Source organism: Nannobrachium achirus, assembly GCF_963921795.1.
Source record: "Nannobrachium achirus genome assembly, chromosome: 17".
Classification (NCBI taxonomy): domain Eukaryota; kingdom Metazoa; phylum Chordata; class Actinopteri; order Myctophiformes; family Myctophidae; genus Nannobrachium; species Nannobrachium achirus.
In genome coordinates, this window is record NC_137824.1 from 3,994,363 (window position 1) to 4,282,720 (window position 288,358).

At 41.9% G+C, this 288,358-nt stretch overlaps 2 protein-coding genes across 2 annotated transcripts; both read left to right on the forward strand.

The window, feature by feature from the left end:
• Positions 1–41,546: 41,546 nt before the first annotated feature.
• On the forward strand, positions 41,547–67,024 carry LOC308301975 (butyrophilin subfamily 3 member A2-like; the record flags this gene model as incomplete). The annotated part of the gene is made up of 4 exons (XM_080746121.1): positions 41,547–41,799; positions 43,150–43,425; positions 63,187–63,309; positions 67,008–67,024. 4 exons carry the CDS (start codon positions 41,547–41,549, stop codon positions 67,022–67,024), a joined length of 669 nt encoding a protein of 222 aa, XP_080602247.1.
• A 9,417-nt stretch (positions 67,025–76,441) lies between these two features.
• LOC308301976 (GTPase IMAP family member 9-like) lies at positions 76,442–229,710 on the forward strand (the record flags this gene model as incomplete). The annotated part of the gene is made up of 2 exons (XM_080746122.1): positions 76,442–76,491; positions 229,070–229,710. Exons 1-2 carry the CDS (start codon positions 76,464–76,466, stop codon positions 229,708–229,710), a joined length of 669 nt encoding a protein of 222 aa, XP_080602248.1. The 5' UTR covers positions 76,442–76,463.
• Positions 229,711–288,358: the final 58,648 nt, after the last annotated feature.

Consider the following 288,358-nt stretch of genomic DNA (forward strand, 5'->3'; position numbering starts at 1 on the left):
AAATATTTTGTTCCAGGGACCCCCAGAAGTAAAGATTAGATTTCGGTCTATTCTGCATCTAACTTAAAGGTCCATGAAACACAAAATCACTTTTTCTATAAATATATATTATATCAATGAGTCACTTGTGATAGGGAGCAGTGATTTGGTTCAATTTGCCCATAGGCTTGGGGATTCAGAGCTTTCTGCTGTCTCTGTAGCTATTTCTGTGTACTTCCAGTTTCTAGGTCAAAAAGAAATATTTCGCGCCACTCATTAAATATTAGCTATCACTGTTCTGTGGTGTAACGTGACGTAGGCATATCTAATTAATATTAACGTTTGTTTTACAGAGTCGTATCAAGGGGGGGGCGTGGTTTCACTGTATGCATGTTTCAGCCAGGCGTGATTATGGATCCAACTGGGAAAGATGGATAACCACGCCCCGGACTCATTTTTGAAGCTTGTGATTGGCTGAACCGGACGTAGGGAGCGCTCCGTTGTAGTCACTTGGACCGCGCGAGGTGCACCAAAACCCAATTATCATGGCGTTTATCGTGCGCTTGCCCAGGCCGTAAATATAACGATTGCATTCACCACGTCTTCGTAACTCGCGCGGCGCTCCACCGGCCGTGCGGCCCTGGCCCGCTCTTCGCGGTCACTCGCGCCTGCGGCGCTCGGGGGCGAAGAGCAGGACCAAGGACCGCTGGCCTTCGCGCCGCTTGCAATGTCGTGGACAATAACTGAAAACGAGCGCTCTATGCCGTTTCCATCCATCTTTCCCAGTTGGATCCATAATCACGCTTCAGCCAGAGAGAAGAGCAGGCTGTGTCAACAGACAGTTACACTGTGTGGTGCCTGTGTTATTTTCCGTGTGTGTGTGTGTGTGTGTGTGTGTGTGTGTGTGTGTGTGTGTGTGTGTGTGTGTGTGTGTGTGTGTGTGTGTGTGTGTGTGTGTGTGTGTGTGTGTGTGTGTGTGTGTGTGTGTGTGTGTGTGTGTGTTTTCGTGCGTGTCGTGATAGTACACGCACACACACAACGTCCACACACGGAAAATAGCAGATCTACAAGCTCACAACGCGTCGCGAAAGCGACGCCTTGTGAGCTTGTATATCGGCTATGTATGTAGCTAATAGCCGTAGAGCCGAAACCAACGTGTTTACATGAGAAGCTATTGCTGCTACGGCTGTTAGCTAGGCTACATAGCTACATAGCTAATATACAAGCTCACAACGCGTCGCGAAAGCGACGCCCCGCGACGCGTTGTGAGCTTGTAGATCTGCTAGTTTTCATGTGTGTGGACGTTGTGTGTGCGCGCGCACTGTCACGACACACACACACACACACACACACACACACACACACACACACACACACACACACACACACACACACTACACAGAAAATAGCGAGCCTAGCGTCCATTCTTCACTGGTTCCGTGGTCCAGAGCTGGATAAAAGCTCAGAGAGCTTGTTTGTAAAATACCTGCACATTTTAATTCGTTACAGAACATGGAGTTGCCGAATCTTTATACTTTTTACACCTCCAATGGCTGGTTTTAAAAAATATTTCCGAAATGGAAAAGCAACAAGTGCCCACTGCTGACAGCCTCGGTCTGTCTCTCTCTGTTACAAGACGCATTACTCCGCCCCCTCCCCCCACAACGGCAGATAACCACGCCTACATTTTAGAAATCTTTTCATGTTCTGAAATCCCATAAAACAAATTAGAGGCGGGGTTTCTTATCCCTTAAGGCCACAGACCCGTTTGGAAACAAGTTTGGGTCGACCTTTCATGTTTCTCAGCTCTCCCCTTGTGAATTTGCTGTGCTTTAGTGGTCATATGATGAACCTTTGTTTTCTACAGAGACATAAGTTCCTGCTTTGCATACAGTAGGCCTACATCTCTGCTTTCCATTTGTCACGACCCAGACGAAAACACAGCTACTTTCCCCCCGCATTTCATCATTGAAATTGCATTTGTGTTTCAGCATTTTCTTTTCATTCGCTCCTCGCCAGCAGAGCAGAGCAGATAGTGCGAGCGAGCGTTTGCTTCTGTGACTTTGCTTGAACTGAGAGAGTGAGGCGCTGCACTGTTTTATAATGAATGAATACACATTCCGGGGTTCTGGGTGAAATTCCCAGTGTTTGTTTGATTGATTGAAGACTTTATTAGAAGTTTGCAAAGGAAAAGGTACAGTTTCATTACCTGACTTTCGTCAGATGGTGGCAGTAGTGCGTAGGCTACCGCTCTACTTTACCATCTGAGTTCTCTCGCTGGGAGTTGATAACACTCGTAAAGCCCCGGGCCCGACCAATCAGCGGCAGCTACGGGCGGGCTCTGAGCGGCTCTGAGCCAATAGAGTCTGATTGCAGACCACGTGGAAACCCAGGAGGCGGATTCTGGGTGGAACGTCACGCAGACAGGCCAATATGAGTGGTTGGAGTTGGCACTCCCAGACTGTGATAGACAGACGGCCCCATCCAATCACCTGCTAAATAAATTCAAAAAATGGCCCGCCCCTTACATCGAGGCTGCCGGAGCAATCCCAGATGGATAGTAAGCAGAGCAATACGCACTGCTGCTATCATCTGGCGCAAGTCAGGTTAACAGTTTCATGACAGTAGCCTACAGTTCACTGGTACAAGGTCAACTAAAAGGAGATCCTAGTAAGCTTATGGCTTATTTGCACAGGAACCACTTCATGTATCTCATATAACATTGACATACAGACGGATAGAACAGAGTAGCCTACTTTGCATAGGATAACATCAATTACAAAAGCAAAAAAGAAAAAAAAGGGCAAATAAAAAACAACAGAAGTGGACAAATTTTGAAGGAGGCTAGGGATTTGCTCTCCTTTAAGGCTTATGGAAGGGTGTTCCACATGTTGATGGTATAGCAGGTGAACGAGTTAGAGCCTTTTTTAGGGTTAAATCTAGGTTGAACATGATTAGTGGAGCTGCCTCTGGTGTTGTGATTGTGGACATCCTTGACGTTTTGGAAGTAGTTTGTCAGGTAAACAAACCACTGAACATGTAAATACAATGGTCTGTGATGCGCTGATTAACTGAAAACCCCGGCTATTTGAAGGAGTACAGTATACACACAACATACCACTGTATCCACATAATGACTCTAATGTGAAGTTGACTAACTATAAAGGAGGCTGGGCTGGAGGAGGAAAGCTTGCATCATCATCATCATCATCATCATCAGTGTTTATCAGCGTTGAGAAGCAGTGAGGAAACTCTATTTAAAGAGAACATGAGCTGTGATTGTAGAAAACTGTCAGCTGACTGCCAGCTGATTACAGAATGACTCCAGTGTTCATCATCAACTAACTCAGTGTTTCATGTGCTTTTGTTTTAACTCAGTGTTTCATGTGCTTTTGTTTTAACTCAGTGTTTCATGAGATTTTGTTTTAACTCAGTGTTTCATGTGATTTTGTTTTAAGGACAACATCAGGTGATTGGCTCTTCTCAGGACATCCTGGTCAAAGTGGGGGGTGAGGTGATCCTTCCATGTCGTGTTGAACCACCAGTCAACATGGGCAGGAAGACAGTGGAGTGGTCCAGACCTGACCTGAAGCCCAACCACGTTCATCTCCTCCAGGATGGACATTTCAAACCTTACCAAGACATGAACCCGCAGTACAGAGAGAGGACGTCTCTGTTCCCTGCTGAGCTTCCTAATGGTAACATGTCACTGAAACTGACCAGCGTGAGGCTCTCAGACGAGGGGAAGTACAGGTGTAATGCTCCACACTTGTACAGCTTAGCTTGGATCAAGCTCCGTGTTGGTAAGTTGTAGTGTCCCACACAGAAGCAAAAATAACAAGGATGAAATAGCAAGAAAAAGTAGCTATCATTAAATCCTTCTTGAACAAGACTTCTCAAAATCAGGTGCTGCCGTGACTATGTCTTTCAAGGCATTGTTTGGATGACAAGACATTCACAGAGTGGTTCTGCATTAGCTCTCTGAGCAATGCATGGAGAGAGCCTCTCCAATGTAATTATGTACAACTTTATAAGAGCGGAACAAACTGTTCCCTAAACCAGGCTTTCTCAAAGCTTGTGCCTTGGGACCCTATGGTGCAGTGACCAGTCCAGGGGGTGTCGCAGAATACTTTGATAATGTTTGGAATTCATCAATATCACTCCAGTTTAACCACTTATACTTCAGTTAGACCTGAGTTGTACTGTACTTGGTGAGATCTTTTTTCAGCCTACAGTACACCAAGTCTCCTCACTAAAAATAGCAGATCTACAAGCTCACAACAAGTGAATGTACCCCCCACAATAGTGACTTCTCTCAAGTTTTCCTCTTGACACATTTATCTTTATCTTTAGGGAAAATATTTACATATTAGACATTAACATGTACCAGACATTAAGGTACAGTAAAGTAACAATGTAACTCAGGGGTGCAGTGGATGAAAAGGTTATTTACAGAGTGACCTGAAACACTGCCATAAACCATAATATACTGTACCATGTCATCTATACCTACATACTGTACCAGGCCTGTGCCATTAAACCATACATACTGTACCATAACTGACTGAGAGAGGGTGATGGGGAGCTTATAGAATACTCTATCCTCTCAAAAGTGGCGTTTCCATAAAGCTGTTATTTGCGCATTAAGGCTTTCCGCATAAATCTTTTTATAGAAACACTTCAAATTTTAAAAAACTTCAATTCTTTGCAAAAAACATTTTTGTTTGTATTTGGGGGCTTTATCGAAAAAACTAGATGCGCATCAGTGCAATGTAAATTGGTCAGACTACTCTGTTCTAGTGGAGGAAGGTGTCTGAAACACACAGCGCTGTGAGCGCGCACACACACACACCCCGCAGACATCCACTGTTCTCAGTGTGCTCAGCGCTGGAGTAGAGAGAGAAAAGTAATGGTGGAAATAAGCATCGGACACAGTACCTAACCCTAACCCTAAGTCCCAGCCAGATTGGGTCCATTTTATGATGGGATCCAATATAATTCGTCTTCATTTCGTACCGGATCCACTCTCTGTGCCATACGTTCGGACCAGATATCCTCGGCTCCCATTTGTTGGACCCGTGCTACCCTCTCTAACTTGCAGACCAATATCCTAGACCTAGGCTACAAGTCAATTGACACCACCCACAAGTTTGTACGACAAACGGTTGATGAGTAAAGCCAAATAAAGTTTCGGCCAATCATAGGAGGGGGCGTGGCAAAGGTAAACCAATTAAGGTTAAGGACTCTTAATCAAGTCAATTTGGAATTCCCTGTGAGTAGCCCAGTTGGGGTGTTGATTTGGTCATTTTTGCACTATTTGGCGGCGGTGGCAGGGGGTCCCTGGGGGTCCGTGGAGGTCCGGGGGTCCTGAAGGTTGTGGTTTGGCAGGCAAGGAGTGTATGTGGAAAATGTCACATGGATAGGGGCAACGATGGCGGAGATATGAGTAGGGCAAAAGTGTGACGTGACGTGACGTGACAGACAGACTGACAGATAGCCGGTGGAGGTTTTGATAGTAAATGCGACCTGATGGTCGCAACAAAGTAGGGCTGACCTTCGATTACTTTTTTCATAATCGAAGCTTAATCGAAGCTTTCTTTCGAACTTCGAAGCTTCGATGACGGCGACCGGGGGGGGGGGGGGGGTCAAAAGTTTATCGGTTACATAAGTGATAACCGTTAAGGAAATGTGTTTAAAAATGCGCGATTTACACAATTTTAAAAGGGAAAACACACCAGTTTTTTCCTCATAATAATGCTCCTTATTTTCATTAAATAGTACAACAATACAACGAGGAAGAAGAAGATACGAATGTTTTCTACATTAAAGAAAGGTGTTTTTGCAGGACAAGTAGGATTGACATAATCACATCACGTCAGTAATGTAACAAAGCGCGGCTGCAACAGCAAACACTGCAGCGCGACTCGAGCCCTATATAACAAACAGATTAACTCCCAAGTCCCAAGGTGTTGTACACGCTAATGTAATAGTAGATTTTATAGTAAACTAGAAAAGAAAATTTCTAAGAAATTTTAAGTGTGCCTGCAGCTCGCTAAGTCTGTGCAACCTTGTTTAGCGGTTGGTGTTAGCATTAGCGTTACATTTTTTAACATTAGCATTTTTTGCATAAGCTTTAACATTATGGTTCTTCATATGACACCACCCACATGTCTGTACGACAAACGGATCACGAGATAAAGGGTCACTTGGAATGGTGTGCTATTAACTTTCTTTCCAATCCGCGTTACCATGGCGAATTTTTTTTGAGAAAAAAAAATTGAGAAAAAAAAACATTTTGAGAAAAAAATACTTTTTGAGAAAACATTTTTTTTGAGAAAAAAAAAATTAAGAACAAAAAAAATTGAGAAAAAAAATTTTTTGAGAAAAAAAAATTGGAGAAAAAACAAATTTAAGAAAAAAAAAATTTGAGAAAAAAAAATTTTTGAGAAAAAAAAATGTTTGAGAAAGAAAAAAATTTGAGAAAAAAAAATTGAGAAAAAAAAATTTGAGAAAAAAAAAATTGAGAAAAAAAAATGTGAGAAAAAAAAATTTGAGAAAAAAAAAATTTGAGAAAAAAAAAATGTATGACACCAGCCGCGAGTCTGTACGACAAACGGTTCATGAGTTATAGAGGCACTTCCTGTTTGGCAAAGGGCACTTCCTGTTATAGAGGGGGCGGGGCTTAATCAATTACAGCTCATCCCTATTGGCTGGAAAAAGACCAAAGTTGTGTGTGCATTTTAAAGTTTAAATCACGTTGCTAGGCAAAAGTATGGCAGAGTTATGTGGCGCCAAAGTTTCTGGTTTTTTTTTCGGAGTCCCCCATTCAAAGTCAATGGGGGTTTTTGAGCGTAGTTTTTTGCGAATTACGTTGCCATGGTTACGCGGATCGGAAAGAAAAGTAATAGCACACCATTCCCGGCCGAGCCGCACATTTTGATGTATATATTGCGGGGTGGCGTAAATCGTGCGGCAGTTATTACGTGCCGAAGTTTCCCCCATTCTAAGTCAATGGGGTTTTTTGGCGTCGTTTTTTGCGAATTACGTCGCAATGGTAACGCGGATCGGAAAGAAAAGTAATAGCACCCCATTCCCGGCCGAGCCGCACGTTTTGATGTATATATTGCGGCGGTGGCGTAAATCGTGCGGCACTTATTACGTGCCGAAATTTTGTGAAGTGATTATTATTATTATTAAGTGTGCCTGCTATGCAATAGCAAAACACTTATTGTAATCCGCCATACTTAATAATAATAATAACTAGAAAAGAAAATTTCCAAGAAATTTTAAGTGTGCCTGCAGCTCGCTAAGTCTGTGCAACCTTGTGTAGCGGTTGGTGTTAGCATTAGCGTTACATTATTTAACATTAGCATTAGCATAGTGGCGTTTGGCGCATTTTTGGCCGTTATCACGGGTCGCACTTTAACGACAGTTTTTTGAGAAAAAATTGTTTTGTGAGAAAAGAAAAAAAAATTTGAGAAAAAAAAGTGTTTTGAGAAAAAAAAAATTGATAAAAAAAAATTTGAGAAAAAAAAATTTGAGAAAAAAAAAATTTGAGAAAAAAAAATGTTTGAGAAAAAAAAAATTTTGAGAAAAAAAAATTTTGAGAAAAAAAATGTTTTGAGAAAAAAGAATTTGAGAAAAAAATAATTTTGAGAAAAAAAAATTTGATAAAAAAAAATTGAGAAAAAAAAATTGAGAAAAAGAAATTTGAGAAAAAAAAATTTTGAGAAAAAAAAAAAAAATTTGAGAAAAAAAAATTTGAGAAAAAAAAATTTGAGAAAAAAAAATTTTTGAGAAAAAAAAAATTATGACACCAGCCGCGAGTCTGTACGACAAACGGTTCATGAGTTATAGAGGCACTTCCTGTTTGGCGAAGGACACTTCCTGTTACAGAGGGGGCGGGGCTTAATCAATTACAGCTCATCCCTATTGGCCGGAAAAAGACCAAAGTTGTGTGTGCATTTTAAAGTTTAAATCCCGTTGCTAGGCAAAAGTATGGCAGAGTTATGTGGCGCCAAAGTTTCTGGTTTTTTTTCGGAGTCCCCCATTCTAAGTCAATGGGGTTTTTGGGCGTCGTTTTTTTGCGAATTACATCGCAATCGTATCGCGGATCGGAAAGAAAAGTAATAGCACACCATTCCCGGCCGAGCCGCACATTTTGATGTGTATATTGCGGGGGTGGCGTAAATCGTGCGGCAGTTATTACGTGCCGAAATTTCCCCCATTCTAAGTGAATGGGGTTTTTTGGCGTCGTTTTTTGCGAATTACGTCGCAATGGTAACGCGGATCGGAAAGAAAAGTAATAGCACACCATTCCCGGCCGAGCCGCACGTTTTGATGTATATATTGCGGTGGTGGCGTAAATTGTGCGGCACTTATTACGTGCCGAAATTTGCAAGAACATTACCGACCGACCGACCGACCGACCGACCGACTTAAGTATGGCGGATTACAATAAGTGTTCTGCTATTGCATAGCAGGCACACTTAATAATAATAATAATAATGATCCCACAAATTTCGGCACGTAATAAGTGCCGCACAATTTACGCCACCGCCGCAATATATACATCAAAACGTGCGGCTCGGCCGGGAATGGTGTGCTATTACTTTTCTTTCCGATCCGTGTTACCATTGCGACGTAATTCGCAAAAAACAACGCCAAAAAACAACGCCAAAAAACCCCATTCACTTAGAATGGGGGAAATTTCGGCACGTAATAACTGCCGCACGATTTACGCCACCGCCGCAATATATACATCAAAACGTGCGGCTCGGCCGGGAATGGTGTGCTATTACTTTTCTTTCCGATCCGCGTTACCATTGCGACGTAATTCGCAAAAAACGACGCCCAAAAACCCCATTGACTTAGAATGGGGGACTCCGAAAAAAAACCAGAAACTTTGGCGCCACATAACTCTGCCATTCTTTTGCCTAGCAACGTGATTTAAACTTTAAAATGCACACACAACTTTGGTCTTTTTCCGGCCAATAGGGATGATTGATTAAGCCCCGCCCCCTCTGTAACAGGAAGTGTCCTTCGCCAAACAGGAAGTGCCTCTATAACTCATGAACCGTTTGTCGTACAGACTCGCGGCTGGTGTCATTTTTCTCAATTTTTTTTTCTCAAATTTTTTTTTCTCAAATTTTTTTTTCTCAAATTTTTTTTTCTCAAAATTTTTTTTTCTCAAATTTTTTTTCTCAAATTTTTTTTCTCAAAATTTTTTTTTCTCAAATTTTTTTTTCTCAAATTTTTTTTTCTCAATTTTTTTTTCTCAAATTTTTTTTTTCTCAAATTTTTTTTTCTAAAAAAATTTTTTTTCTCAATTTTTTTTTTCCCAATTTTTTTTTCTCAAATTTTTTTTTCTCAAATTTTTTTTTCTCAATTTTTTTTTCTCAATTTTTTTTTCTAAAAAATTTTTTTTTTCCTCAAATTTTATTTTTCTCAAATTTTTTTTTTCAAAATTTTTTTTCTCAATTTTTTTTTCTCACAATATTTTTTTTCTCACAATTTTTTTTTTCTCAAAAATTTTTTTTTTCTCAAATTTTTTTTTTCTCAAATTTTTTTTTCAGGAAGTGCCCCTCACCAAACAGGAAGTGACCCGTTTTCTCGTGAACCGTTTGTCGTACAGACATGTGGGTGGTGTCATATGAAGAACAATAATGTTAAAGTTTATGCACAAAAATGCTAATGTTAATAACGCTAATGCTAACACCAACCGCTACACAAGGTTGCACAGACTTAGCGAGCTGCAGGCACACTTAAAATTTCTTAGAAATTTTCTTTTCTAGTTATTATTATACTAGAAGAGAACATTTCTAAGAAATTTTAAGTGTGCCTGCAGCTCGCTAAGTCTGTGCAACCTTGTGTAGCGGTTGGTGTTAGCATTAGCGTTATTTCATTTGACGCAACCCGCGTGTCTGTATGACAAACGGTTCACGAGATCAAGGGTCACTTCCTGTTTGGTGAGGGGCACTTCCTGTTTGGCGAAATAGGCCCCAATTAAGGTCATGGACGATTAATGAATTAAAGCTGCAAGCAGCGATGACCAGGCCCTCGCAGCTCTACCCACGTCACAAGGCCAGCAGCCAATCAGAAACCAAACAGGAAGTCAGCCATTTCGACTAATTAGTGGCGTTTTGGAGCATTTTTGGCCGTTATCACGGGTCGCACTTTAACGACAGTTTTTTGAGAAAAAATTGTTTTGTGAGAAAAAAAATTTGAGAAAAAAACTTTTTTGAGAAAAAGAAATTTTGAAAAAAAAAATTGTGAGAAAAAAAAATCTTGAGAAAAAAAAATGTGAGAAAAAAAAATGTTGAGAAAAAAATAATTTTGAGAAAACAATTTTGAGAAAAACATTTTTTGAGAAAAAAATAATTTTGAGAAAAAAAAAATTGAGAAAAAATTTTTTTGAGAAAAAAAATTTGAGAAAAAAATTGAGAAAAAAATTTTTTTGAGAAAAAAAAAATTTGAGAAAAAAATTGAGAAAAAAAAAATTTGAGAAAAAAAAATTGAGAAAAAAAAATTGAGAAAAAAAAATTGAGAAAAAAAAAATGTTGAGAAAAAAAATTTGAGAAAAAAAAATTTGAGAAAAAAAAATTAAAGAAAAAAAATTTGAGAAAAAAAAAATTTGAGAAAAAAAATTTGAGAAAAAAAAATTTGAGAAAAAAAAAAATTGAGAAAAAAAAATTGAGAAAAAAAGAAAAGGTATGACACCAGCCGCAAGTCTGTACGACAAACGGTTCATGAGTTATAGAGGCACTTCCTGTTTGGTGAAGGGCACTTCCTGTTAAAGAGGGGGCGAGGCTTAATCAATTACAGCTCATCCCTATTGGTCGGAAAAAGACCAAAGTTGTGTGAGCATTTTACATTTTAAATGACGTTGCTAGGCAAAAGTATGGCAGAGTTATGTGGCGCCAAAGTTTCTGGGTTTTTTTCGGAGTCCCCCATTCAAAGTCAATGGAGTTTTTGGGCGTTGTTTTTTGCGAATTACATCGCAATCGTAAAGCGGATCGGAAAGAAAAGTAATAGCACACCATTCCCGGCCGAGCCGCACATTTTGATGTATATATTGCGGGGGTGGCGTAAATCGTGCGGCAGTTATTACGTGCCGAAGTTTCCCCCATTCTAAGTCAATGGGGTTTTTTGGCGTCGTTTTTTGCGAATTACGTCGCAATGGTAACGCGGATCGGAAAGAAAAGTAATAGCACACCATTCCCGGCCGAGCCGCACGTTTTGATGTATATATTGCGGCGGTGGCGTAAATTGTGCGGCAGTTATTACGTGCAGAAATTCGTGGCGAAAGACTTAATTAATTAAGTATGGCGGATTACAATAAGTGTTTTGCTATTGCATAGCAGGCACACTTAATAAGTATGGCGGATTACAATAAGTGTTTTGCCATTGCTTTGCATGGCAGGCACACTTAATAATTGCACTGCACTGTCTGAATTAAAGTTCCACACTCATCAACCGAAAGCTGATGGTCAGGCTCAGACAACGTAGCCTACTCTATGCGGGCGCGACTATTGAGCTTGCAGCAGATCCGATATAAACTTCATCAACACCACGACAACGTAACCCTAGCAAGTTGGGTTTTAAGCTCTTTTTTCCTCTTTAAAACGGGATCGACGCTGACGGGGTCTGTTTTGTAAAATCCAATTTTCGCTGTTTGTTTCCTTGCGTTGAGTTGTGTGTCTGTCAGCGAGTGGAAGACAGCAAACGCATGCATGGATCATGTTACACCGACAATGGTTTGATAACGAAATGTGTGACTGCATCGCATAGTTGCATTGGGTGATGTTACTCAGACATTGGTGTCACACATTTCGGTGCCCAACGCATGTCGGTGTATATGTGACAGCGCGCTGTCTTTTCTTTTTTTTTCTTCATCATCGACCATTCTGAATGGCTCTTGTTGCTGTTGGCTTGTTATTAATGTTAACACTTGTGTGAGAAGGGGGTGACGCTATCACGCTAGAGTGGAGCGAGGCGCATGCAAGCTAAGGCACGCGACCCCCCCAAAGGACAAACGGCCGCGGCCGATTATTCGAATTTATTTTTCAAATTCGAATACCGTGCCTTCGAACGAAGCTTCGAATATTCGAATTTTTTGGGTCAGCCCTACAACAAAGCTGTGAGTTTGTGTATAATATTTTTTTATAAAAAGTAAAATGCATGTCCAATAATGTGACTCACTTGACTGGAAAAAAATCGGCTGCTTATTTCATGAACTCCCAAGAAGTGCATTTTATCAGTGGATGGAAACAGGCAAAATGCGCATTTTCTTTTTTTTGACTTGATGATGATTCACTTCCTATTTTCAAAAAGCTTCATGGAGACGCAGCTAGTGTCAAATCACTCTTGTTTAAATCGTTTTTCACTCAAATCATTGCTTCTTTTCTATCAATTGCACAAGTAATTTGATGACCGGCCATCAAATGTTTGGCTTAGGTATGTGACAAAAACAAAGAATAGAATCACCATCAATTCAATTGATAAAAAACTACTTTCACTTTGTTCTTAAATATGTGTTAAATATGCCACTACTGCAAGACTCTGGTGAAATGGATCTTGTAAGTCAGCTGTAATGTGACTGTCATGTCTCTAAAGCCATCACCTACAACAGGCTATAGCTTATCTACTGAACTCCTTTGCCCTGCGTCTGTTCTTGCTTGTACTAGCGTCCACAGATGTCATAAGGTTGGCATTGTAAATATCTGGAATGGATGGATGGATAGATAGACAGACAGATAGATAAATGGATAGATATATTGATAGATAATCATATTTATATTCATGTGTTTTACAGGGTCAGGGTCTCAGCCAGTGATCTCTTCAAATGGACCAACAGATGATGGTGTATCGTTGACCTGTGGTTCTGGCTGCTGGTATCCTGAACCTGAGATGTCTTGGCTGGACGCTGATGGAAACAACATGACTGCTGAACCCTCAGTGATGGACAGACCTTCTCAACACTGTTACATTGTCCAGAGGAATGTGACAATGAGGACAGCAGGTCATGTGACCTGTAGAGTCCACCTGCCACTCTTCAACCACACTGTTGACGAACAACGTTACATCTCAGGTAATGAATGTTTACATCATTGTTTATTATTTAACACCTAGAACCTCTGTAAACACCTCTACTCTACTGTAACACTGTTAAACAATACTATAAATACTGTAGAGTTCACCTAGCACCTTCTAGAACCTCTGTAAACACCTCTACTCTACTGTAACACTGTTAAACAATACTATAAATACTGTAGAGTTCACCTAGCACCTTGTAGAACCACTGTAAACACCTCTACTCTACTGTAACACTGTTAAACAATACTATAAATAATGTAGAGTTCACCTAGCACCTTCTAGAACCACTGTAAACACCTCTACTCTACTGTAACACTGTTAAACAATACTATAAATACTGTAGAGTTCACCTAGCACCTTCTAGAACCTCTGTAAACACTTCTACTCTACTGTAACACTGTTAAACAATACTATAAATACTGTAGAGTTCACCTAGCACCTTCTAGAACCACTGTAAACACCTCTACTCTACTGTAACACTGTTAAACAATACTATAAATACTGTAGAGTCCACCTAGCACCTTCTAGAACCACTGTAAACACCTCTACTCTACTGTAACACTGTTAAACAATACTATAAATACTGTAGAGTCCACCTAGCACCTTCTAGAACCTCTGTAAACACCTATACTCTACTGTAACACTGTTAAACAATACTATAAATACTGTAGAGTTCACCTGCCACTCTTCAACCTCACTGTTGACGAACAACGTTACATCTCTTCCGGTCCCAGACTGGAAGTGCTTTTTATAAGGTGAAATCGGAACCGCGGAGCGGCGATCAAAGCTGGATTGTTTTAGAGTTATTCTAATTAATTAAACTAGCCCTTACCCGTTCAAAGATATGAGCTCCAAAATGATGTGCAGTGTGTGGGTTATGGGATGTGCACTGTGCATACAGTATATGAGGGATGGAAAGTAACTTTAACTGGTGCTTGCATGATAATATGTAGGAGCATCAATGTAAGAAATACCCGTTTCGTTTAATGGCTAACCCCCCCCCCCAGCCCGCCCGCCCGCCTGCACACACACACACTCCCCCCCCCCCCCCCCCCCCCCCCCCACGTGTGTGTGTGTGTGTGTGTGTGTGTGTGTGTGTGTGTGTGGGTTTGTGTGTGATTGTGCATGGCCTGAACAACAGCGCCCCTCCCTTAACATGTGTGGTCACAAAAGGTACTGTAGGCTAAATAGATATAGATACACCATAAAAATGCTATTATACAGCATACGATTTGTGAAAGTGACAAACGGGCTTCACAGTTATGTCAGGTGTGTTCATATGCTGATGGTGATGCGATTTCAGATCAATTGCTCCAGCCACTGAGGAGAAACGCTGAGACAGACAGACACTCACTCAGACATTCGCAAAATTATAGTATAGATGGTCGTCAAACTCGTCACTGGCGTATTGGACAGCCTCCAAAACTCGTCAAACTCGCCATATGGCAGTGGGTGAATTAATACTACACTGTATTCACTGTAACATTCTATATACAGTACATTCTATAAATACTACGCTGTATTCACTGTAACATTATATATACAATACATTCTATTTACAGTACATTCTATAAATACTACACTGTATTCACTGTAACATTCTATATACAGTACATTCTATAAATACTACACTGTATTCACTGTAACATTCTATATACAGTACATTCTATTAACACATCTGTTGCCATGGCTTATTTCTGTCTGTACTGTGCTCATGCCATGTTTTTGACCAACTTCGAAGACAGCCTCAGCATTCAGTTTTATCATGACAATATCACACAGCACAGGGAATGAAAGAGGAGATTCTCTAGTTTCACCCGGTCCAAGAACCATGTTTCTACGATGTTTGCTTCTGTATTTATAGGCCAGACAAAAAAAAAATCGGCCAAAAATTACCCCTTTTTAGACCTTGTTTTGAGAAAAACAGCTTTTAGTGAATGATACTGTATCAGGCTGACTGATACAGATCACTTGATCTTTTTAGCTTTGACTTCAATGACTTCAATATTGTATTTACAGTAATTTTCCTTCAAAGAAATACAAAAGAATAAGACGAATAAGTGTTTTTTTATTTTGTTTCTTTACTGTTTTCAATCGAGTGTATTCTTGCTAGTTCAGTGTTTCTCTGGCTAGTTCACATGGTTCTCACATTGTGTGTGTGCGCGCGCGTGTATGTTCTGAGTCTGCATGCATGCGCGTGTGCATCACAGTTCAGAGGCTGCGTGCGTGCATGTGCATGTTCATAGATCGGAGGCTGTGTGCATGTTCAGATGAGGCCGGTCAGAAAAGGAAAGTTGTCAGTTCTCCAAAGGGAAGTCAGCAGGCTCCCAAGGTTTCTCTACACCGAACCACTCTACCTGTAAATATAGAAAAATAAAATCAATTTACAATACAATTTGTCTCACGCACGCACACACGCACGCACGCGCGCGCGCGCGCGCGCACACACACACACACACACACACACACACACACACACACACACACACACACACACACACACACACACTATTTCTCTCTCCCCTCCCTCTCTCATACACACACAACAATAGAATACATTCTCTCTCTCTCTCTCTCTCTCTCTCTCTCTCTCACACACACACACACACACACACACACACACACACACACACACGCAAACTATTTCTCTCTCTCTCCCCTCCCTCTCTCACACACAACAATAGAATAAATTCTCTCTCTCTCTCGCTCTCTCTCTCTCTCTCTCTCACACACACACACACACACACACACACACACACACACACACACACACACACACACACACACACACACACACACACCAATAAAATACATTTCTCTCTATCCCTACAGCCCTCTCTCTCTCTCTCCCTCACAAATCAATTTACATATTTAGCCTAAAAGTTTTAGGCGTTTAGCAGACACATTTATCCTACCCAGAGCGACTTAGATTATAAAAAATACATTGATTCATCTGACGATTATATAGCCTATATATATAAAATAAAATCTCACTGGAACGTTGGGGTCTGGCCGTCTGGGATCAGATGTGTGCCTTTTCGCTCTTGCTGTGCCACTCTCCACCCGAGTCAGTCAGAGGACTCACAACGCCTCGCCATGCGATGCGTTGTGTGCTTGTAGATCGGCTGTTTTAGACTGCGACTTCTGAGAGCTGAATGGACTCTCCAACATCTGTGAATGATTGAATACATTTCTAAATGTAATCGTGGATCACTATACCACCGGCAGTTCGCGATAGATGTTACTCCTGAAATACAAATACAACTTCAGGAACAGAAAAAAGGTGGTGGAAAGAAAAAGAAATAAATATTTACCTCGCGAGCCGCTGGTTTGGCAGGAGCACGACGCGGGGCCTTTGTGTGGGCTGCGGGGACGGTCCAGCTGGACCTCGTCCTCTTCCACGTAGTGGATCGCGTTCGCGACTGGTTCCACTTCCAACCTCAACTACCGAGGACGTAGTCCGACTCCTCGCACCACCGCGACCGCGGGTGAGCCCTGGACCACTGGCTTCTCTCGCTCTCTCTCTCTCTCTCAGTGACAAATGTCCGATTACAAATCCCTCAAACAGGTATGTTTTAGACTCCATTAGCCTATATAGGTTCATGTTGATAACAACAGGCGATGGGTTCTTCCTGTTATCGTGGAAGGGACGCAAAAGTAGAACGTACAGCTGCTGTTGTAGCGCCACCGTCTTTGATGGAGGTGATCGACATTGTTGTGATATAGTAGAAAATGTTGTGCAGAATATTGTAACAGGCAGACTAATTCCAGGGCTAGACTAGTTTGTTGCGTGGGTGATAGGTCACATGACCTGGGGGAAACACACACACACACACACACACTGCGCGCAGCTCTCAGGGGGAGTCAAGGGGAGTCCATACTGTCACAGACCACCGAAATTTGCGTCGGAAAGGTCCCGGTTCAACTACAAAATGACATCTCTTGCAACTTCTGAAAAGGATTACTCCTAATTTGAGTTCGGAAAGCTGCACGCACGTCAGAAAGTCGAAACTTTCCGACGAAAACTATGGTCGGGGAGGACGGAGACTGGGAGACGTATGTACAGCCCTCAGCTGTGCTCGTCTTGCGCTCTGATTAAAAGAAATAAGTCAGTCTACATCACAACACAAGTAAGAAATCTTCCTCCACCCACCGTTTGTTATGTATATCCTCACAGCAGAAAATTAGACACTGATTGATATTATTGTCGGCTTGCCGTGGTTACAAGCCACAGCCATCTCGTAAAATACGGAGTATCGTCCAGTTAGCCTACTAAAGAGTAAAGACGCATTCCGTAATGAACGGATACGGGAGGTCGGGGAATCATTACAGGGCGATTTATTTGAGAAATGACTGTAAAATGGGTGAATCTACAGTATAGTGCTGTGCTCCTAATTTTCTAGTCTTGCTGTGTGAGTCGCAGACACAGAGTTTGTGTGAGTGTGTGACAGAAGAAAAGCCGCAAAGCCCTCGGCTGAGTCGGCTCGTCGCGCCCATTGGCTAATGTACTCATGTCACGACCAATCAGAGCCGTGTTCGGCCGTGTTGCTATAGATACGGATATAACCCATAGCCTAGAAGACTATAGGCTATGCGAGGCAGCTGCTGTCACTCACACTCTCCATTCTAGCTATGCGCACAGCAGCACACAGAGACGTCATGTGTGAAATTCACAGCGCGAAATGTTCCGAGCATGGTTCTGAGCCCGGCCCGGCCCTAGGCCCGTTGGTGAGTTTCAGAAACGAGCCCGTCCGGCCCGTTTTTGGCGGGCCGGGCCGGGCCCTGGTCGGGTCCCGACGGGCTTGCAGGGCTCTAATAGAGAGCTATGATTTTTGATATTTGAGCCATTTGAGCCATGTTTTAGCAATATTGTGGTTCATGGGAAGGATTTGTATTTGTTTTTGGTCACATCACATGTTGAATAATGTGATTTCTGACTTATTTTTTATCACAGAAGCACCAAACTTTGTCACAAAGTGGGGGAGAGTGTAATTAACCTAATTAAGTAATTAAGGCCAAACTCGGGAAACTCGGGGTTGGCACAGCGGTCTATTTGAAATCAAACTCGGGAAACTCGGGGTTGGCACCATATGTGTTAATACTACACTGTATTCACTGTAACATTCTATATACAGTACATTCTATAAATACTACACTGTATTCACTGTAACATTCTATATACAGTTCATTCTATAAATACTACACTGTATTCACTGTAACATTCTATATACAGTTCATTCTATAAATACTACACTGTATTCACTGTAACATTCTATATTACAGTACATTCTATAAATACTACACTGTATTCACTGTAACATTCTATATACAGTTCATTCTATAAATACTACACTGTATTCACTGTAACATTCTATACAATACATTCTATAAACACTACACTGTATTCACTGTAACATTATATATATTCAGATATTATGTTTACAGTTGTGTCATAACTGTGTGTTTCAGAGGATATGATTCCCACAGAGAGAGGATCAACAGGAGCAGTGATTGGAGTGATTGTTACACTGATCATCATCTTAGTGGCAGCAGGACTGGGATATTTATACTGGAGGAAGAAGAGGCATGCTGGTGGTGAGTCTTGAACTGGTTATTTATTTTAATTCTATATTTGATAAATCATCCATCTATGTATCTATAATGATAACAATGATAAATACATTATGCATCTATAATGCTATCCCTGATTTGCAATTTGGGAAATTGCGAGTGGTTGCCTGACTCGGCCGGACGTGAGTTGCGGGTTGTGCTGCTGGTTCATCCTGTGCAGTTCAGTGGAACAGATGCTTTAATAGATCTCAAAATACATTCTTGTCAAAGCAAACTTTCTGAACCTTAATCTTGTGAGATCAGCACAATATGATTTGATATTGCGTTATGTTGAGAAAAAAAACTTTGTATAGAGCAGGGGTCAGCAACCTTAGATCAGTTAGGGCCTGGGTTTGATGCCTGGGGATCCCCATATTATGAGTATAAGGGGGTACCCTAACAGGGCATCATCTGGGAATGCCTATACTGTATATGGACATTTTATTTATTTGATCCTTTATTAATATATATCCATCCATATACAGTTTAGCGACCCAGTCGGTGGATTTAGCGACCCAGTCGGTGAAAACTACCGACCAGGTTGCAACCCAGTTGTAGGTCGCTAAATGATCTCGCTCCTACTGTACATATATGGACTTAATATTAACGTTTTCGGGGGGAATGCCCATATATGGACATACAGTATATGGTCTCATGTGGTCTATGAGACCGATTCCCGTTATAAAATTAATTCACAAATAAATTATTATCAATTAAACAACTTTTCTCCTAGCAAAATGCAAGCACACGATTCCCGATGAAGCCGGTCGATTTGACATATGGTGCAAGTGGTGGGAGGGGTAGCGCGTCATTTGGTTTCCCTTGTTTAACAATAAAGTAGTTGCAACTACACTAATGATTAATGTCTCCACACTGACTGATCACTGTCTCTACTTGTACAGGACATGTCAAACCTTCTTCAATATGTTGATTATATTGATCAAACATGTGTTGATGTAGTAAATGTATATACAGTATAGTGTAAGAGTTAACATGATGTGTTTTATATCTTTCTCCTCTGTAGGTGTGAAAGTGCCTCGTGGTGTGATGCAGGTAAGATCAGATCCATGATGTGTTTAGACTCTAAATACACCAAAACCTACACCTCCCAGTAAAACACAGAATTGATTTAAAAATACTGATCACCTCCTACAAGGCCCTCAACAACCAGGCTCCCCAATACATCTCAGACCTCGTCAAACCTCATGTTCCCTCCCGGCCCCTCCCTAATGACAACCTCCTGGAATTCACCCATAATACAAAAAAAAAAAAAAAAAAAAAACATACCTGAGGTGACAGGGCTTTTTCAGTTGGAACCCACTCCCACCTCACATAAAAGCCGCCCCCACCCTTGCTGTGTTCAAAGCCTCCCTCAAAACCCACCTCTTTAGACTTACCTTCCCCACCCAACTCTACTCTCCCTGTCTACTCTTTTAGCCTTGTTCTGTGTCCCTGCTACATTTGTATCTTTTTGACTTTTTTCTCTCATAAATGAAGTTGTTTATTTACTTTTTTGTTTTGTGTTGTAAAGCAACTTTGGGTACCTTGAAAGGCGCTAGCTTATATAAGTCTGATGTATTATTATTATTATTATTATTATTATTATTATTATTATTATTATTCCTCTGCATGTAATAAACTCTGTTTATTCCGGCCTCTGCAGAAAAGCAACATCCCGCTTACAACTAGTACAAAAGTCAGCTGCCAGACTGCTTACAAACTCCAGGAAACATGGGAGAGTGTTTTCTGCTGGTGTTTCAGTCCGAGTGTATCAAAGGGTGCGTTCGGAAATGCGCACCGGTTCTGGTTAGGGTTAGGGTTATGGTTAGTTTTAGGCATAGTTTTACTGAGTTAGGGTTAGGATTAGGGTTAGGTTTAGGCACTCACTACACTGAGCACACACCCGGTGCGCATTTCCAAACGCACCCTTTGATACACTCGGACTGAAACACCAGCAGAAAACACTCTCCAGGAAACATGACCACATCACCCCCATCTTAGCTGCTCTCCACTGGCTACCCGTTGAATTGATTTTAAAATTTTACTCATGACTTTTATGACAGCTGTAAATGGAGTGGTATATTTCAGACATGTTAGAGCCCTACAAGCCTGGACGCATCCTCAGATCCACAGATAAGGGCCTTCTTTCTTGAGTCTCCCACCCTCCAAAGGGTGGCCGGGCTTTCACAGTCCGGGCCCCTAAGCTGTGGAACGCCTTACCTGTTGACGTTAGACGTGCAAATTCAATATCATCTTTTAAATCCCTTTTAAAAACCCACCTCTATGTTAAAACCTTTTCTTAAATTCTTCTTGCCAGTTCTATTGATTATATTTTCATGTGTTTATTTTAAATGTTGTGCTTAATCCGTGCTTAATGTGTTATTTTCACAGATGTTTTGTTGTAGATTATTTGTATTGCTTATCATTGTGGTTACTTTATTGCTCTGTAAAGCACTTTGTGACTTTGTCTGGAAAATGTGCTATATACATAAATTCATTATCATTATCAACTCCTTTACAGCATAAAGTACAACTAGTATAAATAATAATATATATTCATTTGCTCTGTCCATTAAGCAACAATGTAAGTGAATGTAATGTGATGTGTTACACATAGTGTAAGCTCCAGTCAACAGATTAAGAGTTTCTCAAGTGCAGAATGCAGATCAACATATTTTACTCTAATGTGTTTCAGAGATGACTCCATTAGTGAATCCAGCAGACCAACCTATGTATTCAGGTAAGTCTTCTGTTTTATTATCTCTTTCAGTTCTACTGGTTGTTCTAATAATCTAAGTCTATGCTGGTAACCTTGGTGACAGAGTCTTTGTTATCAAAGTCTCTAGACTGGGGAACAACCTGTCAGACCAGAAACCAATTTTTGCAAAATATTTTGGACAGTACTCCCACAGATTGAGTCCAAACTTCACTTGTCAATACAATTCAATTAAATTCAAAGGAGCTTTATTGTCATGATAAAACATACGTTTACATTGCCAAAGCAAGTTTCACAAATAAAAATTAAAACAGTTGAAAATAGGGAACATATATACAGTTGGAGGGGGTACAGCATTGTGTGAACAGAGCTATGTCACATTGTGACATTTGATATATATATATATATATATATATATATATATATACATATATATATATATATACACACACACATACAGGGTATAAAGCTTTTGGAACAAATAGCAGCAATATTTTTCCTCAAAAAGTGTTTAAAGGTAGAAGCTCTGTTTCATACTGTATGTACAGTAGGTCTAGATGTTTCATACTGTATGTACAGTAGGTCTAGATGTTTCATACTGTATGTGCAGTAGGTCTATATGTTTCATACTGTATGTACAGTAGGTCTAGATGTTTCATACTGTATGTGCAGTAGGTCTAGATGTTTCATACTGTATGTACAGTAGGTCTAGATGTTTCATACTGTATGTGCAGTAGGTCTAGATGTTTCATACTGTATGTACAGTAGGTCTAGATGTTTCATACTGTATGTACAGTAGGTCTAGATGTTTCATACTGTATGTGCAGTAGGTCTAGATGTTTCATACTGTATGTACAGTAGGTCTAGATGTTTCATACTGTATGTGCAGTAGGTCTAGATGTTTCATACTGTATGTGCAGTAGGTCTAGAAGATGTTTCATACTGTATGTACAGTAGGTCTAGATGTTTCATACTGTATGTGCAGTAGGTCTAGATGTTTCATACTGTATGTGCAGTAGGTCTAGATGTTTCATACTGTATGTACAGGTCTAGATGTTTCATACTGTATGTGCAGTAGGTCTAGATGTTTCATACTGTATGTACAGTAGGTCTAGATGTTTCATACTGTATGTGCAGTAGGTCTAGATGTTTCATACTGTATGTGCAGTAGGTCTAGATGTGTCATACTGTATGTGCAGTAGGTCTAGATGTTTCATACTGTATGTACAGGTCTAGATGTTTCGTACTGTATGTACAGTAGGTCTAGATGTTTCATACTGTATGTGCAGTAGGTCTAGATGTTTCATACTGTATGTGCAGTAGGTCTAGATGTTTCATACTGTATGTGCAGTAGGTCTAGATGTTTCATACTGTATGTGCAGCAGGTCTAGATGTTTCATACTGTATCTGCAGTAGGTCTAGATGTTTCATACTGTATGTGCAGTAGGTCTAGATGTTTCATACTGTATGTGCGATGTGAGATGAAACGGGATAATGACTGGCTCTGCGGTGTTTGTCCATACATAACATCCCTTCAGCCTGATTATCAGGCTGTCGGTCTGTTATATATGGACAGCTTTTTCAAAACTGCACACACAAAACTGAAAACCTCACACACAAAATGCTAAACCTCACACTCCCTTCCCAAGATGATCACTTTGCCATCAAATCACTTAACTGTGTTCACAAAATGGACTTGTGTTTTCATTTGGTACACACGCCATATTTTCAAATGACACATACCATTCATTCAGTACACACAACTATGCATTTGCTGCACACTACCAAGCATTTACAGCACACTGGAGTGCAAAATTGAAAACACACCATTGAATTGGAACACACCATATGAATGACATTGACTCTGGAGAATGAGCTATATCTCCTTTTGTAAAATTACTAAGTGTTGGCCTACTTTTTTTATATACACATAGTCAAAGATAAAACAGCTCACAAATATGCATCCAAAAAGTTTTATTTGGGTACATGATTTACAGTAGATTTAAGCATCATGCCTCCGGTCAGAGATGGGCACAAAATATAAAAAAAGTATTTTGGAAAAAAAAGAAAAAAAAAAGAAATCTAAATACTTGTGTCACCAAGATAGATTGGTGACAATATCCTGGTATTTGTATCTTTGTATTTCAAATTTTTGTATTTTGTGTCCATCTCTGCCTCTGGTTCCTGTCTCAATGTTCAGTTGTGCAACAACTGAACATTGTGTGTAGTGTTTAGACAACAAGGTGAATTGTAATTGACATCCATGTGTTATTGCGACCGTAGGTCGCATTTACTATCAAACCCTGCACAAAGTGTAAGTCAGTCCGTCCCTCCCTCCGTCTGTCTGTCACACCTCACACGTCACACTCTTGCCCTGCTCATATCTCCGCAACCGTTGCCCCGATCCATGCCAAATTTGGAACACATGTTCCTTACCTGCCAAACTACAACCTCCAAGGACCCCCGGAGCTCCAGGGTTCCCCCAGGTCCCTGGGGGACCCCCAGATGTAAAAAATGACCAAATGTGCTAAACTGACCAAATGACCACCCCAACGGGGCTGCTCACGGGGAATTCCCGGGGACCACCGACTCCTGGTGCTCCAGAACGGATGCAAAAGTGGTGGCGCCCCCAGTGGAGGACCCCCTACACTGCAGCTCACATAAAATGCCGTAACTCTGGCTAGGAGCGACCGGGACAGCCGGGGCCGGTACCTATTCGTCTGCCTTGCCGGCGCGGAGACCCCACCCCTCATTTCTCACATGGCCCTCTTCTAGCGCCACCATGAGGCCGATTCTTGCAAAACACATTTTTGGACACTGCTCCTACAATTTTTGCCCTAAAATCACGCAAATCGGTACACAGTATGTCTACACTCATCCCATCAACATGAATCTCTCCCATATAGCGCCACCTCCAGGCCGATTTTTAAAAACACATTTTTGGACACTGCTCCTACAGATTTTGCCCTAAAATCACGAAAATCACTACACAGTATGTCTACACTCAAGTCATCAACATGGATCAGGAAGATTGTGGCAAAACACATTTTTGCCCTATTTGTGGAGATAAGTGACATACGGTCGCTTATCTCCCGATTAGGGAGCCTTACTGGTAGGATGATGCTTTGAGATTTTACGTGAGAAGTGTGTGCAACAACCAAAAATCCTAATGAATGTCTAATGAATGAAAAGCGAGTGTGAAGCAGTGCCAAATCAGGTCAAGCTATAGGTACATGAAGTGAAGATTGTGAAAATTGTGACGAATTTTTGATTTGTGTGTGTTAACAATCGTGAAAAACTGTAAATCATGAAATAATTAATCAATCATATGTTGGTGTAATTTATACATTAAATATGCTGTTCTTTCTTTCTTTCTTTCTTTCTTTCTTTCTTTCTTTCTTTCTTTAGTCATAACAAATGATGAAGAAATTCGTATTGTGATGGTGGGGAAGACTGGAGCTGGGAAGAGTGCCACAGGGAACACCATCTTGGGACACAAAGCATTTACATTCAAGTTTTCACCCAAATCAGTGACAAAGACCTGTAATACAGCCAGTGCTGTAGTGGATGGTAGAAAGGTTTCTGTTATTGACACTCCAGGCCTGTTTGACACTGGGTTCAGTAATACTGAAACCATTAAAGAGGTCAGCAAGTGTATTACTTGTGCTGCTCCTGGTCCTCATGTGTTCCTGGCTGTGATCAAACTGGGAAGATTCACAGAAGAGGAGAGGAACGTTGTGGCAAAGATCCAGAAAGAATTTGGACAAAGTTCAGACAAATACACCATGATTCTCTTCACTCATGGTGACGAGCTTAAAGGTTCAATTGAAGAATTTGTGAATGACAAACTAAAACAATTAATCAGCAAATATAGTGGTCGTTATCATGTCTTTAACAACGAACGCCAGGATCCCTCTCAGGTCACTGAGCTGCTGGAGAAAATCAAGCAGATGGTGGAGAAGAACGGTGGAAGCCACTACACCAACCAGATGTTCCAAGAAGAAGCAAGGAGACAAGGTGAGAGAAACAAGTCATTCCTCTTTAATGGAGATGACAATGGAGCAGTAACTGGTGATAGTCTTGTCATACAGGGCAGGCCACCAGATTCGATCTGTTAACTGTTGCATCTCAATTTTCTATTACTGCACAATGTATGTATCAACATTTAATACTAGCAGTCATATATATAACCTTTTAAGTGTTTTACCGTGATGTGTGTATATCACATATATCTTCACATTAAAATGATATACTAAAATAAATAAATGCTATATCCATGTATGTTATAAACCTATTGTGAAAACTAGGGAAAAAAAAACTGGCCCCTTCCTACAGTACATGAAACCTCCTGTACACCCAGACACTGTAGGCCTCCTCCTAGCTGTCCCCTTCACCCTTGAGTGTGTATTGATCATGTATTTTTATAGAGTATATAATGTAGGCAGGGGCGTCACAAGGGGGGTAAAAGTGGGACTGAGTTACTAGAGCCCAAGGTAGCAGATATACAAGCTCACAGCGCAGCACTGAGTGCCACACTGCAAGCTTGTAGATGTGCTATTTTTGAAAAGTTGTGAAAATGGGTGCAAATTTTTGAATATATGTATATTCTAAGAGAACATTTGTAACTCAAATTTTGCTTCTGGGGGTCCCTGAAACTAAACGGGTTAAAACCCCCTCTCCCTATGAAGAACATTCATGGGGGGCCCACAGTGAATCCTTGTACCCAGGGCCCAGAATTTGGTGCCACACCCCTGAATGTAGGCAACATGTAGTTTTAGTTGTGAAAAAGCACAAGTCATTAAATAATGTGTTGGGTTTGCAGTGTTAATTTAGTGCCTTCCTTGATATCTTCAATGGAAACATAATTCTGCTGTTCTACAACTTATAGCTGGAGATTCCTCACTGTGTTATAGAAGGATATCAGGGAACTGTCAGATTAATTGTCAGCAGTCATAGAAAGATCCTCTGAGAAAGAATCTCTGTCCATTTAATGCTAATACCTGGGACTCCAGTGAGTTCTGTCCTCTCTGTATTTTTTAAAACAACGTTGTGTGTGTGTGTGTGTGTGTGTGTGTGTGTGTGTGTGTGTGTGCGCACATCCCTTAGCTGGCTGGTCCACGGACCACTGTATGTCTGTTTCAGTGGTCCCCCTGATCAGCACATATAGGCTACGTTCAGTCCCATAAAGAAACAGTGCTATCAGTGTAGAGATCTGCCTCTCTCTCTCAAGACACAAAAAACACAATTATCGCCAATTCGCCATATAAATGCTTCTAAAACATACCTGAGAATGCTGAATGCTCTCTCTCTCTCTCTCTCTCTCTCTCTCTCTCTCTCTCTCTCTCTCTCTCTCTCTCTCTCTCTCTCTGGACAAGGCTGTTAAACATGGCATTGTTTTCTTCCCTACAGCTCTGTTGGTGAAAACATCAGGACGTCCCATTACTGACTATGAAGAACTGCTTCAAGACAGCATGGACAGTAGTTATCTGAGAGTAAAATTGGGCACAAACCCTGAGTTGTTTAAAAACATCAACACCCTGCTCTACAATGTAGACTCAGTCACAGACGTTCCCAGTCATCATGAGGTCAGAGAGATGGAGAGGAAGACGGCAGGAGAGAAAAAAGAAATCCCACTCAGTGAAATCTTCAAAGACCCTTCTGGAAGAAACAAAAGAACAGTGCTGACCGTTGGCTGGGCAGGAATTGGCAAAACTTTCCTTGTATACAAATGTATCTCTGACTGGGCCAAGAAATGTTTTCCTCAAGATCCACACCTCGTGTTCCCGCTCAAGTTCCGCCAGTTAAATCTGCTCAAAGGGCAAAACTTTAGTTTGGCAAAGTTAATTCACAAATGCATCGAGGAAACCAGATTAATTGAGGAAGAAGTTCTTGATGAAATCTTCAACGTCTTGCAGAAGTCAGGAGACAGCGCCTTCAAAGTTCGGTTTGTGATGAGCGATTTGGACGAGAGTAATTTCCAGCTCAGTTTCAATACAGATGTTGGTCCCATGAGTGTGACAGATTCCTACCCAGTGGAAGTCTTGCTTGTAAACCTCATCAAGGGAGAGCTGCTCCCCTCAGCTCAGATCTGGATAACCTCACGACCTGCAGCAGCCAATCTGATCCCTAAGACGTTTGTTAACGGGATGACAGAAGTGAGAGGCTTCATCACAGATGACCAGAAGATGGAGTACTTCAAGAAGAGGTTCATGATCTTCAGTGATGACGAGGACCAGGCCAGCTCAAAGGCCAACTTAATCATGTCACACATCAAGGAGTCAAGCATAATCCGCATCGTGTGTGAAATCCCAGACTTCTGTTGTATCCTTGCTACCGTTGTGCAGAACATGGGGCCGATATTAAAGCTGCCCAAAACCCTGACTGAGATGTTGTGCTACTTCCTGATGGGTGAGATCCAGAGAGAGAAGATGAAGAATCCTACGCTAGACGAGGCAGACAGTGAGAAGATCATAAAGGATGCAGGAGAAGTTCTTCTGAAGCTGGGCAGGCTGGCGTTTGAACAACTGGACAAAGGCAACATCATTTTCTACCAGCAAGACCTGGAAGAGAGTGGTCTTGATGTGAACGACATCTCGCTGAACTCAGGATTTTGCACAGCGTTCTTCAAAGAAGACGATGTGTTCTTCGAGCAAACGGTCTACTGCTTTGTTCATCTGAGCATCCAGGAGTTTCTGGCTGCAGTCTACCTGTTCCACTGTTTCACACAGAGGAACATGAAGGTCCTGGAGACATTCCTGAGGGGAACCAGTGACAGTTCAGAGAATGACATTTCAGAGAATGACATTTCAGTCCGTTTCAACAGTGACAGTTCCCTGTCTGACTTCCTGAAGGCTGTTATGAAGAAAAACCTGCAGAGTGAGAGTGGACACCTGGACCTCTTTGTCCGCTTCCTTCATGGTCTCTCACTGCAGTCCAACCAGAGTCTGTTAGGTCTGCTGGGTCTGTCTGACCCAGCAGGTCAGACAGACAGCAGTCCAGAGGAGATCCAGAGAGCCATCAACAACATAAAGAAGATGAATGATCACAAGATCTCTCCTGACAGATGTGTCAACATCTTCCACTGTCTGATGGAGATGCAGGACCACTCAGTAGCATCAGGAGATCCAGCAGTACCTGGAGTCAGAGGACAGATCAAAAACCCAGTGTTCAGCTCTGGCCTCCACACTGCTGAGGTCAGAGGAGGTTCTGGATGAGTTGGACCTGCAGAAATACGACACATCAAACGATGGGTGACAAGCTGTGAGGAACAGCACAGCAGCCAGGTTCGTATGTGAATACAAACATGTTAGAGTAGGAGACATGATACATTCATATATATTTATTATAAATCATTTGACCATCAAACATATAATTTTCCGAATGTCTGTCTGTCCGTCCGTCCGTCCGTCTGTCTGAGTGTCCGTCTGTAACAGTGTTTCTCCTCAGTGGCTGGAGCAATTGATCTGAAATAGCATCACCATTAGCATATGAACACACCTGACATAACTGTGAAGCCCGTTTGTCACTTTCACAAATTGTATGCTGTATATTAGCATTTTTCACTATCTATTCTGCATCTAGCATGAGGCATATCTATTCTGCATCTAGCATGAGGCAACATGTTTAACCAGCTGTGTGTGTGTGTGTGTGTGTGTGTGTGTGTGTGTGTGTGTGTGTGTGTGTGTGTGTGTGTGTGTGTGTGTGTGTGTGTGTGTGTGTGTGTGTGTGTGTGTGTGTGTGTGTGTGGTGCGGCGCGCGGGGGGGGTGGGGGGGGGTTGTCTGGCCCTGTTACAGACAGATGTTGTCCAAAAATCATGCAGATCGGTACACAGTATCTCTGTAGCCATTAAACGAAACGGCTATTTCTTACATTGATGCTCCTACATATTATCATGTAAGCACCAGTTAAAGTTACTTTCCATCCCTCATATACTGTGTGCACAGTGCACATCCCATAACCCACACACTGCACATCATTTCAGAGCTCATATCTTTGAACGGGTAAGGGCTAGTAAGCCTAAAGCAGCAAAAAAATAGCTGATCTACAAGCCACCACTCCACCAGTATTGACCAGTCAGTGTCTTTTATATTAAAGTGATGTGATGATTCCATGTTACCTATCCTAGTTGTCTGACCATGACGACCTGTGTGTGTGTGTGTGTGTGTGTGTGTGTGTGTGTGTGTGTGTGTGTGTGTGTGTGTGTGTGTGTGTGTGTGTGTGTGTGTGTGTGTGTGTGTGTGTGTGTGTGTGTGTGTGTGTGTGTGTGTGTGTGTGTGTGTGTGTGTGTGTGCGCGCGTGCATGCGTGTGTGTGTGTGTTCTTGTCTGTAGGTTAAATGAAGAGCAACAGACCAGTCAGTGTGCAGAGAGAGAGGAGACAACTGACAGAGCAGCTGTGTGTCTATGAAGAGTCACTGATGAACCTGGTTGACCAACCTACACCAAGTAAGATCACTGTAGAATGGTAACCAAACCGACATGGGCTCTAATGGCTGACTGTGGATCCCAGTTTGATTCCTTGCTGTATCATTGCAGCATTTCAGTCCCCTAGTCTATTGCTATTCACACTGAGCACTTTAGATAGATAGATAGATAGATAGTATCTAGATAGATAGATAGATAGATAGATAGATAGATAATATCTATATATATAATTCAAGGCTGCTGAATCTGAAAAACATGGTACTGTACACAAGCAACATTTTAAGTGTTTAACATTCTAATTTGCATAACAAAATGTCTAAACTGACAAATAAAGTGTATAGGCCTATCTATGTTCTGAGGATCAGACAATGTGTGGTACATTGAAGAAAAAAGGAGCAGACTAAGTTCAGAGCCCTGGGGCACCCTGGTGTAATAAGTGTATATGGGGGTAAGCAGTGGCGTAGCCAGCATTTTCATTTCAGGTGGGCAAAATTGGTGGAGTTTAACAACTCAAATAATGTTCAAATGTGCAACTAAAATCCCACATCCTCCTCTGTTGATTATAGTCTACAAGGGCTTGCACTTGAAAATGTTTACATGAAGTTAAATCTCTCTTTAATGCTAGGAGACCAAAGGTTTTTGGTGACTCTTTTTTAAAGATATTTTTGAGCCTTTATTGATAGTACAGTATGTAGACAGGAAACAGAGAGAGATAGACGGGGAGTGACCTGCAGCAAAGGTCACTGGGATCGGGATTCAAATCCAGGCATCAGAGCCTATGTGGTATGCGCCTGGACCACATGCCAGTGGGCACCCCTTGGTCATTCAGTTTGTGGAGCCTACTGACGTGTTGTTGAGGCTGTGAATTGCCGAGGGTGATTTCTATTTCTATTCTAAAACATATAATGTTCAGAAACATGCTGAAATATGTCCTACCTTCTTATCAAGTCTAATCTAATCTAATCTAATCCATCCTAAACTGACTTTACCTTTTGTTGTGTTGTGTTGTGTTGTATCTTAACCCTCAGGAGAAGATAATCGACCTCTAAGGCCTCCTGAGTTCCAGTGGACCACAAGACACATTCTTTCTTTCTTTCTTTCTTTCTTTCTTTCTTTCTTTCTTGTACTTTTTCGCCTGTAAACTTTCCATCTTCAACCGCTTATCCGGAGTCGGGACGCAGGGGCAACAGCTCCAGCAGAGAGCTCCAGACTTCCCTTTCCTGAGCAACATTAACCACTTCCTCCTGGGGGATCCTGAGGCGTTCCCAGACCAGTGTAGAGATGGAATCGTCTACTCTATAATGACATGCCCAAATTAGGAATGTCAACTTGAAAGTGGTAAATTCTAGTGTATCCCTAATGCTTACAGATAGCAGATAGAATGTAATGTTCATGATGAGGTTGTGGTTGTTTGAATGTTTTTAATGTGGTGTTAACGTTATAGAGGCAATACAATCCCCATCTTATTGGATCAGAATTTTAAATCCTATATTTTGTGATCCACAATTAGACAATCCAGATACATTCTGTAATTCAGGATAGCATTCAGTCTGTTCAACCCATCCACATATGGTACTGTAGCACCACAAAGGCTTTAAAAGCAAGGCTTCAAACATCCCACAATAAACTGTTTAGGCTACTACTTAACCTTCCATCTCAGACTCTCAGCTTGACCCTGATCATTTTGAATGGGTGGGTTGGCTGGGGGTAGATGACAGGCAGTGGCTCAGGGGTAGAGTGGCCATTTAAGGATTCCCAGTTCGATCCTGGGCTCCCCCAGCGTTGGTGTTGAAGAATCCTTGATCAAGACTCTGAACCCCTAACTGCTCCTGATGAGCAGGTTGGTGCCTTGCATGGTTTCCTCTGCCATCGGTGTATGAATGTGTGTGTGAATGGGTGAATGTTAAAAGAATTCCCCTCACATCTGTATGCAAATTACATCCTGCACATAATTATTATTTCATTCAAACTGAACTCTGACTGTGGAGGGAGTCTGGGAGGTACAGTAGCTGTGGTTATAGTACTCTATGCTGTTACATTTTTATTCACTGTACAGAATCTGTACAGTGAACATATCACTGTACAGATACAGTGATATATTCACTGTACAGATAGTGATATATTCACTGTACAGATAGTGATATATTCACTGTACAGATACACTGATATATTCACTGTACTGATACACTGATATATTCACTGTACAGATACTGATATATTCACTGTACAGATACAGTGATATATTCACTGTACAGATAGTGATATATTCACTGTACAGATAGTGATATATTCACTGTACAGATACACTGATATATTCACTGTACAGATACAGTGATATATTCACTGTACAGATACAGGGATATATACACTGTACAGATACACTGATATAGCCTGAGTGGCTTTAAACGGGTCCTCATATTTACTGTCTAACCAAAGGGTTATTTGGGCTACAGCCAAATACAGCAATATGCTTGGTTAATGCTTATACTGCAGATCTGCACTTAATTGATTACTGTCCTTTTACGGTGTGCTGTTGAGGAACAGCCGCTGGCCGCCACGTCCACGTCCATGGACGCGTCCATGGACGTGGACGCGGCGGCCAACGGCTCTTGCTGGTGCTGTTCATGGCTTTTAGCCTTTGACTGTATTTCCAGTGATCTTTTGCAGTGTTCTTTTATTGCCAACAAGTGCACTTGTCTCTGAGTATTTTTCTTTTTTTACTTTTCTTATTTGCAGTGATTAACCTGTGTGTTACTGTATCTGTCTCCTTATAAGCTCTATGCAATCTATTTGGTGTGTAGTAGTAGATTTTAAACATTAAAGATGTCAATACTTTGTAAGCCTATGTTTCTCCTGAAATGTGAATAAATCTATTTTTGCATTTGAAACCGACCTTTATTGTTCACTCAAACATACCTTTTGGTGAAGTTAACTAAATATATGTGGCTCTCGCTATTTAAACAGATCCGAGACAAAAATAACGACTAAAGTATAATTCTACCACTTTCCTGTCAACAAGAAAGAGAAGACAAATTAGTAAATAGTTAAAATAGTAAAAAGATTCGCGGGCGCTGGGGCCTTTTGGCCCCAAAAGTTCTCCTCTGCCTACAAAATGATGTCAGACTTAAGAGCCCCATAGAGAGGAGCTCTCTGTGTGAGAATCTGAGAATCCCTTCAATGCAAAATAGAAGACAGAGCAAAAAAGGGTCTCAACAAAATATACAAGAAAGAAAAATCAAAAAGACAAAGCCTATCCTTACCTCCCCCGACATTTTTATTGTAAATACTGTGTGAATTATTTATTTTTAATTTCTGTATTCTGACTTAGGCCAATGTTATTTTTTCATAGTAGGCCTACTGTGTTGGTTTTATCTGCCTGTCATTTAGGCCTATAGTGTTATATGAATTGAGACCAGAGTACTAAAGGACCCAAATGTAAACAAGCCATAGTGCTTTCTTGTGAATTAAATCCTGTTAGTAGACCGTGTATCTGAACTGTACTGTCCTGTGCTTTAATAAAGTATAACTTCTAATACAGTATTAAATCATCAATAAATATACATAGGCTATTAGGACTCATCAATATTGAAGTAACATTTACATTACATTACGTTGTTGTGCCTGTAGATGTCGCTGTAACCCCACAAAGCAGGCTTTCTGTGGTCTGCATTCAGAGGTTTCCATTCCAACCTGACAAGAGAGATCCGGTTTAAAGCCCGCCTTCAGTATCTGCCAGTTTGTACATCGTTTAGACAAACACACACACACACACACACACACACACCGTTTCCGTATCCGGTTTTAGACGCAGACCGGATTAACAACCGGCAGAATAAACTGATCCCAGTCTGGATGTGGAAAATCATGGATGAAACCGAAAGTAAACTAACATCAGTTTTATTTCGAGTGAAACAAAGTTTAATTGTTACTCTTAAGTCTTCACGGAGGAGCAGGAAGAGACAAGATGGCGGCTCGCTGTGTCTCTCATTGTTTCTTCCAAGTCACTCTGTGGACTCTGAAGTCATGGATGGTGATTTATCTCTACATGTTATGGATCAACCTTTACAGCGCTGCTGTCACAGGTTGGTAAAGTTAATCTTTTATTACAACATTCATTGAATGAAATTCATTGTTGTTAACTTTTAGGTTGTTAGCTGAACTCCTTTCAGAACCTCTCCCTCCGTGTATCTCGGAACTACATAGCGGAGGGAGAGGTCCTGAAAGGAGTTAGACTACTATTATCATTAAGTGTGCCTGCCATGCAATGCAATGGCAAAACACTTATTGTAATCCGCCATACTTAAGTCAGTCAGTAAGTAAGTAATGTTCTTGCAAATTTCGGCACGTAATAACTGCCGCACAATTTATTTACGCCGCCGCCCCAATATATACATCAAAACGTGCGGCTCGGCCGGGAATGGTGTGCTATTACTTTTCTTTCCGATCCGCGTTACCATTGCGACGTAATTCGCAAAAAAACGACGCCCAAAAACACCATTGACTTAGAATGGGGGAAATTTCGGCACGTAATAACTGCCGCACAATTTACGCCACCGCCGCAATATATACATCAAAATGTGCGGCTCGGCCGGGAATGGTGTGCTATTACTTTTCTTTCCGATCCGCGTTACCATGGCAACGTAATTCGTAAAAAACTATGCGCAAAAACCCCCATTGACTTTGAATGGGGGACTCCGAAAAAAAACCAGAAACTTTGGCGCCACATAACTCTGCCATACTTTTGCCTAGCAACTTGATTTAAACTTTAAAATGCACACACAACTTTGGTCTTTTTCCGGCCAATAGGGATGAGCTGTAATTGATTAAGCCCCGCCCCCTCTGTATTCCTATTGGCTGGGTTTTAAACAGCCACTACTCCAGTTCACAGCATGGTACCGTCTTGAAACTTGGTGTCTGGACTTAAACGGCCAATAGGGACTTATTACTTAAGCCCCGCCCCTCTTAAGCCCCGCCCCACTCTTCCTATTGGCTTAGCTTTTAACAGCTTTATCTCCAGTTCACAGCATGGTACCGTCTTGAAACTTGGTGTCTGGACTTAAACGGCCAATAGGGACTTATTACTTAAGCCCCGCCCCTCTTAAGCCCCGCCCCACTCTTCCTATTGGCTTAGCTTTTAACAGCTTTATCTCCAGTTTGCAGCATGGTACCGTCTCGAAACTCGCTGTGTGTACTTACATGGCAAATAGGAACTATCTGTAAATGCTTAAGCCCCGCCCCCTCTGCCTTCCTATTGGCTAGGCTTTAAACAGCCATGTCTCCACTTCCCAACACGTTACTGGTCACAAACTCGGTGGGTGGTCCCACAGTCCCAACGGCTAACCGCTAATGCTAATGCTAACACATGCTAATGCTAACACATGCTAATGCTAACAAATGCTAATGTTAAAAATGCTAATGCTAATGCTAACAAATGCTAATGCTAACAAATGCTAATGTTAACACATGCTAATGCTAACAAATGCTAATGCTAACACATGCTAATGCTAATGCTAACACATGCTAATGCTAACACATGCTAATGCTAATGCTAACACATGCTAATGCTAACAAATGCTAACGCTAATGCTAACGCTAATGCTAACAAATGCTAATGTTAACAAATGCTAATGCTAACACATGCTAATGCTAATGCTAACACATGCTAATGTTAACAAATGTTAATGCTAATGCTAACAAATGCTAATGCTAATACATGCTAACTAATGCTAATACATGCTAATGCTAACAAATGCTAATGCTAACAAATAATAATGCTAATGCTATCAAATGCTCATGCTAATGCTATAATGCTAATGCTATCAAATGCTAATGCTCATGCTAATGCTAACACATGCTAATGCTACAAATAATAATGCTAATGCTATCAAATGCTAATGCTAACACATGCTCATGCTAATGCTAACACATGCTAATGCTATGCTAACACATGCAAATGCTAACAAATGCCAAAAATGCTAATGCTAATGCCAACAAATGCTAATGTTAACAAATGCCTAATGTTTAAAGGAAAAAAAATCAATGATAATGTTAATGCTAAAAAAAATGTTAATGTTAGAGCTAATGATAAAAATGCTGAAGTAAAAAAATTCTAATAATGATTTTAATGTTAATGCAAAATGCTAATGCTAACACCAACCAACTGCTATACAAGGTTGCACACACTGCAGGCACACTTAAAATTTCTTAGAAATTTTCTTTTCTAGTTATTATTATTTGCCTTTTATAAGTATGCTTAATAATAGGCTAATAATAATAATGATGATAATAGTAGTCTAATTCCTTTCAGGACTATTCGGGAGATGTTACTACATCTCATCTTTTCGACACCCAGCCAACTCTAACCCTCACCCTAACCTTAACCTCCGTGGAGTGAGTCGCTAACCTCCGTCGAAATTATGGGCGTTCCGCGTTCGCAAAGGCAAGATTTCCCCTCGGGGGGATAAGCGACCGTCAGACATTAGTGTACACCAAGTGTGTACCGAATTGCGTGATTTTAGGGCAAAATGCCACACTGCTACAGTGTCCAAAATGTGTTTTGCAACAATCGGCCTCATGGTGGCGCTAGAAGAGGGTGATGTGAGAATTGGGTGGTGGAGGTTGTGGTTTGGCGGTAACAGGTAGACTCGCCGAAATGAAGGTCGCCGGAAAACGTGGAAGAGTCGCCGAGGAGGGCTCACCAATTTCGGTGGAATTCTCGCCTGCCAGACTTGGAATTGTCGCCGACAGCTTTTACATGTCGCCGACAGTGTCGCCGATGTGTTTGGAATAGTCACCTATATTTATAAATCATATAAAAACGGCACAGATGCCCAAAATAGACAACAAAGGGAGTAGTAGGCTAGTTATATCTATCAATGTGAAGCCAATCAAAGCTCAGAGCATTGAGAATCAACGTTGGGAAATGTCAGTTTTGGGACAGGAGTCTGGAGAGCTGGTAGATCAGCCAAGTTTAAATATTTAGATTTAATATGGACACTACTATAGGCTATAGTCATTGGTCATGGAAGTGGGGCTTTCCAATGAATGAGGTGACGTTTTATAGGTGACGTTTTATTTTTTAAAATCGCTTCATAATTGACCGAGCCATGTTCGAATGAAACTGGTGTCTTTACTCTTACTTTGCTTGCGCATATGGACAAAGCAGCAAAATGGCATTTGACATATTGAAATGTCTACAGTCAAGTATCTGTTTCACCAAACAGAAAGATTAATAGCCCACTTTGAAATTCAAAGTAGGCCTAAATACAAAGTGTATTTTGTATGGACATTCAACAATCATGCTAAACTCAGGCCGTTAGGGGTGATGACTCTGGTGTAATGTAGTGTAATGTATGCACTTGACCTGTATGTCAGCAGCACTGTGTGTTGTGCACTATTCGTTGTAATTTACTTTCTGTTTGTCTTGTCCTGTTGTATGTTATGTAGCAGCCTGCATGTCCAAGACAAATTCGGGACAAAATAAATGAATCTTGAATCTTGAATCATAGGCCTATTAAGAAAACAATCCCAGGCCAGTATGAACATTAAATGAGAATAGGCTCAGATTTTTTTTCTTTCTTCTTTTTAAGATTCGATTAAATCAATGCATTCTGAGAGAGTCTCAGAATGCATGTCACTGGTATCAAATAGAAATAATTTACTAAATGCCACAACTTAGACCTGACATTATAGAGTAGGCTATCACATGAATATTATAGCTTTGCGTCAAGTAGGGATTAGGGGAACGTTTAGAGTTCACATCATCACACTTGTAATATTAGGCCTACATCCCAGCCAATTATTGTAGGCTATTACAATAGGCCTATAGGCAATTTCGTGTCAGAGATAAATCGCTGTCTGATATGACGGTAAAAAACTATTCAAACTCAGCCTGCACAGGACCTGCCAAACTAAACGGACGTGGGTACCCTTTTAATTGATTGACTGATCATTTACAGCTGATGGCTTTGATTACTTCTACATGGCCCCGTATAGAGAAATCTCTCTGTCCATATGGCAATGGCAAAACGCAATTAAATGGGCTGGCATTACGCACAACGCGTAATGCGTGCCATGTCTCTCCATTAGTGTTCCACTTCCATACATCATTGTTGCATCAATTGCTATAATATAACATTCCAATTCATAAGTAAAATGTATAAGCTAGTCATATCTGTCAAATATTGTTTTAGTTCACTAATAAAAAGCTAGTATGAAAGCAACTTTGTTATATAAGGTTATGCACACTCGTTGTCTTAAAATCTTTTGCAAGAAATATAGCCTAACCCCGACTGCAATAACATTCCATATGGTCAGTAGTATGCAGGCTGTTGTCTGTCAAATTATCTTTTATTTCAAGACAAAGTTTAGGCTATAGCTAGGCCTATAGTCCTACAACGGGTCCAGTGTGTAGGCTATATGATGCCTCCTCTGTGCATCAAGTTCACCGATCGACCGCATGATTATGTAGGCCTATTATTATTTTCAATCAAGCAAACACATCTAAGAAATTCCATAAATAAAAAAATATAATTATGAAGTAGTGAAAATAGCCGATCTACAAGCTCACAGTCACAGCATCTTGAAGCGAAGCAATGCGTTTTGAGCATTCCATTTTAATTAAAAAGATCTTCTGTGAAATGTAATTTACTTCTGTTGTATCAGCTATCATGAGTGTTTTATATGGATATGGGGGAATCACAAATAAAATAAACTCGTCCCTTGGTTGAAACATCAACAGAAATGTAGGCCTAATTATATCAAACTATATCCACAAAGTTTTATTTTACTGTCTGACAGCATCATGTTGCGAGCCGCGACTCAGCACATAGTGGCACGTGCACACATTAGACATCAAAGGGGGCTTGAGCCCCTGCCCTTTTATCCACCTGTAAAAAGTGCCCTCTCCAGTCTAGACCATGAGTGCAGTTTTTTACTATGGTGAAAGAAATGCAAGCGCCCTTTTCTGTGCCATACCTGAATGCAGCTCCTGAACTTGAATGCAACATCTTATGTTGAAAGAATTTACCTATTTGTACCCTGTGTATATATATATAAAATGTCACAATGCGACATAGCTCTGTTTACACAATGCTACCCCCTCCAACTATATGTTCCCCATTTTCAACTGTTTTTTATTGTTTTATTATTGTATTTGTGATACTTGCTTTGGCAATGTAAACGTATGTTTTCTCATGCCAATAAAGCTCCTTTGAATTGAATTGAATTGAATTGACCTCTTTTAGAAGTGTCAGCCCCTGCCTCTCTAACATTCTCTGCACGTCCCTGGCACACACTAACACAGCTGCACGCACACTGTTTTCCTCGTGTCGTCTTGGTCGGAGGCGCGAGCATAGGCTCGGTTAAAGTAGTTTGTGTCATGGAGGATGAAATGGATTGATTGAAGACTTTATTAGAAGTTTGCATAGAAAAAGGTAAAGTTTCATGACGTTTATTTCCAAAGCCACGTACCACGTACCGCACCACTGTGGTAGGACTACGAGCGGTTTTAATCCCAACAAGCGATTTGTGCAGTCAGACATGCTGCTATTAAATCTACAGATCCAATATGTTGTTGGTCAGAGACAAAGTTGCCAGCTGCCAGCTTGTACAGTTATAAAGCTTATAGTTTCTCTAAATAGCACAGATACATGTTGTAGCATACTGTAACTATTATTTAGGGTAATTGATCTGCAAAGTGGTGGACACTTGTGCAAACGTTATGTGTGAATGGGTGACATTGATATGGGTAGGGTAGCCTACACTCACTTGAATACCCCACTCACTCACTCACTCACTCCCTTTGTTGTTTATTTTGGGCATTTGTTCTCAGAATGTCGTTTGTATATGAATTATAAATATAGGCGAGTATTCCAAACACATTGGCGACCCTTGTTGGCGGGCATTCTCGATGAGATTTCTCACTGCCTGGATGAGTTTTCTATAACGCCAGGCGACTATTCCAAACACATTGGCGACACTTGTTGGCGAGCATTCCGGGCGACCTTCATTTCGGCGAGTCTACTGGTATTCGGTTTGGCAGCCAAGGAGTGTGTGCAAAGGATGGATAGGGGCAACGGTGGCGGAGATATGAGTAGGGCAAAAGTGTGACGTGACGGACAGACGGACGGACGGAGGGACTGACAGGCGGAGGAGGTTTTCAAAGTAACTGCGACCTGGCGGTCGCAATCATTACTACGAGGTCTACAACTACTACTATACTAGTAAGACACCTCAAGGTGACTTGACCTCTTAGGGCGAAGTCGCGCCAATTCTTGGCCATCTGGCCAACCACAGCGTTTCGCTGACGGTCGCAACAATTATAGCTCAGAGTTGAACCATACAGCGGAGGGATATTTTTCGAATGGGAACTAGTGCGACTTTATTCTCTGCCAGGCCGAAAGGCATGGTAGAGACTATGTTTTCACCCCTGTCTGTCCATCTGTGTGTCCGTCCTTCTGTCTGTGGGTGGCTAATCTCCGTGTCACTGTTGCCACGATGGCAGTGAAACCGTACACACACACTCCGTTGCAATTTTTCACATGGGCCTGTTAGAGCGCCACCCGGAGGTGTATTTGTGCAAAATAACACGACAGTACGATTATGACGTCACCTTTAAGCCATAGCTTCCTGTTTACGTAGGCCTCTGTTAGCCGCTAGGCTCAATGCAAACCATCCGACCCTCACGTAGCTTCACTAGGTCGGATTTTGATTCGGAAACTTTCTGTGTGGCATCTATATACGTTCCGGTGCCCATACCAATGGTGGTTTGAGACGATCAAGCACGAATTGAACAGTATTGAGCTCAAATGGCGGCCCGCGGCCTGTCCATTGAATGTCAATGGGGAGCATGCCATCGTACCATCCTTGTATGTCCTGAACCTCGTTTTTAATCTGACTTAACATGGGCCCATGCACAGTCTATGGGCTATGGCTCTCTCTAGTGGTCATCTTGTGGTATGGTTTTTCAAAGTGCACTGGTAATGTAATGTGATTTTGGGGATTCAATATAGCTATTTCCTGGCGTTATAAGCGCAGATTCATATTGAAATCTGGCTCTGTATGAGTTTTTAACACAGTTAGCGATTTCCGTGAATTTTGCAGGCACATTCCCACTAGGTCATGGAAACAAATGCCACTGTTTTCACATTAGTCTGTTATACCGCCACCAGCAGTTCGATTTTGTCAAAACAAATGTTTGGAATAAAATGACAGGCCTTACATGACATGCCACCATTTTTACACCTGGCGGAGACCTGTGCTCGGAAGAGCACTGCTTCTAGTTATTATTTCTTTCTAGATAAACTTTTAGCCAATGAGGAAGCAGCATTCATCATCATCATTGAAAATGGGTGGTTCTCCAATCTCCACTTTGAAGAGAGCTGTTGAGAACATGAGCTGTGTGACAAGTAGAAAAGTGTCAGCTGACTGCCAGCTGATTACAGAATGACTCCAGTGTTCATCATCAACTAACTCAGTGCTTCATGTGATTTTGTTTTAACTCAGTGTTTCATGTTGTTTTAACTCAGTGTTTCATGTTGTTTTAACTCAGTGCTTCATATGCTTTTGTTTTAACTCAGTGTTTCATGTGCTTTTGTTTTAACTCAGTGTTTCATGTGCTTTTGTTTTAAGGACAACATCAGGTGATCGGCTCTTCTCAGGACATCCTGGTCAAAGTGGGGGGTGAGGTGGTCCTTCCATGTCGTGTTGAACCAACAGTCAACATGGGGAAGAAGACAGTGGAGTGGTCCAGACCTGACCTGAAGCCGTACATCATTTATCTCCTCCAGGATGGACATTACAAACATAGGGAAGACCTGAACCCGCTGTACAAAGACAGGACATCTCTGTTTCCTCCTCAGCTTCCTGATGGTAACATGTCTCTGAAACTGTCCAGCGTGAGGCTCTCAGACGAGGGGAAGTATAAGTGTTTTGCTCCACAGCTGTACATCTACACTTTGATTCAGCTCCTTGTTGGTAAGTTTTAGTGTCCTAGTGATGCTGTGACCAAAGAGTCACACTTCAACACAATATTGTACCAGTAAGACTCCCTAATCGGGAGATAAGCGACCGTTGGTCGCTTATCTCCACAATCTGTCGGTAGATAATGCCGGTCTTATATAAGGGTCATTTGTGTACGGTGTGATGTCATACTGATGTCAGCAGTGTGATGTCATACTGATGTCAGCAGCTATGTCTCTATATATGGAGTTATATGTTGTTCGTGTCCAAATATGGGGCTTGTGAGGTCAGACTTAGTGAGATTCGTCGGTTATCTCCATATATGGAGGGATGTAGGGTAAAAAACATGGTTGCTATGGTAAACAGTTGGTTGCTAAGGTAAACAAAAACATGGTTGCTATGGTAAACAGTTGGTTGCTAGGGTAAAAAAATGGTTGCTATGGTAAACAGTTGGTTGCTAGGGTAAAAAAACATGGTTGCTATGGTAAACAGTTGGTTGCTAGGGTAAAACCATGGTTGCTAAGGTGGTTGCTAACGTACACTAACAGACCAGCAACAACAGACTGTTGCCACAGCAACGTACACAAAGGTTTGTGTACACATGTGGTGTGATGTCATACTGATGCGGAGATATGAGCAGGGCAAAGGTGTGACGTGTGACGTGTGACCGACCGACCGACCGACGGACGGCCGGTGGAGGTTTTGATACTAAACTGCGACCTACGGTCGCAACAAAGACAACACTGTAACCAACACTGCAATGCACAGAGCAAGGAAACATTATTTAATACATTTAATAAACATTGAATTAATAAACCCCTCCATCTCAACACTGAGTGGTGTTGTCAGGATCACAAAGCTTGGTACCTTCCTACCTGCCTGTTTAGAAAGCCCTTAAATACCTGTATCACTCATACAGGGGTCATCAATATGTCCGTACACAGACATATGTGTCTGTGGCAAACTCTGCTTTTACACACCATTAAAATGTTCTTAGTTTGATCATAAGACAGATTTACTATGACACTATTATATGTATGGCACATTATGCCACTAGGACAGTGGTTCTTTAATGTTTTATTTTCAAGGACTCCCTTAACTCTGAGAGTGTACAAATGGACTTGTAAGGGTCCATTTGGTTCCATTTGTACACTCTCAGAGTTGTATGAGTTTATGTTTGTCTACTAGTTTTCTGTCTGTGGCAAAATTTGAATTTTTACAAAAATGTCAAGCCAGCATGGCGATGACTCCTGTACTCATCAGAGCATCACTTTATCTTTGCCTTAGATCTGTAAATATTGTCAGCGTTGTAGATGGATGGATATATTGATAGATAATCATATTTATATTCATGTGTTTTCACAGGGTCAGGGTCTCAGCCAGAGATCTCTTCAAATGGACCAACAGATGATGGTGTATCGTTGACCTGTGGTTCTGGCTGCTGGTATCCTGAACCTGAGATGTCTTTGCTGGACGCTGATGGAAACAACATGACTGCTGGACCCTCAGTGATGGACAGACCTTCTCAACACTGTTACATTGTCCAGAGGAATGTGACAGTGAGGACAGCAGGTCATGTGACCTGTAGAGTCCACCTGCCACTCTTCAACCTCACTGCTGACATTCACTATGACATCTCAGGTAATGAATGTTTACATCACTGTTTATTATTTAACACCTTCTAGAACCTCTGTAAACACCTCTACTCTACTGTAACACTGTTAAACAATACTATAAATACTGTAGAGTCCACCTGCCACTCTTCAACCACACTGCTGAAACACAACGTTACATCTCAGGTAATGAATGTTTATATCACTATCTAGCACCTTATAGAACCTAAGAGAACCTAAGAGTAAACACACCTTTACTCTACTGTAACACTGTTAAACAATACTATAAATACTGTAGAGTTCACCTGCCACTCTTCAACCACACTGTTGAGACACAACGTGTCATCAAAGGTAATGAATGTGTAGCATGAATTCTGCTCAACTGTACCCAAATACAGTATCAAACAATTATGCAAAGAAAGGGATTATATTTCATAACGATACGATAATCATATCACTATGAAAAACAATCCCTCTTCACGTTTACCGTTTAAAACGTGGGTTCTTGATTAATTATCCCAATCCAAATACATGAACGCATCAGTTATATAACGAACAGAAAGTAATCAAATGTCCAGACAGTTATAAGGTTACAACACAGAACGTTGTTTATTTATGAAATAATAAACGGGGTGTGCATACAGTATCTCTACTACATTTCATTCCATGAATGAACACAGGATAAAAGCTGCACTAAAAATAAACGGGAGGTAACGCGCATAGGTTATTTAATTATTTCCCGTGATACGGAAGATACTTAAAATACCCCGCTGCACCTGAAGTGTTGAAGTCATACGCACAGCTTGCTGACTGGCGATAAATGACAGTTCAGCTACGGCGCATAACATTAATTTATGCGCCAGTCGAACGGCATACTTCAAATACATAAAGCGTTATCCCCGCGTAGCCTCACAACACAGAAATGCAATGATATCAAACCTGAGTGTCTAAATCATATAGGCTACAAAGAAAAGGAGGAAGAAAATGCGTCGTGTTCTGAGATATTAAAAGGGGACGATTTGCGTGCAGGCTCAATTAATTAAACCTATATCACAGAACAAGACCCGTTCCTTTAGTAAAACAAAATATGTAGACTACTGTAAGCTATATGGTTCTCAGAGTATGAGAATAGTTATAGGAGGATTATAACAAATAGAGCCAAGACTGTCTCATTAGTAGCCTAAAGAAAAGAAAGAAAGGTTCTATTGAACTATTCAGACCAAAGGGATGAAAATAGGGTGAGGTTTATCCCAATAGTGGGGAGACAAAATACAACTGAGTGTTGCTATAATACAAAAGGCTTTTGCCAACAATTCTATCATATAGTGACACATGACAATGTAATTGCATTGCAGCTTACCGATAGGTTGGACAGGGAAAGGAAAACAAAGAAAAGAAAATAACTTGGTTTAGCTGCCAACTAATGAAGTTAAGAAAAAGTGTAATGTGCAATGTAAATAAGTCCCCTTATATTCAAAAAGGGGAGTAAACCTTATATGCCACGGTGCTTCAAACCGGGCGAACGCTATGGATTTTTAAGTCTATTCAGTTCAGTTTTCTCTCCGCGCCGTGCGTGGCCGCGTGGTGGTCGGAGGAGAGCGCTGTGGACACCTCCTTGTCCTTTGGCTGGTGGATGTAAGAAGCCCTGCATCTCTGGGAGACCAGAGACTATATTGGAGTAGATTTTCAGGGGGAAAAGGCGGGTCCCTTCTCTTGTTTTTCGCGCGCTCAGATAAAAAGACATTAATGTCCCTTTGTCTTAGAAACGCACACTCAGTGATTTTCCGCTGCTCTCCCTTGTGTCACACTCAGCCAGTTCAAGAGTTCGCGAGTGGTTTGTCACCCCCCCCCCGTGTGCTGGTCCATGTCGCTTGACGGGAAAAAGCTTTGATGTTAAGACTAAGTTACCTACCAGGGCCATTTCGTGACCCGAGTTGTTTATTCAGTAGGATGTTGATCTCACAGCGTTAAGAGAGGGAGAGAGAGAAAAAGGAATGTGCTTCCTTCCCCCCCATCTCCCGATTTCTACGTAGATGCAGCACAATGTGCCAGCATTGTTTTGAAGTGGAATGTTGGTTGCTTAAGATGCACTGTGTTTGGGCAAGCAGTTCCAATGGCAGAGACCGCAGCTATGCGGGATCTCCACTATTGTTCTTCAGTCATATACTGTACTAGCCTGCTTCCAGACCAGAGACCCCGCCCACTTTCAGAGTGGACTCTTTCTCTGGTCTGGAGCTTAGTACATGAATCGGTTTTTATTTTCGGCTGTCCAATGAGCGCGCAGGGTGGGGGTGGGGGTGGGGTGGGTCTAACGAATATCCAATCCGCGCAGCAGTTGAAACGATTCAAACGAAGTTCACACACACACTCACACACACACAGGCAGGCTGAGGAAGGCACACACACACACACACACACGCACAAGCGCACTGATTTCACCAAGCTGTTTAATGTTGATTACAAGTTTCTGGTCGCAGTTCGCTGTGGAAGCAGTCACTGGCACAGACAGACACACACACACAATCACACACACACTCCCCAACGGTGCGTCGCGTCCACCGTGCGTCTCGATCACCGTGCGTCGCGATCACTCGCGCGCGGACACGCACGTGCACGCTCGCAAAAAAGTCCCCCGTAAATCGCTCAGAATGGAGCACAGTTTCAGACTAAAGCGTGAGCTGAGTCTGAAATCAGGCTAATACTGTACCACAACGCTTACTGTGCTAGACTGATAATTATGTGACGTCTCCTAGCGTTGGTGTTACAAATGTTTATTAATGATCCATTAGAGAGTAGAGACACATTAATGAATGTTTATTAATGATCCATTAGAGACACATTAATTAACAAGCCTCTTTTCTTCCTGGGCCCCTGAACAAAGCTAATACAATACAGACATCAGAGCATGTGAGCGGAGCGGAGCGGGCGTTTTTTAGTTTAGCGTGAACAAGTGACTTTTCAAATGGGTCTGAGCGGCTTTGGAGCGAGGATTTTCCTCCACTCCTTGGAGCACCGACCTTCTCCGCTCCTAGCTGATCCTGTTGGGGCCGCACGCCACATGTTTCCAACGCAGTGACGCAGAGAGTACAGAGTAGAGCTTAAATCGGGCCTAAAAAAGTGAGCCCGGCCCAGTCCAGCCCGATAGAACGTCAGCCCGGGACCAACCCAAAGCCTGATACATAATTCACTCTTTGTCAAGTCCCACCCCATGTCGCTTTGTTACTAGGTGGGACAAAAAAGCCAGGGAAGATTGTTTTTATAATGGAAGTGAATGGGAAAAAAAAAAAGATTCTTCATAGCCTCATTATTGCTATTTAAAGTACCAAAAGAAAAACATCTATTATATGTGATATTAATAAAAAAGGAACAAAAAAGTACAGTAGTTACATTGCAAAACGGGGGTTTCCCCAGGAAACACATGTTTTAATTAGTTTAATCCTCTGAAACAGGCAGAGGACAGAGGAGAGAGAGAGCAGTGCATCTTGGGTACCTCTCACTGACCAGGAAGTTGTGGAATTATAGGCTTGCCCTCAACATAAAATGTATTTTAATTGTAATTCTGCCCATTTAAAATATATGTACTCAATCGAATATCTTACTTACATCGATATCTTTCATGTGAACTAGTTTGTTGAAGCTTATTCATTGTACGGCTCACCGTACCGGCCACGGCTGTACCACGCTGCATCGCACCGCACTGCATGTCTATGTAAGCCAACACTAGTAATCCACATAGCGATTTTATTTTTTAGAATTTCAACAAATGTTCACAGTGTATTCACTCAATAGTGTTCCAAAATGTTCCTATTTATCATGACAAAGAAAAAAAAAAGAAAAAACCTGACATTCTAAACTAGCTCAATGAATGACTCCCGGGATCTCCGCCCCCACCTTTCCCTCCACGTTACTGCTTTGAAGTCCGACAGCCCTCACTCAGTCATTCAACACTGTCAGCACAATGGAAGAGAATGTCACACACAGACTGCATGTGGCGTTTTGGACCCAGAGCCTCGAAATCTCTTCCAAATCCGTCAACAAGACCTGGCATTAAATTAGAAAAATATGTAGGCCTATTAAAACAAACCAGCAGAGAATACAGAAGCTCTCTGCTGGATTCAGAGCCGTTTTACACTGACTCGGAAAGATTTAAATATGAATACACTGTATTGGCTAAATGGCCCATGACTATAACACCAACACCTTATTTGTTATGTTAAATAGCTACTGATTATCCCCCTTGGGATAATAAAGATATCTATCTATCTATATATATATCTATTAAGTGGCCTGCCTAACATCAGCCATATACTACCACCAACATCATCATCATCATCATCAGCAGCACAGACTTTATTTGTTTAGATCGATTTATGCCATTATAATGATTAGTGTTATTGACCTGGGCGGAATATGAGTTACTTTCATCAAGTCATATGAACTGAGAAAATATGTGTAGGCTACGACTCATTTTATACCAACACAAACATTGTATGTGTTTATATCAAGAAGCACCAAGGAATAGGCTACTTCATCTGATATAAAGCAACTTATCACTGGACTGGACAGTTGTGTACATAAGGTAAGAAAGACAACAACCTAATAAATATACCTACCAGTGAATTTGACGCCTAAACGGCGTGTTAATGTATTTATTTAATCTGTGATGTTGGTGTTTAAACAGCCTATAGCGACGAATACTCTGTCTATTTCTCGTATTTCACAACAACCAGAATAAACTGCTTCAAATGTAGGCTAGGCCTACGTGTTTCTTATCATACCGATTGCTTATAAATCTACAACATTTGATATCTCTGGCGTTAAAACGTCTCGATTCCGAAAAGTCTTAGCCGCTCCGAGTCGCAAATACAAGCAAGGGTGTTGTCGCACCAAATTCTGGGCCCTGGGTACAAGGATTCACTGCGGGCCCACATGAATGTTCTTCATCTGGGGATTTCAAAAATAGCAGATATACAAGCTCGCAGCGCGGCACTCTCGAGTTTATATATCTGCTATTTTTCAATAGCTAAAGTATAAAATAATTAAGGCCCTTCCACCTTGGGCCTTAATAACTCAGTCCCTCTCCCCCCTCTTGTGACGCACCTGCTGCATACATCCTGCTGCATGTCAGAAATACAACACTTCGCGTTGTTCATTTATCATTAGGCTACTTTATCAGTAGCTATTTTACATAACAAATAAGGTGTTGTAGTCATGGGTCAATGGCCTTTTAGCCAACACAGCGTATTCATATTTAAATCGTCTTTTTTATATAAAAAACGGCGATCTGTGGTCCAGCAGACAGGGGCTTCCTCATTCCTTTTTTTTTCTCCAAATATTCCTTTGCGGTTTTGTTCCATTAGCCGTGTAGGCTACTACACCTTCCTCCAACGCATGCCATGCCCTGCCGACGGACCAGGAAGAGATTTCGAAGCTCTGGGTCCAACACTGAATTAGTATTTAATGTGTAAAATGTGTGTACAATCCGCCGTATTTCCCATTGAAGTGAATGAAGCCAGTAGCGGCGCGCTGTGATAATGTAGCTGGCGTAGACAGGCGTAGCTTTTGGAGGGGGCGGAGCCGGTATAGGTTCCTTGCTGCAGGCTATTTTCTCATAAACAGTGGTGAAAGTGGTTTGAAATTCTTGCCGGAACTGTCCCAAAATTGGCCGCGCGGCGAAGCTGCGCAGCCGGAAAAAACTTGGGAGGCTCTAACCCCCCAAAACCCCTGAAATGCATAGAAAACTGCATTTTGGCACAGTTATACACACAATAAAAACACTACAGGTCCTACACCTGAATTAGGCAACGGCATTACACTTACTGTAACATGAAACATGATTGCAATACTAAAGGAAATATCTATAATAATCCTCTTCATATTGATCATTATTCCATACAGAAGGGTAAGCAGTAGGGCTAGCAGAATCACCTAAGATAAGATAAGATAAGATAAGATGTTTATGGTCACTGTACAACAACATTTTGTTTAGTATATCCACATAAACACATACATTGCAGCATCAACAAAGAAAGAAATGCTGATAGAGCAACATTATTCTATCCTCTCGCCCTGGATTAACATTACCTGGGGACGTGGGGTAAAGTAATCTTTACCCCACGTCCCCTGTGATTATTATGGCAGATTCGGACGGGATAAACCATGTCGTTTTACTTGAAATCACGGACATTAATCCATTGTTTGTCCTCAAAACAGAAATGACCATTCATGTGTACACTGACTACACTCAGTTTTAGCATTTACATCAACAGTATTTTTTAATATTACAGTATTTATTCAGTCTGATTGAAATAAATAATTCAGAATTCCGATCGAGAGTCAATGTGCCGGTGAACGAGCCAATTAAACAAATGATCAATGGGGCGGTGGAGACTCCTATAGAAGCTAGAACAACAGGCACCACATCCTTCTCCCAGATCATAGGATGAAGACGAGTTGCATATTATTTATAACAGCAGATCTACAAGATGTAATGTGTAGACTATACTATTGTAATCTTTCTCAAACAATCAATTAAATCATGCCAGTGAAAAGACGTCAAACCAATCAACTCCAGCAGCAGCTGGTGTGACTCTGGGCTGATGGGCTCTGCTCTCCTCCGAGTTATATTTATATACATTTTCCCGTGGCACATTTTAACTACCGTAAATACCATATTCTCAACTCTCGAGTCCAAAGGAAAATAGTTAGGCCTATATAGCGCTGCTGTGCTGTTTTGACGAAGAGAGGCTGTGGCAAAGCTGCCAAACTCTGTGAGTGAAACAAGCGACCAGGTCTATGAAAACAAGCCCAGCAGTTTCACCACTTGAGCTCTATTACATTAGCTATTTTCTTAAAGAATGTTGAAAGCAAGGCCAAATAAGCAACTACACTTCAGAAACAAGCCCAAACAAAAGCAACACGCAACTAGAGACTTTACAGGAAAATTAGACCAAAGTCACTTATAATGAGCAAACCTGGCAACACAGTTTAGCGCTGAAGGTTTATGTGCGTCTCATCTGAATGCAATCTTCCAACGCCCGACTTTTAAATTCCAAGTTTGCCACTAAATGCCACCGATTAATTATTTAAATGACAGAGGCAGCTGCTATAGCCTACTCGGAGGTAAGTCAATCTGTCACATTCACAAGTCTTTATTGCATGCTATTTCTCTATCACAACACTTTGCCATCAAAGTAGACTACTCATGCAAACTTTTGCAGCTTTTAAGTATAGCCTAATGATTGCTGCCGCTGCGTAGAGGCAGACAGGCAGCCTGGGTCACCGTGACCACTGACCACAGTCAGTGCGCAACAGGCTCCGCCAATGTTAACTGCATCATCCACTGAACGGTTTTCTCTGTATGCGAACTGTGATGGGTCAAGGTGAGGGTCAGTGAGGGGCTTTAGGTAGGCGACAACTAGCTTTTCAAAGCACTTCATGGCTACAGACGTTAGGGCCACCGGTCTGTAGTCGTTGAGGCCTGTAACACTGTCCTTCTTGGGAATGGGGATTATGGTGGATGATTTAAAACAAGCTGGCACTTTACATTGGGCAAGAGACTGATTAAAAATATCAGTAAAAACTGGGGCTAGCTGATTGGCGCAGTGCTTCAGTGTGGCCGGAGAAATACCATCTGGGCCGCCTGCTTTCCTCACATTTTGCCGGGAAAAGAGCTGCCGCACGTCCTTCTCCACAATGCTGAGGGGGGCTGCATGAGCCTGGATCTGTGTTGCTGCTGGTTCCAGTGGTGGGGGCAACGGAGAAGGGGGCTGGGGACAGTCAGGGGGGGGCAGTTCAAATCGTGTGTAGAATATATTAAGATCGTTGGCCAAATTCACAGAAGGAACAGCCTGTGGTGCTTTCTTCTTATAGTTGGTCAAGTTCTTAAGTGACTTCCAAGCTGCAGATGAGTCACAGCCATCAAATTGAGCCTCCATTTTGACTTTATAGTCAATTTTCGCTGCCCTTATGGTATGGTCATGTGTATAACCCGAGAGGACCCGATAGGACCCGTACTGTGTGTGTGACGTGTGTGTACTTTTTGCTTTTTATGCAAACCGTAAAGCAAGCAATCAATCAATGTGTGTGTGTGCACTGGCGTGCGCTGCTGCGCTTTGATCAGGATACGGAACGAACTGTAGATGTGTGCTGTCACTGCTGTCAGTGCTGTGCTGCGTTTAGGCTGACCTAGGATCAGATTCAGGTCCGATATTAGCCGCGAGGCAGCGACATGAAGAAGATAATGCTGCTCTAGGATCAGATTTACAGCGGGGGGGAAAAGAGCTTGGTGCGAGCTACTCCTGCTGTCGCCAGCCGGGAAAGAAAAGGAGAAAGAGAAAGCCTACAAGTTAAACCATGACAAACAAACCGAAAATGACTTACCGCTGTTGATAGAAAATAGCCTAAAAGTATTCCTTTATCCCTGACATTTGTTTCGATGTTATAGATTCCTTGGCACTGCTGTGCCTGCTTGACGTGCCCTTAATGTGAATATTAAGCCACACTGTGGCTTGTGAAAGCGTTTCAATTGTATGTTTCTGCGCCTGGAAAATAGCAGATCTACAAGCTCACAACGCGTCGCGGATGCGAGGCATTGTGAGCTTGTAGATCAGCGAACGTCGCTCGACACCTACTATACAGGTCTATGGATATGCAAATAGGCTTGTTTCTTTGTTAAACAGTTGTCGAGGTGTGAACTTCAGGGGGTGCGAGACCCCAGCTCAGAAAAGGTTTGGTCGTCGGGGGCGCGCGACCCAAGACCGCAACACTGTTCCACACTGCGCTGTCGCGCGTCATTGGATTGTTACATCAACTTTCGTGCCTGAATTTATTGGCGACCACCATCAGCAATGTCGCATAGTTGATGACACTATGTGCATACCGCCACCTATAGGACCGGGCTGTATAGTGCTAGTGATCTCCCGGGAGGCTAGAAGGTCTGCCAATGTGAATGCTGGCCAGCGTGAACCTGCAACCGTTTTCAGAATCAGTTCTAATCAAACGGATTGCAGTGTGAATCCGCCCTAAGACATAACTAATGTTTCTAAAAGAACATAGGCCTACACACACCTGCATATGATGCTAATGTTTAAGCCCTATTCGCCCTGGATTAACATTACCTGGGGACGTGGGGTAAAGTAATCTTTACCCCACGTCCCCTGTGATTATTATGGCAGATTCGGACGGGATAAACCATGTCTGTGTTTTACTTGAAATCACGGACATTAATCCATTGTTTGTCCTCAAAACAGAAATGACCATTCATGTGTACACTGACTACACTCAGTTTTAGCATTTACATCAACAGTATTTTTTAATATTACAGTATTTATTCAGTCTGATTGAAATAAATAATTCAGAATTCCGATCGAGAGTCAATGTGCCGGTGAACGAGCCAATTAAACAAATGATCAATGGGGCGGTGGAGACTCCTATAGAAGCTAGAACAACAGGCACCACATCGTTCTCCCAGATCATAGGATGAAGACGAGTTGCATATTATTTATAACAGCAGATCTACAAGCTGTAATGTGTAGACTATACTATTGTAATCTTTCTCAAACAATCAATTAAATCATGCCAGTGAAAAGGCGTCAAACCAATCAACTCCAGCAGCAGCTGGTGTGACTCTGGGCTGATGGGCTCTGCTCTCCTCCGAGTTATATTTATATACATTTTCCCGTGGCACATTTTAACTACCGTAAATACCATATTCTCAACTCTCGAGTCCAAAGGAAAATAGTTAGGCCTATATAGCGCTGCTGTGCTGTTTTGACGAAGAGAGGCTGTGGCAAAGCTGCCAAACTCTGTGAGTGAAACAAGCGACCAGGTCTATGAAAACAAGCCCAGCAGTTTCACCACTTGAGCTCTATTACATTAGCTATTTTCTTAAAGAATGTTGAAAGCAAGGCCAAATAAGCAACTACACTTCAGAAACAAGCCCAAACAAAAGCAACACACAACTAGAGACTTTACAGGAAAATTAGACCAAAGTCACTTATAATGAGCAAACCTGGCAACACAGTTTAGCGCTGAAGGTTTATGTGCAACTCATCTGAATGCAATCTTCCAACGCCCGACTTTTAAATTCCAAGTTTGCCACTAAATGCCACCGACTGCCAGTCTGCCAGGAGTTGGAAAGAGTTTCTTGTCGGCTGTTTGGTGTGGAGACACCTTTTACATTAAACCATCATATCATTTATGGTATTATTGCATTCTCTGGATTAATTATTTAAATGACAGAGGCAGCTGCTATAGCCTACTCGGAGGTAAGTCAATCTGTCACATTCACAAGTCTTTATTGCATGCTATTTCTCTATCGCAACACTTTGCCATCAAAGTAGACTACTCATGCAAACTTTTGCAGCTTTTAAGTATAGCCTAATGATTGCTGCCGCTGCGTAGAGGCAGACAGGCAGCCTGGGTCACCGTGACCACTGACCACAGTCAGTGCGCAACAGGCTCCGCCAATCAGCATGGTAATACTTAGTTTAGTTGTTAAAAGCAACATATTATTAAGACATGACAGTAATATGGGTGCCCCACATAAACGTAAAATATACTCTCCTCCTAGCTGTATGCACATATGAACCTGTCTGTGTCCAATAGAAAGCTGAAGAGCATGGAGTTTTTAAAGTACAAGGTTGTTACATGCGCAAAAAGAACAGATTTACAAGCTATCAACACTGTCGGATAGTACAGGATGTTAGATTGCAGATCTGTTCTTTTAAGCATGTGCCACCGCGCGCACACACACAGAGAGAAAGGAGAGAGAGAAAGCGATCGAGTTTTGATTGATTGATTTGATTGAGGGGAGAGACAGACAGAAGATGGGACGGACATATTAAAGAGGTTATTATAAGCCTAATCGGCGATCACTCGCGAGCGCATCCCCCCTGCCTAGTATGTCCATAGCCTTTTTACAAAATAATTCCCAATTTCGCTTTGATTATATAGGCTATTCAGAGTTTGGTGTGTGTGTGTGTGTGTGTGTGTGTGTGTGTGTGTGTGTGTGTGTGTGTGTGTGTGTGTGTGTGCGCGCGCGCGGCGCTCCTTCGTCCGTCTGTCCACAGCGCTATATTCCATGACGCTTAAAACAATTATGCAAACAAGGTGATTTTACCGCGATTACGGAGATGTCGATTCGCGCTGGATTAGTTTTATCAGAGGACGTCTGTAAAGTGATTATTATGGTAGGTAAAACGGCCTGTAATCTTTACCCCATGTCATCCGTGATTATTACAGACATGAACGATTCGCACGGGATTAAAAAAACAGAGGACCTCAGTGATCTTTCCACTTTACCTGGGGTCCCCAGGTAATGTTAATCCAGGGCGAATAGGGCTGGATATCCTGCTCTCTTATTTGTTGGCTCCCCAGGCCCCCACACACATGTAAAGCATGTTTGAAAGCTCTATATAAATTCCAGATAATATAATATATTATTATTAATATTATTATAACCAGTTATCTAAAGTAACTAAGTACATTTACTAAAGTACTGTATTTAAGTACAGGTTTTAAGTATAGCCTAGCCTACTTTACTGGAGTATTTCCAATACTTAAGCTAGATGCAGGAATAGAATCATTTTGGTCTATTCTGCATCACCATGGCAGGCACAGTGCCACAGACACGACGAGTCTCTCCTAAAGATGGGATTTATGGCTCTTTGAAGTGAGCCGGATCTCTGGGATCCGTTCCTTTCAAAGAGCCGTTCAAAAGACTGGCTCATTCGAAGGAACGGCTCCCTACTGTGAACCGAATCCTATCGTTCATTTCAAAGAGCCGTTCAAACGACTCGATTCGTTCACGAACGTCCCACCTCTACCCGCTCCGTGTCAAACACTGAAACAAACAGAATCGATTACACTGACCTACACAAACCCACGGGAATAATTTAGAAGCACTTTATCAGAAAATATAGTCTAACTAGTAACACTTGTGTGGCCTACTGTATGTTAATCTGACTTTAGTATAGGCTATTGTTTTCTTCCTGGACGTGCATTTGTGGCAGCTTATTTAACATGGGATTTTGACAGCTGGCTTCTCCTTTTCTTAACGGAACACCATTCCGGCCCCAAATGTTTAAACGGAACGGGGGTTCCGGCCGTTCCGGCTCACTTTCACCACTGCTCATAACATATTGGTGATTCGTTAAGAACAGAGTCATTCTACCATTTTCCAACTGTCTATATATGTAAAATACATTGTAGCAAGCACCGTCCTAATTATGGAACAAATAAACATCGGAGCCTCGCTGGAGAACACAGCTGACGGCCGCCGCTAAATCAGGAAGCAGGCGTACAGGCTTATAGCTGCAACATTCAAACTACGTCTATAATATTATTAGGATATACAAAAGTGTCTGTGAATGGTTTCAACGATCTCCTCCGCTCTGCTCAGGCAGTGCATGCATGCACACATCACAGCAGCCACACACACACAGGAGCTCACTCACACGCTCAACTGTCTGAAAGTTGCGCAGCCTACACAGTCACATAGACATCATGATACCGCACTGCGCTTGTCTACCGGATTATAAAAGCCAGACCCGAGTCACCCGACCCGACATATACGTGACAAATGACGACCCTGAGCGGAGCGAGAAATGTGCAAATCAAGGTGAGCGACGGAGCGGCGGGGAGCGGAGGCCGACGAGCGAGTGGGACAAGAGCCCTCTGGAGCGTGGATCGGCTTTCGTTCCCGCTCCGCTTCGCTCACATGCTCTGACAGACATACAACTAAAAATACTAATTAAAGTCCAACAGTCCCGTCAGTTATGTATACAGTATGTTATATCTAGTTATGGTCATCTCAAGACCTCAGGAGGGACCCACCCAATACCTCCCCAGAGGAGCCTCTAAAAATCACACCCGTGTGAACTGAGCGGTGGTTTACCCCCCCCCCCCCCCCCCCTCCCCCCCCCCCAATACTTTCAATACTTTCCAGAATTGTACCTAGAAACTGTAATTGGATGCAGTAAATTGATTGTTCAAAGGGAAATTGTTAATATTATAGCCATTTTGTGAGAAAAAAGGGACAAACTTCACCCAAGACAAAATCGGAAATATGGTTTATGAATGCAATAAAAGGTAAAACTATAAACACAACATTATACAAAACTTTAAAGTTATAAAAGCAATGTTGTAATTATATTTAAACTATTCATCATCAGTTTCAATCAGACATGTGTTTGCACACCCCATGTCTTTGCAGTTTGCACATGCAGCAGAGCAGTCAATGCCATGCTTCTTGCAAGTGCACCTCATACTACTGCAGTCTGTCTTGCAGGTGCATCTGATGACATGTAGCAGTTCCTGTGGAGCTGGAGGTATGTCTGTCTGGACAGGGACAAGCCCCCCATCATTCTCTTCCCATCCCCATTCTTGCAGCAGGAGCTCACATGCAGTTCCCTTCCACTGCTGCACTTGGTAGTACACACAGAGACTGTGATACTTTGCTGCTGCAGCTGTAGGTGGCAGACTCTCTGGCTTTACAGCTTGAGATGTGCTAGTAGCCACCTTCTCAAAAGCACTTGTATCTTAATGACTCAAGACCCTCCCCAGACTTCCCATTGTACAGCCAAACCAAAGCCTTCTCTCCTGCTGAAACAACCTCTGCTGTTGATTTTTTGAGGGGAGCTGCTTTCCCAATGCCATAAAGCTGGGAGGTAGTGTCACACCCAGCTACTGCATGGATGAAGAGAATGTGATTGCACACACTGGGACCCAGCTGCTGTTTCAGACATTTGATGTTCCAGACATGTGGCTTCTTCATGCTATTTTTTGGCTCAGGTTTGAAGATGAGGTTGTGTGACTTGAGGTCAGCATGGTAGATGAGGATCACCTTCAGCACAAGCTGGCATGGAGAGCAGCCATATCAAATGTTTCTGCTCTGGCATCCCTCGCCCTCTTGTGAGGTCACCACTGGTTTTCATACTCCTCATGAGCACCTGTTCGATAGCTAAATCTAAAGACAGGACAGCCCATAGCCGATCACTTCGTCTGACCACGTGAACTCCCTCTTCAAATTCAAAAAACATCCCCCAGCACTGTTTGACACTTCCCTGATGCTTCGACAGCCACAGAAGCCAGTGCTAGCAGAGGCCATCTGGGCACTCCATACACCTGACCTTTCAGAAGTCACAGGCCCTGTTCAGCATGTGTTGGATGGTGGATGGTGGATGGTTCAGCACGTGGATCCACTTACATGGACACATGCAAGCGGTATGGCGAGTATGTCACAAAACACCAAAGACATGACACACCTAAGGCGAGCAGGTGGGAGGACTGGAGCAACCGTGACCATAGATGAGTACTTGCCTGTTACAATGCAAAAAGACGAGTTCCTTGCAAACAACACAAACAAACAGCAGTTCATCAACATGCTCAGTGGTCACCTACAGACACAGAACTGTCAGACACACCATGCCCCAGGAGATGCTGATCTCCTCATAGTACAAAAAGCAGTGGAATCTGCAACCACAACAAATACTGTGGTCATTGGTGATGACACAGATCTGCTCATCCTCCTCATCTACCATGCTGACCTCAAGTCACACAACCTCATCTTCAAACTTGAGCCAAAAAATAGCGTGAAGAAGCAACATGTCTGGAACATCAAATGTCTGAAACAGCAGCTGGGTCCCAGTGTGTGCAATCACATTCTCTTCATCCACGCAGTAGCTGGGTGTGACACTACCTCCCGGCTTTATGGCATTGGGAAAGCAGCTCCCCTCAAAAAAATCACAACCATCAATGACTTCCATGAGCAAGCTACAGTGTTTGACAAACAGTCAGCATCAACAGCAGAGGTTGTTTCAGCAGGAGAGAAGGCTTTGGTTTGGCTGTACAATGGGAAGTCTGGGGAGGGTCTTGACTCATTAAGATACAAGTGCTTTTGAGAAGGTGGCTACTAGCACATCTCAAGCTGTAAAGCCAGAGAGTCTGCCACCTACAGCTGCAGCAGCAAAGTATCACAGTCTCCGTGTGTACTACCAAGTGCAGCAGTGGAAGGGAACTGCATGTGAGCTCCTGCTGCAAGAATGGGGATGGGAAGAGGATGATGGGGGGCTTGTCCCTGTCCAGACAGTGCATCAGATGCACCTGCAAACTGCAAAGTCTGATTGAAACTGATGATGATGATGATGATGATGATGAATAGTTTAAATACAATGACAACATTGCTTTTATAACTTTAAAGTTTTGTATAATGTTGTGTTTACAGTTTTACCTTTTATTGCATTCATAAACCATGTTTCCGATTTTGTCTTGGGTGAAGTTTGTCCCTTTTTTCTCACAAAATGGCTATAATATTTCAATTTCCCTTTGAACAATCAATTTACTGCATCCAACACAATTTCTAGGTAATTCTGGAAAGTATTGAACCTTTTCTTTGGACAACAGCTAAGAAAACTTGCATAAATCAATTTTTAACATGGGCGTCAATGGGGAATTGGGACATCACCTATTTCAGCATTTTTCACTATGTTCCACCACTTGGATTTCTTAGGACTTTTGATATGTTATTACTAACATATTTATGAAACAAAAAAAGTTGAAAGAGTTTGTGTTGCAATTTGTTCAAGGTTAAACCCTAGAATGCCTGTACTATTAGCCTTGGCCAGGAGGAGGAGATGGGCAGTGATTTGGCCACCACTGCCGACCCGGCCATCAGGAGGGTGTAGCGGAGGGTTCACGGGTCGAAACACCTGATGATCGATGGTTACCGCCTGAAGACATCAAATTTTCCTGGCTAAGGCTACATTTGGTGAATGGAGGAGAAGCATCGTTAGATGTAATTATAATCGGAAGAACCATAAGCAGGGAAATACTTTGTTTTGTTGTTACTTTTGGATCAATTTATGAATTAATGTATTAAAGGGATAAGAAACCCCGCCTCTTTATTTGTTTTATGGGATTTCAGAACATGAAAAGAAATCTGAAATGTAGGCGTGGTTATCTGCTGTTGTGGGGGGAGGGGGCGGAGTAATGCGTGCACATCATTGTGTTAGAACTATCAGAGAGACAGAGCGAAGCTGTCGCACTTGTTGCCGTTTCCATTTCGGAAAGTCATTTCGGAAAGTCGCGAAAGTGACGCGTTGTGAGCTTGTATATCAGCTATGTAGCCGAGCTAATAGCCGTACGGCTATTTAGCTCGGCTACATAGCTACGTAGCTGATATACAAGCCCACAACAAGTCACTTTCGCGACGCGTTGTGAGCTTGTAGATCTGCTATTTTTCATGTGTGGAAGTTGTGTGTGTGTGCACGCTGTCACGACGCACACACACACACACACACACACACACACACACACACACACACACACACACACACACACACACACACACGTGACACACACACACACACACACTACACAGAAAATAGCTATCGGCGATAGCTTAGCGTCCCTTCTTCTTCGGTTCCGTGGTAAACAGTCCAAAGCTGGAGAAAGTGTGTCCATGGAAAAAAGCTCAGACAGCTTGTTTGTAAAATACTTGCCCATTTTAACTGGTTATAGAACATGGAGTTGCCGAATCTAATCAACAAGTGCCCCACTGCGACAGCCCTACAGTCTATGCTCTGAACAGCACAACGAGACGCCACAACAAGGGCAGAATGAAACCACGCCCCCCCTTGATACAACTCTATATTAAACAAACGTTAATATTAATTAGATATGCCTACGTCACATTGCACTCTAGAACAATGATAGCTTTAATGAGTGGCGCCAAAGTTTTCTTTTCTTCTAGAAACTGGAAGTAAACAGAAATAGCTGCAGAGACCAGCAGAAAGCTCTGAATCCACAAGGCTATAGGCAAACTGAACCATATCACTGCTCCCTATCACAAGTGACTCATTGATATAATATATATTTATAGAAAAAGTGATTTTGTGTTTCATGGACCTTTAAGTAGCCGTGTAATAAGCAGGATTCACCTCAGGATTTAATCATCCTGTCAGGGTTATTTCTCAAGGTCAATAATTATCCCTTCCATAAAGTCTAGTCTTCATCCATGTGTGAAGCTGCTTTTAAATGAACTCAGAACAAACATTACAGTACATTTATATGGAGACCAGGCAGGAATCAAACCTGAGACCACTAAGGCTGCAACAACTAATCAATTAAAGGACAACTTTAGTTTTTTACAACAAGGGTTCATATTTTAGATTGTAATTAAAGAATATAAAAGATGAGTGTTAAAATGATTTAATTTACTTCTTTTTATTGTTTTAGAGATTCTTATTTCAGTGTTTGGGGGCATGCGTACAAGTGGCTAAATATGTCATTTTACACAGAATAAGCCCATTCCCAAGATACAACACAACCTTTCATGGTTGGATGTGACTTATGGGGGCTAAAAGTGTTACTGTAAATAGCAATAAAGAAACTGCTGGCTTATTGTGTCTAAAAATACATATTTAGCCACTTGTACGCATGCCCCACATTTTAGCACAGTAAACGCAATAAAACAATAGAACGAAGCAAATGAAAACATTTTAACACTCAGGTGTGTGTGTGTGTGTGTGTGTGTGTGTGTGTGTGTGTGTGTGTGTGTGTGTGCGTACACCCACAGCAAGAGAGGAGAATCATTAGCGCCCGCTCTCGTGCACAATTAGAATAAAAACAAATATTATTTTGGCTATGTATCTGGGATGCATCCTGGTCAAATATCTGGCAGTGTGTGACCCCCTGTCGGTGATCTGTCGGTGATCTATCTTGTTGGCGAAAACCACAACGAGACGATTTCAAGAAAGTCACTCGTGCAGTGTGAAATGATCTGATGACTCGCCGACCATGCAAAATCGTACAATGTGTTCGAGCCCTTAGGGGCAGTCCCCTCACCCAACGGGACTCCCTTTTTTGCAGGTCTTTCAGTCCGAGTGTATCAAAAATAGGGATGTTCCTAGCGACTAATTTCACTGACGTGTACACGACAATTTTGAAACCGAATATTCGGATATCCGAAAATTAATTGATGAATTCATTTATTGACATTAACACGCAGAAAATAGCCAAAATTTAGCACATTTCAATCTATTAGGCTAAACCTCATTTGAAAAAGATATCAAGAGTATATGAAGGCCTTTTAATAATGTTTATATGCTACTATTGGAATCTGCTCCAAAATAATTTATTACATCACCAGTGAGTGAGAGACGTAACACTAAGTAGGTCAAATACCAATTAACAGCGCAGCACAGCGCAGCGCACCGCAACTGGACTGACTGGCCTCGTCTGGTGAAGCGACCTGTTCATCTCTCTGTTACGTTAAACCATTATTTATGGCAACTTATGATTGAGACTACTTTCTCCATGTTCTCACCTCAAAGAAGGCATATTTAAATGGCAGTAAATGTGTTAAAGCAAATTTTTATTATAAAGAAATGACATTAATATGTGTGCAAGATGCAAATGTTGAATAAAGTTCATATCTCAATAATTAAAAATATATTTTATAGAATAACCGAATTTTATTTACAAACCGAATAGTGGGATCAGCCTCGTTTAGTCGGATAACCGAATAATCGCGCACATCCCTAATCAAAAAAGCACTTGGACTGAAAGACCTGCAAAAGAGGGACTCCCGTAACACTGCAACGATCACTTTGTACAGTCTCGCGAATGTCGCGATCGAACCAATACACCTAAAAGCTGGGAACTCTTAACAAACAAAACAAACAATTACTTGAAAACTTTGCAAGGCAGGCTTTGCTTGACACGGGAGAAAGGGCACAGTGAATGAGGGAGTAATGAGTTAGACTTTCATAATCATCCGAGACGGTATTACTTAGCTTGTGAGCTGCCTGTCGGTAGCAGACTGAGTTGTCTTGGCTTTCTACTGTGGAAAACCTGGTTTGTTTTTTCAGTTCAGTTCTGTTCAAGTCCAATCTATCTGAGCCCTATTTGCGCTATATGAACGCTAGCACAGGATCAATTCTCTTAGCAGGTTGGTGATCTGATCTGGTCCCGGAAACACTACATGCATGTATGTTTGTGTGTAATTACCGGATACAGTAGGCAGGCTCTAAACCGGATTTGAGCGCTGAGCAGTAAATAGAAACCAGGCTTTAGCCTGCAGCCCTGAACATTAAATACATTGTTTACTGACAGAGTTACAGACTCGATTTAGACCCCCTAAAACAGTGGTTACCAAACGTTTTTGGTTGAGACCCAAAAGGGAGATTAGACATTTAGCCGGTACCCAAACTAGTGAAAACAGCTGATCTGAAAAGATCTGAAAAGAAATGTTGGAAACAAAGTATTAAGGGACCCATAAATGTGTCTGTGACCTACAAATGGGCCCTGGCCCAGTGCTTGAGAACCAGTGCCCCTGGAATCCTCTTTGAGAATCACTGGACTAGAATGTGATTATTTTTTTATGTAAAATAAAATATGTGAATGAATAATAATAAATACAATATTTGAATTAGATATATGTTACAATTTAGCTTGACAAATGTCTTTCCTTTCTTTATCAAATGTAAAAGTACAGTTATGTACAGTCTAGAAAGCTGTAATAAAATATTTCTAAAGGAAGAACACATTTTTAGTCGTTTTAGTTGGTTAGAAAATGCCAAAAACTACTTCCAGCTAAATTTTAAAGGTGATTGCAAAAAGGTGCCATTATCCGATGAATCGATTAATGGTTTAAACAAAGAATCGCCCGATTAATCGTTAGTTGCAGCCTTAGTGACCTCAGGACTGTAACCACTTTAACTCCACTGTTTATTTGATGGATTTCATTGTATAATGTTTACAGTTGTGTCATAACTGTGTGTTTCAGAGGATATGATTCCCACAGAGGGAGGATCAACAGGAGCAGTGATTGGAGTGATTTTTACACTGATCATCATCTTAGTGGCAGCAGGACTGGGATATAAGTACTGGAGGAAGAAGAAGCAACCTGGTGAGTGTGAGTGTGTGTGTGTGTGTGTGTGTGTGTGTGTGTGTGTGTGTGTGTGTGTGTGTGTGTGTGTGTGTGTGTGTGTATTAGGGCTTTCACACCTAGTATTTCTTACAGATTGACTAGTTGAAGCCACTGGTAGTCGACTAGTCGTTAACCTATTATGTCATAATAAAGAGCGCTGTGGCACGGCTTTTCACAGCAGCCAAGTTACCATGACAACATATACACAAACCCACGCGTGCATGTTACTGCAACATAACAAGACCAGCATAGCTGCTACAGTAACAAGGAATGGAAACCCATGGACTCACCAAAATCTGCAGTGTCTCTCGTTAAACAAACTACACAATAATCCATCTGCACGTCGGCTAGGCTAGGCTTTAGGCTAGCTCGCTAGTCGCTACACAAACAAACCACCGTCTTTTAATTACTTCTAATTAAACCAACATCGGGCAGTCTGTTGTGAACTAATGCTATGTCTTCATTCTTCACTTGTTGCTTTGTTCGCGCTACCATTTTAAACTGACAACTATTCTGTACTGTACTGTAGCGTAGTCTCTGTAGTGTCATTGCTGCGGTGTGCAGCAATGACACTGGATGAACTTTAGGTGAACTCTGAGATTAACCCCCGCCGGTGAGGGAGATGATGCAGTGTGGGTGACTGGATAATTATATTCCGTTTATAATGGTTGTTAAAAATAAAACTATTACGATAATCGAAACGAAATTAGCTTGCTAGGCCTACATAATGTATACATATATTCTTTTCTTAACAACTTTTCGACTAGTACCTACACAAGATCGACTAGTGGTTTTACTAGTTGGTGAAAGCCCTAGTGTATATGTGTGCGTATGTGTATGTGTATATGTATATATATATATATTAGGGCTGTCAAATGATTACAATTTTTAATCAGATTAATCACAGCTTAAAAATTAATTAATCATGATTAATCACGAATCGAACTATGTCCAAAATATGCCATTTCTGTCTGTATATTGTTGTGGAAATGGAAAGATAAAGGCGGAATAAGGCGGATACATTTATACAGTATGTACTGTATGTATGTATGTTTACCAGTAAGACTCCCTAATCGGGAGATAAGCGACCGTCAGGTTGCAGCGTGATTTTTAGGTCCAAAAATGTGTAAAAAGAATTCGGCCTGATGGTGGCGCTATATGTGACAGATCCATGTTGATGAGATAAGTGTAGACATACTCTGTAGCGATTTGTGTGAATTTAGGGCAAAAACTGTAGGAGCAGTGTTCAAAAATGTGTTTTAAAAATCGGCCTGAAGGTGGCGCTCTATGGGACAGATCCATGTTGAAGACATGAGTGTAGACTTACCGTGTACCGATTTGTGTGATTTTAGGGCACAAATTGGAGGATCTGTGTCCGTAAATGTGTTTTCCAAGAACCGGCCTCATGGTGGCGCTAGAAGAGGGGCATTTGAGAAAAGAGGAGATCCATGTTGATGAGATGTGTGTAGACATCTCTTTGTCTGTGGCAGAGCAACGCGGTGAGCAGCCGATTTGGGGTCGTCATTTGGTTGTTTTTTAGCTTTTTGGCGGGGGTCCCTGGGGGTCCCTGGAGCTGCGGGGGTCCCTGGAAGGGTGGAGGTTGTGGATTGGCAGACAAGGAGTGTGTGTGGGAAATTTCACATGGATAGGGGCAACGATGGCGGAGATATGAGTAGGGCAAAAGTGTGACGTGACGTGACAGACAGACAGACTGACGGACAGACAGGCGGTGGAGGTTTTGATAGTAACTGCGACCTGGCTGTCGCAATTATAATCATTAGTATTGTTTATTTTAATTATTATTATTAAGGAACTCTAGAAATCTCAAATGGAACTGTTACCCCAGTGACCCGATGCCGGATAAGCGGTTGAAGATGGATGGATGGTGGATTATTTTAGAGTAGGTTAGTAGGTTTGTCATTCATGATGGAAAATACATGTGGAACTTTTAAGTGGAACTTAAAAGTCATTGAGGGGGAGATGATTACTTGATATATGTCTGGGCTACAGATAATTCATTCAGTTGACACACGCAGCACAAGCCAAACTGTGCCGAATCTGCCGATTGCCTATGTCAAATCCCGGTCAAATCAGGGTCAACTAGCCTCGTTAACCTTTGTTACACAGCTGGCAAATATGCGCAGTGTTGAAGACAAATGATCACGCATCCGATCGGGACCATTTCTCTGGATCTAATGCAAGCAGTTGGAGCCTAACATCGTGGATTTTAATGTGTTGCTGTTGTCCTCTCCAATTGAACATCCAAAGGTAGTAGTAGATCTCTATTTCAGATGTATTGATGATCAGTTATTAATCCAGTGGCAGCAATGGTTTCCAAGAGGTTTTCAGGCAGCGTCTCCCCCTCTGCTGTCTGCTCAGTGAGTGAGACGTGAGAGGGGTAAGGGGGGGGGGGGACGACAGGCTGCGCAGAGTGTTCTCCTCGGCTGCAGTGAATGGGGCCCGGTCGGTTATGCTGCGCGTGCGTTAATAGGCTCTATGCATATACGCCATTTTGTTCTACTTCCGGGTGTCTTTCGACTTCCTTCACAGGTGTTGCTGATGATACTAATCAAGGCTCTGTTTGATTTATTGCACAGTGGGTCTTGTAGCAGAGTGTTTCCAGTGAGCCAACATGCACAATATCAGCACCCTGACTCTGTTTGACCAGAATGGAACAGACCCTTCATTAGTATCATCGGTAACACCTGTGAAGGAAGTCGAAAGACACCCGGAAGTAGAACAAAATGGTGTATATGCATAGAGCCTATTGCGTTAAATATTTTAACGTGATTAAGCCCAACAATTAATTAGCGCCGTTATATATATATATATATATATATATATATATATATATATATATATATAGGCCTACATCCATTTGACTTTGACTGAAGATTTTTAAAACTATATCTTTTATAGTTATAGTGCTCAGTGTGAATGGCTAAACTGTTGAGGGCCCCAGCCCAGATTGACAGCTGTCTGTCTGCCTGCCCAGAATCTATTGCATTAGTGACCTCGGACCGACCCATCTACCAATGACCATTGGGGGTTATTAGCCTTGGATCAAGGCTATCATATATTTTATAGATGATATATGATCTATGATATCTTGATCCAAGGTTAGGGGTTTATGCTGGCGTAATTGCATCATATTTATAAACTATGTACATCAGCTAAGTCAGTTATAGGCCTACAGAAGACATGACAGGCTGATTTAGAGACTGAAGTGCATGATAACATTTTGCCACGGTTCAATGCTGAAAACACAAATCTACGCGATCAGAATGTGTCACAAACGCGATGCGTTGTGTGCTTGCAGATCTGCGTTATCAAGCGAAACCATCATATGGCGGACGTCATTTTCACCGTAGTAGGCTACCACAATAATGCGTTATCATACACGTTAACATTTCTCTAAATGTTGTCTGCAAATGTGGGAATTGATTTGCAGAGCTCACAAAATACAAAATTCTTGGTCATTGCGGCAGGAACTTTCTTTCTCTTTTCTTCTTCTCATACTCTCTCTCACTCTCTCTCAACTCCTACGGCGACTTTCCTTTCTTTTTATTGTGGTTTTTGCCTGGCGTTTGGCCGCGTCCGGGGGTTTTAGAAACATTTATTTATCGGAATGACGCAGACGTGTCGGTGAGACTGTGGAACATGTGTCTTCTCCTTAGAATCAACAGAACTGTGAGCGTGAGCGGAGCAGCGCTTGTTCCATGGGAGCGAGCTCTGCTGTGTGTGTGAACAGCCTATGCATGAGCACAGTGGCAGTGCTCGCTGTGCGCAGAAGGCAAATTGGCTCCGTCTTTGATCAGGATCACGTAACGCTTTGTTTTAGCGGTATTACAGAGACAATTTCACAGAAGTCATTACAAAACACAGTACTACAGGGAATGAATGTGAAATTAGATATACATGTTTTTACTTGTTATTTTATTTTCAAGGCATTCACACAGCCACACACACACACACACACACACACACACACACACACACACACACACACACACACACACACACACACACACACACACACACACACAAACAGAACACGTGACTGTCACCAAACACAGCAAAGAATGGAGGAATGTGCCCACGCACGCTTTGAAAGCCTGCATGCATGGACTTGTTTGTTTGGCTGATATAGATGCAGTCCTATCAAGTATATGCGTGAACGTGGCGTGTTGTTTGCAATCGGTTAAATATCCACACAGAGACACAGACACACACTCACGCTAGTCTCCAGCCTTCCTTTGCCGAAGAACAAAATAGGGAGGAGTGTACTACTATTGTGTGTGTGTGTGTGTGTGTGTGTGTGTGTGTGTGTGTGTGTGTGTGTGTGTGTGTGTGTGTGTGTGTGTGTGTGTGTCTGTGTGTGTGTGTGTGTGTGTGTGTGTGTGTGTGTGCGCGCGCTTGTGTGAGTGAGCCCAGCTGTAGGCTAGTCTTCTAAATATTTTTTATCCCAGGATTTTTGTAACCCATTTTCACCCAGTGCCAATTGCCTATGTAATCCTGGGCTCTGCTCTCCCTCTGCTGCGCCTGGGGAGACAACGGACTGACCTCATGCTTCCTTCTATGCATGAGGAGTCCAAGTTGCTTCTTTTCACCTGACAGGGGGGATTTCCCCGGTTGGACGTAGCGCATGGAAGGAACACAAACCAGTTCCTTTCCCCTCCATCAGGCGCCCCGGCTGGCCAGGGGGAGGCATTATTGAGACCAGGATTACTGCATGTTTTTTGTGAGGGTATCAACCCTAGGAGACACGGGTTGAACATGCAAACTCCACACAGAATGGCCCTATCGCCAACCCCACCTAGGGTGTGGGCCAAGCCCCCAGAACCAGTGTTGTTTTTGTTGACAAGACGATAACGAAAATGATTTCGTTGACGCCCCTTTTTTTCATGACTAAGACGTGACGTTGACGAGCTAAAAATAGCATTGTCATGACGAAAATATGACGAGACGTAATGTCTGTTTTCGTTGACGTGACGAGACGAGACGAAAATCTGGTCTATCCGACGTTTAAAATGAATGAAAAGCTGCAAAATATTGTAAGAGTAGTGGCCAATCATATAGGGGAACGTTCTTGGACGCAGCAACAGGCTGTGTCATTGGCTGGAATGTCGGCATGAGAATACACGTGTTATTTGTTGTTGTCTGCTGGGTATTGGGAAATAAAAGCTAATCATCTAATTGAGGAAAGATGTCAATATATGTTCGGTTTTTGGAAAAGAAGAAACGTTTACAATCCACGAAAATAATGCAGGCTTACTTACTGTGGAACGCTCCTATTCCAGTTATGGTAAGCTGTCCTTTTAACAAATCATATTCCTTTATATTCCTTTGCTTTGAGAAGCAGTGTGATAAAAGTTCTTATTCCCGTTCCAAAGTACTCCATGTGGCTGCACGCGCTGCAGTGATGTTATTGTAATCGTTACGTCCCAATCCTTATGCAAGCTTGCCACTGGCCGTAATGTTGAAAGTGAAAGTAATGTTTTCTTTTGCGGTGAAACCATGTGGTGAAAAAAGTAGGCCTACTTGCATTACTCGAGTAAAAGTATCAATACTGCAATCCCTTACAAGTTAAGTAAGTCCATTATTCAAAATATACTCAAGTAAAAGCACAAACGTACTGGCATCGAAATGTATAAAGTATCAAAAGTAAAAATACAAAATGTTTGAGCATAGCAGATCTAGAAGATCATGCACAGTACAGTACTTAAGTAGCCTACTAGGCCTAGTTACTTTGCATCACAGTGTAAAACATGTCATACGGTAATTATTTTTGCCTTGAGCATAATGAAAGCAAGGCAGCGAAATAAGGTACATCTTTCCTTGACAATAATGAGAGGCAACAGACAATTTTTCTGAATATAATGTTTTATATTTCTATAAATATTACATTTTGGAAATATAACTAAACTGAACCATTGCATGATTGCCAATTTGCCTAGTTAGTAGTAATACTCCAATGCTTTTTAAATGTATTATTACTCAATATATATTCAGCTTAAGCTTGACTTGGTGTAAGTGATTTTCTTTGGTTCAAATAATTTATTATAAGAAATTAATTACAACCTTTTTAACCTATATTTTTTTGTTTTAACCAAAAACCACTTACCCTACTATATAAAATGTATACCGTAAATAAAAATCGCAACTAGATATTTTCTCAAAATCATTCAGCCGCCTTAAAGACACATTTTTCTTTTTGACTAAAACTATTGACTAAAACTGGACTAAAACCTTTGTGTGGGTTCGTCGACTAAAACTTGACTAAAACCTTTTGATTTCTCGTCGACTAAAACTAGACTAAAACTATCACGGATATAAATGACTAAAATCTGACTAAAACTAAGAAGCATTTCGTCAAAAAGACTAAGACTAAGACTAAATCTAAAATGCCCGCCAAAAACAACACTGCCCAGAACCCAGGGCTAGATTTGAAGCTACCCCGATGGTGGCCAAAGTTGGAACTGCAGCCTAAACGCGCATTTTGGCCCCGCCCCCTCCACTCCAGACAATCCTTCCTCTGAGCGGAGAGCAGCGTGACGTCATTTTTGGCCACTAGGTAGTGGCCAATTTCCCCCAGAATGCACCTGGATTACATGCTAGCATGTAGCCGTTGCTTCAAAACGCCACTGAGCACTTGCATTGAAATGATAGTGGGGGCGGGGCCGGTCCGCTCTCTATTTTATATATACTCTATGGTGTGGGCGCTGATGACGCGGAGGGAGGAACACGCCGCCAGCACCCACAGCGTCCCTCGGCGGGAATCGAACCCAGGACCATCTAGCTGTGAGGCGAAGCGCTAACCACTGCGCCACCGTGCCCCCTGTAGGCTAGTCTTAAAAAAGTGCAGGGGTGATAGTGCATAGTGCATACACAAATCCACTCTAACCAGGTGCTGAGTTTTTACCAGTGTTGCTGACTCTACTTTTCTCTAGTCTTAAAAACGTGACCATTTTTGCTTAGTAGCTCTGAAAAAGTGTGCATGCTCAATGATGTAGTTGCATAAAAATTCAAACTGTACAGTAAATATGCAACCTGGAACGGCGCCGGATTTTAGTTAACTGGGGAGGTAGAGCCACGATTTCCCATGAGTGTCCACATGCAAACACATGAAAACGGAGGACTAGACGGATAGTTTCCAAAACTCCGGCTGCAGTGCATTTTTGTTTTGTTCGTATTTCTTTTGCTGTGTGGACAGCATAAACGGAGAAGTTCTTTGCTTGCATGCTTACGTCACCTTGTGCTCCTGCCTCCTCCTCCTTGCTATGAGAGAATCCTGTGGTGGTCTCTGTAGAATATCCATATTTTTGAGCGCATTCACGACATGTTAACATTAGAGAGCTGTTTTGTTTAGGGATGGAGCCCTAATGAATGATTGTTTTAATGATGTTTGTTACTCTTGTCAATTGTCATCTTCATAGATGGTGGTCACTGGTCAGCCACAAACTCACATTCGCAAAAGATAACAGTTATGTTCTGAATTTGTTGTCTCACATATCTTTCCACCAGCTCAATAAGCTGGATCGATAAGGTGCTCATTATCAATAACGAGATGCAGCCCTAGTCTTGTTAAGTAACGGAGCATATCTGACGCGACGTGCCTGCCTCTTCTCTTGGTCAAATTTTGGATATTAATAAGCCATGAATTATAAGCCAGCGATTGTTATCAGGGGTTGACACTAAGGTCTTAGAGGCATTTGCATGTCGGGCAAGTACAGGTCATGTTCTACTTGCCCTCAGGTCATCGCCACTTCAATATATATATATATATATATATATATATATATATATTATATATATATATATACACACTGTGTGTGTATATATATATATATATATATATTAGGGGTGTAACAATACATTTTAATAGCGATTCGATACATATCACGATACATGTTTGACAATACGATACATGGACGATATTGGTTCATTCATGGCGATGCGATACGATACGATTCAATAATTTAAAATCGATATAGTAACTATTTAGCAAAGAAATTAAATCTGTGTGAAAGGTATGGATAGTGCAGGTTTTTAAGGGAAGCATGTATTATTATGGATATAAATAAGTAAACCCAGTGATTATCTGCCAAATACATGGACATTGTATATTGACAAACCTGCACCTTGACATGAACCCAGAGATTACAAATATTTATTGATAGACCAGTGTAACTATATGGAAAGGAAAAGTAATTAAACCCCTCCTTTTAATTTTTTCTTCTTAAAAATGCTAAATACAATGCACAAGTAGGTAGTATCGATACAATCGATACTTTGCACTGCCGATTCGATACGATACAAAATAAAACGATACGATTCGATTTTAGCTGTTTTCATTTAGATCTACTTCGATTTTTTAAGTTAAAAACGATATTTCGATACAGTTACTATATCGTTACACCCCTAATATATATATATATATATATATATACACACACATACACTGTATATACACACACACACACACACACACACACACACATATATATCGCATTGATCATCATAGTAATTCTACAGTGTTTGTAAGAGTTGACATGTGTATTATTATATCTGTAATCTTTCTCTTCTATAGGTTTGACACTGGCTCAGCGTGATGTAGGTAAGATAAAACGTTCCACTGCATGAAATCAACTGCTGTACTGCATCTGTTATTTCACTATAGCCGGGGAGCCACAGGCCCAAAAGCTCAAAGAATAGGGTTTTACCTGTGATGTCATGACATACTTTACTTTTTTTTTCTTTCTATTCATTTGGTCATTTACATACACAGCCATTTACAATATGCTTTTGCGCCTATACTGCCAGGAATATTATTAATTTTTCAGAGTCACAGTAGATCTCCCTTATATGCATGACATTTTGGTAGGCTGTAGTCTATATAGTGTACACTAGATGTCGCCAGCGATTAAGGTCTCTGGCGATTGCTAGAAGGCCTCAAATTAGCAACCAGTCCATTCACTTAGCATTAGCGTTAGCATGGAACGGCCCGGGACCCGTGCACGCCATACGCGCGCCGGATTCTCTTAAAAAATTATCGACTATGTGCCTTAGATGCCCAATAGACGCACAGAGCCTTCAAACCGGATCAAGATCCGACGTTTTGAACGTGAGATAGAGCGGAGTTGCTGTAATGGCTTCCAATGTAAAAATATATGCTTGTGTACATGTGAGACACGCTCGATTTCCGGTTTCCGGCGATGACGTAATTTCCATCGGAATATCATTGCTGAAGCTTATATGAAGCTAGAATGGTCATTGATAGCTCAAAAAATGTCAAAAAAATACCAAAAAAATCAGAAAATGATCCCCAAGGCGACGTTTGGCGATCTGGCTGGCTGGGCCTCCTCAAAATGGCGATGGAAGGCGATTTGGCTGGCTAAGAGTTAAGGTACACAGAATGAGAGGCCTGCTCTGCCGGAAACTCTGCGAAAAGTTATGGTCATTTGTATATTCACTCCATCGACTTCAATATACAGGAAAGAAACACACCAAAATAAATATGCTTTAAGTAGCATGTGAGGGGTCAATCTAGGGGTTCTTGATGATTCTGAATCCATTGCAAGCATTGTTTTTGCATGAAAAACATTCCTTGGGCTAGAAAACTGACCAAAATAACGGTGAAGAGTGATGACTCATCACTTTTCACAGGTTTGAGAGGCTGAAATCTAGCCCAAGGAATGTTTTTCATGCAAAACAAATGCTTGCAATGGATTCAGAATCATGAAGAACCCTTAGTTTGACCCGTCACATGCTACTTTTTTTATGTGTTTTTTTCCAGTATAGTGAAGTAAATGGGAAACTTTTTTTCGCAGTGTTTCCGGCAGAGCAGGCCTCTCATTCTGTGTACCTTATTGACCAAATGAATAGGAAAAACTAAAATTTGGAGTATGTCATGACATCACAGGTCTTCTCTCATTTTGGCACAGTGGCTCCCCGGCTACTATGATTACATAAAATAAAGTATCCATTTATTGATTTATTTAATACTGCATTAATTCACACACAGTGTAAGCTCCAGTCCACAGATTAAGAGTTTATCAAGTGCAGAATGCAGATCAACACATGTTTTTAATGTGTTTCAGAGATGACTCCATTGGTGAATCCAGCAGACCAGCCTATAACGTTCTCAGGTAGATCTTCTGTTTTATTATCTATGTATGTTCTGAGGTGATTCACTTCTACTGGTTGTTCCTAAAGGTGACAGTCTCTTAAAACCTCTTAAATCTCTTTAAAAACCAACTCCCCTTCATGCTGAAATCATACATTATGACCGGGGTTGTGACCAGCACTGAGAGCAGAGACGTGCTATAGAGCTGTGAAAGAATATTCTATATTTGAATATTCGTTCGAAAGTTAACAATAAAAGAATATTCGAAAGTAAAAAATTGAGCTTCGAATTAATTTATATTTAATTAAAACAAATCTGCCGCACTTCTCGCGAGATTCTGGGCACATGTAACGTTAAAAGGTGGCTGGTCTCGCGAGGCAGAAGTCTCCATTCGCCGCTGCAAAAGTGGGCTGATCTACAAGTCCACAATGCGTCGCTGATCCAATACGTTGTGGGCTTGTAGATTAAGGGTGCATGTTCAGCGACACCGTCATACAGCGAAGAATAAACCTCCAGCTAAACTTTCCCTTCACTCTGACTGTCCGCCTCGCAGTGCACACACAGTGCTTTCACTGCTTTGCCTCCGAGTTAACTTGCTCACGTTTAATCACACAATGTAACTTTAATTGATTCAGAATGATAACGAGTCAAGCTGAAACGGGCGACTCATTTGGTAGTGACGGGAAGGCAGACTGTTTACGAGACTTCTCCACCGAAAGCACAATGTAAAGCATGGATTTCTTCTCTCACCGAGTCTCCCCGCACGCAGCCACGGTCACGGTAAAACTCCCTCCGTCACACTACTCTTGTAGACTACCTACCTAATTTGGTTCAAACCAAAACATAATCCATTGGTGTGATTATAATTGCTCGTTTCACGTCGTGGTTGTTCCACTTCCAACTTCCATCACAGCTGCTGTGACGCTTCGCATAGACGATGCGATGCTGCGCTTGCTTTTACCAACGCCAGGCACGTGCACACAGACATCAAACGGGGCTTGAGCCCCTGCCCTTTTAAGAGAGAATTGTCCACCAAAGGGCCCCTTTAGAAATGTCAGCCCCTGCCTCTCTTAACATTCTCTGCACGTCCCTGACCAACACGGACCTACACGACCACCAGTAAAGCGATAGAAGCGACTGTCTAGAATAAACAGCTTCAGGTTTGGGGGGTCGCGAACATCGCCTAATACAGGTCTATTGAATATGCAAATAGGCTTGTTTCTTTGTTAAAACGCGCGACCCAAGAAAACTGCAACAATGGCTGTATTGGTGTGAATATAGCATGTAAAAAAAAAAAGCTCCGAAGTGCGAATGCTTTGAATTCCTCTACTTATTCGAATATTCTTCGAATCAACGGTGGATTTTAAACCGAATATTCGAATGCCATTTTTGGCAAATTTTGACAGGCCTAACGTGCTACAGCCAATCAGAGTGTTTGATTGTATAAACAAGTTAGACTGTCTGTCTGGATAGATGATGTCTATCTATATAGATAGACTTGGTTGATTCTCCTCCATTAGATGGACCTTGACCTGACCTTTAGCACGTGAAATTGACCTGCAATTGAAAATTGTAGCCACTTCCGGTTTCTCCTTGAGCCTGCTTTTCCTATTAACACTTTTGATGCCTCTTACTCTGAAGGGATGAATTTTCCTTGCTGCCGTGCCGCTTCCTCCATAGGCCGCCGCTCCTATTTTAAAGGGCTGGGCAGGGTTTTCGCGCAAATTTTTTCACTTCACTTTTTTCAACTTTGAGCCCATCTAGTCACGGGACAGTGTGTTGACATGAAAGTGTCATGGTGGCCACCACACGATTGCAGATTTAGCTCGAAACATGCCAGCCTTGGGATCAAAATGTATTTTTTCGAGTAAATGAAGTCTCTTTATGGGAAGATCAATGGATTTCTATGGAGGATTAGCACTTTGATTGCACGCCCAACGTGCGTAGTAAACAAACCGCGGCCATGACGGATGCGCTATGGACAGCAGAGACGTACACTACAGTAAGTCATAACAGTTTTAATGTATTTACAGTAAGTGTGACGAGGTGCCTCGTCAACGGTGTCATGGTATTAACCCTTTCATTGACGAGCTGACCTGTCAACGGCAGCATAAGTGTTAATGGCCCAGTAGATGTCACTATTTCACCTTCGGTGGTGGCAATACATTATAATCTCAATATATCTCAATGAGGTTACGGGAGACCTTTACACTTGATTATAGTACCTTGGTAAAACTTTTCATAAACTCTTTTTGCAATACTTAAATTACTATGCAATACTTAAATTGTCATCTGTTGCTATTACATGATAACACTCTTCAAAAGATGAATTCATACATTAAGGAGTCATTGATGTCTTTCTTTCTTTCTTTCTTTCTTTCTTTCTTTCTTTCTTTCTTCATCAGATCTCGTAACAAATGATGAAGAAATCCGTATTGTGATGGTGGGGAAGACTGGAGCTGGAAAGAGTGCCAGTGGAAACACCATCTTGTTCGACCCAATGGGTCCTGAAGCATTTAAATCCGATTTTACCCCTGATTCTGTGACAAAGACCTGTAATACAGCCAGTGGTGTTGTGGCTGGTAGAAAGGTTTCTGTTATTGACACTCCAGGCCTGTTTGACACTGGGTTCAGTAATACTGAAACCATTAAAGAGGTCAGCAAGTGTATAACTTGTGCTGCTCCTGGTCCTCATGTGTTCCTGGCTGTGATCAAACTAGGGAGATGGACAGAAGAGGAGAGGAACTTTGTGGCAAAGATTCAGAATGTATTTGGAAAAAGTTCAGATAAATACACCATGATTCTCTTCACTCATGGAGACAAGCTTAAAGGTCAATCAATTGATGAATTTTTGAATGATTCAGAACTACTAGAATTAATCAGCAAATATAGTGGTGTTTATCATGTCTTTAACAACGAAAGCAAGGATCCCTCTCAGGTCACTGAGCTGATGAAGAAAATCAACCAGATGGTGGAGAAGAACGGTGGAAGCCACTACACCAACCAGATGTTCCAAGAAGAAGCAAGGAAACAAGGTGAGAGAAACAAGACATTCCTCTTTAATGTGAGATGATATTGGAGGACTAACTGGGAATGCCAATATATGGACATCAGAGCATACGAGCGGAGTGGAGCGCGAGCGGCGGGCCGTTTTTGACGTGAGCGAGCGACTTTTCAAATGGGTCTGAGCGGCTTTGGAGCGAGGATTTTCTTCCGCTCCGTGGAGCGCCGACCTCCTCCGCTCCTAACCGATCATGTTGGGGCCACGCGCCACATGTTGCCAACAAACAGTCCGTGGCAGCGCAGCCATCATGTCGGCACCGTGTAGAGGAGAGGACAGAGGACAGGAGACAGAGAATTCCCTTTATCAAGATTTCACAAAATGTATCTATATCATCCACACAAGTAGGCTAGGCTATGTTATAATAAGTAGCCTACCTTGTGTCAGTTAAGCCAGTCAAAGGATACGATTTGAAATGCAAGTGAGTCAGACTGATTTGGCTCAATGAAAAACACACGCCACAAGTCGCCTCCCTCTCTCGGTTGTGGTGATTAGCCTAATCAATAACCAACAGGATTTAATATTGCCCGTCTTAAAATACAATGCCTTAGATTGCCTAGACAGATCTCCATCAAGCCGAGGCTCACATTACCGCAGGCGTTTGTGTTGGGAACACACTGGCGAAGGAGAAACTGTTTCGGACATCGTAGCAAACTTTTTTTTTTTTGCTACATTTTGACGACCCTGAGCGGAGCGCGGAGTGCGCGGTGAGCGAGCGACACGCAAATCAAGGTGAGCGGCGGAGCGGGGGGGAGCGGAGCGGCAGTGGGGGCGACATGAGCGAAGAGTGAACGGTACCATAGACCCCTGGAGCGCGGAGCGGCTTTCCGTCCCGCTCCACTCCGCTTGTGTGCTCTGATGGACATACTGTGTCAGACTCTGTTGTTTCAGCGCCCTTAGGGCGTCTTACAGGTATTCGTAGTAGTAAACCAGCAAGCACGGTCAAGACCAATCAGTGACATCTCGATTGTGGCCAAGTCAAACCATGACTAGTCAGATCTGGCCTAGAATATCACCTGATTTCAACCAACATAAATCCTGCCCATGAAAACGGACATCCTGGATTAATCAGAGAGGGTATGATCGAGGCCAGATAAATATCATAAGTAGTCAGATACGTCCCAGAATATAACCTCATATGCTCATATGTCATTACAACATTACAAACAATAACAACAATCCTATAGTCCATATGACGTCCTGGTAATGACATCAGGATCATCCCCATCTGGGCTGTGATCTGACCTAGTTCTGAACGTCACCGGAGGACGTCATCATAACGTCATCAAGGTGTCATCAAGGTGTCATTTGCCTTGCAGGAAACTGTTTGATTTTATTCTATGATACATCTACATGTTCTATTACTGCACATGACTACTTTGTGTGTGCTGCCTGAACACTATATGCTTTGTGAGAAGACAGTCTGGAATCCAGACGGAGTCGCTCGTTCAGTGTGTTTTTTACTAGGGCTGGGATGCGATTACAATTTTTAATCTAATTAATTACAGGCTCTGTGATTAATTAATCGCAATTAATCGCATTTTAATTGCACATCGATATTTGACCTGGGAGGCTTCTTTTTTTCAAGTAAAACACATTTTGTTGTACGAGTGAATCAACAAGTGAGTTTTTTTAATCTAAATGTAGCATCCACAGGGCCAAGCAAAGCGCTCTGATCGGCTACTTCTCCCTTTGCGTTTGTTGTCTCTTCTTGGTTGGTACATCGCTATGATCGGTATGCCCGAAACTGAAGGTTCTGTGGTGCAAAAACTAAGTGCGATTAAAATGCGTAGATTTTTTTAATCGCGTAAATTTTCTGTCATTAATTAATCGCAATTAATCAGTTAAAGTCCCAGCCTTATTTTTTACACATTAAATCAGTCTTTTCACCCACATGACCAGGGCATATAAAACGGGGGGAAAAAAATCTCAGAATTGTACCCACACACCGCCACCCTCTAACAAAGAAATATACACAAATCTAATTATTTTAATCTTTGCAATATTGTTTAAATGAGTGGAAATGGCTGATGACAATCTCACAACATGTCATGTTGTGAGATTGTAAACCAGATGTTTTTTCTTTTGTCGAAATAAGTGTTTAAAGCAATGATAATGAAGTAATTACTAATATTGTATGATATCAAATTGTCTGTTTCAGATTTTACTCAATGAATTGTCTCTCATGTTTCAGAGCTGATGACATTGATGGATTCATTGAACCCGACTGCAGCATCATCAGGTGAGTCCTTAGTTTATTGAATTAACTGATATTCAGACAGACTTAGAATAAACGTGATTGTTTACTAGTGCAGGCCCACACCCAACCCACATGCCTGTTTCATTGCTATTGTGAAGGTGTTGTGTAGTTTTGTTGCTGTTGTGTTGCTGTTGTGTACAGGGAGGAGCTGGGCCCCTCATTCAGCCCGGGAAAAGGAGTTGGAGAGGCCCTCATTGCGCATGGACATTGGCTGCGCACCAGATTTTTTTCGCCTGCGAGGCCCTAAATACTAACCGATGAGTGGTTACTGTGATTTTAGGTCTCATTGTTTTTCTGGTATAAAGAGAGTCTATAATGATGTTGTATGAGGACCATCTAGGAGTATTAAAGGAAGCTAGGGAGTTGTGGGCCGGTATTCAGATGATAGACAAGCCAGTGGGGCCAATGTGATGACTCTGTGGGCTGCTGCTACTCAGCGCTATAGAGAGAGATCCCTCTCTATAGAGCTGCTGCTCAAAAATTGTCCATTTCAAATCATGAGGGACAAGCCAGTGGGCCAATTATATGAGTTATATTTACTTTGTGGGCCGGCCATATTTTTTTTAATGGCCGGCCTGGACATGCCGGGAATGGACAGGCAGTTCGAGAGTTGTCCCGCTTTTCCCAATGGCCAGCACGTCCCTGGTTGTGTATTTGTGTTGGTCTGTGGATGTGTGTATTTGTGGAGCGTCGTCCAGTGTTTTTTAGGGAAGGGAGAAGAGTCTGGGACGCGTGGAGCGTCGTCCAGGGTGTTTTAGGGAAGGGAGAAGAGTCTGGGACGCGTGGAGCGTTGTCCAGGGTGTTTTAGGGAAGGGAGAAGAGTCTGGGACGTGTGGAGCGTCGTCCAGGGTGTTTTAGGGAAGGGAGAAGAGTCTGGGACGCGTGGAGCGTCGTCCAGGGTGTTTTAGGGAAGGGAGAAGAGTCTGGGACGCGTGGAGCGTTGTCCAGGGTGTTTTAACAGGAGGCTTTGACTTGGTTGCCTTGTAGAATATGTACTGTAATTGACCCTTCGCTAGGCCCCTCCCCAACTCGTCCTTGTCCAATACCACGTTAGCAACGAGTTACAAAGACAGGAGCGATGGCAAGCTTTGCTTCACACCCATAGACTTGCATGTTATATGACAGCTTATGTAAATAATCAATCGTTTCAGGAGGAAAAGCTTCAAAATGTCTCCTAAATCTAGTCAACAAGGCCTGCAGTAGGCTGTGCACTGGACAATTTGCATGAGATTATTTCAATAAACTAAAACACAGGGAAATGTTAGAGGGAGAAATAGCCCTGAAACAATTCGGTCGTATCTCACGACCGTCATGGATCGACCTCAACCCGGTGTGGAGCAGTTTATCTTCTGTATTGTTTGATAAGAAGCATTTTAATCCGATTGACGGCCATGTTCTCGCATTTTTCTCATTACAAGACCATTGGTTGGGAGGTGTACTGCACGTACTACATGCGTCTTATTAAACAATATTATACGGAAGAAAGTGGTAATTCTGCTTGAGCGTACCATATTGTGACATCCATGCGCCTTCAGTAAGCACGTTAGTTTTTAAATCTGAATGTTTGTGTTAATTGTGTATGTGACGGAGAGAGTCGCAGCCCCAGCCTTGAAGCCTCAAAAGTCTAGTATCTCCCCCGGACCAAAGAGATGTCTCTTTGGTCTAGTGGTTAAGATATTGGACTTTCGCGTGGGAGACCCGGGTACGAAGCCGGGTGGGGAGGTTCGGATGACCTCCGTTACATTGGTGCCGTGACCCGGATTCGGGCTTCCCCGTAGGAGGAGGTCAAAGGGGGGTGAGTGTGACGGAGAGAGTCGCAGCCCCAGCCTTGAAGCCTCAAAAGTCTAGTATCTCCCCCGGACCAAAGAGATGTCTCTTTGGTCTAGTGGTTAAGATATTGGACTTTCGCGTGGGAGACCCGGGTACGAACCCGGGTGGGGAGGTTCGGATCACCTCCGTTACATGTAGACATACATGTGGTTAAACTTTAAAGGAAGGGTAACAGAATGGGCTCTACTTTGTCTCCAATTAATTGTGATATAATTGTGAAAATATTTGCCAATGCAACTATACCCTGAAAGGGTTAATATTCAGAGCTGTAGGGAGAAGGCGGTCTCAACTCCCGAGGGCAGCACCGCCCAGCCGCCTCGGAAAGTGACGAGCAGAAACAGCGTGTCACTTGAGGAATGTTGGTCACGTGACCCAATGGAAGTCGGTGGAGAATTGGACGTGGGAATTACGATATATATATCCTAATAATACAGTAAATACATAACTTTGTCAGCGACGATGACCAACGATATGTATGCTATCACACGTTGTGTCATGTTTTGTAATTGTCCTGACTGATTTCGCTGTATTCATGCTGAAGCACAGCTCGCACGAGTCAAAGACTTTCTACAGTCGCGAGGGGCGGGTCTTGACTTCGCTCCAGGCTTTGTGGACAGCGGCTGCTGTTCGCTGTTCATGCCGCGATGAGAGGTTCATGTGTGGGATGAACAAGCCATTGTGACTCTGTGATTTTTATGGAGCTTTTCGTTCCCGGGCCGTTTCTGGGACAAATCATCATGACAAAATAAGATAAATAGGGGACAGCCGGACAGGGCGACTATTTGTGAGGATAAGTTAATAATAATTAGAAGATAGAGTTAAAATAAAACATTAAACCAAGCACTTTGACCGAGGCTTGCGCTCGCATCTAGGCTCGCATCTACGCTGGTGACTCGTGTGTAAAGTAACTAAGTAGCCAACATTTACTCAAGTACTAAACCAAGCACTTTGACCGAGGCTTGTCATCATTGTGAGTGGATGAGAGCCGCTCGCCCGCTCGCATCTACGTGCAGCCTGCTAGTGAGTCGAGTGTAAAGTAACTAAGTAGCCTACATTTACTCAAGTATTGATGTACTTTGAGGCGGAGATAGCCGCGACCAGCTCTTCTTCTAATCGGCTCGCCTGCAGTCGGTATCTAAGTAGGCTACATTTACTCAGATACTGTACTTAAGTAGGGCCCTACAATTTTGAGGTATTTTTACTTTACTGGAGTGTTTTACATTTTCAGTACTTTTATTTCTACTCTTTCTACACTTCATCTCAAAATAAATCATTGTAGGCTACTTTTACTCCACTGCAGTTATTTAAAAAAAGTTATTAAAAATACTTTGTTTAATTATTATTACAAACCATTCATTAATCACTATATATACATCGGCCATTTGAAATTAGCCGATCTACAAGCTCACAGTGCGTGACGGACATTTTCTTGTAACGGTTTATTTCTACATTGTAGTATCGATACTTTTACTTGTTGATACTTTTACTTGAGTACAAAATATGAGTACTTCTTCCACCGCTGCGCTGTCAGTCCGTGCAGCCGTGCTGACAAGGAAACGGCAGGGGGGGGGGGGGGGGGGGGCAGAAATGGGCGTGTCCAGCTTGCATTTCACCGAGACAAGAGGGCAAGAGAGATTCTCTTGTTTTCGTCATTTTCACGCGACAACTTTATTTCCGAAGTTATTTCCCAAAATGGCCACAGTTGGTCTTATTAATTTATAAACCTCAAATGTAACTATGTATTCTCAAACTAATATGACTCAAATATATGTAAAAAATACTTAGGGGGACCTTTAGAGACATGTGTCAACAGTTTTACAAGGCAAATTTCATGGTGCCTACACTTTAACATCGTTATTATTTATCACCGGTCCAGACAGGAGTTTTCATGTACTGCACGGTAAGACTACATACAGTAGCAGCAGTTCAAATAGACCAACAAATGAATGAATATACGCTCAGGGTACTAAACGTGCAGAATCCGAAACAAGCCAGTCCAGCAGCCGTCAACACTTCAGCTGATCAGCATCAGTTCACTGCAGATTTGTACATTTGCTTGTTTTATATGATTTGCACCTTTGTTTACCATTGGGCGGCATAGCTCAGGGGTAGAGAAACCGAAATTAGAGCACGAAGGGTTCCCGAAGGGTTCCCAGTTATGTTGCAAACTGTTTGTGAGCGGACAAAATAGCATTGACAGCTATGACTGCTGGGACCGTACCTATGTTCCCCGGGTTCTATGTTCCCCATGTTTCTGAGGTAGCGCTGATCCAGACGACTTGGCTCCATCGTTTTTTATATTTCCAGAAAGGAGAAAGAGAAGAAGAGAGGGGATATGCATGTACATGTACATGAGGATAGACATAAGCTGATCAGTAAAGTTGTACTGACTGACCTCTAACGTACTTTTCCCTGAGAGGGTTGCTGTGGCGTCTTGCTGTGGCTCCCATTATTGCTTTAAAAGGAAAAAAAAAAAAATATATATATATATATATATATATATTCTTAACTTATTTGCACTGACTTTGGTCACTTTTTTTCAGGCCCTGCACTATTGGGTTGTGTTGCGATATAGTACGGTTTTAACATTCAGGGGCTCCCCGTGGCTTTGAAAGGGTTAAGATGCAAAAAGAATATCTGCTCATTTAATAATTCTTACATGTGTTTTCATTTTGTTATATATTTCATATCACCACATGATGACCCAACAACATCTTTCCTGAAACAGATGAAGAAAAAGGTGAGCTTTTCTGTCCTGACAGTTCAATACTAGAGGTAACATTTAATGCATTAAAGTACATAAATGAATCCCTAGAGGTAACCAGTGAGTAGGTTGTTGGCTGCTGCCTTTGGTTTACCAGGATGTATATCCTCTATACCGGTGTATTGTTCCAAACCCATAAATGTACCAGTTGTTACACTACTATTAATGTGTGGGTGTAGAGATGCAGGAGCTTTATTTTCTGTGATGTTTATCTCAACCACTCTTCTTTTTCTCTTCCTAACAGAACACTTTGTGATGCAGCACAAGGAACAGTTGATTCAACTGGTTCCACCTTCCACAGTCATGTCTCTGGTAGACAGTCTAGGAGACCAAGTCTCTCCTGAGCTCCATGATGAGATCCAAGCTGCAGAGAGGAGCGAGGACCAAATGAAGATCCTGTACACATCACTGCTAGAACCAGGAGGAACATCTGTTAGAGCAGCCTTTTACCATGCTCTGACACAACTCTTCTCTGAGACGCCTGGTAAGATCCACATTATTACTAAATGATTAATTATGATAAATACAGCATATGCTTGTAGAACACCTATTAATCTATTTTTATCTTGGAAAACGATTAACCCATTTGAAGGCATGACATTACATAAGTATAAAACAGGGCTTAAGTGATCTCTGTGATTGTTTAACCAAATTATTTTCCGAAACGTTATGAATGTGTCAAATATTTTGATATTTTCTAAAAAGGTGACAGTAGCTGATCTATAAGCTATTCTGATGCACTGTGAGCTTGTAAATCTTTTATGTTTACTGTATATAATTTTAGCTCAGCAGCTACAGCAGCAATCCAAATACCATAACACAGACTTAATGATGTCTGTTCTTTGGTCATTTAGAAACTCCTGCTGCTGCTGAGTTTCAACAACACCTCAAATGTATTCTGAGGGAGAAGTTGTGTTTGTCGGAGTGGATGACAGCAGGAAGAACTCTTCTGAATAATATCTACATCACAGTGGGAGACGGTGGAAAGATCAATCTGGAACATGAGGTCAGACAGATTGAAACAGCATTCATGAAACCAGGAATACCTATACTAATAGAAGACATCTTTAAGCCTTTACCTGGACAACATAGACCAATCAGAACAGTTATGACAAAGGGAGTTGCTGGCCTCGGTAAAACAGTCGTAACTCAGATGTACACACTGGGCTGGGCAAAAGACAAAGCCAACCAGGATATCGACTTTGTATTTCCATTCACTTTCCGAGAGCTGAATTTGAAAATGAAGAAGACTTATAGCCTGGTGGAACTAATTCATCACTTTTTTGGTGAAATCAAGGAAGCAGGAATCTCCAGCTTCAACAGTTCCAAAGTTCTGTTCATCTTTGATGGTCTAGATGAGTTTCGGTCTTCTCTACAGTTCCAGGAAAATAATATCTGGAATGATGAAACGAAGCCAACATCAGTGGACGTGTTACTGGCAAACCTCATCAGTGGTCACCTGCTTCCCTCTGCTCGCATCTGGATCACCACACGACCTGCAGCAGCCACTCTGATCCCTAGAGAATATGTTGACAGGATGACAGAGGTTAAAGGGTTCACGGAACCACAGAAAGAACAGTTCTTCATAATGAGATTCAGTTATAATGAGGAGAAGGCCAAAACAGTCATCTCACACATCCAAACATCACGAAGCCTCCACATCATGTGTCACATCCCAGTCTTCTGTTGGATCATTGTTTCAGTTGTGGAGAACATGTGGGGAAGAGCGAGAAATGTATCACTGCCAACGACACTGACTGAGATGTACCTCCGTTTCATGGATGTTCAGTCTGAACAGTTCAATGTGAAGTATTGGAATGAGGACATTCTGTCTCTGGGAAAACTGGCTTTTGAACAGCTGAAGAAAGGCAACACAATCTTCTATGAAGCAGACCTGATAGAGTGTGGCATTAATATCAACGATGCTGCTAGGTACTCAGGAGTGTTCACCCAGATGTTTAAAGAGTTGAAGGGTGGGTGGTTCAAGGAAGAGGTGTTCTGCTTTGTTCATCTCAGTGTTCAGGAGTTTCTCGCTGCTCTTTATGTCTTTCACACATTCATCAACACTGGTATCAACCTACTGTCAACCTCTGTGTGGTCCAAGCTATTTAGAGGCAAACCAGAGATGTATCACCTCTACCAGAGTGCTTTAGACATGGCCTCACAGAGTCCAGATGGACACTGGGACTTGTTCCTCCGTTTCCTGCTGGGCCTCTCATTGGAGACCAATCAGAGTCTCTTACAAAGACTGTTGGGACAGACAGGAATTACATCACAGACCAATCAGGAAACAATAGAGTACATCAAGAAGAAGATCAGGGAGAATCCCTCTCCAGAGAGAAGCATCAATCTGTTCCACTGTCTGAATGAGATGAACGATCATTCTCTAGAAGAGGAGATCCAACAGTCTCTGATTTCAGGAAGTCTCTCCACACAGAAACTCTCTCCTGCTCAGTGGTCAGCTCTAGTCTTCATGTTGCTGTCATCAGGAAAGGATCTGGATGTGTTTGACCTGAAGAAATACCAAGCTTCAGAGGAGGCTCTTCTGGGGCTGCTGCCAGTGGTCAAAACCTCTACTAGGGCAGTGTAAGTGCACTGATAACTGGATACATTTAATATACAGCATTTTATGTTGTCCTTCTGTAATAAGAATGAAGTATTTAACCATTTATTATTATTAATACAAAAGTGTGTGTGTGTGTGTGTGTGTGTGTGTGTGTGTGTGTGTGTGTGTGTGTGTGTGTGTGTGTGTGTCTATATATATCTGTGATTCTCATGTGAAAAGGAAGGGAGTGTTAATCATATTCTGATTATTATTTTTGAGCGGTGGTCCCCGCCGCTCCTGTAATTCGCTTTCACGATGTTGCTGGCCGTGTATGTCTGTCGCCTGCCATACGGACCTCAAACTCACACACACGTTAAAGGAGGGGCGCGATTGAGTCAGGCCAGGCAGACTCAACACTCTCTCTCTCTCTCTCTCTCACACACACACACACACACACACACACACACACACACACACACACACACACACACACACACACACACACACATACACACACACACACACACACACACTGTAGACACACACACGTAGCAAGGAGGGCACGTTTTTTCCCCTGACCAGAAAGTAGGCCTACCACAGATGCTTTTGCTGACACAAAGAGGTAAATGTACTATCAATCGTAACAAGTAGGCGAAAACTATAGCCTATCTTATAGTTATAGCAGGTCGACTCGAGTGCTTTCAATCATTAGCCTATATTCGAGTTTCTTTAGGCTGGTCGAGTGCTTCACGTGTTGTCTATAGGTGATGTAGGCTTAATAATTTGTTACAACAAGTAGAAGTTCTCATATCAAAATAAAAATAAACAAATAATCGAAAATAGCGGATCTACAAGCTCACAATGCGTCCACCCGTCCATCTTTAGCCGAGTTTCTTAAAGCAGGTCAAAATAATAATAAACAAATAATACTTGGAAAAAAGCGGATTTAAGATCACAATGTGTCTGTCCGTCCGTCCATCCGTCCCTCTGTCCCATCCCTGCGCTCCCAAATAGGGTGACCATTATATCCAGTTTCACACATACATTTCTTTTTGTAGCTCAGGAGGTAGAGCGGGTTGGCCAATGATCGGTAGGTCAGAGGTTCGAATCCTGGCTCCTCCTGTCAACATGTCGAAGTGTCCTTGGGCAAGAAGACACGGAACCCCACATTGCCCCCAATGAGTTGGTTGGTGAAGGCTTGCCACCATTGGTGTGTGAATGTGGGAAGTGAGGACACTGGCGTCGAATGTTCGCCGCTTCACTTCCCAATGTATGAATGAATGAACCATTGTAAAGCGCTTTGAGCACTTGGAAAAGCGCTATAAAAAATGCAATTCATTATTTTTGCAGATTCTGTCCGATTCTTTTAATTATAATTATTCCTTCAAATGTCAGGGGTTTTACTTTTACACGTTAAAAAACACGCATTTACATTCAATGCATGTTCAATGTTACTCGGGCGGACTAGGCCTTGCGCCACCCCTCCCCCCCAAAAGAGGAGACGTTCCTAAATTAGGCTTTTGCGTCTTATTAAGTGTGCCTGCCATGCAACGCAATGGCAAAACACTTATTGTAATCCGCCATACTTATATAGTTAAGTGTGCCTGCCATGCAATGGCAAAACACTTATTGTAATCCGCCATACTTAATTAATGACGATCCCACAAATTTGGTGCGCTAATAACTGCCGCACAATTTACGCCACCGCCGCAATATATACATCAAAACGTGCGGCTCGGCCGGGAATGGTGTGCTATTACTTTTCTAAGAGAAAAGTTGTATCGTTTAATTGATATTAATTTATTAGTGAATTAATTTTACCCATTGACTTATAATGGGAATTGCAAAAACTCACATTCAATATTTTTTTTCTCGCAAACCATAGGGGCTACAGTTTCAAAACTTGGAGAGGAGATTTATAATGATATCAAGGATTAAATAAAAAATAATTTCGTCAGTTGGCCTCATGGTGGCGCTATAACAGTCCACTTTACCTTTCGGCCTGTAACTCTTGAACCGTGGGTCGGAAAATTAAAATTCCTTTTTCCCTGGATTCCTTGGGTCATGACGCATCTCCTCATATAGGCCACGCCCATTTGCGTCAGGATAGATTTTCCGCCATTTTGAATTTTCTTCAAAACACACTTTTTGCTCCTTTTCCTACATATTTTCTCCAAATGTCACAAAAATCGATACACACGATCTATGGACGCATGCGATAAACATATTTAAACGATATTTTGATAGTCCATACCGTTCTTCCGTAACAGGGTTCCAAAGTTAGCGGGAGGAGCCCGTTTTGTAAGAAGTAGCCATAAATCACAAACGAAACATCCAGTCAACACCAAATTTTAACCACAAGTGGGGGGCGCTATACTGAACATATACCCAAAAGCATTTCCACTTCGACCCATAGGGGGCACCACAAACGCGCAAAACGTAACCGTTTCATGCCAAAACGTGTTTTTCAGGGGGAACGACCCTCTCAAAACGAAACACAAACGATCTCGGGAGCGACGGGACAACGTAATCGCCTTGCGGAACTTGTGGGAGGAGCCTATTTCTTAAAAACAAGAAACCATATTGCTAATGCTAACACATGCTAATGCTAACAAATGCTAATGCTAACAAATATGCTAATGTTAACACATACAAGGTTGCACACACTTAGCGAGCTGCAGGCACACTTACAATTTCTTCGAAATTTTCTTTTCTAGTTAAGTGTGCCTGCCATGCAATGGCAAAACACTTATTGTAATCCGCCATACTTAAAGGGATAAGAAACCCCGCCTCTAATTTGTTTTATGGGATTTCAGAACATGAAAAGATTTCTAAAATGTAGGCGTGGTTATCTGCCGTTGTGGGGGGAGGGGGCGGAGTAATGCGTCTTGTAACAGAGAGAGACAGACCGAAGCTGTCAGCAGTGGGCACTTGTTGCTTTTCCATTTCGGAAACATTTTTTAAAACCAGCCATTGGAGGTGTAAAAACTATAAAGATTCGGCAACTCCATGTTCTGTAACCAATTAAAATGTGCAGGTATTTTACAAACAAGCTCTCTGAGCTTTTATCCATGGACACACTTTCTCCAGCTCTGGACCACGGAACCAGTGAAGAATGGACGCTAGGCTCGCTATTTGCTGTGTAGTGTGTGTGTGTGTGTGTGTGTGTGTGTGTGTCGTGACAGTGCGCGCACACACACAACGTCCACACACACGAAAACTAGCAGATCTACAAGCTCACAACGCGTTGCGGGGCGTCGCTTTCGCGACGCGTTGTGAGCTTGTATATTAGCTATGTAGCTATGTAGCCTAGCTAACAGCCGTAGCAGCAATAGCTTCTCATGTAAACACGTTGGTTTCGGCTCTACGGCTATTAGCTAGGCTACATACATAGCCGATATACAAGCTCACAAGGCGTCGCTTTCGCGACGCGTTGTGAGCTTGTACATCTGCTATTTTCCGTGTGTGGACGTTGTGTGTGTGCGTGCACTGTCACGACACGCACGCAAACACACACACACACACACACACACACACACACACACACACACACACACACACACACACACACACAGGCTACACTACACGGAAAATAACACAGGCGCCACACAGTGTAACTGTCTGTTGACAGAGCCTGCTCTTCTCTCTGGCAGAAACAAGCATACAGTGAAACCACGCCCCCCCTTGATACGACTCTGTAAAACAAACGTTAATATTAACTAGAAAAGAAAATTTCGAAGAAATTTTAAGTGTGCCTGCAGCTCGCTAAGTGTGTGCAACCTTGTATGTGTTAACATTAGCATCTTTGTTAGCATTAGCATTTGTTAGCATTAGCATGTGTTAGCATTAGCAATATGGTTTCTTGTTTTTAAAAAATAGGCTCCTCCCACAAGTTCCGCAAGGCGATTACGTTGTCCCGTCGCTCCCGAGATCGTTTGTGTTTCGTTTTGAGAGGGCCGTTCCCCCTGAAAAACACATTTTGGCATGAAACGGTTACGTTTTGCGCGTTTGTGGTGCCCCCTATGGGTCGAAGTGGAAATGCTTTTGGGTATATGTTCAGTATAGCGCCCCCCACTTGTGGTTAAAATTTGGTGTTGACTGGATGTTTCGTTTGTGATTTATGGCTACTTCTTACAAAACGGGCTCCTCCCGCTAACTTTGGAACCCTGTTACGGAAGAACGGTATGGACTATCAAAATATCGTTTAAATATGTTTATCGCATGAGTCCATAGATCGTGTGTATCGATTTTTGTGACATTTGGAGAAAATATGTAGGAAAAGGAGCAAAAAGTGTGTTTTGAAGAAAATTCAAAATGGCGGAAAATCTATCCTGACGCAAATGGGTGTGGCCTATATGAGGAGATGCGTCATGACCCAAGGAATCCAGGGAAAAAGGAATTTTAATTTTCCGACGCACGGTTCAAGAGTTACAGGCCGAAAGGTAAAGTGGACTGTTATAGCGCCACCATGAGGCCAACTGACGAAATATTTTTTTATTTAATCCTTGATATCATTATAAATCTCTCCAAGTTTTGAAACTGTAGCCCCTATGATTTGCGAGAAAAAAAAATATTTAATGTGAGTTTTTGCGATTCCCATTATAAGTCAATGGGTAAAATTAATTCACTAATAAATTAATATAAATTAAACGATACAACTTTTCTCTTAGAAAAGTAATAGCACACCATTCCCGGCCGAGCTGCACGTTTTGATGTATATATTGCGGCGGTGGCGTAAATCGTGCGGCAGTTATTACGGCTCCAAATTTGTGGGATCATTACCTAATTAATTAATTAATTAATTAAGTATGGGGGATTACAATAAGTGTTTTGCCATTGCATGGCAGGCACACTTAATTAGATATGCCTACGTCACGTTACACCACAGAACATTGATAGCTAATATTTAACTAGAAAAGAAAATTTCTAAGAAATTTTAAGTGTGCCTGCAGCTCGCTAAGTCTGTGCAACCTTGTGTAGCGGTTGGTGTTAGCATTAGCGTTATTAACATTAGCATTTTTTTGCATAAACGTTAACATTATTGTTCTTCATATGACACCACCCACATGTCTGTACGACAAACGGTTCACGAGAAAACGGGTCACTTCCTGTTTGGTGAGGGGCACTTCCTGTTTGGCGAAATAGGCCCCAATTAAGTTTAAGGACTCTTAATCTTGTCATTTGACGCAACCCGCGTGTCTGTATGACAAACGGTTCACGAGATCAAGGGTCACTTCCTGTTTGGTGAGGGGCACTTCCTGTTTGGCGAAATAGGCCCCAATTAAGGTCATGGACGATTAATGAATTAAAGCTGCAAGCAGCGATGACCGGGCCCTCGCAGCTCTACCCACGTCACAAGGCCAGCAGCCAATCAGAAACCAAACAGGAAGTCAGCCATTTCGACTAATTAGTGGCGTTTTGGCGCATTTTTGGCCGTTATCACGGGTCGCACTTTAACGACAGTTTTGTGAGAAAAAAAAAGTTTTTTGAGAAAAAAAAAAGTTTTTTGAGAAAAAAAAAAGTTTTTTGAGAAAAAAACATTTTTTTGAGGAAAAAAAAATTTTTGAGAAAAAAAAAATTGAGAAAAAAATGAAAGAAAAAAAAATTGAGAAAAAAAAAATTTGAGAAAAAAAATTTTTGAGAAAAAAAAATTGAGAAAAAAAAAATTTGAGAAAAAAACATTTTTGAGAAAAAAAAATTTTTGAGAAAAAAACATTTTTGAGAAAAAAAAAATTTGAGAAAAAAAAAATTTGAGAAAAAAAAAATTTTGAGAAAATTTTTAATTTTTTATTTAAACGATATTTTGATAGTCCATACCGTTCTTCCGTAACAGGGTTCCAAAGTTAGCGGGAGGAGCCCGTTTTGTAAGAAGTAGCCATAAATCACAAACGAAACATCCAGTCAACACCAAATTTTAACCACAAGTGGGGGGCGCTATACTGAACATATACCCAAAAGCATTTCCACTTCGACCCATAGGGGGCACCACAAAAGCGCAAAACGTAACCGTTTCATGCCAAAACGTGTTTTTCAGGGGGAACGACCCTCTCAAAACGAAACACTAACACCAACCGCTACACAAGGTTGCACAGACTTAGCGAGCTGCAGGCACACTTAAAATTTCTTAGAAATTTTCTTTTCTAGTTAAGTCTTTCGCCACGAATTTCTGCACGTAATAACTGCCGCACAATTTACGCCACCGCCGCAATATATACATCAAAACGTGCGGCTCGGCCGGGAATGGTGTGCTATTACTTTTCTTTCCGATCCGCGTTACCATTGCGACGTAATTCGCAAAAAACGACGCCAAAAAACCCCATTGACTTAGAATGGGGGAAACTTCGGCACGTAATAACTGCCGCACGATTTACGCCACCCCCGCAATATATACATCAAAATGTGCGGCTCGGCCGGGAATGGTGTGCTATTACTTTTCTTTCCGATCCGCTTTACGATTGCGATGTAATTCGCAAAAAACAACGCCCAAAAACTCCATTGACTTTGAATGGGGGACTCCGAAAAAAACCCAGAAACTTTGGCGCCACATAACTCTGCCATACTTTTGCCTAGCAACGTCATTTAAAATGTAAAATGCTCACACAACTTTGGTCTTTTTCCGACCAATAGGGATGAGCTGTAATTGATTAAGCCTCGCCCCCTCTTTAACAGGAAGTGCCCTTCACCAAACAGGAAGTGCCTCTATAACTCATGAACCGTTTGTCGTACAGACGCGTGGATGGCGTCAAATGACTTGATTAAGAGTCCTTAACCTTAATTGGGGCCTATTTCGCCAAACAGGAAGCGCCCCTCACCAAACAGGAAGTGACCCTTTACCTCGTGAACCGTTTGTCGTACAGACGCGTGGCTGGCGTCAAATGATTGGTTTAAGAGTCCTTAACCTTAATTGGGGCCCAATTCGCAAAACAGGAAGTGCCCCTCACCAAACAGGAAGTGACCCTTTATCTCGTGAACCGTTTGTCGTACAGACGCCTGGGTGGCGTCAAATGACTTGATTAAGAGTCCTTAACCTTAATTGGGGCCTATTTCGCCAAACAGGAAGTGCCCCTCACCAAACAGGAAGTGACCCTTTATCTCGTGAACCGTTTGTCGTACAGACGCGTGGGAGGCGTCAAATGACTTGATTAAGAGTCCTTAACCTTAATTGGGGCCTATTTCACCAAACAGGAAGTGCCCCTCACCAAACAGGAAGTGACCCTTGATCTCGTGAACTGTTTGTCGTACAGACGCGTGGGTTGCGTCAAATGACATGATTAAGAGTCCTTAACCTAAATTGGGGCCTATTTCGCCAAACAGGAAGGGCCCCTCACCAAACAGGAAGTGACCCTTTATCTCGTGAACCGTTTGTCGTACAGGCGCGTGGGTGGCGTCAAATGACTTGATTAAGAGTCCTAGACCTTATTGGGGCCTATTTTTCCAAACAGGAAGTGCCCCTCACCAAACAGGAAGTGACCCTATATCTCGTGAACCGTTTGTCGTACAGACATGTGGGTGGTGTCATATGAAAAACGATAATGTTAAAGCTTATGCAAAAAATGCTGATGTAAAAAAATGTAACGCTAATGCTAACACCAACTGCTATACAAGGTTGCACAGACTTAGCGAGCTGCAGGCACTCTTAAAATTTCTTAGAAATTTTCTTTTCTAGTAAAAGAAGTCTTCGAGCAAAACACACAATATTGGAACTGTGGTCTCCCCTTTTATAAATTATAGCCATATGTAGGCTATACCAATTGCTGTGTGTGTTCTTTTTAAATCATTACAAGGTACAACTTGTAAGCATCAGGGATTCTTGGAATACTACCCCCCCCCCCCTTAGATTCTGCCTAGCAACACCACAGCTCTTTCTGTCTGTGGCTGCAGCCACTGAAGCTGTCTGTACAGCACTGGTAGCAATGGATTAATAATCAACAGTAGAGGCATCACTTTCTGCACCCTCCGGAGTCCTCTGAGAGACTTTATTAGCCATCTGCACGAATGCTTAGGAGTTATTTGAGCATAGCTCCCAAAATCAGCTTTACACTTTAATTGTGACATTGGCCATTGAAGCTGTTTGACCAAACTAGGCAGTCTACTGATCATTAAGTGTGCCTGCCATGCAACGCAATGGCAAAACACTTATTGTAATCTGCCATACTTAAGTCATTAAGTGTGGCTGCCATGCAACGCAATGGCAAAACACTTATTGTAATCCGCCATACTTAAGTCATTAAGTGTGCCTGCCATGCAACGCAATGGCAAAACACTTATTGTAATCCGCCATACTTAAGTAATTATGTAAGTAAGTAAGTGTTTCGCCACAAATTTCGGCACGTAATAACTGCCGCACGATTTACGCCACCGCCGCAATATATACATCAAAACGTGCGGCTCGGCCGGGAATGGGGTGCTATTACTTTTCTTTCCGATCCGCGTTACCATTGCGACGTAATTCGCAAAAAACTACGCCAAAAAACCCCATTGACTTAGAATGGGGGAAATTTCGGCACGTAATAACTGCCGCACGATTTACGCCACCCCCGCAATATATACATCAAAATGTGCGGCTCGGCCCGGGAATGGTGTGCTATTACTTTTCTTTCCGATCCGCGTTACCATGGCAACGTAATTCGTAAAAAACTACGCTCAAAAACCCCCATTGACTTTGAATGGGGGACTCTGAAAAAAAACCAGAAACTTTGGCCCCACATTACTCTGACATACTTTTGCCTAGCAATGTCACTTAAACTTTAAAATGCACACACAACTTTGGTCTTTTTCCGGCCAATAGGGATGAGCTGTAATTGATTAAGCCCCGCCCCCTCTGTAACAGGAAGTGCCCTTCGCCAAACAGGAAGTGCCTCTACATCTCATGAACCGTTTGTCGTACAGACGCGTTGGTGGCGTCAAATGACTTGATTAAGAGTCCTTGACCTAAATTGGGGCCTATTTCGCCAAACAGGAAGTTCCCCTCACCAAACAGGAAGTGACCCTTTATCTCATGAACCGTTTGTCGTACAGACTCGTGGGTGGTGTCAAATGACTTGATTAAGAGTCCTTGACCTAAATTGGGGCCTATTTCGCCAAACAGGAAGTTCCCCTCACCAAACAGGAAGTGACCCTTTATCTCATGAACCGTTTGTCGTACAGACTCGTGGGTGGCGTCAAATGACTTGATTAAGAGTCCTTAACCTCAATTGGGGCCTATTTCGCCAAACAGGAAGTGCCCCTCACCAAACAGGAAGTGACCCTATATCTCATCAACCGTTTGTCGTACAGACGCGTGGGTGGTGTCATATTACTTGATTAAGAGTCCTTAACCTTAATTGATGCTTCCTTCACCAAACAGGAAGTGCCCTCCGCCAAACAGGAAGTGCCTCTATGGGTGCGTTCGGAAACCCGCACCGAGTGTGTGCTCGGTGTAGTGAGTGCAGTGGGCGTGACGTTGGAGAGTGCGTTCAGTGTGGCTTATTTACGAACGACCAGTTTTAACAGGGAGCTGTGTGCTTTTTCACTCTGAACTCTGAATGCAAACTTTCTGAAAAGCAGCAGTTGCTAAGTATGCTAACGTAACATTGACATTGAAAGGAGATGTAATTCATAGCATTTGCATACCTGCTGTTAGTTTACACGTTAATGTGTGTGAACTATCAAGGCCAAACGACCAATTAAGCTGCAAATGCTGCATTTTGCGGTAATTTCCTCCATTCTTCACAGCTGAGAAGCGTTCGAGACATGGCTATGAAAACCAACCAATCAGAACACCGAACCACCGCACCACACTGCCTAACCCCATCTTCTGAGTAGGGTTGGTGAGTGCGTGCACTCAACACACCAGTGCGCCGCGCACTGGATTTCCGAACGACAACGCACCAAGTGCACCGAATAAACGAACGACAACATGGCACACCAGTGCGTTGAGTGCGCATTTCCGAACGCGCCCTATATCTCATGAACCGTTTGTCGTACAGTTGATAATGTTAAAGCTAATGCAAAAAATGCCAATGTTAAAAAATCTACCACTAATCTAACGCTAATGCTAACACCAACCGCTACACAAGGTTGCACACACTTAGCGAGCTGCTGGCACACTTAAAATTTCTTAGAAATTTTCTTTTGTAGTTAAGTAATAACTGCCGCACGATTTCCGCCACCGCCGCAATATATACATCAAAACGTGCGGCTCGGCCGGGAATGGGGTGCTATTACTTTTCTTGCCGATCCGCATTACCATGGCGATGTTATTCGCAAAAAACGACGACCCAAAAACCCCATTGACTTTGAATGGGGGCCCCCAAAAAAGAAAACCAGAAACTTTGGCGTCACATTAATCTGGCATACTTTTGCCTAGCAACGTGATTTAAACTTTAAAACGCTCACAAGTCTTTGGACTTTTTCCGGCCAATAGGTAAGAGCTGTAATTGATTAAGCCCCGCCCCCTCTGTATTCCTATTGGCTGGGCTGTAAACAGACATAACTCCAGTTCACAGCATGGTACCGTCTTGAAACTTGGTGTCTGGACTTACACGGCCAATAGGAATGATCTGTAATTTCTTAAGCCCCGCCCCCTCTGCCTTCCTATTGGCTGGGCTTGGGGGAAATTTTGGCACGTAATAACTGCCGCACGATTTACGCCACCCTTTTCTTTCCGATCCGCGTTACCATGGCAACTTAATTCGTAAAAAACTACGCGCAAAAACCCCCATTGACTTTGAATGGGGGACTCCGAAAAAAACCCAGAAACTTTGGCACCACATAACTCTGCCATACTTTTGCCTAGCAACGTCACTTAAACTTTAAAATGCATACACAACTTTGGTCTTTTTCCGGCCAATGGGATGAGCTGTATTTGATTAAGCCCCGCCCCTCTGTAACAGGAAGTGCCTCTTTATCTCATGAACCGTTTGTCGTACAGACGCACGGATGGCGTCATATGACTTGATTAAGAGTCCTTAACCTTAATTGGGGCCTATTTCGCCAAACAGGAAGTGCCCCTCACCAAACAGGAAGTGACCCTTTATCTCATGAACCGTTTGTCGTACAGACTTGTGGGTGATGTCAAATGCTAATGCTAACACATGCTAATGCTAACACATGCTAATGCTAACACATGCTAATGCTAATGCTAACACATGCTAATGCTAATGCTAACAAATGCTAATGCTAACACATGCTAATGCTAACAAATGCTAATGCTAACACATGCTAATGCTAACACATGCTAATGCTGACAAATGCTAATGCTAACCAATGCTAATGCTAATACATGCTAATGCTAACAAATTCTAATGCTAAAAATGTTAATGCTAATGCTAACAAATACTAATGCTAACACATGGTAATGCTAATGCTAACAAATGCTAATGGTAACAAATGCTAATGCTAACAAATGCTAATAAAAATGTTAATGTTAAAGCTAATGATAAAAATGCTGATGTAAAAAATTCTAATAATGATGTTAATGTTAATGCAAAATGCTAATGCTAACACCAACTGCTATACAAGGTTGCACACACTTAGCGAGCTGCAGGCACACTTAAAATTTCTTCGAAATTTTATTTTCTAGTTCCAACTAAGCTACTGAAAACCTGGCCATCCATTCATGATTCATTTTGTTAACAGACACACAAACAATTTAGCAAATGTAACAAAAACATAACCCCATTGACCTGATTTGATTATGACTCTCATAATGATATCATACAAATATAAGGAATTAATGACTAATTACGATTGCAATTATTTAAAGCTTTTGTAATTTGTTATAAGTGTACATGGAAAATACAAACATATTGTTTTAATCACTACTTTTTGTTTAGGTTGAGTGGCTGTAACCTGTCAGAGAGATGCTGTGAGGAGTTAGCATCAGTTCTGTACTCCTCCGGCTTGATAGAACTGGATCTCAGCAATAATGAGAATCTACAGGATAAAGGTGTTCAGCATCTCTGTGTTGGACTGGGGAGTCCAGACTGTACACTGGAGACCCTCAGGTCAGTATCACTGAATATAATATATTCCTGAATTGTGTTATATTGTTGTACATCCACCACTCAAGACCTTTTACCCATGCATTTCATCCATAGACATTTCATAAATATTTTTTAAACATATTTTAAGCCTCGGACAAAGCAATTTTTGTATGCAACGATTAATTAGAAAGCTGAAAAAAAGACAAGGGTACAACACTGTGTACATCATTTTTGTCAAAAGTGCAGCAACTACAATCCAAGATTGCATTGCGAATGGCATTTATTTCCTGAAATGTATCCCATAAACCACGCTCAGTTTAGTTACCCAGGCCAGCATATGGCCTGACATGTAGGGATTTTCCTCTCTGAGGCCGCTCTTATGCGATCTTTATTAAAATAAGTTTTTACTAAAACTAGAGTGATTGCATACATACTCGGGCATAGGCGATTTTAAGGGATGTCCTTGGGTGCACTTGCACCCCCTGGCCACCAGGCGGCCATTTATTTATTTTTTACTTTTTTTTGTAATGTAACTTTATTTTATAATTATTAAATAAAACAGTGATCGTGGTTTGTAAAATGTGCGCAAAAAGAGAGGAGGGGCAAGTATTTCTGTTGTTAACTTGGCAGACTTGGCAGGCACTATGGGTGGTCTGTGAGATTAACACCATATAGGCATTTTACAGATTGAGAAAGAACACGAAATGCAGCAAATAATTGATCAGTATGCAAGTGCCAAAAACCGGAGGATGCAGTTCATTGTGTAATAAGGATGATTGCTTGATTGCTTGATGATTAACTTGATGTTTGGATTTATATGTCCTGTGCTGCCTCTGCCTGCAAAATATAAGTAAATGAATTTGCTCATGGTGTCTAGAAAAAGAAGCACCTGTTTTGCACTTTTTTTTGTTTATATTGTGGTACATTTGGGTAAAAAATAAACTGCAGAAACCCGTTAAAACAACAGGACAAAAAAAAAGATTTTTGTTTCCGCGCACGTGCATGAGGTAATAGAAGTACTCGGTCTGTCTTGCACCCCCTGATAAAAGAGGCTAGAATCGCCTATGTACTCGGGGGTTCTACAGGAGCATATAGAACCATTTTACAACCACAAGCCTACTGCTAAGTGTACATTGAAATTTTACGATTTAATGGCTGATAATGAAATCCCCTATGGGGTAAATGAATGGGCAGTTTACTTCCGGGACCTCACTGCGATGCTCTATGGAAGATCCAAACGGCAGCTCCCTATTTGATCTTAGATCTGTCTGTCTCTGTGACAGACAGACACACAGTACTATGCAGAAAAAAAGGGGGTGAAACACACAATGCAAAAATAAATGATATTTACAATAGAAAGGTCAGGGGGAGGTAAGGATAGATAACTTTACTGTTACCAGTTTCGACACTTTCAACATTTTGAAACTTGACCCTTTGTTTGAGCCGAATCTGGGTTGAACATGATCTGTGGCGCTGCCTCTGGTGTTGTAATTGTGAACATCCTTGACGTTTTGGAAGTAGTTAGTCAGGTACATGGGTATCTTAGTGGCGTAGTGCAGGTATCTTGTAGACCAGTATTTAGTCAGGTACATGGGTATCTTAGTGGTGTAGTGTATCTTGTAGACCAGTATTTAGTCAGGTACATGGGTATCTTAGTGGTGTAGTGTATCTTGTAGACCAGTATTTAGTCAGGTACATGGGTATCTTAGTGGCGTAGTGTATCTTGTACACCAGTATTTAGTCAGGTACATGGGTATCTTAGTGGCGTAGTGTATCTTGTACACCAGTAGTTAGTCAGGTACATGGGTATCTTAGTGGTGTAGTGTATCTTGTACACCAGTATTTAGTCAGGTACATGGGTATCTTAGTGGTGTAGTGTATCTTGTACACCAGTAGTTAGTCAGATACATGGGTATCATAGTGGTGCAGTGTATCTTGTACACCAGTATTTAGTCAGGTACATGGGTATCTTAGTGGCGTAGTGTATCTTTTACACCAGTATTTAGTCAGGTACATGGGTATCTAAGGCGGCATTCACACAGGCACGTTTTATTACGATTAAAACGAATCCTAAAACGTATTGTTGGAAAATACACAACGGTTGGGCATGTGTGAAGACGCATCCGTATTCTTTTTCGAATAAAAGAAACGAATGCAAATCCACAAAAAAACGGTGGTTTCGATGCGCTACCGCAAACGCTTCCCTGTTGGTGTGAATCCATCCGTCTCAAATACAGGCAATATATAGAGCCATGTGCGGGTTAAATCCATAGTTATTTATAAAAGGTTAAATCCCCCTCCAGACCGTCCGTTCTCATTAGATTTCTGACCATTCTGGCCGCCTCCTCCCCTCATTGATTCAATGTCTGATCACCGCTCCCTCGATCGCACATGATGTATTATTTGAGAGGAGTTGCTCACAGTTAGATAAAAGGAAAGTGCCACAGGAGTCACTTGTATATCATATATAGGCTATAGGCCTAATATAATATAGGCCGATGTGTGGGTCTCTCGCCCTTGCTCGCGCGCGCGGCTCTCTGTGCCAAATAATGTCCAAATGGAGACGCTTCATGCGCGGAGCGCAGAGAGGGAACCAGCGGAGGGCAAGACGAGGGGCAGAGAGAGAGAGAGAGAGAAAGAGAGAGAGAGAGAGAGAGAGAGAGAGACGTTGATGTCCTCCTCTTCGTAGATATTCATATCTGGCTATTAAAAGTATTTGCTGTCTGGCTTATTGCTGGTAGATTTTGCGAGTCCCTCCGGCCGCCTGGTTTTATTTTTTGATCGCCCGTTTACGATCGTCGACCTCAGATAAATAGGCTGACGCCTGCGCCTCAATTTTGCGGCGGTCCTGCGGTTACATTGTGAGTTGAACTTGAAGAATTAATAAACACAGGGAGATGGAGGGGGCATTATTATGCAGCTTGGATACATACATGTCCCATGGACAGACGTGGACGATTCATTGTTTCGGATGACAATGTGCAGTGTGAGGGCAAACGTATCAATTAAATATGCAAGAATGTAGCAACTTCACCCCTCCCATTCGCACGACTAAACCGAATTATATTATGAGAATGTGGCCTTAGTGGTCTAGTGTATCTTGTACACCAGGCCCATCTACTTTGAGCCACCCCACACTTGAAAGGTGATTAGCGGTGAGGTGAGTCAGAGAAGGAAGGTTAAGCAGGACCCTAATTAATTTGTTTTGGGCTGTTTGCCTGGAGCCTGTGTAGTTTAGAGCTTAGTTAATTTGTGTGTGTGTGTGTGTGTGTGTGTGTGTGTGTGTGTGTGTGTGTGTGTGTGTGTGTGTGTGTGTGTGTGTGTGTGTGTGCTCGTGCACACGCTTGCATATTGAAGGGCAGTGTTGGTCAATATTACTTAGGAGAGTAATCGTTACATATTACTTATTACTCCTTGGAAAAAGTAATAATATTATATTACTTATTACTTGGAATCAAGAGTAATATATAATATATTAAGTTATATTACTTTTTCTTTTTTTTTACCCCGCAAAAGAAAAGAGATGTAGGGTACAATGACACAATCTGTTTAGCCAGCTCCTTGGTTACACGTCGGCACTTCGACATGTCGGCATTTCGACAATTGACTTCAATGGGTCGAAATGGCGGGGTGTCCCCACTTTTCTATAGACACCGCCACTTCGAATTGGTGACACGTCGCCACTACGACACGTCGGCTTTTCGACAGTATTGACTTCACCTTTGAAGTTGTTAAGTGCTGCACAGATAGGCTTTTTGAGGTCATCCGAATCCATCTGCGCAAATTAATTATCCATTATCCAACCGCACTAATTATATTAATCCAATGTATACATCCGCACCATCACATCTTCCATTATGTCAAATTATTATTTTTTATATTTTCTTGTATTCACAGAAATGCATTGATTTAGCCTACTGAGTGCTATGTTCGCCTTTTTTTCTGCTGCGGCGCGCTGATTCAGACAGAGACAGATGGATAGACATGGAGGGAGAGAAGAGAGAGAGAGAGAGAGGGAGAGGGAGAGGGAGAGAGAGAGAGAGAGAGAATAATAATAATAATGCCTCCTCATCTCCCTGTGTTTATTCATTCTTCAAGTTCAACCCACGGTTTAGTGTAAGCAGGCGGTAGCCTATTACTGCGGTAGGAAACGGGCGATCAAAAAATAAAACCAGGCAGCCGACGGGACTCTCAAAATCTTGCAATAAACCAGACAGCAAATAGCCTACTTTAGCAAGACATTAATATCAATGAATAGGAGAACGTCAACGTCTCTCTCTCGCTGGCTCCTTCTCTCTAAGCTCAGCGCATAAAGCTCTCCATTTGGCACAGAGAGCGAGCGAGCGAGAGAGAGAGAGAGAAACACACACACACACACACACACACACACACACACACACACACACACACACACACACACACACACACACACACACACACACACACACACACACACACACAGAGCTTGTTAGTCTTGCTACTTTGCAATAGGCCTATGCGTGAAGTTTCTACGAAAGAGATTGAACTTGCGCAGCGCTACCAGCCTACCATAGAGGTAATTAAGGTGGGTCAGTGCGACCAGGCATGCCGTGATGCTGATCCGACTCGAGTCAAGTGGTGGTCACAGCTGTTTCGTGGACTAGTGTGGAAAAATTAACAAATGATACAAAATAGGCTAAGTTAGGCTATTTTGTATCATTTGTTATTTTTTGAGTGTCTGTTAGGCTGCCTATAACATACACTCACACACAGACACAAGCATTCAGAGATTTAGGTTTTTGCTGATAGATTGTGTCATAATTTATTTCCTGCATTATTTCATCTGCGATTATCCAAAAATGATTAATAATTACCTATATTTGATTGATCCATTCGCCTGCACCGCGGTAATTTGTTAAAAGACAGGGGAAATCATGATTGAAAGCCATGGCCACTTGGCCAGTTGGCCACTAACAGACACTTGTCTGTCTGCGGTGAAGTTCACCACTTCACCCACTTCTCTGATGGTCCGTGCAGTTACGTAATCTCTACTCCTTTCAAGTTCCAATTGGCCATTTAGGTACAGCGTGTAGCTTAATTGATGGGCCATCAACATCTCTGTTTGATCTACCAGCTGGGAATTACCAGCTGGGAATTACAACTCCGGCGCGCCCCGTAGGCCTATAGGCTACAATGCGCCTGGCGTTTCGCACGCATTATTTTCACGACAGCAGATTTAGAAAATATGCGGTCACGTTACCTTAACTATTAGGCTAAAATAAAATAGGTACTTTAGTCAAAACTGACAATGATAAAACTGGAGCGGAAAAATAAAAGAAACATATTGGATATATCCTTTTTAATGCAATACAAACGTATAGCCAATAACGACAATTAAAGCATTAGGCCTACAGTATTTGGGACTGAAAACATACATTTCAAGTATGTTTTTTTAGGCTATATATAGGCCTACAGTATGCCCATAAATAAAGCCAGACCGTTTTTGGAAACAATATAGGCCTATACGTGCGCATATGGGCAGGCACGGGCGTCTGACAAAATCCCATTCCGACGGGTCGAAAAGGGGGGGTGTCGAAGTCGCGGGGGGCGGAGTAGCGGGGGGGTGGAGTAGCGGTATTTCGAAATAGGGGTGCGTCGAAGTGGGGGTCTGTTCCCCAGCTCCTTTTAGAACAGAATCCAAAAAAATAAGTCTCCAATCAGCCAAACAAACTTTATTTGACAGCTGTGATCAGTGCATTTAAAACTGTCAGTAATTTTGACCCTAGGCTCTGTATGGTCTTTAACTCAGAATAAAGGATATAGGCCTAATCAGAAAGCAGCCTACTTTATTAGGAGTGTCTGTAAGTTGAAAAACAATCCAGCACCACGGAGATGAAGAAAAACTACTTCTCCTTGTGTGTCGTCGTTTGTAAATGAGAAGAGGAGGGGCTCACCCTCTCTCTCTCTCGTGTGTGTGTGTGTGTGTGTGTGTGTGTGTGTGTGTGTGTGTGTGTGTGTGTGTGTGTGTGTGTGTGTGTGTGTGTGTGTGTGTGTTGCGACGCAATCTACGACTCGCTGCGCAACTCTGTCAAGTTGACCTAGGCTCTCAGAGAACATCAAAAGAAGTTAACGACCGTCAATTAAGCAGCTGCATGCGCTGCTCTGAGTTCTCTCCTCTCCTGCCAGCGAGGCACGAGTAACGAGTAACAAGGTGTTTTTTTGGCTGAGTAAAGCGTTATATATTACCGTTTTTGACAGAGTAATACCTTACACTACTCGTTACTGGATAAAGTAATAATATTACAGTAATATATTATTAGTAATTTGTTACTGCCCAACACTGTTGAGGGGTAGTATCTGTGATTCTTATGTGAAAAGGAAGGGAGTGTTAATCATATTCTGATTATACATTTTTTCAAGTTTATTGAAAAATTCAAAAGGAAATGCAAAGAATACTTGTTGAGTTTCACTAATTTAGACGATTGATTCATTGAATATTGCCTCCTATAGCTACATATTAAACTGTAATTATTTGTAGATTTACTGTCCTTTGAGTTTCTACGTAAACATCAGATTTACAACTCAGGGTAAAGCATACACATAATCAGTGTGTTATATTTACAGTAGGTGTGAGGAGAGCCTAGCAACACCACAGCTCTTTCTGTCTGTGGCTGCAGCCACTGAAGCTATCTGTACAGCACTGGTAGCAATGGATTAATCAACAGTAGAGGCATCACTTTCTGCACCCTCCGGAGTCCTCTGAGAGACTTAATTAGCCATCTGCACGAATGCTTAGGAGTTATTTGAGCATAGCTCCCAAAATCAGCTTTACACTTTAATTGTGACATTGGCCATTGAAGCTATTTGACCAAACTAGGCAGTCTACTGATCATTCCAACTAAGCTACTGAAAACCTGGCCATCCATTCATTCACCTTTGGCCTGAACTGCGCCCCCCCCCCCCCCCCCCAAAAAAAATCTTTTTGAAAGAAAAAAAAAGTTTTTGAAAAAAAAAAAATTTGAAAAAAAAAAAGTTTTTGAAAAAAAAAAAAAAGATTTCTTCAAAAACGGCCGATGATGACGTCATCATCGGCAGCAAATCTGGACAGCCTGTTTTAAGAACCCGTGGGATACTTTTAACCGTCGCCTTCTCAAAACCAGAGAAAGACACAACGGTCAGAAATGGGACTTTGTGAGGATAGAAGGTGCTAGTGGGACCCCAAAAAAAGGTTTTAAAATAGGAAAAGTGAATTTTCACGGTGTATCACCTTTAACAAAAACACAAACAATTTAGCAAATGTAACAAAAAACATAACCCCATTGACCTGATTTGATTATGACTCTCATAATGATATCGTACAAATATAAGGAATTAATGACTAATTACAATTGCAATTATTTCAAGCTTTTGTAATTTGTTATAAGTGTACATGGAAAATACAAACATATTGTTTTAATCACTACTTTTTGTTCAGGTTGAGTGGCTGTAACCTGTCAGAGAGATGCTGTGAGGAGTTAGCATCAGTTCTGTACTCCTCCGGCTTGATAGAACTGGATCTCAGCAATAATGAGAATCTACAGGATAAAGGTGTTCAGCATCTCTGTGTTAGACTGGGGAGTCCAGACTGTACACTGGAGACCCTCAGGTCAGTATCACTGAATATAATATATTCCTGAATTGTGTTATATTGTTGTACATCCACCACACAAGACCTTTTACCCATGCATTTCATCCATAGACATTTCATAAATATTTATTTAAACGTATTTTAAGCCTCGGACAAAGCAATTGTGTGTGTGTGTGTGTGTGTGTGTGTGTGTGTGCGTGTGTGCGTGTGTGCGTGTGTGCGTGCGTGCGTGCGTGCGTGCAGGTTGTCAGGCTGTATGGTCACAAAGGAAGGCTGCTCTCATCTGGTCTCAGCTCTGAGGTCCAACTCTCACCTGAAGGTGTTGGATGTGACCTCCAATCCTCTTGGAGATGGAGTGGAGCTTCTCTCTACTCTACCACTTCAGACTCTCAGGTATGGAGATGCTTGCTGCCTCTAATAATGTATATTCTAGTTATTTTAGAGTAGGTAAATCATACTGTGATGCTGTGTAGTTGTTTAATGGTGTAAAATCATTATTGTTTATAGCAGGGGTTCTCAAACTTTGTTTATACCTCAACCCCCATATTATGAGATTTCTTTTTACACCGGTCTGAGGGTACAAATGGAACCTAAACAAACCCCAAACAAACATCATTCCTGCTAAATAACACGATATAGTGTATATATCGTGCCAACGGCACCTGCCCACAGTGTTGTACCCGAACGCGCTCAATGAATGATCGTTCACGAACGCGTTCATATTTTGGGCGAACGTGAACTCAACGCTCTTTGTTTCCGCTTGATGAACGCTATTGTCGAACGCGTTCATTCTGACGTCCATGAACGGCGCTCATCGGCTCGTTCGCTCGTTCGGTCCGTGGTCTTCTGTCCTCACTTCTTTCTTTTCATCACATTTCACATTATGCTCCAATAACACCCAGCTGCAGATTTGAAGACCTTGCGAAAGTTGATATGTGAGCGGACTGAGCGCCTCGGTGGCGGTGCGCTCACTGCACTGGGTCTGGCTTCTCTTCCTCGTTTCGTCTCGCAACGCAAGTAAAGCCTGACTACTTTGCTGTGTGTTGCATGCCGAAAATAGCTGATCTGCAAGCTCACAACGTGTCGCATCCACAAGACAACGTGAGCTTGTAGAGCAGCTATTTTAACCAACGCTTAACATGCAGATGGGCACGACGTTTAGAAACCTCCTACTTCACAATAAGCCCCTTTTCGACTGCAGCTTTAGCACCACACCACACCACACCAGGCTACACGACACCACACCGCACCACATAAAAATATCTACATTTTCTATTACACAAAAGTACCCCTATCGGTAAGAAACAAATTGACCCCTAAATGTGATTATAATACAATATAAATGTGTATTACAACTATCCTAAACTATAATACACTATAATTGATTATAACTGTGATTATAATACACTATAAAGTATTAATGTATTAATATGATAATTATAATACACCATAATAGATCATGATAGTGGTTATAACACAATAGAATCTATTATCATGTGTTATAACTATATCCTGGTGGTCTAAATGAAAAGTCAGTGAGTGGTCAGTCATTATGAGGGTGCAGGAAGACTGGGCACTAGTGGTGGGGACCTAAATATTATGGGCACTTCAACGTTAAGTTGGATGAAATACGGTAATTGCTGTGTGTGGTTCTATTTGGGCTGTGTCAATAATTTTGACACATAATAGCTTGCAGCAACGTGTAAAAAAAAAAAAACATTTGAATAGCCAAAAGTATAAAAATATTATGGTTAAAAAAAGAACTAAAAAGAACTAAGTTAGTTCATTTTGGGGAACCATGAACTTTAGTTCAAAATGTAGAATTATGAACTAGGAAATGAACTAGTTCATTTTAGAAGTTTTGAACTTGAACTTGAACTAGTTTGTTTTGAAAGTGAACTTTCTCAACACTGCCTGCCCATGACCCCACTTTGGGTCGCAACCCATAGTTTGAGAACCACTGGTTTATATCATTAAATATAATTTGCAGACCTGACTTTCTCTCCTCCACCCCCAGGGTTTGACCAATCAGGAGAGAAGACGCTGAAGTGTAAGTGTTTATTCTGTTTTATTCATGAACATAAAGATAATGTAGAACAGCTCATATACACAGCATCAAGTTACATTAATCTATTAACTCATATAGTGCCAATCCCAAGAAGACTCGTGAAAAGTACTCGAGTATCACATGGTGCCAATCCCGAGTATACTCGTGAAAAGTAATATATTACTGTAACGGCGGATATATTACCGAGTACAATGGCGGAAGGTCCGGAGCCGAAATCCGTCGCTGATTTCTCATCATCACGGCTCCACGAGCACAAAATAGTCATCCCATAACATTGAGGTGGACGGGGGATCTCATCTTTAATGTCCATTATCTCAAAACTACACTTTAGAAGAGAAGATGGAGGCAGATGCTCGCTTATAAAGCACATGGAGAAAAGCTCCGAGCCGATCCGCCATGACACCACGTAAACAACGATCGGTTCCGGCGCAGGACGCGATGACGTCAGACCGGAAGTGTTTACGCTGTGGACTTCTGGCCTTCAAAATAAGATAACGGGAGTGAATGCAGCCTGAAGGTGGCATCGTGGACTTTATAATCCGTTAATTTCAGGAGCACTAAATGAGTTAACATCCTTCTGTGAATTAAGATTACAACAACCATATCTATAATGTGTTTAACTCATACAGTGCCGCCGGCCACAAGGGGCGCTAGAGTGCCAGAAATTTCTCCATAGACCTTCGCTATAGCTTTCGTCGACACTGTCCCAACTGGCTTGGGATTTCACTCCAGTCAATGCTATGGGTGACGAGAGGAGGAAGCTAGCTGACACGTAGCCAAAATGCTAACCCATTTAGAAGCCCGATCTAAAGCTATTTCAGCCGCAAAAAACGTTCTCTTTGGGTCTGGGAACACAATCCGGAGAAAATCCTGTCTAAAGATGTGATTTATTATTGGAGTGGGCGGCGCGATGCGGCCGTTAGCGCGAATACGGCCCGTGGATGGCCGAGTCTAAGTCCCGGCCATGGATGGACGTTTAGACCGGGGCTTTGTTGAGGCCTCCGATTAAATAATTCATTTTATTAAATATCCCGGACTAGTTCGGGATAGGCACACTGGAATACGTTGCACCGCCTACAGTGAACATTCGGTGAACATTGGGGGGGTCTAAACTTTATTTTAAACCATTTTCAATGGAATAAATCGTCGGACCATCTAGCGTCTCTCGTTGGTTAGCGCTGGATGAGCCGGGACCACCCACGTTGCTCCAAGCAGCTCGGGGTAAGTAAAATAGCAAATAAAATATTGTTTTGGATTGAAATAAAGCCGAACTTGTTCGGGATAGGCACTTAAAGGGTTAATAACAAAAAAATAAATACAAAATATAGCTGCAAGCAGCGATAAAGTGGCCAAGGCAGAAAAAGCAGGAAAGCAAAAAAGCATCAAGGGAAAGCAAAGAAGAAATCAAAGAAAAACTATAAGCAGTGTTCTTCCGAACAGGTCTCCGGCAGGTCAGGTGTTTTTTTTTTGGCCTAGTGGTGACTATAATAGGCCAAAGTGAAAAGGGTACCACGTGTTCTTGGGCCTTTCACGGCAATCGGACGATGCATGCGGGATTTGAGGCATTTTGTTGTTCGTTGTAAAATGTATTTTACAATATTAATCTGTGGAGTCAAAATAAATGTAATGCCTCAACTCCTACATTCCAAGTATCATGGTGGCAACCTTTCATTTGTCAACGGATCTGAGCTTTGTGTATCTATTTGGCATCTAGAGTGAATATTTTAACGCAAATAGGCCTATTTACTTTTGGGGTCCCTGGAACAAAATATTTTGAGATGGGGGTCTGCAGCCAAATACCTTTTTTTTCCTTCCATAACTCACTTCAGTGCAGGTCCAACTAACTACCTTGTCTGTCCCTGTGGCCTCCTTTAAATAGAAGTGGACTGTACCACAGGACACAGCCCCAATTAGCAACAATACTTAAATACTTCCAAAATAACCCATTGCCTAAAATTAACCTATACACTAAAGATGCATTATTATTAAATTGTTTTTTCAATTTTACAGCTAAACACATACATGTCACAAAAAAGATGAGTTACTATTAAACAAATATAATTTGCGTGGAAACTCATTAACAATTTAAATAAACAAATTACTCTGAAACCCTTGAAACCCCTTCTCCTTCACAGCACTTGGCATGTTCCTATTACGAGGAAAAGCCCACAGCAGTCCAGGAGAGACCCAGGAGAAGTGGCCACACCCATTATAACCACCACCCCAATCATTCAATAAACTGGCAGGCATAAACATTAAAATGCATTGGCTTGTAATTTGGTCCACTAGCAATTTATACTTTCCCTCTACAAAGCATATGCTACACCTGTTGATGCAGAAGAAGGTGTTGGTTGGAGGAATTACATTGATGACAACATTAAATAAAACTCAATACCCAGGGGGCAAAGGAAGGTGTGCTGCATTTACCCCGACATACAAAGTTGTCCACCAGAAATATTATCTATGACCCAGTAGGATCACAACCTATATGGTCAACCTGTACCTGGTCAATTTGTACAACAAAGTCCAATATGGCCGCCTCAATATTAGCCCCTATTAGTTTTAATGGGGGGTGAATAGGGCAACATTTTAAACTGAGGGATATTTCCACGAAACTTCACAGGTTGATCAATGGTATACATATGAACATTTTTTGTATTGCAAGTTTCCATGAAATCCAATATGGCCGCCACAATATGGCCGCCATAATGTAAGGACCCAGAAAATAGGTTTTGCCTCTAACTTCTGAACCAGATGAGCTAGAAACGCAAACTTGGTGTCTATTTCTTTTTTTTTATGACTTTATTTTTCAATTTTCAAATTTTTCAACATCAACATCACATACAAACAACCCCTTCCACCCACCCGCCCCACCCCCCCTAGGCTAAAAAGAAAACACAGAAAACAGACAATATACAAACAAAACATAAAAACAAAAACAAACGTAAGCAGTAGGACAGGATATTACACTCTTGGACAGGGACAACTCCCGCCACTTTCATACAACAGTGGCTTCAAAAAGACAGAGTAGATAAGCACAGTACAATCTGATACTTAGTTAAAGGGATGTTCCTCAGCAAAGGCAATAAGAGGGGTCCAAGCTAGGACAAAGTTCTTGCTGGCTCCCTTGACTTTATACCTGAGTTTCTCTAATGGTATGAAGGAGAGGACCTCCTTCAACCATTGTGAGAAAGAGGGTGGCTTTTTGGATTTCCAATTAAGAAGAATTAGTCTGCGAGCCAGCAAAGAGGCAAATGCCACCGCATTCGATTGAGGAGGTGTGACTGAGCAATCGGGGGGAATTATGCCAAAAATGGCTGTGTGGAAAGAAGGAGTTATTTCTGTTCCACATATACGTGAGAGCATATCGAATATTTGTCTCCAGTAGTTAAACTTGGTGTCTATTTCATGGTGTCTGACCATGGGAGACTCAATGGAATAGCTAATTTTATTATTGGGTGTGTCTGGACCTTTATTGTGCATATTTGCAAGATGGTGGACTCCCAAAATAGAGCTTTAACATAATTTCTACCATGATTGTTGACTGCTTTTGCAAATACAAGCAATATGAATCCATTTGCTAAGATTTATGGCACAGAAGGGACTTATACCTGTATTATTCTTGAGTTTGCATGTTGTCAAAATGGCTGTAAATGAGATATTATATTTCCTGTCCGATTCTACTGTATGTAGTTGTAGCAATGACTTCAGATAAAATCAGAGACCAAAACAATGTATCTTAGAAATTATTTTTTAATAAAAAAAAAAAGAGAGAGATTATCTCAATGAAATGAATGCAACTACCTTTTTGGGTCTTTCACACATAGACATGCACATGCTTTCCAACAACTTCAGCTTCAGGGAAATTATAATGAACACATGATTAAAACAGGCTGCATTATAATGCAAATAATTGCTAGTCACTATCATGTGTACCTATCCTGCTGCATCTTGTCTCCAGTCCTTGGCAACGACACCCCAAGTAGCATGCAATTCCCTTCTTCGCACATGAACAGTTTTTCTGGCAGCCTTTGATACAGCTACATGATATTGCCTTGTCCATTGATATAGGCCAGGCTGGCTCTGTAGATGGACAGGGGACTGCCTTCCCATCACTGAGAGACCATCCATATTCAGTGAAGCAAGGGATGTCTGGCTTCGCGATGTGTGCAGTTTTATCTATTATGGCTGCTAGAGCAGCTCTTTTCAGGTGCAGGCCAAAGGCATTTTCTGTAGGTGGCAGCAGCTTCAACAGGGTTGATCGGTTATTTAGGAACTTGTACACTCTCAGCTTTGCCAGGTCAAAGTCCTCCGAATGGTCAGCTTTTGATGCATATACAGCTATTGTGAGGTCTCTAGCCTGATTCTTGACATCCTCTGAGAGGGAATAAGAGGAACTTTCACCAAACTGCTGAAGTGCAGGGAGATCTAGACCCATGCTGGTCTTGAACCATGCCTTCTTTCCAGTGAAAAAGGGATAGCTGGTGGTATCTCTGCCACTCAGGCTGTGAATAAAGGGCAGGGCACGACACTGTGCGAGTCCAAGGGCTGAGACCATGTGATGGATAGGAAGATATGCATGCTGCTCTGTTCTCACCCACAGCTCTGGAAGGTCTAGGAGGTGGGTGGCAGCATGATATAGGCACATGATGATGATGTCTGTGTCATTAGCAAAAGATGAACGGAAAACATCTGTAGTAATTGATGCCATGTATGCCATACGACATTGGTCCTTTCAGAAAGGTGAAGCCTTTGGAGCAATCGCTGAACGGTACCAACGTCTGCTGTTAAAGGATGTGCCGGCCAACACAGACATAATACACTTTTGCTGTGACCGGTACAGTGGACCCAGTCTTAAGACAGCTGAGCAGGAACACAGGTATGTCCATTCAAAACCTGCAAAAGAATATGAAGTCTCTGCACAATATACAGCTCCTGATCCTCAAGAGTTTTTTGCTGTCTCTGAAAACAAAGCAAACCTTCTAAGATTCCTCTGTGAAGAATGGTGTCAAAATGAGACACTTAAGTCTGCTCTTGGTACAACCCATCTTTACCTGAGTGGAGGATTTAAAGAAGAGACAAGGAGTGTGGTGATCAAGGAGGGGTGTGTTGTTGATGTCCCTGCACTTGAGTCAACACAACAGGAGGCCGACACAAGGGTAATTCTACACACCATCTACAGTGTCCAGGCTCACAAAGTTGATAGAGTTGTCATCCATGCTAATGACACAGACATCATCATCATGTGCCTATATCATGCTGCCACCCACCTCCTAGACCTTCCAGAGCTGTGGGTGAGAACAGAGCAGGATGCATATCTTCCTATCCATCGCATGGTCTCAGCCCTTGGACTCGCACAGTGTCGTGCCCTGCCCTTTATTCACAGCCTGAGTGGCAGAGATACCACCAGCTATCCCTTTTTCACTGGAAAGAAGGCATGGTTCAAGACCAGCATGGGTCTAGATCTCCCTGCACTTCAGGAGTTTGGTGAAAGTTCCTCTTATTCCCTCTCAGAGGATGTCAAGAATCAGGCTAGAGACCTCACAATAGCTGTATATGCATCAAAAGCTGACCATTCGGAGGACTTTGACCTGGCAAAGCTGAGAGTGTACAAGTTCCTAAATAACCGAATAAGCTGCTGCCACCTACAGAAAATGCCTTTGGCCTGCACCTGAAAAGAGCTGCTCTAGCAGCCATAATAGATACAACTGCACCCATCGCGAAGCCAGACATCCCTTGCTTCACTGAATATGGATGGTCTCTCAGTGATGGGAAGGCAGTCCCCTGTCCATCTACAGAGCCAGCCTGGCCTATATCAATGGACAAGGCAATATCATGTAGCTGTATCAAAGGCTGCCAGAAAAGCTGTTCATGTGCGAAGAAGGGAATTGCATACTACTTGGGGTGTCGTTGCCAAGGACTGGAGACAAGATGCAGCAGGATAGGTACACATGACAGTGGTAGTGACTAGCAATTATTTGCATTATAATGCAGCCTGTTTTAATCATGTGTTCATTATAATTTCCCTGAAGCTGAAGTTGTTGGAAAGCATGTGCATGTCTATGTGTGAAAGACCCAAAAAGGCAGTTGCATTCATTTCATTGAGATAATCTCTCTCTTTTTTTTTATTAAAAAATAATTTCTAAGATACATTGTTTTGGTCTCTGATTTTATCTGAAGTCATTGCTACAAGAGAATCGGACAGGAAATATAATATCTTGTTTACAGCCATTTTGACAACATGCAAACTCAAGAATAATACAGGTATAAGTCCCTTCTGTGCCATAAATCTTAGCAAATGGATTCATATTGCTTGTATTTGCAAAAGCAGTCAACAATCATTGTAGAAATTATGTTAAAGCTCTATTTTGGGAGTACACCATCTTGCAAATATGCACAATAAAGGTCCAGACACACCCAATAATAAAATTAGCTATTCCATTGAGTCTCCCGTGGTCAGACACCATGAAATAGACACCAAGTTTGCGTTTCTAGCTCATCTGGTTCAGAAGTTAGAGGCAAAACCTATTTTCTGGGTCCTTACATTATGGCGGCCATATTGTGGCGGCCATATTGGATTTCATGCAAACTTCATGAAACTTTCATGAAACTTGCAATACAAAAAATGTTCATATGTATACCATTGATCAACCTGTGAAGTTTCGTGGAAATATCCCTCAGTTTAAAATGTTGCCCTATTCACCCCCCATTAAAACTAATAGGGGCTAATATTGAGGCGGCCATATTGGACTTTGTTGTACAAATTGACCGGGTTCTCCATATAGGTTGTGATCCTACTGGGTCATAGATAATATTTCTGGTGGACAACTTTGTATGTCGGGGCAAATGCAGGTTTCCTAAAAAAAGGCTGGTTTGCCCCCTGGGTACAAGAGACCAAACTGTATTGCGAGAGATTATATTGAAAAAGCAAAAGGAAAATAAAGCATGAATGCATACAGTTGATATTCACATTTGATTCCCAAATATCAGTCCGGTCAAAGTTCTTGGTAGTCAAGTCAGTCAGAGTGTTCAATGTTCATAGGGCAAAGTGGAGATTGGGATTGAGAGAACTGGGGGGAATGTTTGTGTATGAGTTGCTGCTGCCGAGTTTCCTACCCATGACCATAGGTGAAACAGGACTGGGATCATACAGGGATCGTACAGGGCTGGCTTGCTATCATTCAGTTCAGTTCCTAGCCCAAAAACCTGGACTGGATACAGAGAAAAAGGCAAAATGAATATAAAATAAAATGAATACAAAATAACAAATTCAGTTAATCTGCCGATCTACCAGCTTAAAAAAATATTCTACTAATCTGCTGATCTACAAGCCGTCTTTAAACTCAAAATACATCAATTCAATAATCAACTTAGCAGCTTACATACAAGCATTACATTCAAAAATAAATATTTTTTACATTTAAATCCCAAAAAACATTACATTACGGAGCACATGGTCACTCACCAAGTCACAATGTTCCTCATTCACACAGCCAGTGTAGCGAGTGGATCAGGTAGGTATGGTATCTAAAAGCCAAATTATTGCATGGGTAAGTATAAATAATGAATGAATTAAACTGTCAGAAATTGGAATAGTTGTTGAAATAAAAAAAAAATAGTACATACCTGCTGCCTGTAACACCTCCAGTGCTGTGCACCACACTGAGCAAGTTATTGCAGAAAGACTGGCTTTATACTGGGTGTGGTTTGATTGCCAATTGCTGGGCAGCTGTAGGTGGTTGTGACTTGTGGACCGGGAGAAAACATTGCATGTGAAAAATAAGAAAACATTCTATTTTCCATTGTCCTAAATCATTGTCTGTGTGTATAGGGCACGGGCTGCCCCGTGACACTCTAAATTTGGGTCTATTCTGCATTAGAGGTGGGATTTATGGCTCTTTGAAGTGAGACAGTACCATCGATCTGGCTCACTAAAAAGAGCTGTTCAAAAGACTGGCTCATTTGGCTCCTTGTATATTTATATATTTTTAAGAAGAATTATAAACATGAATCCACAAGGTGGCACCACATTCCTCTGCTAACAGTTGAGATCACAATTTAGTATTTACCCTTTTCATAAAATGTGTGTGTAAATTAAGCTACCTTGACTTTTGTTATTCATAAAACACCTATAAAAACCAAGCAGGCAACAATGAACTCGCTCCTCCACTTGTTCTCTCTCTCTCACTCACTCACTGTACTCAGTAAGTACTCAGTGGAGTAGCAAGGAGATGTTTAATTGGGGGGAGGGGGAATCCCCCCCAAATGAACGGCTCTCTACTGCGCAAACCGGATCCCAATCGTTCACTTCAAAGAGCCGTTCAAAAGATTCGATTCGTTCGCGAACGTCTCACCTCTATTCTGCATCTATCTAGCCTAAGGCCCAGAGCATGGGAAACCCCTACTCACGTCAGGGTGGGGGGTCCCCAGTTCAAATATGATTCTTTTTGGTTTCAGTGATATTTGGACTTACCCTCTACAGCAGGGGTGTCGAACTCATTTTGGGGTGAGGGCCGCATTGGATGAAAGGCGACTTGACGGGCCGAACCAGTCGTGGATCGGATGGCATGCACATGTTCGCTCTTTTTTTCTTCCTGTTGTCTCAACCACTGCTATAGCTAGCAGTATAGCAGTATATCATTTTACAAATTGTGTTCATTATTAAGTGAAATAGCTACTTTCATTATAGTCCATGGGCCAGACGGGTTGTCGGTATCAAAAAGGTGGCAAAGGTTACCATGCATTTTTGAAAAGCTCTATATCTGTAGATTATATTTTGGTATGATAACCCTTTCTTAGACACAGCTACATTGGTGTTATCAGCCTCTAGAGTTGGTGTCCCATTAACATTACATTACAGGAAAAAAGGTAAAAAATAAATCTGCTTTTAGTAGCATAAGAGGGGTTAAACTAGGGAGTTTTCATGATGCCGAATCCATTGCAAGCATCTGTTTTGCACAAAAAACATTCCTTGGGCTATAAATGGCCTCAGAAGATGATGCATGTATGGGTGTGCATTCATGTTAGTCAGAGGCCTTAGGGTTTTATTTCTCGTGCTAATCAGTCTAAAAGTGCCAAATTTTGCACAGATGTAGCCCAGGGCATGCTCTAATGATTTAGCTAGGGCGCCCGAGTCGGTGACCTTCGGGGTCACCACAGCTCCAGAAAAACAATGGTTTAGTGATGAAAAGTGATGAGTCATCACTTTTCAGAGTTTTGTGGATGTTTTCTGGAGCCCGAAGGTCACCACCGTCACACCCATACATGCATCGTTTTCTGAGGCCATGTATAGCCCAAGGAATGTTTTTTGTGCAAAACAAATGCTTGCAATGGATTCGGCATCATGACAAACCCCTAGTTTGACCCCTCTTATGCTACTAAAAGCAGATTATCTTTTTGCTTTTTTTCCCTGTAATGTAAAGTTAATGGGACACCAACTCCAGCGGTTGATAACACCAATTTAGCTGTGTCTAAGAAAGGGTTATCATACCAAAATATAATCTACAGATATAGAGATTTTCAAAAATGCATGGTAACCTTTGCCACCTTTTTGATACCGACAACCCGTCTGGCCCATCGACTATTATTGGTATTACAGTTGCAGTTAGGTACGAGAGATGCTATTTGTTTAAAGGAGTAGTTCCCCCCAAAATTTCATCATCCCCAAGACTTTTTTTTTTCTTTGATTACTCACGCCATGGAGACTTCAATAATATTTTGGGTCCCCATCCGGAATCAATAGGCATGCATTTATCGTAATCAAATTTCTGTTTTAGGAATGAGTCTCCATTGGCTCCATGGCATTTTGGGGGTGAACTACTCCTTTAAGAAGTGCCACTAAGAATAAACCATTTGATAATAGAATAATTCAATTCCTGATAGTCTCTGCTATAATTTGTAAATGGCTAAAAAATATATTATTGATGCAGGACAATAATTATGTTTATTGTATTTTATAATAAAAAGAATAAAAGTAATGAACAATAATGGCATATTCAGAAAATATCTGAATAATACAACTTTTACATTTTATTATTATTATATTTTTTAAATAAGTTATTTTCTTAACAACATTAATTTCCATGTCTAATATGTGTAATCTTTGAGTACAGTTTGAATATTGTAGGTATGTTCAGGTATTATTCATAGCCAGACCCCCCACCCCATTCCTAGCAATGCTGTCATCTTCAAAGAGAGAGAGAGAGAGCTGGTCACTTAACATTCCAATCAATCAACTCAATCACTGCCAGGTGGGAGAAACCTAGCCTGCAGTGAGCAGACATTAGTTAGGTTAATTCTTAAAACAATCATAACTCTTGACAGGAATGGGCCAGAGACTTACTTTTTTTTCTAAATGCTCAGAAATGTATGCTCTACAAGCCTGGGGCCGGATTGAATCATCTCGGGCCGTATGTTTGACATCCTTGCTCTACAGTATTTCATCATGAAAATGTGACTTTGCACGTATGTTTTAGAGGCAGAAGAATAATTTGCACAAAACTGCAATATGCATTGAAATATTAAAAAAGCATGTTTCAATTTAAAAAAAAATCCGATCTTTAGATATTGGTCCAAATCTAAGGGCGGAGCTTACTTAACAAAGACACAGATGTCTTCCGCTTGAGTCAAGGCACGCGTTTAAGCAAGTTGCATGTCTTCAAACGAAACAAGGCATGACTTATGCCCCTTTAAAGTTTGAGTTTTCAAACGCTTCGTATAGCGCCCCCCTTTGGCCAATTGGAGTAAGATTGCTTTCAGTGATATTTGGACTAACCCTCTACATATTTGCCAAATGCCATGAACGTGTCACTTTGCATGTATGATTTAGAGGCAGAAGAATAATTTGTATAAAACTGCAACATTGAGTGAATTATTAAAAAATAATGTTTCGCTTTAAAAGAAATCCGCCGAGACAGATCTGACCGTATTGGTCCAAAGTTCATGTAAAAAAGGCTTTGCGCACGTTAAGCGAAAATCACAGGAGGAGATAGATTTGACTGTTTGGCATAGTCCTCTGCCATACTGCCGAGTTTCGTAAAAAGCGACTGCACGGTCTAGCCGCTAGAGAAAAAGTGGCGGAAGAAAGAAATGATGAAGTCCAATATCTATAAGTGGCCAAGGGCTTGGCCACTAATTAAGAATTGCCAGTTTAGTCTTCCTATACCTGTGCTGTGGAATTATATACTAAAGATGAGATATTAGTACAAGATCCTAAAATGTAAATAAAGTTTCACATATTAACTGGACACATTCAACACTATTCCATTAATATACATGATTAACTCATCTAGTGCCTTTCGCGTGATGTCACGCGATAAGTACTAGAGTACGTATAGTGCCGAATGCGTGATGTCGCGCGAAAAGTAATATATTACTGTAACGGCGAGTAAAAATACCTAGTACAATGGCCGACGCTCCGGAGACGAAATCCGCGCTGATTTGTCATCATCACGGCTCCACGAGCACACAATAGTCATCCCATAACATTGAGGTGGACGGCCGATCTCATCTTTAATGTCCATTATCTCAAAACAACACTTTAGAAGCGAAGATGGAGGCAGATGCTCGCTTATAAAACACATGTATAAACGCTCCTATGCAATCCAGCATGGCACCACGTAAACAATGTTCGGTTCCGTCGCAGGATCCGATGACGTCAGACCGGAAGTACTTCCGGTCTAGACTTCTGGCCTTCAAAATAAGACAATGGCCGTTAATGGGGCCGGGAGGGGGCACTCTGGACCCCCTAATCCGTTAATGTCCTGGGCTCTGGATGAGTTAATAGCAGTGTTTGTCTAGATGTGGAATTACATTTACTGTGTTACATTTACTTCAGTAACTTTCTGAATAAATAAACTTTCTGAGTACTTAAATCTGTAGTGGAAACTGGAAATTACATTTACTTTTACTTTACTTGGGTATTTACATTGTTCAGTACTTCATATTACTCCACTACATCTCAACGACAAATCTTGTACTTTTTATTCCACTACCTTTAGAAAAGAAGCAGGATGACATCATGGTGTGACGTGAAAAGAAGCAGGATGACATCATGGTATGAAGTGAGGACTGCAGCAGCTGACCTGGAGAAGTGGAATCGTTCTGTTTCTTAGGCTGGATTTAGACTGCAGTAGCCTGAATCAGATCTGAGCCACATCCAGATTGGAATCCGATTGGTTTAAATGGTCACATGTTCACATGGAACACATCAGATTCCATTCTGGTTGTGACACAGATCTGATTCAGGCTGGATTTGACTGCAGTCTAGTCACGCTGAAGAAGGCACTGTTTACCCCAACGCGTAGGTGTTTTTTCTTTTTTATTCTTGCTATGCACTGGACAATTGATAAAGGCTTTTTAACGTATTCTCCACAAGAGTGCCTTGGTCTAACATTTCTTCATGTTCTGTGAAGGCCTTATATGCCACAAAGCACCAAGCGGACAGGAAACGGGTAACAATTATTGTAAGGCTTTAGTCATTGGTATTAGTTACTTTGCAGATTTATTGTTGGACTACCTTGTGTGTAAAGTGTAAAAGGTATGTAAATATTTGTACTGAACTAATAATCTGCTATGTTTTGTGAAACAGTTTGAATACAGTATAATGTACAGATAATGATTAAATGAGCAAATGCTTGGCCTGATCTAGAGTTCTCAATTTATGCCCGAACCCCATCTTACCCGACCCGACATTTAGGGTAGGGTACGGCCTAAAATGTATGCTAATTAGTAGGACCGGACCTCTGGCTCAATGAAAAAAAAAAAAAATATATATATATATATATTTTTTTTTTATTAATTATATTACTTTTCCTCCGTGGTAGAGTTCTCAAATTCTTCCTTAACCCAGCCGGCCTGAAAACATTGTTCTGGGTCGGGTAGGGCCTAAAATGTACGCTAATTAGTTATGGCCCAGTAGGACCGGGCCTTAATTTGCAGGCTCATTAGCCTGATCTTGTCAGTCATTTCTTTATTCATGTTAATGTATTTGTCATGATCTGCACTGTGCATTTTTTTTGTACCAAACAGCAATGTATATATTTTTGTATTACTTATATAGGCCGGGGGCCAATTCTGAAATTGGCACAAATTGGTACCACCCAAGGTGACCGTACGTTTTTTACATTTTCGTCTTCGTACATGTCTCTAGTTTACATTTTGGTATGATAACTCTTCCAATCGCCCAGCTTATTGACAGTTATCACTCCCTAAACAAACCAATATCCATATGAAACAGTGATGAGTATATACTGTATAGTGTGGTACGATGTGTACTTCCGTAGGATTTTTGTGCTAATTTTTTATTTTTTTTGCAGATCCTGGTTCTAGAGAGTCCAAACTATGAGAAAATGATGGGTGCCAACTTTTCCGGACCCCCACCCCCTATCTGGGGGTCATCTAGTTTGGGGCCTCCCAGAACAGTACGCCAGCCAGTTAATGTCCAATTTTCTTAATATTAGGGTTGTTTTGTAGGTTTTAAAACATTCTGAGTTCATTTATTACAATTTTGAAGCAGCCAGAATAACCTTTCCGACATTTGGTTGGGGTCTTTCCTCACCTGGGACCCCCCAGACGCCGGACCCCTGTGCCTATCTCAGTACTCGCTCTGCTCCTGCTCCAGAACAATGTCATATTAGATCATAATTGAATAAATGTTTTTGTTGCTGGACTCTGAAAACAAAAATGAGTAGTAGCAAATACCAGGGGTCTTCAACAGGGGCTTCGGGACCCCTAGAGGGTCCTCAGAGTTACTACATACATAGTGTACTTCTAATGATTTTTGCGTAACTTTATTTGTTTACTGCTTTGGCTTTTATGGGGACTAAACTGTCAGAAAATGATGGGTGCCAGATTTTCCCAACCCCTGCTCCTTTTCTGGGGGGTCATCTATTTTAGGACATTGCAGAACAGTATGCCAGCCAGTTAATGTCCAATTTTCATAATATTAGAGTTGTTTTGAAGGTTTTAAAACATTCATATATTGCACTTTTGAAGCAGCCAGAATAAGCTTTCTGACTTTTAGTGGGAGTCTTTCCTCACCTGGGACCCCCGGAATGACTCCTGAGCCTATCTCAGTACTCATTACAGTCCTTGCTCTGCTCCTGCTCCAGAACAGTGCAAATTAGATCATAACTGAAGCATAAAAGCTTTTGTAGCTGGGCTCTGACAACAAAAATGAGTAGCTAATACCAGGGGTCTTCCACAGGGGGTATGGGACCCCCAGGTGTCCTCAGAGTTACTACAGGGGGCCAGACAAATCTCTGGTCACCCCAACCTCCCAGTCAGCCAAGACATCTGACTGGAAAATACCCTCCACTCTCTGAATTCCATCCATTTTCTTCAATTGGTGGAAGCTCAGGGCAATTTGTCAGGTATCATTTATACTGCATTGTGATGTAGTTGGCATTGAGGATATGTGGTAGCAGTGCAGCTCCAAGTTCTTTGACTGAAATCCCATCCCATTACCCTGCATTATCACAGATGCGGGGTTGTTGGACCAAAGTGCTCCAATTACTCCAATGTTGATGGAAATAAGTAAGCCTTGCCCAGCCCTGAGGCTCATAGGGCAGGAGTCTATGTCCTGTTTCAGTGAGGCAGCTTGATGTACAAGTACCCCTGGACAGTGGACATAATAATAGTTTGTCACAGGGACATACTAATCCAGCCTTTGATGCTGTGTGTGTGTGTGTGTGTGTGTGTGTGTGTGTGTGTGTGTGTGTGTGTGTGTGTGTGTGTGTGTGTGTGTGTGTGTGTGTGTGTGTGGTAAATGGACACGTTGTTTTGCATGCCCGCTCTGACATCACACTCTGGCTTCACTGTGATGGCACACTAACATAATCCCTTTTATGACCATATATGGAGTTACTTGATGTCTTCAATATTAAGCCCATATCTAACAGGACTTCATATGGGAATGCCCATATATGGAGGCCACATCGGCCACATGCCACACTAACAGAATCCATATATGGCCAAGACAGATGGCCAAGACAGCCCATATCTGTGTGACTGGTTCTTCTCCATAAAGGGTATGATGTCAGTTGTCATAACAAATAACTGAGTAAGCATGTTTGGGCTCTCACAGCACATCTCAATATACAGCATGGATCTGTACATCTGTACACCGATATACATCACTGGTCAGATGGCAAAGAATTGGCACCCTGAGGCATCTTACTAGTAAATAATACTGAGAATACTAATAAACTATCAAGTACACTACATAAACCCAGGATGCATAAAACTAACAGTTTCTATAGCAAATTGCAGAACTGTTTGCAAGAATAGGGCCAAAACTGGAATAGCCATTTGGCTGGCCCCCTAACTCTGAGGACACCTGGGGGTCCCAGACCCCCTGTGGAAGACCGCTGGTATTAGCTACTCATTTTTGTTGTCAGAGCCCAGCTACAAAAGCTTTTATGCTTCAGTTATGATCTAATTTGACACTGTTCTGGAGCAGGAGCAGAGCAAGGACTGTAATGAGTACTGAGATAGGCTCAGGAGTCATTCCGGGGGTTCCAGGTGAGGAAAGACCCCCACCAAAAGTCAGAAAGCTTATTCTGGCTGCTTCAAAAGTGCAATATATGAATGTTTTAAAACCTTCAAAACAACTCTAATATTGTGAAAATTGGACATTAACTGGCTGGCATACTGTTCTACAGTGTCCTAAAATAGATGACCCCCCAGAAAAGGGGCAGGGGTTGGGAAAATCCGACACCCATCATTTTCTGACACTTTGGTCCCTATAAAAGCCAAAGCAGTAAAAAAATAAAGTTACGCAAAAAAATCATTAGAAGTACACTATGTAGTAACTCTGAGGACCCTCTAGGGGTCCCGAAGCCCCTGTTGAAGACCCCTGGTATTTCCAGCAACAAAAACATTTATTCAATTATGATCTAATATGACATTATTCTGGAGCAGGAGCAGAGCGAGTACTGAGAAAGGCACAGGGGTCCGGCGTCTGGGGGGTCCCAGGTGAGGAAAGACCCCAACCAAATGTCAGAAAGGTTATTCTGGCTGCTTCAAAATTGTAATAAATGAACTCAGAATGTTTTAAAACCTAGAAAACAACCCTAATATTAAGAAAATTGGATATTAACTGGCTGGCGTACTGTTCTGGGAGGCCCCAAACTAGATGACCCCCAGATAGGGGGTGGGGGTCCGGAAAAGTTGGCACCCATCATTTTCTCATAGTTTGGACTCTCTAGAACCAGGATCTGCAAAAAAAATAAAAAATTAGCACAAAATTCCTACGGAAGTACACATCGTACCACACTATACAGTATATACTCACTGTTTCATATGGATATTGGTTTGTTTAGGGAGTGATAACTGTCAATAAGCTGGGCGATTGGAAGAGTTATCATACCAAAATGTAAACTAGAGACATGTACGAAGACGAAAATGTAAAAAACGTACGGTCACCTTGGGTGGTACCAATTTGTGCCAATTTCAGAATTGGCCCCCGGCCTATATGTTCAAAGCCAAAGTTAAATAATGTAATTGTTACATTTTATTTTCAAGTAATATGTCATGACCATGACAGCCTTATATAGGCACTTTATTTGTTTTAATGTTAACATAATCAATTACAGAACCACAATGGAAACGAGTCCCATTAAATTCCGTAAGAACCGTGAATATTTTCAGAGAGGCTGCTTTGTAGGAAGAAACAGGCTTTTAATTGTGGTGATATGGAGAATTACAAACTACTGATCTACCAGTAAGACTCCCTAATCGGGAGATAAGCGACTGTAGGTGGCTTATCTCCACAAATAGGGCAAAAAATTGTTTTTCCCAAATCTTCCTGATCCATGTTGATGACATGAGTGTAGACATGCTGTGTAGTGATATTCGTGATTTTAGGGCAAAAACTGTAGGATCAGTGTCCAAAAATGTGTTTTAAAAATCGGCCTGAAGGTGGCGCTAGAATAGGCCATGTGAGAAATGAGGGGTGGGGTCTCCGCGTTGCCTTGGCGGACGAATAGGTACCGGTCCCGGCTCTCCCGGACACTCCTAGCCCGAGTTACGGCATTTTATGTGCGCTGCAGTGGCAGGGGGTCCTCCACTGGGGGCGCCACCACTTTTGCATCCGTTCTGGAGCACCAGGAGTCGGTGGTCCCCGGAAATTCCCCGTGAGCAGCCCCGTTGGGGTGGTCATTTGGTCATTTTTGCACATTTGGTCATTTTTTTCATCTGGGGGTCCCCCAGCCGGGGGTCCTTGGAGGTTGTAGTTTGGGAGGCAAGGAGTGTGTGTGTAAAATCTGGCATGGATCGGGTCAACGGGTGCGGAGATATAAGCAGGGAAAAAGTGTGACGTGTGACGTGTGAGCACATTTGGTCATTTTTTACATCTGGGGGTCCCCCAGGGACCTGGGGGTCCCTGGGGCTCCGGGGGTCCTTGGAGGTTGTAGTTTGGCAGTCAAGGACTGTGTGTGCATAATTTGGCATGGATGGGGGCAACGGTTGTGGAGATATGAGCAGGGCAAAAGTGTGACGGACGGACTCACTGACAGACAGCCCGTGGAGCTTTTGGTAGTAAATGCGACCTACGGTCGCAATAACTTTTTATGTGACAGAAAACTAAATTTGGTGATCTTATCTCGGTTTAGGCTTCTGAACACTGACGCCCCCAGGGTTTTTGTCTTATCTCCACTGCTGTATTCTTTATTCCTTAGATATTAGACATCTGAATTTGCACTGAGTCGCATATCTGGCAATATATACTGTATATAGAGCATTTTGAACCAAATATATAGACTTTTCTATGGTGTTGGGTATTGTTTCCTGTTGTCTCTTTTCATGGGTGTTTTTGAAGTGCCTAGGATTATTTGTGTTATCCTTTCTGCCTTAATGTTGTTATGTTGTTAACTTGTATGACTAATAAAGTATTCAATTAATGAATCGGTCAATCAAAAAAGAAAGAACAATAATGCATAGATTCTATTCATATTCCATCGATCATGTGATGATATGATGGTCTGTTGCTTTGATAACTGTTACATAAAGTTTATATATTGATAAAGATTCTCTGATTCTCCTCATGAATGTATTCTGTAGTCTGTTCCCTTGATGTGTGAAGGAGAGGTTGCAGCACCAAGCTGCTCATCAGGAGCAGTTTGGGCGTCAGAGTTTTGCTCAAGGACTCTTCAACACTGACCCAGGATGAGCCTTTCTCAAGCGGCCGCTCCACCTGATCTACTGCTGTATCTTTAACTCTACCTCCTGATCTACTGCTGTATTATAGTAGAGACTGTAACTTGACATTAATTTTACACTTCAGCAGTGTTCACACTAGCAACCCGAATCAGATTGTTTGCATCCAGATTGATTTTATTTATTTATTATTACAAAAACAAAGTGATATTTAATCATAATTGAAGAAAGTAGCTGTGATCAATTGTATGGCCAGGCAGTCATTTGTCTTTAATGGAATGAATTCAGCATCACATAAACCCTTAGACGTCCCAAAGGTTCATATTGGACAATTTGTATTTTCCCAGTCTTGGTACCCCAACTTTGATTGTCTCACAGAAAGTTTCCCAGAGGAGTTGCGACTGACTGAGAGGTGTTAGCAGACACCTTTATGAACACTTGAGAAGAAAGTTATTGATAAGCATTTATTTTGCAGATAACCCTAAATACTACTGTCTAAAAACAACAGTCTAACTCTCCCTCTGAGGACTCTTGAAGGAGATATGAGGCTTCTTGTCTTCAGTAGAGGCTCTGAGTCTGAGCCATTTTGCTGCTACATAATTATAATTGAATATAATTATAATGCATTATAAACATACGTATAAAGGTTACCTGTATATTATAATCTGCTTAAAGCACTCCTGAATATTCATTCATTTGTGATTTTAAAATAACAATCATTACACATTATAAAGCATCCTATAAGGATTTATCTATAAGGTTACCCATCATGATGTTTTTGGAAGGATCATAGTTTTATCATTCTCATAAAGATTCTCAGAAATTCTCGTGCTCGTTCGTGCATGTGCTTGCGGACAGCTAGAACTGGATTGTGGTCATCTTTGCAAAATACAGCCCAGTGTTTACTCGCAGAGTGAGTGTTTGTCTCCAAGCGGGGTGATCCCCACTGATCCAAGCGAGAAAGTCTGCGGCAACCGCCGTCCGTCTGTAGGGTGCTACAGTCTCTCTACTTGGAAGACTCTCACCTCTCCCTATAGAACCATTCATGTGTGGTGTGTTGTTTTCTCATACTGGGCTCATTCTACTGTAAGGCCACAGTGTTGGACATTGTAAACTTCAGCCTCAGAGTGGCTCAACCTTTGAAAAGTCTACATAAATGGGTGTAATAGCACACAGTTTTACAATCAGATTTAAGGCCTTGAATTATAGATTATAGAGGGTATGCATAAAGTGAATCGAGTGGCAAAGTGAGTGGCCATATGAGTTTAACGTTGTTTAATGCAATAAGATCACAGGACTTTTTTGGATGTACAATATAGGCTGTCAAGGCCAAAAAGTAGTATTTTGCCACTCAGTAGGCGTTCCCGCATAACCTCTGGGTATGATGATGATGTCACGCGCATAACCTCTATTCTAGCTGTCATCAGCCAGTACAGCTGCTCACACCTTCCTCCTACGAGGTCTTTGAGCTCTGTCACTGTCTGGTCATAAGACAGCAGGCACGTCCACACATAGACATCAAAGGGGGCTTGAACCCCTACCCTTTTATCCATCTGTAAAACGTGCCGTCTCCAGACCACAAATTCAGTTTTTACCATGGAGAAAGACATGCTAATGCCCCCTCTTTCATGCCATAACATGTGGTATCGAGCACCGGAAATAGCTGACCTCAAAGTTCACAACACGTTGCAGTGTGACACATTGTGAGCTTGGAAGTCTGCTATTTTCAATATTTTCACCAAAAGGCCCCTTTAGGAATGTCAGCCCCTGCCTCTCTAACATTTTCTGCACGTCCCTGGACAACAGAGTGAACATAGAGGGCTCTATTTTGATTGTCTAAGTAGCAGCTCTTATGCCTTAACTTGAAGTCCATTCTGTCTCCGACCACCAACCTTTCATCGGAAAGGTCCTGTTCAACTACAAAATGATGTCACTTGCATCTTCTGAAAAGCATTACCTCGAATTAGAGTTCAGAAAGCTGCACGTCAGAAAGTCGGATATGGACAGGCCTTTAAGTTAAGGCATAAGAGCTGCTACTTAAGACAATCAAAATACAGCCCAGTCTCATACACAGGGAGAAGATGACAGGACCAACGAATAAATGCCCTGCAGCCATAGTGTGTTTACACTTCACCCTACACATGGTCAAACTAAACCAAATCACCTGATATGAGACATACTTCTTTTTTTAAACTGAACTTATGAATTCAGACGCCTCAGTCATCTTCATCTTGATGCAAGGGCAGTGAATCCGGAACCTTCCCGGATTCACTGCCTCTTTGATTTGATCCGGTACCTTCCCTGTCAATCAAAATAGTGCTGTTTCAAAATATGTTTTCATCCTTCCAAATAGAGACCTTTTTGGCTGCAGCATTTTTATTTACTTTATATTTTCATGTTTTTGTTCAATTTCTTGTAATGTTTCTGATGTGGTGCTTATAGGTGACAGTGACACACAATAGACAAGCTATACACACACACACACACACACACACACACACACACACACACACACACACACACACACACACTTGCTACTGTAGGCTGAGGAGAGAACACAGACAAGTATGTATTTTTTTCTTTTCTTTTTTTCCCCCACCACACAGTGACGTCTACATATAGAACATCAGTGTTTCAGAATGCCAGGCAGCAAGTCAACACATGCTGGTGATGAGCCACTATCACTGCTGGTTGGCAGTCAATGTGTTCTTAGATGTGTTCTAGGCTGTAAGCTACACTATCATTGTACAGTCAATGTGTTCTAGGCTGTAAGCTACACTATCATTGTACAGTCAATGTGTTCTAGGCTATAAGCTACACTATCATTGTACAGTCAATGTGTTCTAGGCTGTAAGCTACACTATCATTGTACAGTCAATGTGTTCTAGGCTATAAGCTAAACTATCATTGTACAGTCAATGTGTTCTAGGCTATAAGCTACACTATCATTGTACAGTCAATGTGTTTTAGGCTATAAGCTACACTATCACTGTGTACAGTCAATGTGGTATAGAATATAAGCTACCTGTAATCATGCCATGGACCGTTGGTGGGCTGAAATGAATCACTGGGAAGTCTGAGGTCAAGAAAGGTCACAGGAAAGACAGTTAGAATGTCAAGAAGGTATCATCATTATTAGGAAATGTGTCAGTTTAATGTGTTTACTCACTCATACATGTAATACATCACTATAGTATCAGTTAACATGAGTTTAATGTGTTTATTCATTACATGTAACACATCACTATAGTATCAGTTAACATGAGTTAATGTGTTTATTCATTACATGTAACATCACTATAGTATCAGTTAACATGAGTTAACTGATACTAACTGATACGGTGACTTGTGGAAGGACGAATAAAGTAAGAGGAATACAGTAGTAGATAATAGAGTAAGGTGGGGTAAAAGGCCCCCCTTAAGGATAATGTCTATTTTATGACCAATTAAAATACATTTTGATATTAATTCAGTATGTACATGTTAACAATGCTTTACCCAATACACCTATATGGGCACCATGTTGAAAAATTAGATACATTTGATTTTATAGTACAAAAAGAAAAACATGTAAAAAGGGCCTATTGCCCCACTACTGGGGTAATAGGCCCCCCTCTATGGGGTAATAGGCCCCCTTCTATGTCCTGGAGCAGAATAAGTGCTACAATCATGAAAATTGCCATGAGCATTTTCCATGGGTCACTTGACAAGATAATTGTCAGAGGAATTTGAATTTTCAAGATGGTGGCCATTTTTCAAGATGGCTGACACCTTAGTGGAGCAGTTATGTGATATAATAGTTTATTTGGTGATATAAGTATGAAAATTGGCATGAGCAGTCTCTGTGGGTCACTTGACAATTAGCCACCCACAGCTACTTGAAATTTCAAGATGGCGGACATTTTTCAAGATGGCCGACACCTTGTGGAGCAGTTAAGTGATATAATGGTTTATTTGTTGCTCCACTAAGGTGGTGAAGGGAATAAGGTAGAAGGGAATTGCATGCTACTTGGGGTGTCGTTGCCAAGGACTGGAGACAAGATGCAGCAGGATAGGTACACATGACAGTGATAGTGACTAGCAATGATTTGCATTATAATGCAGCCTGTTTTAATCATGTGTTCATTATAATTTCCCTGAAGCTGAAGTTGTTGGAAAGCATGTGCATGTCTATGTGTGAAAGACCCAAAAAGGCAGTTGCATTCATTTCATTGAGATAATCTCTCTTTTTTTATATTTTTTTTAATAAAAAAATAATTTCTAAGATACATTGTTTTGGTCTCTGATTTTATCTGAAGTCATTGCTACAACTACATACAGTAGAATCGGATAGGAAATATAATATCTCGTTTACAGCCATTTTGACAACATGCAAACTCAAGAATAATACAGGTATAAGTCCCTTCTGTGCCATAAATCTTAGCAAATGGATTCATATTGCTTGTATTTGCAAAAGCAGTCAACAATCATGGTAGAAATTATGTTAAAGCTCTATTTTGGGAATCCACCATCTTGCAAATATGCACAATAAAGGTCCAGACACACCCAATAATAAAATTAGCTATTCCATTGAGTCTCCCATGGTCAGACACCATGAAATAGACACCAAGTTTGCGTTTCTAGCTCATCTGGTTCAGAAGTTAGAGGCAAAACCTATTTTCTGGGTCCTTACATTATGGCGGCCATATTGTGGCGGCCATATTGGATTTCATGGAAACTTGCAATACAAAAAATGTTCATATGTATACCATTGATCAACCTGTGAAGTTTCGTGGAAATATCCCTCAGTTTAAAATTTTGCCCTATTCACCCCCCATTATAACTAATAGGGGCTAATATTGAGGCGGCCATATTGGACTTTGTTGAACAAATTGACCGGGTTGTCCATATAGGTTGTGATCCTACTGGGTCATAGATAATATTTCTGGTGGACAACTTTTTATGTCGGGGCAAATGCAGGTTTCCCAAAAAAAGGCTGGTTTGCCCCCTGGGTAAAATAACCCTTTATATCACATAACTGCTCCAATTAGGTGTCAGCCATCTTGAAAAATGTCTGTCATCTTGAAAGTGTCCATTTCAAAGTGACCCATGGAAACTGCTAATGCCAATTTTCACGTTTGTATCATTAACTGAACGATTCTGCCAAAAATAAGCAGTTATTCTCTCCATGGGGCAAAAAGCCTCCGGGGGCTTCTTACCCCACACGAGGGGGGGGGGGCCTATTACCCCAACGCTGTCATTGCAAAGAGTGTCATCTTAAATCTTAAACCTTTTTTATTTTTTTATTTTTTTAAGTTGATAATTTATCATAAGGCCTTCCTAATGATATACAAAAAATAAGTGAAGAGGTTCAACTTATTTACACCGAGTTTGGAACATTTTCACAGTGACAAAGAATTAGATCAGTTTATCTTAAATGTGTTTGATTGAGAAAGTTATGACCTGGATTAAGGTGAGACAATGAAATGTTGTATCCATGAAAAGCTAAGGATGCCAGGAATGTGCTGAAATCAAAAAGGTTGCCACCTTGTAGTTCTGTAGTCAAATACAGCTAGGGGGCTTATTACCCCAGGGGGGCCTATTCCCCCACTCTACCCTAATAGTTACCTACTTCCTCCTGCGAGGGAAATTCAGTGTTTTCAGCCCAACTCAGCTGATTCTCTGCACCAAGGCCATCGCGTGTTTGTCGAGGTCGCGGCGACAGAAAATGATACGCTCCGCCAATCATAGTAAACCACACACACCGGACATTAAGATCGAGTCCAGACGGAGCCTTTATACCATAACGTAACCATAACACATTAACATGAACGTGACATGAAGTAATACTGCCCTGTCCCTGTGATTCTTATATGCAAACTGCTATTAAAGTATTCAATCAAAAGAACGAGAGATGTATCTGGGTGACTTAGCCTACAGTGCGTGCGCCACGGTGCGTGCATGAACGTTTCTTTCTGACAACCACCTAAATATTGTCCGGTTACCGTGTTAGCAGACGCAATTTATATCCGACATCAATTGATTAGACGTTTTCCTGGCCGGGACCCAAACTAGTGAAAACAGCAGATCTACAAGCTCACAACGCGTCTCGACTTGCTGTGAGCTGCTTGTAGATTGGCTATTTTCACTAGGCCTAGCCTACTTCTTATTATTCTTTTTATATGTAATTTCTATGTGTTTGCTTGTTTGAAAAACATATGAATAGGCACATAATCATATAGGCTATAGGATATGTGGTGACCATATAGCCTAAGCTTTTTATAGTCTTGAAATAAAAGATATTTTGACAGACAACACTATAGCCTGCATGTAGGCCTACTGACCACTGTTATTGCAATCGGGGTTATATTTCTTGCAAAAGTTTATAAAGACAATGTCCATGGCGCGCCAGAGCGCCACGCAGCCACACTACACAGGCGTGATGTTTAATTGATAGCATAAATAGAAAGTGACTAAGGGAGATAGGTCCCGTCCTATACTAACACATGTCATACAAGAAAATAAATAGAGAGTTCACAGAATAAATACAAATTTGACTAAGAGTAGCCTAATTGTTTGAGAAATGACCATATAGGGTCTGGGAATTGAAGCAGCTCGGGCGATCAACATTAACCTCCAACCCACCTTTACTCTAGTTTTTTATTGTCTTGGTAGGCTGTCAGCCTATATTTTTCTTTATAGACTATAGACCTACTTTTACATTTCATAATGAAATGTTTGGCTATTTATAGGATATGGTTAAACCATGCGTGATCATTTGCATTTGTTGCGTTGCCTAATTGCCTAATAAAAACACTATTTCTGTTAAAAGCCGTTGTCATTGATTGTTCTTTAGATTCAGGAAACATCTATGAAGTGTCTTACTAGCTCAGAAATAAATCAAATAGTCTATGAAGTGTTTTGTAGCCTTATTCTATAGGTATTATTAACCGCAATCTACTTGCGTTCTGGAGTCACCGAAATGTCGGGTTGATGCGCTGCCGTCTCCAAATCTCTCCATGACCATGTGTCCAAAATAACAGATGTATAAGCTGTCGACACGCCATGACGCAATGCGTTGATATCTTGCAACTCTGTTTTTTTGTGTGGCGCGCCGCGCATTACGCATAGGGAGCAACACCGTCTATTCAATCATGCCTTGGTCAAGTAAGTTGGTCATTATGAAGCGATTTAAACAAAACTAAAAAAAATCTCCTCATTCCTTGGAAAGCAGAGCATGACCAATGACTGTATTGTGTCCCTATTAAATCTGTAAATATTGAAACGTTGGCATTTGAAAATAGCCATCTACCAGCTCGCAGTGTTGCGCTCCAAATGGAAATTCCCCGACATTGATTCTCAAAGCTCTGAGCTTTGCTTGCCTTTATATAAAACCATAATTGATATGATATAAATTATAACTATCATCTACAATTACTTGTTATAGAAAACGTTTGTAATCAGGTCTTTATTTGCTGTGCAATGAATTAATCAAACTGAAAGAGTGAATGAATCAATCAATGGCAATGCTTCGCTAATCATTTCTTTGAATAGAATTGACACAAGGAGGAACTGACACTATCACTTCTGCTAATTACAGTATATGCCTATAGGTATTCTAGGTAGGCTATTATTATTAACTGAATGAGTGGTTGGTTTGATTTATTTGTAATGAAATTGAAGGCAAAAACAAGCATTAATTAATGAATTAATCATTTAATCGTGCACCAGCCCAAATCGCGCAATAAAGGAAACCCGGCATGTGGAGTTATTAATCTATAAATAAAGTGTTTGTGCTTCTTCTCAAACAGACAACACAAATAAAATAACTGGAGCATTTATAAGCAGCAGGAATGATTAATTCCAGGGGTGATGTTTCAACCAGACAGTGTTTCAGATGCAATATGCGACATGCAGCAGCAGCAGTCCATAATCAAAGCGATCGGCTGTAAGCCTGTAACATTAATGATCAGTCAATCAAATTGAATATTAAAATGATTCCCACGCAGTCTGTGTAGTTTGACAGGTCCGGTGCATCACATACTGTAGCAGGCCATGACAACAAATGAGAATTGGCTTGTAAATAACATTTCCTCGTTGCAATGAACAGCCAAATGATTTCTAAATAGGGTCACGTTAAAAACCAGACTAACTAGACCATAGAATGACAAAAGAACAAGCTGACAAAGTATCAAAATCAAACGTTATCTTGTATTTATTCCTTGGCTGGCTTCTGCGTCCAGGAACGCGGAAGAATGGCTGTCTGAGTGAGTGTCAGTTGATTCTGGAGGTGGGGGAGCTTGACCGCGGGGAATCCTGCGTGGGGACGATTTCATTGGTCGGGATGGAGAGAAGCCAGGATTGTGCTGCAGCGATTGGCCGTTTTGGCAGAGGCGCGAGAGATTTGACTGGTCCGTTTTCTAGCGTAGCGCCGGGAAACGGGGACCGCGATTGGTCCGCCAACCTCGACAGAGAAGTCACAGCAGGCGCCACAGGAGCGTGTGAGCAATTAGGGGTTAAGAGTCTTGCTCAGGGACACACATCCACATCGCTACCCTGGCCTGGAATCAAACCAGGGGCTCTGGTTCCCCAGGCGGGCTCCCTAACCATTCAGCTAGATCAGTGGCTGGTTCTCAACCTTTATTTGGAGCTCTGGCATATTTAGAGCAATCTTCAAGAGCCTCCCCAACTTTGTCTGCATATTCCCACAGTGGTCCCCAGGTTGATTCTTAGTCAGGATGGTGGTCCCTGCTTCACAATCAGTTGAAACCCCCTGATAATCATAATAGGTTGATAATACATACATGATGAGTTTGTTGCCGTTCTTTAAGCTGGGCTACAACATGCTATCACTATGAGGGTGTGACGCCATGTGTTGTGACCTATCTTATATTTACAATGGGCTTATTGCCGCATCCCACTTCCACGCCCCCTTTACATCCACTACAACTCATAGGTAGTCGTTGTCTAGGACGTAAGGAATATATGCCGTCCGCTGATTCGCTAGAGAGCAAGAGAGAGAGAGAGAGTCTCAGGTTACAAGAGGGAAGGGGGGGGGGGGGGGCGCTGCACAGGGGAAGAGAGAGAGAGAGAGAGAGAGAGAGAGAGAGAGAGAGACACTCAATCGCTAGCCGAGAGCCTGTATCTTACAAGAAGTTTGCGGCCCTTCGGGCCACTCACCTCTAGAGTTCACAGCAAGATGCTGTCTGTCTGTCTGTCTGTCTGTCTGTCTCTGTGTGTGTGTGTGTGTGTGTGTGTGTGTGTGTGTGTGTGTGTGTGTGTGTGTGTGTGTGTTGCTAAAATGAAAACATTGAAATAATGAAAATAAAACATTGGCAGGCCTATTACAGTAACAATAATAACACAATTAGGCCAAAACTTCTTTTTTTTTCAATTTTTTTTTTTTTAACTTTTTTTTTTAATTTAAAAAAAAAGAAAGCGGGCGTGGACTCTAGATGTGAGCGGCCAGAAGGGCCGCGAACCTCTAGTAGTAGAGAATGTGGAAAACAGGCTTAAAAAGGACCGTTACACCACAGGAAGCAGCTGCACTGCAGAGCTCAGAGTCATTCTAACTGTAGAAAAGGTTCTGCTCTGCTTGGCTTGAAATGCCCATGTCTGTATCATGACTGTTATTCTAAACTACTAACTGCTTAGCTTTAAAGTTACAATGGATGTTTATTCTATTTTTGCCAGACCCAGGGGGTCGGCCTACATAAGGCTTTGTCGGTCTGTCGGTCGGTCCCTCTTTTCCTCAGTGTGCCTGTGTTTGCCTCTGACTGCTCATCTGCCCCTCCCTTCCCTTGCTCGGCTGATTGCCTTGAGTGCCGTCACCTGTACGGGACCAGCTGAGTTGAGTTGGCTGACGAGCTGCTGAGACTATAAATTCCTGTGTGTTCATGTGTTAGTTCAGTGCTGCAAAACATTTGCCCCACAGCCATACTAGTGAAAACAGCCCATCTACAAGCTCACAAACATTTCCAGCTGCTCAGCCTATAAAATCCTGTGTGTTCATGTGTTAGTTCAGTGCCATACTAGTCAAAACAGCCGATCTACAAGCTCACTACGCTTTGTTGCTGAGACTATAAAATCCTGTGTGTTCATGTGTTAGTTCAGTGCCATACTAGTCAAAACAGCCGATCTACAAGCTCACTACGCTTTGTTGCTGAGACTATAAAATCCTGTGTGTTCATGTGTTAGTTAAGTGCCATACTAGTGAAAACAGCCGATCTACAAGCTCACTACGCTTTGTTGCTGAGACTATAAAATCCTGTGTGTTCATGTGTTAGTTCAGTGCCATACTAGTTTTCATTGCGGGTCTGGCACAACCAGGTGACCTGGTCTAGTTATTTAATGACTGCTGGATCATTAATGGTAAGAAAATCATTCCTTCTGTTACTGACAGGATTACTCTGAATAACACTGATTTTCTCTATATAGGCTATATATGAATAATAAGGGGCTTAAGACGACTACAACCATCCTGCAAATGTCCTTACTAAATAATTATAACCAGGATCTAACTAAGCAATCTGCATACAATACACTCTGGAGTGGAATTGTATTCAAGACACTGCTTCTCATGTGTGCAATTAGTACACACAGACTCATCCCTTTGTTAAATAACCTGGTGTGACTCTACAGCTGATGTAACCGTTGTGGAGGTGTGAACCTGGGGGTTTTGCATCGATGCATGTCTGTGCATGTGAGAGGTGTGACACTGCCAGAAATAAGATACGGGACATCGTGTGACCGTGTGACCGTCAGGGCCGGACACAACCAGTAGTAGACTACTAGAGTGGCATGAAGACATGTCACAACCAGTAGTACTAGAGTGGCATGAAGACATGTCACAACCAGTAGTACTAGAGTGAAGACATGTCACAACCAGTAGTACTAGAGTGGCATGAAGACATGTCACAACCAGTAGTACTAGAGTGGGCATGAAGACATGTCAGGACTCAGCCAGTAGTACTAGTAAGACTCCCTAATCAGGAGATAAGCGACCGTCAGGTTGCATTCACAAACTTCAATCAGGAGGGAATATGGGAAATGGGACAGATCCATGTTGATGACATGACTTTAGTGTGATTTTAGGACAAAATCTGTAGGAGCAGCCTCATGGTGGCGCTAGAAGAGGGCCATGTGAGAAATTAGGGGTTGTGGTTTGGCAGCCAAGGAGAGTGTGTGCAAAGTTTGGCATGGATAGGGGCAACGGTGCCAGAGATATGAGTAGGGCAAAAGTGTGACGTGACACTTTTGACTGACTGACAGCCGATGGAGGTTTTGATAGTAACTGCGACCTGACAGTCGCAACTAGGGTGGGCATGAAGAGATGTCAGGTGGTCGACCCTCAGGCGAGTCAGGCTTTGCATGTTTTGAGGGTCTCTCTCTCGTTCTAATGTAGTTCCTACTGGTGGAGGCTACAGAGCATTCTCCAGACTAGCAGCAACACACTACTCTGTGTGTGTGACAGCGTAGGTGTAGCCTAGGGAAACTTTATTTGTCCACCGTTTAAAAGTTATTTTCTGTGTAAGCAATCGCTGATTCATACTGGATGTGTTGCTGGTGGTAGACAGGGGCGCAAATGGGGGGGTGACAAGGTGTTTTGGTCACCTTCCAGGTTCAATTTCGTCCCCTCCATTCACTTCCAGAAGTCCCCCCCGTCCCCCCCAGTCAGGGACCCCAAGCCAAACTTTTAGGGGTCTGAATTCTGAAAATCACGCACTAAACGCGAGCGATTATTTTTAAGCCCCCCCCATCTAAAATCCCCAAATGGTTTGGTCCAGACCGTCCTGTGCGGCAGTGCCTTTCTAGCCATAGAAGAATAGCTTTCAGTTGACTCAGTGATGACGTCATAATATGGCGACTTGTTATGGCTGTGTGTCCTTATTATAACTCTCTGGGTGTCTGTGACTAGAGTCTAGAGAAGAGCACTGACTGGTGCACTGGTTTCAATTAAATTACTTTCTGGATCTGGACAATGACATTTGACGCTTGTACGTTTATTGGAATTAAATGGATACCAACCTCACGACCTGGCTGTCCCAAGTTGCTACAGAACTAGAAGTTAGAACTATGTACATTTCGGAAGGACCAAGTTGACCACAACAAGCAACAATGGTAAGTTTCTGATGAAGTGTGTGTTTTCGTGTAAGCTTTGGTTGTGTTGGTTATTGCAGTACTAGTGATAACTTCATAAGTAAATAAATAATACATCATAAAACCGTTAATGCCCGTATCTGAATGAAAATGAGGGGGGAAAACCGCCCGAAAACCGAACTTTGCACGCAAAAAAAACGAAATCGGTCGCGCGCACGCGCACGGAGGCGCGTCCCCTCCTATGCATTTACTGGATCTGCGCGCCTGGTGGTAGATAATGAATAGGAGGTTTCCACAGCTCATTCTCCCCACTGTGCCCTGTGTTGTGGTCTGAACACTTCTCTGCTCTCTCTTCATCCTCTGAGTTCATGCATTCGCTGCTGGTTTAAACCAGGCACGTAGGCAGTGTTAGGCAGACTAGGCGACCGCCTACCAACTGAGATCTGATCTAGCCTAAATTAGAAAATAGAAATGTAATGAAAAAATCTCTATCTCCATTGTGTAAAGACCTGACTGGCTTCCTAAAGAATGTTGCTCAACCAGTTCCTTCTCCTCCTCAATGGTAGGCGGCCGATAGCCTAGGCTACTCAACTCGCTGAGATGTACATTTTTCCTATTGTTTTCATTGGGTGACAGGAGGGGGGTTTACTTTGGGCCATCACCTGGCTTTACAAAGAATCAAATGTGCACACAGAAGTACGATGACAACCGCTCGCCCAAATGGTCTGTGTCTGCTGTGTAGTCTACTCCACTATTGGACAACTTTAGTTACTAGTTATTTATTTACAATATTATTATAAAACACATTAGGCTAATCTCTTCAGCCCTATACATTTTGTCCATTTGAAAATAGCCGATCTACAAGCTCACAATGTGTCGTGATGCTGCACATTGTGAGCTTGTAGATCTGCTATTTTCAAATTGATTTCTATAGCCTACATTTGAAAACTTGAAAAACAACATTCTGCCTAATGAGTACTTTTGGAACTTAAGTACATTTTGAATTCCTGGCATTTCAGGCCTGGCACTTCACTGGCATTTGGGCTGGCATTTCGCCTACCTTGACTCTCATTCCTGCCTACGCCAGTGGTTTAAACAAAGTGAAATAAACACAATCATAGCCTACTTTAGAACGCTATTCTGTTCTGATCCATACAAGACTTAAAGGTTGGTTTATGCATTTCAGTGAGTGATTTATTACTAGCAGTGAGCAGTGCTTCATTGTTCTGTGAGTGCATTGTGTGAGCAGTCTGCCAGTCTGCCTGTCACAGTCCCTCCCTCCCCTCTACAGAGAGGAGAGACTGCTTTAGTGGCGAGTGTTGGAGGATCTAAAATGCTGCCCACGGTGCTCATCCAACCAACATGAATACATGTTACAGATATATTTTGTGGTATTTTTTCCATTGGCAAAAAAAAAAAAAAAAAAATATATATATATATATATATATATATATATATATATATATATATATATATATATATATATATATATAAAACATATGTTTCCCCCAATGTTGATTGGGTGAGCAGGATGCACGTTTGGGAGGGCTCTGCTCTTTCTATTACCAGGGGCGTCAATTGGGTATGGCAGGGGTATGCAGCTGCCATACCCTGGGTCCAGTGGGGAAAATAAAAGTTACTTTTAAATATAAATCCATGAATGTCTCTTTGTCTCTCTGCGCTGGTTATTGTTGTTAAATTACAGTAAAATTACTACAAATGCAAAATGTTACAAAATGGTCACTTTAACAAGGTATTATAATTATATTCTCCACACTTTTATTCTCCCCATCTTGACAAAATTGTATATTCCCAGGTTCCGCAGGTCAGCTGCAATGCCATTGCCATATCCAGCCCAAGAAACCATAGAAACAGGGGGAAAAAATAAAATGTACTTCTTAAAATAAATGTATCATGCCTGGTTCTAAGGTATGGCACCATGACTGGTGTCTTGCACGTGCGCCTTCGCGCGCATGCAAGACACCAGTCATGTTGCCATACCTTAGCTTTTTCTGAACTGACACCACTGTCTATTACTAAAGCACATTCACATATCGCTATTCATGTCCATTATTATGCAGACTATAATTGATTTGATAGGCAATTAAATGTCACTGTCAAATGTTGTCCCAGTGTGCATTTTTACACTTTGGAAACACATGTAAGCCTATTTAACATTTAGCAGTCACTGTTTAGCTTCACATTGTAACTGTCTGGACTGCAGAGTGAGCAGAGGGAGGAGCACAACCCCAGAAGGGGCTTCAGTGCTTAGTGATGGCATGGCATGAGTCCAGCATGTTGTTGGGGCCGGGGGGACCCTGTGCTGGGGGAAACCATAGAGTATATATAAAAGGGGGAAACCCCTCCCCCCCTCCCATTATGGATTCCATAGGGCAGGGATTCCCCTGCTGATGATGACGACGTCACATCGGAGTTGGTGCCGTCAGGATTGTCCACAGCTGTGTCCAGCAGCGCTAGGAGGATGGACAGAGAGGAGAGAGATGGAGGCTGGTGGAGGAACTCTGAGGAGGAGGATTACAACCCGGGACCCTGGAGGACAAGAACAGAGGAACAGAGCTGCTGTTGTGGAACAACAACAAGGCTCTGCTAACAACAGAACGGTAGCAGCAGATGTTAGCCTCCTCCCATATTAGCCACAGTTAGCCTGAAGCTGAGGATCACCGTAAACAGCTTTGTGGTAACTTTTTGTAGCTCCTTTCGGAACCCCTCACTCCACTGCTACGCAGCTCCGAGATGGGGTTCCTACTGGTTGGCTGCCGAAATCCTGTTGTTGGATCCACGATCCGCCGTTTAGCGATCACTTCTTACCTTTGTTGAACACTCTATCCAAAAAGTAACCGGCCTATGTGAAAGTATAATCGTTTTACTTTTTAAGCGTGGAACAACCTCGATGCACTGGGGTGAAATGAAGCCTTTATATCGCTCGAAAGACCAGCCGGCTCTGTGTTTACCCGTGTTTTCCCCCGTTGTAGTCTCGCGTGGCTGTGAGCATTTGACCAAATCGCGGAGGCAACAGTCTGGCCACGCGAGACTACAACGGGGGAAAACACGGGTAAACACAGAGCCGGCTGGTCTTTCGAGCGATATAAAGTCTTCATTTCACCCCAGTGCGTAGCAGTGGAGTGAGGGGTTCTGAAAGGAGCTAAACTTTTTAAGGGATTGCACCTTAGTAGCACTTAGTATGCGAGGTTTTCCCCCTGAGCCCGGTTGCCAGACTGTTGTGCGCTGCATCTTGGCTGTAGTGGCCTAGGCTAACTATGGACATAAACAATACTTTACCAGGTAAAACATTTGAGTACTTGTTCCACACTGCATGTTCAGGAGCAGAGCTACACTGCTCAGCCTGTTGCCTGAAACATGACGGCCGTGATATGACATGACCGTCATGCTTCCACCTCAACCTTGTTTCTAGCGAGGTAAACAATGAGCCCCGGCAGGCTAAACAAACGTTCATATTTCAAAAATAAAGTGCTTAACCAAGGCTAATATGTGTCAGAATAGATGCCGTTCAACCAGAATTACATGTCGCTCCCGTATTGTTTAATAAAAAGCATTTTTATCAGATCGTTGTATGTTTCCCCCATGTATTTTCGGACCGGTTTTTGCGAGGCTACGCCCACATTTCAGTGTGGTTGTTCGCGTGTGGAAAACCAGGAAATACAAGGGGAAACATAAAATGCTTTTTATTAAACAATACGGGAGCGACATGTAATTCTGGTTGAGCGGCATCTATTCTGACACACATAAGTCTTGTTTAAGCAGTTTATTTCTGAAATGTGAACGTTTGTTTAGCCTGCCGGGGCTCTTTGTTTACCTCGCTAGAAACATGGTTGAGGTGGAAACATGACGGTCATATGGCCGTCATGTTTTGCCACTTGGCAGAGCAAAGCCATCCTCATTCCTTTCTCTGCAAGATGAGCGCTATGTGAAGTTAAGTTTTCCCTCTGAGCCCGGTTGGCAGAACTGTTGTGTCTTGGCTTAGCTGAGCTCGGCTGTAGCAGCTACTAACTATCATAAACTATGGACATAAACAATACTTTAGCAGGTAAAACATTTGAGTACTTTTTCCACACTGCATGTTCAGGAGCAGAGCTCCACTGCTCAGCCTGTTGCCACTTGGCAGAGAGACAGCCATCCTCAGTCTTCCACTTTGCTGGTGTGTGTGTGTGTGTGTGTGTGTGTGTGTGTGTGTGTGTGTGTGTGTGTGTGTGTGTGTGTGTGTGGCGCGCGCGTGCGTGCGTGCGTGCGTGCACGTTTAGAATGAATAATAATAAATTATGTTTCTTACATAGGCTTGATGTTTTTATGTTGCGCTTCAAAATTTCATTTTATGTACATGGAGAATGTGATTATTGATTATTGACCAGCCAAGTAACCCTGAAACATGACGGTCGACTAGGGCTAAAGGGTTAAAGGGATAGTTCACCCCCAAACTGACTTTATTTGTATTGATTAGGCATGGAGACTTGAATTAATGGATCTTGTTTTTAGGTTTTGTTTTGAGGAGAAATATCCATGAATTCAAGTCTCCATGGGGTGAGTAATGATAATAATAATAATTTAAAAAAAAATCTTTTGGGGTGAACTATTTTTTTGGTCAATATTATATTGACAAATAAAATATACAAAATATATTCAATGTTATATGAGTTTAAAAAAAGTTGTACCCCAATTGAAACAAGTCCAAAAGCTTTCTTGTGGTGTTTATAATAGTTTTAGTTGACCTTGTATCAGCGAACTGTACTGTCATGAAACTGTACCTTTTCCTTTAATACCTCTAATAAATTCTCAATCAATCTATCAGGCGAGAACCAGGGGAGAGACTACAACCTATGCCCAGCCTAGGACAGACCGGGGAGTGGAAGTGGAACAGCGGGGGTCCATCTCATCTGGTTCCAGTTGATCCTCTGGGGGTCCTCCATGAGGTCATCCTGGGGGTCCTCCATGAGGTCATCCTGGGGGTCCTCCATGTCTCCTCCTCAGTGTGAAGCTGGGGGTCCTCCATGACTCCTCCTCAGTGTGAAGCTGGGGGTCCTCCATGACTCCTCCTCAGTGTGAAGCTGGGGGTCCTCCATGTCTCCTCCTCAGTGTGAAGCTGGGGGTCCTCCATGTCTCCTCCACAGTGTGAAGCTGGGGGTCCTCCATGACTCCTCCACAGTGTGAAGCTGGGGGTCCTCCATGACTCCTCCACAGTGTGAAGCTGGGGGTCCTCCATGTCTCCTCCTCAGTGTGAAGCTGGGGGTCCTCCATGTCTCCTCCACAGTGTGAAGCTGGGGGTCCTCCATGACTCCTCCTCAGTGTGAAGCTGGGGGTCCTCCATGACTCCTCCACAGTGTGAAGCTGGGGGTCCTCCATGACTCCTCCTCAGTGTGAAGCTGGGGGTCCTCCATGTTTCCTCCTCAGTGTGAAGCTGGGGGTCCTCCATGTTTCCTCCTCAGTGTGAAGCTGGGGGTCCTCCATGTCTCCTCACAGTGTGAAGCTGGGGGTCCTCCATGTCTCCTCACAGTGTGAAGCTGGGGGTCCTCCATGTCTCCTCACAGTGTGAAGCTGGGGGTCCTCCATGTCTCCTCCACAGTGTGAAGCTGGGGGTCCTCCATGTCTCCTCACAGTGTGAAGCTGGGGGTCCTCCATGACTCCTCCTCAGTGTGAAGCTGGGGGTCCTCCATGTCTCCTCCTCAGTGTGAAGCTGGGGGTCCTCCATGTCTCCTCCTCAGTGTGAAGCTGGGGGTCCTCCATGTCTCCTCCTCAGTGTGAAGCTGGGGGTCCTCCATGACTCCTCCTCAGTGTGAAGCTGGGGGTCCTCCATGACTCCTCCACAGTGTGAAGCTGGGGGTCCTCCATGTCTCCTCCTCAGTGTGAAGCTGGGGGTCCTCCATGACTCCTCCTCAGTGTGAAGCTGGGGGTCCTCCATGTCTCCTCCTCAGTGTGAAGCTGGGGGTCCTCCATGTCTCCTCCTCAGTGTGAAGCTGGGGGTCCTCCATGTCTCCTCCTCAGTGTGAAGCTGGGGGTCCTCCATGACTCCTCCTCAGTGTGAAGCTGGGGGTCCTCCATGACTCCTCCTCAGTGTGAAGCTGGGGGTCCTCCATGTCTCCTCCTCAGTGTGAAGCTGGGGGTCCTCCATGTCTCCTCACAGTGTGAAGCTGGGGGTCCTCCATGACTCCTCCACAGTGTGAAGCTGGGGGTCCTCCATGACTCCTCCTCAGTGTGAAGCTGGGGGTCCTCCATGACTCCTCCACAGTGTGAAGCTGGGGGTCCTCCATGACTCCTCCTCAGTGTGAAGCTGGGGGTCCTCCATGTCTCCTCCTCAGTGTGAAGCTGGGGGTCCTCCATGACTCCTCCACAGTGTGAAGCTGGGGGTCCTCCATGTCTCCTCCTCAGTGTGAAGCTGGGGGTCCTCCATGTCTCCTCACAGTGTGAAGCTGGGGGTCCTCCATGTCTCCTCAGTGTGAAGCTGGGGGTCCTCCATGACTCCTCCTCAGTGTGAAGCTGGGGGTCCTCCATGACTCCTCCACAGTGTGAAGCTGGGGGTCCTCCATGTCTCCTCCACAGTGTGAAGCTGGGGGTCCTCCATGTCTCCTCCTCAGTGTGAAGCTGGGGGTCCTCCATGACTCCTCCTCAGTGTGAAGCTGGGGGTCCTCCATGACTCCTCCTCAGTGTGAAGCTGGGGGTCCTCCATGACTCCTCCTCAGTGTGAAGCTGGGGGTCCTCCATGACTCCTCCTCAGTGTGAAGCTGGGGGTCCTCCATGACTCCTCCACAGTGTGAAGCTGGGGATCCTCCATGTCTCCTCCTCAGTGTGAAGCTGCTCAGAGCTCAGTTCAGAATGGATTCCTCTGTGGTAAGTGGAGCCCTAGAAATACAACCTCTGTCATCTTACATATAGGCTATAACACTCTGTGTGATATTCCTTAATACACTGCCATAGATCTGTCCTATCCACAGTCAGTTAGTAGACTGATCTCTGTGTCAGTAAAATGCTCCGTATTGCATGTGTTCTCACTCAATAATGAATGCCTCAGAATAGTCCTATAGTTTCATATCCCTTTGAAAGTAAATAAATGCTGGTTTTCTGCCAGAAACGTGACCAGTTGTAGATATATCAAAGTGTCTGAAAAGCCACATTACACTGATGTGATTATATTGACATTTCCATTTTAAATTATGTCTCAACTTTAGTCAAAAAGGGGATCTCTTATAATAAAATCAAAGAAAAAGACCCGCTCACTGTCAAGAACTTACAAAAATAAATGCAATTTGACGTTTATGTCATTTAGACCTTCATCTTTCAGGACAGACAATGTCTCCAACTCTAGTAAAAAAAAAAAGAAAAAAAAACTATTTTGTTGCTCATTGAATCAAAGGAGGAAATGATTTTAATGACTCACATGCGCCCTCTACAGTCTACAGATGGTCAATATAAATGACCACCATAGACCATTGATCACCTTATAAACAAACTGTTTATTCATTTATCTGACTCTATCATGCATCATTACTATGTCTAAATAGAACCCTATAACATGATGAATAATAGATGATGATGATGAGAGAGTTTAACAACTCTGAATTAAACAGCAGTGTGAGTGAGGTCTAAGTTAATCTTGTTGTGACCATGATGTCTGTTAGTGTTTTAATAGCTGATTTTAATAGCAGAGACCCTTGTGTTGCAGACTGAAAATTATTGTAGATTTCTTAGACTGCTTAGACTTGTTTGACAGCACTATCAGTGTATGTTGGATTAATGTGTATTTTCAGACATTTAACCACTTGAACTGTCAATACATAACCCACCAGGCTTCGTTCACAACAGGCCGTTTGGTTTCCGCCTAGAGCGCGAAAACCACTAGAAGAAGCGGTGTCGCTTTGATTTGGTTCCCTCCGTTTGTTTCCCCAATCCCTATTAAAATGCTCGAGTAGCCTAGTGTAGTCTTGCCAGTCGCTAAAAGTTGGACTAAAAGATGCATATACCAAACTAATTTTTCAAAAGCAAAACTACTCCACATCAAGGAGTTTATTAGGTAGGCCCTAAAAGTGTGTCCTTGAGCGCAGGGGAATATTTTGGGTTAAAACTGAATCCGGTTTGATCTTTCCGGGAAATTGTAGTCCTTTAAGTACTACAACATGACGTTTTGTGGTTTCCGCTCCAGACCGGTTACAAACCCGAAAAGTGAAGTGATCCCAGACTAGTCAATACTTAGTCTACTCTTTTCCCTCTGCACCAAACCTCTTTGCCAGAAATAGATGTGAGCTTGCAGATCTACAAGCTCACAGTGCGAGGCGTTGTGAGCTTGTAGATCTGCTATTTTTGGCTAATGTGCCACTCAGATTAGGGATGTTAGGGTTCAAGTGCTTAATGTAAAAAACATGATCCTATCACACAGAAATTTGGCGGCCCCCCCTGTAGTAACTCTGAGGACCCCCTGTAGTAACTCTAAGGACCCCCTGTAGTAACTCTAAGGACCCCCTGTAGTAACTCTAAGGACCCCCTGTAGTAACTCTGAGGACCCCCTGTAGTAACTCTAAGGACCCCCTGTAGTAACTCTGAGGACCCCCTGTAGTAACTCTGAGGACCCCCTGTAGTAACTCTGAGGACCCCCTGTTGAAGACTGTTGGTTAGAATGGCGCACCACTAGGGCTGTCACTATTATTAAATTTTACATGACGATTAATTGTCACTCAAATAATAAATAAATTGCTATTTAATTGTGTTTTTGTCGTTGACAATTACATTCCTGTTTGGCTTTTAGGCTTTGAAGTTGCACATGGCAGATATGACACACACAACAAAGAAATGACTGACATATTTGACTACTTTATACTTGGAAAAGAACCTTGATAGTGGATCGCGACGCGTTGTGAGCTTGTAGATCTGCTATCTCCACTATTCTTTTAAATGTTTGAAAATATGATAATTTTTCAACATGTAAACGATTATGACGATTATGACAAAATAATTGTGATTATGTCAAATAATGGCGATTAGACGATGATGTAATAATTGTGACAGCCCTACGCACCACAGTGAGCTGCAGGCTGGTGTACTTACTGTATGCTGACATTGGGATGAGTTTGAATCCTGTGAGAGGCTAACGTTTATTTATTTATATATTCATTGATGCATTGATTTTTACGCTTTAAATGGGCTGAATAGTTACCCTACGTGACACATGTTTACTCAGACTACAATGGTTAATAGTATTTATAAAACATATAAATGTGTTGTTGAGACTCAAGCCTCTATCAGAGTCTGCGGTGAAAGCTTTCCACCGCAAATTTGAGGTGGAAAGCTTTCCACTTCAAGTCAGAAAATAAGTGGAGGCCATCATAGTCAGTCACGGTGAAGTCCTAACACTGTGACTGACTGGTCTAGATCGACCAATCAGTGAACAGGGGTGAAGAGCCTATCTGTCTGAAAGTAAAAACAGAGAGATGTGTCGGGACTCGCGGTGGAAAGCTCTTCACCGCGAGGAATGACGTAACGTTGTAGTTTTATGACTCAAAAAGACTACACCGCGGTGGATAGCCTTCCTCCGCGGAGCCGACTCTGATAGAGGCTTGAGAGCTCCAAGAAGCTCCAGATGTTTGTAAATGTTGGGCTGCCTCCTCCTCCTCCTCCTCCTGCTGTGCTGCACAACCTTATGTACAGGTTTATGTGTAGCATCTGAGTGTTAATGACATCATTGCTGTCATAATTAACCCTATACGTCAGTCGTCTTCAACAGGGGGTCTCAGAGTTACTACAGGCTGGGTGGCTGCCAAATCTTTGTGTGATAGGATCATGTTTTTTACATGAACCACTTCAACCCTAGCATCCCTAATCTGAGTGGCACATTAGCCAAAAATAGCAGATCTACAAGCTCACAACACCTCGCGCTGCGAGGTGTTGTGAGCTTGTAGATCGTCTATTTCTGGCAAAGAGGTTTGGTGCAGAGGGAAAAGAGTAGGCTAAACATATTGACTTAAATGTCTGAAAATACAAAATAATCCAACATACCCTGATAGTGCTGTCAAACAAGTCTAAGCTGTCTAAAATCTAAAAACATTTTTAATCTGCAACACAATTGTATACACTATATATTGGGGGGTCCCTGCTTCATCTCTCTCTCAGCAAAGTGGTCCTTGGTCTGAACACGTTGAAGACCCCTGCTATACGTAGTTGTGTCAGATTCTCCTCTTGTCAGTGGAACCACTGGTGTACCTGTCTGTACTGTATGTTCATAACTGAACATGGTGGAAGTCTGTTTATTGTATTTCCTCTAGTGTTTAATTTATATTTTATTGTGATATGGATGTCCCTTGACAGGAAGCAGAGGTTGTCTTCCTGTTTGTCAACGTAGAAGGAAGTTCCACAACTCAACGTGACGTCCTTCTGCACCACGTCTCTCTTCATCCAAACAACAATCACTACGGTATGTTGGCATTGAGATCTGAAATAAAATAACAGCTATGTGTACAACATCTGTAGTTACTACTAGGATGATATCTGTAGTTTCTAGGACGACAGCTGACGTGGTCTCCACTTGATCGGGTCTGGTCATAAACCTGAACACCAGAATGAGTGCAGGTCAGGACTGTATATATCAAAACTTCCTTCTTTGGGGAGCACAAACGTATGGGACACACAATCAGCAGGTGCTGTGATTAATGACCCCACACCAGTCTCAAAGCACCTGTCCATTGTGTGCCCCATATGTTTGTGTTTCCCAAACACACACGTGTTCCTAAAGGAGGTTTTCATATGTTCAGTCCAGCAGTCATTTCAGGTCCGGCTCCGTCACTGACAGTGAATGTCGTCCGTGTTCAGCTCGTGGAAAAGTGGAGATATTTTACGAAACAAGCGTTTTCTGCCACAACTGACCTGACTCCACGTCTTAGGAATTCATTATTGAGAGCACAGCACACGCAGCGCAGAGAACTTTGTTTACCATGGGATCAAGTCTGCTAACTATCCGCAGATAGGACCGATCTATGGCTGTCAAAATGGTTAACATTTTGACCGCTACGGCGATTACGTCATAGCAGCCGTAGTCCGCCTGGCGTTGCCGTCCTGAAAATGATAGAGCTTAAAGTCGCTACTAACTGGTGGATCTGACTGTTGGTGTGGTATCAGAGTAGTTATTCTGAATCTAGGATCATTAGATCCAAGGAGATGTTTTTTTGGAATATTAACTAAACCTTTGAATCAAGTTAGGCCACCATTAGATTATAGGTTCAACACACAATATTTAAGCAGATCTTTATGGCTATACTTTCCATAATGTTTGTTATAAAAATAAGATCTTAGGATGATTTATTTTTCAGGTACATATATATATAATATATATACACAGGGTTCCCACGGTCAAGACATTCCTGGAAATATTTTGAAATTAGAAAAATATTTTTCCAGTTCTGGAAAAGTTTTGGAATTGATCAAGGGTCCTGGAAGGTCCTGAATAAAAATAGCTATGCATTGTCTATGGTTATTGATATGTTATTTATATTTTGTTAATACCTCTGAAACGACAAATTAAACATTGGCCAAATTGTCTCATATAGGGGCAGAAGGGGCAGATTGGCTATTTTCACAATAAAACCGTGTTATACAAAATTCCTCAATTCTTAGTGCTCGTCAGGGTGCCGGGTCCCCAGTTCAAATATGATTATTTCGGGGGTCACGGTCTGAAAAGGTTGAGAACCACTGATATACACTACCTGTCTTTGGGCATTGTGCATAGGAATAAGCGACTCGTTATTGAGCTGAATTATTGTTATATAGTCCTGGAAATCGGGTTAAATATTCTGGAAAAGTCTTGGAAATGAATTGGTAAAGATGTGTTGTGTGGGAACCCTGTATACACCTCTGATTCACTTCCCCACAACTGCTGTCTCCTGAGTGACCAAGTTACTGCTGCATGTGTTGTTTTTCATTTCAACCAAAATTCCCCCATGTGTGTCTCTACATAACAGGATGCAATTGTGTGGTAATCTGTCCTTCAGCATTAAACAACCCACAAATAATATGTTGCATCCAGCATTTAAGCAGTGAAGAGACGATTATCTTCAAATTATTGTAAAGTTATGGAAATCTGGGTTGAAAGGCTGATTTGAAAGCCATATCTTTCGACAGTGGGGGGTATGTTGACAGTAACAGTTATTACAGGTACTTCTACTCTATGAGTTTTGTCCAGATGTACTGATATGGTGGTGGTGATGTTTAAGAAAGTCTCTCTGTTTAACTTACACCTGCATGGTCCGTTGTATGGTGTTACACTGCCATCTACTGGCCAAACACATTAAAGGACACACAAGCTTCATGTGCAAAGTCAGTCAACAACAATTCAGTTTATAATAATTCCACTTTATTTATATATTCATCACAGCAGACCTGACAGCAGAGCATCCATGAAGCTTCTGAATAACCACAGAAAAGTAAAGGTAAAAACCAACCTAGTGTGAAGTGAGCAGAGCTATTTATGAGGTAATTTCATTAAAGATGCAGTGCCATGATTTCTTTCCCCCTAAAACATGATGATCAGGTATTATGATTAGGCTAGGAGGAAGATCTTAAAAAATTTAAGGTCTTTTTTATCATGTTTTTAAGTTTTCCACATGTATAATTATAAACCGTAAACAGTAAGCCTGGGCAATCTATCGGAAATGTACCTTCATCGAAGTATCAACATGTGAGGTATACATATCGACGAAGACGGCTTGAAATGAGGTATTGGTGAATGTGTCAAATTAATTAACAGACACACTATGCATGCACGTAGCACAAAAAAGCAGTCCATCTGTAACCAGGTGTGGTTATTTCAATAAAACCATTGTTGGAAAATGGGCATTTAATGTCTTTATTCTATGTGTACAGTGCAGTGTGCATGCATGGATATGCTATTCATTATCTGGACCAGCAGTGGACCTAAAGCTATTATGTGTACCAATATAATATTATTACAGTCGTCTTCAACAGGGGGTCTCAGAGTTACTACAGGCTGGGTGGCTGCCAAATCTTTGTGTGATAGGATCATGTTTTTTACATGAACCACTTCAACCCTAGCATCCCTAATCTGAGTGGCACATTAGCCAAAAATAGCAGATCTACAAGCTCACAACACCTCGCGCTGCGAGGTGTTGTGAGCTTGTAGATCGTCTATTTCTGGCAAAGAGGTTTGGTGCAGAGGGAAAAGAGTAGGCTAAACATATTGACTTAAATGTCTGAAAATACAAAATAATCCAACATACACTGATAGTGCTGTCAAACAAGTCTAAGCTGTCTAAAATCTAAAAACATTTTTAATCTGCAACACAATTGTATACACTATATATTGGGGGGTCCCTGCTTCATCTCTCTCTCAGCAAAGTGGTCCTTGGTCTGAACACGTTGAAGACCCCTGCTATACGTAGTTGTGTCAGATTCTCCTCTTGTCAGTGGAACCACTGGTGTACCTGTCTGTACTGTATGTTCATAACTGAACATGGTGGAAGTCTGTTTATTGTATTTCCTCTAGTGTTTAATTTATATTTTATTGTGATATGGATGTCCCTTGACAGGAAGCAGAGGTTGTCTTCCTGTTTGTCAACGTAGAAGGAAGTTCCACAACTCAACGTGACGTCCTTCTGCACCACGTCTCTCTTCATCCAAACAACAATCACTACGGTATGTTGGCATTGAGATCTGAAATAAAATAACAGCTATGTGTACAACATCTGTAGTTACTACTAGGATGATATCTGTAGTTTCTAGGACGACAGCTGACGTGGTCTCCACTTGATCGGGTCTGGTCATAAACCTGAACACCAGAATGAGTGCAGGTCAGGACTGTATATATCAAAACTTCCTTCTTTGGGGAGCACAAACGTATGGGACACACAATCAGCAGGTGCTGTGATTAATGACCCCACACCAGTCTCAAAGCACCTGTCCATTGTGTGCCCCATATGTTTGTGTTTCCCAAACACACACGTGTTCCTAAAGGAGGTTTTCATATGTTCAGTCCAGCAGTCATTTCAGGTCCGGCTCCGTCACTGACAGTGAATGTCGTCCGTGTTCAGCTCGTGGAAAAGTGGAGATATTTTACGAAACAAGCGTTTTCTGCCACAACTGACCTGACTCCACGTCTTAGGAATTCATTATTGAGAGCACAGCACACGCAGCGCAGAGAACTTTGTTTACCATGGGATCAAGTCTGCTAACTATCCGCGGATAGGACCGATCTATGGCTGTCAAAATGGTTAACATTTTGACCGCTACGGCGATTACGTCATAGCAGCCGTAGTCCGTCTGGCGTTGCCGTCCTGAAAATGATAGAGCTTAAAGTCGCTACTAACTGGTGGATCTGACTGTTGGTGTGGTATCAGAGTAGTTATTCTGAATCTAGGATCATTAGATCCAAGGAGATGTTTTTTTGGAATATTAACTAAACCTTTGAATCAAGTTAGGCCACCATTAGATTATAGGTTCAACACACAATATTTAAGCAGATCTTTATGGCTATACTTTCCATAATGTTTGTTATAAAAATAAGATCTTAGGATGATTTATTTTTCAGGTACATATATATATAATATATATACACAGGGTTCCCACGGTCAAGACATTCCTGGAAATATTTTGAAATTAGAAAAATATTTTTCCAGTTCTGGAAAAGTTTTGGAATTGATCAAGGGTCCTGGAAGGTCCTGAATAAAAATAGCTATGCATTGTCTATGGTTATTGATATGTTATTTATATTTTGTTAATACCTCTGAAACGACAAATTAAACATTGGCCAAATTGTCTCATATAGGGGCAGAAGGGGCAGATTGGCTATTTTCACAATAAAACCGTGTTATACAAAATTCCTCAATTCTTAGTGCTCGTCAGGGTGCCGGGTCCCCAGTTCAAATATGATTATTTCGGGGGTCACGGTCTGAAAAGGTTGAGAACCACTGATATACACTACCTGTCTTTGGGCATTGTGCATAGGAATAAGCGACTCGTTATTGAGCTGAATTATTGTTATATAGTCCTGGAAATCGGGTTAAATATTCTGGAAAAGTCTTGGAAATGAATTGGTAAAGATGTGTTGTGTGGGAACCCTGTATACACCTCTGATTCACTTCCCCACAACTGCTGTCTCCTGAGTGACCAAGTTACTGCTGCATGTGTTGTTTTTCATTTCAACCAAAATTCCCCCATGTGTGTCTCTACATAACAGGATGCAATTGTGTGGTAATCTGTCCTTCAGCATTAAACAACCCACAAATAATATGTTGCATCCAGCATTTAAGCAGTGAAGAGACGATTATCTTCAAATTATTGTAAAGTTATGGAAATCTGGGTTGAAAGGCTGATTTGAAAGCCATATCTTTCGACAGTGGGGGGTATGTTGACAGTAACAGTTATTACAGGTACTTCTACTCTATGAGTTTTGTCCAGATGTACTGATATGGTGGTGGTGATGTTTAAGAAAGTCTCTCTGTTTAACTTACACCTGCATGGTCCGTTGTATGGTGTTACACTGCCATCTACTGGCCAAACACATTAAAGGACACACAAGCTTCATGTGCAAAGTCAGTCAACAACAATTCAGTTTATAATAATTCCACTTTATTTATATATTCATCACAGCAGACCTGACAGCAGAGCATCCATGAAGCTTCTGAATAACCACAGAAAAGTAAAGGTAAAAACCAACCTAGTGTGAAGTGAGCAGAGCTATTTATGAGGTAATTTCATTAAAGATGCAGTGCCATGATTTCTTTCCCCCTAAAACATGATGATCAGGTATTATGATTAGGCTAGGAGGAAGATCTTAAAAAAAATAAAAGTGTACAGAAATGTTTTTTTTTTTTTTTTTTTATGTGGCCACACCCACCAGTTCATTAAGTATGCCTGGTTGTCAGGTGGGTGGTGACCCAGCTGAAGTTAGCCACATCCTGTGAAGCTTGGCCAATGTGACCCAGAGCGTACCATAAACATTTGAGCGCTTTGTGCTAAGATGTAGGCCAGATGTAGGCCAATGTGGCGTACAAACGGACAAAGCCAGATGTAGGAGCTTAGCTCCTTCCAGGAGCAGCCTAAAAATACACTAAACATATGATTTGTATCTAACAATCCATCACTGAGCCCAGTCAGCTGACAATACACTAAACACATGATTATCATTTATATCTAACAATCTAACAACAAAGACTGCTTCAAAGCACCACAGGTGACAGACATTAATAGTCAAAATGTACTTTGTCAAAATTACTTTTGACAAGCAAATATAATCTACTATATACCGTAGCCTACTTAGCCTAGCCCTAGAATGGAAGATATTCCATACAGTAGATAACCTATCTGATGTGTTTGTATCTAACAGACAGAAGCAGCAGACCATGCAGCGTCTCAGTGGCCTTGTGGTTAGAGTGTCTGCCCTGAGACTGGGAGGTCGGGGTTTGATCCCCGGCCAAAGACTCTGAAAAATGGGACCCAGTGCCTCCTGCTTGGCTCAGCATCAAGGGTTGGATTGAGGGTAAGTCCTTGTGACATACTTTACTAGCATCATGTCCATCACGTCATGTACATCAAGCTGTCTCACGCTACAGAAACAGGAGATAGACTGCTATGGGCCTCATTGCTTGGCAAGGCTTACTTACATAGAATGTTTACAGTATAAAGATAAGACTCTTCTAAATGAATACATCTCTTAGAAGGTTTAGAGAAACATGTATTTATTAGCGGTACAAGTTATTGAATGGGTTTACATGTCAATGCATAACGTTACAATATATTTACACTATTTACAATGTGATGTTAAAGTCCTGTGTATGCAAAAAGACCCCAACAAAATGTAAACACTTCAAGATGTTTAAAGACGGGGACCCAAATGCATTTGAATCAATGGGGGTAAAGGGGGGTGAACTACTCCTTTAAGGGCACCAGCTCATGTTACTATTACCATGTTACTGTATGGAAGACAGTACACTGACAGATCACCAGCATTTATAATTTACAATGTAGGCGTTTAGAAGACTCTTAATCCAGAGTGATCTACAGTACCGTAAGCAAGGCATCAGATGCATAGAAATATTAATCTAAGATCATGTAGGGCTGGGGCATTATGGAGTTTTAGTTATTGCGATAATAAGTCTGTTTACTGACGGTATGGCGGTATCTCAATAATAGTCTTTTAAAAGACAAAGAAGCGGCCGTGCACACTGTAGCCAAAGTGCCAATCAAAACAATATCTGTAATGTGCATTTAAATCCTACATACTACAAGATGCCAGGTCACATTAGCCTGGTACATTTATTACAGTACAGTTCATCATTGAGTCTTGCTAAATGTCTTTTAAGTTTAATAATAATGTCTGATCTACCTTCAATCTAACGTCTTGTCTTCCAATGTGTTTAACTGTGTGTCCTCCAGCTCCAGTGTCTGGTCCTCAGCTGTCCTCTGAGTGTCTGTCCCAAGGAGACATGAGGGTGTCCTGCTCTGTGAAGGAGACAGTGTCCACTACAAGGAGACATGAGGGTGTCCTGCTCTGTGAAGGGGACAGTGTCCACTACAAGGAGACATGAGGGTGTCCTGCTCTGTGAAGGAGACAGTGTCCACTACAAGGAGACATGAGGATGTCCTGCTCTGTGAAGGAGACAGTGTCCACTACAAGGAGACATGATGGTGTCCTGCTCCTGTGAAGGGGACAGTGTCCACTACAAGGAGACATGAGGGTGTCCTGCTCTGTGAAGGGGACAGTGTCCACTACAAGGAGACATGAGGATGTCCTGCTCTGTGAAGGAGACAGTGTCCACTACAAGGAGACATGATGGTGTCCTGCTCCTGTGAAGGGGACAGTGTCCACTACAAGGAGACATGAGGATGTCCTGCTCCTGTGAAGGGGACAGTGTCCTCTACAAGGGTCCATGAGGGTGTCCTGCTCCTGTGAAGGGGACAGTGTCCTCTACAAGGGTCCATGAGGGTGTCCTGCTCTGTGAAGGGGACAGTGTCCTCTACAAGGAGACATGAGTATGTCCTGCTCTGTGAAGGGGACAGTGTCCTCTTCAAGGAGACATGAGGATGTCCTGCTCCTGTGAAGGGGACAGTGTCCACTACAAGGAGACATGAGGATGTCCTGCTCCTGTGAAGGGGACAGTGTCCACTACAGCTGGACTCTGGATGGACAAACCCTCTCTGGACATCAGGACAACAAACACCATCACTCTGCCTGTGGACTCCTGGACTCCTGGTCTGTGACGTCAGCAACATCTTTCTCATGAATAAACATCTCACCGTGTCCAGGTGAGACTGAATGGTGAACTGAACTAAGGCTGGGCATATAGAGAAAATGTATCGATATGGAGGACAGGTGTCAACATGTGAGGTATACATATCGACGGAGATGGCTTGAAATGAGGTATTGGTTTATGTGTCCAATTAATTAACAGACACACTATGCATGCACGTAGCACATGCAAAAAAGCAGTCCATCTGTAACCTGGTGTGGTTATTTCAATAAAACCTACCTAACCCTTCTATGTGTACTGTGCAGTGTGCATGCATGGATATGATTTTCATTATCTGGGTTAGGCAGGCAGTGGACCTAAATGTGTTGCAGCTTAAAGTTGAGAGGATATTGGCATATGGCCGGGTATAAAAGTTGTTTTCAATCTGTCCTATAATGGAAACAGATATACAGACTTTTACTCATGACACATACTGTACCTTTCAAGGGGAAAGATAGACATATTTGACATAAATGTAAAGTAGTGTAAAATTACAGTGTAATTCAGGAGTCCTGTTGATGAAACATTTATTTACAGAGGTGACCTGAGACAACACATATTGTGAAGCTCTGCTGTACATCATACTGGGTCTCTTTACTTTGTATTCACTTGATTTTCAGTCGTTGTGAGCTTGTAGATCGGCTATTTGTGTAGAGGGGAAAAGAGCAGTGAAAGTGTTTTAAGTATTGATGGTTCAAGTGGTTAAATATGTGAAAACACAAATTGACCAGAATCCAAAATACACTGATGATTGTGCTGTCAAAAGATGAAACTGTATGGAATCTATGAACAGGTTGTGGGGGTCCCTGCTTCATCTCTCTCTCTCAACTAAGGGGTCCTTGGACTGAAAACGTAAATTTGAAATGTAAATGAATGCTTATTATTAATGTTCTCTCATATTGATCCCCAGGGTCCATATCTGACCAGTTCATAATGATTGTTTTTCCTCCAGCACAGTGGTTTACAACCTTTTTCATATCAAGGTGGTCCGTTATTTATTCAGCATTTGACGGAACATCATTTGACATTTATAGCCTCTCAGACCCAAAACTTAAAATATTTTGTTGTTATCGTCCACATTTTCATGTTGTATAAGTTGGTCAATCAAAAAATAGCAGTTCTTCTACATTCTCTAAATGTGTAGACTTGTAAATTAAGTAATGCAGATTACTAATAATTTAATAATAATTTAACTCCTGAGAGCATTACGGGTCCATTTGGTATTATTTTATACTATCAAGAGTTAAAGATCTATTAAGGGTCCATTTGGTTACCAACTCTCCATCATTTAGCTGCTGGGGACCACCTGGAACCCCCTCAAGGACCACTGGTGGTCCCCGGACCACTGGTTGAGAAGCACTGCTCTAGCAGGATGAGGAACAGTTTTCCCCACAGGCCATCAGACTGTTAAATAACAATGAAAAATGAATGTACAATAACTCTATGTTCTAGGGTATTAACGACTTGTGATTTTTTTTTTCGACTCAGTAAAAAGTTGAGTTGAAGTCGACTTTATCGTTTGATGACGTCATCACATCACACACGACCCCCCAATTATTTTGGGGGGTCCCCAGATGATTAACTTAATGTGAAACATTGTTTTCTCTCTCAACTGTAAACAAACCAACATAAAGTTTAAGTGTATAGAGGATATCTTCACATTTCTTAAGTGCCAATTTGAGGACTTCTTAATAACTCTAAAATGACAAATTAAACATTGTCCAAATTGTCAAATACACAGAGGCAGAAATTGTGAAAATAATAGAACCATGTTATACCAAATGTAACGTAACTTTTGTCAACTTCGACTTTCTCTGGTGGGAGTCGACTTGTGTAATGAAGTCGACTCAGTCGACTTGTCAACTTTTTCGTTAATGCCCTACTATGTTCTCTGCACTATTATGCACTATTATGCACTTCCATTGACTGAAATTCACCCAGTGTTTATTGTTTATTGAGTGTATTCTAGGTCTTTTTTATCATGTTTTTAAGTTTTCCACATGTATAATTATAAACCGTAAACAGTAAGCCTGGGCAATCTATCGGAAATGTACCTTCATCGAAGTATCAACATGTGAGGTATACATATCGACGAAGACGGCTTGAAATGAGGTATTGGTGAATGTGTCAAATTAATTAACAGACACACTATGCATGCACGTAGCACAAAAAAGCAGTCCATCTGTAACCAGGTGTGGTTATTTCAATAAAACCATTGTTGGAAAATGGGCATTTAATGTCTTTATTCTATGTGTACAGTGCAGTGTGCATGCATGGATATGCTATTCATTATCTGGACCAGCAGTGGACCTAAAGCTATTATGTGTACCAATATAATATTATTATCAAGGTATTCAACGTTATTGAATATCAGAGGTTTTCCTAATATCGCTGAGCCTTTCTAAACAGTCCATATCATAAGCACTGTAACAAGATAATCTCTACATTGATGTTAATGCATTTATTAATGCCTGTTATTCAATTGAAAATGATATCTCCTTTACCTCCACTCTGAACATGTATTATTGTAATGACTGTCATTCATAATTCCTAAGTAGAATACAGAGATTCATTGATGATCCACCATCACTCTCTCTCTCTCTCTCTCTCTCTCTCTCTCTCTCTCTCTCTCTCTCTCTCTCTCTCTCTCTCTCTCTCTCTCTCTCTCTCTCTCTCTCTCTCTCTCTCTCTGTTTCTGTTAAAACAAGTGTTAAATATATAGCTCTATATTGTGACAGTAATCATTGCTATAGAGTGTTTGTTCAGTAACAGTGTTAAATAGCTCTATATTGTGATTGCAATCATTGCTATAGAGTGTTTGTTCAGTAACAGTGTTAAATAGCTCTCTCTATATTGTGACAGTAATCATTGCTATAGAGTTCAGTAACAGTGTTAAATAGCTCTATTGTGACAGTAATCATTGCTATAGAGGGTTTGTTCAGTAACAGTGTTAATAGTTTTTGTTCAGTGACAGTGTTAAATAGCTCTATATTGTGACAGTAATCATTGCTATCTGCTTCTACGGACCGACAGTTTGGAATAAACTCCCACTACACCTAAGACAGGCAGCCTCTGTGGATAGCTTTAAAGCACAGCTCAAGACCTATTTCTTTACTCTTGCTTTTAGCTGAATTATTTTTTTATCTCTTTGATGCTATGGACGTCCACACTGTTCTGAAATTGTTCTTCAATGTTTTATGTTTTTATTGTTCTGCTTTATTGTATTCATGTGTATTTTATTTTTTCTGTTAAGTAACTGTGCTTCATTTTCTGCTCTGTAAAGCACTTTGAGCTGCATTTCATGTCATGAAAGGTGCTATACAAATAAAGCTTTATTATTATTATTATTATTATATAGTGTTTGTTCAGTAACAGTGTTAAATAGCTCTATATTGTGACAGTAATCATTGCTATAGAGTGTATGTTCAGTAACAGTGTTAAATAGCTCTATATTGTGACAGTAATCATTGCTATAGACTAGAGTGTTCAGTAACAGGGATCTACTCATCCCTAGCTCTAGTAAACACTAAACCAGGGGTAGGCAACCTTAGGCACGGGTGCCAACATTGGCACAGAGGAGGGTGACCACTGGCACACTGGCAGAAGTGTGTGAGAGGATTTTTATTTTTAAATCAAATATTGTTCTAAAAATGTTAAATTGAATTAAGTCACCTAATTTGCAACAAATTACATCCTGCACATCATTCTAAATGCATTAAAATGTAAAATTCTGAACTTTGACTGGGGAGCAAGTCAGGGAGATATGTGGGCAATTGCTAGTCCAATGATCATTATAACAATGTCCTGGCAATCAAATATGTCAGAATTGTGATGGAGTGTGATTAAAATGTATGTTGACATGGCACACTGACTATCTAGAAAATAAAAACATGGCACTTCACTTCACTAAACAGTCTAAAATATATTTTCAGGTCAGGCCAATTTCATCCACGAACAGAACTAAGGCTACATGATACAACAAGTGACTAAACACAAAAGTGAGAAGAGAAAGGTGTAACTGGAACAATATAAAATAAAACTCAAGATGTTGAATTGATTGGATGAAATTGGCAACCTCAGTAAAAATGTATTTTCTTCTGTAGGGGAGACATGGAGGTTACTGAGCAAAACAAATCAATTGAATGAGTTTTAAATCATTCAAACTGGCTACATTTTAAAATATTCTCTCTCTCTCTCTCTCTCTCTCTCTCTCTCTCTCTTTCTCTCTCTCCATGAAAGTCACATTTGGCCTGCTATGGTTGTCTACGTTCATTATTGAACAAAAATGCAAACTGGGTTAGAGTTATTACCTGTAAGTTGCACTTTAAACGGCCTACTCTTTACTACCTGTAACCTGCCTGCCTGCCTATCTACCTACAAGCTTACCTACCTATCAAGTGTGGTGATCTTGAACACCCCTACAGTCAGTACCCTGTCTGCAGCTGAGTCAACAGTGCTAAACACCCTGGAATCCATGCTGCTGCTCCATGCTCACTGCGCTGGAAACAAACAAGTAGGTTAAACACAGCTTGCCTTTATGTATTTAATAATGTGATATCAACCGCATGTTATGGTGTTAAAACAGCCACATTAAAGCTGTGTTAAACACAGGCTATATTCACAGCCCAGTTCAAAACAAAAGGAGACACGATTCATCTGACTGACAACAAGAGTCTCTTCCCACTTTCATTCTGCTCTTTCAACTTGAGATGATCTGTTCTGACGTCTTTTAACGTTTCTATAGTCTATGGTTTGAAGCGTCCAGTCCAGTAGAAAGTATTGTTTATGTCCATAGTTAGTAGCTGCTGTCTACAGCCAAGAGACAACAGTTCTGCCAACCGGGCTGAGGGGGGAAACATAACTTCGCATAGCGCTCATCTTGCAGAGAAAAGAATGAGGATGGCTTTGCTATGCCAAGTGGCACATAACGGCCATATGACCGTCATGTTTCCACCTCAACCATGCTTCTAGCAAGGTTGACAAAGAGCCCCGGCAGGCTAAACAAACGTTCAAATCTCAAAAATAAATCGCTTAACCAAGGCTAATATGTGTCATAATAGATGCCGTTCAACCAGAATTACATGTCGCTCCCGTATTGTTTAATAAAACGCATTTTCTATTTTCCCTTGTATTTCCTGGTTTTCCACATGCTAATAAACTCCATCTGGACGCTGAGATGTGGGCGTAGCCTCGCAAAACGCGGTCTGAAAATACATGGGGAAAACACACAACAATCGGATAAAAATGCTTTTTATTAAACAATACGGCAGCGACATGTAATTCTGGTCAAGCGGCATCTATTCTGACACAAATGAGCCTTGGGTAAGCACTTTATTTTTGAAATCTGAACGTTTGTTTAGCCTGCCGGGGCTCTTTGCCTAGCTCGATAGAAATAAGTTTGAGGTGGAAACATGACGGTCATCAAATGGCCGTCATGTTTCTGGGCTACGCTTTCATTCTGCTCTCAAAGTTGAGATGCGATCTGTTCTGTTCTGACGTCTTTTAACGTTTCTATAGTCTATGGTTTGAAGCGTGTGTAAATGAACGGACCAGTCCAGTAGAAGGTATTGTTTATGTCCATAGTTAGTAGCTGCTGTCTACAGCCAAGAGCCAGCATACACCATTCTGTCAACCGGGCTCAGGGGGAGAATCGCATAGCGCGGCTCATCTTCGAAGAGCAAAGTGCGAGGCTGAAAAGAGATGAGGCTGCTGTGCTGCTCTGCCAAGTGGCTCAACAACAGTGCGTTGGTCTGGCGAGGGGAGCCTCGGGTTCAAGTGCATATTATAGTCAGTAGCTGCTGTCTACAGCCAAGAGCCAGCACACAACAGTCTGCCAACCTCAGGCTAACCTGGCACAGCGCTCATCTTGCAGAGAAAGGCATGAGGATGGATTTCTGCTGCCTCTGCCAAGTGGCGACAGGCTGAGCAGTGTAGCCCTGCTCCTGAACATGCAGTGGTGGGAAATGTACTCTACTACTACTCACGTTTTACCCAGTAAAGTATTAGCAGTATTGTTTATGTCCATAGTTGGCTGTAGTCAAGATGCAGCGCACAACAGTCTGGCAATCGGGCTCAGGGGGAAAACCTCGCATAGCGCTCATGATGGCTCATCTTCTATGACAAAGGGATGACTCGTATGAGTCAGTCTGGCTGCGGCTCTGCCAAGTCAGTGGCACAACGGGCTCTGCGTTGGTCTGGTCCCGCTTCCTCGCATCATTAGACCTACATTCAGATGAACTGGATCAATTATATTCTATTCAAAGCCAAAGGAGCTTTATTGGCATGAGAAAACATAACGTTTACATTGCCAAAGCACATTTCAAATCATAGTAAAAACTGTTGAAAATGGGGAAAGTTGGGGAAGGGGATAGCCTGCCCTACAGGATTGTGTAAACAGAGCTAAGTCACATTGTGTCCTTATGTACAGTAGGCTATATACAGGTAATGAAGCTTTTTGGAACTAATAGCAGCATTCATTTTTTTCTCAATACGATTTCAATAGTAGGCTATAAATAAAGGAAAAGATAAAAGCCTCAAATTGAAAACATGTTTAAAGGTAGCAGCTCTGTTTATACTGTATGTGCAGTAGGTCTGGATGCCAGTCAATGGTTTGTAATAATTTATTTGTGACACTTGCTTTGGCAATGTTGTTTTCTCATGCCAATAAAGCTCCTTTGAATTGAATTGAATTGTAATCCTTCGGGTGGTTGAATTCCATTCTGTAGCTTCTTTTATTACATCAGTTCACACTGCTGTGTTTGCACATTGTTGTATTTCTCCCAGTAGGTATGGGAGTTTTTTGTCTTTGGTCATGTTTTCAAACTCACTTCGGGTGTGTGTAATCTGTGGCAAGTATGTGTCTCTGATGTCTTGGTAGGTGGTTAGAAAGTATAGCTCTGTTTCTACCACATTTTGTGTGCAGTGGGCATAGCCTGTCTTCCCTTTGGGAGCGGGGTCTGTCTGTGGTGGCCTTTCTCTATGGCAAGGATGTGTTCGCTGAGTCTGTAACTAGTCAAGGCTTTCCTGAGTTTTGGGTTACTGTGCTCAGATATTCTGCCAATGTATATTTTCTTTTTAGTGCTAGATAGCATTCCATTTGCTTTGGTTTTGGGTTCTCTTTCCAGTATGTCAGGTAGCTTTATTTTAATCTGGTTTGGTCCAATGGGTTTTCCGTCTGGTAGTTGTGCTTGGCGTTTGTGCCCAGAGTCCCTGGGCCAGCTGACTCAGTGGGCATCCCTGTAGGTTTTCACTATGGTTGAGGGATATGTTATGAAGCGTGTCTGGGTTGCCTTCTTTTAGATGTTTATAACACTGAAGTGCTCTCTTTTTTACTTTGATAATGAGTGGGTATCATCCTAATTCTGCAAGTATTGTTTGTATAAGTAAGTCGGGTTTAGAGTTTTTGTTACTGACAATTCCCTATGACAAGTATACTGTGTTCTATACATCTGTCTTTCAGTGCTCTATGAGATACATAATGACCATCTTTAATCTGTGTTTTAATGTTGTCTTGTAGATCTCAGCTGTTCCAGGAGTTCTGGCCTTGTTGGCCTCACAGAGGAAAAACCCTAAACTGGTAAGTAGACAATAATACTTTATGTGTTTGTGTATAGGCTACTAACAACACTAAACCCTCACTGGTAAGTATATAGCCTACTGTACACTAACTAAATTATAAACCTACACTGGTAAGTAGACAGTAACTAGTCCTGTGCCCAGGGGGTATGCACACTCGCAGTATATGAGGGACTGTTCTGCCCATTGGGCAGAACAGTCAATTCAATTTTCAATTCAATGGAGCTTATTGCAGCATGCAGCAATGCAGCATTATTTTCCTCAAAATGCATTTAAAGGTATCAGCTCTGTTTCATACTGTATGTGCAGTAGCTCTAGATGTCAATCCATGGTTTGTAGTCCTTAGGGTGGTTGTGTTTCTAGCCTTTTTTTATCACAACAGTTCACAAATCTTGCTGCCGTGTTCACACATTGTTGTATTTCCCCCAGTAGGTATAGGAGTTTTTCATCATTGGTCGAGTTTTCAAATTCAATTCGGGTGTTTGTAATCTGTGGGAAGTATGTGTCTCTGATGTCTTGGTATAGTGGACAGGTGGTTAGAAAGTGTAGCTCTGTTTCTACCACATTCAGTCACCATTGACGTCCAGTTGTTAAATAACTGTTGTATCAGTCTGTGATGTCAGTACTATGATGTCAGAGTATGACGTCAGCATGCAAACAGGCGGCCATGGTGGCAACACTTTTTATTATCAGTGATGTCAGCATACAGACAGACAGTGGACAGACATATCCAAATTTGGGCATTGTTTCAGCATGCGGCTGTTAGCATGTTGGATGTCAGCATACTGATCTCCAAATCTCTCCATGTGCCATGATGTTGTGAATGCAACCTTGTTTAACTCTACCTTTAACATGTGTGAGCTTGAATGCTCTACTTCATGTGAACATGAATACATTAACATGTGTTTAACATGTGTATCCTTGAATGCTCTACTTCATGTGAACATGAATACATTAACATGTGTTTAACATGTGTGTCCTTGAATGCTCTCCTTCATGTGAACATACATACATTAACTCATTAAAACTGGGAAAGCATTCCACTGTATATTTTATCTATCGATACAGCTAGCTAAGTTTTCCAGAAAACTCTTAGGGTTTAGAACATTGGTTTAGAACAGTGGATCTAAAATAAATAGCAAGCGCATGTACAAGCGCTGCAAGCTTGTAGGCTACATCTGCATTTTTGAAAGAATTGACAAATTATTTTATTTTTAAATCTTCTCTTCTGGGGGTCCTTTGCGTAAAACAGATACAATTGATGTTGGGGGTCCGTCCGTGTGTATCAGACCTTTGTTCTCCATGGCATGGTGAAAGGAGCCAACGCCACCACCATCCTATTGGCTGGCTCCCTCAGCCTACTGCTGTGCAGTGTGATGGCCTATGCAGGCTGCCCTGCTGCGGATGCTATGATGACTACTGTACTTACTGTACTATATACACCACTGGACTGGTAGGACTACTGTACTACTATATACACCACTGGACTGGTAGGACTACTGTACTTACTGTACTGTACTATATACACCACTGGACTGGTAGGACTACTGTATTATATACTGACTGGTAGGCTTACTGTACTATATTGTAAACGCCATGTACTGTAGCTCGCTCAAAACTGCCCTGAAAACTCACCTTTCAGGAGGCCAGAGAAGGAGTTAGTTATCACTTCTCCCATAGACAGGCCAGAAGTGAGCACCAGCCCCTTGTTTCCTCTATCCTGTACATATAGTGTTTTTATAACTGCGAGATTATTGAATGTTTTCTTTGCTTGCTATTTATTATGTCCATGAATTAAATACAGAGGGCTTCCAACGTAAAAAAAATGAGAGAAAAAAAACAAAACGTAAAAGGTCTTATTTGGGATCTTTTAGGCAGGGTATTTTAACTTTACTTGTACTGTTCTAAAATGTTGTTATTGTATTGACTATACTTGTGCTGTTCTCCATTTCTGTCTAATAACATATTCAACTGGTAGGCCTATTGTACTATGTGAATAGTGGAACTCACAGCAAAGGACATATTTAAATATCATGCATCTACAGTGAGGATGTACAAACATCCATGTTCCATTCCATCTCTGTGATAACCCAGACATCTTTACATCTCTGATAGCTAATACACCACATGTTGTTGTGTTTGATGAAGAGTCTAGGGAAGTGTCTGTATTAGAGATAACAGCACCTTTGACCTTAGCCTAGCCCTAGAGGAAGCCTTAGTTTATGACCAAGGTCATTAAATACCAACCACTGCTAAATACCAGCTCAGAGCTATACTGTAGGTGCAGACTATTTGTTTTTATATTTGGCAGCCTAGGACATTATACCCACAGGCTGGTTGTCAGAGGGTTTCAACAACTTGGGATGCCCAAAAAGGAGGCAAAAAGGCTGGCAAAGTATTGTGTTGTCTCTGCTATAATGAGCAGCTGCCATGAAAACATATTGCCATGATTTAGTGAATGTATTCTTGCTGCACCAATAATACTGTTTCTCCCTCATGTGGACATAAATAAATGGTTAAAATGTGTGCATTTTCAGGAGATCCTGGTTCCTCAGACAGAGCCCTACTCACAGCTGTGTTCCTGGCAGGGTAAGTGTTGAGAACCCGTACATGTCCATGCCCGGGGTCAGAGGAATGGCCGCTCACAAGATGGAAGATTTATGACATATGGAAATGATTGTTTATGATTTAAGGCTATACCTGTGATAAAATAGGTTAAAGTAGACATGTGAGGAAACCTTTGATACTGATGTTCACTGTTGGAACTGAGGTTATCAGAGAGTATAGTATGCAGCTTCACTGTTAAGTTGAACAAACTAAACAACAGAACAAGTGAAAACATGGTACGTGTGAGGCCTTGCACTTCCTGTAACTTCCTGTATGTATTGTTGTCTTCTCTGAAAATGCTCGAAGCCCCAGAAGCGAGGGACTGTTAGGTAGCCTTTAAACCACAGCCACCCGGGGTGACAGCGAGGGCAGAGGAGAGACAGGCTCAGTGTATGAACTCAGACAAAAGAGTACTGCAGTTGGATGAAAAAGTATCTGTTGAGTATTCTTATGTGACAGTTAACAGCAGGGCTGTTAACCGTCACATACACCCTGAAAGGAGGGGTGGGGGGCATGCGTATCCGGGGTATAAAAGAGGATGGCGCCTAAAAAAAGACACTCTTTTTTGGGCGGGCAAGGATTCTATTTTTTTATTTTTTATTTTATTTTTTGCTTCTCTCCCTTTTCTCTTTTGTATTTTTCTCGCTTTAGTCTTTAAAGGACAACTTTGTTTTTTTACAACAAGGGTTCATATTTTAGATTGTAATTAAAGAATATAAAAGATGAGTGTTAAAATGATTTAATTTACTTCGTTAAGTAAATGAAACTATTGTTTTAGAGATTTTTATTTCAGTGGTTGGGGGCATGCTTACAAGCGGCTAAATATGTCATTTTACACAGAATAAGCCCATTACCAAGATACAACGCAACCTTTCATGGTTAGATGTGACTTATGGGGGCTAGTAGCGTTACTGTAAATATCAATAAAGAAACTGCTGGCTTATTGTGTCTAAAAAGACATATTTAGCCACTTGTATGCATGCTCCCATGTACGCATGCCCCACATTTTAGCACGGTAAGCGTGATAAAACGATAGAACGAAGCAAATGAAAACATTTCAACACTCACTTTTTCTTTTTTCTGATTGCAAACTAAAATATGATCCCTTGTTGTAAAAAAAACAAAGTTTAAAAAATAAAAGACAGTTATTTATTTATTATTTGGGAACCAAACACTGTGTTGCGCCTCTGCTCATCCTCGGTCAAAGGTCATCTGCCATTACCATCTCTTTGTAGGATTATTCCAGAGTTTGGGTGAGTCCAGAAATGTGTTCTAGGTTTCATAGCCAAACGGTTTAGTCTGTTGTCATTTTAGTGCGTGGTCTCTCATTTTGTCCTGTCCCTCTGGGAGCTCAGGACTGCTGCTGGTCATGGGAACGGAGGGGGCTTCACTCTCAGGAGAGCGAGGTTAACCAGCCTGGTGATCACCGGTGGGAGCTTTAAAGTTAAACAGAGGAAGTGGGAGACCAGCGGTGGCTGAAACAAAGCCTGGATACTGATTATCACAGGTGGTAATCATTAGTTCAGTGGTACTGAGATAGGGAGACACAGGGACAGTGTGCCAGGGTACATGTGTTATAAAACATCCTTCATCAATGAGTGACAGAATGAAACACTCTGCTCTTATCCATGTGTAAAGACTCTACTGGGAGATAATAACTCAGTCTATAAACATTGAGACAGGAGTAGGTTATAAGACATTGATGCAGTGGTATTTTTATCTGGTTGATTTTACGATGATAGAATAGCCACTTAATTACATCAGACGAATTCAGCCGAAGCACAGATATGAGTGAACTGTTGGTGTTGTAATGTTGTAGGGAATCCCCTCAGCCGATTCTAGTAGCGCACAGTCGTGGTCTGCGGGTGAGGTGAGGTGAGCCTAGCCTTATTTCAGACTCAGCTCACGCTTTAGTCTGAAACTGTGCTCCATTCTGAGCGATTTACGGGGGACTTTTTTGCGAGCGTGCACGCGCGTGCCCGCCCGCGAGTGATCGCGACGCACAGTGATCGAGACGCACGGTGGACGCGACGCACCGTCGGGGAGTGTGTGTGTGTGTCTCTGTCTGTGCCAGTGACTGCTTCCACACAGAACTGCGACCAGAAACTTGTAATCAACATTAAACAGCTTGGTGAAATCAGTGCGCTCGTGCGTGTGTGTGTGTGAACTTCGTTTGAATCGTTTCAACTGCTGCGCGGATTGGATATTCGTTAGACCCACCCCACCCCCACCCCGCGCGCTCATTGGACAGCCGAAAATAAATCCGATTCATGTACTAAGCTCCAGACCAGAGAAAGAGTCCACTCTGAGAGTGGGCGGGGTCTCTGGTCTGGAAGCAGGCTAAGGTGAGCCAGCAGTGAACCTCTGAAGCCACTGCTCAGCAGCAGAACAGTATTGTAAACCTGACCGTGTGAGGTTCTGGTGTGCTGGGAGAGGGGGCGTGTGTCTGTCGAGGGGGTTATTTGGCTGGCTATCCTCAACAGTAAGAGACACTGGTGTTTGGGCAAAGTCCTTCATATAGACATGACGACCATGGAAGCCCAGGTTTGCTTTCATAGAGGCACAGTGTGGAGCAGAACCAGCATTGCATTGTATATTGCTGGTGTTCTGTTGGTCCACTGTGTTTTATTAAGTTCCGAGTCAACACAGCGTCACAGCCATCTACCCAGGAATTTTAGAGCACTTTGTGCTTCCATAGGTTGACAAGCTTTATGGAGATGATGGTTTCCTTTAGCCAGACCTTCCCACAGAGCCTAAACTACTAGTAACTGACCAGCCAACTGGCCTGACCTGAACCCCACAGAGGTTGTCCTGCATATGCCAAATGTCAATCAATGTCCATGATGGTCAATGTCCCACAGGACTCTATCAGGCTTTTCAACTCTAGTGAGGTCAGCAGTGGACAGAGAGGAAGACTGCTTCTTGACATGACCTCCATGTGACCTCTACAGGTCATGACCCCATGTGACCTCTACAGGTATGACCTTTAGGGTACGCTACTACTAGGGTTGGGATCATAGACATATAAAGGTAGACGCCTCCTTCGGCTAGGGGGCGTATGCATTGAGCAACTAAGGGAATCTTCATGGCTTCCGTGTTCATTGCTTCCGCGTGCGTCACACATACGGAAGTCGGTAAGCCAATCAGAGGCAGGTGGGGGCTGGTCTTTACGTATGCAGCCTATAAGAACAGCTGAGCAGCGCAACATCGGAACTGGCTCTGTTGAATTGAATTGTGGTCCTTGGATAAGTCACGGAAAAGACACGCTGTGATTGGCCAGTAGTCACTTTGACTGACAGCGTTCCCTTAGTTTTTTCAGGAAGTCCTGACTAGAACTTTTGCACATCACCCCAATTAACTGCAGAGGCGAACGAGGCATCTAGCTCTTTATATCTGTGGTTGGGATGCTTATGGAGAATAAGCATATGACGTTTTGTATGCCGATTTGGAGTTAACTCCGCCCACTTCGGCCGCCATTGCCGAGGGAGACCAGTCAAAAAAAAAAAAGTAAAAAGAAGGAAAAAAAAAGACTGGCTGTAGTTGCTTCTTGTCGGTGAGGTGGTGTGTAGGCTGGATGCGTACATTTGTGTACATGTGTACTGACTAAAGTATTCAATCAATCAAATAACAGATGGCCACAGCAGGTATCTAATACAAAACAATTAATTCAATTAACCAAAGACAAAACGGAGCAACAGGGCAACTGGAGAAAAAAAGAATGACCAGAATTGGAGATTTCCACAACAGCTGAGTGTGTGTGGCTTAGATCACTCTTCTCAACTTGGGTGTCTGTCACTCTAATTTTGTAATAGGTGGACAGTGTTGCATTGTTGGTGTTTTAACAAGTGCACTGAAGCATTAATATGTTCTCATTTCCAACTTGAGGCAACAGTACTGAGAGATCAGATGTTGAACATTTTCCAGTGACTAAATATAAAATAGGTCTACAATTTAAAAAATTGTTATGCAAGTAAACAACATTCGATTGTGTTTAATAAATAGGCTTAGGCCTAAAGAGATTAGGTCTATATTTTAATCGGCAATGCAACACCATTGACAACAGGTCTCGTCTTACTCACAATACAAAGTGAAGCTCACTCGACCATTTCTCTCTCTCTCTCTCTCTCTCTGATAGAATAGAATGGCTGTCTAACTGTGATGATTATGCTGGTCTAGGATCAGATTAACAGGGGGGAAAGACCTTCTGTGCGTAATGCACGAGTGATGCGTCCGGCTGATGAGAAAGCACCAGCGTGAGCCGGTGAGCGTACAACTATGACAAACAAACCAAAAATGACTTACCTCTGTAGATAGAAAATAGCCTAAAAACATTCCTTTCTCCCTGGCTTTTGTTTCAATGTTAATATTATAGATTCCTAGGCAACCAACCAGCAGCATTGGACAATAATAAGTCTACATTACATGATAAAGTTTACACCTCCGATCTGACTTCTGACAGTGCCTGTCAGTCAGTTTACAGCGCACGGCTGCAGAAAGTGAGTGCTAGATTGAGTAGACCTCACCACATGAAAGGCAGAGGCACGTAAGCTAAATGGTCTGGTCTCTCGGAACCTCGGAAATAAACGGATTTCGGGACAATGTCACGGGTCTCAAAAAAAAAAGGAAAAAAAATCTGAACGGGACGGAATCAGACAAGACCGTTACGGGGCCACTCGGGTTTGGTTTTGTAATTTGGCATAAAAAATATATTTCTATTGAATATATTATAGGCTAGAGCCTATAATGAGATTGAGCAAACAGTTTTGTTTTACAAAAGAGAAAAGATATCTGGCGTGGCTGAACAAGGACACTGTCTGTCATAGACCCATGATGTTTACCAGGATAAGAAATAACACAGAAAGGTTGCTATTTTGAGAGAGAAATGTCCCGCAGACTGATTACATTTTGATATGGTTAATTTTGATGATAAGTAGCCTACAATCTATCTCAATATTACATACAGTAATAGTATCATCATGAGTAGGTTATGTAAACGTTGTAGTGCACTTGTTATTATTATTATTATCATTATAAGTGACGTCCCTCGAAGATGGCGACGGGAAATACGTCATCTGGAGCGAAACTCCTCCCTAACTCCGCCTTACGCTTACTCTCTATAGGATTTTAATGATTCCCTCTAAACCAGAGGTGAGCAACTTTGATGATGGAGAGGACCACTATATTTACACACTCACTCCAGAGGACCACTATATTTACACACTCACTCCAGAGGACCACTATATTTACACACTCACTCCAGAGGACCACTATATTTACACACTCACTCCAGAGGACCACTATATTTACACACTCACTCCAGAGGATCACTATATTTACACACTCACTCCAGAGGACCACTATATTTACACACTCACTCCAGAGGATCACTATTTACACACTCACTCCAGAGGATCACTATTTACACACTCACTCCAGAGGACCGCTATATTTACACACTCACTCCAGAGGACCATTATATTTCCACTCCATTTCCACACTCACTCATTGCATGAGGGACACATTGCATATACCTGTTATCAGGTACATCTACAAGCTCAGTCAAAACGTGTCGCAGTATGACATGTTTTGAGCTTGTAGATCTGCTATTTTTGCTATTTTTGAATTGGAATCCTGAATAATCTTTTGTTAATATTGAATTAGAAAAGTAACATTTGTTAAATTTCAAATGTGTCATTCTTATTTTAACTGTATGAACTTAAATACAAATACATTGGACATAAAAATGACAATAACATTTTAATACTAGTCAATTAAGCTACAGACTGTATGTATTTAAAGCGGGTCATGTTGGCATGTTTGGAATTATAACGGCTGAAATCAATAATAAATCAGTATTTCGATATTAAACTGCCGGCCACATTAATCACTTACTGTAGGTCCAGCTATGAAACTAATGTTCATGATAAAATAGCAGTCTGTCTCATAGGACCCATCTACCAGTGACATCATCAATGGGGAATGCAAGCCAATAGAAACGGCAGGCTTTCTATTCCTGAAAAGTTACCATGCTATTAGTGGAAGCCATTGGTCTTATTTGCAGGTGACCAGATCAGATCAGATCATTTCCATTCCATACTTTCTTCTACAGAATTAAACTAGTTAATCCTGGGGGCTCTCTCTCTCTCTCTGTCAGATTGGTGCAAGAGGTCTTTTGGCATGCGACCTCTCACTGGGGTAGAGAGCCCAGTGTGCCTTCTGAAGGGGACGGTATATAATGTATATTCACAGGGTTCCGACGGTCATGAAATTCCTGGAAATATTTTGAAATTAGAAAAATATTTTTCCAGTGCTGGAAAAGTTTTGGAATTGATAAAGGGTCCTGGAAGGTCCTGGAAAAAATAGCTATGCATTGTCTTTGGTTATTGATACCTCTGAAATGACAAATTAAACATTGGCCACATTGTCTCATATAGGGGCAGAAATTGTGAAAATAGGAGATCTACATGCTCACAACGCCTCGCAACGACTCGCGTTGTGAGCATGCAGATCGGCTATTTTCACAATAAAACGGTGTTATACAAAATTCCTCTACTCTTAGTGCTCGTCAGGGTGCCGGGGTTCCCCCGTTGAAATATGGTTATTTTGGGGGTCACGGTCTGAAAAGGTTGAGAACCACTGATATACACTACCTGTCTTTGGGCATTGTGCATAGGAATAAGCGACTCGTTATTGATCTGAATTATTGTTATATAGTCCTGGAAATCGGGTTAAATATTCTGGAAAAGTTTTGGAAATTAATTGGTAAAGATGTGTGGGAACCCTGTATACACCTCTGATTCACTTCCCCACAACTGCTGTCTCCTGAGTGACCAAGTTACTGCTGCATTTGTTGTTTTTCATTTCAACCAAAATTCCCCTATTTTTTTTCTTTTTTATGTATTTTTTATTTCTATTTTACTTTTTCTCTGTTAAGCACGTGTGCTTCATTTTATGCTCTGTAAAGCACTTTGAGCTGCATTTCATGTCATGAAAGGTGCTATACAAATAAAGTTTTATTATTTTATTACTATGTGTGTCTCTACATAACAGGATGCAAGTGTGTGGTAATCTGTCTTTCAGCATTAAACAACCCACAAATAATATGTTGCATCCAGCATTTAAGCAGTGAAAAGACGATTATCTTCAAATTGTTCTAAAGTTATGGGAAATCTGGGTTGAAAGGCTGATTTGAAAGCCATATCTTTCGACAGTGGCAGGTATGTTGACAGTAACAGTTATTACAGGTACTTCTATTGTATGAGTTTTGTCCAGATGTACTGATATGGTGGTGGTGATGTTTAAGAAAGTCTCTCTGTTTAACTTACATCTGCATGGTCCGTTGTATGGTTTTACACTGCCATCTACTGACCAAACACATTAAAGGACCCACAAGCTTCATGTGCAAAGTCAGTCAACAACAATTCAGTTTATAATAATTCCACTTTATTTATATATTCATCACAGGTCTGCTGACAGCAGAGCATCCATGAAGCTTTTGAAAAAACACAGAATCTACAAAGTAAAGGTAAAAACAAACCTAGTGTGAAGTGAGCAGAGCTATTTATGAGGTAATTTCATTAAAGATGCAGTGCCATGATTTCTTTCCCCCTAAAACATGATGATCAGGTATTATGATTAGGCTAGGAGGAAGATCTTTTTCAAAAAGAAAGTGTACAGAAAGGTTTGGTTTTTTTATGTGGCCACACCCACCAGTTCATTAAGTATGCCTGGTTGTCAGGTGGGTGGTGACCCAGCTGAAGTTAGCCACATCCTGTGAAGCTTGGCCAATGTGACCCAGGGCGTACCATAACATTTGAGCGCTTTGTGCTAAGATGTAGGCCAGATGTAGGCCAATGTGGCGTACAAACGGACAAAGCCAGATGTAGGAGCTTAGCTCCTTCCAGGAGCAGCCTAAAAATACACTAAACATATGATTTGTATCTAACAATCCATCACTGAGCCCAGTCAGCTGACAATACACTAAACATATGATTATCATTTATATCTAACAATCTAACAACAAAGACTGCTTCAAAGCACCACAGGTGACAGACATTAATAGTCAAAATGTACTTTGTCAAAATTACTTTTGACAAGCAAATATAATCTACTATATACTGTAGCCTACTTAGCCTAGCCCTAGAATGTAAGATATTCCATACAGTAGATAACCTATCTGATGTGTTTGTATCTAACAGACAGAAGCAGCAGACCATGCCGCGTGGGACCCAGTGCCTCCTGCTTGGCTCAGCATCAAGGGTTGGATTGAGGGTAAGTCCTTGTGACATACTTTACTAGCATCATGTCCATCACGTCATGTACATCAAGCTGCCTCACGCTACAGAAACAGGGGAAACTATGGGCCCCATGGCTTGGCAAGGCTTACTTACATAGAATGTTTGGGGGGGACAGTATCTCTGTAGCCATTAAACGAAACAGGTTTCTTACATTGATGCTCCTACATCATGCAAGCACCAGTTAAAGTTACTTTCCATCCCTCATATACTGTGTGCACAGTGCACATCCGATAACCCACACACTGCACATCATTTTGGAGCTCATATCTTTGAACGGGTAAGGGCTAGTAATAGTAATTTTAAAAGACAAAGAAGCGGCCGTGCACACTGTAGCCAAAGTGCCAATCAAAACAATATCTATAATGTGCATTTAAATCATACATACTACAAGATGCCAGCTCTACACATTAGCCTGGTACATTTATTACAGTACAGTTCATCATTGAGTCTTGCTAAATGCCTTTTAAGTTTAATAATGTCACATCTCCCTTCAGTCTAACATCTTGTCTTCCACTGAGTTTAACTGTGTGTCCTCCAGCTCCAGTGTCTGGTCCTCAGCTGTCCTCTGAGTGTCTGTCCCAAGGAGACATGAAGGGTGTCCTGCTCCTGTGAAGGAGACAGTGTCCACTACAAGGAGACATGAGGGTGTCCTGCTCTGTGAAGGGGACAGTGTCCACTACAAGGAGACATGAAGGGTGTCCTGCTCCTGTGAAGGAGACAGTGTCCACTACAAGGAGACATGAGGGTGTCCTGCTCCTGTGAAGGAGACAGTGTCCACTACAAGGAGACATGAGGGTGTCCTGCTCTGTGAAGGGGACAGTGTCCACTACAAGGAGACATGAGGGTGTCCTGCTCTGTGAAGGGGACAGTGTCCACTACAAGGAGACATGAGGGTGTCCTGCTCTGTGAAGGAGACAGTGTCCACTACAAGGAGACATGAGGGTGTCCTGCTCCTGTGAAGGAGACAGTGTCCACTACAAGGAGACATGAGGGTGTCCTGCTCCTGTGAAGGAGACAGTGTCCACTACAGCTGGACTCTGGATGGACAAACCCTCTCTGGACATCACTCTGCCTGTGGGGACGTCAGGAACAACTTTCTCATGAATAAACATCTCAGCGTGTCCAGGTGAGACTGAATGGTGAACTGAACTAAGGCTATTGGTGTATGTGTCAAATTAATTAGCAGACACACTACTGTATGCATGCACATAGCACATGCACAAAAGCAGTCCATCTGTAACCAGGTGCGGTTATTTCAATAAAAACTAAATAACTCTTCTATGTGTGATGTGCAGTGTGCATGCATGGATATGCTATTCATTTCCTGGGTTAGGCAGGCAGTGGACCTAAAGCAGAAAAAATATTAAAAACTATATAATGCAATTGTTTTTAGTAATACCAATATCGAGGTATTCAACAACGTTTTCGAATATGGAAGGTTTTCCTAATATCACCCAGCCTTAGTTGTCAACTGATGCTGATAAACACGGTATTTCAGTAATTAATTAATTGATGCTCTGTCATGTGACATTGTTGTATGCCGAAAATAGCTCATCTGCAAGCTCACAAGGCGTCACCTTTAAAGATAAACTGGGCTTAGGTTTACATCATCATGAATTCATAGTTTCATTATTATTTTCATCTCAGAACGTTGACATTTAACAGTTTCATGCTCTTTTCTTCTTTTAATCCGAGATACACAGATTGCTTTGCTCATTCAAAATGTGTTGCAGCTTTAAGTTGAGAGGATATTGGCATATGGCCAGGTATAAGTATAAAAGTTATTTTCAATCTGTCCTATAATGGAAACAGATATACAGTGTTCCTCATGACACATACTGTACCTCTTAAGGTAGTCTTGCGTAGCCTGACAACTATTCCACAATCTCTGAATGCTTTATAGAGTCTGGAACGGCAGCTCCTGAACACAGAGTAACGGAAGTAGCCACTGCTGCACTGAAATGTAGTCCAATTGGAAACATAACAGAAGCACGCTCGCACAGACAGAGTCATTCGAGCAGCATATTCTTGTTATGGGTGTATAGTTTAAGAAAACATTTGAAAACATCATGGAAGTAACACCAACTACACCAGAGAAAGACGAAATAACACCCCCAAAAATGTTGAAAGGAGACATAACGCTTCCAGTGGGACATGTTATCGTTACTGCACCAAGGGAGCGGTTGCGTCACATCCGCTCTATCTCGCACTCATCGTTTCTATTTCCGTCTCCCAGACTGTATGCCGGGAGCATTTGCAAATCGCGGAGGCAACTGGCCACGCGAGACTACTCTACTCTAAAGATTGACATATTTGACATAAATGTAAGGTAGTGTAAAGTAACAGTGTAATTCAGGGGTGCCGTTGATGAAACGGTTATCTACAGAGATGACCTGAGACAACACATATTGAGAAGCTCTGCTGTACATCATACTGGGTCTCTTTAATTTGTATTCACTTGATTTTCAGGCATTGTGAGCTTGTAGATCGGCTATTTTCGGCAAAGAGGTTTGGTGTAGAGGGGAAAAAGAGCAGTGAAAGGTCAAGTGTTTTAAGTATTGACGGTTCAAGTGGTTAAATATGTGAAAACACAAATTTACATGAATCCAAAATACACTGATGATTGTGCTGTCAAAAGATGAAACTATATTAACAGGCTGTGGTCCCTGCTTCATCTCTCTCTCAACTAAGGGGTCCTTGGACTGACAACATACATTTTCATAATGATTGTTTTCAGTGGTTTTCAACCCTTTTCACATCCAGGTCTGTTATTTATTCAGCATTTGATTTCTAGAACACCTTTTGATGACATTTAGCCTCTCAGAACCAAAACTTAGAATATGTTGTTGTTATCGTCCACAATGTCATGTTGTATAACAAACAGGTCAATCAAAAAATAGCCGTTCTTCTGATTTCTTATGAATTAAATAATGCATATGTTTAACAATAATTTAACTCTTCAGAGCATCACAGGTCCATTTGGTTTTATTTTACTCAACAGTTAAAGATCTATAAGGGTCCATTTGGTTTTATTTTACTCAACAGTTAAAGATCTATAAGGGTCCATTTGGTTTTATTTTACTCAACAGTTAAAGATCTATAAGGGTCCATTTGGTTTTATTTTACTCAACAGCTAAAGATCTATAAGGGTCCATTTGGTTTTATTTTACTCAACAGTTAAAGATCTATAAGGGTCCATTTGGTTTTATTTTACTCAACAGTTAAATATCTATAAGGGTCCATTTGGTTAGCAACTCTCCATCATTTAGCTGGGGACCACCTGGGACCCCCTAAAGGACCACTGGTGGTCCCAGGACCACTGGTTGAGAAGCACTGCTCTAGCAGGATGAGGAACGGTTCTTCCCACAGGCCACCAGACTGTTAAATAACAATGAAAAATCAATGTACAATAAGCTATTATGCACTTCCACTGACTGATATTCTTGCCCTGTGTTTATTGAGTGTATTCTAGGTCTTTTTATCATGTTTTTAAGTTTAAGGCATGTGTGAATGTGTCAAATGAATTAACAGACACACTCATGCACGTAGCACAAAAAAGCAGTCCATCTGTAACCAGGTGTGCTTATTTCAATAAAACAATTGTTGGAAAATGGAAATAAGGCATTTCATTTCTTTATTCTATGTGTACTGTGCAGTGTGCATGCATGGATATGCTATTCATTATCTGGGTTAGGCAGGCAGTGGACCTAAAGCTATTATTTGTACTAATATAATATTGTTTATCGAGGTATTCAACAACGTTATTGAATATCGGAGGCTTTCCTAATATCGCCCAGCCTTACTAAACAGTCCACATCATCATAAGCACTGTAACAAGATTATCACTACCTTGATTTTAATTCATTTATTAATGACTTTTATTGAATTGAAAATGATATCTCCACTCTGAACATGCATTATTGTAATGTAATGACTGTATTCATAATTCCTATGAACAATAAAGAGATTGATGATCCACTCTCTCTCTCTCTCTCTCTCTCTCTCTCTCTCTCTCTCTCTCTCTCTCTCTCTCTCTCTCTGTGGTCCTCAGACGAGCCCTCCATCGTCGCTTCCGGTGCACCATCACTATGACTGCCTGCATAGATATGTTCCAAACCGACCCCCTCAGGTCTTCTAGTGCAGACCTGCTTGATGTGCCTAATATGGTGAAAAATATGGTGAAGCAGCTTTCTGCTTCTATGGACCGACAGCCTGGAATAAACTCCCACTATAACTAAGGCAGGCATCCTCTGTGCATAGACCTGTTTCTTCACTCTTGCTTTTAACTGAACTTTTAAATCCCTGTGCTTTAAAATTCATGTCCGCACTGAAAATGTTTTTTTATGATAGAGTCCTTGCTGATGTTTTATGTTTTTAGACTTTTTACCTTTCTGCTTTATTGTAATCATTTGTACTTTTTCTGTTAAGCACTTTTCTACTTTGTAAAGCGATTTGAGCTGCATTTCATGTCATGAAAGGTGCTATACAAAAAATAAAGTTTTATTATTATGTACAGTATATAAAGTGAGCTTTAACCAGTAATCTTTACAATAATGTAGGCCTACAGGATACTGCTGGTGTGACTTGTAACGGCTTCCACCTTCCAAATCACACACAATATGCCACCATCATAACGGCTCCTCCACTCTACTGATGCAGGTGTAGTGATGTGCGGAAGCAGGGATTGAACCCGGGGATCCCACTCGCCAGACCAACGCTCAAACCGTCGTGCCAGAAGGGCTGAGCCCGCTTGGCAGGGCTGTTGAGGGCTGCTTCATGGCTGTACTGACTATGGGGGCTACACAGGCATCACTGTGACTATCCTCTGCAGTGTAGGGATCTTAACATCACTGTGACTGTCCTCTACAGTGTAGGGATCTTAACATCACTGTGACTGTCCTCTGCAGCAGGGATTTTCAAAGTGGGTGACGGGGCACCCTGGGGTGCCGCGAGATCATTTGATAATATTTGGAATTTATTTGGACACTTGAAGAAATATGTAGTATCATTTTAAACTTGAAGTACAAAGTTATTTCCAGTCAGTTCTAACCAAAATGGCTGTTATCTCAACATTTTCTTCGCAACATCACTAAAATATCGTCACTGTCAGACAGAAACGTCTGTCACACAAAACCAGTGAAAACAGCCGATCTACAAGCATGTAGATCTGCTGTTTTTACTAGTTTAGTACATTTTATAGATGATAAATACAAAAAGAAAGGTTTTGGACATACAAGGTTTCCACCCAACAACGATGATATTCTATAAATGTAAGGTGCTGGGAGTGAAAAAAATATATTTATAGGGTGCCCGGAGACAAAAAAGTTTGGGAATCCCTGCTCTACAGTGTAGGGATCTCATCAGAGCTGTGTGTTGATCTGAGAAGAAGCTCACTTATAGTTCTGAGGTGTTCCACAAAGTACTGCTGGATCCTGGAAACCTTTCAGCTGAAGGTTCAGAGACTGACAAACTGTCTGTTTGCTAGTCTGGGACGGCTCAGGGTAGAAGATAGGGTTAAGTTGGACAGGCCTGTGGTTCATTCATGACTCCACCATCTCACAAGTTTCCTCATATAAATACTTGGGTATTTGTATTGTCAACTCACTTACATGGAACACACACATAGACAGTCTGTCTCTGTAGTAAACTACAGCAAAGACTGCACTTTCTCCGCCGTCTGAGGGTTCACAGTGTTGACCAAAGGTTTATGTTAGTGTTCTATCGAGCGGTTTTGGAAAGCCTGGTCAGATTTGGCATCACAGTTTGGTTTGGTAATCTCTCAGTGCAACTGAGGTCCAAACAGTTCAGATTGGTGCAGACTGCAGGGAAGATCATATAGGGGTAAGACAGCTCTCCTCTCTGCAGTCTATTTATGAGCAGGCCACACTAAAAAATAGTGATGTTACCATGTTTTACATGGAGAATTTGTACTCCTGCCCTCTGACAGAAGGTATAGTGAACCTACATGGAACTTTGTTAGGTTTAAAAAATCCTTTGTCCCGGCAACAACTAAAATGTTGAACGAGGCTCTGAAACAGCATTGATTGTGAGCTTAGATCAACTACAATTTTGTGCACGGTGTAATATTGTGTCCCCCCTGGATGTATTAATATTATGTATTTTGTCATCGAAATAGCAAAGCAAAATTTCCCTTGTGGACAATAAAGTTTACCTTGACCTTGATGGATCAGGGTATAGCAAAGCAGAGGACGTCTTATATAAATGCAGTAATGTAACGCACTTTATTTCGTAATTTTACTCTACTCTCTGGACTCCCGGGAGGTTCAATCGTTCCACAAGTGGGAGAGGGACTTTAACAATGAATATATAGACTGGCAGGAGGCCATTGATTCAGTTAAAAAGGTTTATACCTGCAACACAGCAACAGACTAATGCTGCATTCACAATGCTGCATTCACACTGAGAGAAGCCAAGCTAATGGTTTGCTTGGTAATTCAATGTATTCTCTATGCAAACCAGCTTTAAAAATTGCCAAACTTTTTTTCCAGCTTGGACATTTTAAAAGCTGGTTCGCATAGAGAATACATTGAATTACCAAGCAAACCATTAGCTTGGCTTTTCTGTATGTGAATGAGGCATTAGAGCAGGGGTGTCAAACTGCCATTTCGCGGGAATTTTGCGGCCCGCGAAGAGGTCCAATGCGGCCCGCGACGGACCCCCGGCGGCCATCTTTGAAAAAAAAGAAAAAAAAATGTTTTAATTTTTTTTGGACCTCTAAAAATGTAGTAGGCATGATTGCAATCGCGAAATTGCATGTTAACCCCCATACCACACTACATTTGAAGAAAACATAATGGCTTCTATCTCATGAATGCCTGAACGGATTTCCAAGTGGATTTTTTTGTTTGAAAGCTGTGAACAGTGTGCACACACATGGTGCATGATCTAGGCATGGGCATGCATGATCTGTGCACTATGAATTACATGGAAGTCTATGGAGACTGAGGCATCCTGGTACTTGGCAGCCATTTTGAAAAAGCAGCGAATGCGTTAATAGTAGAAAAGAATATGTAAAACTTCAAATTGAGTTGTTCTACTTTCAATGTTTTAATTGGGCTCCTTAAAAATGCATTGTTTGTTTTCAGTGTCTATAATTAAAGTAGCTACAGTAGTGAGTCAGTTACTGAAATACAATGCTGTGTAAAGGCCTATTCACACTGAGCACTATATACGTATAACTTTACAAATCTTATGTATATATATGTGTGTGTGTGTGTGTGTGTGTGTGTGTGTGTGTGTGTGTGTGTGTGTGTGTGTGTGTGTGTGTGTGTGTGTGTGTGTGTGTGTGTGTGTGTGTGTGTGTAAAGGCCTATTCACACTGAGCACTATATACGTATAACTTTACAAATCTTATGTATATATATATATATATATGTGTGTGTGTGTGTGTGTGTGTGTGTGTTTGACACAATCTAATTGTCTCAATAGAAGAGCAGGAAAACTAAACACAATCATCTCAATTGTTATATTGTAACATACACTACCATTCAGATTAGTAATAAAATGTGATTTTATTGGCCAAGCAAAGTGGGCCTGCATAAATACAAGTGTTAACTATACAAGCTGAAACTCTGGAGTCTCAGGTGATCATAGTTGAAACCTCAGAACAATAGCCACACATTAGCAACCATAACTACAGATACTACATTAGCTAACAGAAACTGCTTATGTAAATGCTGGAATGTTGGAATGTTAAAAAGGTAATCTCTTTCACTTCAAATTGCATAAATTAGCTATTGTTCATAACTACTGTAGTTATAGAACTGACTGCCAACAGACTGAAAAAACAATGCTGGTATAACAGCCATTCACACTGAGTGTAATAGTTTGGAAAATTGTTTGAAAATGTTCACTGTGTGTGTGTGTGTGTGTGTGTGTGTGTGTGTGTGTGTGTGTGTGTGTGTCCATATGTATATGCATATGTTTATATATACACACATATGTTTATTTTATATATATATATATATATATATATATATATATATATATATATATATATATATATATATGCACACTTAATGGCACTTAGCTGGATGTATGTGCACGTGTGCTGGCTGCGGCCCAGCTCAAGTCACCTTTTGACCAATGTGGCCCTCAACGCAAAATGAGTTTGACACCCCTGCATTAGAGAAACACAATACAACATTCACCATAGACTGCACATTACACCCGTCATACTAAACAAAATGGATCGCTCAATATCACCTCTGTGTTCCAAATGTCATACTGATCTGGGAACTTACTACCATTACTTTTGGGAATGTAAGTGGATATCCAGGTTCTGGAGCCAGGTGGCACGTGAGCTAAGACACATTTTTAAAGTTAAAATTAAGAAGGATCCAGGAGCCTTCATTTTGGGACTCCCATCAAAAGAGATTAACTTGACACCCTTACAATTTAAGTTATTTGACAAACTCCTACTCTCAGCCTGAAAATGTATTGTAATTGATTGGATAAAAGATAAACCCCCAACCATACAACTCTGGTACAGGGAGATCTTCGGGGTGCTACCCCATGAAAGACTATGTGCAGTGTACAGAGGCAACGAAGCCTCCTTTCAAAACGTATGGTCCCCAATACTAAATTATTTCCCGCATGAAATATCCCGGATCCTCCTGAAAGGTCAGTGCCCAGTGGGACAGAATCCCCCGTGGGGAGAGGGTGAAATCTGGGAACATAATGTATGGTGGTGGTATATATATGTGGTGGTCTGTGTAACAAACTGGAACTTTTATAGACTCTGCGTTAAAATATTGCATTGTAATACTGATGACAAACTGGAAATGGAGGACTTGGGAATTGGTGGAACATTTTTAAAAATCAATAAAAAAGATAAAAAAGGATGGCTCAGGGTTAAGTTTATTCTGGGATGGCTCAGGGTAAGTTTAGTCTCAGGGTCTAGTCTGGGGCCTTACATGTTGCACAGATGTAGCCCAGGACATGCTCAAATGATTTAGCTAGGGCACCCGAGTCGGCGACCTTCAGGTCACCGTAGCAGTGGCAGCAGTGGCGGGTCCACCCTATGTTCCCCACAGGTTAACCTCCATTAGTTTTACTGAGGTTAAGGTTAGGTTTAGGTGGTTAGAAAGTGGGGAACATAGAACCTGGGGAACATACTGTAGGTACGGTCCCACAGTGGCATTATGCTGGAAAGGTGTTGATGCCCCAACATTGAGGATGTGGCATCGGGAACTCATGAACTCTATTGGGCTGGAGAGGAGATATAGTTATTGGTAAACAGAATGACTTTGACCAGCTTTGGGAAATTATATGAATGCTATGGAAACAAGCACCTAAATGAAATAACAATACACGGTTAAAGAAGAAAAAAGAAAAAATGTAATTTGAATTTTTGTAAACAATGTATGGGAACTTTGTGTTATTATTATTATTAGTTATGTATTTGTATTTTTATTATTATTCTCAATAAGTATGTGCAGGGTGTATATGTGTGTGTGAATGTGGGTGAATGTGTGTGAGTATTATGTACTTTATTACATTTAAAAAAAACTAAAACAATACAAATATATATATAAAAAAGAGCTCCCATCGACACTATACTACAGGAAGAAAATACCCAGACAAAATCTGCTTTAAGTAGGATGTGAGGGGTCGAACTAGAGGTTTGTCATGATTCTGAATCCATTGCAAGCATTTGTTTTACACAAATAATGGCCTCCAAAAAACTGTGAAAAGTGATGACTCATCACTAAACCATCGTTTTATAAATACATAGGCCTACCATACATTTTCAGGTCGGGATGCCAATTTCATCTATGAACTACATGATACAACAAGTGAAATTGAAAGTGACGAACAGTATAAAACATTGTTCCAGTTAAAAGTAACTGGAACAATATAAAATAAAACTGAAGATGTAGAAATAATGGAATGAAATTGGCATTACCAGGTATGTTCTTCTGTTGGGGAGACAGGGATGGTTTACTGAGCAAAATAAATCAATTGAATGACTTTTAAATCATTCAAAAATGTTTATATGTGGCTTCCGGGAAGATGGCGGATGGAGTAACAGCCTGAAAAGCAAGCTCCCCGATAGTCGGAAAATAATCTATGCAAAACAACATGTAAGATAAAAACATTTAAAAAAAAAGTGTGTGGAAGAAGCTAGGGCGACTCTAGAACCGGTAAAAAACACATAGTGGTGCTTAAAAACAAGTATTTGAGAGAAATAAGAAGAAGCTAAGATGGCGACAGCCGAGCAAATGGCGGAGGTGATCAGAGGACTCGCTGACATCAAAAAAAACATGGAAACTTTTAGACAAGAAGTGAGACAAGACTTTGTAAAGTTGAAAGAAGAAATAAGGAGAGAGAACCAAGAAGAAATAAGGATTCTAAAAGAAGAAATGGACACGCAGCAGCAGAAGGTGAGCGGAGAGATGGAGGAACGAAAAGCGGAGATAGCGGAGGTCCAAAGCCGAGTGTCAGCAACGGAGGAGTGGCAAGTAGAGGCGAGCGAGTCGGTGGAATACCTGGAGGATCGGGTGAGGAGACTACAAGAAAGGCTGCTGGACATGCAAGCGCGGCAAATGAGAAACAATATAAGGCTGTTCAATTGTCCAGAAACAGCAGAAGACGGGACAAACATGGTTGACTTCATAGAGCAACTGTTGTGGGCTGAACTCGACCTACCAGAGGACACGGAGCTACAGATCATGCGAGCCCACCGAGCCCTGACGCGAAAACCTCGGGACGACGCGGCTCCCCCACGCTCGATCATTATCAACTTCCACAGATTTGATGTAAAGGAGTTGGTTCTCAGAAAGGCGTGGGCTAAAGAAATAAAGGTGGCCGGGAAGAGGCTCGGATGGGACCATGACTACCCACCAGAAGTGGTCAAACTTAGAAAGGAGTATGTGCCAATTAAACGGATGTTAAAACAAGAAAAAATCACGTTTCAATCGCCATATACAAAGCTAAGAGTCCAGTGGGACGACGGAACGAAGGTGTATACGTCCGCGGCAGAAGCAGCGAGGGATATCCGAGCCAGAGGCTACAGGGAGAGGACAACACCGCGGACACGGGCTCCAGAATCGAAGGCGGCGCTGGGAGAGGAGACGACGCAGGATACGGAGAAGATGCAGGACGAGGAGGCGCAGCAAGAACCGGGAACGGAGATGACGGCTGACACGGCGATGGAGAAGGACAGACGAAGGAAGGAAAACGTGGAGAGATGGCAGCGTGTGTTGAGGAGAAAGACGGGAGAAGAAAAAAGAGGAATGTTGAAAAAGGGGAAAGACAGAAGGCAAGAACAGTCAAAGAATTGGCACAGTGGCCCCCAGCTTGTGCGCCTGAGGACACCACCGCCGCCGCCACCACCACCACCATCAACGACACCACCGACATCACCAACAATAACACAGACACGGGTCGTAGACCCGGCGGCGGGGGACGTGGAGGTGTCGCTGGAGACGGGAGCAGAGACGACAGGCGAGGCAGCGATGGACGAGAGACGGAGGAAGGAGGAGGTAGAGAGATGGCAGCGAGTATTGAGGAAGAAGACGGGAGAGAAAAGTGGAACGGTGGAAAAAGTGAAAGAAAGAGACAAGAACAGATAAAAAAGTGAGTGCGGGCACCGCATGCTATGTGAAAGAAAGGACAAGGGGAATCTAGAGTTGCAATAGAAGCATATTTGAATGACAGACGGGACCGACGAGGGGATGTTTAGTTTAGGGGGATTGTGTAGTTTTTGATATGTTTGTTGTTGTTTTTTTTTACTCTTCTGTGTAGTTGGCTAGACGCTGGAAGGACCCAAGAGTAGGGAATATTTTCAGGTCTAGAGAGGGGGCCCTGTCCATGATGGGGACAAACCCCTCAGTTTAGTTAGAGAGGGTAGGGGGTAGTCGCCCCTAGGTGGAAGTCCTGTGTGTGTTTGTGTATGTGTGTGATTAGTGTAGTAGTTTGTTTGTGAGTGCGTGTATGGCATGACATTTGGATGCTAACATTATATTGGACATAAACAGGTAGAACAGATGAGGGGAGATAAGTGAATAACTGATGGTTAATATTATGGGAATTATTTGAACAAAGGATGGTTAACAAGATGTGTATAGTGTCAATGAATGTAAATGTGATTAACTCTCCAGTATAAGGAGAAAGGGTATAACGACGGTCATGATGGTGGAAATGTTCTAATGATAATGAAGATGGACTTGTGAAAAGGAAAAGAGAAAAAAAAGGGAAAAAAATAAGACAAAAAAGTAAATCCTGTATATGAACAGTATGATGACTAATGTGAAGAGATGATGAATGCCATGGTGTATTTGTTTGTGTGAAAAAATCAATAAAAATTGAGTGAAAAAATTTTTTTTTTATATGTTTCTCTCTCCATGAAATTCACATTAGGCCTGGTTGTCTACATTAATTATTGAACAAAAATCCAAAATGGGTTAGGATATTAGTAACTGAAAAGTTGCATTTTAGACTAGAGCCAGCCTACACTTGAAGAAGTAGCCTACCAGCCTAGCCTGTCTGCAGGCTGCCTACGCCTACCACCTCCCACTAGCCTGCCTCTGCCTACCTAAACACCCTGGAATCCATGTCTGCTGCTCCATGCTCACTGCGCTGGAAACAAACAAGTAGGTTAAACACAACTTTATGTATTTAATAATGTGATATCATATCAACCGCATGTTATGCTGTTAAAACAGCCACATTAAAGCTGTGTTCAACACAGGCTATATTCACAGCCCAGTTAAAAACAAAAGGAGACACGATTCATCTAACTGACAACAAGAGTCTCTTCCCACTTTCATTCTGCTCTTTCAACTTGAGATGATCTGTTCTGACGTCTTTTAACGTTTCTATAGTCTATCTATGGTTTGAAGCGTCCAGTCCAGTAGAAAGTATTGTTTATGTCCATAGTTAGTAGCTGCTGTCTACAGCCAAGAGCCAACAGTTCTGCCAACCGGGCTCAGGGGGAAAACTTAACTTCGCATAGCGCGGCTCATCTTGCAAAGCAAAGTGGATGACTGAGGATGGCTGTCTCTCTGCCAAGTGGCAACAGGCTGAGGCTGAGCAGTGTAGCTCTGCTCCTGAACATGCAGTGTGGAAAAAGTAGTCAAATGTTTTACCTGGTAAAGTATTGTTTATGTCCATAGTTTATGATAGTTAGTAGCTGCTACAGCCGAGCTCAGCTAAGCCAAGACACAACAGTTCTGCCAACCGGGCTCAGGGGGGAAACTTAACTTCGCATAGCGCTCATCTTGCAGAGAAAGGGGATGAGGATGGTTGGCTCTGCAAAGTGGAACAACATGACGGCCATATGACCGTCATGTTTCCACCTCAACCTTGCTTCTAGCGAGGTAAATAAAGAGCCCCGGCAGGCTAAACAAACGTTCAGATTTCAGAAATAAAGTGCTTACCCAAGACTTATTTGTGTCACAATAGATGCCGCTCAACCGAATTACATGCCGCTCCCGTATTGTTTAATAAAAAGCATTTTTCGGTTTTCCCTTGTATTTCCTGGTTTTCCACGCGCGCACCAACCCCATGTATGGACACTGAAATGTGGGCGTGGCTTCACAAAACAAGTCTGAAAATACAGACGACGATCGTCTGTTTCCCCCATTTTATTAAACAATACGGGAGCGACATGTAATTCTGGTTGAGCGGCATCTATTCTGACACAGACTAGCCTTGGGTAAGCACTTTATTTTTTTAATTTGAACGTTTCTTTAGCCTGCCGGGGCTCTTTGTCTACCTCGCTAGAAGCATGTTTGAGGTGGAAGCATGACGGCCGGGCATGTCATATCACCGCCGTCTTGTTTCAGGGCTACGCTTTCATTCTGCTCTGGTTTCTAACAAAGTCAAAGTTAACTTGAGATCCGATCTGTTCTTATGTTTTTTAACGTTTCTATAGTCTATAGACTCTATGGTTTGAAGCGTGTGTAAATGAACGGACCAGTCCAGTAGAAGTATTGTTTATGTCCATAGTTTGTAGCTGCTGTCTACAGCCAAGAGAGCCAACAGTTCTGCCAACCGAGCTCAGGGGGAAAACTTAACTTCGCATAGCGCGGCTCATCTTCGAACAGGCAGCAAAGGGATGAGTACATGGCTGCTGCTCTGCCAGTGGCAGGCTCAACAACAGTGCGTTGGTCTGGCGAGGGGAGCCTCGGGTTCAAGTCCATATTATAGTCAGTAGCTGCTGTCTACAGGCAAGAGCCAGCACACAACAATCTGCCAATCTCAGGCTAACCTGGCGTAGCGCTCATCTTGCAGAGAAAGGGACGAGGAATTGAGGATGGATGGATCTGCCCTTTAGTGGCACACAGGCTTTGCAGTGGAGCCCTGAAACAAGCAGTGGCGGAAAAGGTACTCGAATGTTTTACCTGGTAAAGTATTGTGGCAGTATTGTTTATGTCCATAGTTAGCCTAGGCTACTACAGCCAAGATGCAGAGCACAACAGTCTGGCAATCGGGCTCAGGGGGAAAACCTCGCATAGCGCTCATCTTCTATGAGTATGACAAAGGGATGACTCGGATGAGTCAGTCTGGCTGCGGCTCAGCAAAGTCAGTGGCACGCACAACGGGCTGTCGATCAGGGGAGCCTCGGGTTAAAGTTCCGCTTCCACGCATCATTACATTCAGATGAACTGGATCAATTCAATTCTATTCAATGGAGCTTTATTGGCATGAGAAAACATAACGTTTACATTGCCAAAGCGCGTTTCAAAACATTGAAAATGGGGAAAGTTGGGGAAGGGGATAGCCTACAATATTGTGTAAACAGAGCTAATCACATTTGTCGTTATGTACAGTAGGCTATATACAGGGAATGGTTTGTAATAATTTATTTGTGTCACTTGCTTTGGCAATGTAAACATATGTTTTCTCATGCCAATAAAGATCCTTTGTATTGAATTGAATTGTAATCCTTCAGGTGGTTGTATTCCATTCTGTAGCCTTCTTTTATCACATCAGTTCACACTGCTGTGTTGCACATTGTTGTATTTCTCCCAGTAGGTATGGGAGTTTTTTTGTCTTTGTTCATGTTTTCAAACTCACTTCGGGTGTGTGTAATCTGTGGGAAGTATGTGTCTCTGATGTCTTGGTAGGTGGTTAGAAAGTGTAGCTCTTTTTCTACCACATTGTGTGTGCAGTGGGCATAGCCTGTCTTCCCTTTGGGAGTGGGGTCTGTCTCTGGCGGCCTTTCTCTATGGCAAGGCTGTGTTCGCTGAGTCTGTACCTAGTCAAGGCTTTCCTGAGTTTTGGGTTGTTTACTGTGCTCAGATATTCTGCCAATGTATATTTTCTTTTTAGTGCTAGATAGCATTCCATTTGCTTTGGTTTTGGGTTCTCTTTCCAGTATGTCAGGTAGCTTAATTTTGTTTTCTTATAATCTGGTTTGGTCCAATGGGTTTTCCGTCTGGTAGTTGTGCTTGTGTTTGTGCCCAGAGTCCCTGGGCCAGCTGACTCAGTGGGCATCCCTGTAGGTTTTCACTATGGTTGAGGGCTATGTTATGAAGCGTGTCTGGGTTGGCTTCTTTTAGATGTTTATAACATTGAAGTGTTCTCTTTTTTCCTTTGATAATGAGTGGGTAATGGGTACCATCCTAATTCTGCAAGTATTGTTTATTGTTTTAAGTCCGGTGCAGAGTTTTTGTTACTGACAATTCCCTATGAAAAGTACTATGCTCTATCCATCTGTCTTTCAGTGCTCTATGAGATACATAATGACCATCTTTAATCTGTGTTTTAATGTTGTCTTGTAGATCTCAGCTGTTCCAAGAGTTCTGGCCTTGTTGGCCTCATACAGGAAAAACCCTAAACTGGTAAGTAGACAATAATACTGTATGTGTTTGTGTATAGGCTACTAACACTAAACCCTCACTGGTAAGTAGACACTATATACTGTACACTAACTAAACTAGAAGCAGTGCTCTTCCGAGCACAGGTCTCCACCAGGCCGTGTGTCCTGGTGGTGCTACTGTATAATAGGCCAATGTAAAAAGGGTGGCATATGTTCTTCACCTTAGACCTTTCATGGAAATCGGACGCTGCATGCATGATTTGAAGCATTGTGTTCCAAAAATGTGTTTTGCTAAAGTCTACCTGCTGGTGGCGCTATAACAGGCCAATGTGAAAAAAGGTAGCATTTGTTCCTTGACCTAGTGGGAATATGTGTGGCAAATGTCACGGTAATCGCAAGCTGCGTTGATGATTTTAAGCATTTTTTTTCAAAAACTGAGCAATCCTGCAAACTTTGGAAGCTAATATTAGCCAATCAGGATGGAATATGAAATATCAGACGGATCGGACTTGATCACATGACTATAGAGATACTGTGTACTGATTTGCGTGATTTTTGGATAAAATCTCAAGGAGTAATATCCAAAAATGTGTTTTACATAAGTCGGCCCAAAGGTGGCGCTATAAAAGGCTGATGTGAAAAATGCAGGGCAAAGGTTTATCCTTAGACTCTAGGGAGTGCGCTTACAAAGTTTGAAACTGATCGGTGGAGTTATAGGTAAAACCACAAATCGGCCTGTTATAGCGCCACCATGAGGCTGATTTAAAAAAAATAAGTGGCATTTCTTCCTCGGCCTAGTGGGAACGTGTGTGAGCGATTTCATGATAATTGCACTTTGCGTTTGGGATTTGAGGCATTTTGTTCAAAACGGCTCAATCCTACAAACTTTGGAAGCCAATCTTAGCCAATCAGGATGGAATATGCAAAATCGGACAGATCTGTGTCGATCACATGACTGTCGAGATACTGCCTACCGATTTGTAGGATTTTTGGACAAAATCTGTAAGAGTAGTGCACAGAAATGTGTTTTGCGAACATCGGCCACTAGGTGGCGCTAGAAAAGGCCCATGTGAAAGATTTAGGGCAGAGGTTCTAGATTGGCATCCAGGGAATGTGTGTGCTCACTTTGGCAGCGACCGGGCCAACGGCGACTGAGATTAGCTGCACACAAACTGCGAGGACACACGGACGGACACACGGACGGACGCACGGACACACGGACACACGGACGGACGAAGGGGAAAACATACTCTCCCCCAAGCCTTCGGCTGGTGGAGACAATTATAAACCTACACTGGTAAGTAGACAGTAACTAGTCCTGTGCACACTCACAGTATATGAGGGAATGAATGTAGGAGTCTCAGAAGTAATGTTGGAGAACCCAGACCGGTGCCCATTGGGCAGAACAGTCAATTCAATTTTCAATTCAATGGAGCTTTATTGGCATGAGAAAACATACATTTACATTGCCAAAGCAAGTATCACAAATACAACTAGAAGCAGTGCTCTTCCGAGCACAGGTCTCCACCAGGCCGTGCGTCCTGGTGGTGCTACTGTATAATAGGCCAATGTAAAAAGGGTGGCATATGTTCTTCACCTTAGATCTTTCATGGCAATCGGACGCTGCATGCATGATTTCAAGCATTGTGTTCCAAAAATGTGTTTTGCTAAAGTCTACCTGCTGGTGGCGCTATAACAGGACAATGTTAAAAAGGTAGCATTTGTTCCTTGACCTAGTGGGAATATGTGTGGCAAATGTCACGGTAATCGCAAGCTGCGTTGATGATTTGAGGCATTTTGTTCAAAAACGGTGCAATCCTGCAAACTTTGGAAGCTAATATTAGCCAATCAGGATGGAATGTGAAATATCAGACGGATCGGACTTGATCACATGACTATAGAGATACTGTGTACCGATTTGCATGATTTTTGGATAAAATCTCAAGGAGTAATATCCAAAAATGTGTTTTACATAAGTCGGCCCAAAGGTGGCGCTATAAAAGGCTGATGTGAAAAATGCAGGGCAAAGGTTTATCCTTAGCCTCTAGGGAGTGCGCTTACAAAGTTTGAAACTGATCGGTGGAGTTATAGGTAAAACCACAAATCGGGCTGTTATAGCGCCACCATGAGGCTGATTAAAAAAAATCGAACCTCTGTTCGAAGTGGAGCTGTGTGTGTGTGTGTGTGTGTGTGTGTGTGTGTGTGTGGGTGTGTGGGTGTGTGTGTCTGGTCTGGCCTGAACAACAGCGCCCCTCCCTTAACATGTGTGGTCAAAAAAGGTACTGACAGGCTACAGACAGACAGACAAACACGGAGACATACCCACACACACGGCCACGTATAGGGAGCTCCACACAGCTCCAAAAATTAAGTGGCATTTCTTCCTCGGCCTAGTGGGAACGTGTGTGCGCAATTTCATGATAATTGCACTTTGCGTTTGTGATTTGAGGCATTTTGTTCAAAACGGCTCAATCCCACAAACTTTGGAAGCCAATCTTAGCCAATCAGGATGGAATATGCAAAATCGGACAGATCCGTGTTGATCACATGACTGTCGAGATATTGCCTACCGATTTGTAGGATTTTTGGACAAAATCTGTAAGAGTAGTGCACAGAAATGTGTTTAGCGAACATCGGCCACTAGTTGGCGCTAGAAAAGGCCCATTTGAAAAATTTAGGGCAGAGGTTCTAGATTGGCATCCAGGGAATGTGTGTGCTCACTTTGGCAGCGACCGGGCCAACGGCGACTGAGATTTGGCGCTCACAAACTGCGAGGACGCACGGACGCACGCACGGACACACGGACGGAGGGGAAAACATACTCTCCCTCAGCCTTCGGCTGGTGGAGACAATAAAAACAGTTGAAAATGGGGAACATATATACAGTTGGAGCTGTACCCCAGCTGCATTGTGTAAACAGAGCTAAATCGCATTGTGACATTTTATATATATATACAGGGTACAAATAGCAGCATTATTTCCCTCAAAATGCATTTAAAGGTATCAGCTCTGTTTCATACTGTATGTGCAGCAGCTCTAGATGTCAATCCATGGTTTGTAGTCCTTAGGGTGGTTGTGTTCACCCCAGTAGGTATGGGAGTTTTTCATCATTGGTCGAGTTTTCAAATTCACTTCGGGTGTTTGTAATCTGTGGTCAGTATGTGTCTCTGATGTCTTGGTATAGTGGACAGGTAGTCAGTATGCGTCACTGATGTCTTGGTATAGTGGACAGGTAGTCAGTATGTGTCTCTGATGTCTTGGTATAGTGGACAGGTGGTTAGAAAGTGTAGCTCTGCTTCTACCACATTCAGTCACCATTGACGTCCAGTTGTTAAATAACTGTTGTATCAGTCTGTGATGTCACTATGATGTCAGAGTATGACGTCAGCATGAAGACAGGCGGCCATGGTGGCAACACTTTTTTATTATCAGTGATGTCAGCATACAGACAGACAGTGGACATCATATCCAAATTTGGGCATTGTTTCAGCATGCCGCTGTTGGCATGTTGGATGTCAGCATACTGATCTTCAAATGTGGGCATTGTTTCAGCATTGTTGCTGCGTATCACTCCCCATCTCTCTCCCCATTTCCTGTCAGTCTACTGTCCTATCAATAAAGACCTGTCAGTCTACTGTCCTATCAATAAAGACCTGTCAGTCTACTGTCCTATCATTAAAGGCATGAAAAGCCCCAAAACAAGTCTTAAAAAACTAAAATTAGATACAAATACTGTATCTATGCTGAAACCAACTATGTTCAAAATATGTTCAGGAAAAGAGAAACACACTAGTTGCTATGGTGACCTTATACTTTGTCAAATAGTTGGCCCCCAAACTGTGGAATAAACTCCCTGTCACACTTAGAACTACAGACTCTCTCATCAGACTCCACCTAAACCCATAGCACTACTGTAACACTCCCCTTCCCTCAATGACCACACATGAAGCTAGATAGCATTTTTTTTAGGTTTTAGGTGCGTGGTCTACCTATGTTTTTTTTTTTCTAGATTGATATTCCTATGCATTTGCTGTATTGCTGTTGATGTACTGACATATTATCTTGCTTATTATAGTGATGTAACACCTGCTTATTGTAAGTCGCTTTGGATTAAAAGTGTCTGCTAAAAGCCTAAATTGTTAATTGTTGAACGTGTCCTTATATTATCATCACTTTTAGTCAATGATGGACAACAACTATCTTCGCAAGTTGGAGTTTAGGAGGATTGACTGACAGATTGAGGAGCCAATGGAGTTAGGAGGTTTAGCCAGAAGAGCTTTTTAATACGTTTCATTGGTTCAATATTAAACCCTCACACAGGCAGTGTCCCCGACTTTCCATGAATTGAATACCAAGGACGTAAACAGGACTTATTTGGGATGTTCCTTTTAGGCAGGGTGTTTAACTGTACTTGTACTGTACTTCATTTATATTGTATTTACTATACTTGAACTGTTCTCCATGTGTGTCTAATAAAATATTCAATCAACCAACATGATTGATTAAAACAAATACAAAAGTTGAAAAATGAGATACATCTCTGTGACAATATACAGCTCTGAGACACTGACTGTTATACATATGTGTGGTGGAGAGAGTCTCAGCCATAGCCTTGAAGCCAAAAAAAGTCTAGTATCTCCCTCGTTCTATAGGGATATCCCTTTGGAGTAGGGGTGTAACGATATAGTAACTGTACCGAAATACCGTTTTTAACTTAAAAAATCGAACTATATCGAAGTGAAAACAGCAAAAATCGAATCGTATCGTTTTATTTTGTATCACTGTGTTTACTTATTTATATCCATAATAAGACATGTTTCCTTTAAAAACCTTCACTATCCACACCTTTCACACATATTTAATGTCTTTGCTAAATAGTTACTCTATCGATTTTAAATCATTGAATCGAATCGTATCGTATCGCCATGAATGAACCAATATCGTCCATGTATCGTATTGTCAAACATGTATCGTGATATGTATCGAATCGCTATTAAAATGTATCGTTACACCCCTACTTTGGAGTGATGGTTAACTCATTTTGTGCCCGCGATTTTCGGTCGCAATGATGTCCAGAGTGCCTCCCGCAGGCTCCGTCCACTTGCACTCTCTTATTTTGAAGGCCCAGAAGTGCACCGCGTGATCACTTCCGGTCTGACGTCATCGGGTCGTGCGCCGGAACCGATCGTTGTTTACGTGGTGCCATGCTGGATTGCGTTGGAGCTTTTATACATGTGTTATATAAGCGAGCATCTGCCTCCATCTTCGCTTCTAAAGTGTAGTTTTGAGATAATGGACATTAAAGATGAGATCCCCCGTCCACCTCAATGTTATGGGATGACTATTGTGTGCTCGTGGAGCCGTGATGATGACAAATCAGCGCGGATTTTCGTCTCCGGACATCCGGCCATTCTACTCGGTAATGTACTCAACGTTACAGTAATTTATTACTTTTCGCGCGACATCACGCATTCGGCACTGTAAGTACTCGAGTACTTATCGCGTGACATCACGCAAACGGCACAGAATGAGTTAAGATATTGGACTTTCACACGTGAGGCTTGGGTTCAAAGCCTGGGTGGGGAGGTTTTCATCACCTCTGTTACATATGGTCCAATGTAATCTGTCTGTCTGTGTGTCTGTCTTTCAGGTCAGTGGTATGGTGGTGTCGGCCATCTTGTCATGCGTTGTCATGGTGTTGGTGTTTTTTTACTCCTGTGTGACGCTGAGCTACGGAGAGGAAGAAGAGGAGGTCTTCATCATCGGGAGAGTGTTTTCTGCTGGTGTTTCAGTCCGAGTGTATCAAAGGGTGCGTTCGGAAATGCGCACCGGGTGTGTGCTCAGTGTAGTGAGTGCCTAAACCCAACCCTAATCCTAACCCTAACCTCAGTAAAACTATGCCTAAACTCAACCCTAACCCTAACCTTAACCTCAGTAAAACTATGCCTAAACCTAACCTTAACCCCTAACCCTAACCACACCCGATGCGCATTTCCGAACGCACCCTTGGATACACTCGGACTGAAACACCAGCAGAAAACACTCTCCCCTTCATCATCACCACAGTCCTGAAGTGGTAATGCACACACACACACACACACACACACACACACACACACACACACACACACACAGGTATATCCACAGGTTGTTGCTGGCCTTCAAAGCAGCCAAAGGTACGGCTCCTCCATACCTCTAAAGACTGATCAACCCCTACAACCCCTCCCGTTCACTCAGATCAGCCAACACAGGGATGCTGACAGAACCCTCGCTAAAAAACCCTGGACAAAAATCCACTCGTCCTAGACAATTTGCCCTCCTGGCTCCCAAACTGTGGAATAAACTCCCTGTCACACTTCTCAACTACAGACTCACTCCCTAGCTTCCATTAGAACTACATACTCACTCCCTAGCTTCCATTAGAACTACAGACTCACTCCCTAGCTTCCATTAGAACTACAGACTCACTCCCTAGCTTCCATTAGAACTAGAACTACAGACTCACTCCCTAGCTTCCATTAGAACTACAGACTCACTCCCTAGCTTCCATTAGAACTAGAACTACAGACTCACTCCCTAGCTTCCATTAGAACTACAGACTCACTCCCTAGCTTCCATTAGAAGTACAGACTCACTCCCTAGCTTCCTCTTCAGACTCCACCTAAACCCATAGCACTACTGTAACACTCCCTCAATGACCATACATGAAGATAGATAGCATTTTTAGGTTTTAGAAGTTTTTTTTAACTGATTAGGTGCGTGGTCGATCTATCTTATTTTTTTTTTCTAAATTGATATTCCTATGCATTTGTAGTATTGCTGTTGATGTACTGACATATTATCTTGCTTATTATATTGATGTATTACCTGCTTATTGTAAGTCGCTCTGGATTAAAAGCGTCTGCTAAATGCCTAAACTGTAAACTAAACTGGATGACCAAAAAGGATGATATGATCATTGTATGATGAAAACCTCTCCATGAGCCATGATGTTATGAATGCAACCTTGTTTAACTCTACCTTTAACATGTGTGTCCTTGAATGCTCTCCTTCATGTGGACATACATACATTAAATATATGAACTCATTAAAACTGGGAAAACATCTCTGTGTCATTTTAGATTTTAGCTATAGGTATAGCTAGCTAAGATTTCCAGATGTACTTCTGCATTTTTTTTAACACACAGCTTCTATTCTGGGGGTCCTTAGCACAAAGGATTGCATATGATGAGCAGCCAAATGCATGATTCTGTAGTCTTTGGCACGAAAATGTTTAAGAACTACTGGTGTGTGTGTGTGTGTGTGTGTGTGTGTGTGTGTGTGTGTGTGTGTGTGTGTGTGTGTGTGTGTGTCTGTGTCTGTCTGTCTGTCTGTCTGTCTCAGACCTTTGTTCTCCATTGGCTCCAAAGGAGCCAACGCCAGTGCGCCACCATCCTATTGGCCGGCTCCCTCAGCCTACTGCTGTGCAGTGTGATGGCCTACGCAGGCTGCCCTGCTGTGGATGTTATGATGACTACTGTACATACTGTACTACATACACCACTGGACTGGTAGGCCTACTGTACTTACTGTACTGTATACACCACTGGACCGATAGGACTATGTACTGTATTATATACTGACTGGTAGGCTTACTGTACTATACTGTATACACCATGCAGCTCGCTGGCCTTCAAAACTGCCCTGAAAACTCACCTTTCAGGAGGCCAGAGAAGGAGGTAGTTATCACTTCTCCCATTGTTTTTTTTTTTTTTTTTGAGCGGTGGTCACACCGTCTCCATAGCGTGGCCGTGTGTGTATCCGTGTATGTATGTATGTATGTATGTATGTATGTATGTGTGTCTGTATGTAGCCTCTGGTGTAGCCTCAGTACCCCTGGGTGACCAGAGAGGTGCTGTTGAGTCTAGCCTGCCCTGAGCATCAACTGCAATAGCAGTGGTGGCCTGAGTGAGCAAGTATGGATACACTCTCAAACCCCCCCCCCCCCCCCAACACACACACACACACACACACACACACACACCTGGGTGAGCAACACGCACGCACACACACACACACACACACACACACACACACACACACACACACACACACACACACACACACACCACCGCTCACTTCAAACTTGGGTTTGATTTTTTTTTTACTCTATAATTTTTATCCCACAATTTTTGTAACCCATTTTTTCACCCAGTGCTAATTGCCTATGTAATCCTGGGCTCTGCTCTCCCTCTGCCGCGCCTGGGAAGACAACGGACTGACCTCATGCTTCCTTCTATGCATGAGGAGTCCAAGTTGCTTCTTTTCACCTGACAGTGGAGATTTCCCTGGTTTGGACGTAGCGCGTGGAAGGAACACGTTATTCCAACCAGTTCCTTTCCCCTCCATCAGGCGCCCCGGCTGGCCAGGGGGAGGCATTATTGAGACCAGGATTACGTGCATGTTTTTGTGAGGGTATCAACCCTAGGAGATACGGGGAGAACATGCAAACTCCACACAGAAAGGATAGTGTTTTTATAACTGCGATATTATTGAATGTTTTCTTTGCTTGCTATTTTCTATGTCCATGAATTGAATACCAAGGACTTCTGACGTAAAAAAAGACCGTAAAAGGACTTATTGTACTATGTCAATAGTGGAACTCACAGCAAAGGACATATTAAAATATCATGCATCTACAGTGAGGAAACATCCAAGTTCCATCTCTGTGATAACCCAGACATATTTACATCTCTGACAGCTGATACACCAGATGTTGTTGTGGTTGATGAAGAGTCCAGGGGAGTGTCTGTATTAAAGATAACAGCACCTTTGACCTTAGCCTAGCCCTAGAGGAAGCCTTTATGACCAAGGTCATTAAATACCAACCACTGCTAGATACCATCTCAGAGCTGGGTTATACTGTAGGTGCAGACTATTTGTTTTTTATATTTGGCAGCCTAGGACATTATATCCACAGGCTGGTTGTCAGAGGGTTTCAACAACTTGGGATTCCCAAAAATTAGGCAAAGGGCTGGCAAGGTGTTGTGCTGTGTCTGCTATAATGAGCAGCTTCCATGTATGGCAGAGATGCTGTTACTGATACCCATAGAGTACTGAGTGACATGCTTATTGTATCATGAAAACGTATGCCATGATTTTGTGAATGTATTCTTGCTGCACCAATAATAAGCTACTGTTTCTCCCTCATGTGGACATAAATAAATGGTTAACATGTGTGTTTTCAGGAGATCCTGGTTCCTCAGACAGAGCCCTACACAGAGCTGTATTCCTGGCAGGGTAAGAGACACTGGTGTTGTACAGATATGATGACCAACTAAAGGCACACAATGGCATTCTGCTTTGCCGTTTCTCTCAACTTGACTACAATGTTAACAATGTTATTTATATAGCATATTGTTTAGACAGATGCTAGGTCCTTGTTTACCTGATATCCTTTAGTTTTAAAAGTAGGTTCTTGGTTTATCTATGATCCTAGTTTACTGAGGCACTGAACTCTCTCTGCATTCTATGATCCTATAGTTTACTGAGACGCTACACTGTCTCTCTGCATTCTATGATCCTATAGTTTACTGAGACGCCACGCTGTCTCTCTGCATTCTATGATCCTATAGTTTACTGAGACGCCACGCTGTCTCTCTGCATTCTATGATCCTATAGTTTACTGAGACGCTACGCTGTCTCTCTGCATTCTATGATCCTATAGTTTACTGAGACGCTACGCTGTCTCTCTGCATTCTATGATCCTATAGTTTACTGAGACGCTACGCTGTCTCTCTGCATTCTATGATCCTATAGTTTACTGAGACGCTACGCTGTCTCTCTGCATTCTATGATCCTATAGTTTACTGAGACGCTACGCTGTCTCTCTGCATTCTATGATCCTATAGTTTACTGAGACGCTACGCTGTCTCTCTGCATTCTATGATCCTATAGTTTACTGAGACGCTACGCTGTCTCTCTGCATTCTATGATCCTATAGTTTACTGAGACGCCACGCTGTCTCTCTGCATTCTATGATCCTATAGTTCACTGAGACGCTACGCTGTCTCTCTGCATTCTATGATCCTATAGTTGATCCTATAGTTTACTGAGACACTACACTGTCTCTCTGCATTCTATGATCCTATAGTTTAGTCAGTGTGTTTGTTGTGTTTAGTGTTCATGGAACTGCTGAAATATCCTGCTTCTTGGTCAGTTCATAAAATATGTATTTTTACTGATGAAATAAAGGTTATATATTTGAGATTCGCCGATCTACAAGCTCACAATGTTATGCCTACTGAGCTTCATACGTGTACATTTATGTACATTTATTAATGTTGTATCTACATGAACAACAACTACCGTATTTTCCGGACTATAAGGCGCACTTAAAAGCCTTTAATTTTCTCAAAAAACGACAGTGCGCCTTATATATGGATCATTCATTGACATTGACATTCCCTTTAGCACAGCTCCATCTGTTGGATGCATAACGCAACGGTAGCGTCTATTATGTGCGCCTTATAGTCAGGTGCGCCTTATATATGAAAACAGTTTGAAAATAGACCATTCATTGACAGTGCGCCTTATAGTCAGGTGCACCTTATAGTCCAGAAAATACTGTACTCTGAAACATTGTGAACTGAAGATGATATGAAGAGAAAACTGCTCCAGTCTGGAGACAGTAATTCTTTGAAGGATGCAGTTGCTCGATATAAACAGCAGGTGTCATAAAACCATTTCATAGACGGATAGGAAAAGATAGTTTCATGACCGTACAGTTCACTGGTACAAGGTCAACTAATAGGATAAACACCACAAGAAAGCTTTTAGGCTTGTTTCTTTTTTTCAACTCATAACATTGAATGACAGACAAATAAAACACAGTACTATGCAGAAAGCATATTAAAAACAAAATGCTAAATAAATGGTATTTACAATAGAAAGGTCAGGACATTTTTGCAGCATAGTAGGAAAACAAATTTAACCAATTGTTGGAGCCAAATCTAGGTTGGACGTGATCTGTGGCGCTGCCTCTGGTGTTGTAATTGTGGACATCCTTGATGTTTTGGAAGCATTTAGTCAGGTACATGGGTATCTTAGTGGTGTAGTGCGGTGTTTCTCAACCACAGTGCCGTGGACCTTTGGTGTTCCCTTTGAAATTTGACAGTGAAGTCACAATTCAAGGACTTTTAAAACCTCTTTAATACCTCAAGAAAGAAAAGGATGAAATGCCATTACTGCATCAAAAGTAATCAACAAACTATATCAAAACTGGTAAAACATTGGCCAAATTGTAAAATAATACAAGAAAGAGGCAAACATTTAGAAAATAGCCACACATCATATATCTAGGTGTGCCCTGGGATCTGTTGGCTATGAACAGTGTACCCTGGCAGAAAAAAGGTTGAGAACTACTGGTGTAGTGTATAGGCATTGACCCATTGTTTCCATTGAGGTCCTATACATTCAATTCATCAACATAGTATAAAAATAGAACTGCACTCTGTTGAAATGATTCATTGAATATATTACTAAACAGAAATGCAAACAGCACGAGTACAGTCAAACACTCAGTCTAAAAGAATAACACATAAGTCCAGTGGACTTGTTTCCATTGAGGTCCTATACATTCAATTCATCAACATAGTATAAAGAATATCACCAATTATACAATATCATCACAAATATAAAACATTGTACATAAAACATTGTAATATGTACCTAGTAGAAACCTCCCACTGTCCTCCTGAAAATAGATTTTCAGGCCTGTTTTAAAGGAAGCCAGTGATGTTGGCCTACAAGGTAACCAAAGGTATGGATAATGGAACCCCCATATATATATATATTTGGGTTAGGTAATATCTCTCCGATCCCCAGGTACGGGGCCGAGGGGCTGTATTCTTTTACCAAACCAACAGCACACAGAGGATTAGAGACAAGCTTCCATTTATACAAGTTTGACAGTTTGGGAGAATTCCATGTAATATTTTGAAATTGAACTCTGCCAATTTTCTATCTGGAGATAGTTTTATAGTTTGTAGCCGCCATACGTTACTCCACATGATGTTTGCTAGTGCAGCTTCCCAATATGCCTGCATATATGATGTAGTTATACTTTCTTTTAACAGCAGTTTATATATTGTTTTACAGGTATAACCTGTCATATATGATGTAGTTATTTGTTCTTTTAACAACAGCTTATATATCTTGTTTTACAGGTATGATCTGTCAGAGCCATGTGTGCAGCAGTTTATAAATGGGAGACATTTTGGGGAATTGCCTTTCTAATTCTCTCATTTCTCTTATCCAGTTATGGAGCTTTGTTTTTTCTTTAACAGATAGATCTTTAATATAAATGATTCCAGAGTCAATCCAGTGTTTATAGAGCAGGGACTTCCCTCTAGCATCTGTCATACAAGTGGATCCCCAAATGATATGGTTTCCCACTTCATCTGCTGTACATGGCTGCTTCACTGAGCCTCCTCCCGCTTTATGCCAGCTTTGAATAACACCTTGATAAAAAGTAGGAATTCCTGTCAAATCTGGGCAGTGCTTTTTTTCCTCTAAAATGCATTCTTAAAATAAGGAAATCTTTGCCTAATCTGCTTAAATACAATGCTGGTAGCAGCTTCCATTCCCCTGATGATGCATCCATAATGCTCCTCACCCAGCCAGCATGAAGTGCTTCTATATGAGACTGAATATCTAACATGTTTACACCCCCTGTCAGGGCAGGAGTTTCATGGAGGCCATGAAGGCCATGGCTGTCGTTGCCCCTCAGTTTGGCCTTGTGCCCCTCAAACCAATGGCATGACCTGAGGCCACAGGCCTTAATGCCCCTCAAACCAATGGCATGGCCTGAGGCCACAGTGGCCTTAATGCCCCTCAAACCAATGGCATGACCTGAGGCCACAGTGGCCTTAATGCCCAGCTGGCTGTACCACTGTCTCCTCTGTCTCTCTCTGTCCTGTCAACATAAAGACACCAGTGTCTCTTTCTTGTCATGTAGTCACCAGTGTCTTTTGTTGAGTCCCCATTTTTAAACCAATCCAGTCTTGATTTGTACCGAACTGAGCATGGATCAGATTGTAAATACCAATCTATTTATTTCACAATAGATAATCTACATATTACATTTTAAATCATCCTTAACCCTTAAATTCAACAAATTCACCAAAGGCCAAGTGGTCTTGCCCCTAAAATGACCAAATTCCAGGCCTGCCCCCGTATGATAATCTCCAAAAATAACAGATCTTTTAATGTTATCTCTCTTTCCAGACCAAAGAAAGTGGAAAAACAAAGTATTCAATCTGACAGTAATACTATGTGGCACATCAGTCACAGCCCAGTACAGAATGTTGTCTGCTATTAATGATTTCAGAATAGTTACTTTACCTGTACCTACTGTACCTATCTGTATGTTGTTTACTTCAAGAGTTATGCTATTATCTCCATCTTATGTTTTGGGGATGGGTGTAAGAAAGTGTTAAAATGAACCCCAAGCGACATTGATTGACAACGGCAATAAGAAGAAATATTGACTAGACACTAGGGATGCGAAGATATACCGGTACGGATCGTAATCGCGATACAAACGTGCGCGATACGAGTGAATCGGTTCATTCAGGGTGGATCGGTACAATTGACGGCTGGAATCGTGATGTATCGTATCGTGAGTGACCTGGATCGGTACATTCCACGGTTGGAGCGGTTTTTGCATAATAGTATTTCATTCTATACTGTGTTTCCGAGGCGTTATTGAATGCCCCATCAGCCCTCCCCCCAAAAAAGCACTTGTAGCGACTCTAAAGACATGCGTCTTTTACAGCAGCACTGGCTGCTCTGCTCTACTCAGCGGAGCGCAGTGAACACCCGACCCGACGGAATGCAGAGACAGACAGACAGCACTCGTGAGCCCACTGGTTAAACATGCAAGATTAGTACCACGTTTAGCTTTATAACATCCCTGTCCAATGTTCGCTGATGTGATCCGTTGTTGCGTCACTGGACTGGAGCACGCTGCGTGATATTATGATCCACATTCCACACCCGTTTGTTCTTCTTGTCGAGTCTGCGACGGAATTGATTTAAACAAAGCAGAAGCTTCCACGCTTTAACTACACACGCGTATGAACTACAACAACGATACTGGGCGTGCAGCTAGCGATTAAAACAAAGTATTTGACACTGTTTCACAACTTGTTACTGTAGCAGGCCAGGCAGAACACTCTTCTGCTGCTGCTGTTCCCTCTGCAAAGAGAGGCTGGAGCCTGATTTATACTTGGCAGCTCGACGGTGTCGCGCACGCACCTAAATAGCAGACCTACAAGCTCACAACGCAACGCGTTGTGACTCAAATATCTACGTGTTGAAACATTTTGGCTAGAAATGGCAAAATCCTAGATTATATTCATACAATATAATAATAATACAGGTCAAGGATCCTTAACTGAGAAGAGAGAGATCAAGCAGGGACCCCCACTGTAGGTTATTTTAGACTAGGCTACTGTAGGCTATTATATAAAACTGTTGCAGATTAAAACTTGCCAGAGACTTGTTTGACAGCACTATTTCATCAGTGACATTAATACATTACTATGTTGTGTTTATTTGTTCACACATTATCTTTTCTGTTAATATGATGGATTTATGTTATTCATTATAATCCATGAATTATTATCTCTTAAACCCTCAATAAGTGTTAATGTATTGGCTAATGTTCCCCCATAGGGTTGCTACTTGCTAGGGTTCAATTGGTTACTGTAAAAACTAACTATTAATCTTTGGCCGCCTCACATAACTCTGAGGGGGTGAGGACCCTAGGGGTCCCTGACCACCTGTTGAGGATGTAATGATATATAATAATGATATAGTATTAATCAAACAATTTTACCAGCCAGCAAGGAGTGTTCTCCCAGATTTCAATAAGTTGGATTGTTAGACAGAGCCTAGTAGCCTACTACAGTGAAACAATAAATTGTTTGGAAATTAAATGTAATGCATTTTTAGTAATTTTTTTGGGGGGAAATTTACATGGGCTTTAATATAAATCCTTTGCATTGTGTTGAATCGCACCGAATCGTGAATCGTATCGCATCGTAAGGACCAGGGGTGTATCGCAAAATATCGTGAATCATATCGCATCGTATCGGGGTCAGGGGTGTATCGTGATGTATCGTATCGGCAAGATTTCAATGTATCGCAATTATATCGTATCGCTGGGAGTGTATCGTGATGCGTATCGTATCGCCTCAGTGGTCAAGATTCACATCCCTACTAGACACCATTAGGGTCCAGAAGACGTGGTATAAAAAGAGTGCACCTTAATTTCTTTATACAAAGAGAACATGTGTTTTGAACATTTTCTGGTCGTTTTTCCGCTGTTTCTGTCCTGAAATAGGGTCAAGATGTGCTTGAATGTTAAAAAAATAATGACTTAATGAATTCCTTGTGTCAAAATCATATAGAAAAATGTGTTCATTTGTCCCTGTAAGTTGTGTTTCTGTTATGTCCATTGTATGGTTCAGATTGGGGATAGATGTAAGAACATGTTAAACACTGAGCACCTTGAATTTCCCACTTGTCATGAAAAGAGAGACCTGATAGTGCTGTAGAAAACATGATTTGTTCACAAAAATGTGTTTTTTGCAGGTAAAAGTAAATTTTCTTGCTGTCAACATAATCAGCTGTTGTGTCAAAGCAAATTGATGCAGGGAGAACATGTTGATGAACTACCAACTTATAAATCCATGTGATAGATGCTAGCTGAAGATTACCCTGAATTGATAAAAACATCCCTTTTCCCAAAATGTGGCTGTGGGGTAAAGTGAGACAATTGCTTCGGGGTAAAGTGAGACCCTATCTCACATTATCCCAACATGATAGACAGGGAGAAAGCTGTAAAAACCTGGTTAAAGGCTGTAACAAACTAGTCTCAGTTTATTCTTATGTATTTTCCCCTGTAGAATCCATTTCTGATATATATTTCTTTGTATTGTGCATAATTAATGTGATAATTAGCATATTTGACTAGATTTGTCTAAATATGCAAATTATTTCATTAGTTATGCACAATACAACAATATACTTTGCAGAATTTTTTTTTATAGGGTTTTTAGTTTTTTCCTTCTGCCACATTATTTGACACATTGGTGGAAATGACAGGACAAACCCTATTAAAAGAATGTCTACTATGTACATTTTTGTATTGCGCATATTTAACCCGGTTAACCAGGTTTTTGTGTTTTTATGGTAGTTTTAAAGTGAAAAAATCACACTCGTGTGAACTGAGCGGTGGAGGCTGCGTGTGTGTGTGTGTGTGTGCGCGCGTGCGTGCATGTGTGTGTGAATGTGAGTGTGCCTGGCCTGAACAACAGCGCCCCTCCCTTAACATGTGTGGTCAGAAAAGGTATTGCAGGCTAAATACCTCAGGCTACGGACGCACCCACCCACATACATACACACACACACGGATACACACACGGCCACGCTATGGAGACGGTGTGACCACCGCTCAAAAAGTGAGTGGATCACTTTACCCCGTTGATTTCCCTGGTCTGTCTCAGTTTACCCCGGTCTTGGGGTAAACTGAGACACAAGACCACTTTTTTTAAAACAATCATATTTTCTCTGCCTTTTGTCTTGAATATGTTCTGATATCTTCCATTGTTAGGAAACATCCCAAATTACTGGGAAATGTGTAAATTTTTACTGATATATCTTTTAGTTCGCCTAGAGGGGAGCAAATGTAAAAAGTGTCTCAGTTTATCCCGCTCTCCCCTACTCGCCGTTCGGGAGCTGCCGTTCCAAACTCTATATAGCATTCGGAGATTGTGGAATAGTTGTCTGGCTACGCGAGACTACTCTGTGTGTAACAACCGGTTTGTTTTGTGGGCTAACGCTATATAATGGACGTTAATTAAGCAGCAGGGAAAAGTGTTATCTTGGAGGACGATGCCGATGGACCAGAACGTCATAATTTATTCGCATTTATTGTCTGACCCGTTTCCATTCAGAAATGCGCATTTAGTTTATTCGATAAAGCCTCAAAATCCTCCGCCTCCAAGCGCATAAATGTTTTTGCGGATAATGAAAGTTTATTCGAATTTTGAAATGTTTGCATTAAAAGATTTTGGCACAAAAGCCTTAATGCGCATTAACTCATACAGTGCCAGGCGACTTTTAGAGCAACTTTCTCACTATGGAGTTCCCTGCCAAGCGACTTTGGGCGACTTTTACTTAGGAAAAAATTTTTTTTTTTTTTTTTTTTTTTTTTTTTTGGACCCAATTAAATCTAGTAAACATGATTTCAATCGCGATTTTGCATGTTCCACCCCCCATACAACCCCATCTTTCAAACATGGCAGCCATTTTTGTTTACATCTGAAGAAAACATTATGGCTGATAAATCATGAATGCCTGAACGGATTTCCAATCTTTTTTTTTTGTTTGAAAGCTGTGAACAGCCTGCACAAACATGGTGCATGATCTGTGCATGGGCGTGCATGATCTGTGCACTATAAATTACATGGGAGTCTATGGAGGCTTCTGGCACTAGTGCCACTCGAGGGGCATTTTAAATTGGCAGTAAGTGAGTTAAGAGGCTTTATGGAAACGCCACTATTGACACAGCAACATCCTGGAGTTTAAGGCCCATTCCCACTGGGCCAGATAAATACAGATATTTTTTATCAGTATCCACTTGAATGGAGACAGATATTTGTTCTGTTTATCTGGCCCAGTGGGAATGGGCCTTTAGACTGATTATTCCAGGGCCAGAAAGTCAATTTAATGTATCATGTTTTTGTTGCTTATCTTCTTTCTCTGTGTCTGCGTCGTGCTACTCTGCGCTGAGGAGAGAACACCCATCGAAAACACACACAAGTATGTGTTCTTTTTTTCTTTTTCTTTTTTTCCCTCCACACAGTGACGTTTACATGTAGAACAGCAGCATTTCAGAACACCAGGCAGCAAGTCAACACATGCAGGTGGCTGCTGGTGTGGGTTGGCAGTCAATGTGTTCTAATCTAGGCTATAAGCTACCTGTAATCATGCCATGGACCGTTGGTGGGCTGAGATGAATCAGTTACTGGTAAATCTGAGGTCAAGAAAGGTCACAGAAAAGGCAGTTAGAATGTCAAGAAGGGAGAAGGTATCATCATTATTAGGAAATGTGGCAGTTTAATGACATGTGTTTACTCACTCATACATGTAACACATCACTATAGTATCAGTTAACATGAGTTTAATGTGTTTATTCATTACATGATGTAACACATCACTATAGTATCAGTTAACATGAGTTTAATATGTTTATTCATTGCATGTAACACATCACTATAGTATCAGTTAACATGAGTTTAATCATGTGTTTATTCATTACATGTAACACATCACTATAGTATCAGTTAACATGAGTTTAATGGCATGTGTTTACTCACTCAAACATAGGGTGACCAGATCCAAGCTGTTCATTTGAGGGACAGAAGTACCACTTGTGTGGGACAAAGTGGGATTAAATGCATTAATGTCATATTTGACTATGTACGTAATACAGCATATTGATATGCATCATGTTATTTTAACAGGCTTAAAACATATCTTTATTCCATTTCACATTTGTTTAGATCAACGATGCTGCAGCGGTTCCTTCTGAACATTCTCTCTCTCTCTCTCTCTCTAAAAAAAACATAACCGTATTATTCAAAAGCATAGCCTACCCTATAATGTATTCACATGCTGCTAGAGCAGTGCTGTGTCCAGTGTGGTCCTGGTCCAGTCTAGCTTGTTGTGAGCTCACGTTAACAGCTTCAGCAACAATCAGTGCACCTATCAACACCGGGACATTGATTTATTACTGGAGCCTGCCAGTCACAATGTGGGACAGTGTCTCAGTTTGGGACATCTGGTCTCCCTACTCATACATGTAACGCATCAGTGTGGTATCAGTTCATATGAGTTTAATGTGGAAGGATGGATAACGTAAGAGGAATAGATCAGTGGTTGGTTCTCAACCTCTCTTGTTTCCTGCATATCCCCATCCAACACAACAGTGGTCCCCAGGTTGATTCTTAGTCAGGATGGTGGTCCCTGCTTCACAATCAGTTGAAAACCCCTGATAATAGGTTGACAATACTAGTGTACATACATGATGAGTTTGTTGCCGTTCCTCAAGCTCAGCTACAACCTGGAATCACTATGAGGGTGTGACGCCATGCGTTGTGACCTATAGATAACTGTCTATGTTGAGCTACGCTGTATTCACATGACAATGTGGAAAACAGGCTTAAAAAGTACCGTTACACCACAGGAAGCAGCTGCACTGCAGAGATCAGACTTATTGTAACTGTAGAAAAGGTTCTGTGTAAACTACTCTGCTTAGCTTGAAATGTTCATGTCTGTATCATGACTATTATTCTAAACTACTCACTGCTTAGCTTTAAAGTTACAATGGATGTTTATTCTATTCTTATTTAATGACTGCTGGATCATTAATGGTAAGCAAATCATTTATTTTGTTACTTACAGGATTACTCTGAATAACACAGGTTTTCTCTAAATGATATAGCCTATATGCATAAGAAGGGGCTTAAGATGACTACAACCATCCTGCAAATGTCCTTACAAAATAATTATAAACAGGGTCTAACTAAGCAATCTGACTAAAATACACTCTGGACTAGAAGTTTATTCAGGACACTGCTTCCCATGTGTACAATAGTACACACAAACTCATCCCTTTGTTAGATCACCCTGCATGGTGTAGCTCTACAGCGTATGTAAACGTTGTGGAGGTGTGAACTTGGTGTGAACTTGGGTGTTGTTTTGCATCGATGCATGTCTGTGGGTGCGTTTATATGCTCATTCAGAATGGCATTCAGAATGAACTTATTCTGAATAGAGCTTCATACCCAAACGTTTACATAGGACCTGAATACAAGTATCCCTCATTCCACTGTCGTTTACATGACCAAAGGATTCATTCAGAATAGAACTCTGGGCATGCGCAAAGTAGGCAAGTAGGCCTACTTCAGGTCGGAGAGAGAGGAGAGGGGGGGGGGGGGGTGACATGGGGGGGGGGGGGGGGTGACATAACGACCTCAGCTCGTCCACCGAGGATAAGCTCAGAGCATTTTTGTATAAACAGAGTATAAAATGGTAGGCATAAAACGTTCATTTGTACAACATAATATTATATTAAAAAAAAATGTGAGTGTGAAAACGTTGTTTTATATCCTGGCTTGTAGTTGTAGCATGATTGAGAGTTGTTATATGAGATACTTTAATGGTTTCCAGTGTAAATAAGCTTAGTCTTTTCATGGATCTCCTTTTAGTAGACCTTGTACCAGTGAACTGTACCGTCATGAAACTGTACCTTTTCCTATGCAAACTTCTAATAAAGTCTTCAATCAATCAATCAAAAGCATGCCACTTGGTATTCATTTAATAAATAACGTAGCCTATACTTTATACTGCCCGATTGGATAACAATTAACTCCAAATGTATTTTGTATTCATTTATAATGCCCATATGTCTCCATTGTCTGAAACCGACTTGCAACATTATTCAGATCATCTTAAAATAAACGTATTTAGGCTAAATTATCAGTCTCTGTTTTCTCTTCCCAGTCATTGGGGGCATAAACAAGAAGTCGAAGGATAAAATGAAGTTTGATAATGATATCCATGTAGGCTATAGTGCATGTTCACATCATGTAGTAGGCCTACTTTAGGTCTATATTCCTGTCAAGCGCTTTGTGACTTTATTCTTAAAAAGCACTAAATTGTTTATTATTACTAGTAGTAGTATTGCTTTACATTAAGACCAATATTCAAATATTCATGTAAAATAGCCAATCGCGGTGCACAGATGTCCCTATTGTCCACCTATGCTGTAGGCCAGGGGTGTCGAACTCATTTTGGGGTGAGGGCCGCATTGGATGAAAGGCGACTTGATGAGGGCCGAACCAGCGGATCGGATGGCATGCATACTCGCGCACATGTTCGCTCTGTTTTTCTTCCTGTCGTCTCAGCCACTGCTGTAGCTAGCAGTATAGCAGTATATCATTTTACAAATTGTGTTTATTATTAAGTAAAATAGCTACTTTCATTATTGGTATTACAGTTGCAGTTAGGTACGAGAGATGCTATTTGTTTAAAGGAGTAGTTCATTCCAAAAATGACTTTTTTTACTTACTTAATTACTCACGCCATGGAGACTTGAGTTCAATAATATATTTGTATTTTATTTGTTGCGTTACTAAGACAAAAATGTGATAATAGTACACTTCCCCCCATTGATTCCGGATGGGGACCCAAATGCATTTGGGTCCCCATCCGGAATCAATAGGCATGCATTCATTGTAATCAAGTTTCTGTTTTAGGAATGAGTCTCCATTGGCTCCATGGCATTTTGGGGGTGAACTACTCCTTTAAGAAGCGCCAATAAGAATAAACCATTTGATAATAGAATAATTCAATTCCTGATAGTCTCTGCTATAATTTGTAAATGGCTAAAAAAATATATTATTGATGCAGGACAATAATATTTGTTATTGTATTTTATAATAAAAAGAATAAAAGTAATGAACAATAATGGCATATTCAGAAAATATCTGAATAATAAAACTTTTACATTTTATTATTATTATATTTTTTAAATAAGTTATTTTCTTAAAGAATGGCCATTCCGGTCTGACCCGAATGAAAATTCCGGTCTGACCCGAATGAATTTTCATTCGGGTCTGAAGTGGTGGTATATCCCATTTCAATCGGGATACATTTGTCATATAAACGCTCCATTCGGAATGAGCTGCTGTCTGGAATAAATAAATTCTGTTGCGCATGTCTGTGCCCGTACAATTGAATGGGAGGTTTACTTATCCAAAGGACAAGTGCCTCAAAAGGTTAATGTCAAGCCCTGCCACAGGGCTATTATAAATACAAACGTGCGTGTGCATAATATCGTCGTCGTTGGGTTGAAACCTTGTATGTCCAAAACCGTTTGTTTTGTATTTATCATTTTAAAAATGATTCAAACTACCTCGCACCGCGAGGCGTTGTGTGCTTGTAGATCGTCTGTTTTCACTATTTATGTGCAGCGGCCTTGTATGGTGAAGCAGGGCTTTACTTTGCAGAAAAATGTACAAAATTGAAACTTGGAGATATGAGGTTCCTGCTCGACAGTGATGATATGTAAATAGCATTTGAATAGGCCTATAGCTGCCCTGGGGATGTTTTTAATCACACTGTCTAGTTCTCATAAATGTCCTGCTGTCTTCCTCCAGGTTAACGGGTCCCCAGTAACACATTCTAACCTTGTTGACGTGGTGAAGCTCATCAAAGGCTGTAAGGCTAGACTCTCTTGTCTGTGACTGTTTTCATTAAAGCAATGATTCATAATGGTAATTATTAGATCCTCCAGAGAAATGCCAATCACAACACATCATGATTGTATACAATTGTATACAATCACATCATGCCCTGCATAATCAGCCAAATATGCCGCAGATTATGCAGGGATCACGTGTTTTCAAAAAGGCAGCATAATCGCATATTTCGGAACTACCCGCATATTTCACCTCATAAAATCACATAAGCCCCCGCATATTTTCGCAACTTTTTGCACATTTCGTGTAATTCGCAACTTTTCCTTGCATATTTCTTAACTTTCTGCATATTTTGCACGTCACATATTTCGCAACTTTTCACATATTCCACAACTTTCTGCATGTTCACCACATGAAATCACATAAAACCCTGCTTATTTCATCGCAAAATAAAGGATCTGTGCCCGCATAATCAAGGATTTCTGCCTGCGTTTTTCTGGAGGATCTAAATTATGCATGCTGTTGAGAAAAGCTCGAGAACATATACTGCACATTTGCCTCCTGGCGTGCACTAATGCCCCCCTTGCAGTCTCTGTGTGTGTTCCCTCAGCGGGCTCCTAAGTAATAATATCATTATATCTTTGTGTGTAGGGCTGTCACGATTATTACATAATCGTCTAATCGCAATTATTTGACATAATCACGATTATTATCGTCATAATCGTTTCCATGTTGAAAATGTTCATAGTTAGAGTAAAAAAATTGTGGAAATAGCAGATCTACAAACTCACAACGCGTTGCATCGCGACGCGTTGTGAGTTTGTAGATCGGCTATTTATCAATGTTCTTTTTTAAGTATAAAGTTGTCAAATATGTCAGTCACTTCTTTGTATATTTAGGTTAAGTGTCATATCTGCCATGTGCAACTTCAACAGAAATGTAATTGTCAACGACAAAAACACAATTAAATCGTTAATCGCAATTATTTGAGTGACAATTAATCGTCATGTAAAATGTCATAATCCTGACAGCCTTATTTGTGTGTTCCCTCATCGGGCTCCTATGTGTAAAAAAAAAAAAAACATCACAAGGATGCAACTGGGACGTATCATCAGTGATGTAGCCTGGGGTCGACGGGTGTTTCAGGTCTCGCAACATCATACACCCTCGCCCAGGTGACCCAGCCGGGGTTGATCAAGTCCCGACTTACGTCCCAGTAGCTATCCACGATCAGTCCTATTAGGGAAAGACAGGGTCACTCAATGTGCTGCACCGGAACTACTCTGCCGGGATTGGGGGCACTATTCTGGCGCGTGGAAGAACTAGGCTCTATGGGTTGACTCCTGGCCGGGCTCCTCCTACGTCTCACCAGGTCCTCTCCTGCTCTCACCAGGTTCAGAACCTGTGCGTTGCACCAGACCCCAAACCAAACATTCCATTCAGCTGCTGCAGTTAAAATGGCCCTCCTAAAGGCCTCACCGTGGATTTGTTGGGCTTCTTCCTCACGGAAGACGCAGGCTGGGGCGCTAACCCAACCTGCTCCCGGGTGCCGTCTAAATTCCGGCCGTCAACCGAGTCTCCGGTGATCACCAAACTATTCCTGGTTGTCACATAGTCTATTCCTATGAGCCACTATAAATAGAACTAATAGTGTAAAAAAAAACATCACAAGGATGCAACTGGGACGTATCATCAGTGATGTAGCCTGGGGTCGACGGGTGTTTCAGGTCTCGCAACATCATACACCCTCGCCCAGGTGACCCAGCCGGGGTTGATCAAGTCCCGACTTACGTCCCAGTAGCTATCCACGATCAGTCCTATTAGGGAAAGACAGTAATAATAATAATAATAATATATCTTTGTTTGTTCCCTCAGCTTGCGCCACCTATGTGGCCCTCACGGTGCTGGGTCGCCCCCCCGGCCAGGCCCAGATCCCCCTGTCAGAGGAGTCTGAGATGCTGGGAGTCAGCATCTCGTCCCCCGGCTCGCCGGCCGCAGAGCGGTCCCACAGCCCTGTGGACCGCGTCTCCTCCACCACGTCACCCTAAAAACACTTATAGGATTGGGTCAAAACATTCAAAGACTTGCACACATTTTCAAAATATTTCTCAAAATATATAAATATATATCTGCAAGCACGAGTGCCGTGCTGTGAGCTTGTATATCTATTTTATTTTTATTTATTTTTTTGTGCTAGAGACTTACTTGTTGAAAAAAACCTGTTGAATCGTCTTGAATAGTCTTATTTGATAGTCTTATGTTCCTTTTAGGCAGGGTGTTTAACTGTACTTGTACTGTACTACATTTCAATTGTATTGACTATACTTGTAGGTCTACTGTTCTCCATTTTTGTCTAATAAAATAATCAATCAATCAATCAATCAATCAATCAATCGTCTCTCAGAGCTGGGTTCTGTTTGGGAGCGTCAACGTGTGGCACATACCATCTGTAATGAGTTGGAGCAATGCAGAAAGGTCATCTCTTTTTATCTCTTTATTTTCTCTTGATGACACTTGCATAAGTGGTGCTTTCAGTGCGTCACAGCCTTTAGGGTCAGCAATCCCGGACACAATGCCTTGAATAGTATATTATTCTAGCTGTCATCAGCAGTACAGCTGCTCACTCCTTCGAGTGTTCACACTTCACCCTACACATGGCCAGGAAAACTAAACCAAACATAGTGTTCACACTTCACTCTACAGATTGTGAGGCAACCAGATCACCCAATACGAGACGGGTATACTTCTTTTTTTAAACTGAAAGTATAAATGCAGATGTCTGTCATCTTTATCTTGATGAAAGGGAAATAGGTTCCCTCTTTGACTTCTCTTTTCACCCACGCTATGTACGAGAAACGTTGGTCTGAGGAAACCACAAGCTTCCTGTCTGCCTTAAAAACAACTGCTTGTCTGAATTCTACCTTTCATCATGCATAATTATGATCTATGATCTATTCTTCTTCTGTTGGGGAGACAGGGAGACCTCTGGTTACTGAGCAAAACAATCAATTGAATGAGTTTTAAATCATTCAAACTGGCTCAATTTTAATATATTTTTCTCCATGAAATTCACATTATGCCTGGTTGTCTATCTACATTCATTATTGAACAAAAATGCAAAATGGGTTAGGATATTAGTAACTGAAAAGTTGCATTTTAGACTAGAGCCAGCCTACACTTGAAGAAGTAGCCTAGCAGCCTACCTACCACCTCACACTAGCCTGCCTCTGCCTACCCTAAACACCCTGGAGTCCATGTCTGCTACTCCATGCTCACTGCGCCGGAAACAAAGAAGTAGGTTAAACACAGCTTTATGTATTTAATAATGTGATATCAACCGCATGTTATGGTGTTAAAACAGCCACATTAAAGCTGTGTTCAACACAGGCTATATTCACAGCCCAGTTCAAAACAAAAGGAGACACGATTCATCTCACTGACAACAAGAGTCTCTTCCTACTTTCATTCTGCTCTTTCAACTTGAGAAGATCTGTTCTGACGTCTTTTAACGTTTCTATAGTCTATGGTTTGAAGCGTCCAGTCCAGTAGAAAGTACTGTTTATGTCCATAGTTAGTAGCTGCTGTCTACAGCCAAGAGACAACGGTTCTGCCAACCGGGCTCAGGGGGAAAACTTAACTTCGCATAGCGCAGCTCATCTTGCATGGCAAAGTGGATGACTGAGGATGGCTGTCTCTCTGCCAAGTGGCAACAGGCTGAGCAGTGTCAGTGGAGCTCTGCTCCTGAACATGCAGTGTGGAAAAAGTACTCAAATGTTTTACCTGCTAAAGTATTGTTTATGTCCATAGTTTATGATAGTTAGTAGCTGCTACAGCCGAGCTCAGCTAAGCCAAGACACAACAGTTCTGCCAAACTTAACTTCGCATAGCGCTCATCTAGCAGAGAAAGGAATGAGGATGGCTTTGCTCTGCCAAGTGGCAAAACATGACGGCCATATGACCGTCATGTTTTCACCCCAACCAGGCTTCTAGCGAGGTAAACAAAGAGCCCCGGCAGACTAAACAAACGTTCAGATTTCAAAAAATAAAGTTCTTATCCAAGGCTAATTTGTGTCAGAATAGATGCCGCTCAACCAGAATTACATGTCGCTCCCGTATTGTTTAATAAAAAGTATATTTCTGTTTACCCTTGTATTTCCTGTTTTTTCCCATGCGCACCAACCCCATCTATGGCCACTGAGATGTGGGCGTGGTTTCACAAAAACAGGTCTGAAAATGCAGACGACGATCGTCTGTTTCCCCCATTTTATTAAACAATACGGGAGCGGCATGTAATTCTGGTTGAGTGGCATCTATTCTGACACAAACAAGCCTTGGGTAAGCACTTAATTTTTTTAATTTGAACGTTTGTTTAGCCTGCCGGGGCTCTTTGCCTAGCTCACTAGAGACTATGTTGCATGTTTGAGGTGGAAGCATGACGGCCGGGCATGTCATATAACCGCCGTCTTGTTTCAGGGCTACGCTTTCATTCTATTCTGCTCTGGTTTCTAACAAAGTCAAAGTTAACTTGAGATGCGAACTGTTCTGATGTCTTTTAACGTTTCTATAGCCTGTCCTATCATTAAAGACCTGTCAGTCTACTGTCCTATCAATAAAGACCTGTCAGTCTACTGTCCTATCAATAAAGACCTGTCAGTCAGTCTACTGTCCTATCATTAAAGGCATGAAAAGCCCCAAAACAAGTCTTAAAAAACTAAAAGTAGATACAAATACTGTATCTATATGCTGAAACCAACTGTGTTCAAAATATGTTCAGGAAAAGAGAAACACACTAGTTGCTATGGTGACACTATACTTTGTCAAACTAGCCCTTACCCGTTTTGATTGATTGATTGAAGACTTTATTAGAAGTTTGCATAGGAAAAGGTACAGTTTCATGACGGTACAGTTCACTGGTACAAGGTCTACTAAAAGGAGATCCATGAAAAGACTAAGCTTATTTCCACTGGAAACCATTTAAGTATCTCATATAACATTGAATGACAGACAGATAGAACACAGTACTATGCAGTAGATATGTAAAGAAAAACAAAACAAAGACAGTAATTCTTAAACAAACAGTATATACAAAGAAGGGGCAGGTGAGGGTAGGGTTGGGGCTAGGTTCATTATTACCAGTTGCGAACGGCTGCTGCCTGTAAGTGGCTTTTCAGGGCAATTTTAAAGGATGCAAGTGATCCACACTCCTTTATGGCCTTCGGTAAGGCTTTCCACATTTTGGTGGTATAGCAGAAAAAAGAGTTTGACCCTTTGTTGGTTTTGACTCTGGGTTGAAAGTGATCTGTGGCGCTGCCTCTGGTGTTGTAATTATGGACATCCTTAATGTTTATAAAGTATTTTGACAGGTACTTGGGTATCATAGTGGTGTAGTGTATCTTGTACACCAGGCCCATTGCAAGCTGCTGTACTCTGTCATCTACTCTGAGCCACCCCACTCTTAATTGGTGAGTAGCGGTGAGGTGAGTCTGATAGGGAAGGCTAAGCAGGACCCTAATTAGTTTATTTTGGGCTGTTTGGAGTTTAGTTTTCAGGGCTTGTGGGGCGTCACGATACCATACGTGGACTCCGTAGTCAAAGAGGGGCTGGATTATTGCACCAGCTATGGTCTTCAGTGTGTTAAAATTGACCATCGGGGCTATCCTCTGTAGGAAACGAGTTCGTTGGTTGATTTTATTTATTACTTTAGAAGTCATCTTTTCACTGGAAAGATTAGCTTCCAGGATACATCCTAAGTAAGAGATTTCGTTTTTTCGTGTTATGACCTTGTCACCCACTTTGATTGTGAAGTTATCGACCTTTTTTAGGTTATGATTTGTTCCAAAGAGGATGGACTCCGTTTTTCCCAGGTGAATTGATAATTTGTTGTCGTTAAGCCATGTGCAGATCTTACTTAGTTCAGAGTTAAGTGTCTTCTCAACCTGCAAGTGGTCCTTGCCCGAGACTAGGAGAGCCGAGTCATCCGCGAACAGGAACAGGTTGCAGTCACAAGCAGATGCCATGTCGTTCACGTATATTAGGAACAACAGAGGCCCCAGTATGCTACCTTGAGGAACACCACAGCTTACTGGGAGGGGGGGGGACATGGTACCGTTAATCTCCACCACCTGTTCCCTCCCCACCAGGTAAGATTGCATCCAACTCACTGCTGCGCTGTCAAGACCGATGGCTTTTAGTTTCTCATCAGAATAGAATGATTTACGGTATCAAATGCCTTCTGGAGGTCCATCATGACCATGCCGCTATATTTGCCGTCATCCGCTTCGCGTTTGATTTGGTCAGTCAAATAGAGAAGGCATGTGTCGGTGGAATGAGATTTTCTGAATCCAGATTGGAACTCGTAAATCAGATTATTCTCATCGAGATATCTTGCAATCTGTTCGTAGACTATTTTCTCCATGACTTTGGATATGGAGCTGAGAATGGAAACGGGACGGTAGTTTCCAGGGTCTAGTTTGCTACCTTTTTTATGCAGGGGGGTTACTTTTGCTAGTTTGAAGTCCTGTGGGACATGACCCTGTTCGATGGAAAGGTTAATTATGTGGGTAATGATTGGAGCAATGGTGGCGGCTGAATCTCTGAGAAATCTAGCTGGAATTTTATCAAGGCCAGTGGCCTTGTGCTGAGGTAGGGCGCTCAGTTTTTTAAACACTTCATCAGTTGTCACTGTGGCAAGTTTAAAACTGTCTTTTATGACACCCAGTTCAAAGATATGAGCTCCAAAATGATGTGCAGTGTGTGGGTTATGGGATGTGCACTGTGCATACAGTATATGAGGGATGGAAAGTAACTTTAACTGGTGCTTGCATGATAATATGTAGGAGCATCAATGTAAGAAATACCCGTTTCGTTTAATGGCTACCCCCCCCCCCCCCCCCCCAGCCCGCCCGCCCACCCGCCTGCGCACACACCCGCCTGCCTGCACACACACACACACACACACACACACACACACACACACACACACACACACACACACACACACACACAGAGAGCTGGTTAATGGCTACCTCCCCCACCCCCCCCACCCCCCAAGTCCGCCCGCCCACCCGCCCACGCACACACCCGCCTGCCTGCACACACACACAGAGAGAGCTGGTTAAACATGTTGCCTCATGCTAGATGCAGAATAGATGAGCCTCAAGCTAGATGCAGAATAGATAGTAGATACACCATAAAAATGCTAATATACAGCATACGATTTGTGAAAGTGACAAACGGGCTTCACAGTTATGTTAGGTGTGTTCATATGCTAATTGTGATGCGATTTCAGATCAATTGCTCCAGCCACTGAGGAGAAACGCTGTTTCAGACAGACAGACACTCAGACAGACATTCGCAAAATTATAGTATAGATAGTTGGCCCCCAAACTGTGGAATAAACTCCCTGTCACACTTAGAACTACAGACTCTCTCTTCAGACTCCACCTAAACCCATAGCACTACTGTAACACTCCCCTTCCCTCAATGACCACACATGAAGCTAGATAGCATTTCTTTTAGGTTTTAGGTGCGTGGTCTACCTATGTTTTTGTTTTTCTAGATTGATATTCCTATGCATTTGTTCTGGACTTGTAGGACTACCGTACTGTATTATATACTGACTGGTAGGCTTACTGTACTATACTGTAAACACCATGTAGCTCGCTCAAAACTGCCCTGAAAACTCGCCTTTCAGGAGGCCAGAGAAGGATGTAGTTATCACTTGGCCAGAAGTGAGCACCAGCCCCTTGTTTCCCCTATCCTGTTTTTATAACTGCGATATTATTGAATGTTTTCTTTGCTTGCTTTGCTTGTCCATGAATTAAATACAGAGGGCTGTCAACGTAAATTGAGTCTTATTTGGGATCTTTTAGGCAGGGTGTTTAACTGTACTTGTACTGTACTAAAATGTTGTTATTGTATTGACTATACGTGTGCTGTTCTCCATTTGTGTCTACTAAAATATTCAACTGGTAGGCCTATTGTACTATGTGAATAGTGGAACTCACAGCAAAGGACATAAAAATATCATGCATCTACAGTGAGATGCATGGATGTACAAACATCCATGTTCCATCTCTGTGATAACCCAGACATATTTACATCTCTGACAATACACCAGATGTTGTTGTGGTCGATGAAGAGTCCAGGGAGTGTCTGTATTAGAGATAGCAGCACATTTGACCCTAGCCTAGAGGAAGCCTTTATGACCAAGGTCATTAAATACCAACCACTGTTAAATACCATCTCAGAGCTGAGTTATAATGTAGGTGCAGACTATTTGTTTTTATATTTGGCAGCCTAGGACATTATATCCACAGGCTGGTTGTCAGAGGGTTTCAACAACTTGGGATGCCCAAAAATGAGGCAAAAAGGCTGGCAAGGTGTTGTGCTGTGTCTGCTATAATTGGCAGCCGCCACATATGGCAGAGACGCTGTTACTGATACCCATAGAGTACTGAGTGACATGTCCATTGTGTCATAAAAACATATGCCATGATTTAGTGAATGTATTCTTGCTGTTTCTCTGTTTCTCCCTCATGTGGACATAAATCAATGGTTAACCCTTGGATGCATGACCAACCAATACCTACACTCTTCCATGAGTGGGGTCAAAAATGACCCAAATTAAAATCAATGCGTTTTGCAATAAACTACCTGTACTTTGCTCTCACACGTAACTCTGCCATACTTTTGCCTTGCAAAGTGATTTCAACTTTAAAACACTCACACGGCCTTTTTTTCTGCCAATAGGGATGAGCTGTAATTGTTGAAGCCCCGCCCCCTCTGTCTACTAAACGCGTGCAGCAGCTGTCACACTTTGCTGTCACACTTTGCTGTCACATGTAACTCTGGCCTACTTTTGCATAGCAACGTGAATTCAACTTTAAAATGCTCACACGACTTGGCACTTCTTCCGGCCAATAGGGACGAGCTGTAACTGTTTTCCTATTGGCTGGGCTTTAAACAGCCATAACTCCAGTTCGCAGCATGGTACCGTCTTGAAATTTGGTGTCTGGACTTAGACCACCATAGGGATGAGCTGCAATTGTTGAAGCCACGCCCCCTCTTTCCTCCTATTGGCTGGGCTTTAAACAGCCATAACTCCATTTTGCAGCATGGTACCGTCTCAAAACTTGCTGTCTGGACTTAGACAGCCAATATGGACGAGCTGTAATTGTTGAAGCCCCGCCCTCTATTACAAGTTTGTTGTTTCCACCCGCCCTGACGGTCGATTCTCGCCCTTAGGGCGTCTTACTGGTAATAGTAGTAGTAATATAGTAGTAATAGTAGTAGTAATAGTAGTAGTAATAGTAGTAGTAGTAGTAGTAATATTAGTAATAATAGTTGCGACCGTAGGTCGCAAGTTTAGTATGTGAACGGTCACAGCTTTGTCCGTATGTATGTATGTATCTCTGTCAAGCCTGACGCTGTGGGTTTATTGCTCTGACATCATGCTCTGATGTCACTGTGATGTTTTTATGCCCATAGATGGAGATCCCTGTCTGTAGAACCAGCTACACAGATATGGGATGTCTTGGCCTTCTGTCTTGGCCATATATGGATTCTGTTAGTGCGGTATGTGGCCGATGTTGTCTCCATATATGGGTATTCCCATATGAAGTCCTGTTAGATATGGGCTTAATATTAATGACATCAGGGAACTCCATGTATGGGCATAAAAGGGATTCTGTTAGTGGGACATCATAGTGAAGCCAGAGCGTGAAGCCAGAGTGGCAAACCCATTCTGTTAGTGGTTCCCCTGACATCACAGTGACATCAGAGCATGATGTCAGAGCGACAAACCCATAGACCCACAGTGTCAGGCGTGACAGAGATACATACATACATACGGACAAGCTGTGACCGTTCACATACTAAACTTGCATCTATGGTCGCAACTATTTTACTACTATTACCGTACTACTACTATTACACTATTACTACTACTATTACTACTTTTATTACTACTATTACTTACTACAATTACCAGTAAGACGACCTAAGGGCGAGAAGCGACCGTCAAGGCTGGTGGAAACAACAGACTTGTAAGAGGGTGCGGGGCTTCAACAATTACAGCTCGTCCATATTGGCCGTCTAAGTCCAGACACCAAGTTCCGAGACTGTACAATGCTGCAAACTGGAGTTATGGCTGTTTAAAGCCCAGCCAATGGGAGGGAAGAGGGGGCGTGGCTTCAACAATTGCAGCTCATCCCTATGGTGGTCTAAGTCCAGACACCAAATTTCGAGACGGTACCATTCTGCAAACTGGAGCTATGGCTGTTTAAAGCCCAGCCAATAGGAAGACAGGGGGGCGGGGCTTCAACAATTACAGCTCGTCCCTATTGGTCGGAAAAAGTGCCAAGTCGTGTGAGCATTTTAAAGTTGAAATCACGTTGCTACGCAAAAGTATGCCAGAGTTACGTGTGACAGCAAAGTGTGACAGCAAAGTGTGACAGCAAAGTGTGACAGCTGCTGCACGCGTTTAGAAGACAGAGGGGGCGTGGCTTCAACAATTACAGCTCGTCCCTATTGGCTAAAAGGCCCAAGTCGTGTGAGTGTTTTAAAGTTGAAATCACTTTGCTAGGCAAAAGTATGGCAGAGTTATGTGTGAGAGCAAAGTAGTTTATTGCAAAATGCATTGATTTTAATTGGGGTCATTTTTGACCCCACTCATGGAAGAGTGGGGTAGTGATACAAAAACTGCAATTTCTTAAAATTAATGAAAGGAATGATAAAAATCCAAATGGCCTCATGTCACAAACATGTTTTATGAGGAATACCTGGAATATGAAAATATTTAAACTTTTAATTTTAAAGATATTGAAGAATAACAACCCCTGGGGTCGTTTTTGACCCCACTCATGCATCCTAGGGTTAAAATGTGTGTTTTCAGGAGATCCTGGTTCCTCAGACAGAGCCTTACACAGAGCTGTGTGTTTTCAGGAGATCCTGGTTCCTCAGACAGAGCCCTACACAGAGCTGTGTTCCTGGCAGGGTAAGAGACAGAGTGTTTGGGTAAAGTCCTTCATACAGACATGACGACCATGGAAGCCCATGTTTTCCCCTTCTCATTACCAGTATTCCAATATTAAACTGCAGGCTGCATTAATCAATTATGACCAACTATATATAATTAATATTAATCACTAATATTAAAATAAAATAGCAGTTTGTGTCTCATAGGAGGGCTGTGGGCAGTTCATAAACCTGTCTATCAGTGACATCATCGATGGGGAATCCAAGCTGATAGAAACTGTAGGCTTTCTATTCCTGAAAACTTACCATGTTATAATGGAAGACATTGTTCTCACAATAATACAAAATCTATATATTTGTAGACATTGTGTTAATTCAATGAAACCTGTACTTTGGATAAAAGTCTGAAACATACACCGTTCAATTATATAACATATCAAAAATGGGACAAAACAAGTTCTTAATGTCCAATAATCCCATGTTTATTTAAAATGTCAGGAAAGAAAAAAGTCACTAAAATGATAAAAATTCAAAAGGGGGTAAAATTACGGGAATTATTTGGGGTTAAAACTGTTTCCGGTGGATAGTTCGGCCAAATTGTAGTCCTTTGAGTACTACAACATGACGTTTTGTGGTTTCCGCTCCAGACCGGTTACAAACCCGAAAAGTGAAGTGATCCCAGACTACTCTGAAACATTGTGAACTGAAGATGATATGAAGAGAAAACTGCTCCAGTCTGGAGACACCAACTCCTTGAAGGCTGCAGTTGCTCAAAGTAACCAACAGGTGTCATCAGAAAACCATTTCATAGACAGACAGATAGACGTTTACAGCTAAAGATAAACAAATTTATTGTGGAAACTGAGTTACACTTCCTAACACTTCCAGTGTACCAAGACATCAGAGACACATACTTCCCACAGATCATAACCACACAAGGAGAGTTTGAAAACATGACCAATGATGAAAAACTCCAATATCTGCTGGGTGAAGTAAAACAATGTGCAAACACAGCAGCAGGATGTGTGAGCTGCTGTGATACGACCGCATATTTCCCGGTGAACCTGTGCGCAAAGGTGGGGGCCGATGGGCAAGGAGTGTCGCGAGCTTATGAGAAACAACTAAAATAAGACCTTAAAACCTGGCGAAAACAGTTGCGTGCATTAGTGCAAGATGATGATAAAGGAAATCATTACATGGAAAACATTAAATTAACTTCTGAAAAGCCTACATGGCCTTAAAACATGGCAAAAACAGTTGTGTGCATTAGCGCAAGATTAGATGAGGATAAAGGAAATCATTAAATGGAAAACATTAAATTAACTTCTGAAAAGGCTTCTAAGCCTACACTATAGCCTACTAAAAACTTGTGGAACCGCGATCTTGCCACACGTGAATAATTGTGGTTGTAAACAAGACACTATAAATCCTTAGTCTAGTTGTGGGAAGAAAAGGTTATCATCATGGCCCATTGGCCCTAAATAACTTTTAAATATCTTGCAATTGGCGACGAGTCTCTTACTAAATCGGCGAGAGTGCCTCCCATTCTCAATACATAAAGGCTAAGCTATATTACATTCAACCTCTCCATCATCAGCAATAGTCAGTGGTGTGTGTTCCCCACACTCCCACGCCCCCACCGTTGCGCTCAGGTTCACCAGGAAATGCTGCTATGATAGGACAAGGATATCAAATGGAACACAACTTGCTTTGCACGGTGCACCACTTTGCCAGCCTGTAGATCGGCTATTTTCACTTCTTCTTAAACATTTGTTTTATAATTTGTGGATGTTTATTTTTTATTTTTAATGTTTTTTGTTGTTTATTGACTTTATTCATGAAATTAGTTTGAAAAATCATTGCAATTTTGGAAAATATTTTTAAATAATAATTAAAAACAAAATTTAGGACACAAAATCTATAAAGGGACCCATAAAAATGTGTCTGCGAGTCTGCGACCCACACATGGGTCCCGACCCAGTGATTGGGAACCAGTGGCCTTGAGAACAGGCAGACTGAAGTAGATTTACTTAAGTACTGTACTTTACTTGAGTATTAATTTTCCTATTTCCTTTTACTACTTCACTACATCTCAGAGGCAAATATTGTAGGCCTACTTTTACTCCACTACATTTATTTGAAAACTTTAGATATAGCCTAGTTTTGTAGATTTGGATTGTTATTATTAGCCTACAAAACATACATTAACCACTTCAACCCTAAAGCCTATACGCAACATTTTTGTCATTTGAAAATAGCCCATCTAAGCATTGTGAGCTTTTAGACCTGCTATTTTAGAAATATCTGCACACATTTGAAAACGTGTAAAGTAACTAAGTACATTTTCTTAAGTCGAGGAATTTGTACTTTAGGTGTGAGTGTAGCCTGGGGTCTCTGGTGTAACCTGAGCCTCTCATTTTGCTCATATATCAAATATATGTCCTTAAAACATGACATTTCACCCTGCTGAAATGTCATGTTTTAAGGCGGTTATTACAGTTGAGTTGGAGCTCTTGATGGAGGAAGTGAAACGTACGCACGCACGCACACACACACACACACACACACACACACACACACACACACACACACACACACACACACACACACACACACACACACAGTTCACATCCGCTGCATCTTTTGCTTCATCTTTTGCTTCAACGTCTCGTCTGCAGGTAAAATGTCTCTACTTTATAATGTGAATGTGATTCACCCTGATACTAATAGGAGGCGATAATACACTATAGTGTTATAGCCTTTAAGTACAAATGCCATTTGAGTCATTTATGTGAGTGTAGAATCTTAACCTTACATCGCATTAAGAATGGGAAGGCTACAGAATAGCTCTCTTCAGTGTGTGTGTGTGTGTGTGTGTGTGTGTGTGTGTGTGTGTGTGTGTGTGTGTGTGTGTGTGTGTGTGTGTGTGTGTGTGTTGTTAGCAGTAGACTGAATCTAGACAAACCCATATTTAGACATATCGACCACTCTGGAGTGTCTGCTTAAATTGTAAATTGAGGCATGTTTGACTCTATAGCAGATCTACAAGCTCACAGTGCCTTGCAAACGCAAGGCTATTTACACAATCTTTACCCCTTTCTTATATTATTTGACCATTTGGCTGTTGAAAAAAAGAAAGAAAAAAAGAAAAAAGAACACAAACATTCTTCTCATGTATTAGGAGGACATGATTAAAGACCTGTCCATACTTTAACCAAATCAAAACTTTTGGATCAAAAGGTCCAGTTCTACTACAAAATGACGTCACTTGCGACTTCTGAAAAGCATTAGACCAAATTAGCGTTCGAAAATGTGCACGTCGGAAAGTCCAACTCACCGAACATTTCTGAGATACTATAGACAGGCCTTATGTTTTGGTTAAGATGCTCTCCCCTGAAACAGCAATCTAAATCCCACCAGAATCTCAGCTATTATAACTACAGCATGTTCAGTCTCTTCTCATCCAAAAACATTAATAGAATTACGCTGAGATATCCACATCCTCTGTTTGTTCCAGGAGTAAACCATGGCGACGCCGACGCCTGTGGATCGTGTCGAAAAAACTCTGGAGGATCTGGTCGAGGATGACTTTAAGAAGTTCCGTCGGCAACTGCTACATTCTTCTAACTACCCGGAAGGCCAGGAGCCGTTAGCAAGGGCCACTCTGGAGAAGACTGACAGAATCGACGTGGCTGACATGATGATGCATGCTTATCCCGATCACTACATTGAGATCATGGTGAACGTCCTGAAAAAGATTGGCAGGAAGGATCTAGCGAAGCGCTTTGAAGGTACGGTGAAGAGAGGGTAGACATGTCTACGCTCCTGTGTGTGTGTGTGTGTGTGTGTGTGTGTGTGTGTGTGTGTGTGTGTGTGTGTCTGTGTCTGTGTATGTGTGTGTGTGTGTGTGTGTGTGTGTGTGTGTGTGTGTGTGCGCGCGCGCGCGTGCGTGTGTGTGTGTGTGTGCATGTACATGGATACTTGTTTCAGCCGTAAAATACTGAAATACTAACCACTTTCACATGTCATCTCTGCATGTGGGTGAAATTGTAAAACAAATGCTTTGATATTTGGCAGCTTCGGGCAGGTCCATAAGATGTGTGTGAGAACTACAATTGGTTGGACTGTTTAAAAGGGCAAAACAATGAATGAATTGCTCTGACATTATTGGCTGTCACTTTATATGGCTGTCACCTATAGAATATATATTACCTATGGGCCTAACTATATGTTAATCTGCTAAAGTCTGCTTATATACAGTAGACAACTGATCATGATCCTGCATCGCATCTTTTGACTCTGATATGAGAGAAGATGCGACCCTAACCCTAACCCTGTTGAAGCATATCATCTTCTTGTTCGATGCTCATGTGTGCACAGTGAATAATAAATGGCGTAAACAGGGCTTAATCAGTCCATAGTTTTAGAACTCTACCTTACAGGCTGTTCACATATCATTTAAAAGAAGTTATATCAAGGTAGAAGTGATGTCAAATAAAGAACAAGGACCTGAAGTCTATGTTTATAAAACACATCAGTAACATTGATGTACTGAACTGGGATTGAAATTCTTTTTACAGATGAATCTAGAAGTCATGAGTCTCCAGAGACCGAGCCAGTTGAAGTGTCAGATCACCAAGCTCCTCCGATCATAACAGAGTCTTCAGAATGTGAGTACATGTTGATAAGTGGTATAGTAAACTGAAGTACTTCCCCTCCCCATGGGGGAATGGTTGATATGTCTAAATATGTGTTTGTCTAGATTCAGTCTACTGCTAACACACACACACACACACACACACACACACACACACACACACACACACACACACACACACACACACACACACACACACACACACACACACACACACGTTTGTATACATCACTTTTAAGGACATTACATAGACTTCCATTCATTTTCTGTGGCCTTACCCTATCCTCTATCCCTAAACCTAACCCCTAACCCTAACCCTAAACCTAACCCAAACCGTTATGGGGACCTACTATTTTGTCCCCACAATGTAGGTGGTCCCCTGCTTGTGACTGTGTGAACATGTTTTAGTACCCAAAAGTGATGAAAACACACACACACACACACACACACACACACACACACACACACACACACACACACACACACACACACACACACACACACACACACACACACACACACACACACACACACACACACACACACCTCAGGGGCCACCTGCAATACCAGGGGTCTGTGGACCACCGGTTGAAAACCCATGAATTATAGTATGCCCTCAAAAAAGAATCTAGAACACGCCACTGAGTGAGAGTGATAACCTTCTATAACTTGGAGTCTAAACTTTAAATTATGCACCAATGTAACTGTAACATAATCAACACACTTCAAATTATTAATTCACAAAAACATACATACATGCAGTCTTTCTTTCTTTCTTTCTTTCTTTCTTTTGTTCTTTCTTTCTACAGATATAACAAATGATGAAGAAATTCGTATTGTGATGGTGGGGAAGACTGGAGCTGGGAAGAGTGCCAGTGGAAACACCATCCTGAGTTCTGAAGTATTTAATGCCAAGTTTTCTGCCAAATCTGTGACAATGACCTGTAATAAGGAAAGTGGTGAAGTGGGCGGAAGAACTGTTACTGTTATTGACACTCCAGGCCTGTTTGACACTGGGTTCAGTAATACTAATACCATTAAAGAGGTCAGCAAGTGTATTACTTGTGCTGCTCCTGGTCCTCATGTGTTCCTGGCTGTGATCAGACTGGGGAGATTCACAGAAGAGGAGAGGAAAGTTGTGGCAAAGATCCAGAAAGAATTTGGAGAAAGTTCAGATAAATACACCATGATTCTCTTCACTCATGGTGACCTGCTTGAAGGTCAAACAATTGAAGAATTTGTGAAAGATTCTCCAGAACTACTAGAATTAACCAGCAAATATAGTGGTTTTTATCATGTCTTTAACAACAAAAGCAAGGAGGATCCCTCTCAGGTCACTGAGCTGCTGAAGAAAATCAAGCAGATGGTGGAGAAGAACGGTGGAAGCCACTACACCAACCAGATGTTCCAAGAAGCTGCAAGAAAAGGTGAGAGAAACCAGTCTTGTTAAATGAGCTGTCATTGGAGTAAGGGCCGATGCATACTCCACTTTTAGAGCCGAATTTATTTCATTTCGGTCACATAATCTCCGCAGCACTGAACAGCCGAATTCATTACTTTACACGCACTCCCGAACCGCTGAATGGTGTCATATTGTAGTTTAGACAGATCCGAACCGAAATAAATTCAGCTCTAAAAGTGGGCTACGCATCGGCTCTAAGGGTCGATGCATACTCCTCTAATAGAAAGAGCAGCGTCTGTATTTTAGATGTTTCTGGAACTCATCTCATCTTTGGGATTTATGAATAATGATATACTGTAATAACTTTAAACCGCCTATTCTTAATGTAGATGTATTTTAAACATGTGTTATTATTTTTTCTTCTGTCTTTCATTTTGTTATTGCTCTTGTCATTATATTCATTCTTACATTTCTTTTCTTGTTATTTTCAGTTAAGTACATGATGACCCAGGTAAGAGTTAATTGTCACAGTGTAACACTCAGTCTAGTGTTGTTAGAGAGTTGTTACAGTGTAACACTCAGTCTAGTGTTGTTAGAGAGTTGTCACAGTGTAACACTCAGTCTAGTGTTGTTAGAGTTGTCACAGTGTAACACTCAGTCTAGTGTTGTTAGAGAGTTGTCACAGTGTAACACTCTGCAGTCTAGTGTTGTTAGAGAGTCGTTACAGTGTAACACTCAGTCTAGTGGACAGTGTGGTTTCAAGTTGAAAAACACTACTTAAGGCAATACTGTACAAGTCAGACATAATGTTGTCCAATAGCATTACATCAATTATAACATGACTGTGTTCAACAGGATGATGATGATGGCTTTACATCAGAAGGAAAAGGTGAGCTTTTCTGTCCTGACAGTTCAGTGCTAGAGGTAACATTTAATGCAATAAAGTACATAAATGAATCCCTAGAGGTAACCAGTGAGTATGTTGTTGGCTGCTGCTACCTTTGGTTTACCAGGATTTACATCCTCTATATCTTGTTCCAAACTCATAAATGTACCAGTTGTTACACTAGTATTAACTAGCCCTTACCCGTTCAAAGATATGAGCTCCGAAATGATGTGCAGTTTGTGGGTTATGGGATGTGGGATGAGGGATGAGGGATGGAAAGTAACTTTAACTGGTGCTTGCATGATAATATGTAGGAGCATCAATGTAAGAAATACCCGTTTTGTTTAATGGCTACAGAGATACAGATACTGTGTTCCACCCCACCACCACCCCCCCCGACCCCACCCGCCTGCACACACACCCGCTGTCACGAATGCGAAGGCAGGATGTTTAGGACCCAAATGCAGACAGACAGGCAGAGGCAGAAGAGCTCGAGTGCAACAGCGTTTATTTAGGAAACTCAAAGAAATCAGGAACAAGGCTGACATATAACAATAATCCGACAAAGAACTGAACAGACAGGGGAGTATAAATACACAAGACTAACTAGACACAGGTGAAAACAAACATACAATCAACATAGGGATTGGCTGGGGAACAACAGGACACAGGAGGAGAACATAACTAATCAAGGTGAGGTGAGACAAGGCAGGGGAAACAACTACAGGGGCAGACAGGAAACACTGGGTACCAAACTACAAAATAAGGCACAACAGTAAAACAAGACAAGACTACAGAAGACAAGTCTCAAAGTCCAAGGTTCACGAGCGAAATAATAGTTCAAAGGTACATAGTGTGAAAAGAAGCACAGAAGACAAGTCTCAAAGTCCACGAGCTAAATAATAGTTCAAAGGTACATGATATGAAGCACAGTGTCAATACTTCATGTGAAGCACAATGTCATATGGTTCACGAGCTGTGGACTGTGACAAATAGTTCAAAAATACGAAGAGTGATATGAAGCACAATGTCAATACATCATATGAAGCACAATGTCATACTTCAGTCTTGAAAAGAGAACATAGTGCAAGCTCCTACAGAGCCAAAACGTTCAGTCCAACTTGTATGACCATGACAGCTGTACAAAGAGTGTCCAGTGAAAGAGAGGGTTTGCATGGCGTGGCTCCAAGGGGCTGTGAGGAGCGGACTGAGGTTTTGCAGTGTCCAAGGACTGAATGTGTAGTGTGGCATGACTCCACACGGCCATAAGGGGCCGCGAGGAGCGAACTGTGACAGTACCCCCCCTAAAGGGACGGCTTCCAGACGTCCCAACAGGAACACCAAGCAGGGTGGGGGGAGGGGGTCTGGAGGGCGGGCTCAGTGCAGGAAGCCTCAGGGGGGCGGCCAGGAAACTGGAACGGGGCTGAGCAGGTGACATCAGGCGGACGGCCGGGACGCTGAGTCGAAGTAGACAAGTTGTCGTCGGGCGGACGGCCGGGACGCTGAGTCGAGGTAGAAGAGGTGTCGTCGGGCGGACGGCCGGGACGCTGAGTCGAGGTAGAAGAGGTGTCGTCGGGCGGACGGCCGGGACGCCGAGTCGAGGTAGACGAGGTGTCGTCGGGCGGACAGCCGGGACGCTGAGACGTGGCGGCTGCAGCAGAGATGTCATCAGGCGGACGGCCAGGACGCTGAGACGAGGTGGCTGCAGCAAAGATGTCGTCAGGCGGGCGGCCGGGATGCTGAGACGAAGTGGCTGCAGCAGGGATGTCGTCAGGCGGACGGCTGGGGTGCTGAGTCGAGGCGGGCAAGGTTTCATCCGGCAGATTGCAAGGATGCTGGGTCAAGGTTTCATCCGGCAGACTGCGGGGATGCTGAGACGAGGTTTCATCCGCCAGACTGCAGGGATGCTGAGACGAGGTTTCATCCGGCAGACTGCGGAGATGCAGAGACGAGGTTTCATCCAGCAGACTGCGGGGATGCTGAGACGAGGTTTCATCCGGCAGACTGCGGGGATGCTGAGACGAGGTTTCATCCGGCAGACTGCGGGGATGCTGAGACGAGGTTTCATCCGGCAGACTGCGGGGATGCTGAGACGAGGTTTCATCCGGCAGACAGCAGGGATGCATAGACGAGGCAGGCAAGGTTGAAGAGCTGGCGACATCCGGGGAGGACGCAATGGATGCTGCAGACTCTGGACGAGACGACGCCAGGGATGCTGCAGGCTCTGGACGAGACGACGCCAGGGATGCTGCAGGCTCTGGAGGAGACGACGCCAGGGATGCTGCAGGCTCTGGACGAGACGACGCCAGGGATGCTGCAGGCTCTGGAGACATCGGCCAACAGGGCTGCTGGGGATGCAGAGGGCGAATGCAGGTCATCTAGGGAGATGGCTGGCAAGGGCTCTGGCAGGTCAGCAGTAGATACAGCCGATGAGGATGCAGAGGGCGCAGGCAGACTGGGCTCCAGGACGGGCTGTGGCTCCGAGGCGCTGGCCAGGACGGGCTCTGGGACGCTGGGCCGGACGGGTTCTGGTAGTGAAGGTTTCTGGATGCTCGGCAGCGATGAGCTGGGCAGCGGTGAGATGGGCTCAGACGAGCTGTAGCTGGGCTGAGGCGAGCTGGAGCCGGAGCTGGGCTGTGGCGAGCTGGAGCAGGGCTGCGGCGAGCTGGGCTGCGGCGAGCTGGAGCTGAGCTGCGGCGAGTTGGAGCTGGGCTGCGGCGAGCTGGAGCTGGGCTGCGGCGAGCTGGAGCTGGGCTGCGGCGAGCTGGGCTGCGGTGAACTGGAGCTGGGCTGCGGCGAGCTGGAGCTGGGCTGCGGCGAGCTGGAGCTGGGCTGCGGCGAGCTGGGCTGCGGCGAGCGCCGGTGGTGGCGAGAGCCAGTACGGTGACGCCCCCTCGCCCGGTTCCCCCAAATAATTGCCAAGCGAGACCCAACCCTAAGATCTTGGGCTAAGGTAGTCTCAGCATGGACTAGCTTTGGGAACACGAGGTCAACAGGGGCAGGCTCTGGATCGCTGGGCAGGACGGGTTCTGGCAGCAGAGGTTTCAGGGTGCTGGGCAGCGATGAGCGTAGGCGACGCCGTGAGCCATGGCGGGCACACCCCCTCGCCCGGTTCCCCTTGGAGATGGCCAAGTGAGACCGAACCCCTAGATCTAGGGCTATCGTAGTCTCAACATGGATCGGTACAGGGAACACGGGGTCAACAGGGGTGTGTGCAGAACAGACTGACTGGGGGCCTACAAACTCAGGCCTGAATAACTGGGGTGTGGGGCCGCGAGCAAACTGGTGAGCAACAGGCTGATAAACAGGTTGAAAAGCAGGCTGGTGAATTGGTGGGTCTGCTCCTTTAATAGGAAACAGAGGAAAAATGGCACCCCTACTCTCCCACCGGAAAAAAGCAAAGTACTGTGCAAATTCACGATCACTTTTCCAAGTGATCGTGAATTTCCTTTTCCTCAGACATCTCAAAAATGATATGTTTGATGTGTGGATGTAAAGTTGCAGGAGCTGCAGTTGCACTCTCACTCAGTGGCGTGTTCTAGATTCTTTTTTTAATTCATGGGTTTTCAACTGGTGTGTGTGTGTGTGTGTGTGCGTGCGTGCGTGCGTGCGTGCGTGCGTGCGTGCGTGCGTGCGTGTGTGCGTGTGTGTGTGGTATTTATGTCAACCACTCTTCTTTTTCTCTTAACAGAACACTTTGTGATGCAGCACAAGGAACAGTTGGTTCAACTGGTTCCACCTTCCACAGTCATGTCTCTAGTAGATCGTCTAGGAGACAGAGTCTCTCCTGCGCTCTATGATGAGATCCAAGCTGCAGAGAGGAGCGAGGACCAAATGAAGATCCTGTACACAAAGGTGCTAGGACCAGGGGGAACATCTGTTAGAGCAGCCTTTTACCAAGCTCTGAAACAACACCAGCCCCACCTGTTGGAGACACTTGGTAAGATCCACATGTATTACTAAAGGACTTTTTTTATTGACTTTCATTAATTTTAGGGCTTTGAATTTAACTGATTAATTTTGGAGTAGAACCACTGCTCCTACACTTGGAAAGGTGTCAGCTTAGGTGGTTGGGGCATCTAGTACGGATGACCCCGAGCGCCTTCCTAGAAAGGTCCTCGATGCACGTCCCACTGGGAGGAGACCCCGTGGCAGACGAAAGACCAGATGGAAGGACTATTTCTCTAAGGCGGCATTCACACAGGCACGTTTTATTACGATTAAAACGAATCCTATAACGTATTGTTGGAAAATACACAACGGTTGGGCATGTGTGAAGACGCATCCGTATTCTTTTTCAAATAAAAGAAACGAATGCAAATCCACAAAAAAACGGTGGTTTCGATGCGCTACCGCAAGCGCTTCCCTGTTGGTGTGAATCCATCCGTCTTAAATACAGGCAATGAAACATTGTGGTAGGCTATATAGAGCCAGTGCGGGTTAAATCCATAGTTATTTAAAAGGTTAAATCCCCCTCCAGACTGTCCGCTCTCATTAGATTTCTGACCATTCTGGCCGCCTCCTCCCCTCGTTGATTTAATTTCTGATCACCGCTCCCTCGATCGCACATGGTGTATTATTTGTGAGGAGTTGCTCACAGTTAGATAAAAGGAAAGTGCCACTGGAGCGCGCGCTCTCTCTGTCGCTCTCTGTGCCAAATCATGTCCAAGTGGAGACACTTTACGCACGGAGGCTGCGGAGCGCAGAGAGGGAGCCAGTGGAGGGCAAGACGATCGAGGGGCAGAGAGAGAGAGAGAGAGAGAGAGAGAGAGAGAGAGAGAGAGAGAGAGAGAGAGAGAGACGTTGACGTTCTACTCTTCGTAGATATTCATATCTCGCTAAAGTATTTTCTGTCTGGTTTATTGCTGGTAGATTTTGCGAGACCCTACGGCCGCCGCTGGTTTTATTTTTTAATCGCCCGTTTACGACCGTCGACCGCAGATAAATAGGCTAACGCCTGGTCCTGCGGTTACATTGTGAGTTGAACTTGAACAATTAATAAACACAGGGAGATGGAGGAGGCATTATTGCGACCGTAGGTCGCATTTACTACCAAAACCTCCACAGGCTGTCCGTGGGTGAGTGAGTGAGTGAGTCAGTCACACTTTTGCCCTGCTCATATCTCCACAACCGTTGCCCCCATCCATGCCAAATTTTGCACACACACTCCTTGACTGCCAAACTACAACCTCCAAGGACCCCCGGAGCTCCAGGGACCCCCAGGTCCCTGGGGGTCCCCCAGATGTAAAAAATGACCAAATGTGGTCACACGTCACACTTTTTCCCTGCTCATATCTCCGCAACCGTTGACCCGATCCATGCCACATTTTGCACACACACTCCTTGCCTGCCAAACTACAACCTCCAAGGACCAGCTCCCTGGGGGACCCCCAAGTGTAAAAAATGACCAAATGTGCAAAAATGACCAAATGACCACCCCAATGGGGCTGCTCACGGGGAATTCCCGGGGACCACCCACTCCTCGTGCTCCAGAACGGATGCAAAAGTGGTGACGCCCCCAGTGGAGGACCCCCTCCACTGCAGCTCAAATAAAATGCCGATAAGCGACCTACGGTCGCTTATCTCCCGATTAGGGAGTCTTACTGGTTATGCAGCTTGGATACATACATGTCCCTGGACAGACGTGGACGATTCCTTGTTTCGGATGACAAAGTGCAGTGCGAGCGCAAACGTATCAATTAAATATGCAAGAATGTAGCAACTTCACCCCTCCCATTCGCACGACTAAACCGAATTATATTATGAGAATGTGGCCTAAACTGGCCTGGGAACGCCTCGGTATACTCCCTGCGGGAGTGGAGGAAGTTACTCAGGATAAGGAAATCTGGAAGTCTCAGTTGGAACCGTTATCCCCGCAACCAGATTCCGGATAATCGGTTGAAGATGGATGGATGGATGGATGGATGGATGGATGGATGGATGGATGGATGGATGGATGGATTTTGATTAATGAATTACAGAAAATTAACTTTGTCACGCATAGTTTTTGCACCATAGAACCTCTCTCACTTGACTAGTTTCAGGCGTACTGATCATACTGGTTCACCAACCAACAGTCAACAAACCCCAGTGCACACAATGGGAGAAGCCGCCGTTCAGACTACTTATTTGCTCGGCCCAGTGGATGGGACATTTTGATTAAAAAAAATGAATTTGTATATCAAAATTTGTTTACTTTGAAATAAAATAGATTCTCACGTCAAATATTTATATGCGATTAAACATCCGATTAATATCGATTAATTATTTACAAAGCCTCTTACCAGTAAGACTCCCTAATCGGGAGATAAGCGACCGTTGGTCGCTACTGTGTAGCGATTTGCGGGATTTTAGGGCAAAATGTGTAGGAGCAGTGTCCGAAAATGTGTTTAATAAAGTCGGCCTGAAGGTGGCGCTAAATGGGACAGATCCATGTTGATGAGATGAGTGTAGACATACTGTGTAGCGATTTGCGTGATTTTAGGGCAAAAATTGTAGGAGCAGTGTCCAAAAATGTGTTTGAAAAAATCGGCCTGAAGGTGGCGCTAAATGGGACAGATCCATGTTGATGAGATGAGTGTAGACATACTGTGTAGCGATTTGCGTGATTTTAGGGCAAAGATTGTAGGAGCAGTGTCCAAAAATGTGTTTTAAAAAATCGGCCTGAAGGTGGCGCTATATGGGACAGATCCAAGTTGATGACATGAGTGTAGACATACTGTGTACTGATTTGCGTGATTTTAGGGCAAAAATTGTAGGAGCATTGTCCAAAAATGTGTTTTGCAAGAATCGGCCTCATGGTGGCGCTGGAGGGCCATGTGAGAGGCAGAGGCGGATGAATAGGTACCGGCCCCGGCTCTCCCGGTCGCTCCTAGCCCGAGTTAAGGCCTTTTATGTGAGCTGCAGTGGAGGGGGTCCTCCACTGGGGGCGCCACCACTTTTGCATCCGTTCTGGAGCACCAGGAGTCGGTGGTCCCCGGGAATTCCCTGTGAGCAGCCCCGTTGGGGTGGTCATTTGGTCATTTTTGCACATTTGGTCATTTTTTACACCTGGGGGTCCCCCAGGGACTTGGGGGTCCCTGGAGCTCCGGGGGTCCTTGGAGGTTGTAGTTTGGCAGGCAAGGAGTGTGTGTGCAAAATCTGGCATGGATCAGGGCAACGGTTGCGGAGATATGAGCAGGGCAAAAGTGTGACGTGTGACATGTGACTGACAGACTGACGGACTGACTGACGGACTGACGGAGGGACTGACAGCCGGCGGAGGTTTGGATAGTATAGGAGTGCAAGTAACTGCGACCTACGGTCGCAATAATAATAAACATTGCGATTACAATAATGTTTTGCACTACTGTGCAATGCTCGGGCCCTAATAATAAAGTCAGACAAGTATCATAGTGTTGTTTAGCACACTAATAATTTTAGTGAGAGCCTTAACCTTCTATAACTTCTTAGAGAGCCTAAACTTTAAATTATGCACCAATTAAACCAGTAAGACTCCCTAATCAATTGGTCGCTTATCTCCACAAATAGGGCAAAAAAATTGTTTTTCCAAAATCTTCCTGATGGTGGCGTTAGATGGGACAGATGCGTTTTGATTATATGACTGTAGAGATACTGTGCAATTTGCGTGACTTTAGGGCAAAATCTGTAGGAGCAGTGTCCAAAAATGTCTTTTAAAAAATCGGCCTGCAGGTGGCGCTAAATGGGACAGAGCCATGTTGATGAGATGAGTGTAGACATACTGTGTACCGATTTGCGTGATTTTAGGGCAAAATCTGTAGGAGCAGTGTCCAAAAATGTGTTTGAAAAAATCGGCCTGATGGTGGCGCTATATGGGACAGATCCATGTTGATGACATGAGTGTAGACATACTGTGTAGTGATTTTAGGGCAAAATCTGTAGGAGCAGTGTCCAAAAATGTGTTTTTAAAAATCGGCCTGAAGGTGGCGCAATATGGGACAGATCCAAGTTGATGAAATGAGTGTAGACCTACTGTATACCGATTTGCGTGATTTTAGGGCAAAAATTGTAGGAGCAGTGGCCAAAAATGTGTTTTAAAAATCGGCCTGAAGGTGGCGCAATATGGGACAGATCCAAGTTGATGAAATGAGTGTAGACCTACTGTATACCGATTTGCGTGATTTTAGGGCAAAAATTGTAGGAGCAGTGTCCAAAAATGTGTTTTGCAAGAATCGGCCTCATGGTGGCGCTAGAAGAGGGCCATGTGAGAAATGAGGGGTGGGGTCTCCGCGCCGCCTTGGCGGACGAATAGTTACCGGCCCCGGCTCCCCCGGACGCTTCTAGCCCGAGTTACGGCATTTTATGTGAGCTGCAGTGGAGGGGGTCCTCCACTGGGGGCGTCACCACTTTTGCATCCGTTCTGGAGAACAAGGAGTCGGTGGTCCCCGGGAATTCCCCGTGAGCAGCCCGGTTGGGGTGGTCATTTGGTCATTTTTGCACATTTGGTCATTTTTTACACCTGGGGGTCCCCGAGGGGTCAACCTCCGATTGATTCATTCAAAATAAATCAATCAAGCCCTATTTAAACTTTGGCTATTTGAAAATAGCATATCTACATGCTCAGAACGTGTTGCGATGCAAAGTGTTGAGAGCTTGTAGATCAGCTATTTTCAAAATATGTACTGTATATGAAGATATGTGAAATTGTTATATCGGCTATTTTCACTTCCTGTTTGGTGGTGAAACAATTAGTCTCGTTGCCTATTCTCCGAATGCTAAATAGAATCTGTATCTACACCTCCTGAACGGCGAGTAATGGAAGCTGGCATTTCTGTTCATGAAAATATATTTTAAAATGTCAATTCTGCTAAGCAGCAAGCTAAATAAGCTTTGATGATGATAAATGTGCGCAATGTTAAAAACGAGCGGAAGTGGGGAGGAAGCTTATCATCTTCGTGTTCGATGCTCATGTGTGCACAGTGAATAATAAAGGTTTAAACATGGCTTAATCAGTCCATAGTTACATTCTTCCATTTGTACCATTGTGATGGTCAATGTCTATTGAATCCGTTTTAGAACTCTACCTTACAGGCTGTTCACATATCATTTAAAAGAAGTTATATCAAGGTAGAAGTGATGTCAAATAAAGAACAAGGACCTAAAGTCTGTGTTTATAAAACACATCAGTAACATTGATTTACTGAACTGGGATTGAAATTCTTTTTACAGATGAATCTAGAAGTCATGAGTCTCCAGAGACAGAGCTAGTTGAAGTGTCAGAACACCAAGCTCCTCCGATCATAACAGAGTCTTCAGAATGTGAGTACATGTTGATAAGTGGTATAGTAAACTGAGGTACTTCCCCTCCCCATGGGGGGAATGGTCGATATGTCTAAATATGTGTTTGTCTAGATTCAGTCTACTGCTAACACACACACACACACACACACACACACACACACACACACACACACACACACACACACACACACACACACACACACACATCCCAGGGACCACCTGCAACACCAGGGGTCCGTGGACCACCAGTTGAAAACCCATGAATGCCCTAAAAAAAGATTTGAGAACACACCACTGAGTGAGAGTGATAACCTTCTTTAACTTGGAGTCTAAACTTTAAATGATGCACCGATGTAACTCTAACATAATCAACACACTTCAAATGTGTGTGTAAAGTTGCACAACTTTTGGAGTGTGTTTAGCGCCTCAAAAACGTGATTCATTGTGGATAAAATAATAATAAACGTTGCGATTACAATAATGTTTTGCACTACTGTGCAATGCTCGGGCCCTAATAATAAAGTTAGACAAGTATCATAGTCTTGTTTACCACACTAATAATTCTAGTGAGAGCCTTAACCTTCTATAACTTTGTCTTAGAGAGCCTAAACTTAAAATTATGCACCAATTAAACCAATGTTGCTGTAAAATGATTAACTGAAAATGATTAACTTATACATGCATGTCTGTCTTTCTTTCTTTCTTTCTTTCTTTCTTTCTTTCTTTCTTTCTTCCTTTTCCAGTGTTGAGAGCTTGTAGATCAGCTATTTTCAAAATATGTACTGTATATGAAGATATGTGAAATTGTTATATCGGCTATTTTCACTTCCTGTTTGGTGGTGAAACAATTAGTCTCGTTGCCAGACAACTATTCTCTGAATGCTAAATAGAATCTGTATCTACACCTCCTTGAATCCGTTTTAGAACTCTACCTTACAGGCTTTTCACATATCATTTAAAATAAGTTATATCAAGGTAGAAGTGATGTCAAATAAAGAACAAGGACCTAAAGTCTGTGTTTATAAAACACATCAGTAACATTGATGTACTGAACTGGGATTGAAATTCTTTTTACAGATGATTCTAGAAGTCATGAGTCTCCAGAGACAGAGCTAGTTGAAGTGTCAGAACACCAAGCTCCTCCGATCATAACAGAGTCTTCAGAATGTGAGTACATGTTGATAAGTGGTATAGTAAACTGAGGTACTTCCCCTCCCCATGGGGGGAATGGTCGATATGTCTAAATATGTGTTTGTCTAGATTCAGTCTACTGCTAACTAAACACACACACACACACACACACACACACACACACACACACACACACACACACACACACACACACACACACACACACACACATCCCAGGGACCACCTGCAACACCAGGGGTCCGTGGACCACCAGTTGAAAACCCATGAATTATAGTATGCCCTCAAAAAATAATCTAGAACACGCCACTGAGTGAGAGTGATAACCTTCTTTAACTTGGAGTCTAAACTTTAAATGATGCGCCGATGTAACTCTAACATAATCAACACACTTCAAATGTGTGTGTAAAGTTGCACAACTTTTGGAGTGTGTTTAGCGCCTCAAAAACGTGATTCATTGTGGATAAAATAATAATAAACGTTGCGATTACAATAATGTTTTGCACTACTGTGCAATGCTCGGGCCCTAATAATAAAATCAGACACGTGTCATAGTCTTGTTTACCACACCAATAATTCTAGTGAGAGCCTTAACCTTCTATAACTTAGTCTTAGAGAGCCTAAACTTTAAATTATGCACCAATTAAACCAATGTTGCTGTAAAATGATTAACTTCAAATGATTAACTTATACATGCATGTCTTTCTTTCTTTCTTTCTTTCTTTCTTTCTTTCTTTCTTTCTTTCTTTCTTTCTTCCTTTTCCAATGCAAACTTCTAATGAAGTCATAAATCAATCAAGCCCTATTTAAACTTTGGCTATTTGAAAATAGCATATCTACATGCTCAGAACGTGTTGCGATGCAACGTGTTGAGAGCTTGTAGATCAGCTATTTTCAAAATATGTACTGTATATGAAGATATGTGAAATTGTTATATTGGCTATTTTCACTTCCTGTTTGGTGGTGCACCGTGAAACAATTAGTCTCGTTGCCAGACAACTATTCTCCGAATGCTATATAGAATCTGGATCTACACCTCCTGAACGGCGAGTAATGGAAGCTGTCATTTCTGTTCATGAAAATATATTTTAAAATGTCAATTCTGCTAAGCAGCAAGCTAAATAAGCTTAGATGATGATAAATGTGTGCAATGTTAAAAACGAGCGGAAGTGGGGAGGAAGCTTATCATCTTCTTGTTCGATCCTCATGTGTGCACAGTGAATAATAAAGGTTTAAACAGGGCTTAATCAGTCCATAGTTACATTCTTCCATTTGTACCATGTTGATGGTCAATGTCTATTGAATCCGTTTTAGAACTCTACCTTACAGGCTTTTCACATATCATTTAAAATAAGTTATATCACGGTAGAAGTGATGTCAAATAAAGAACAAGGACCTAAAGTCTGTGTTTATAAAACACATCAGTAACATTGATGTACTGAACTGGGATTGAAATTCTTTTTACAGATGAATCTAGAAGTCATGAGTCTCCAGAGACAGAGCTAGTTGAAGTGTCAGAACACCAAGCTCCACCGATCATAACAGAGTCTTCAGAATGTGAGTACATGTTGATAAGTGGTATAGTAAACTGAGGTACTTCCCCTCCCCATGGGGGGAATGGTCGATATGTCTAAATATGTGTTTGTCTAGATTCAGTCTACTGCTAACACACGCGCACACACACACACACACACACACACACACACACACACACACACACACACACACACACACACACACACACACACACACACACACACACACACACACACACACACACACACACACACACATCCCAGGGACCACCTGCAACACCAGGGGTCCGTGGACAAATAATTTAAAATAAGTTATATCAAGGTAGAAGTGATATCAAATAAAGAACAAGGACCTAAAGTCTGTGTTTATAAAACACATCAGTAACATTGATGTACTGAACTGGGATTGAAATTCTTTTTACAGATGAATCTAGAAGTCATGAGTCTCCAGAGACAGAGCCAGTTGAAGTTTCAGATCACCAAGCTCCTCCGATCATAACAAAGTCTTCAGAATGTGAGTACATGTTGATAAGTGGTATAGTAAACTGAGGTACTTCCCCTCCCCATGGGGGGAATGGTTGATATGTCTAAATATGTGTTTGTCTAGATTTAGTATACTGCTAACACACACACACACACACACACACACACACACACACACACACACACACACACACACACACACACACACACACACACACACACACACATCCCAGGGACCACCTGCAACACCAGGGGTCCGTGGACCACCAGTTGAAAACCCATGAATTATAGTATGCCCTCAAAAAAGAATCTAGAACACGCCACTGAGTGAGAGTGATAACCTTCTTTAACTTGGAGTCTAAACTTTAAATGATGCGCCGATGTAACTCTAACATAATCAACACACTTCAAATGTGTGTGTAAAGTTGCACAACTTTTGGAGTGTGTTTAGCGCCTCAAAAACGTGATTCATTGTGGATAAAATAATAATAAACGTTGTGATTACAATAATGTTTTGCACTACTGTGCAATGCTCGGGCCCTAATAATAAAATCAGACACGTGTCATAGTCTTGTTTACCACACCAATAATTCTAGTGAGAGCCTTAACCTTCTATAACTTAGTCTTAGAGAGCCTAAACTTTAAATTATGCACCAATTAAACCAATGTTGCTGTAAAATGATTAACTTCAAATGATTAACTTATTCATGCATGTCTTTCTTTCTTTCTTTCTTTCTTTCTTTCTTTCTTTCTTTCTTTCTTCCTTTTCCAATGCAAACTTCTAATGAAGTCATAAATCAATCAAGCCCTATTTAAACTTTGGCTATTTGAAAATAGCATATCTACATGCTCAGAACGTGTTGCGATGCAACGTGTTGAGAGCTTGTAGATCAGCTATTTTCAAAATATGTACTGTATATGAAGATATGTGAAATTGTTATATTGGCTATTTTCACTTCCTGTTTGGTGGTGAAACAATTAGTCTCGTTGCCAGACAACTATTCTCCGAATGCTATATAGAATCTGGATCTACACCTCCTGAACGGCGAGTAATGGAAGCTGTCATTTCTGTTCATGAAAATATATTTTAAAATGTCAATTCTGCTAAGCAGCAAGCTAAATAAGCTTAGATGATGATAAATGTGCGCAATGTTAAAAACGAGCGGAAGTGGGGAGGAAGCTTATCATCTTCGTGTTCGATGCTCATGTGTGCACAGTGAATAATAAAGGTTTAAACATGGCTTAATCAGTCCATAGTTACATTCTTCCATTTGTACCATTGTGATGGTCAATGTCTATTGAATCCGTTTTAGAACTCTACCTTACAGGCTGTTCACATATCATTTAAAAGAAGTTATATCAAGGTAGAAGTGATGTCAAATAAAGAACAAGGACCTAAAGTCTGTGTTTATAAAACACATCAGTAACATTGATTTACTGAACTGGGATTGAAATTCTTTTTACAGATGAATCTAGAAGTCATGAGTCTCCAGAGACAGAGCTAGTTGAAGTGTCAGAACACCAAGCTCCTCCGATCATAACAGAGTCTTCAGAATGTGAGTACATGTTGATAAGTGGTATAGTAAACTGAGGTACTTCCCCTCCCCATGGGGGGAATGGTCGATATGTCTAAATATGTGTTTGTCTAGATTCAGTCTACTGCTAACACACACACACACACACACACACACACACACACACACACACACACACACACACACACACACACACACACACACACACACACACACACACACACACACATCCCAGGGACCACCTGCAACACCAGGGGTCCGTGGACCACCAGTTGAAAACCCATGAATGCCCTAAAAAAAGATTTGAGAACACACCACTGAGTGAGAGTGATAACCTTCTTTAACTTGGAGTCTAAACTTTAAATGATGCACCGATGTAACTCTAACATAATCAACACACTTCAAATGTGTGTGTAAAGTTGCACAACTTTTGGAGTGTGTTTAGCGCCTCAAAAACGTGATTCATTGTGGATAAAATAATAATAAACGTTGCGATTACAATAATGTTTTGCACTACTGTGCAATGCTCGGGCCCTAATAATAAAGTTAGACAAGTATCATAGTCTTGTTTACCACACTAATAATTCTAGTGAGAGCCTTAACCTTCTATAACTTTGTCTTAGAGAGCCTAAACTTAAAATTATGCACCAATTAAACCAATGTTGCTGTAAAATGATTAACTGAAAATGATTAACTTATACATGCATGTCTTTCTTTCTTTCTTTCTTTCTTTCTTTCTTTCTTTCTTTCTTTCTTTCTTCCTTTTCCAGTGTTGAGAGCTTGTAGATCAGCTATTTTCAAAATATGTACTGTATATGAAGATATGTGAAATTGTTATATCGGCTATTTTCACTTCCTGTTTGGTGGTGAAACAATTAGTCTCGTTGCCAGACAACTATTCTCTGAATGCTAAATAGAATCTGTATCTACACCTCCTTGAATCCGTTTTAGAACTCTACCTTACAGGCTTTTCACATATCATTTAAAATAAGTTATATCAAGGTAGAAGTGATGTCAAATAAAGAACAAGGACCTAAAGTCTGTGTTTATAAAACACATCAGTAACATTGATGTACTGAACTGGGATTGAAATTCTTTTTACAGATGATTCTAGAAGTCATGAGTCTCCAGAGACAGAGCTAGTTGAAGTGTCAGAACACCAAGCTCCTCCGATCATAACAGAGTCTTCAGAATGTGAGTACATGTTGATAAGTGGTATAGTAAACTGAGGTACTTCCCCTCCCCATGGGGGGAATGGTCGATATGTCTAAATATGTGTTTGTCTAGATTCAGTCTACTGCTAACTAAACACACACACACACACACACACACACACACACACACACACACACACACACACACACACACACACACACACACACACACACACACACACACACACACACACACACACACACACATCCCAGGGACCACCTGCAACACCAGGGGTCCGTGGACCACCAGTTGAAAACCCATGAATTATAGTATGCCCTCAAAAAATAATCTAGAACACGCCACTGAGTGAGAGTGATAACCTTCTTTAACTTGGAGTCTAAACTTTAAATGATGCGCCGATGTAACTCTAACATAATCAACACACTTCAAATGTGTGTGTAAAGTTGCACAACTTTTGGAGTGTGTTTAGCGCCTCAAAAACGTGATTCATTGTGGATAAAATAATAATAAACGTTGCGATTACAATAATGTTTTGCACTACTGTGCAATGCTCGGGCCCTAATAATAAAATCAGACACGTGTCATAGTCTTGTTTACCACACCAATAATTCTAGTGAGAGCCTTAACCTTCTATAACTTAGTCTTAGAGAGCCTAAACTTTAAATTATGCACCAATTAAACCAATGTTGCTGTAAAATGATTAACTTCAAATGATTAACTTATACTTCTTTCTTTCTTTCTTTCTTTCTTTCTTTCTTTTCCAATGCAAACTTCTAATAAAGTCATAAATCAATCAAGCCCTATTTAAACTTTGGATATTTGAAAATAGCATATCTACATGCTCAGAATGTGTTGCGATGCAACGTGTTGAGAGCTTGTAGATCAGCTATTTTCAAAATATGTACTGTATATGAAGATATGTGAAATTGTTATATCGGCTATTTTCACTTCCTGTTTGGTGGTGAAACAATTAGTCTCGTTGCCAGACAACTATTCTCCGAATGCTATATAGAATCTGGATCTACACCTCCTGAACGGCGAGTAATGGAAGCTGGCATTTCTGTTCATGAAAATATATTTTAAAATGTCAATTCTGCTAAGCAGCAAGCTGAATAAGCTTAGATGATGATAAATGTGCGCAATGTTAAAAACGAGCGGAAGTGGGGAGGAGGCTTCACTTCCGCTTACCGGATACTCACCGTTATTTTTACATTACGCCAGACTGTATGACGGGAGCATTTCCAAATCGTGGAGGCAACAAAATGTGGCCACGCGAGAGGCGAGACTAGAAACAATGAACTCTCTAAGACAAACTGTTGAAAAAGTATGTCAAACTGGAAGCAGTGCTCTTCCGAGCACAGGTCTCCACCAGGTAAGGTAGGTCCTGGTGGCGGTAAATGTGAAAAGGGTGCCATGTCTTCTTTGGCCTTTATAGTGTGGTACAATGTGTACTTCCGTAGGATTTTTGTGCTAAAATTGATTTTTTTGCAGATCCCTGGTTCTATAGAGTCCAAACTATGAGAAAATGATGGGTGCCAACTTTTCCGGACCCCCGCCCCCTTTCTGGGGGTCATCTAGTTTGGGACCTCCCAGAACAGTACGCCAGCCTTAATGTCCAATTGTCTTAATATTAGGATTGTTGTGTAGGTTTTAAAACATTCTGAGTTCATTTATTACACTTTTGAAGCAGCCCGAATAACCTTTCTGACTTTTAGTTGGGGTCTTTCCTCACCTGGGACCCCCCAGACGTCCCCCTGTGCCTATCTCAGTAATCGCTCTGCTCCAGCTCCAGAAAAATGTCATATTAGATCATAATTGAATAAATGTTTTTTGTAGCTGGGCTCTAAAAACAAAAATGAGTAGTAGGCAAATACCAGGGGTCTTCCACAGGGGCTTCGGGACCCCTAGGGGGTCCTCAGAGTTACTACATAGTGTACTTCTAATGATTTTTCTAGCTGAACTTTATTTTTTTACCGCTTTGGCTTTTATAGGGACCAAACTGTCAGAAAATGATGAGTGTCAGATTTTCCTGACCCCTGCCCCTTATCTGGGGGTCATCTATTTTAGGACCTCACCGAACAGTATGCCAGCCAGTTAATGTCCAATTTATAATATTAGAGCTGTTTTGAAGGTTTTAAAACATTGTAAGTTCATATATTGCACTTTTGAAGCAGCCACAATAACCTTTCTGACTTTTGGTGAGGGTCTTTCCTCACCTGGGACCTGGGACATTACAGTCCTTGCTCTGCTCCTGCTCCAGAACAGTGTCAAATTAGATCATAATTGAAGCATAAAAGCTTTTGTAGCTGGGCTCTGACAACAAAAATGAGTAGCTAATACCAGGGGTCTTCCACAGGGGGTCTGGGAGGTGTCCTCAGAGTTACTACAGGGGGCCAGCCAAATCTCTGGTCACCCCAACCTCCCAGTCAGCCAAGACATCTGACCGGAAAATACCCCCCACTCTCTGAATTCCATCCATTTTTACTGCATTGTGACATAGTTGGCATGGAGGATATGCGGTAGCAGTGCAGCTCCAAGTTCTTTGACTGAAATCCCATCCCATTGGACCAAAGTGCTCCAATGACTCCAATGTTGATGGAAATAAGTAAGCCTTGCCCAGCCCTGAGGCTCATAGGTCAGGAGTCTATGTCCTGTTTCTGTGAGGCAGCTTGATGGACAAGTACCCCTGGACAGTGGACATGATAATAGTTTGTCACAGGGACATACCATAGAGTATATATAAAATAGAGAGCGGACCGGCCCCGCCCCCACTATCATTTCAATGCAAGTGCTCAGTGGCGTTTTGAAGCAACGGCTACATGCTAGCATGTAGCTAATCCAGGTGCATTCTGGGGGAAATTGGCCACTACCTAGTGGCCAAAAATGACGTCACGCTGCTCTCCGCTCAGAGGAAGGATTGTCTGGAGTGGAGGGGCGGGGCCAAAATGCGCGTTTAGGTTGCAGTTCCAACTTTGGCCACCATCGGGGTTGCTTCAAATCTAGCCCTGGGTTCTGGGGGCTTCGGACATACCCCAATCCAGCCTTTGATGCTGAGGTCATACATTCAAGATGTATGACAAGATGACTGTGTGTGTGTGTGTGTGTGTGTGTGTGTGTGTGTGTGTGTGTGTGTGTGTGTGTGTGTGTGTGTGTGTGTGGTAAATGGACATGTTGTTCTGCGTGCCCGCTATGACATCACTCTCTGGCTTCACTGTGATGGCACACTAACCGAATCCCTTTTATGACCATATATGGAGTTCCTTGATGTCTTCAATATTAAGCCCATATCTAACAGGACTTCATATGGGAATGCCCATATATGGAGGCACATCGGCCACAAGCCACACTAACAGAATCCATATATGGCCAAGACAGCTGGCCAAGACAGCCCATATCTGTGTGGCTGGATATAAAAGGGTAAGATGTCAGTTGTCATAGACATCATAGGACTTTCACATAACAAATAACTGAGTTAGCATGTTTGGGCTCTGTAGCTAGATAGATAGATAGATACCTTTATTATCCCAAGGGGGAAATTTAGTTGTCCAGTAGTAGCACAGCAGTATACAGTTATTTACAAAGTTACAGAGTCGTAAGAAAGATAGATAAGAGGGAAAAAAAACAAAACAAAGACAAGAGCAGTACAGTACCAATAAGGAGAAGGTGCATCAATAGAGGGGGCGAATAATATATAAGTATATATACATAAAGTGTCTTGCAAAAGAGACCATAGCAGTCAATGCTAGTTAGCGCAAACAAGTATCTCACTGTCATTGTTAAACAAAGCAAAAAGTGTTCTCATGCAGTGTAGGGAACTGTCACTTAACACCAAGTTAAACCACAGCCAATGAAGACAGAGTCCGTGTAAGATATGACCATTTACTTTGGCACTTCTTCAATGACATGACGGTGAAAACTGTAAAATAATAAACAATGCAAACATTCAGTGTGTGTGTTCTTAACTAGCAGCATTACATACATGTCAGAGTAAAAATGAAACCAGTTAAGTAGCAGATTCACAAGGCATACTTCAAAGTGACCAGTTAATTAGCAATTCACACTTCAAAGTGATTAGCAGAATGATATACACCTGTGCACTAGGCACTGCTCTGCAGACAGCAGCAAACATGGTCAAATAATTAACTTCCAAATACAAAGGTAAACATTCACAAAACGCCACAAAGGGTTCACAGAGAGTTACGATAACTGAAATCAGCAATAAAACTTACGGCATTGCCTCTAAAAATGCTTCCAAGTGGGTTAGGTTGTTTTTAGGCTCACAGCTCTGAACAGGTCTGTCTCTCTGTGCATTGCTACACAAAAATGGAGATGACAGGAAGTGACTCTTCACTTCACTTACACAAAACGTTTTCAAAATAAAATGCAGTAGTATACATCTTCACAATAAAATTGTTGCAAGCTTTCTCACTGTAAACAAAAAAAAACAAAAACATGTGGCTTTAACTAATTACTTCAAGTGAAATATTAAATGGAAATAATAAACTTATGCCTAGGGCAACACAGCTCTCACAGCATATCTCCATACATGGATCTCCATATATGGTTACCAGGGGTCTCCATATATGGGTAACTGGTCCGATATACATCACTGGCCAGAAGGCAAAGAATTGGTGCACTGAGGCATCTTACTAGTAAATAATACTGAGAATACTAATAAACCATCAAGTACACTACATAAACCCAGGATGCATAAAACAAACAGTTTCTAATATTATTCAAAAATAGATAGCAAATTGCAGAACTGGTTACAAGAATAGGGCCAAAACTGAAATAGCCGTTTGGCTGGCCCCCTGTAGTAACTCTGAGGACACCTGGGGGTCCCAGACCCCCTTTGGAAGACCCCTGGTATTAGCTACTACAGGTACAAAAGCTTTTATGCTTCAATTATGATCTAATAATCAATTAGATAGATAGATAGATAGATGCCTTTATTATCCCAAGGGGGAAATTTAGTTGTCCAGTAGTAGCACAGCAGTATACAGTTATTTACAAAGTTACAGAGACGTAAGAAAAGATAGATAAGAGGGAAAAAAACAAAAACAAAACAAAGACAAGAGCAGTACAGTACCAATAAAGAGAAGGTGCATCAATAGAGGGGGCGAATAATATATAAGTATATACATAAAGTGTCTTGCAAAAGAGACCATAGCAGTCAATGCTAGTTAGTGCAAACAAGTATCTCACTGTCATTGTTAAACAAAGCAAAAATACTCAGAAACTACCAACACTAACAACCTATATAGTGCAGTGTCAAAAATCAGTGCGAAAAAAGAAGAAACTAGGAAGCGTGTCACCGCAAGGCGCACATGAGCACTCTTCCTGGAAGGTCCTTAGAGGTCAAAGTCAATACAGCAATAGTTCCTTAGAGGTCAAAGTCAATACAGCAATGGTTCCGTAAGTCTAAGTTAGGAAGGGAGACCTTTTCAAGCGTCCGTTATGTGTCTCGTTGTACAGCTTAAGGGCAGCCGGTACAAAAGATTTTCCTAATCTCTCACATCTCCGTACTGGGTAGGTAAAGCGGTCGTTTCCTCTCTTACTCCAGTAACTGGTGATCTCTAGATGGAGGGGGTGGGAGGAGTTCTCCAAGATGGAATCTAGCTTCTTCGCAGTGCGCACCCTGGTTACTTCCTCCACCCCCTGCAGAGAGGACCCAACGACAGAGCCTGCTTTCTTCACCAGTCTGTTTAGGTTAAACGTGTCACCTGCTCTGTTGTTGCCACCCCAGCATGTTATGCCAAAAAAGAGGACACTTGCCATGACAGACTGATAGAACAATACTGTTACTGATACTAACTGTATCAATACTGTAACAATACTGATACTGTTCTGGAGAAGGAGCAGAGCAAGGACTGTATTGAGTACTGAGATAGGCACAGGGGTCATTACGGGGGTCCCAGGTGAGGAAAGACCCCCACCAAAAGTCAGAAAGGTTATTCTGGCTGCTTCAAAAGTGCAATATATGAACTTGTTTTAAAAATTTCAAAACCACTCTAATATTATGAAAATTGGACATTAACTGGCTGGCATACTGTTCTGCGAGGTCCTAAAATAGATGACTCCCCCCCCAGAAAGGGGGCAGGGGTCAGGAAAATCTGACACCCATTATTTTCTGAAAGTTTGGTCCCTATAAAAGCCAAAGCAGTAAAAAATACATTTTAGCAAAGAAATCCTTAGAAGTACACTTCGTATCACACTATGTAGTAACTTTGAGGACCCCCAGGGGTCCCGAACCCCCTGTTGAAGACCCCTGGTATTTGTTACTACTTATTTTTGTTCTCAGAAAAAAACTTTTATGCTTCAATTATGATCTAATATGACATTGTTCTGGAGCAGGAGCAGAGCGAGTACTGGGCACAGGGGTCCGTCTGGGGGGTCCCAGGTGAGGAAAGACCTAGCCTCGTGAACCAGGCTTTTATTAGGAAAGACCCCAACCAAAAGTTAGAAAGCTTATTCTGGCTGCTTCAAAAGTGTAATAAATGAACTCAGAATGTTTTAAAACCTACAAAACAACCCCAATATTAAGAAAATTGGACATTAACTGGCTGGTGTACTGTTCTGGGAGGTCCCAAACTAGATGACCCCCAGAAAGGGGGTGGGGGTCCGGAAAAGTTGGCACCCATCATTTTCTCATAGTTTGGACTCTATTTTAGCACAAAAATCCTACGGGAGCTGTTTTTTGGACGCATCGTACCACACTATTAACAGCAATGTAACCCTGCATGATTTGAGCAGTTCCACAGTTACGCACTTCCGCCAGCGGTGTTTGACCAGTCGCGCCAATGAACTGCAGCGGCGGAGGAGGTATCTAGCTTTTTATATCTGTGAGTGGAGTTATAGGTAAAAACACGAATCGGCCTGTTATAGCGCCACCATGAGGCCGATTTGAAAACATTTTAGTGGCATTTATTCCTCTGCCTATTGGGAATGTGAATGCACAATTTTACCAAAATCGCATACTGCGTTCATGATTTCAGGCATTTTATTCAAAACTGACCAATCCTGCTAACTTTGGAAGCCAGTTTTAGCCAATCAGCAATCAGGAAGGCCATGTGAAAAATGTGGGGCAGAGGTTCTGAATTGGTATCCAGGGAGTGTGTGTGCACAGTTTGGCAGCGACCGGGCCAACGGCGCCGGAGATTAGCTGGTAACGGACGGACGCACGCACGGACGGACGGACGGACGGACGGACGGACGGACGGACGGACGGACGGACGGACGGACGGACGGACGGAGGGGAAAACATTGAAACATACTCTCCCCCATGCCTTCGGCTGGTGGAGACAATGATAGAAACTATTCCACATTATGGAAGACAGAGCACTACAATGTTCTAAATGTGGGTGTACCAGATCATGGTGCTCCCTCTAGTGGTGTGGCTGTGTGTGGATGTCACTCACTGTGGAGAAGTAGTTAGACATGTATGAGGGTAATGAGGACACTGTTCCTTTAACTACTGGTATCTTAAATACTCTCCTCTTAATAGGCATTCTGGTTCCTAATAGTTTTTATATTACAGGAAACAACATAACTGTTGAAGCTTATCATCTTCGTGTTCGATGCTCATGTGTGCACACTGCACAGTGAATAATAAAGGTTTAAACATGGCTTAATCAGTCCATAGTTACATTCTTCCATTTGTACCATGGTGATGGTCAATGTCTATTGAATCCGTTCCAGAACTCTACCTTACAGGCTGTTCACATATCATTTAAAAGGAGTTATATCAAGGTAGAAGTGATGTCAAATAAAGAACAAGGAGCCAAAGTCTGTGTTTATAAAACACATCAGTAATATTGATGTACTGAACTGGGATTGAAATTCTTTTTACAGATGAATCTAGAAGTCATGAGTCTCCAGAGACAGAGCCAGTTAAAGTGTCAGATCACCAAGCTCCTCCAATAATAACAGAGTCTTCAGAATGTGAGTACATGTTGATAAGTGGTATAGTAAACTGAAGTACTTCCCCTCCCCATGGGGGAATGGTCGATATGTCTAAATATGGGTTTTGGGGGGAGCTAGTTCAGGAAGTAGAGTCACTATACACACTGGTGTTGCATCATTCAGTGATGGATGTAAGTCAGTGTGTGATCCTGTAATACTGCTGTAGAAACCATCTAATGGATGTAAGTCAGTGTATGCTCCTGTAATACTGCTGTAGAAACCATCTAATGGATGTAAGTCAGTGTATGATCCTGTAATACTGCTGTAGAAACCATCTAATGGATGTAAGTCAGTGTATGATCCTGTAATACTGCTGTAGAAACCATCTAATGGATGTAAGTCAGTGTATGATATCATGTAATACTGCTGTAGAAACCATCTAATGGATGCTGATGATGGTCCTGCTGACATTCTTTCTCCTTCTGTTTGACTTTGAATGTCTCTGCAGCTGTGAATGATGTTCAAGAGTCACAGGAACTAAGCAAGGGTAATCATCATCTATTTATTTTGTTCGGGTACTGGGATAACTTTGTAGTTATTTACAATTTAGGCATTTAGCAGACGCTCTTAATCCAGAGCGACTTACAATAAGCAAGGTAATAATACATCAATACATCAACATCAATACTGCTAATACTAATCAAATGGACAGCAATAGCAAAAGAAGAACCTTGGTAGACCAAGCACAAATTCACCAATTATTATCTGAAAGAACAGATAATAAAAACATGTATCATTGAGGGTAGGCAAGTGCTACAGTAAGTGCTATGGGCCTAGGTGGAGTCTGAAGAGGTGAGTCTTCAGTCCACAGTGGAAGCTAGGGGGTGAGTCTGTAGTTCTAATGGAAGCTAGGGAGTGAGTCTGTAGTTCTAATGGAAACTAGGGAGTGAGTCTGTAGTTCTAATGGAAGCTAGGGAGTGAGTCTGTTGTTCTAATGGAAGCTAGGGGGTGAGTCTGTAGTTCTAATGGAAGCTAGGGAGTTGGTATCCAGGCAGTGTGTGTGCACAGTTTGGCAGCGACCGGGCCAACGGCGCCGGAGATTAGCTGGTAACGGACGGACGCACGCACGGACGGACGGACGGACGGACGGACGGAGGGGAAAACATTGAAACATACTCTCCCCCATGCCTTCGGCTGGTGGAGACAATGATAGAAACTATTCCACATTATGGAAGACAGAGCACTACAATGTTCTAAATGTGGGTGTACCAGATCATGGTGCTCCCTCTAGTGGTGTGGCTGTGGATGTCACTCACTGTGGAGAAGTAGTTAGACATGTATGAGGGTAATGAGGACACTGTTCCTTTAACTACTGGTATCTTAAATACTCTCCTCTTAATAGGCATTCTGGTTCCTAATAGTTTTTATATTACAGGAAACAACATAACTGTTGAAGCTTATCATCTTCGTGTTCGATGCTCATGTGTGCACACTGCACAGTGAATAATAAAGGTTTAAACATGGCTTAATCAGTCCATAGTTACATTCTTCCATTTGTACCATGGTGATGGTCAATGTCTATTGAATCCGTTCCAGAACTCTACCTTACAGGCTGTTCACATATCATTTAAAAGGAGTTATATCAAGGTAGAAGTGATGTCAAATAAAGAACAAGGAGCCAAAGTCTGTGTTTATAAAACACATCAGTAATATTGATGTACTGAACTGGGATTGAAATTCTTTTTACAGATGAATCTAGAAGTCATGAGTCTCCAGAGACAGAGCCAGTTAAAGTGTCAGATCACCAAGCTCCTCCAATAATAACAGAGTCTTCAGAATGTGAGTACATGTTGATAAGTGGTATAGTAAACTGAAGTACTTCCCCTCCCCATGGGGGAATGGTCGATATGTCTAAATATGGGTTTTGGGGGAGCTAGTTCAGGAAGTAGAGTCACTATACACACTGGTGTTGCATCATTCAGTGATGGATGTAAGTCAGTGTGTGATCCTGTAATACTGCTGTAGAAACCATCTAATGGATGTAAGTCAGTGTATGATCCTGTAATACTGCTGTAGAAACCATCTAATGGATGTAAGTTAATGTATGATCCTGTAATACTGCTGTAGAAACCATCTAATGGATGTAAGTCAGTGTATGATCCTGTAATACTGCTGTAGAAACCATGTAATGGATGTAAGTCAGTGTATGATATCATGTAATACTGCTGTAGAAACCATCTAATGGATGCTGATGGTCCTGCTGACATTCTTTCTCCTTCTGTTTGACTTTGAATGTCTCTGCAGCTGTGAATGATGTTCAAGAGTCACAGGAACTAAGCAAGGGTAATCATCATCTATTTATTTTGTTCGGGTACTGGGATAACTTTGTAGTTATTTACAATTTAGGCATTTAGCAGACGCTCTTAATCCAGAGTGACTTACAATAAGCAAGGTAATAATACATCAATACATCAACATCAATACTGCTAATACTAATCAAATGGACAGCAATAGCAAAAGAAGAACCTTGGTAGACCAAGCACAAATTCACCAATTATTATCTGAAAGAACAGATAATAAAAACATGTATCATTGAGGGTAGGCAAGTGCTACAGTAAGTGCTATGGGCCTAGGTGGAGTCTGAAGAGGTGAGTCTTCAGTCCACAGTGGAAGCTAGGGGGTGAGTCTGTAGTTCTAATGGAAGCTAGGGAGTGAGTCTGTAGTTCTAATGGAAACTAGGGAGTGAGTCTGTAGTTCTAATGGAAGCTAGGGAGTGAGTCTGTAGTTCTAATGGAAGCTAGGGGGTGAGTCTGTAGTTCTATTGGAAGCTAGGGAGTTAGTCTGTAGTTCTAATGGAAACTAGGGAGTTAGTCTGTAGTTCTAAGTGCAAGTGGGAGTTTATTCCACAGTTTGGGGGCCAGGAGGGAGAAGAGTCTCGGACGAGTGGATTTTTGTCCTGGGGTTTTTAGGGAGGGTTCTGTCAGCATCCCTATGCATGCAATAATGGATTTATTTTGTTCTTTATTCTTACAGACACACCAGCTTTTTTATTGTTTTGGACCGTTGGAAGTTTAATTGTCTTTGCTTTGGTAAAACAATTAGCTGTGGAAACAGCCTCTCACTCACACATCTGTACATCACACACACTTTGTAGAAGTTTAATCTAAACTATTTCTGTCTTTGATATTCAACATTGTATTAAATAAATCAAACAGAATAAGTAATGATGATATTTTCATTGTTCAATAGATGTGGTCAGCCCTGCTCTCCAGCTGGGATGGGTCGAGGACAACAGATGGTAAGTGGTCTCACAGACATGAAAACAGTCAGTTAGTGGGCTTACAGACATGAAAACAGACAGTCAGTGGGCTTACAGACATGAAAACAGACAGTCAATGGGCTTACAGACATGAAAACAGACAGTCAGTGGGCTTACAGACATGAAAACAGACAGTCAATGGGCTTACAGACATGAAAACAGACAGTCAATGGGCTTACACAGTCAATGGGCTTACAGACATAAAAACAGACAGTCAATGGGCTTACAGACATGAAAACAGACAGTCAATGGGCTTACAGACATGAAAACAGACAGTCAGTGGGCTTACAGACATGAAAACAGACAGTCAATGGGCTTACAGACATGAAAACAGACAGTCAGTGGGCTTACAGACATGAAAACAGACAGTCAATGGGATTACAGACATGAAAACAGACAGTCAATGGGCTTACAGACATGAAAACAGACAGTCAATGGGCTTACAGACATGAAAACAGACAGTCAATGGGCTTACAGACATGAAAACAGACAGTCAGTGGGCTTACAGACATGAAAACAGACAGTCAATGGGCTTACAGACATGAAAACAGACAGTCAATGGGCTTACAGACATGAAAACAGACAGTCAGTGGGCTTACAGACATGAAAACAGACAGTCAATGGGCTTACAGACATGAAAACAGACATTCAATGGGCTTACAGACAGGAAATGTAAGAAACATATTTTGTCTAAATATGCTTAGGTTCACAAATGCTTGCAGAGAAACCCTGCTGTTGCTTTTATTGGTATTGATATGGTAGCGTTTCATAGCCTGGAGCTGTCACCATGTAGGTGACAAGCTTCACAGAGTGAGTCACAGCGAGTCTTTATAGCGACCATGCCACAATATTAGCATATTCTTTCATTTCATTACAATATAATAGGCAAGAAATCAACAGGAATAAATGCTCTGATTTTATTTTCTATTAAATATGAATATTCAAGGCAAACAACCTACCAGATATTTCACATCCTGGTGAAATATCTGGTAGTGTGTGATCCCTTATCGGTGATCAATCATATAATGTGAAAACCACAACGATATACTGTAATGACAGTCGATTTCAAGAAAGAGACTTGTATACGGTGAAATACTCTAACGATCCAATAATCGCCAACCATTTAAATACCGTACAGCGTGTCTGAGCCCTAACTCAGTGTTTCATGTGCTCTTGTTTTAACTCAGTGCTTCATGTGCTTTTGTTTTAACTCAGTGCTTCATGTTGTTTTAACTCAGTGCTTCATGTTGTTTTAACTCAGTGTTTCATGTTGTTTTAACTCAGTGTTTCATGTTGTTTTAACTCAGTGTTTCATGTTGTTTTAACTCAGTGTTTCATGTTGTTTTAACTCAGTGTTTCATGTTGTTTTAAGTCAGTGTTTCATGTTGTTTTAAGTCAGTGTTTCATGTTGTTTTAACTCAGTGTTTCATGTTGTTTTAACTCAGTGCTTCATGTTGTTTTAACTCAGTGTTTCATGTTGTTTTAACTCAGTGTTTCATGTTGTTTTAACTCAGTGTTTCATGTTGTTTTAACTCAGTGTTTCATGTTGTTTTAACTCAGTGTTTCATGTTGTTTTAACTCAGTGTTTCATGTTGTTTTAACTCAGTGTTTCATGTTGTTTTAACTCAGTGTTTCATGTGCTTTTGTTTTAAGGACAACGGGTGATCGGCTCTTCTCAGGACATCCTGGTCAAAGTGGGGGGTGAGGTGATCCTTCCATGTCATGTTGAACCAACAGTCAACATGGGCAGGAAGACAGTGGAGTGGTCCAGACCTGACCTGAAGCCCAACCTCATTCATCTCCTCAAAGATGGACATGATGAAGAACTGAACCCGCTGTACAAAGACAGGACATCTCTGTTCCCTGATCAGCTTCCTGATGGTAACATCTCTCTAAAACTGTCCAGCGTGAGGCGCTCAGACGAGGGAAAGTACAAGTGTTCTGCTCCACACCTGCACATCAGCACTTTGATCCAGCTCCTTGTTTGTAAGATTCATTGTCATACAAACACATGGATGTACACATAACAAGGATTATAGGAAAATTGCAATTTGAACGGCTACAGTGCTTTCTATAGGATTGATGGATGGTCATACTGAATCATGTTTATGTGTATTTTCAGGGTCAGTGACTGAGCCAGTGATCTCTTCACATGGACAAACCATTCACGGTGGTGAATTGTTGACCTGTGGTTCTTTCTGCTGGTATCCTGAACCTGAGATGTCTTGGCTGGACGCTGATGGAAACAACATCCCTGCTGGACCCTCAGTGATGGACAGACCTTCTCAACACTGTTACATTGTCCAGAGGAATGTGACAGTGACACTACCAGGTTATGTGACCTGTAGAGTCCACCTGCCACTCTTCAACGACACTGTTGACAAACACCATTATATCTCAGGCAAGAAATATATAATAGGCAAGAATAATAGGCAAGAAATCAACAGGAATAAATGCTCTGATTTTATTTTCTATTAAATATGAATATTCAAGGCAAACAACCTACCAGATATTTCACATCCTGGTGAAATATCTGGTAGTGTGTGATCCCTTATCGGTGATCAATCATATAATGTGAAAACCACAACGATATACTGTAATGACAGTCGATTTCAAGAAAGAGACTTGTATACGGTGAAATACTCTAACGATCCAATAATCGCCAACCATTTAAATACCGTACAGCGTGTCTGAGCCCTAACTCAGTGTTTCATGTGCTCTTGTTTTAACTCAGTGCTTCATGTGCTTTTGTTTTAACTCAGTGCTTCATGTTGTTTTAACTCAGTGCTTCATGTTGTTTTAACTCAGTGTTTCATGTTGTTTTAACTCAGTGTTTCATGTTGTTTTAACTCAGTGTTTCATGTTGTTTTAACTCAGTGTTTCATGTTGTTTTAACTCAGTGTTTCATGTTGTTTTAAGTCAGTGTTTCATGTTGTTTTAACTCAGTGTTTCATGTTGTTTTAACTCAGTGCTTCATGTTGTTTTAACTCAGTGTTTCATGTTGTTTTAACTCAGTGTTTCATGTTGTTTTAACTCAGTGTTTCATGTTGTTTTAACTCAGTGTTTCATGTTGTTTTAACTCAGTGTTTCATGTTGTTTTAACTCAGTGTTTCATGTTGTTTTAACTCAGTGTTTCATGTTGTTTTAACTCAGTGTTTCATGTGCTTTTGTTTTAAGGACAACGGGTGATCGGCTCTTCTCAGGACATCCTGGTCAAAGTGGGGGGTGAGGTGATCCTTCCATGTCATGTTGAACCAACAGTCAACATGGGCAGGAAGACAGTGGAGTGGTCCAGACCTGACCTGAAGCCCAACCTCATTCATCTCCTCAAAGATGGACATGATGAAGAACTGAACCCGCTGTACAAAGACAGGACATCTCTGTTCCCTGATCAGCTTCCTGATGGTAACATCTCTCTAAAACTGTCCAGCGTGAGGCTCTCAGACGAGGGAAAGTACAAGTGTTCTGCTCCACACCTGCACATCAGCACTTTGATCCAGCTCCTTGTTTGTAAGATTCATTGTCATACAAACACATGGATGTACACATAACAAGGATTATAGGAAAATTGCAATTTGAACGGCTACAGTGCTTTCTATAGGATTGATGGATGGTCATACTGAATCATGTTTATGTGTATTTTCAGGGTCAGTGACTGAGCCAGTGATCTCTTCACATGGACAAACCATTCACGGTGGTGAATTGTTGACCTGTGGTTCTTTCTGCTGGTATCCTGAACCTGAGATGTCTTGGCTGGACGCTGATGGAAACAACATCCCTGCTGGACCCTCAGTGATGGACAGACCTTCTCAACACTGTTACATTGTCCAGAGGAATGTGACAGTGACACTACCAGGTTATGTGACCTGTAGAGTCCACCTGCCACTCTTCAACGACACTGTTGACAAACACCATTATATCTCAGGTAATGAATGTTTTCATTACTGTTAACACCCATTCCCTGCGAACTTAAAATATGGATGTGCGCTAATAATGCCAGGACATATTAATATTTTAATGTGATCAATTGAATGAGTTTGACCAGAGAGATGATAAACTACCCCCAAAAACACCACTAGAGCGCGCCATCGTAACACTGAAAACATCACAGGTCTCCGTGTGAAGCTGTGTGAAGAGCCCCTCCTCTATGGGTTTTATAACGGCGGCGCACCAAAGTACACAACGGGCGGATCTAGACGATTCGTGGCAGATCGTTCACATTGACCTATCGTCTGGGCAAATGGTCGGATGCAGACGCCACACAAAAATGAAAATCCGACCTACTGAAGCGGCGTTATGGATGTTGTTAGTTGGCTGGGAGCGGCCCTCTCACACAGACAATAGTAAGGTAAAGGTAGCCGAAAGTTAAACCAATCTGGGAACTAAATCTAAATCAATATCTTTCTTCACAAATGTGTTCATAAAGGTGTCTACTATCACCTCTGAACTTTCTCAATCACTACTCCCTTGGGGAACTTTGTGGGAACCAATCAAAGTTGGGGGTATCGGGATACCTGGGCCTGGGATTAAAGGGGATAACATTTAAAAAAAGAATGCCAATATGAGCATATGGGGTGTGTAATCTGGGTATTTTTGGGCTGCTGAATCCATTCCAACCATTAGTTTTCAGTTTAAATGACTCCTTGGCCATAAAATAGGCCTAATTGGCTAAGGCTTAGCCAATCATGTCATTCGAGTTCACCTGTGTCCTGTTAGTCCCTATGCTTAAACCCTTTTGAGTGTTCCTTGTCAGATTGTATCATGTTATCATGTGTCATGATGTGCGCTTACCCACCTGATCTTGAATAGTTTTCATGAATTCAAACCCTACTCCAACCATTTTTTTTATTGACACAAAAAGGTAATTTGTTGTGGCCTATTTTATGGCCAAGGAGTCATTTTTAGTGATATGGATGTGGAATGGATTCAGCAGCCCCAAAATACCCTAATTACACACCTCATACGCCTCATATTGGCCATTTAAAAATGTTCCCCTTTAATCCCAGGCCCACGAGATACCCCCAACTTTGATTGGCTCCCACAAAGTCCCCCAAGGGAGTTGTGATTGAGAAAGTTCAGAGGTGATAGTTGACACCTTTATGAACACATTTGTGAAGAAAGATATTGATTTAGATTTAGTTCCCAGATTGGTTTAACTTTCGGCTAACTTAACCTTACTACAAGGCCTGAATGACCAGTGACGTCATCAGCGTATCCTTTATTTTCCACGGTCTATCGTTACAGCCAGTACAAGGTAGGGGAAACCGTTTACGCCGCTAATACATCAGAAAAAATGCTAAAAATTTGCTTTTATATAAAAGTCGATCTGAGATTCGATCGGCAGAGAGTCTCCTAGTGAGGAAGTCGTTCTAAAAGTCGACCCGCAGGCAAGAAGTTAAAAAACTTTATAGAACCTCTGTAAACACCTCTGAAGGCCAACACTCTGACTCCACTCTGCTCAAGAGCTCCTGTGCTTGCCTTTTGTACAGGTACATAAGAGTAAAAATCAAACCTCGGTTCGAAGTGAAGCGGTGAACTTTTATTCTATGTGTTCTAGAGTTATGAACTCTGTGATCTATACATTCTTTATATTCTGAATGAATTAATGATTTTATCTGGAGGGCCGAATTGTCATGTGAAGCTTGACCAATCCTCAAAGTATCCAATCATCAGACCGGGACAGACACTACACACATACGTACGGACGGACGGACGGACGGACGGACGGACGGACGGACGTACGGGACAGATAAAACCTGTTCATTCTGGACTGATATGACCATATATGGACATGGGACACACATTTTGTTTTTGAAAAACCCTATTCATTCTGGACTGATATTCTGGACATACGGGACAGATAAAACCTGTTCATTCTGGACTGGAATGACCATATATGGACATGAGGTGACAGACATTTTGTTTTTGATAAAACCTGTTCATTCTGGACTGGGATGACCATATATGGACATGAAACACACATTTTGTTTTTGAAAAAAAACCTGTTCTGAAATGACCAAATATGGGCGTGGGACACACAAAGCCACTCATTGGAAGCGGCTTTCACCGCTTCAAAAATATTTTTGTTCGGCTTCCTTTCAGACAATGCAGTGGTATATAAAATAACGTATACTGTATATAAAACAGCAGAACAACAAGAACAACACATCTAAAGATAAAATAATAAGTAATAATGACGTTGGAAAGAAAGAGAGTGCATAAGGCAAAAGAGCAAAGAAAAAAGCATCCTCAGCTGTATATGTGCATAAAGTTTGGTATATTGTATACACCAATGGCATTTTCCCCGTAGTAGCTATTGTACTTTAACTTTTTGTAAATTACTTCACAGTGTGTTCTAAGTGCAACAGGTTGGTATAATTAAAATAATCACAGTATATTTATGTACAGTAGGAGCAGTTCAGCCTCACATTATCTATTATTTACTGTAGGTGAGGCTCAAGCATAATAGTGCAGGGAAGGGACGAGTGGGATGGGGGGATGGCAGGGGGATCGGCTAGCGATTCCTTTTGCCCTGGACCGTTCTCGTCTTTGACAGTTTGTTCATGTGCCTGATTGTTGTGGAAAGAAGCTTTTTTGCAGTCTGTTGCTAGTAGCTTTGAGACTGTGTAGTCGTTTGGTTGGAGAGTAGGCTGATGTCATCCGCGTAGTCTAGATCTGTCAGGACTACTTAAATACTAGACACTGTATTCACTGTGCCCTAGATATTTATGATTATTGCATCAAAATATACTAAGGAAAGAAAGGTTCGAGAATGTTCAAACACAATCAAATATTTATTCAAAAAGGAGCTCCTGAGCAGCAACACTATACCATCACAGCATAGGTTCCAACTCCTCAATGGCCTTACACCACTTCTCAACGTCCACTTTCGGGTTCGGTAAGTCTTTAATAATGTCATTTAGTTCATCAGGGGTCCAGTTTCGCTGGACTGTGACAGTTGGGGTGTAAGCATTTATAATGTCTTGCTGGGCGTCAGCCGGAGGAGGAGGGTGCGGGTTTGGGTATGGTATCAAAGGCATCTGCGACATCATACTGCTCATACTGCGTGTCACCATCCCGCCTCCCTTTGTTGGAGCTATGTTGAGTCTCCCCACCTGCTCAGTCAGTCCCGCAGTGGCCAGGTCCATGTTGTCCTTGTTCCCCTCCTCCACGATCCCGTGGGTGGCTGCCTGCTGTGCTATCTGGGCGGCTGCTGCGTAGAGGTTCCCAGCTTGGTCTGGGAAGAGGGGGTCCGCTGCCGCTGCTTGTTGAAGGCCGGGAACAGGTGGAGGCAGCGCAGGGCCGTGGTGATCCGCCTGGTCCGGTCGTAGTAGGCCTGGCTGGGTGGCGTAGGGTGGTGGCTGTAACATATCTTGCCTATACCTTTTTAATCTCTTATGCCTCTTCTCATCCCCACTCTCTTCTTTATATAAAAGGGCTCTAGCCTGTTTTGCGTCCCTAAATTCTGCTTCTCTTTCCCATTTTCTGAACAAATCCCAATTGAGGTCTTTTGCTTTTACCCCTGCTTTTCTCTCATATTGCTCAAGAGCATCCCTACATGCTCTTAACTTTGAGGAACTAAATGTCCCCGCGAGCGGGAACTTTTCCTTAGTGAGCTTATGCCATAAAGTGATTGGTTCTAATATAGCATCTCCCCATTTTTCCACCATGTACTCTATTGGCCCGGAAAGTGCCCGTAGTTTGGAGTACCCACTCTCCGTGTTTCCCATTTCTCTGGAAAGACTCAGAAAAACAAACAAACAAGAGAAAAAAGAAAAATCAGAGCAGAGTTGAGTCGACAGACACTTTAGGATACTACAGCACTAGAGACTGTTTGTTAGACTCCACAAGGCTATTTTCTTATTTTCTAGGATGACTTCATTCATTCCATGCGTTTCTCAAACACACGTCATCCTGTACAAATCTAATGAGTCTGTTCACACCTTGTTAAATCCCTTATTTCAGATATCTTCTCCTTCCCTTGCAAGGTTTATATAATATGTGACACTTTTATCAGTCACCCCTTATAACAATATTCACTTTTAAAAACCATTTTACAAAACCCCTGCAGCTGTTCACAATTTCCCCCCTGTGCTCTCAATTTCGCACCCACTGTAGGAGGATAACCTGAACAGCTCTGTGTGTTTTTTTTTAGGTTTATAAGTTTTATACACTTAGATAATAATCCGGACTGATTATTGCCGACAGCAAATCCCCGTCGATAACCACGTTTTATATATTTAACTAATAACCCGGAATGACTATTGCCGACAGCAAATCCCCGTCGATAACCATATTTTATACATTTAACTAATAACCCCGAATGATTATTGCCGAACGGCGATTCCCCGATCGATAATCATTCGTCCCCTGGTTTCCACAGGAACTGTATGTTTAAACAGTTTTCGTCCGAGTGAATAATGGCAGACACTTTCTATACAAGCAAAGTATCTCTATACTAATTTGTTCATGCAATACAAATAATGACCACGCCTTAAACGTCTCGGCCTTTTTAAATACATGCAACAGATTGTATTGAAACACTCTCGTACCTTATTGAACCCCGTTCTCTGCCCATCCAACACCCTCGAACGTCCACGGACGGCACGTCAGCCGTTTGGAGCTGATGTATTTGCCTTGCTGCAGCAGATCCGGAAAATCCCGACGATGTGGACGGACAGAAGACAGGGTCCCACCAGAGTCGCCAAAAATGCCCTAGATATTTATGATTATTGCATCAAAATATACTAAGGAAAGAAAGGTTCGAGAATGTTCAAACACAATCAAATATTTATTCAAAAAGGAGCTCCTGAGCAGCAACACTATACCATCACAGCATAGGTTCCAACTCCAGTTTACAAGTTATACAACCCTCTTATACACTGCCGAGAGCCTTAAAATAAAACAGAGTCGAGTTAACAAACATCCTTTAAAGGCTTTTAGTGAGGAATACTTTCGACAGGGCATGACGTCTTGGTAACAGGTGAAGGAGTGACTCATACAACAGTTGTTCCGAAGCCTAGAATACATCACCCTGACATGACTAAAACCAATGACATGACCTTCCCAGTAGCTTAAGGACAAAACAAAAGTTACATTTCATAAAATTCTAAGACAACTGTCTCTACTGTGTCCGGGGGGACAGAAAGAGAGAGGGAGAGAGACAGAGAGGGAGTTACAAGCAAATACAAATAGTAGCAAAAACATAATTGTGACCGTAGGTCTCTCTTAATATGAAAACCTACAGCTAATCTCCATCCGTCTGTCTGACACACCCGCTGCGCAAATTAAGCTTTTTTGGCCGTTGTATGGGTGTCGCCATCATTGTAGAAATCAACGTTCATTGGTAGAAATGGTACCATCTCGAATGCTATTGGCTGCCAGTCACGTGCAACCGCAGGGATACATGGGACATTGTCTTGAGCTTGCCAAAAATAAAGCACACAAAGAAGAATCATCACAAGCCTATGATCACAAGCCCCTCCTACAGCATACCCTGCTTTAACATCAATTATTATAACATAAATTGGACCATAATTTCACAAAATAAATATCATGGTGATTGAAACGAGGCTTTAAACTAGCAACAGGAACCATAACGTATTTATGACAATGTTTATTAAGGTAAGAAAATCAAATGTAAAAGTTCAAGGGAAATGGATGCTTGATTTTAAATCAGGACAAATACACCCCTGGTCACAGCTCATGCTCTTCTGACATCACAATGCTATTGCAAATGAATGTCCAAGACAGAATTCATTTGCTCTGACATCATGCTCTGGCTTGATGTCCCTTTCATGCCCATATATTTTATGCCCATAAATAGTCAACAACGTGATGTCAGAACATGCCCACGTATGGGCATTCGCAGATCCAAATGAATTACCTCCTTGTCCGTTTTATGCCCATAATAATAATAATAATAATAATAATAACTTTATTTATATAGCACCTTTCTAGACATAAGCCACAAAGTGCTGCACAGGCAAGATAATAAAATATCATAATAATAAAACAAATTCAAAAGAAGCAAGAAAACACAAGATGATTTAACATAATTACAACAAGTGTATACAAGCAAAATAAAACAAAATAAACATAAGCAAATGCTAAAAAGAACATAAGGTTGTTTACAGGAATGCTTTTTGGAAGAAATAGGTTTTTAAAAGTGATTTAAATAGCCCAAGGGACTCTGCAAGGCGAATGTTCTCGGGTAAAGCATTCCACAGTTTCGGAGCTCGGACAGCAAAGGCCCGATCACCCTTTGTAACAAGATTCGCTGTGCGAACTTTGAGGAGACCCTTGCCGGCAGACCTAAGGTCACGAGGAGGGTCATACGGGGGCAGGAGCTCAGTGATGTAGCCCGGGGCAAGACCTCTTTGGGCCTTAAATGAAATTAAAATAATTTTAAAATCTATTCTAAAAACAACCGGGAGCCAGTGAAGTGACATCAGGACAGGGGTGATATGATCATGCTTTCTGGTGTTTGTTAAAAGCCTGGCGGCTGCATTTTGCACTAGTTGTAAGCGGGAGAGAGTTTTTTGGGGTAAACCTGAGTAGAGAGCGTTGCAGTAATCAAGGCGGGACGTGATAAATGCATGAATGAGTTTTTCCAGGTCGGGACTAGACAGAAAGGATTTAATTTTTGAAATATTTCGTAGTTGGAAGAAGCAGGTTTGAACAACTTTTTTGATGTGTATATTAAAATTAAGGTCTGAGTCCATTAAAACGCCTAGATTTTTTGCAGTGGATTTGACATTTGTGGATACATTTTCAAGATTATCTTTAAGAATTTGGGTGGATTGTGGAGGGCCAAAGAGAATGATTTCTGTTTTATCTGGGTTCAACTGTAAAACATTTTGAGACATCCAGGAGTTGATGTCCGCCAGACAGGCTTTCATGCCTTCTAGGCTTCCTGATGTGGGTGACTTGATGGGGACATACAGCTGCGTATCGTCCGCATAACAGTGAAAGTGGAGGTTATGTTTTTGAATAATTTGACCGAGAGGGAGCATATATATTGAAAATAAAAGAGGACCAAGAACGGACCCCTGAGGGACACCAGAGGTAAGGGGGGCAGATGAAGAGGAAGCATCACCAGACACAACGGAGAATGTTCTGTTGGCGAGGTAGGAGCGAACAAGTTCTAGGGCGGTACCACGCAGGCCAACCCATGTATGCAGGCATTGAGATAAAATGTTATAATCAACCGTATCAAATGCTGCACTTAAATCTAAGAGTATTAAAATTGCACAGTCACCATTATCAGTTTCCAGTAAAAGATCATTAGTGACTTTTATAAGAGCAGTCTCAGTACTGTGTAATGCTCTGAAGCCAGATTGAAATTTCTCAAAAATATTGTTGTTATTCATGTATGTTGTCAATTGGGAGTAAATTATTTTTTCTAGAACTTTGGAAAGAAATGATAATTTTGAAATGGGCCTATAGTTGTTTAAGTCAGAGGGGTCGAGATTTGATTTCTTGAGGAGAGGTTGGACAATGGCGTGTTTGAATTGGGAGGGAAAGTTACCAGATGATAGTGACGAGTTTATTATCAGTAGTAAATGTGGTAAGACTGTGGTAAGTGCTTCCTTTAAAATTGTAGTTGGAATCGGGTCCAATTTACAGGTGGAGGATTTCATAGACAGGATAGTATTTTGTAGAGTGAGAGAAGAGATGAGTTCTAATTATTGAATGATACTGAGATTGTTGGCTGGAGGGGGAGGGTATATGTATTGGGGATGATTCCAGACCTGATGGATTCAACTTTGTTTATGAAGAAGGTGAGAAACTCTTCACATTTTTCTTCTGAGAATTGTGCATTTTGGGAGGGGGTTTGCTTGGTGAGGGAGTCAATGACTTTGAATAGGGTCCTGGGGTTTTTACTGTTGTTTGTAATGATGGAGGAGAAATATTTACACCTTGCATCCTTTACCGCGTTTTCGTACTCTATCATGGTTGATTTTAAGATTTCTAGTGAGATATGGAGCTTGTCAACTTTCCACTTTCTCTCTGCTTTCCTGCATTGCTTCTTAAGACAACGAGTATGGTCATTAAGCCAAGGTGTTGTTTTAGCACAAGTTTTAACTAGTCTAAGGGGAGCTATGCGGTCGAGAATGGCTCTTGAGGTGGTGTTAAAAGTGTCAACCAGCCCTGCAGGATTTTGATGGGGATTAAATTCTGGAAGTGGTGTGGAGAGCTGAAAAATGTCAGCAAATTTCGAGGCCGTAGTACTGTTAATAATGCGAGAGTGGCGAGGTGGTGGGGGGACATCAATAATGGCAGGAGAGAGGGGCAAATTGAAAATAATGGCTTTGTGATCAGATAGGGGAAACGGTAAAAATTGCAACTCCGTGGGGGAAATGCCTAGGGAAAGTACGAGGTCGAGAGTATGACCCTTTGTATGAGTGGGTTCATGAATGGACTGGACCAGGTTAAATGATTCTGTAAGATTAATAAAATCATTAACAAGAGCATGAGAAGGACAGTCAACATGAATATTAAAATCTCCCAGAATTAGAGCGAGATCATAACTAGGTGTGATAATAGATAGGAGTTCTGAGAACTCATCAAGAAATATATGGAGATCTCTGTCCCGATGTCATCAATGTCAAGGGCATATCTGGGAATTCCCATATCGGCCATAGACATGGCCCATATCTGTGTGGCTGGTTCAGATAGGGATCTCCATGTATCCACGAGTTTCCTACGCCCCATAGTGCATCGCGCAAACGTTTGCATCGATCTTCCGGCGCCGATTTACAAGCTCTCAACGGGTTGCTTCTGCGACGCGACGTGAGCTTGTATGTCTGCTGTTAAACCCGGAAGTTTGGTCCGGATAGTCTCCAGTAAACTCCCGCGGAAACTTGTGGATAGGAATAAAATATATTGTATTTATGGATACATATTATTATTAGTAAAGGATAGAATAAAAAGTCCATATATGGGAATATCCAGAAACAAAATCCCTTTCATGCCCATGTATGGAGATTTAAATCCCAGGCCCGAACTGGCCCAAGAGCCTGCTTTACTCTGATTTACACCATACCTTCCCCGAAAACGTTATATTAAGTCCATATATGTATATGGATATATATTAATAAAGGATAAAATAAATAAAATGTCCATATACAGTATGGGCATTCCCATATGATACCCTATACCCCCTTATGCCCATATATGGAGATCCACAGGCATCAAACCCAGGCACTGACTTGCCAAGGCTCTGCTTGGCTTTATTAATTAACATATGTTTTATGCCCATATATGGAGATCCCTGTCCCAGTGTCATCAATATTAAGGACATATCTGGGAATGCCCATATTTGGTAATGCCAATAATATGGGCATGTTTTGACATAACATTGTTGACTATCATGCAGGTGTCTCCATATATGGTTAACAGGCCCGATATACATCACTGGCCAGGTGGCCAAGAATTGGCGCGACTGAGGCGTCTTACTAGTATAATATACTATAATATACAGTCACACTCTTGATTCTCTTGGTCTACAGCTGAGGGTGGAGTTCAAATTTTGCCCCTAAGCCTACCCGATGTTTTCTGGGCAGGTAGGGCCTAAAATGTATGCTAATTAGTCAGGCCAGTAATCATAATTATGGGTAATAATAATAATAAATATAGCTGCAAGCAGCGATAAAGTGTCCAAGGCATAAAAAGCAGGAAAGCAAAAAGGCATCAAGGGAAAGCAAAGAAGAATATCAAAGAAAAACTAGAAGCAGTGTTCTTCCGAACAGGACTCCGGCAGGTCAGGTAGGTTTTTTTTGGCCTAGCGGTGACTCTATAATAGGCCAAAGTGAAAAGGGTGCCACGTGTTCTTGGGCCTTTCACGGCAATCGGACGCTGCATGCGGGATTTGAAGCATTTTGTTCCAAAAATGTGTTTTGCAAAAATTGACCCGCTGGTGGCGCTATAACAGGCCAATGTGAGAAGGGTGGCATCTGTTCCTTGGCCTAGTGGGAATGTGTGTGCAAAATCTCACACACATAGCAGTCTGCGTTTGAGACATTTTGTTCAAAAAGGAGCAATCCTGCAAACCTTGGAATTCAATGTTAGCCAATTAGATAGAATATGATATCTGACAAATCCGTCATGATTACATCACTGTAGAGATACTGTGTACTGATTTGTGTGATTTGTGGATAAAATATGAAGGAGTAATATCGAAGAATGTGTTTTACATACTGTAAGTTGGCCTTCTGGTGGCGCTATAAATGGCAGATGTGAAAAATGCAGGGCACAGGTTTTTCCTTGGCCTCTGGGACGTGTGCATACAAAGTTTTAAACTAATCGGTGGTTATAGGTAAAAGCACAAATTGGCCTCTACACAACATGTATGCAAAAGACTGTAGGCCTATATGCAACAGACATAAAAAACTGTGACACTATGCACCTGGACAGTTTGATTATTTACTGTACATAGTAAGCCTTGCTGAGCTATGAAGATCATATGAATCGGCACGGCTATGAATCTCATAGGGCAGGAGCCTATCTCCTGTTTCTGTAGCGTAAAGCAACTTGATGTACAAGTACACCCCCTGGACATGACGCTAGCATGTGTGACGGAGAGAGTCGCAGCCCCAGCCTTGAAGCCTCAAAAAGTCTAGTATCTCCCCCGGACCAAAGAGATGTCTCTTTGGTCTAGTGGTTAAGATATTGGACTTTCGCGTGGGAGACCCGGGTTCGAACCCGGGTGGGGAGGTTCGGATCACCTCCGTTACATTGGTGCCGTGACCCGGATTCGGGCTTCCCCGTAGGAGGAGGTCAAAGGGGGGTGAGTGTGACGGAGAGAGTCGCAGCCCCAGCCTTGAAGCCTCAAAAAGTCTAGTATCTCCCCCGGACCAAAGAGATGTCTCTTTGGTCTAGTGGTTAAGATATTGGACTTTCGCGTGGGAGACCCGGGTTCGAACCCGGGTGGGGAGGTTCGGATCACCTCCGTTACACATGTCACAGGTAGTTTCCCCCATTCCAACCAGGGAGGCACTGGGTAACATTTTTTAGAATCTTTGGTATGACGCGACCGGGGTTTGAACCTGGATCTCCCAGTCTCAGGGCAGACACTCAAACCACTAGGCCACTGAGCTGTACATGATATCGTTGCAATCCTTGGAAATCACATCATAGGTGTAGACATGACAGTTTGTATTATAATGCTTGTTTCAGGATTTATGATGCAAAATACATTATTTAGTAATGGTGGATATTAAAATACGCATCAAGGGGGGTTGGGGGACATTTTTAGGAAGGCTCCATATCAGACATTGTTCAAGGAACCAAACTGTGAAGTGTACCAAATATCATGGTTTTACGCTTATATAAACCCCAGGCAGGATTCGATCCAACGACCTTCTGCATGAAAGGCATATGCCCTGACCACTACACTAGGCAGCCACAGAATCTGTTAACCATGTTTGTTTAAAAAAAAAGTTCTACGTAGGCTGAGTGCCTTGATTTTATTGATTTCTTTTTTATATTTTGGAGGCTTGGGGTGAAATCAATCTGAGTAAATGTAATCTATTGTATGTATTTCTGACATTTTCGAGTGATCATATTTTCTTTTACTCAGAACAGAAAAAAAAGGGCTCATTTTAAACATGAACGTGATCTGGAGTTAGATCAGACGTGTCAACATTAAAGAGTTTGACATACGCACATGCCATGGGCATCCAGGATGTTAACATCAACTCAACCCGACGTGGGACAACCATCCGTATATCAGGCACAGGCACTGACCACTACACTACGGTAGTCACGCATAAAAGACCTGTCATTTAAAAAAAAAGAAAAAAAAAGAAAAAGTTTCATGCATACAAAGTTTTACACTAATCGGTGGTTATAGGTAAAAGCACAAATTGGCCTCTACACAACATGTATGCAAAAGACTGTAGGCCTATATGCAACAGACATAAAAAACTGTGATACTATGCACCTGGACAGTTTGATGATGTACATAGTAAGCCTTGCTGAGCTATGAAGACCATATGAATCGGCCAGGCTATGAATCTCATAGGGCAGGAGCCTATCTCCTGTTTCTGTAGCGCAAGGTAACTTGTTGTACAAGTACACCCCCTGGACATGACGCTAGTATGTCGCAGGGAGTTACCCCCAATCCAACCCTAGATGTTGAGTTTCAAGCAGGGAGGAACTGGGTCCCATTTTTTAGAATCTTTGGTATGACGCGACCCGGGTTGGAACCCAGATCTCCCAGTCTCAGGGCAGACACTCAAACCACTAGACCACTGAGCTGGTACATGGTATCATTGCAATCCTTGGAAATCACAACATAGGTGTAGACATGACAGTTTGTATTATAATGCTTGTTTCAGGTTTCAGGATTTATGTCATGGTTTTATGCTTATACAAGCCCCAGGTGGGATTCGATCCAACGAGCTTCTGCATGTAAGGCATGTGCCCTGATGACCACTACACTAGGCAGCCACAGGATCTGTTAACCATGTTTGTTTAAAAAAAAAGTTCTATGTAGGCTGAGTGCCTTGATTTTATTGATTTCTTTTTTATATTTTGGAGGCTTGGGGTGAAATCAATCTGAGTAAATGTAATCTGAGTATTTCTGACATTTTCGAGTGATCATATTTTCTTTTACTCAAAACGGCCGGTAGAGAAGGGCTCATTTTAAACATGAACGTGATCTGGAGTTAGATCAGACGTGTCAACATTAAAGAGTTTGACATACGCACATGCCATGGGCATCCAGGATGTTAACATCAACTCTACCCAACGTGGGGTTCGAACTCACAACCATCCGAATATCAGGCACAGGCACTGACCACTACACTACGGCAGTCACACATAATGGACCTGTCATTTAAAAAAAAAGAAAAGAACAAATAAAAAGTTTCATGTAATGTACTTGACGCCTTCTTTCAAAATGATATAGCGCCCCCCTTTGGCCAATTGGGGTAAGATTGGTTTCAGTGATATTTGGACTAACCCTCTATAGTAGTTCATCATGAAATTTTACTTTGCATGTATGTTTTAGAGGCAGAAGAATAATTTGCATAAGACTTGCAATGTTGATTGAATTATTAAAAAAGCATGTTTCAATTAAAAAAAAAAAACGATCTGACAGATCTTTAGATATTGGTCCAAAGTTCCTGTAAAAAAAGTTCCGTGCACGTGACACGAAAGTTCCGGAATAAAAGCGGGTTTAAGTGTTTTACAAACTGCTCAAAATGTCGGAAAATCTAAGGGCGGAGCTTACTTAACAAAGACACAGATGTCTTCCGCTTGAGTCAAGGCACGCGTGTAAGCAAGTTGCATGTCTTCAAACGAAACGAGGCATGACTTATGCCCCTTCAAAGTTTGAGTTTTCAAACGCTTCGTATAGCGCCCCCCTTTGGCCAATTGCAGTAAGATTGCTTTCAGTGATATTTGGACTAACCCTCTACATATTTGCCAAATGCCATGAACGTGTCACTTTGCATGTATGATTTAGAGGCAGAAGAATAATTTGCATGAAACTGCATTATACAGTGAATTATTAAAAAATAATGTTTCGCTTTAAAGAAAATCCGGCCGCTGTGCGATGACCGTGTTGGTCCAAAGTTCATGTAAAAAAAGTTTCGCACACGTTACGCGAAAATCCCAGGAGGAGATAGATTTTGACTGTTTTTCATATAATTCAAAATTGTGGGAGAGGTAAAGGTCAGAGGTCAAAAGTCAGAGCGTAAAAGTTGTTCGGCATGAGGAGACGCATAAGTGTATACAGGTTTCATTGCTGTACCTGAAACAGGGCATGAGCTACACCAGTTCAAAGTTTGCACTTTCGAAGGCTTCCTACAGCGCCACCCTTTGGCCGATTGTTGCGAGCTTTGCGTTTTAGCCGTTTGGCATAGTCCTCTGCCATACTGCCATGAACGTGTCACTTTGCATGTATGATTTAGAGGCAGAAGAATAATTTGCATGAAACTGCATTATACAGTGAATTATTAAAAAATAATGTTTCGCTTTAAAGAAAATCCGGCCGCTGTGCGATGACCGTGTTGGTCCAAAGTTCATGTAAAAAAAGTTTCGCGCACGTTACGCGAAAATCCCAGGAGGAGATAGATTTTGACTGTTTTTCATATAATTCAAAATTGTGGGAGAGGTAAAGGTCAGAGGTCAAAAGTCAGAGCGTAAAAGTTGTTTGGCATGAGGAGACGCATAAGTGTATACAGGTTTCATTGCTGTACCTGAAACAGGGCATGAGCTACACCAGTTCAAAGTTTGCACTTTCGAAGGCTTCCTACAGCGCCACCCTTTGGCCGATTGTTGCGAGCTTCGCGTTTTAGCCGTTTGGCATAGTCCTCTGCCATACTGCCGAGTTTCGTAAAAAGCGACTGCACGGTTTAGCCGCTAGAGAAAAAGTGGCAGAATAATAGAAACTAGAAAAGAAAATTTCTAAGAAATTTTAAGTGTGCCTGCAGCTCGCTAAGTCTGTGCAACCTTGTGTAGCGGTTGGTGTTAGCATTAGCGTTATTAACATTAGCATTTTTTGCATAAACTTTAACATTATTGTTCTTCATATGACACCACCCACATGTCTGTACGACAAACGGTTCACGAGAAAACGGGTCACTTCCTGTTTGGTGAGGGGCACTTCCTGTTTGGCGAAATAGGCCCCAATTAAGTTTAAGGACTCTTAATCTTGTCATTTGACGCAACCCGCGTGTCTGTATGACAAACGGTTCACGAGATCAAGGGTCACTTCCTGTTTGGTGAGGGGCACTTCCTGTTTGGCGAAATAGGCCCCAATTAAGGTCATGGACGATTAATGAATTAAAGCTGCAAGCAGCGATGACCGGGCCCTCGCAGCTCTACCCACGTCACAAGGCCAGCAGCCAATCAGAAACCAAACAGGAAGTCAGCCATTTCGACTAATTAGTGGCGTTTTGGCGCATTTTTGGCCGTTATCACGGGTCGCACATTAACGACAGTTTTTTGAGAAAAAATTGTTTTGTGAGAAAAAAAAAGTTTTTTGAGAAAAAAAACGTTTTTTGAGAAAAAAAAAGTTTTGAGGAAAAATTGAGGAAAAAAAAAATTTGAGAAATTTTTTTTTGAGAAAAAAAAATGTGAGAAAAAAAAATTTTGAGAAAAAAAAATTGAGAAAAAAAAAAATTGAGAAAAAAAAATTGAGAAAAAAAAAATTTTAGAAAAAAAAATGTTTTGAGAAAAAAAAAAATTTGAGAAAAAAAGTTTTTGAGAAAAAAAAATTGAGAAAAAAACTTGAGAAAAAAAAATTGAGAAAAAAAAATTGAGAAAAAAAAATTGAGAAAAAAAAATTGAGAAAAAAAAATTGAGAAAAATTTTTTTTGAGAAAAAAAACATTTTTGAGAAAAAAAAATTTAAGAAAAAAAAATTTGAGAAAAAAATTTTTTTGAGAAAAAAAAAAATGTATGACACCAGCCGCGAGTTGTGTGAGCATTTTACATTTTAAATGACGTTGCTAGGCAAAAGTATGGCAGAGTTAAGTGGCGCCAAAGTTTCTGGGTTTTTTTCGGAGTCCCCCATTCAAAGTCAATGGAGTTTTTGGGCGTCGTTTTTTGCGAATTACATCGCAATCGTATCGCGGATCGGAAAGAAAAGTAATAGCACACCATTCCCGGCCGAGCCGCACATTTTGATGTATGTATTGCGGGGGTGGCGTAAATCGTGCGGCAGTTATTACGTGCCGAAGTTTCCCCCATTCTAAGTCAATGGGGTTTTTTGGCGTAGTTTTTTGCGAATTACGTCGCAATGGTAACGCGGATCGGAAAGAAAAGTAATAGCACCCCATTCCCGGCCGAGCCGCACGTTTTGATGTATATATTGCGTCGGTGGTGTAAATCGTGCGGCAGTTATTACGTGCCGAAATTTGCAAGGAACTTAATTACTTAAGTATGGCGGATTACAACTAGAAAAGCAGTTCCTGCAGAAACTGCGTGGGCTCGCTCGAAACTGTTATGAAGTAATAGTAGAAAATGCATTTAAGCGCAAGGGTGTAAAAAAAGTTTTTTGAAAAAAAAGTTTTTTTAAAAAAAAGTTTTAAGTTTTTTAAAAAAAAAGTTTTTTTTTAAAAAAGTTTTTTTTTTTTTAAGTTTTTTAAAAAAAAAGTTTTTTGAAAAAAACTTTTTTTGAAAAAAAAGTTAAAAAAAAAAAAAGTTGTATGGTATGGAACTGCCGATGGAATTAGATCTACAAATCATGGGGATGGGACTGGTTATAGAATTAGAACTACAAATCATGTGGATGTGACTGGTTTTAGAATTAGATCTACAAATCATGTGGATGAGACAGGTGAAAAGCTACAAATTATGGTATGGAACTGCCGATTGAATTAGATCTACAAATCATGGGGATGGGACTGGTTTTAGAATTAGATCTACAAATCATGTGGATGTGACTGGTTTTAGAATTAGATCTACAAATCATGTGGATGAGCTACAAATTATGGTATGGAACTGCCGATGGAATTAGATCTACAAATTAGATCTACAAATCATGGGGATGGGACTGGTTTTAGAATTAGATCTACAAATCATGTGGATGTGACAGGTGATTGATTTAGAGCTAAAAATTATGGTATGGAACTGCCGATGGAATTAGATCTACAAATCATGGGTATGGGACTGGTTTTAGAATTAGATCTACAAATCATGTGGATGTGACTGGTTTTAGAATTAGATCTACAAATCATGTGGATGAGACAGGTGATGGATTTAGAGCTACAAATTATGGTATGGAACTGCCGATTGAATTAGATCTACAAATCATGGGGATGGGACTGGTTTTAGAATTAGATCTACAAATCATGTGGATGTGACTGGTTTTAGAATTAGATCTACAAATCATGTGGATGTGACAGGTGATGGATTTAGAGCTACAAATTATGGTATGGAACTGCCGATGGAATTAGATTTAAAAATCATGGGGATGGGACTGGTTTTAGAATTAGATCTACAAATCATGTGGATGTGACTGGTTTTAGAATTAGATCTACAAATCATGTGGATGAGACAGGTGATGGATTTAGAGCTACAAATTATGGTATGGAACTGCCGATTGAATTAGATCTACAAATCATGGGGATGGGACTGGTTTTAGAATTAGATCTACAAATCATGTGGATGAGCTACAAATTATGGTATGGAACTGCCGATGGAATTAGATCTACAAATTAGATCTACAAATCATGTGGATGGGACTGGTTTTAGAATTAGATCTACAAATCATGTGGATGAGCTACAAATTATGGTATGGAACTGCCGATGGAATTAGATCTACAAATTAGATCTACAAATCATGTGGATGGGACTGGTTTTAGAATTAGATCTACAAATCATGTGGATGTGACAGGTGATGGATTTAGAGCTAAAAATTATGGTATGGAACTGCCGATGGAATTAGATCTACAAATCATGGGTATGGGACTGGTTTTAGAATTAGATCTACAAATCATGTGGATGTGACTGGTTTTAGAATTAGATCTACAAATCATGTGGATGAGACAGGTGATGGATTTAGAGCTACAAATTATGGTATGGAACTGCCAATTGAATTAGATCTACAAATCATGGGGATGGGACTGGTTTTAGAATTAGATCTACAAATCATGTGGATGTGACTGGTTTTAGAATTAGATCTACAAATCATGTGGATGTGACAGGTGATGGATTTAGAGCTACAAATGATGGTATGGAACTGCCGATGGAATTAGATTTAAAAATCATGGGGATGGGACTGGTTTTAGAATTAGATCTACAAATCATGTGGATGTGACAGGTGATGGATTTAGAGCTACAAATTATGGTTTGGAACTGCCGATGGAATTAGATCTAAAAATCATTGGGATGGGACTGGTTTTAGAATTAGATCTACCAATCATGTGGAAGTGACTGTGTGTGTGTGTGTGTGTGTGTGTGTGTGTGTGTGTGTGTGTGTGTGTGTGTGTGTGTGTGTGTGCGTGCGTGTGAGTATGCATGTGTATGTGTGCATACATGCGTGCGTGTGTCCATGTGTTCCCTGGACCACACTTTGAGAACCAGATAAATAGCCGATCTACAAGCTCACAAAGTTACACAGTGCAACTTATTGTGAGCTTGTAAATCATGTGAGACCACTGACTCAGCACTGTAATTAAAGTTAATAAGGAGCACCTTTGCTTCTGAGCTGTAGAACTGTTTGTTCAAGATATGGGCCATATCCATTGGTTTGAATAGGGAGCGCAAGTGTACGAACTGATCGCTCTCCCGGAAACACGAAAAGTTGAAAACACATAGTCTTTGCTCGGGGAGTGGCTTTAGAGATTGCTCTACGAACGTTGCGATTCTGATGTTAAAAGGATCAATAATGTGCGCATGAGAGCAAGCTAGAAATGTTTGGGGGAAAATACAAAAATTCCGAGAACCAGAAAAAAATGAATTGAGGTGAATGGGGCGTCTGAGGCGCGACCCGGCACTCAGAGGGCCATAGATGAAATTCTGTAAGTCTCTGTTTTATTTTAGTCGCACTTTACGAAACACGACGAGCGTGGCTACAAACGTGCCAAAAAACATGCATAAATCTTAAATATTTTGGCCGTGAGGACGATTCGTTCAGAGAACTTCATGACTTTAAGAACAAGTCTCCTCCACTCTAGCCACACTCTAGGACTGGTTTTCCCGCCAAAAATACCCCCAAAATACCCCAAACCACTCTACCTTTGAGCTGCGATTGTGAATAAACCGTACAGCATTTTCGAATACCGTTTGAACCAGGGAGAAGTCCAAAAGCGTGTGAGCGTTTTTCAACTTTAAATCATGTTCCTACGTAAATGTATGCCAGAGTAATGAGGCTATAAAGTTTAGTGAAAAAGTGAACATTTGAAAGTCAGATCCCATTCAATCTCTATGGGATGAAAGATTTACGAATAAAGTTAAATATTTCAAACAGTATAAACTTTTGAAAAATTTCTAAAATAACAATGAAACTTCAAACCTCGCTGAACATTTCAAAGTTGGAACGAGGTTTTTATGTGAAAGTATGAAAGAGCTATAAGAGCACAAAGAATTTGCACCAGAATAGACTCCCATTATAAGGAGGAAAAAATAAAGTTTAAAAGTTAAATATTTCAAAAAATATGAAATATTTTGAAAAGAAAAATTTAAGCAATCATCACTGTAGAAAGCTGAACATGTTGAAGTTGGAACGAAGTTTCTAGCACAAAGTGTGTTGAAGTAGTTAGAGGACGAAGAAAGGGTACGGAACCTTGGAAGTTCTAAATAAATATAAACTGGGGTATAACAAGGCGGACTCGCCTCCAGCGAGCCCACAATAAGTGTTTTGCCATTGCGTTGCATGGCAGGCACACTTAATGATGAAGTCCAATATCAATGAGTAGCCTTTTGCCACTTCGTGGCCTTGGCCACTAATAATAATACATTTTATTTATAAGGCGCCTTTCAAGGCACTCAAGGTCGCCGTACAACAGTATAAAAACAGCAGATAATACAAAATAGCAGTTAATACAATATAAAAACAGAAGTTAGAACAAATCACAAAATCACAATAAAAACACAACAATTCGCAGCAGAGCAACAGAGGTCAGGCATATGCCTGCCTAAAAAAGTGAGTTTTGAGGTGGGTTTTAAACGTGGGGAGTGATTCACAGTTTCTGATGTCGGGGGGGGGGGGGGGGGGGGAGGGAGTTCCAAAGGTGAGGGGCAGAGCGGCTGAAAGCTCGTAACCCCATGGTGGAGACAGGCTGAGGGTTTGTCAGGGGGGGTCAGTTGGATGGCAGAGGGTTTGTCAGGGGGTCAGTTGGATGGCTGAGGGTTTGTCAGGGGGGGTCAGTTGGATGGCAGAGGCAGACCTGAGAGACCGGGAGGGAATGGGTATGTCGATGAGGTCAGATAGGTATGGAGGAGCGAGGTTATGGATGACCTTGAAGGTATGGAGGAGAATTTTATAGTTGATGCGTTGTTTGATGGGAAGCCAATGGAGTTGATACAAAACAGGGGTGATGTGATTGATGGCGGGGGTTCTGGTGATGATACGGGCAGCAGCATTCTGGACCAGCTGGAGTTTACGGAGGAGGTTTTGGGGGAGACCATAGAGGAGGGAGTTACAATAATCCAGGCGGGAAGTGACGAGGGAGTGAACCAGGATTGCAGCACTGTTGGGGGTGAGTGAAGGGCGGAGACGGTTGATATTTCGGAGGTGGAAATAGGCAGACCGGATGGTGTTATTGATATGGGAGTGGAAAGTGGGAAACCGAGGAATTGTTCAATATCATATATATGATATATATATCATATGTCATGTTATATCATAATAAAGTATATTAACCATATAAAGGACCATGATATGTCATGTTATATCATAATAAAGTTTATTAACAATATAAAGGACCATGATATGTCATGTTATATCATAATAAAGTTTATTTACAATATAAAGGATCATGATATGTCACACATTAGAATTGATAATCAAGGAGCTTTGAGAAACATCCTTCTGCTGTGCTGTGAGTTCACAGTAGAAGCAGCTTCACACATGGATGAGGACTAGACTTTCTGATGTTTACAATCAATCAATCAATCAATCAATCAATCAATCTATCTATCAATCTCACTGTGTTTCAGACTTCCCCACAGCTGGAGCAGTGATTACAGGGGCAACGACGATCATCATCTTGGTGGTGATCATCATCATGTTGGTGGCAGCAATACGACGATATTCATACTGAAATCCTGGTGAGACTTGAACCATCTATTTATCTATAATGATAACAATGATACATCATCCATCTATGTATCAATAATACTATAATAAAATGATTAATGTGTTCACATTGACCGACTGTCTCACATCTCAACTTTTACAGATCATGTAAAACCTTCTTCAATATATAGATTACATTGATCAAACATTTGTTCATGTAGTAAATGTTTGTATAGTGTTTTGTAAGAGTTAACATTACATGCAACTTACCTGTAATCTTTTTCCATTATAGATATGAAAAAGACTGAATCAGGTAAGATAAAATCCATGATGCACTTCAACTGCTGTACTGCATCTGTAATTTTACTATGATTACATGAAATAAAGTACACACGCACGCACGCACACACGCACGCACGCACGCACACACACGCACACACACACACACACACACACACACACACACACACATCCCAGGGACCACCTGCAATACCTTTGCGGATCACCTGGGGTCCCCAGACCACCAGGGGTCCACCAGGGGTCCGTGGACCACCAGTTGAAAACCCATGAATTATAGTATGCCCTCAAAAAAGAATCTAGAACACACCACTTAGTGATAGTGATAACCTTCTTTAACTTAGAGTCTAAACTTTAAATTATGCACCAATGTAACTGTAACATAATCAACACACCTCAAATGATAAATTCATACATAAATACATGCTGTCATTGTCTTTCTTTCTTTCTTTCCTGGGCGTCATACTACCTTTGGTTTACCAGGATTTACACTAGAGATGCGCAGATGGCGGTTTTAGCCCTGATGCATCGCGGATCACCGCGGTGCGGGCAGATTTGGATCAATCAAATAGAATAATTTCGGATAACCGCGGATGAAATAATGCAGGAAATACATTATGACATAATATATCTATCAATAAAAATGCTTGTGTCTGTGTGAGTGTGTGTTATTTTGTATAATTTGTAAAGTAACCATAATTTTTCAGGCAATGTGCAGTCCACAAGCAAACGAAACAGCTGTGACCACTTACAGGCATTGGCATCACAGCATGCCTCGTCGTGCTCATTACCTCTATGGTCGCGCTGCGCTAAAAAGTTAATCTTTCATGCTGTAAGCCTGTAGCTCCGTCGCGCATATTGCAAAGTAAGTAAGTTAAACTTCGCTCTAACAAGCTGTGTCTGTTTCTCTCTCTCTCGCTCTCTCTTTCCCTCGCTCTCTCTGTGTGTGTGTGTGTGTGTGTGTGTGTGTGTGTGTGTGTGTGTGTGTGTGTGTGTGTGTGTGTGTGTGTGTGCCTACTGCCTGCATACGCAGCGCAGCTTCATTAAAAAAAAGAAAAAATACGAACAGACATTCCGTAGGCTAAATCAATGCATTTCTGTGATTGCACTATTAGAAAACGAACGGGGAAAAGCCTACCAGAAAAGGCCTATGGAAGATGCGGATGATGCAGAACTATACTTAATGTGGTTGGATAATGGACAGATGATGAATGTGTGTGGATGGATTCGGATGACCTCAAAAGCCTATCCGCGCAGCACTAATGTACATCCTCTATATATTGTTCCAATCCCATAAATGTACCAGTTGTTAAACTGTGTGGATGTAGAGATGCAGGAGCTTTATTTCCTGTGATGTATTTATCTCAACCACTCTTCTTTTTCTCTTCCTAACAGAACACTTTGTGATGCAGCACAAGGAACAGTTGAATCAACTGGTTCCACCTTCTAGAGATCAAGTCTCTCCTGAGCTCCATGATGAGATCCAAGCTCCAGAGAGGAGCGAGGATCAAAGACCAATACAAATAAGAATAAAAATGTTTTTTAAAAAATGTTTTCAAAAAATATGCTGTATTTACCGGAATATAAGGTGCACTTAAAAGCCTTTAATTTTCTCAGAAAACGACAGTGTGCCTTATAGTCCAGTGCGCCTTATTATGGATCATTCATTGACATTCCCTTTAGCACAGCTCCATATGTTGGATGCAGCGTCTATTATGTGCGCCTTATAGTCCGGTGCGCCTTATATATGAAAACAGTTCGAAAATAGACCATTCATTGACAGTGTGCCTTATAGTCCGGTGCGCCTTATAGTCCGGAAAATACGGTACTGTATATACCGGTATGTCTACCAGAGATCGTGCTAGTATTTTAAACTGCCGGTCAGCGTGACCTGGCACGATTAAAATCTACCAGACATCTAATAAAATGACCTTTCATAGATATCTGTATGCATTAATGCCAACCAGGTCTGTATAAAAGCAGCCTAACACAACCATAAGCATTATGTTTTGGATTATGTTTGAACATAATGCATAGGCTATCCACAAATGTTAGGGCCAACTTGCACAAATACTGTACATTAATTACTGTACCCACATTACCATTTTGCACATTGGCGTGACATGTTAAGGTAATAAATTAGGATACTCACAAGTTATATTGTGGATACAAGCAGTGGATGCTGTCCCAGCGTCTGGTTTAATAGGACAGGACAGCCTTTTGGGGAAGTTGACATACTGTAATAAATCTACATAACAATGATGTCACTGTTAAGCGGGTTTCTGAACTGCCCTCAGCCCTTCTAACCTCTTGAACCCCATTGCCCCCGCCGGCGGGGGCAAAAGGTGTTGACCTCTGAACAGCTGTCAATAAATGTCAATAAATCAATAGAGACCAAATCAAACTACAATTTCTTTGTTGATTATCCCACATAGCAAAATGGGTCTGGGCCAGTTATGGCCCACATAAACCACTTACAGTTGGCCCACATACCGCAAGGAATGACGGCACAGAGATGGCCCCATCATGGCTTGCCGGAGCTGGCCGACTCATGGGCCGGCTCCGGGACAGCTGTGGACGCACCATTCTGACCCAGGCCCGGCCCAGAAGTGGCCCAGTTCCGGAAAAGAAAATCTGGCGCAGTTCTGGCCCAGAGGTGGCCCAGTTCTGGAAAAAAATGTCTGGGCCAGTTATGGCCCACATAATCTACCTACAGTCGGCTCACATACCGCAAGGAATGACGGCCCAGAGATGGCCCCATCATGGCTTGCCGGAGCTGGCCGGCTCCGGGTCAGCCCGGCCCAGAAGTGGCCCAGTTCTGGCAAAATTGGTATGGGCCAGTTATGGCCCACATAATCTACTTACAGTCGGCTCACATACCGCAAGGAATGACGGCCCAGAAATGGCCCCGGTATGGCTTGCCGGAGCTGTGGACACTGTTCTGACCCAGCTCTGGCAAGCCAGATATGGGCTTTATACCTTAATTATGCCATATCCAGCCACACCATTGCACCTCCGAAATAGTACCTTTGATGAATCACCTGAATACACATGATAACTCCACACACTTTTGTAAAGGTAGTAATTAATGAAAGGCAGAAACAGTTATTTAGCAAAAGTACAAAAGGTTTATTTACAAATCTCACTTACATGATCAATAAAACTGAATACATTTGCAGTGACATTTCTACCAGGATAAAAATAGAACAGAGTTGATGGGCTACGCAATACCAGTGCTGGGAGTATAGTATAGCGGCACCCCATTAAAAACACAAATTGCAACAATAAATAGATTAACACAGCAAATTTAAAAACACGGCAAATTACAAAAAACAAACCGATTAACCAACCAAAGCAAGAACAGCAAAAGAGGGGGCAAAGGCACCCCATTAAATACAAACACAGCAAAAAAAATAAAACTTAACAAAAGGCAACAAAAAAAAAGGGTTTGATAGACGCAGACGGCCGCCACCTGTTCCCAAAGTGGGCCCCCAGCAGGAAACAACTGTTTTAGGGCATAGGTTTTCTGAGATCCAGTGTTCATTCATGTTGCAGATGAATCTGGGCACGCTGTGCATGTGGGTGTTTTTTTTAGCCACTCACAGGGCAGCATTGTGTTGCTGAGGGGAGAGAAAGAGAGTCAGTCTGTCTACTGGGATGGTGCATCACCCAGTTCTTCTGTTGTATGTCCTTAGACGATCAGCTCCGTTGCAGCAAGCCAATCCAGTGTGTCATTGTCTAGGTCAATTAAGCCACGATCACCATTCGGTGGCCGATATATAGGGCAGCTGGTCATCACATGCTCCACAATCTGAGATGGATCCCCACATTCGCAGCGGGCACTGTCTTTTGCATTGCTGCACTGAAACGTCACACACCTGTCCTCAGGTTGAGGGTTGTCCACTCCTTATGGGGGAGGTGCTGGCCAGGAACATCTTTGGGATTCTGGATGGCTCTGCTGCCTTCCACTGGTCTGTCCATCTTGCCTTCGCCCAGGAAGCCATGGCAGTGTTGGCTGGTGTTGTAGGGAACAGTTCCTGGGCCTGTGTGGCAAAGGGGTGCTGGGACTTGAGACGCCACGTCCAGTGACCACAGTGGGGCGGCATTGTTCTTTAGTCGCCCTGAAATAAATGACAAGAAGCAAACTGTTATAAATGATAGCAATATGAAACCTGAGTGACATACAGCAGTTAAAATATTTTGAAGATGTATTGTGTCCTGTTTCCATAGCTATATATGCTGTGTTTGGCCTTCTACTGGTATCCATTAAATGTTTTACTATATTACAACATTTAAAGTAAGAAAGATTAGAAAAGTTACACTGAGCAATTCAAATTTACCTTTACAACATCATAAAGGCCCAGGTCCTCGTCCTGATAGTTATCTGAGCTTAAAGTTACAGCAGTCATAAAGGTTTCAACTACTGTTGGCAAACTTGTTTTGAATGTTGAGATGTAGAATAAACATTTAACTGCAAACAGTGCTCTCTTAAGTCTTAATCAAATCTGCCTCCTTCCACTAGTTAGCCAAGCTCAATATCCCAACAAAATCACAAACATTGCTTTTGTTGAGCACATTATTTGTACTTAGTCTGCTCTTTTTCCCCTCTACACCAAACAAACCTCTGTTGTGAGCTTGTAGATCTGCTATTTTTGGCTAAAGTTCTTGGAATATGGAAGCTAGGGTTCAGGTGGTTGATATAAAAAAATTGAAAACGGTTTCTATCACACAAAGACTTGGAGTAACTCTGAGGACCCTGAAGACCCCTGATCTAAAACATATAATAGTCTTGACCTGCCTAAATACATGGTTTGAAATAATTGGTTAATTTGTGATAACAGAAATACAATCTAGGCTCTAGATTCTAGAGCCTCAAACATGTATAATGTCCTCAGTTAAGTTCACAGAAACAACAAACCTTGAGTTAAAATTGCTCCTAGACTAGTTTGAGAAGATTAGATAAAGAGGCCACTTACCATATGAATTTAAGTTCCATCTGTGTCTTAAAATAAATAGCAAGAGTAGCCACAGTAGATGTGTCTTCTCCAACTCCCTTCTTCCAAATGATACAGCTAAAGGCCAGTTAAGATTTGAAAAAAAATGGTGGGAAGGACAGTGATTGGTTAGACTGGACAATAGGGGCTGCCTGTATTCACATGGTAATGACATTCTGACACCTCTGCCTGCCTGCCTGCCTGCCTGCCTGCCTGCCTGGCTGCCTGCCTGCCTGTTTTCCTTAAAGGGGAAGACCACCCATTTTCAATATTGAACTATGTAATTAATATACCTTAGAGGAGTTGTGTGGAAATTAAAAAAAGGTTCCCCCTCTTCTGTGTTGCCTAGAACTGGAGGATTGATTTTGGGGTTTGTATTGTAAAGTACAATGTGTGATGTCATCAAGTTGTAATTTGCAATACAAACCCCAAAATCAATTCTCCAGTTCTAGGCAACACAGAAGAGGGGGGATTTTTTTGTATTACCACACAACTCCTCTAAAGTATATTAATTACATAGTTCAATATTGAAAATGGGTGGTCTTCTCCTTTAAGCAATGTAGAATAATCTGTACACGTCCAATAAAAATGTACTACTAATTTATACAGTATAGTGCCTTTATCCACGGCGCTTTAGATAGATGTTGCATTACTTGAACCACTCACTCACTGAACACACACACACACACACACACACACACACACACACACACACACACACACACACACACACACACACACACACACACACACACACACACACAGCAAACCATGCAAGGCACCAATCTGCTCACCGGGAGTAATAGGGGTTCAGAGTCTCAATGACTCTTCAACACTAACTCTGGGGGAGCCTGAGTTTGAACTCTCCGGGAATCCTCTGTGTTCTAATGCCAGTTTCTCTACCCCTATAAGCCACTGCCACCTTGTAAAAGTAAAAGTACAAATAGTATCAAACGTACACATACTCCTTTGTGACCCAGGCCAGAACAGACCTTTTAATAACTTCCAAAATAGCCAATCTACAATCTTGTGGTGAAGAGTATGCAATATAGTGATGTAATGGTGTAGACAGGCCTGTATTTAAGGTTGTGGAGAGTCACTGATTAGTGATTAGGCCCCCCCAGTACCAAAAAATGATTAACTAAAACTACCCAAACTAGGAATTATGACACATACATATTATTGTCATAATTTAAAGCACATGAGGAAAAAGCAAGGCCGTACACTGAGAATGACAGGAAAAACTAATAATATAGGGCTTTAATGACTTTTTGCAAGTCAACTTGTCTTTTAATTAACCAAAAGATACGTGGGTCAGTTAATATATGGATAATATGGGCCAAATAAACCCAAAGCATATGTGGGCCAGTTAAATATAAGGGTAATATGGGCCAAATTAACCAAAAACATATGTGGGCCAGTTAATATAAGGCTAATCTGGGCCAAATAAACCCAAAACACAC